Source organism: Pelodiscus sinensis, chromosome 1 (assembly GCF_052426305.1).
Source record: "Pelodiscus sinensis isolate ZL-2025 chromosome 1, ASM5242630v1, whole genome shotgun sequence".
Classification (NCBI taxonomy): Eukaryota; Metazoa; Chordata; order Testudines; family Trionychidae; genus Pelodiscus; species Pelodiscus sinensis.
In genome coordinates, this window is record NC_143052.1 from 39,020,806 (window position 1) to 39,222,774 (window position 201,969).

Below are 201,969 nucleotides of genomic sequence, written 5' to 3' on the forward strand. Positions count from 1 at the left end.
TGTATCTTGGGTTTTAAAGTCTTGACCAAAATACACATTACATGTAGACAATGATCTGGAAAGAACATGATTAATCTGGCTCAGACGGAAGAAAGGCTGAAGTGATCAGGTAGAATTAGGTCCAGCAAGACTAGAGGTAAAATTTTCAAAAAGCACTGAAGTGTCTCAAGGACAGGCCTCTAGAATTCTAAATTTTATTGCCTTTATGACAGAGAGGCTCCTAAGTGCCGTTGTAACCTAGGTACTTCTGAAAAATTTACTTAACGACATTAAAGGGAAAATGAGACACTGCATAGGGCTGGTCCGAACCACTTCCCCAAGCCTTCCTCCCTAAGTGAGGGTGGCATTATGGCTTGCCTGTGCCCTGCTTGCTCCCCTGCTCCCTCAGAGACTGCTCACCCTCGAGCCCTGCCTGTGCCTGGCTTTCCCCCTATAAATTCCTCTGAACCCCACACTTTTTGTCCCGTTTGCTCCTGCCAACTGATAAGTGCAAATGGGACAAACTCCCAATCTTGCCAAAAAAAAGTCAGGACAGGGTTTTAAAAAGGGACTGTCCTGTCCGAAACGGGACACACGTGGTCAGCCTAAGCTTCAGGCTTATATCTAAACTTTCCCTTCCTTGTGCATGAAGAAATACAGTCCCAAGCAGAGGGCTTCCGTCTAAGCAGGTGATTGAATATGTCCAGCAAGTCTTTAGATGCCAGAAAACCACCCGGAGACCTCGGCAGATCTTTTCTCGGGGAAGACGGAAGGTGGCACTTTTAACCCCTCGCTTTAACTCCAGGAAGGCACGGCAGCGGCGGGACGGCGGCAGCAGCACCTGCACCAACAGGCTAGGGAGAGAGGCGAGCTCCGCAGAGCCCCGGCGACTTCCCAAGGGCCCAGTGAGTCGGCCCCCTCTCACACCCAGCCCCGCCGCCTCTCTGCCAGCAGGCAGCCGCACAGTGCGCAAGGACCGGGCGGCACCCGGCACCCGCCGCGGGTCCCAGGCAGGGCAGAGGGGAAAGGAGCCGCACGCCGCATGGCACATGCGCTGGCGGTGCACCCTGGGAGCTGTAGTTTATCACTCCCCGCCCCCTGTACGGCGCAGCGCGGGCCGCAGACCGCCAGGAACTACAGCTCCCAGGGTGCGGAGCGACCCGTTTCTCTCCTCCTCCTCCCCCCGCCCCATATGAATGACTAATACAACATGTTGTCCGGCGGCTAACGTGCCCCGAGGAGCAGCAGGGCTCCGCTCGCGTTGGCTTCTCCTCCCCCCCGCGGCGGCGCCAGAGCCCTCCCCCCACCCGGGGCGCTCACGCTCCAGCGGCGCCCACCAAGTAAGTCAGCCGGGGGGGGGGGTGGGGGCTCAATTCTCCATTCCTGCTCGTCCGGGCTGAATGCACCGAGGCGGCTGCCCGGACGGCTCCGCGGCGGCGGCTGCTGCACGCTGTTGCCATGTTGCAGCGGGCTCGGGCAGGTTGGACCGCGAGGTCCGTGCAGCAGCTACGCTGTGCCTGTCTGCTACAATGTGTCCTCGGATCCGGAGGGGGTGGGGGGATGTCACATTTGTTCCTCCCGCTTCCCCCTATTCCAGGCTCTTGGCAGAGATTTTGCCAGGAGGGGAGAGCCAGGATATCCGCCTTTGCTTCCCCCCGCCCCTCCACGCCACCCCAGGATACCTCTGCTAAACAGGTTTCACTCCAAAATGTTGCCTCCCTTGGTGATTCTCTCCCTGAAGTGGGCTACTTCTTTGGGCACAGGGAGTGCGTCTGAAGGAAGAGTTCAGACAATGCCTTAGTTGCAGAGTTCTTTGATCAGGAAGTTGGTAGCATATGGGGGTGGGGGACTGAGAAAATACCCTGAGACTTTTGTAATCTTTCCTGGGGCCTTGTCACAAGACAGAAACTGACCATACCCCGCTATTTAAAGTGTGTGTCACAAAGTACGTGTCTAAAGTAAAAGAGTCTTCTAATCGCTTCCTGCTCAGCCCTCTATCAACTGCATCATTCCTTTTCCAGGTAGTGGGGGTGGCTCAGATAACTAGGCACTATAATTACTAGAAAGTTTTGTGCAATGTACTGTTTACATGTATGAGCAGTGGGAGAAATCTTTCCAGGGGAGAAATCCCTCCACAAGCAAAATTGCTTGGCATCATTTTCTTAGTCAGCAAAATTCTGGAGCTTTGTGGAGAGAGTTAGGTTTTTAACAGACTTCAAAAGAAAATCAGACTTCCCCATCTCATTATGTAGTGGAGAAAATAACTGAAAATCAATATTTGGGTTAAAATAAGCTGTAAGTCTTAAGTTATATGTGAGGACATCAAATGTGATGAAGGTGCTCTTACCGATGAGTGTGAATAATCAGACAGAATGGCTGTCACTTTGCTTTGTTGATAGTAAATCTTGGTGAAGTAACATGTTCTAGGGCAGTGGTCTCCAACCTTTTTACACCCAAGATCACTTTTTAAATCTCAGAACAGGTGAAGATCTACTGCCCCCCCCCCCCCTTCCTTGAAGCCCCGCCCTCGCTATTCTCTTCCTGTCCATCACTTGCTATCCGCAGCCCTTACTTACCCCCTCTGGTAAACAGTTTATTTTTAAATTATGCGATATATAAAATTAAAATCACGTGTTTATAGTTATGAAATAAATGGTCTGTTTTTTATTCATGCTATTTAAATCTAAAATGAAGCATTTATAATTATACATTTTGTGGGGACAGAGTTCTGTGGCTGGGGGCAGGGGAGAGGGAACAGGGTGCTGGGAGGGCAGAGGACAGGGTTATGCAGCAGAGGACAGAGTGCCAGTGGGGACAGAGTTCAGGGAATGGGGACAGAGTTCTGTAGCTGGGAACGGGAGTGGGGACAGAGTTCTGTGGCTGGGGGCAGGGGAGAGGGAACAGGGTGCTGGGAGGGCAGAGGACAGGGTTATGCAGCAGAGGACAGAGTGCCAGTGGGGACAGAGTTCAGGGAATGGGGACAGAGTTCTGTAGCTGGGAACGGGAGTGGGGACAGAGTTCTGTGGCTTGGGACAGGGGAGTGGGTCTGGGGAGCAGGGAGTGCAGACAGGGCTTGGGGTGCCAGTGGCAGCAAAGAGTCCCTTGCATCTGCCTCCTCCCAGGATTCCCTCCTCCCCGCGAGGGAAGCCAGCACATGCCTTGTCCAGGCCCAACTCCCTCCGTCCCCCTGTGGCGCAGGGAAACCCCGCATGTGCCTGCCCTGGGGCCAACCCCCCCCCCCCCCGCGGCAGGGCCAAACCCCTGCGGGCACCTGCCCCGGGGCCAAACCACCCTACCATGGCACGGCCCAGCCAACCTCCTCCCCTCCTGTGGCGCAGGGAAACCCCTGAGCTTGACTCACTCCTCCGGTGCTGGTGGTGCAGGGAAGCAGCCACACTTCTCCTCCAGGGCCAACACTCCCCTCCCCTAGCATGCAACAGAGCTGTGGGAGGGGAGCAGCCCGCGTACTTCCGGAACCCCTGGAAGGGATATGGGCTTCAGACAGGACTTCCGTCCATGTCCTAGAGGAAGGTAGTGGGGCTTCTCGAGGGTAGGGGGAAAATGGGGGGTGGAGGTGCCTGAACGCCTCGTGATCGACCAGTTGATCGCAATCGACGGGTTGGTGACCACGGTTCTAGGAGGTAGTAACTCTAGTCCAGGATATGCCACTGCCTTGCTAGATGGCCTGGTGGAAGTTGCTTTAAACTATTTTTGCTTAAGTTCCCTCTTTTTCTAAAATGGAGATAATAATCTTTAGTTCAGAGTGGGACTTTAAGCATTAAAAGCAACATATATAAAGGAGAGGGGAAAAAGCCAATTCCTCTTCTACCTGTCTCCTGAGCTGTATTCAGAATCAAACCAACATGAAGCATTTAAAAAGGCTTGTTTTGTATATCCTAGATTTGTAGTGTCCAAAACCAGAAGGGACCACTGTTGTCATCTAGTCTGATTGCCTGTACAACACAGGCCATTGGTCTGTGAACTTCCTCAGCATAATTCCTAGAGCAAGAAAGGGCATAAACCCAATTTAAAGTGAAAACTCATTAAGACAGTGGTGCTGCATGTGATTGCACAAATCCTTGTATACATTCCCCTTGGTTTCAGTAGATCTTCATCCTAGTGCATGAGTTTGTGTTAACAGGCAGTACTGTATGGCAGGATCAGCGTCTTGGTGGTTATGTGGTGATTTGAAAACAAAAAATGCTAAGAGCTTGAATACTTCTGTGATTTTTGTTTTGTTTTACTTTAGTCTTAGCTAAAACAAAAATCAAAACTCCCATCTTTTTGTCTCCTGAATCATCATCAGCCTTTCATATTGTGACATATTTACTGTAAATTCCTGTAAAATAAAGATCATGAATTAAGCTCTGAAAGTAGTAACTGTGGTTTACACAGACCTTGGTAATACATTTTTGGCTCCAAACCTGCCAGCATTTCAGCACATATCTAACTTTACTCACATGAGTAATTCCAGTGAACTACTCCTGTGTGTTAGTGTTTGCAGGCTTGGAGTATTTATTTTTAACTAATTTCCAGCAAAAGTGGCTTAGGGATGTGTGTGTGTTTTGTTGTATAATGATTTACCTGTTCTGAGAGATTTTCATTTTGTATTCATTGAAGAAGAAAACAGTTTGGCCACTGCTAACTGTTGTTTTTAGGGGGAAAAACGCCCAAAAGATTACGTTTTGCAAAAGCAACACCGTACCTGTACATATAAGACATTAGACAATAGTTTCCCCAATAAATATCAAATTAATTATATGCATGGAGAATTTTCAGTTTGCAGTGGGCTTTTGAGTAAATAAGATGGATTCAGATTCTTTTAATGAACCTAAAATAACAAAACAAACACACATACGCTCACACAAAATAGAGGAAATTACCTTCTAGGATTTTCAGTCCTGCATTTTCAACAAACAAACTTACACATAGGGAAAATATACTTACAAAGCATTATCTCTAGATATTTTAACTTAATTATATAGTCAGTTTATTAGTAAAAAATGTAAAGATATGGCTAGAGAATTTGCTGTCTTGTCCATTTGCTGTTTGTGGATTAAGCAGACTCTACCTTATTCCAACAATTTGACTTTTCTAAGTTTTGCGTTGTAATTGTGATTTGTTTGTGGGGCGGGTAGGGAGCTGCTCCAGCCCCTACTGGTTAACTGAAACCGGTAAGCTTACTGATTAGCCATTTACACCTCTAATGTAGACTGTCCTATGCATCAAATGTCTGTGTTCTTTCCTGAGCAATAATATTAAAGCAGGTGGGCAGACTTGTAGGAAAGAGAGCTTTATGGATATCAGTGTAATTTAATAATTGTGCAACTGCACCAAGTTTTTGTGGTTACATGAATATTTGATAGCCGTATGCCCCCTGCCACCTCATGCAGCAGCACAGGGTGCCAGGTGGGAGCTGGCTTAAAAATCGGCTCTCCAGCAGCAGCCCCAGCCCATAGGGAGCCTGAGTTCCCTGCGGACAGAAGCGGCTCCAAGATCCCACTGAGCAGCCTCTATTTGCAGCGAGCTCAGGCCCACCGCGTACAGAGGCTACCCCAGGGCAGTAGCTCCTATCCATGGGGGTGAGAGAGCTTCTCGTGGACAGAGACTGTTCTGCCATCCCACAGAGCAGCCCCTTTCCACAGGGGGCATGAACTCCCAGTGGACAGGGACTGCGCAGGCATCCCACCTTCCCTCTCTCCCTCTGTTGTTGTCTCTGATATAGAGGCAGAATGGGGGAGGTGGAGGTGGCTCTGTGAAGCTGGTTATCATGGGGAGCAGACTTTAAAGCCAGCTCCCCTTGAGTACCAGCTCCTGCCTGTTCTCCCTTTCCCTATGGGAGATGGCAAGGGGTGGGGGAGGCAGCTCCGCAGGAGGTGATGTGTGGGGAGCTGGCTTGAAAGCCTGCTTCCCACTGTACCAGCTCCCACCTCCTCTCGCCCCTTGGTACCTCTGATACAGAGGCAGCGGGCGGAGGGAGTGCATGTAGTTGTTAGGAATTATTGATAAGCCAGGTTTATTGGTTAATCATTTACACAACTATACACTGACGTGTCTACTGCAGTGGTCCAGGAGGAGGATGATAAATGCCTTTCCTGTATCCACTGACAGAAGGAGATCATCCATCAGAGCCACTAAAGCAGTTTCAGTCCTACGTCATGGCGTGAATCTGGAGTGTGACAAGTCTAGAATCATAGCACCAGTTAAGAGGTTCTTCTTGGTAAAGTCATGTCTTTACCATGGATTTAGGCAGATGCTTAGTGAGAATCTGATTCTTCAACAGATGACCAGATTTGAACTGTACAACTTCTGCCTCTTGGTCTCCTCTTTTCAAATCTGGCAACCTGTGTCTTCTAATTCTGCAGGGTGGACTGGAGAATTAGTCTCAGTTCCTGGTTTTTGCACATTATAATACAAGTATACATGGTGGTGACCCTAATGAATGTAAAAAACACTGAAAGGCCCGGGGTAGCCTGCTGTCTCATTATCTGTCACAACAGGAAATGGCTAACTGCAGCTTTATAGAACCTTAAAACTTGGAGATGGGAATGTCTTGCTGTGTTTTCTTGTTGCCTCGCCCTATAGAGCAGCACAGGATTTTTTCCTTGACAGTAACATGCGGTGTCCTGCCCTATGTTAAACCGCTCTGGATTGTATTTTCGTACTTCCAAAGTGGGCAAGTGAATGTTGGCTCTCGCTCCAGGTGTCCAAATGTGGGTGGTGAATAGCAGTTGAGTCAGCTGTGTTGGAGTTTAGGGTTTGCCTATGCTTAAAGTGTTGCAGCAGCACAGATGCTGTGCTTAGTACAGATGCTACCTACACCAGTGGGTGAGCTTCTCCCATCAGTGTGATACTCCTCAAAAAGGTAGTAGCTATGTTGACAGTAGAAGCCTTCCTGTCAATGTAGCATTGTCTATATCAGGGATTAATCCAGTATAACTACATTGCTCAAGGATGTGGATTTTCCATAGTCAGTCTAACATTAACTGCTGAAATATTTTAAGTAATCCCTGACATACAAGAAGGCAGAACCACAATCTGCAACCAACTGTGGTCAGAGATAGGTGTGGGTGGTGCTGAGAAAATGTGTGTAAGATGTAGAATAGGTCACCTTGGTGATGGGTTTTGAAACCAGTTCCAATTCCTGAATTTGTGTCTGTTGCATCATTGGGCAACAGATTTCAGTTGATGCGTCATGCTGGCTATTTGCAGTAGGTAAATGGAAAAGAGACACTACATGAAAATGAAGATAAGTTGTCTGTAAATATTGTAAGATTTTACTGATAAGGATTTAAGGCTGATACAACTTAAATGCTTAATACCCTTATGATGTTTTGTGTGATTAAAATAGAAGGAGACAGAGGAATATACCCGTTGGTTGGCTAAACTTTCATACTGGGTAAATTTTTAGATGGGGGAAGGAATCATAGGTACACAAAAGGGAGTAACTGATGAGTGATAAATGTAATGGGCAGAAATCTGTATCTTCAGCTCCAAAACACAGGTTTGCCTTTTTCACTTCTGAAAAAGGAGTTCGTTAGTTAGCGAGTAGCATGATAATAGGTGCTTATCCTACTGACCACTTGTTAGAGTGGGATGGCACATACTTTTCCTGCAAATTATGTGGGGTCATCATGAGCAGACTGTACCAGACAAACTCAATTAAGCCCCCTCTGATAAAATTAGGGTTTTAGTAAACAAAAGGAGCGTCATACATTAAAATCTATGTAGACTTTAGTGAGATTTTAAAATACACTTTTTTTCATGGAAAACCGATTGTGTTCTCTCCAAGAGTTTTTGGAGTGTCATGGGGCTAGATGGCTTAGTGGTTGTTAATAGAGGAAAGAGCCTTTCGTACGTGGTTGCTATTTTGAATCCAAGCTTGGTCAGTAATGATCATTGTTACAAGTCACAGCTACTCTGTGATCTAGGTGTAGAACTTTAGTGGTCTCTGTCTAGTGTCTATAAGATGACCATCCATTTTGCAGTTTGTGCTAACTGGCATCCCCAGCAATCTGGACAGAGAGGCCAGGGACTGAATGTGCATCAAGGCTGACTGTCTTCCCTCTGAAGCACCTGACGCTCGCCACTGTTGGAAGTCAGAATACGAGGCTAGATGGACCTGGTCTGACCCTGTATGGTTGTTCTCATGTTCCCTCTTCCCTAACAGTGATCCCAAAACAGCAGGGCTGGGGCATATTGGCACATCAGCATGACAAAGACTGTATGGCTAACAAGATGCCACACTTTCCAGTTAAAGCACTACCGTGGCAGCGCTGCCATGGCTGAGGTTTAAACTCTTAGTATTAAAGGCTTTACTTATACTTAACTTGCTTTTAGTGTCTTTCAGTTAAAGTCCTATCTGAACCCCACATGCATGTGTCTGGTAACAGTGTATTTATCCTCTGTTTGCACTGTGGAGAATAATAGATCAGGGACAGTTTCAGATACCTAATTATACAACAAGAACTGAAACAGTGTGGTCAACTAAAACACCACATGCTAGGAAAAATAAACTAACCTGCAACCAATAGTTTACTAATAGATTCCACCCAAGGAAACAAGCATTCTGACACTCCTACTCTCGCTGATTCCTTTTTCTCTACCATTATTGTCCCCTCAATGTCCATGGTTTAGCTCCTGGGTGGACAATAATTTTTAAGGGGGGCCACTCCAAGATTGTGGTAAATGGTCAAAGGCTTTACTTCTGTGGAGGAAGTGCAGGGTCTGGGACAATGGGTGGGGTGTAAAAGGGAGCTTGGGACAGATGACAGGGGTGCAGGAGGGAGTGTGGGGTCTGAGAGGGCGTTTGGATGAAGGAAGAGGTTATGATCTGGGGCAGGGGTTTGGGTGCAGGGTCCAAGAGGGATTATGGGTACAGGAGAGGATTGTGGCCTGGAGGAGGTATGTAGATGGGGTGCAGGGTCTGGGAGGGATGTAGATGGGGTGCAGGGTTGGGGAGGGAGTTGTGATCTGGGGGAAAAAGGGGGCAGAGGGTTTGGATAGTGATATGGGGCAGGGGAATGGAGTCAGGGAGGGGGTATGGGTGCAAGCAAGGATTCTGGCCTGGGGGAGGGATGTAGGAGGGGGTGCAGGGTCTGGGAGAGAATTGTGACCTGGAGGAGGTGGGGAGAGGGGATACAGAGGGTTTGGGGGGTGGCCTGGGATGGAAAGGGGGTGGGGTGCCAGAGGCAGGCTGTGGCTGGGAGATGCTTACCTAGGTGGTTCCCAGCCAACCGCTCTGCAGGAACCTGAGACCAGCTTCCTACCTGTGTGCTGGGCAGGCTGCTCTACCTGGCTCTGCTCTGGAGGGAGGGAAGGGGGGGAGAGAGAAGACTTCATTTGCTGCCCCTGCTGTCAGCAAAATTTCTTAGCTCCTATTGGCTGGAAACTGGCTAATGGGAGCTGAGGGATTTTGCTAGGGAGTGGGGACTGCATGTGAAGCTTTCTCCTCCTTGCTCAGATTGCATAGCAATTAGCAGCCTGCTGTTTAAAGTGGCTGCAGCTGCTCTGCAGTCAGTGTCCTGGTGAGGTGGCCCTATCCAGCAGCTTGGTGGGCCAGATCTGGTCCGCTAGCCACCTCTTTCCCACCCCTGGTTTAGGTGGTGGTGTATATTGTACATTGGCTAAACATGCTGGATGCTTTCCTGAAGTGGCCTTAAAGTACCCACCGTTTGCAAAGCCGGTGGAGAATACAAGGCCTGGTGTGATAAAATGCCAACCTTTGCTTTGAGGAAATCTGCTTTCTTGCTTTATCCTTTATTTATTTTATTTTGGGCAGGTTGGACATTTCTGGAAACGTATGGTTCAGAGATCTGAGTTTTCAGAGAATGTAATGTTTTGTAGCACTTTATTGTTCTGTGTGTGGCTCCCATTGACTTCAGTCGCAGATGTGATCCCTCAGCACTTCCGTAAATCAGATCCCTGAGGTGTTGAGATGTGAATCCAAGAAAATGAGGAACACTTAGCCGAACTTTTCCCAGGTGTCACTAAGTGACTTATTCAGCATCACACTAGAACTCTGTTGCAGAGGCAGGTGTACAATCCATTCTGCAGGGTGGCATCTAGCTGCCTTGACCATGAGACCAACCTTTCAGTTCCTGCATTGCTCTGGCTATCTTACTGCATACTTTCCAAAGTTTTCAATGAATGAGGCAGGAGTCCTACAGACAACAGTCTCCTCCACAACAGAGCCCTAATTCATCCCCAGAGCATACTCTGTTCTGGGTACTGCCACTGTACGAGACAGTTGTCATAGGTGAGCTCACCTGGTAAGGGGATCAAAGCTCAGATGCATCCTGTGCCATGTCCACCTACCTTTCTAGTTGAAGGGAATACGTCCTGTGATCACATGGTAAAAGATTGTGACTCTGAGTCTGGCTGCTGAGATATAAAGGGCAATCTGAGATCAGGGCAAGGGCTAGATATGAAAAGGGAAGTAGAGAGGCCCTCCTTAATTGCCAGATGGCCTGGTGCTGGTCCTGTTACAGGGAGCAGGCCAAGAAGGTTGGAAACCAGTTTTAAAACTGAAGCAGAAGGCCAGAGGAGTGAGACCTGCCTGAAGTAGTTGGGCTGCTATAGAAGACTCTAGGACAGGGCAAAGTTTTGTATCTAGAACTTAAGTTAAAGTTGTTAAACTTTTCCGTTTTGGAGAAATAAAATTTGAGCCCTGCATTAAAAGCACTGAAATCTGGCTGCTGAGAGTCTTTTCCAAGACACTTTCTAATGAATTGTCCCATTGGTTTACACAGGGGTGCTGTGGAAAAACTTTTTTTTTGTTTTTTGTTTTGGTTTTTTTGGTGCAGTATGATGGTCATTAATTACACAAATGGGAGAGGATGAGTTGGCAGCAGCACTGCTGAGAAGGATCTGGGAGCTGTGGTGGATCACAACCTCAACATGAGTCAGCAATGTGGTGCTGTTGCAACAAAGGCAAATGTAATTTTAGGTTGCATTAACAGAGGCCTAGCCTTAGTCATAGGAAGTGATAGTACCACTGTTCAGTGCTGCTTAGGCTTCACCTAGAGTACGGTGTGTAGTTTTGGTGTATAGAAAAGGGCTGCGTCTAGACTGGCAAGTTTTTGCGGAAAAACTTGCCCGTTGTCTACACTGGCCGCTTGATTTTGCGCAAAAGCACTGACGTTCTACTGTCCGAAATCAGTGCTTGCGCAAATGCTTTGACATTCCCGTTTGGGCAAAAGCCCTTTTGCGCAAAAACTTTTCCGGAAGAGGGCCAGTGCAGACAGCTAAAAACTGTTTTGCGCAAAAAAGCCCCGATGGCGAAAATGGTGATCGGGGCTTTCTGCGCAAAACTGCGTCTAGATTGGCATGGACGCTTTTCCGCAAAAAGTGCTTTTGCGGAAAAGCGTCCGTGCCAATCTAGACGCTCTTTTTCGCAAATGCTTTTAGCGGAAAAACTTTTCCGTTAAAAGCATTTGCAGAAAATCATGCCAGTCTAGATGTAGCTAAGGTGTATAGAAAAGGTTTAGAATAACCTTTGGCTGTGTCTACATTGATGCGATCTTGCGCCATAGCGGACGCTTTTGTGCAAGATCGCGCCAAAACATTGTGCCTGTCTACACTGGCGGGGTGTTCTTGCGCAAGAACACGGACGTTCTAATGTGTGAAATCAGTGCTTCTTGCGCAAGAACTATGATGCTCCCGTTCAGGAATAAGCCCTCTTGCACAACTGTTCTTGCACAAGAGGCCAGTGTAGACAGGCAACATGAACTTCTTCCGCAAGAAAGCGTCTACATTGGCACGGATGCTCTTGCACAAAAGCACATCTCTTGCGCAAGGGCACATGCCAGTGTAGATGCTCTCTTGCGCAAATACTTTAACGCAAGAACTCTTTCGTTTAAGAGTATCTGTGCAAGATCATGCCAATGTAGACACAGCCTGTGTGTATAGAAAAGGTTTAGAATAACTGGCAAGGTTCTGGAGGCAAGTGACAAAGATGGTCAGAGGGATGGAATGCAAGCCATTTGAGTGAAGGCTGAAGGAACTGGAAATGTTTAGTTTGGAAAAGAGGAGATTACGGTGGGAAATGATAGTGGTCTTTAGATACTTGAAAGACTGCCTTAAAAAGATGGAGAAAAGTTGTGTTCTCTTGCCACAGAAGGCAGGAAACAAGTCAGTGAGTTCAAATGGTAGCATGTCGATTTTGATTAAATCTCAGGCAAAACTTCCTAACTATACAAATAGGAGGACATTGGAACAAAAGGTCTCAGGAGGTTGTGGAAGCTTCTTCACTGGAGATTTTCAAAATAAGGCTGGATAGCCAGCTGCCTTGTAGGATTTGTCTGTCTAAATCATTCATATTGACTGAAGTTATACTATGTGATCCTTGCAGTTCCTTCTAACCCTGTGATTCTATGAATGAGGGGGCTGAATTAAGGTTGTACCAGCAACCTTTATCCTGGCATGTCCCAGTTTCTGAGGGCTGTGCTTTCCAGCAGGGATGTTAGATTTCGATTAATCAGCTGAGTACAGTAGTAGATAGAATTTCCATCGACCACTCAGTTAGTCCATCAGAGGGGAGGGGTGCACTTGCTATCCACGCTGTACGTCTGCCTTGTAAATGTAGCAAGAGCCACCCACAATTCTTGCTACATTTCAAAGGCTGAGGTGCAGCGGGGACTGAAGCAGTTCCCGCTTGCACTGGGTTCCGACTGCTGCGCCTCTGCCTTTGTGATGTAGAAAGATGCCCCCAGCTCTTACTACATTTCAAAGGCAGAAGTGCAGCAGGGAACCCAGGGCGAGAGGGGTCTTGAAATGTACTAAGAACCTGGTGCTTCTTGCTACATTTCAAAAGCAGAGGCAGCAGCTTCTGGGACCAGGCACCAGCTGGGACAGCTGAGTCCTGGCTCATGTCCAATCCCCCGCTGTGCCTCTCCATCTCCTGTCCCCCCTGTGGAGATGGTGCTGGGAGAACCCAGCTTTTAAACTGGCGCCTGTTCCTCCCTCCCTCCCTCCCTCCCTCCCCCCCCCTTGCTGCTTCTGATTGAGGCAGCGGGGGTGGGGGAAGCAACTTGTTGAGTAGTGACTCGACTACTGCTTACATCCCTACTTCACAGCCTTCATGTTTTTAATGTCTCTCTCTCTTTTTTTTTCATGGGTGGCTTTTTAAAAAGCAAATTGAAAAAAATCCAATATATTTATGTGGAAGCATACTGACCCTCCACATGGGTCACCAGAAGGGTTGGACCATTTAGATCAGGGATGGGGAACCTCAGGCCCCGGGGCCGGATGCAACCCCTGGCTTGCCTGGATCTGGCCCGTGAGGCTCAGGATGCCCTCCCTAGCATTAGGGAGCCCGTGCTAGTGCTCTAGCCCCTCTGCCATCCCATCATGAGTCTGGTGCACACAAAATCTACTAGGCTGGGCCCCCCAGGCTCTGGTATGGGAGGGGAATGTGGGGAGTGTTTCTCCTCAGTCGGGGGCCATGTCAGCAAGGGTTGTTTCGTTTTGTTTTCATTTTTGTTTGCTTTGCTTCTCACTTGTGTGTGACCCCTGACTGATTTTTCTGTGGGTCATTGGGCCTCTAACCCAAAAAAGGTTCTCCACCCCAGATTTGGATCCAGAGTGCAAACGTCTCCCACTTGGACTAAATGAGTAACTGATGGCACTAATAGGTAATCTGCTGTGTGGGCCAGCCAGCCATGGGTGGGAGATGAGGCATGCGCTTTGACAGTGGGGTTCATAGCTATTTGCATTAGGGATGACAGTGTGTAGTCGATTACATGATTAATGGATAAGCCTAGGCTTATCTGTTAATCATGTAATCTATCGACTACACACAGTCCCTCCTCCCCGCTGCCTCTGTATTGGCTTTTAAGCCACCTTCCCACAAGCACTACATCCCCACAAGTCACCCCCTCTCCCATCCTTTGCTGCTGTCTCTGAGAGAGGCAACAGCACAGAGGGTAAGGGGGGGCAGATGGGCGCTGTTACACACAGGGAATTGGCTTCCCACATGTATCAGCTCACACGAGCTGCTTGCATCCTTCTCCCCACGCCACGCTGCTGCCTTTATCAGAGGCAGTAGTGCAGGGTGGAGGGGCAGGAGGGAGTCGATATGCGAGGGGAGATGGCTTTTTAAGTTCTCTGGATCAGAGGCAGCAACGCAAGGTGGAAGGGCCTCCCCGGGAGTGTGTCTGGGAGCATACTGGCTGCTGCCCCTGCCTCTGGGGTCATAGAATCATAGGACTGGAAGGGACCTCAAGAGGTCATCGAGTCCAGCCCCCCGCCCTCAAGGCAGGACCAAGCTCCACCTACACCATCCCTAGACAGGGTCTATCGAATAATTGTATAGCTGCAAAGTTTTGATGTAGTTACACAATTATTCAGTTAATCGATATCTAACATTCCTAATTTGCTGACATCCCAGAAAAGAGTGATGTCTAGTGGTTACTGATTCTTCTGCCCTTTGTCCCTCTACTTATCTCTCTCACATCTTGGCTCTTTGAGGTAGTTCCCATGTCTTTATCCTTGTGTACCAGTCTCCCTTCTTACCCCTTTCCCACCTTCAGCTCCTTTCCGCTCAAGCAATCCCCTCGTTCTTCTTGTTGCTGCCTGGGCTCCAGTAATGGAAGTACTGTGAGCACAGAAGAGACAGTCTCCCTGCTCTCCGAGTTCTTTGCTTGGTGTGGCAGCAGTCCTTGGCCAGTGAAAGGAGCAGTTGCAGGGCAAGTCTTGCTTTGTTCCTATGACCCTGGGGTGGAGTATGCTGAGTCACTGGGATGATACATATGAAATGTGGTCAGATCATAGAAGCCGTGTTCGGGGGTCTAGGGATGTAATAGTATAGTTGATTAACCAATAAGCAAAAGGTTATAGGTTAATTCTATAGACTACATGCATTCTTCCCTCCCACTCTGCACAAGTAATGTTTTTTTATCAGGCTGGTGAGCAGCCCGGCTCAGTCCTGGCTTGTATCAGAGGCAGCAGAGCAGAGTGGCAGGGAACTCCTCGAGAGTGGGGCTGGAGCACACTGGCTGCCGGTCCCACATCCGGGGATTATAGAATAGTCGAGTAACCAATAAGAATACATGAAGTTAATTGACTATTCAGTTAACATCCCTTTTCAGGACAGAACATGATCAGTGCAGATGGAATTTTTTGAGAACTGGCTAAATTTTCAAGTCTCTAATGTGCTTGTATGAAATGTTTTTTTTGGGGTTTTTTTTTTTCAGAGGCTCAGAACTTGGACAAACTTGAGCAGATTTTCACTAAGGTTGCAAAAGGCACATCATGGTACTAGGGCAACACCCTTGCCAAACTTCAAGTCCATACTCCCAATCATGGGAGAGCTACAGCTTCTTAACAATACAGTTGTAAGATTTTTTTTTAACAGGGGAAAAATAATACATTTTCCCTGGTGTTGTTTCAACCATTTCCAAGAACATTTTGTCTGAAATATTTCTCCCTCTTACGCCTCTCTCTCTCCCCCCCCAAAAAAGTGGACATCTGGCATGGTAAATTTCAGCCCAATTAATTTTGGCAGAGCTATAAGCAACTGAAAACAGAATCTTAAAATGGAAAGTGTTGGTCAATCTCAACTATATACCATGCTGCATATCATTACTGGCATTACTGCTTCTGAGATTAGATCCCTATTAGGATAGACGCACAGTGAAAGACAGTGCATGCCCCAAAGAGCCTGCATTCCAAATGGACAGGACAGACCAAGAATGATGTTGAGGCTAGAATTAACTGAGTAGAATTCAGAGAAGATTTTTTCCATTAATTGTCCATAGTGACACCCACAATTTGAGAATTGGTGGTGGTTAAAAATGTTATCTATGTGATGATTTAACATCACTTGGTGTTTCTATATAATGAGACTTGGTAGAACTCACTTTTATTTTTTTAATAATTTCAGCAGATGAACTCAGTGTTTATTTTAAATCACCTTTCAATTTATCCATTTACATTTTCACTGGTATGCAAAATTATGGGGTGGGTGCAGAGCAGTCGTCCCCCATATTGATATTCGTTTGTGGGCAGCTCGGGGAATTTCCTGGGCGGGCGGGGTCTGGCACAGGATGGCAGCAGGGACTGTGATGGTGAGAACTGTGATGGTGAGAGCTGCAGGAAGCAGCGCAGCGCAACAGCCTGCTCCACTCTGCTACCATCTCCCATCCAGGTCACTCTGCTTCACCACTGAAGCTGAGGGGTCACGCATCTCGGGGAGAAGGGGCCTTTGGGCAAAGGGTATGGAGGGGGTGGGACAGGGTTTGTGGGGAGAGGTGGAGTGGGAGTAGGTTCTAGGGATGAGAGGGCATGGCCCCGGACCCTGTGTTTGGGGCAAGGGGTGGGGTTTCCCCAGGTCCCGGACCCCTTAGGGACAGCCCTGTGTGGTGGGTGGGTGTATGTGTGACACACAGTGGGAGGGGTCTGACTGAATGACAGTAGACATTGAGATGTAAAAAACTAAAACTTGATAACTGCTAAAACTCAAATTTTTAACATCACATCAAAATATGCAATATAAAGACCTTTAATTTAAAGTCTAGTTCTTAAGCAGCATTTTTCCTATTTTGCCTGTGTCAATTGATGGAAATATTTTTTTATTGCTTTTTGTGTTTACAGTAATACTGATAAAAATCTAATACTTCCAAGCCTGTATGCAAGAGTTTACTTTTTAACTGGAGCTTGTAATTTACTCTATGTAACTCTCAAGTGTAGATAAAAGGTATGTATTCAAATGTACCAAATCTTCAATTTCCTCTACAGTTCAGATGTATGAGGAGACTGGAAAAACTCTGGGCACTTGATTTGCTTATTTATGTACAAATGCCAAGTTCAGATACTGAACTATGCCTGTGTAGTAGCTAAGTGGGTCTAACTGAGAGATAGCTAATATAGAATTATGCTTTTCTGCATTGTCTGTTTACCATGAAAGCTATTTGGAGCAGGAACAACTACCTTTTGTTATGTTTATGTATGGTGCTACTGAGGCATAAAAAAAGAAAGGTGTAAGCTAAAATAGCACTTTAGCTTTACCCATCCCTTCATTTTATATTCTCTTCCTGCCCTGTTGGTGTCCTGGTTTTGCATATGTTTTTTGCAAAAGAAAAAGCAGGTGGTGGTGTGTGGTTTTTGTTCTTTATTATGCACAATGTAATAAAAATAATTTTTGAAAATATGTTAGCAATGCATGTGTACAATTCTTGTCTGTGGATGGATAAATCATCAGGAACTTAATGTCTTGAATTTTTTTGTTTTGTTGATGTAGTTTGCCACACAGGTTCAGAGCCTGATCTGTAGATGCTTTATGCATAGCCTCCCTCTGACTTAATGGGGAATTCTGCTTATAGAAAGTCTACAGAGTCATACTTTGCTGGGTAACCAGTAGCAGTAGATGTTGCTATGGTGTGAATCATAGAGGGTCCTCTGTACTAGTGGGCAGCTGTCTGAGCTATGCACTGACACTTCTTGTTGCCCCGTTGGATACTTTTTCTTACAATATCCAACTTTAGGTGGAATCTGGAAAGCCATAAAATCCATTTGAATGAAAACTGGAAATTCCACAACACTATGCAACAAAAGAGCATGAAGTAAAACCTGATTCCAAAAGCTCATATAAGTGTGTGTCTGAAAAAAAATCTGGTTACTGAAGGCTCTGATTCATTTTATGAACATATATTTTGGTGGTTTAACAAACGAGTTCTATGGAAGAAGGTTTGCTTAAGGAAGAAATAGTCATTTGGTGCTGAACCATGATTGGTGGGGAGGACTCTGTACATCAGTGTCTTTGTGAATCTCTGTTCTCATTGGTACATCTTGAAGTAAATTAACTACCGTATTTATATAAAAAAATCCCACCGAATTTTAAGCTTCATCTGAATAGCCTATTATGAAAATGTAATAAATAAAATAGACAACATTACACAGTTTTTCCCATGTACCCTCCATAGATGTCTCATGTAATCCTCATGGGTATGCATACCACAGTTTGGGAACCCCAGCCCTAGACTGTCACTGAAGTCCCTTTTTATCTAACTTGCATGACTGGGTCCAGGGGGAAAGAAGGTGATTAAGGTATGTGGTGCAGCATGGAAAAATGAAACTTGAAAACAAGAGTGGGATAAATGAGGCAAACTTATTTCTGAAACTTCTAACAGAATGACCAGGTAGCAGAATGGTAAATGGGGGTGAGGTGTCTATATAAGAAAAAGTCCCAAATATCAAGACTGTCCCTGTAAAATCAGGCTCCCTTATCACCCTAGCCTCTAAGGTCTCTTCATCCAAAAAGGAGAGCTGTGTGAAGGGGCCTTAGTGCTACTGAGTAGTCAAGCCTGGTGGTTCATAATGTGTGTGTTGCTTGACACCAATATAAGTGTTCATTATGGCAGAGAAAAATTAGTGCCTAGGTTCTCAGCATGAGGCTTGCAAGTATATTAAATGGCTCCAGGGTGAGGTGTTTCCTATCACCTTCCTGTTGTTTAGCTAGGTGGTAAGGGAGTCCCCAAAATAAAGGAGAGGGTGCATGAATTTATTTTCTGTTGAAACATGGGTCATGTCAGGAAAAAGGTAGAACAACACTTTCCCTGTCATCAAGAACTCTCTCTCTTCCCATGCTTTCCCCCCTCCCCCATCCTTCCCCATATTTCCATTTGTGTATAGCTGATCTGCAGAAATTGGTATAACCCTGTACATTGCAGAACCACAGGTATCTGGGCTGGCAAACTCCGAATCCCCATATTTCCAACTTCCATTCATCCGAATGTTTTTGCTGTCTCTGAAATGTCTTCCATAAATAAGTTTTTACTATATATATATATATATATATAATCTTTAAATTGCTTCTATTACCTTTTCTATTTATCTGGAGAAAGTGGGGGGTGGGAATGCCTACTTTTTCAGTATTTTTGTTTAGTTTTTCATAAATACTCCAACTTAATCTTTTTTTCCCCTCCTCCCACCTGCTTTTTATTTTTTTACAGGCTTTTTCAGATTGGTGAAATTAAACTGCACTTCAGTAATGGAGGAGGAGCAAGAGCCTGAGGTAGGTTTGGGAATAATATTTTCCCAGTAGCAATGATAGAAGGCACCAGAATCAGCAAGGTACTTAAACATACGCCCAAGAATTTAAAAATCATGGAATTGGTTAAAAAAAATGAGGTGGGTTTTTTTTTTAATTAAACACTGTTTTCTTGTTACTTGATGTTCACTTTTGAGGTCCCTGGGTTTTACTTTCAGGCTATTCTGTGCAACTGGGAGGGATAGAAATGTACCCTTCTTTCTTTGATAAGTAAAATATGAGATTCTCACCTAATTATCTGATCTCAAGGGTTCATGGTAAAATTGTTCAAGTAACTTGGTGCAGGTGAGAAGTCCCATTATAGGCACATTAAGTACCTTGCTGAAGCAGGAGTTGTCATGCCTTTTTCTACTGTTGATTTCTTCTGTTACTCTTCTTTCAACTGATTTTTTTCCCCCCATGTTCCTGCAAATACTTTGCTATGGAAGACAGGTGTGTGTGTTGAATAATCATCAGATTAAGTCTCTGGCTAAGTCTATACTGGTACTTTACAGCACTGTAACTGTCTGGCTCACGGCTGTTAAAATGCACACACACATGCAGCAAGTTATAGTACTGTAAATTACCAGTATGAATGAACCAAGCCACAGCATTGGGAGACTTGCTCCCAGCACTGCTAGCTACTCCCCCCACAGAGGTGGTTTATATAGAGTGACGGGGCTATGTCTAGACTACAATGCTTTATCAGAAAAAGGTATGCAAATTCTGATAGTTTTTTTTCAGAAGAGGCTTTTCCAAAATTTGGCCCGTCTACACTCAGCCAAATTTCAGAAAAGCCTCCTCTTTCGGAAGAGCCCTTCCTTCTTGTGGGAGGAAGAAGACAGGGCTTCTGAAAGAGTGCTTCTGTTCTTCCTCAAAAAAAAAAAAAAGTGGAAGAGCCCACGCGTTCCCTGGACGCAGCGGAGTTTTTCCGGGATACTGTACTTCCGGTGTCCCAGAAAAACCTTGTAGTCTAGATGCAGCCTGAGAGAGCTCACTTCCAGCGCTCACACCGTGGCCATGCTTTCAGTTTAAAGCACTGCCATGGCAGCACAGCTGCGGCTGCTCTTTAAACTGATGAAATGTAGACAAAGCCTGTGTTTCATCTAACACATAGCATTCCCCTCTCCCATTCAATCTCCTATTGATACATTCTGCCATATATAATGGCTTTAGGGTTTTTATGCCATATATTTGAAAAATATAATATGAAATACTGTGTATGTTTGAAAAGCACTTCTTACTCTGGAAGGCTCAGCAAGTAGGTATTCAGAGACTGAGTGGATTCTTGATTATATTGATAATTGTATTCTGTCTATAAATAGATTTTTATTGCAGAAGAGGAATGTTATGCACTGCCTGGAGTTGTTTAAATTTGGTACTGCAGAGCTGCTGCTTCTCACCTTTCAGCATGTGTGTTTGTCAGAAAACAGGTTGGGAGACTGCTGCTGAGTTGAGAGCCTTGTTGACTCCACTGGGAGTGGGATTTTACACCTAGTATTTAACACTGAGAATTGCTGATTTGATGAATGAAATGACCCAAGGATCTGAGAAGTAAAACTTCCTCGCTAAAAGTAATAGAAAGCTTTCAATTATCAGATATGCTTTGTCTGTTCTTACTTTAAGTTTTATTAATTAAATTGCCCAGAAAGGCACCCCTAGGTAAAATTATAAGTTGAATGGGATCTATGATGGGATATATGCTGTTCAAACTGCCATATAAGATGAATGTGCAGTCACTGACTACATAATTTACTGATATAGGTGTTTGTTGGGTTGTTCATTGTGATCCAGACTTTCAAACTTGGATGCATAAAAGGAGCAGCCATATTCTTATTGAAGTACCTGAAATGTCTGTGTTGAGAATTTTAAATATGTATTTGGATATTTAACTTGAAACACCTACATTTGTAATTGTTTTTAAGCTTGGATCCAAACATGATAAATAGAAATTGTGCTAGAATTTCTGTAAGCAGACATACTATGATATGAAAGAATAGGTTAGATGTGGTACAAAGTCTCCTCCTATATAGGATTGTTTTGTTTTTGTAGGAATAAACTATCAAATTTGAAAGCTTACAAATATGAAATAGTAAATGAACATCCTTTGGAAATGGCTTTAATTATAAAGTAAATACTGGCAGGTGTCGATTCTTTACCAGTGGTTTCATTTGGAAATAACTATGAATAATTATTGATCCACAGCCAGTCATTGGCTTGTGACAGTGAAAAATTTCAGATCCTCCCAATAATTACCTGAAAGAACTTGAAATAATACCCTTGCCTAAATATAGCTCACAGCTGGGCTTTACTTTGTAGGCTCATTTTGCTTTAATTATATTTCTCTGACTTGCTTGGAGATTGGATCTATCCCAAAACACTAGAGGCTGAATTATGGGGAGTGTTCCAAGTCTGCATTGTCTGCCTCTGTGTGTTAAAGTTTATATGTAACATTTTCAGTAAATCTTTGGCCATCAAGTTAGATATCGGTCGTTCAGAATTCCACATGTGCCTGACTTCATGTCCCATTAACTTGGACTGTTCATGCATGGTGTTTGCAGGATCAAACCTTCTTTTGTAGTCTGTCGGTCTTTCTCTCCTACAATTAATTTAAAATGGCATAATACATAACAGACCCTTTTGAATGAAGGTTGATATTCTATGATTTGCACTCTTCTCAGATTTCTAATGATAGAGGAGTTTAAAAAGATGCCTGGTCAGCAGTTAAGTGAAATACAATGTTTCCCAGGAGTAAAATGCTTTTTAAATCATCTGTGCAGAGAAGTTTAAATCAGATACAATTCTTCTCTGTTTTAAAGAGACTAGTCTGCTCTCTTAGCATGTTTAATCACATTGTGTGAGCTCTGTGTGTGTTATAAATACTGTTTTTTTGCAAAATAGATTATACATGACTTTTCAATATATTTTACTCGTAAGCTGGAAATGTATCTAAGTGAGCAGTTGAAAAACCAGATTTTCAGCTCTGTCACTGTCTAAATAATGTAGCTGCTTAAATATTACGCATGGATTCAAATTAAGCAGACTAACAAGGAGAGAGGAGAAATAAACCATTTCATTATAATTACCATTGTCCTTTGAATTCTTATTTCAAGCAGGTTGCTCCAGATCCAGTGGATGTACCAGAAGATGACCCAAAGGCAGACGCACCACATAATATTTGTATGTATTAATTGGAGCAGGAAAAAAGAAATGTCATAACCTTAGAATGTAAAGCTAAATGTTTGCACTACTTCATTTGTAGTAAGAATGTGGTTACTCATCTAAAAAGGAACTAATGACTCTGTATGAAAAGGTATACATGTAATTGGGGGAAATTTGTGCTAAATTCTACCATAAAGGCCAAATCTGAAAACAGCAATAATGAAAAATGGCGCATATTTGGGTATATACCTGAAAGTATATTCCAGTTAAAGGAAGACTCCAGAGGATTTCTATGGAATCCACTGTATGACAGATGTACACACACAACACTTCTGGAGATCGAAGCCAAATGGTATATTACTAAGCCATAAGATTTTTATTTATCTCACGGTTCTGCAGTTTACCTGCATCTTTGACTCCTTACCTGTACTCTAATCCTTTTCCCTTGGGCTACTATGATACTCCAGACTCTGAGCACCTTGAAACTGCTGCTAACTTGTAGAGCAACTTGTAGAGCTATTGGCTTGTAAAGCATGTTTGTTCAAAATAAAATTATACTTGTCCTAAGGATGTTAAGTATCGATTATTTTGCTAATTGAATAGTCAATGCATTTTTGCATCGACTATTTGATTAGTCGATAGAATGGCGCTGCCCCTTTGAAACGCTGCTGCGGCATTTCAAAAGGAAGGCGCTGCACAGAGCCTAGGATCAGCTGTGGACGACTCAGCTGACCCTGGGCTTCACATGGCACTGCTGCTTTGAAATCCTGCCGCGGCGTTTCGAAGGGGCAGCACTGCACAGATGACCATGGGCTCCGTGCAGCGCTGCCTCTTTGAAGTACCCCCATCTTTCCCCTATTTGCTGCCTTTATCTGATAGAGGCAGCAAGGGGGAGGTAGCGACTAGTTGACTATCCTCTCGACTATCCGATAAGCATTTGCTTATCGGATAGTCGACTAGTCCTTAACATCCCTATTGTCCACCTCTACCAGTTTTAAATATGTACTAAATCTTACTTAAAAGGTACCAAAGTAGTTTTCTTTTCCTATTGAAATCAATGGCTATCATTCTCTACCTCCATTTCTGGCTAGTCACAGGCTGCTTTAATGAATTCATAGAATCATAGAATAATAGGACTGGAAGGGACCTCAAGAGGTCATCGAGTCCAGCCCCCCGCCCTCAAGGCAGGACCAAGCTCCACCTACACCATCCCTGACAGATGTCTATCTAACCTGTTCTTAAATATCTCCAGAGAGGGAGATTCCACCACCTCCCTTGGCAATTTATTCCAATATTTGACCACCCTGACAGTTAGGAATTTTTTCCTAATGTCCAATCTAAACCTCCCCTGCTGCACTTTAAGCCCATTACTCCTTGTCCTGTCCTCAGAAACCAAGAGGAACAAATTTTCTCCTTCCTCCTTGTGACACCCTTTTAGATATTTGAAAACCGCTATCATGTCCCCCCTTAATCTTCTTTTTTCCAAACTAAACAAGCCCAGTTCATGAAGCCTGGCTTCATAGGTCATGTTCTCTAGACCTTTAATCATTCTTGTCGCTCTTCTCTGTACCCTTTCCAATTTCTCCACATCTTTCTTGAAATGTGGCGCCCAGAACTGGACACAATACTCCAGCTGAGGCCTAACTAGTGCAGAGTAGAGCGGCAGAATGACTTCACGAGTTTTGCTTACAACACACCTGTTGATACAACCTAGAATCATATTTGCTTTTTTTGCAACAGCATCACACTGTTGACTCATATTCAACTTGTGGTCCACTATGACCCCTAGATCCCTTTCCGCCATGCTCCTTCCTAGACAGTCGCTTCCCATCTTGTATGTATGGAACTGATTGTTCCTTCCTAAGTGGAGCACTTTGCATTTTTCTTTATTAAACCTCATCCTGTTTACCTCTGACCATTTCTCTAACTTGCTAAGGTCATTTTGAATTATGTCCCTATCCTCCAAAGAAGTTGCAACCCCACCCAGTTTGGTGTCATTAGGGCTGGTCTGTCCTGAAAAGTTATTTCAGCATAGCTGTATATCTTGTAGGAGTGAAAAATTCACACCTATGAGAGACTTAGTCAAACCAACCTAAACCCTGGTGTTTATAGAGTGTGCCAATGTATATTTTCAGAGTAGACAAGATCTAAAGAGGCTTGCATTGGGATTTGGCACCATTTCTAGTGTAGATTGCACTGTACCTGTTCCCACATGTACAGGACTTGCTAATGCAAGGAAACTTACTTTTCAATTTACCCTTATATAACTCCCTGTATGGAGATTCCTATTCCAGAGTACGAATGCTGCCTTCTGGTTTAGCTTATTTGCTTCTAAAGCAACTCTTCCAAACCTACTGGAATACGAGTGTCCGCATAGGAATTATGGTGGTAAATTTCCCTGTGTAGAAAATCCCATTCACAAACATTTGGCAGACTGGTATCATTTTATTTGCATGTTTGTATATTCATTATGCAAATATTGAATATGCAAATAAATTATTACGTGTCTGCCAAAATATGTATTCGAGCCCCACCTCCCGAGCCACCGCATATCTCTCTGCCAGTGAGTTTAGTCCTGTTTTATACTCATATTGGGCCTATTCTGAACAGATAGGTATTGGGCCTATCCTGAACACCTCCCTGCTGGAGGTGGTTCTGTGACTAGAACAATGTCTGTTCACAGGATTAGATATCATCCTAGTTTGTAACATAACCAGGGGCCCCATCACTCTGACCAGAGGCAAAACTTACAGCAGTGGTCACCAACCTGTAGATCAGGATCTACTGGTAGATCTTGGAGCCTCTGACAGGTGATCTTGGCCAAACTAGTCGAGGCTTTTATCAAGTGCAGCACTTCAGCCACCCCTCACCCCACTACTGTGCACCTGCTGCCATTTGCCTTGGAGCCTCCCTCCCCCTTCCCTAGGAGCCCTCTGCTTGTGGTACAGAGCAGGGAAAGGAGAAGAGGGGTTCTGATGTCAGGGTGCCCCATCTCCCATCCTGTATTCTATCTTCACAGAACAGAGGTGGGGGGCACAGCAGGGCTTGGGATGGAGGGAGTTTGCTGGTTTCCTTTGGGTATGATGCAGGGCCAGGGCTGGAGTAAGCCTGCCTTAGCCCCGCTGCACCACCACCCAGGAGCCACCTGAGGTAAGCAGTATCCAGCTGGAGCTAGCTCTGAACCCTTGCCTCAGTCATGAACTCCTCTTCTGCCCCAGCCCTGAACCCCCCTGAATCCAAACTCCCTCCCAATTCCTGCACCCCGAGCCCCCTCCTGCACCCCAACTCCCTGCCCCAGGCGCAGCTCAAAGCCCCTTCACACTCCAAATCCCTTAGTCCAACACCAGAGCCTGTGCTCCAATCCCCTGCCCCTGCCTGGTGAAAGGGAGGGAAGATGGGGAAGGGAGGAAGGATGGAATAGGCAGGGACAGGGCCTCAGAGAAGGAACGCGAAGGAGATGGGGCAAGGGTATTTGGGTCTGTGGTAGATCTTACATTGCACTTGAATTCAAAAAGTGACCATGTGCTTAAAAATGTTGAAGACCACTGACTTACAGCACGGGACATTTTGCTGGGAAATCTCAACCGGGTTTTTGTCCCCACAGCAAAACTGCCCACAAACATGGCAGCTCACAGAGCCATCTCTGCAGAGGCCCTGTAATTGTAAAATGGCTGCCCAGCATCACAGCTTCACTGGAGTGACATTGAGTCACACGCACCTTTCTTGCTGTCCCCCCCTCCCCCCCCCGCACCAAGGTACAATGGTTTCCAGAGAACCCTAAGGGAATCTGCAAAAATCTCTGCAAGACATGTTGTGCCTTCCCACCCACCATCCTATTTCCACCAGTTGCAGCTCCTGCTCCTCTCTCCCAACTTCACGAACTACATGAAGAACCAGTTTCAATGGCCAGGGGAATAAGGTTGGTACTTCATAACCAGCTGAACTCTTCATCAGAAGGGGAGGACTGAGATCCATGCATAAAGGCGCCCCCTCAGACCTAGAACTCAGGAACAGTATAGCCCCAGGACTGTTGTGTTAACACAATGGTATATAAATTCTGCTGAGTTATTTAGATGCCTGTGTATTTTTTTTAAATTGTTTCATTCACATGCAGCTTATAGACATGCATATTTTATTAAAATTTGTAGCCGATGAAGATGCATTTAAAATTCTCCTGGAGATGAAGATGAAGAAGAGACAGAAAAAGCCCAATCTGCCAAGCACGGTGACCGAACTGGTCACCGAGGAAGGGTCTAAGGTGTTCGTGGTTGGTACTGCCCACTTCAGTGACAGCAGTAAAAGAGATGTAGTGAAGGTAAACATACAGTTGGAGCAATGTTTTATTCTATGCCTAGAAAGTTAACAAGAAACTAACCTGTATTTGTAACACTACAGCAAAGTTATAATTATTAGGGCATCTTGGGATTTGGTTAGGAGAATGTAACTGCATGATTCAGCCCTGACTTTGGAACTAAAATGTGTGGTAGTGTATAAGGTTAGGGAACATCCCTTTAAGTAGCTTCTTACCGATTATCCACTAAATGATCACAGAACAAAAGGGAATTTATGTTATTAGGCCTTGTACATTAGAATACAGACCCTGAAATCAGTTATTTGGAATCCAACAGTATCTGCCTAAGATCTAGTCTTGTGCAAAAGTGTCATGAATGCTGTTGTAGTAATACATTGTCGAGACCAGTGGTTCCCAAACTTTTCGGCATCACGCCCCCCCTTTTTGACTTTTGAAAAACCCTCACGCCCCTGCCCCCCAAAAATAGCAGCAAAAAAAAAAGGAACTGAGCAGGGAAGCAAAACTTGATGGGGGGGAGGGAGGCTGAGTCGCCTTGCGCCCCCCCTGGAATTTCTTCACACCCCCTAGTTTGTGAATCCATGATCTAGACCTTGGTTTTATATCACCTCCAGAGTGTGGGACCCTTATCATACCTGGGTTCGTGAATTAGTACTGATGTGGAAAGGTAATTAATCACCATGTGTCAACTAGGTGGCTGAGCTGAGAATAGAATCTAAGGGTACATCTACACTGTAACACTATTTCAAAATAATTTAGTCTGCATCTACACAGCAGGCAGTTATTTTGAAATAGTGTTAAAATACTGTCAAGCTGGAGGACTTCTTACTCCGATTCCTGTAACCCTCATTGTATGAGGAATAAGGGAAGTCGGAGAAAGAGTGCTCTATTTTGAAATAAGTGCTGTGTAGATGCTCCCTATTTTGAAATAACTTATTTTGAAATAACATACACAGTTGACATGGCTCAATTTATGTAGCTTGTTTTGAGTTAAGCTGTGCTATGTAGATGCACCCTTAGTCTCTTTTCTCAGTCCTGTGCTTTACTAAACTCCTTCCTAAGGTTTAGCTTGTCAGGTTGATAAGATTATGGTACCAAGTTGTAGGCCAAAGTATTTAAACAATAATTTGATTAAAATGAATTGCTGGCAAGTCTCAAATGTTATCAGTAATTTTCATGAATGCACTTGATGATGAGTTTTTAGGGCAGATGCAGGTATAGTCCAAGTAGCTAGCTTTAGGGCTGGCATTCTCACTTATTGATACAGTTTCCTGGCATGATTGTCATTAAAGTAACATTGTGACAACAATACATGATCATATGTTGTAGCATAGTCATTTGGGATCATGCTAAGAATGGAAGCTGGAAGGAACTTTAATTGTTCTGCATGCTAGGAATGTGGGAAGCAGAACAGGGCTTTAAAAACCGGGATTGTGTTTCTCAAAATTTGGGGCAGAAAAACTGAATTAGGACAGATTTAAAGAACAAATGCCCATTACGTTGTCCCGTGCAAATTCTGCAATACAGATTGGCTCCGCCACCCTACTTGCCACTAACAGGTGAGCAGAAGGAAATCTATGCTAGGATCAGTCCCTAAGGTCTGTCCCAACTAGGTTTTGTGATGTTGAAGGTCATAAAGTACCATTTACAATGAACTTATCCATCACAGTTGTTACTTCGTGTTCTTGTCCCCAGATGAGTGGCAGGTAATTCTGGCTTCCTTATTTTTCTTCAAATAAGTAGGTGCTAAAAGCACGTGATAACTTGGAGCAATATCAATGGCCTGAAGCAGTTTATTTTTCATTGTTATGTTAATTGAAAATGATTTGTAGAATGGATTCCTATGAAGAACCATAGCTTATGAATAGCTCATGTAAAAAAAAATCAATACGTGCTGCAGTTCCTCTTCATCTTATCTACATTTATGCAAATAAATCCATCTTTTTCAGACCATACAGGAGGTGCAGCCTGATGTGGTTGTGGTGGAGCTTTGCCAATACAGAGTTTCTATGTTAAAGATGGATGAAAAGACGTTACTAAAGGAAGCCAAAGAAATCAATTTGGAGAAACTTCAGCAAGCTATAAAGCAGGTATGATTACCTCAGTGAAAATTAAATGTATCAGGGCTAAAAGGTACTTCATCAAACAGAAACATGGCTGCTACCAACCTATACCAAGCCCACTAGCACATCAGTCCTGGTGTGAGCATAGCTATTTCACAGCTTGTCTACTTGAAGAAATAGCCTGGAATAGCTTTTGTGGAATAGGTACTCTGCACTAGCTCCCCACATGGGCACTTGTGATGTGGGTTAAGCTATACTGCACAAAAACACTACTAGAGCTGCAGTTCACACTCCCGTAATCTGGAGTGTGGGGCTGTGCAGTAATAACCTTAGTGTGAAATAAGAGTGTCTACATGGGGAGCTAGTGCAGAATAACTATTGTGCTTTATTTTATAACTAGTTTTATTTTGTAATAACTGTGTAGACAAATACTCAGAGTTAAGGTGGTTTAAGTTTTGGCAATTCCTGGCTTTTCAGTGCTTAAAGCCTTGATTTTTTTTTTTAACAGTTGGATTTGTATAAAGCACCCCTTTATTGTCAGCAGGGCTCTGCCTGGATCTCTCCATGTGAAGGACTAGAGATTAACTTTGCAACCTTAATGTTCTTTTGACACTTTTTTATGGAATGTTAGCCATACATCTTATGTATTCTAGCTATTTCATTTTATATAGTTTCTGATTTGTATATTTAGTTGCTTTTCCCCTTTGTTGCTAATTTCATTCTGCACCACATTAATATTTGCTACTTGAGTTATATCATGGATCAGTTGTCAGTGGATTAGCTTTTAGGTCACGTCCATAGTGGCTGTGTTAATGGTATGGTTGAGTATGCAAGTATAAATTCAGTCCCTTCACTATCTGTATCAAACTATGAACTTCTATTTGTGTTTAATGAAGTTAAAATTACTCAGTGGGGCAACAAATAAAAGTTAGTTAAATGGTATATTTATCATAGCTTGAACAGACTACAAGCATTGGGTCATCAATCAATAGTGTTTTAAATAATCTAAAAGCACAAGTTCTGTGCAGATATTTTGATCAGATCCTAAATCTTCATCTTAAGTAAGTAGTCCTGTTGACATCAGTGGATCTGCTTTTGAGTTGGTATTTAGTAGGGATGTAAAATCCTGTGTAAATTGTTAACTGGCTAAACTATATGTTTAACTGGTTAACTATGCACCATGGGTGGGAGAATGCTGCCACAGCTCCAGGGTTCTGGGACTGCTATGGCTTTAGGGCTGCCGAGGGCTCCACTTCCCAGGGCAGCTGGACTCAGTTATCCCGGGGCCACCATGGCTTCCCAGTTCCGACGTTGCCAGGGCTTGGGGCATTGGGGCGCTGTGGCTCCATTCCCCAGAGCTGCCCCGAAGCTGCCATGGATCCACTGCTCTGGGGCCACCAGGCCTATGCTGTTCGAGGGCTGTTGCCACCAACCCCATGGCCACCCAGCCCTCTCATCCAGGGGCTCTCTGGTTCAGCAGTATCTGTGGTCTTGCCAGACCAGAGAGTCCTGGACAACAGAGGTTCAACCAGTAGAAAATGCAACAGTTTTTGTCTTGCAACTTTAAGATTTTCATTGGGTTTTTTTTTTCCCTCTAACAAAGAAAACTGTTTTTAAAACATTGTTAAACTTCTCCCATTTTCCTAAATGGGAGACTTATCATAGTAGCTCTGTAGTGGTGGGTACGGAACAGTTCCTGAGCAGATTTGGGATGACTCTCATTTTGTGGCAGTAGGGACAGTGCAAGTAACACAGTATTGGACCTTGTTCCATTTAAATTATTATAATTCTTGTACTGTTTGTCGAATGACCATTTAAAAATCTGTCAGTAAATAAAATTACCTATGGATGAGGCTTCTTTGTAATAGAATCATAGAACTCGAAAGAACCTAGAGAGGTCATCAAGTCGGGTCCCAAGGACCAGTCAGCATCTAGACTAGACCATCCCTGACAGGTGTTTGTCTAACCTGCTCTTAAAAATCTCTAATGATGGAGATTCCACAACCTCTCTAGGCAATTTATTCCAGTGGTTAACCACCCTGACAGTGCTACTCAAGGGCTACGTCTAGACTGGCCACAAATTCCGGAAAAGGGATGCAAATCAGGTAAGTCAGCATAGGGAAATCCGCGGGGGATTTAAATAAACATGTCCGCCGCTTTTTTTCCGGCTTGGGGGAAAAACCGGAAAAAAAAGCGTCTAGACTGGCACGATCTTCCGGAATAAAGCCCTTTTCCGGAGGATCTCTTATTCCTACTTTCAAGGGCTTTATTCCGGAGGATCGCGCCAGTCTAGACGCTTTTTTCCAGCTTTTCCCCAAGCCGGGAAAAAAAGCGGCGGACATGTTTATTTAAATCCACGGGGGATATTTAAATCCCCCGCGGATTTCCCTATGCTGACTTACCTGATTTGCATCTCTTTTCCGGAATTTCTGGCCAGTCTAGACGTAGCCATGTAGTTTTTCCTAATGTCCAACATAAATTTCCCTTGCTGAACATTAAGCCCATTGCTTCTTGTTCCATCATCAGAAGTGAAGAACAACAATTTTTCTCCTTCTTTCTTGTAGGAACCTTTCAGGTACATGAAAGCTGTTATGTCCTCTCTGTCTTCTTTTTTCTAGAGATGTCAACATGTAGACGACTATACAATTAATTGATAAACCTGGGTTAATCCTGTCGACTGCACGCATCCCCTCATGCCCACTGCCTCTGTGTCAGGCAGTGGGATAGGGAGAGGGTGGGAGCCGGTGCCTGTGGGGGAGCCGGCTTTAAGCACTGGATCTGTTTGCCGCCTGATAGCGGCAGCAGAGCGCAGGATGAGGGGGCAGGTGGGAGCTGATACATGTGGGGAGCCAGCTTTTAAGTGGATCTCCATGCGTGCTGGCTTCATGGATCCACCTGCCTCCCCTTGGTTACTCCCAACAGGAAAAGGCAGTAGTTCCGGGAGGTGAGACGGGGAGGTTGCCATGAAGCTTGGGACCCCCTGGTCTGCTGCAGAGCAGCCTCTGTGCACAGGGAGCTTGGCCCCCCTGCAGACAGAGGCTCTTGTTACCTTGCACTGCTGCCTCTCTATCAGAGGCAGCAGCATGGGGCGGCAGGCAGGAGTCGGTCTGTGTGGGGACGTCTGGTTTTTAAACCGGCTCTCCTCATGGACCAGCTTTTACCTGCCAGCCCGTGCTACTGCCTCTCTGATAGAGAGGCAGCAGCACGGGGTGGCAGGGGTCCCCTGGAGTGGGGCCAGGAGCACGCTGGCTGCTGACCCCTTTCCTGGAGACTCTTGAATAGTCATGTAACCACTAAAACGTGGTGTGGTTACGTAACCAATTACAGGCAGTCCCCGGGTTACATGGATCCAACTTACATCGGATCCCTACTTACAAATGGGGTGAGACAACCCTGCACTAGCTGCTTCCCCCCAGCAGACCAAGGGGACGCGAAGCTAGTGTTCCCCCCCCTCCCCCAGCAGACCAGGGAGACGCAGAGCGGCTTTTCTCAGCAGACACCTCCGCTTGAGAATAAAGGACTGAGGGAAGTGAGGTGTGGGAGAATAAAACTGAGCTCTGGAGAAATGTTTGGCTAGAGTTTCCCCTACAATATGTACCAGTTCCGACTTACATACAAATTCAACTTAAGAACAAACCTACAGTCCCTATCTTGTACGTAACCCTGTACATGCTATCTAACATCCCTACTCTTTTCCAAACTAAACAAACCCATTTCTTTCAGTCTTCCCTCATAGGTCATGTTTTCTAAAGTTTTAATTACTTTTGTTGTTCCTCTTTGAACTCTTTTAAATTGTCTCATCATTCCTGAAATGTGGCACCCAGAACTGGATACAGTACTCCAGATGAGGCCTAATTAGTGCACAGTAGAGTGGAAGAATTCCTTTTTGTGACCTGACTACAACACTTCTTTTAATACATTGCAGTATGATGGTTTGCTTGTTTTGCAACAGTGTTACACTGTTGATTTATTTAGCTTGTGGTCCACTATGACTCCTAGATGCCTTCCTGCAGTACTTCTTCCCGGGCAGTCACTTCCCATTTTATGTGTGCGCAACGGATTGTTCCTCCAAGGAACAATAAGGACTTTGCATTTATCCTCATTGAATTTTATCCTGTTTACCTCAGACCATTTCTCAAGTTTGTCCAGATAATTTTGAATTATGATCTGATCCTGCAAAGCACTTTCAACCCCTCCCAGCCTGGTGTCATCCATAGACTTTGTAAGGGTGCTCTCTATGCCAGGGGCTTTCAAACTAGGGGTTGCCACCCAGTCCTGGCTCCTGGAATGTCAGACACTGGGTCTTGTTGATGCGGAGTGATTAGTGGGGGTGCTATGGGAGGCATCCTGGCACACTGGCTGCGCTGTACTCCAGAAGTAGCCAGCAGCAGGCCCTGCTCCTTTTGGGGTGGGGGGAGAGAGAGTGTACATAGGGCTCTGCACACTGCCCCTCTCCTAAGCACTAGTTCCACACTCCCCTTGGCTGGGAACCTGCTGCTGCTGCTGCTTCTGTTGTGCAGCATGGTCTGTGGTGCCAGGAAAGGCAGGAAGCCTGCTTTAGTACCTCCGCTGCATTGCGGACCAGCAGCTGCTTGACGTAAGTGCTCCTGTCACCTCAAAGCTCTCATCCTCAGCTCCGCCTTCCTCCAGAGCCCACACTTGAGTCATATTATGTTGGTTGGCAGGCATCAACAATTTTCTTCAACTGGATCATGGAAAAAAAAGTTTGATAACCACTGCTCTATGTCATTTGCTAAATCGCTATTGCTGTAACACTGTGCATTTTACCCATTCCTAGTAGTAACCAAGCTTGCCTCGCATTTGTATTTTTAAAGGCAACCAACTCCCACTGACGGTCAATAAGAGGTTGCCACTTAACTGCTATCTGTGCCTTTGGCAGTTCCCCCCCTACTCTACACCATGACTGGCTCTTCTGAATAGCCTGCTCCCTGATCGTGACAGCATGATGTGTTGCTGGAGCAGTGTGAAACATCCCTGATTTAATTAGGTGGGATTTTTGAGGGGTCTTTTCAGCTCTTGTTGGTTCACACCCAGAGTTTAGTGGAGACCCAACGCATAAAGCAGAGTTCATCTTAAATAGCAGAACTTTGCTTTGATTTCAGTCAAAGGCACCCAGTCAGCATCCCCAGCTCCTTTAGCAATAGCTGAGAGGGGGTGCTGCGCTGGGGACAAGGGAGACTTTCTGAAAAGTGGGCAATATGGTACAATTAGAAAGGAGCAAATTCCAAACCACCATATAGCAAACAGCTGACACCTTATCCTAATTCCTCCCCTACTTTGTGCCTGAAATGACCCACCTTCCCAATGCCATTTGCCACCTCAAGCTAAAAATCAGCCATAGGGAGGTGGGTATTGGAAGGGTGGGGGGAGGCCATAGGGAGGTGGGTATTGGAAGGGTGGGGGGAGGTCATCAGGCCGGCAAGGAGTGTGGGAGGGAAGGAGGAAGGGTGGTGAAAATGAGCGTTTTTTCCACAGAACATGTGGGACAAATGCTGCCTCCCCCAGCAAGAAAATAACTTTTTTAAACTAATAAAAGTTTAAAAGTGTCAGAAGTTGGAGTCCTGCTGAGAGAACTTGCTGATACAGCAGTCCTAAAGGAGCAAATAATTATTTTAACACTTGTGCAAGAACAAAACCCAGAACACAGTGATGGAAACCTTGCATCCTGCTGTGTATTTCAGTCAGTCATGTTCTTAATCTGCCCCAAACCCAGTGCCTATCCTATTGGCTCAGTCTCTAGAAAATAATAGGTGGCAGATAGCAGCAACTAGCACAAGTCCAGACAAACATTTAAATCTTAAATACATTAAAAAGTACAAACAATCATGTTTTGTAATCACTGAGAGATTACTGTAATATAGCCCAAGGATGGGTGCTTGTATTTAGTGTATTTTACTTCTGGATATACAGTTAAAAAAATCTTCTGGGTTTTGTTCTTGCACAAGTGTAAAAATTCTCTGGAAGCTCTCTCCTGATTTCATGAACAATGAGTAGTCCTGGGACACCTTAGAGACTAACAAAATCTACTTCATCCGATGATGAGCTGGGTCCATTCATTTTCACTGCCTCCCTTATTCTGTAGCCCCAGGTAGAGTTTAAAGCTGTCTTTCCTTAATGGAAAATGAGGTTGTAACAACTGAATCCCTTCTTGGGTCCCCAGGGTGAATCAACATCAGGGTTTTTCTTTTAAGATCTCATTTGCAAGCCCATGAACAGGAAATTGTCTGGCACTCATCTTTTCTGGATTAGAAAGAGGGTGTTCTGATTTGACTCAGGCTTTGTCCACACTGCTAGTTGGGCAACAAAGCTTTTGTCTTCCACATATGCTTAGCTCCTCCACCCCTACACCCCTCCCAGGACAACAGCTTTGCCAAGGCAAATGTGGCTCTTGGAGACTTTTATCAGCAAGAGAAATGCCTCCGTCTTTGTTCAAGGCTTTGATGGAATCTAGCTTGTTTCATGGAGACTGCTAGGTGTACCCTCCACCAATATTCCTCTAGCAGAGCAAATGCAGAGCAAATATTGTCATGTTCTGTGTAACTTATGTTTCGAGGAGAATGCAGTGTTTGTTCTAATCCATTCAACTACAAATATATGGTATGGGTACACTGATCATACATCCCAGTTTTTCCAGCACAGTCCCAAATTTAAATGCTCTGTTCTGATGTCCCTATCAAGTAGGGAAATGTCCCGGAAAACCCTGCTGGATCCAGGTAGAAATGGCACTGCCATTTCTCTCCCTTGCTGGGACAGCCTTGTAGATGCGAGCATGGTGCAGCAGCAACACCTCCCTGCCCTAGCAGGTAGGTGGTTCCCTGGGTGCTTTGCCAGTGGTCAGCCAGAGCCGCTTCTGGTGGTGCGTGGTTTCCGAGTTGGATTGGCAGTTGGAGCCCGGAGCATTCTCCAAGCTCCAGTGGAGTACATGCCTCAGCCCGGCAACCCTCTGCCAGCTTCCGCCCCACCACCGCACGGCCTTTCCCTCTCACCTACCCTCCACCCCACCCACAGAATGCCTCTGCCATGCACAGCCCGATTCAACCGCAGCACCTCCTCCACCATCCCCAGGCACCCACTTGCTCTTTGAACAGAGGCCACTGTGGGGGGGCGCCAGGAAGGTCCAAGAGCATGCCTCATGTTGCTGCTGCTTGACTCCAGCTGGAGATAGGGCCACCCATGGGGACCAGGACCGTAGTATTAAAAATAGTTCCATGGGTGGCCGTGGCCCCAGCTGGAGTCAAGTGGCAGCCACCTGAGGCTCACTCTTGGACCCACCCAGCGCACCCTCTCCTCCATAGAGTTCCAACCAGCGTAGCCTCATCACAAGAGGCCTCGTGTGGCTGCTGCTTGACTCCAGCTGGAGCCGGGGCTGCCCATGATAATATTTTTAATACCATGGTCCTGGTCTCTGCGGATGGCCCTGGCTCCAGTCCCAGCACGTGGTCCCACCCCGGGAGCAGCTGGGGCCAGGACTGTGGGGGCCCCGGCTCCAGCCCCCTGTCAAGGCTTTTTTCCCATTCTGGCATGATGAATGCAGAAGTGGGGGCCCGCAAAAGTACCCCAAAACCTTATCCTTCCAGGCTTTGGTATAAAGCTTCCTCCCGAAATCTTAAAATCCTAGATTTTGGGGATAAAAAAAATCTACTGCCATCACCCAAGTAATAATAAGAAAACCAGGGAGAGACCACTTGGGAAATCTCAGCCCTAAAATAAAAACCAGGAGACACACAAATTAACCAATACCAGGTTAATAAAAAGAAAAGAGAGAACTTTTATCACCACTACAATAGTCCTGTTAAAAGCATAGTGACTAGATGGAAAAGTCACCAATTAATAAACTCATGGGGAATTCTACCATGGCCAAAACTTAGTTTAAAAAAAAAAAAGAGAAACCCCATTTTTAAATGCACAGACATCAGATTCCCATTCCCAAACCATAAAACCTAACGGATTTATCTAAACTTTACCCTGCTTACAGATAGTGAAGAGTCTTTCCTTGGAGACAGACATGATGTCTGTCCCCGTCAGTAGCTGGAAAGAAACTGTCCAGGGACAAAGGAGGGAAAAACCCAAAAATTCCTTTGTCCCAGTTTGGAATTCCTACTGGCTGACTCTACCTGGCTTAGGTAAGGGACATAGTTAACCCCTTAGTCCCCAGGCTACTGGCTAACACTCATGGTCATGAGACCCCCCACAAACTGCTTCCCACGTAGAAGACAGAAAGTGAGGGAAGGGGCATGGAGAGAACTTAAGGGGGAATGTGGGTGAGAAGAGGAAGACGCTTGTGCTGAATGGGGAGCAGGACAGGAGAAGAAAGGGGAAGGCACCAAGGAGCAGGGTGGAGGAGAGAGAAATGCCAGAGGGTCACGATGAGACAATGAAGGCAAAGGGCAGGAGGGGGGGAGTGGAGAGGGGAGGGAAGGTGTCAGGGGAGGTTGCAGAAGGGAGGGAACAGTGTGATGCTGGGAGAGGAAAGGGGAGGGACAATGGGGGCAAGAGAGAGAAGGAGGAGAGGGTGCCTGGAGAAAAGGGCTTGAAAGGAGGGGTGGGCATGAGGAAGGCAGGGGATGGAGCAAGTCATGTGTGAGGGCACAGAGGAACATGAGGGGAACTGGGGCAGAGGGAGGTGAGGAGTGGGCACCAGGAACAAAGAGGTCAGGAAGGGCAGGGACAGTAAGGGAAGGGGAGGCACCAGGAAGATACAGTGGTAAGGGATGGTGCCAGGGGATTGTGGGAGTGAAGCAGAAGGGCAGACACGTGGAGGGGAGTCACTGGCACTAGAGGAGAAGGCAGGGTAGGTGAGTAGAGGGAGGTGTTACGAGAGGGGATGGGGAGGGGTAGCTACAGATGATCAGAATGGGGCTAAAGGAGGAGGTGGACATGGGAAAGAATGCAATGCATGTTGGGTTAATGCAATTGCAGGCTAGTTGCATGTGGGGGAGGGTCCTTTTGGGAGCCAAACCCATTCCTATTGGTAGATGACGGTGGAGGAGTTCTTAGAGGGGTCACATGACGCCCTTTACCTCCAGTCATGTGTCATTCTTGACCCCTGGAGTACTACCTCCAGGGGTGCGATTTCTTGTGGCTAATGGGGGTCAGGAGTCGTGGCTAACGTGTCCCTAATTTTGGTTCCAAAAATATGGTCACCATTAGCAGGGCTCAACAAATCAGTGAATCTGCTCACCCGTGGCGAGTAGACTTCATCCAGTCGTCCTGTTCACTGGCAGCGAGCGCATGCGCAATGTGGGTCTTGTGCATGCGCAGTACGGGGCTGGCGAGTAGATTTTGCTGCAGTTTGTCAAGCCCTGACCATAAGTATGGGCTACTCTAGCTATTCACATGGACAGATGCTTTCTACTCAAGTTGGCTGGGGGTAATAAACCTAGGCTGAAACAAGACTGGTTTATTTGATTATTTCTTAAACACACTTTTCTTTGAGCAAACAATCTGGTGTGTAACCAATGAGCATTTGTCATGTTAAGCCCACATATAAATGATGAAAGATGAAATAATAGGAACTATGTTAAGCAATAAATCAGCCCCAAAGGGTGGCTTCAATGTTTCTTCATCAGTTCTTAGTGATGTTAATGACACAATGTCTCTGTGTACTTCCTAGTAATCTATATAGTTTGATTATTATTGTTAAATGATTTTCTCCCTTTTCTGCTAGAATGGAGTCATGTCAGGACTGATGCAAATGCTTCTGCTGAAGGTCTCTGCTCACATCACAGAACAGCTGGGAATGGCCCCAGGAGGAGAATTCAGGGAAGCTTTCAAAGAGGTAGGAGCTGGAAGTAGGTTATTTCCAATGTTAAAATGTGTGCTGTATTTCAGTCAAACTAAAAGTCACTTGTTTGGACAGAGTGCTCTATTCTAATTACTGCCTTATATGTGGTGAGGCCAGAGACCTAAGAAATGTTCGTCTTAAAGGGGAACTGCAAAGATTTTGGAGAAATGGTGGTATTTGCTCACTATTATCCTCTTTCTGGTGTATATAAAGATCATTCCATAGAGACTTTAAAATTTTGTGTTTGTGATACTTTTAAGTGGCCATTGTTCTCCTAGAAATAGTAAATTAGTTTCTTCTTTGTTTTTGCTGGGCGATACTAAAATCACAGATCTCCTGCTGAGAGCAAGGGGATGCTAAACATTTCACATAGTGCTTTTCTCCCAATTTTGGCCCTGGTTCTTTGTGTGGAACCCTGTTCCCATTCAAATTGGAGGCTTTGTCTGGAGTCAAAAGGATTTGAATTGGTATCTTAACCCCCCCTCCCCTACTTTTATGCAGTCTGACAACTCCTCCCTTTCCTGCCCAGGGCAAGAGCTGCAGCTCAGGTTTCAGTGTGTCCTGGTGGCGTTGTCCTTGTTCTCCAGAGCATTTCCCCAACTGTGCTGGAATCCTGCTCTATCTATGGGCTTGCTACACATTGTGTGTTAGTTCAGGCCTCTGCTGCATTTGCAAGCATCTTCCTCACACCCTGCTCATGTTTGAGCCCTCCACATGTACAACACGTGGGACTAGCGCTTGAAGCAATGGAGCTTGCATACCTACACACTCTGCATCTTGTGTTCTTGATGGGGAGCATGACATCTATTGTGCATGTGCCGCAAGGAACACTTCTTGTTAGAATTTCTGGACTCTGGGGCATGGGCACTCATGCACACCCATGTATGGAATGCAGATAGGGACAACTCATCTCAAAGAACTTCCAGTTGCAAGTAAGTAACCTTTATTTGCCTGATATTCATTTGACGGTATTTGCCTTGTCTCATTAGTATTCTTTAGAAAACTTAGGCTACTGTAATTAGTAACAATGTCCTAACAATATACTAAAGGTTTTTAATGTGAATCTTCTCTTGCAGGCTGGTAAAGTTCCTTTCTGTAAGTTTCATCTTGGGGACAGACCCATCCCAGTGACATTTAAAAGAGCCATCGCTGCACTTTCTTTCTGGCAAAAAGTCAAGCTCGCCTGGGGCCTCTGCTTTTTATCTGACCCAATAAGGTATGAATACGTACCTTGGCTTTATCTGTGAAAGATGAATTATAAGGACCCAATCCTGCAGGTTGCTGAACATGCTCAGTTTGACTTTAGTGGGAGTTAAAAGGCACATTCTACCGGATGTGATCAGACCCTAAATCAGCAACTTCTTTTTTCCCATCCTGGGAACAGTGGCATAAGTGCAAAACCCACTGAAGGAATTTGATCATCTGCCTTAAAACTCATTCCTGCGTCCCATACTCACTCAAATAGCCTAGTCGATGTCAGTGAGGATAGTCAGGTGAGCAGGATTTGCAGCATAAAATGCATGGTGTATTCTCTGTATGATCACTTTAAAAATGTAGAACTAGCTTTTATTAGTATTACTTCTTGGGGAATTTGTGGGGAAAATTTTTTCATAATATTTTAAAGTTTTGCAAAACTCTGCATATTTTATTTGATCAAATAATACAATATAATCACTCCGGTTTCAATTATTTTGGTAGTTTATTTCAAAATACCTGTCAACAAGTATGTCAACAATACAGACAACAGCAAAAAACATTCTTCCAGGACTAGAGAGTTAACCCCCACAACAACCCTGTTCCAGTTAGTGGGTACTGGAGGGAGCTTTGTGAGGTCCCCAGATCCCAGTCACATGACTCCCATCACCCCAGAGCCCAGCTGCAAAGCACCCCCATCCCAGACATCCACACCCCATTCCCCACAGAGCCTAGACAGGGAAGACCTACTGGTCCATACATCAACAACCTCCTCCCCATTGAGCCCAGCTGTGGGGCACCTCCTAGCTAAGACACCAGCAACACCTCACTATAGAGCCCTGGCATGGGGCACTCCCCCCGGGCACAAGAGTATAGCAGCAGGGCAGAGGGCAGCATTCCTAGAATCTTTACGGCCCACAATTTCTTTATTGTTCCTCCCAGGGACCTAATATGGTGGGGCTGTGCTCTTCCTTACCCAATGTTGGCTGGGTCTCCTCCCACCCCAGGGAGTCTGAATTAGGATCAAAGAGTCCTGCCAGGCTCGGTGCTCTGCTCACTGCAAGCTGGGCTCCACAGAGTGGCCAGAAATTCTGCTGGGGAAGGAGGGAATTCTGCATTCTGCAGTGGTGCAGAATTCCCTCAGGAGCATTTTATGATCCTGTTCCAACATCTCTGCGTCACCTGAGGGGTATCAAGTATCTGGAATTGCTCTAGCTGGCAAGCTGAAAATTTCCCTGGAAAAGGAGAATCTCAGCTGATGTAAAAGTCAGATGAGCCAGAAACCTCCCCTGCACCCTTTGACAGAAAAAGGGATTTTGACAGGGACAAAGTGGACCTGCACTGAGTGCCAATTCACAGTGTTATGATCCCTTAGGGACCTAGCCCACTGTCATATTTCAGCTTGAGAACTGAACTATGATTACCAGCTATCCATGCCAGATGGGTCTTGGTGCAGGAGAGAATGTGTCCTGTAATCTTTAAATGTCCAACTGTTTGTTTTATATAACCCTTATAAAAGGGGCGCTCTATTAGCTTTCCAATTAATGTTATAATCAGGGATGTGAACAGGTAACCAATTAACTGTAAGCATCAACCTTAATGGGTGGTGCTTACCAGGTAATGGTTAACTGTTATCCAGCAGCAGCACCCCTGCCACTGGTCGTCTGAAGGCAGAGGGCTGGGTTGGGTTGCAGCCCTCATGGGCTGGGAATTGGTAGCCTCATGAGGGCTGGGTGGGGAAGGAGAAGTGGGAGAAGTTAGGGCTGCTGACTCCCAGACCGCAAGCCCACACAGGCTGGGGAGCCAGCCCAGCGCAGGGTTGGAAGCAGCTGCACTGGAGCAGCTCCTATTTAAAGGCACAGGGTCCTCTCCAGCTTGGCCATGGCAGGTGGGGGGGCTGCTCCAGTCCAGACGGCTGGAATGGTCCATGGCCCAGCCTTGTTTAATCAGTTAGCCAGTTAAACATTAAGTTTAACCAGTTAACTATTTAAATAGGATTTTGCATCCCTAGTTACAATTAGGGATGTTAGATAGCAATTAATTGAATAGTCATGTAACTGCACAAAGTATTATTGGTTACAAAATTATTCAATAGTCCCTGAGGGCGGGGCTGGCAGCCCCACTCCCTGGGAGCCTCCCTGGAACCCTGTGCTGCTGCCCTCTTCCCTCCCTTCCCCCCCGCCCCACCTTGCTACCTTTGTAGTCAATAGGATTAAGTGATAAGGCTAGCTTATCAGTTAATCATGCACTTGACTTCAAGTTTGACATCATTAGTTACAATAATGCAAATGGTTTCCATTCCTGTTGTTCTATCTTTTGGAGGAAGGAAAAACCCCCACAAAGGGGTAGGAACAAATTTGACTCCACCCAAATTGGGGACAAGTAACTCCGCAGAAGGAACATTAATTTTTCTGGCTCAAGAGTGCACTCCCAGGTGCCCTTGAAATTTACTTGTGCTCCCAGTAGATGTATGAGGGGCCTGGATGAGGATGATATATGCACAGATCCATCGTACCAGGCGCTCTGCCTGTCAGCACCTGCCCAGTCCTCTTGTGGCTAACCAAGAACAGCTCAAAAGGAACTACATAGGTTTTCAGGGCTGAGCCAGGACCAGTGTAACTTCTACCTTCCATCCATGCTTTAACTTAGTTTTCATTTATTTCCATGTATGCATATATTGTAAAATCCAACTGTGGAGACAATTTCTGACTCTTCTCTTTTTTGACCTGTTAACTAGCAGCTTATGTGCAAAATATGGTGGTAGCTAATAATATTTATTCTCAGCCTGTATCATATTTTGCTCTTCGTTTTAAGAAATGTTCCATTGACTGAAAGGTGGATTTCTGTACAATTCTTCTCTGCACTTTCCTACCACACCCACTCACCTCCAGGAAGACATTGATTATTAAATAAGACCAGGAAAATTTATCAGTTGAGCTTGGAATCGAAGTTTGGGTGTGACCACAACTGATGATAATCATCCTCAGAGTAGGAATAGGGCAAGGAAAAACAGGCTACAGTTTTAGGGTCATGATGATTCAGTTCTGGCATTATTCATATCCTGGTGGTTATGTGAAGGGTTTTAAAATTAATTTTAAAACTTTACTAAAGCTATGGCTAAATTTTATAATATACAGGTGAAGAAAAGTATCTGTACATTTGTGCATATTCCTTAGATTATTCACAAAGTTTTAAAAGTCAGCAGATACTTTTAAAAGTCAGCAACAACTCAAATGTAGGTGAATAAATTTAACAATGTTGTTTAGATATTAGTATCCAGTTATTTGGGTACATTACTCATGAAAAGTTATGCAGAACTGGTTGTGAACAGCAAATATACCAATGAGTGCAGATCGTCCTTCAGTAATTGAGAATGTAGAGTCTGTTAGAAAATATAATGCCTCAGGGAAGTATTTCCAGTTACTTTCCCGACTGCACTTCTCATCCGCACTTCAGCTCATCCCTCCTGATCTTGCTGATATCTGAGCCGTGTTCTCTGTAGATGTATCTGAAACCACTTGATGTATCTCAACCACGTGATGACAATCTACATTTAATCTAAACAAGCTAGCTTCATCCTTTTAAGATAAAGGTAGAAAATCATACTACACTTCTATTTGTGGTTATTCTTGGCTTTGGTTGTAGTGTTCCCAATCACTGAGCATTTCATGAGTTAGCTGTCTGGAAAATGAGCAAATCAAACATATTTTGGTGTCTTCACTACTTAGTGACATTTTATTTGTTTCTTCTGTCACTTGTCCTGCAACACTAGAAACAATCTCAAGACTGACCTCCCAGAAATACTATAGTACTACATGGTTAGTGTTAGTGAGCTGAATTTGCTCTGCAGCTTCTTACTCATCCTCACTTCCCGTTTATTAAATTACCTATCTCCTAGAACTGGAAGGGACCTTGAAAGGTCATTGAATCCAGTCCCCTGCCTTCACAGCAGGACCAAGTACCATCCCTGACAAATTTTTGCCCCAAATCCCTAAATGGCCTCCACAAGGACTGAACTCATAACCTTGGGTTTAATAGGCCAATGCTCAAACCACTGAGCTATCCCTCCTCCCCAAGTTATTCCTCACTCCTGCTCAGGGAATTGCCAGCTTAGAGCTTTCTTCCTCTGATCTTCAGCAGAGAGATCCAATTTTAATAGGAACATACATAATTCTATCCATTTCCTCGGATTCATTGCTCTGAGGGGACCTCTTAGGAGATGCTCAGTGTTTGTGATGATGGATTCTGCTACTTCAGGAGTGTTTGACAGGCCCCAGGAAGAGCAGTATCAATAATGCACCTTAACTGGGCAGTGGTGGGAGCTCCTTCCCTCAGAGTCTGGGCACCTTGCCTCAGCTGTGATGCCAGATTATGTGCTTGTTTAGTTTCCCGTAATTAAGATGCAATGGATTACTTCTATTGAATAGCTCTTAGATGATTGACCTTTCACTAAGTTTAGAAACACTGTTGAGAATATGGGCCTACAGGGAGCTAATTTTGCTTTCTTAGGAGGTACAGGTCTCATGATTTTACAAGAGCTTGTCTAGATTGGACTTTGAGAGCATAATACAGACACCGGAACTGTTTCTCTTTTCAGTAAAGATGACGTGGAGAAGTGTAAACAGAAGGATTTATTGGAGCAGATGATGGCTGAAATGATTGGAGAATTTCCTGATCTCCATCGAACAATTGTCTCAGAGCGAGATATTTACTTGACCTACATGCTGAAGCAAGCAGCTAAGCGAATAGAACTACCTCGTGCTTCGGAAGGTAATTGCTTTAAAACTGATATGTATCTTTGAATATGGATTCCTCTTTCCTATCGTGTCTATTTCAAAACTGGGAAATACTAATTAGGCTGCTAAAATTTGAAAAAATTCAGTATCACTATTACAACATAGAATGGGACTCATTATTGCTGTTACAAAAGACTGTGCTTCCAGAGTGGTGAGCATACTGAATACTTATTTCTCAGGTCTCTAAAGGTGCTTGACTGTCACTTCTGTGATTCATAATCTCTTGGGATGCATAAGCATAGTAAGTTATGGGTTATCTTGTACCTGATATCTTAAGATATAAGATATATAACTTCAGTGTAGGTCCACTGAGACTGCCTCCTGGTTTTAAAATGTCCCAAATGTTGCATTGGGGCCCCTGCTGCTCCCTCACATGGTGTTTCCTCTGCACTCGGGAGCAGCAGCAGAGTGAAACTGTTGATTAACCATTCAGTTTTGCTGTCAGCCCTGTTTGGGTCATGAGAGAAGCAGTAGGTGTCAAAGCAACACGTGAATTGTCTCCCTCTACTGGAGGTGGTCTGGAGTTCTCCAAGAAGACAAAGTGATAAAGCTTACAACCATTGTCCTCCAAAACATTTCAGCAGTAATGGAGGATAGAATATGTGCAGTTTCTGTGTGACACTTTCCATGTGACCAAACAGGACCAGAGTGGAACTGCTGAGAAGCACACCAGTCTTGTTCAGCTAGTGAAAACACTTTGTGCAAGAACAGTACATCAGCGACTTCATGAGTGATTGAGCTTGGTGTCACAAGGAGAAGGGAGAGCAATTATTCTCCTTGGCCTCTGAGGATAGGACAAGAAGCAATAGGCTTAAATTGCAGCAAGGGAGGTTTAGGTTGGACATTAGGAAAAACTTCATAACTGTTAGGGTGGTTAAACACTGGAATAAATTGTCTAGGGAGGTTGTGGAATCTCCATCACTGGAGATATTTAAGAGCAGGTTAGACAGACATCTATCAGGGATGATGTATGATGCTTGGACCTGCCATGAGGACAGGGGACTGGACTTGATGACCTTTTGAGGTCCCTTCCAGTTCTAAGATTCTGTTGTTCTAACTCAGGGCTACTCAACTCTGGAAGCCCCGGGGTCCGCAATGATATTCACAGCATGTCCCAAAGACTGCAACTTAAGTGTGATTGCAGATACATGCAAATATATATGCAAATAGCTTCTTTCACACCGACAGGCATGAATACAAAGATTAAGGCAAGACTACAAAACACACAGGCCCCATTTAAGTCAATTCTGCTGATATTAATAAAATGCAATATTTACCCAAGTTCCACCCATATGACAACACTTTTAATGAGCAATGACAGTCCAGGAATTTAACTACTAAAACGCATATCAACAGAAGACCATAATATTGACTATATTTTTTTGTTTTGGCTCCCACCTGCAGGCCGCATGTTGAGCCCCGTGTAAACCCAAACTGCACCATGGGCTGCAAACGAACGGGCTGTGGGCCACGTGTGGCCCGTGGGCTACTCAACAAGCGGCCATGTTCTAACCCATAGTTTGAAAAAAAAAAAAAATAGCCTAGTCTAGCAGGGTTACTAAGTGCTTGAAACACAAACTGGAAATGGCACTCACAAAACAACAATAAAGAAATCTATCAGATACTTTTAAAATGGGATAATTGCTCAGTCATGCAAAGAGAACCAAGTGGGCCAAACTCTGCTCTAAGGACCCCACTGAAATCAGTGGCATTTGGTGTAGAGGGGTGCAAATTTGCAGAGCTCCCTTTGCAGGTTCACAGCCCAAATGTATTTTGCATTGTACCCTAAGACTCAGATGACCAAGGATGCCCAAGTTCCAAAGATGTGCACTGGAGAAGGACTTGCCATTATATGTGAGCTTTCAAGACCACATGCTCATTGGTTGACCTTGACTATCACAACTGGATACAATAGGAGATGTGTGCGTGGCAGACTATACTAGTGAGGAGCTGCATTCAGGGAGCTTCTAGAACTGAGAGTAGCACTAGATCTAGTCAAAAGAAGTTCTGTTTTGTGGCAGGGGGTATTCAAAAGAGAATTTTGTCATTCAAAAATGTTCATGTGTTTAATTTAAAAAATGGTTTATGACTACTGGGATTATTTGAAAATGTTGTTTTGAAATATAAGAGTACAAGTTGAACCTCTCTGGTCTGGCAACATCTGTGGTCCAGCATGATTTCAGTTAGCTGGATGTCCACTTGTCATGGGTGTGATCAAATTTTCCACAGTCCCATAAAGTTTGTTCACAGCCACCAGTCCTGGCTCTGTGTTCTGTGCTGTTGTTTATCTCTAATTTACCACTAAATATCTAAGAACCCAGTAAGCGGTGGAAGTGTTGGTAATGCTGCTGCACAATATTGATCTCCCGTGGTTCGGCAAATTCTCTTGTTTGGCACCAGTTAGGTCCCGAGGATTCTAAAGAGAGGTTCAACCTGTGCCTTTTAAAAAGATTGCTTACAGTTTGGCAATGTTTTTCTTACTGGAGAAAAGACTGTACATCTTTTTTCCTCTTCTGTCTTAGCTGAACCCAGAAAATGTATCCCATCTGTTGTAGTTGGAGTAGTTGGGATGGGTCATGTGCCTGGAATAGAAAAGAACTGGAACACTGACTTAAACATCCAGGAAATCATGAGGTAACTTTCTCTTTTTTTGCATGTTGATTTAATAGTGCCTCAGCCTTACAATCGGCAGTTGCTTTTGTTTATAATGCTTATGACCTCTTGCTCAGGTCACCCAGAACTGTGAGCCACACTGTTACTCTCTGCCTTAGTAAGAGTGAGTTTTGCTGCTGTTAAGCTGTGTGTCAGCTCCCTGCTTTGCCAGATTGTCTGTCTTGCCAGCAAACTCTTCAAGATTCTGCCAGGCCAAACTTTGCTGTGCAGGTAACAATCAGTGATCCCCAGTTCTCAAGAGATATCTCTCTGGAGTATCCAGTCCCTCTCACTGGTGGCTAGTATTAAGTTCACTGCCTCCAAAGAGATGGTGCCCGCATTAGTTTGTTTGGTTAGTTGAAGGCCCACACTTCAGCATAACAGCACTGAGATTATTAATAAACTTTTTCATCTTAACTAAGAACATAGGTTTAAGTAATTTCAAGAAAGAGTATGCGGTGGCATTGTAGCCATGTCAAACCAAGGGTATTAGAGAGCCAAGGTGGTGAGGTAGTATCTTTTTATTAAATATACCTAAAGAAGAGCTGTTTGTGGCCCATAGGCTTGTCTCTCACCAATAGAATTTAGTCCAATAAAAGATATTATCTCATCCACCTTGTTTCTTCAGGGAAGAGTGAAAGAGATAAAAGGTTACTTACAGAAAATGTGCTTTCTAGTGACTAAAACTTAAGGTCAGCAAGTTACAGTATTTGTCTAAGTAGGTCTGTCACCTGTAGTTGGTTCCCAGAGACTTCAGTCCCTTTGGTTGAAGATAGGGATGTAAGCAACTAGTCAACTATCCGATATTGTTCCTTCCTAAGTGGAGTATTTTGCATTTGTCCTTATTAAACTTCATCCTCTTTACCTTGGACCATTTCTCCAGTTTGTCCAGATCATTTTGAATTACAACCCTATCCTCCAAAGCACTTGCAGTCCCTCCCATCTCGGAATCATCTGCATACTTAATAAGTGTACTTTGTATGCCATCATATAAATCACTGATGAAGATACTGAACAGAACTGGTTCCAAAACAGATCCCTGGGGAACCCTACTTGTTATGCCATCCAGCATGACTGCAAACCGTTAATAACTACTCTTTGAGAATGGTTATCCAACCAGTTATGCACCATTTTATAGTAGCCCCGTCTAAGTTTTATTTTTGTAGTTTATTGATAAGGACGTCATGTGAGACCGTATCAAATGACTTACTAAAGTCTAGGTACACTACGGCCACCACTTTTCCTTTATCTACAAGACTCGTTATCCTATCAGAGAAAGCTATTAGATTGGTTTGACATGATATGTTCTTTACAAATCCATGCTGGCTGTTACCTATCACCTTATTTTCTAGTTGTTTGCAGATGAATTCCTTAATTACTTGCTCCATTATCTTCCCTGGCACAGAAGTTAAGTTGACTGGTCTGTGGTTTCCTGAGTTGTTCTTATTTCCCGTATTTATAGATGGGCACTATATTTGTCCTTTTCCAGTCTTCTAGAATCTCTCCCGACTTCCATGATTTTTTCAAAGATGATAACTAAAGTCTCAGATACCTCCTCTATCAGCTCCTTGAGAATTCTAGGATGCATTTCATCAGGCCCTGGTGACTTGAATACATCTAAGTTTTCTAAGTAATTTTTAACTTGTTATTTTCTTAACTTCTAAACCTACCCCATTTCCGCTAGCATTCACTATATTAAGTATCCCTTCAGCATCAAACTTCTTGGTGAAAACCAAAACAAAGAAGTCATTTAGCACCTCTGCCATTTCCAAGTTTCCTGTTGTTTCTCCCTCTTCACTGAACAATAGGCCTGTCCTGTCTTTGGTCTTCCTCTTGCTTCTAATATATTTGTAGAATGTTGTCTTTTTACCCTTTATGTCTTTAGCTAGATTGAGCTCGTTTTGTGCCTTTGCCTTTCTAATCTTGTTCCTGAATACTTGCGTTGTTTGCTCATATTCCTCCTTTGTAATTTGACCTAGCTTCCACTTTTTATACAGCTCCTTTTTTATTTTTAGATCTCCTGGTTAAGCCAAGGTGGTGTCTTGCCATACTGTTTTTTTTTCTTATGCAGTGGAATAGTTTGGTTTTGGGCCCTTAATAATATCTCTTCGAAAAATTGCCAACTTTCCTCTTAGTTTTGCTTCCCATGGGACCTTACCTACCAGCTGTCTGCATTTACTAAAACCTACCTTCCTGAAATCCATTGTCTCTATTTTGCTGTTCTCCCTTCTACAATTTCTTAGAATCATGAACTGTGTGATTTCATGATCCATTTAACCCAAGCTGCCTTCAACTTTCAAATTTTCAACTAGTTCCTCTGTTTGTGAAAATCAAATCTTGAACGGCTACTCCCGAGTAACTTCCTCCATCTTCTGAAATAAAAAAAAGTCTCCAATGCAGTCCAAGAATTTATTAGATAATCTGTACCCTGCTGTGTTAGTTTCCCAACATATGTCTGGAAACTGTAATTCATAGCTAAGACCTGCAGTATGTGAAACAAGATGCCTCAGAGATAGCATAACCAAAGAGTGAAAAATGGACATCGGGACTTTGGTTGCATGCAGGCAGCACCAGAGGTTAAAGTAAGCCGGTGCGCCCTGGTGCAGCGAAATGGCCGGCTGGAAGTGGGGTCTTAATCCTGTTCTTGCTCCTCACCCCCTAAAGAAGTAAACTCTGGTGGCTGGAGAGTGACATGGGGCTAGGGGCAGGAGAGCCCCAGGTGCTGGGTCAGGGTCCTGGGGTGCTGCTGCACCCCGTCCACCCTTAGCTCCCTTTTTGTGCTTATAAGCACTGCCCCCATAGGTCCCATTTGGTTGGGAACAGGAGCAGCGCAGGGCAGGGTCACCAACAGGGGCTAGCCTCCCATCCCACTCTCCACCCTACACACACCTACACCTCTCCCCTGCCCCCATGGGAGGAGGGGGATTATGATAAGACAGTACTTGTAAGAAGTTTGAGTTATTTTCACCCCTAGGCAGCACTACATCTTGAAGCACAAAATCAGTTTGTTATAATCCATTTACTAAGAATGGCAGTGAAATTATGGCAGAACAGGAGATCACAAGAGCGCAGGATCCTGGGCAGCTGCTGTCCATGTTGACATGGCTTCACAGTTATTGTTGTTTCAGCTAGTGTTGATTTTTTTTTCGAAGCTAGCATGGGTATTTCTGCACATGCTGCAGTTACACCTCCTGATTTGCAGTGTAGACATACCCATCCTACCTTTTGGATTCAGCCCAGATCTGTAGGTTCCAGAATTTATCATTTTCCCACCTAAAATCTATGCTGTGTCTCACCTGAGTGCCTCAGTTTCGCTAATGTATTTATCCTCTCAACTCCCCTGTGATGCAGGGAAATCCTTTTATCCCCATTTTACAGAAGGAGAATGAGGTACTGAAAGGCTAGCACAAGATTAGATAGGAAGTCTGGGAATTGAACTTAAGCTTTCCAAGTCCTAGGCTTATGCCCTAACAACTGGACCATATCTTGTGATGGCTGGTTAGTAGTGCCAGACCAGTTACTAGTGGGTAGAGATCCACATCAGTGTCACAGTAACTGGCATTCTTGGTAAATTTGTTTGCATTTTCATTAGTGAGATTAAAGAATTAATGGAATGGAAACTGACCTGCTTGTCTTTGTGCCTACACAAGAGACGGCTCTAAGTCAGGCTTCAGGAATTTTGACTGAACTCCAGGCTGTGACTATAGATGAATTTTCAGTCCAACATCTTCCATTAGCCACTAAGTTTGCTTAAATTCTGCTTTTTTAAATAGCATGAATAGGTATGGCAGAAATTAACTTTTTATTTTTAATAATTTTTTATTTTTAATAATTTTTAGGATGTTGATTTTTAAGCATTTTTTATTTTTACCAGTTTACATGTTAACACTTGCGAGAAACTGTGGGGAGGGTTAGACAATAATTATTTAATGATAGTGGACATCAATTTGAAAAGTGAAAGCTTTATAACTGTCAAAACACATTGTCAACCTCACATGTCAAAATATACAAAGTAAATACAGTAAAACTCCAATGGTCCGGCACTCCTGATGGTCTGGCACCATCTGGAACCCGGAAGTGCTCCGGGCAGCTGGACAATTGGAGCTGCTCTGTCCCTGGCTTCCTCGATTCAGCCACTGCTGAAACTGACTAGTGGCTGACTTAGGGAAGCCGGGGGCAGACCAGCTCCAGCTCCACCCCAGACTACTCATGCCCCCCCCCCTTCCGATAGTCCAGCATATCTGATAATCCGGCACCCCCTGGGTCCTAAAGGTGCTGGATTATCGGAAGTTTACTGTATCTTCAAATTGAGTTCTGATTTAAACAGCATTTTTCTTACTTTGTCTTTGCATAAAAGTTGATTATAATCAAATAAAGGCAATTGTTTTGTCAATTTTGTGTATATGATGAATTTGCTGTTGATAACCATTTTTCATTAAAAATCGAATCTTCCAAAATCTAAGTATAAAGCAGGTAAAACCCTGAGAATACAGCCATTCTAAAACCCTGACTTCTTGGCTGGTGGATGAACTTTGACCTTTCTCAGCATATTTGAGGCACACAGTTTGTGTAGTTATGGCTATGTATTCCTGAGTATTTTTCCTAAATCTAAAGTTCTCCTACTGTATCGCATCCTTAGGAAGGGCAAGATGATCTGGAAATAACTTTTCTTAGAATTCAGAATCAAACATGCTTCTATTTGCATATTTTTGGAATATCCCATACTGAATTTACTACTAAATGCAACCTCCTGTGGGTTATATTGAGAGGTGATTTAAATTAGCTGAGAGTTGAAAAAAGTGAGTAAGATGATGGAAGCTAAAGTAGTTGTATCTCTATCCTCTGTCAGCCCCCCTCCCCTCCCACCACACACATGCTCTCACTTACTAAATTTTATATCTTCTTATAACCCCTCCAAATACAAGATCTTTTTTATATTAGGAAACTTATATCATTGTAACTAAATTAGGGTTGTAAAATCCTGATCAATCAGTTAACCGGTTAAATTTAGATGACCCTAACATTTAATTGGATAACCAACTAAGCGGGATCCTGAGCCGGGGATTGTTCCTGCCTGGCTGGAGCAGCTCCGAGCCCCGCAAGCGGTGGGCTGCAAGGGTTGTCTCCCAGCTTTACGCGGGGGTCCAGTGGGGCAAGAACAGTGCCCCACCTATGGCACACTGTGGGCAGGGAGCTGCTCCTAGGGAACTGGTTAACAGTTACCCAGTGAGGTTGATGTTTCCCACGTAACCAATATCCCTAAACTGAATAAATACATTTTAAAATTGACCTTCTGACCCAGTGCAAATCTCTATTATATATGCACATTTTTAACACTGTTAAACCATTTTAGAGTATGTCTGTATTACAGAATTGCACCCATGGAACTAAATGTAGATACATTGATTTATACAAGTGAAACTTTTCTAAGTACTGACAAATCCTGATGCTCTATAAATCTACATATTAATTAACTTACGTCATCTCACACATCACCTTTGAATTTGATTCTACATAGTTATTACAAATAATTCTGTATATATTTCTCCTTAATATGTCTATTCCTTGCAAGGGTTCCTATACTAATGAGGAAGTATGTTATAATGACAAACATTTTGGCAAAAATGATTAGCATTTAATGAAGGTGAGGAAGGATCTTTTTCTTCCTGCTATGTGGGTGATAATTTTGTGTTTATCACCTTTATTTCAGTGTGCCTCCACCATCAACTTCAAGTAAGGTTGTCAGACTTGTCATAAAAGCAACAGTTTTTGGACTGATGGGATATGGCTGCTACCGGATAGGACAAAGGACAGTTCAATTTATTCTCTCCATGCAAACAACACAGAACTGTCTTCAGAGGCTGACAGAAATTAGACCTCGACATTGAACACCCACTTGAAATAGTGTCTGGAAATCATTGTGGAAAAGAGTGCTAAAGACAACACATGCTAATTGGGATGTAAAAGAGGGGCTGAGGATTCTTGTCATAGATTCCATTTGATACTGAGCAATGCCGAATTGCTGTAAAGTAAATGAGTGACTGTTGAAAGCTACACCAGCTGTGACCTGGTGAATGTCTGCTTCCTAATAAGTGTGTGGTATGAAAGCACATGATTCCAGTTTTGCGATAAATGAAATATGTTACACATATATATTATATATATCATATTATATATTATGTGTATATATAATATATATTTATGATGATGTAGTACAGACAGCATAAAGAGTGTATATTCTTGACTATTTTCAGAGGAACAGAGTGACGTAAGGTAACTTAATTGTGTGTTTCTGCTCAACAGCGCAAGGACACCTCTACAAATGGTATTTCAGTATAATAATACCAAATGTTTGTTCCTGGTGCTAAGCACCTATAAAATGATTTAGAAAGACAACTTCTTACAGAACATTTTTATACTTAATACATTTAGGTTTTTTTAAGCTTCAGAGCTTTCAAAAATATCAGAATGATACAGGCTGTCAGACATACACCGCCAAATTTCTTTGAGCCTTATTAAAGAACTGAAATGTTGCCTTTAGAATTACACCTTTCCCTATAGACATCAGTAATAGTTTTGTCCTCTGTTAGAAAGGCATACCTTTATCAGCAATTGTTGGTTAACTTCCAGTGTTCTGTTCTTTTTGGATTAGATTATTTAACCGTATACATTAGCCAAATATTGTTGGTTTTAAATTCAGTATTGTAAAATTCAAGGCTAGAACTATGGTTTAATTTACTTTTCACATCTCAAAGCTTTCTTTATTTGGATAATATATCTGGGATTGATGTGCAGTACTTGACCTTCCCCCTGCCACATTCAAATATTTTATTTATCAGTGTAATTTTTCAGTGGATACGTATTTTACCTATTTAATAGAAAAGCAAAAATCAATTAATGTTTTTAATTAGCTATGGGGTTTGGAGTTTTTTTTATCTCTGCTGTTGGTAGAATTATGGATATGACTTCAAGTACTGTAACTTTAATAATTTTTTTAGAACATCTTAACATTGCGTTCATTATATTTTATAATTCTTTCAGTACCTTTAAGACAGGATTGCCCTTGGTTATAAGTGCTCTTTGAAACCAACTCTTCCCTCTCCAATGGCATAGCAATCATAATTGTGGTGTCAATGATATTTTAATTCATTGTATATGAACAAAGTCCATCTGCTATTGTAGCTCCTATGCAGTTGCAAATTGCTTGCAGTGAAGTCCATATCTGTTCTGGTACTTTATGTGGGGAGGAAGAGCTGCACCTGAGGGAGGGCAAGAAAAAGAGGTTAATTTTGGTTTTCATAGAGTCCAATAAGGTTAGCAACTGTGCTTTGTGCTGTTTGGGGTATGTTTCCAAAGTCTTATGTGGGGGAAATGTCTTCATACAAGCTATTATTTGCCCAACATTTTCTGTGTGTATCCTTCATACAGTATCTTTTTAAAAAGCTTTTTCTTTTTAATCCTAAAGAAATGAATGGCCTAATCCTCTTTGTGTTTATGCCACTGACATCACTGGGAGCGGGTATGTCCATTGGGCCCAATACTCCATTGCATTGTACCTTGCGGAGTTCTTTAGACCAGGAGGTTTCAAACATTGGTTATGAACCTGCCAGGGAAAGCCCCGGGCAAGCCCATGACACTTTGCTTACTTTAAAGTTCCATGCCAAGGAGCCTTGCAGTTCACATTGGCTGCAGTTTGCCATTTCCAGCCGAGGCAAGCTGCGGGAATCAGCTTCCAGGTCCGCACTGCTTCCTGCAGCTCCTCTGGCCTGGAAATGGCAAACCACAGCTAATGGGAGCTGTGAGGCTCCATGGCTGTGAAGCTTTAGAGTAAACAAAGTGTTGTGGGCCTGCCACGGGCTTTCCCTGATGGGTCCACAGCCCAAGTTTGAAAACCCCTGCTTTAGATTCCACTCCTTCATAGGGATGTTAAATTGCAGGTAATCAGATAATCAAGTAGTTAATGGGATTTCCATTGACTACTTGATTAGAAGGGGGGAAACTACAGAACTGCAATGGTCCTCCTTTTGAGCCTCTGTGTTTTAAATATATTAAGAACCACCAGGCTCTTAATGCATTTAAAAAGCAGCCGGGGGGACTGGGAGAGAGCTGGGACAGCTGATTCCCAGCTTGCGCCTAGTCCCCCACTACACCTCTGCCTCCCCTGCCCCCCCAGAGACTGGGCTAGGGGGAACAGGCCTTTAAGTCAGCTCCCCCCCAGCACTGGCTCCTGCTCTCCCCCCTTGCTGCCTCTTCTGGATAGAGGAGGCAGCAAGGGTGCGGGAGCGACTAGTCAAGTTACTACTCAGCTATCCAATAAGCATATGCTTATTGGGTAGTCGACTGGTCGCTAACATCCCTACTCCTGCAAACCACTTATGGGGATACTTGATTTGAAATGCATTTAAGAGTTTTATTCAGGATAGACTTAATGCTTTTCTGAACTGTGAGGTACACTGGTACAAGGGAGTGTAAAACATTCAGAAGGGCAGTATTTCATACACCTGTGAAAAATGGGTAAATGACAATGCATGAAACAGCAGAATTGGGTCCTTTATCTTTTATTTTCTATTTATTAATGTTTGAGAAACCAACAGTGATCAGTATTGAGACTGAAGGCAGCATTAGCAAGTGACTAGAATGACCACCTGAATTGAATCTTGAATTTTTGTAACAATTTAATAAACTATTTAGCTGTACTGTTTTAATAAATTTATTGCCTTTTATGTAAACTTTTAAAGAAGAAAAAAGCTTAAGCCCTTTCTTCTCCTGGCTTTAGTGAACTACCAAAAGATTTCTCTAGGTTGTGTAGTTCAAAGTATTAATGTTTTGCTTTAAAATATCTGCTAACATATCTGTGCTCAGGTAATTTTACACAAAAGAAAAAAAAACTAAGGAAAATTGCAGACAAATGAGCCTTAAACCTGGGTGGGGCTAGCACTAAATGGTTGTCTTTAAGTATTTTTGCATGTTTAGTGTGTTATGTTTTCCCGCATGGGCACAATTACCTGTGCCCCCTGGAAAATGGTACCAATGTCAGTTATTCTTTGATTTTATGACAATTAGATTATTAGCAAAATTTAATGTTTTTAAAAGTGTATAGTTCCCTCCCTCTGTGTTTGTAAAATATATAGACAGATTCTTGAAACAAGTTTTTTGTTTATGAAGAATTTGTTCTCAGGCTAGCAGATCATCAAAACCCACAGGTATTTACCTTGAGGTTAACAAATGCCTGATGAATTTGCTGTTGCTGACCTAATAGTCCTCTGAATCCACATATAAGTGGTGTATGATGTTTACTTAACGTGATATTCTGTCTCTGTAACATGCTCAGTGTTTTACCCTCTGTTAATTGCCTGTGTTCTAGAGTCAATCCTTTAAGTGTTAACATTCAGTGAAATGTAAATTGTGTTGAATTGTCCCAGCCCTCACTCAACCCTTAAAGCCATATTGTACTTTTGGTAAACAGTGCATTTGCTTTATGCATTTGTACATCTTATGTAAATTTGAAGGATTTTTAACAAGCGTGTGCCTTTTAGTCTACAGCAGTTTAAAGTCAACAGCAGTATGTCTGTTATCCAAATAAAATATTTTAATCACTCTTTCTCTTGAAGTCCTTTATTTTTTATATTAATCATTTAAAAAATAAATATTGGTTAACTAAAGTAGATGCAAATTATGCATACCACCTAATGTATTTTTCTATACCATGACTACAGTGCTAAACCGTTTGGCCCAAGTCCAGCAAAGCACTTAAATCTATGCTTAAAGTTGAACACATTAGTAGTCCCATAAGAAGTGAATCATGGTGAAGTGCTCTGCTTTGGATAGGAACCAGAGCACTCAGTACTTTGAAAGACTGAACCCTCATAAGAGGCTAAAGATGCAGTAATTTGTGACACAATAAAATCAGACATTATTTAATCTTAAAAATAGGACTAGATTAATCAAAATGACCATTGCAAAAAATATATGTGCAAAGCTTTATTTGTCAGGATAATGTTTGCATACTGAAAATAATTCACTACATAATACAGTTAAAGTTGTAGTCGAATATTCTATAATCGGTAAATTAATTGTGATTGGCCACTCCAATTGCCTGTACAAGGGAGCCTGTGCAGCCCTGTGGACATAAGCATTAAGTTCTGTTATCTTTTTCTCAGGCAAAACTCCTGCTGATGACTCGGTGCTGAATAAGCCATTTACATGAAAGCAGACATCATTTTAAAATAAATATTAAAATAAAATACTGGCGATGGAACTTTCCTCTGATATGCCACTGAAAAAGTTAAATGGGCATGGAAAGCAACCTCAGTTCTGAGCCAACTTGGCAAGGTTCTGAGTGAAATGGGGTCCTCATTACCTTCCAGAATTGGGTCCTCATTTTGCAGCTTAATACAAATGTACCAGAACCAAAAGAACATCTTAAAGTAATATAAAAATGTCTACACTTTCAGCAAAGATCAATTACGATAATCCTATGGAAATACTACTGAATGATTAGGCAATTCATCATACAAAAGTTCTGAGGCGGAGATAGCTAAATCAAAGGAATGCCATGCTCCTCCAACTTGCATCCCTTTTGGTATATTTTTAATCTACTCTTTTATGTGAGATTGGAAGCCACCCACTTTTACAATATATTGTTTGTTTTACCACTGCTGTATACGTGCATTTGGCCAACATGGAATTTAAGATAAAAGGTCTTTTTTAATATATATAAAATACTTACATTTTTTTTAATTTAAGAGTTCCATTGTAAGTTGTTTATTTGAAGCTATGTATGTGATATATAAAATCCGTTTTAAAATGCCAGTTTTGAGAAATATGAGAAATTATCTCAAAGTGCCAGACAGTAGTGGGAGCTACACATTAGAAAAGAGGAAAATGTCATTTGCGTAATTGTAAGATAAACTTATAGTTATTTGCTGTTTCCCCTCTGAACATTAAAATAAACTTTAATTTTAGACTTTGGTGTGTCAAGGCTGTTTCTTTACTGAAGTTATAATAACTGCAATCTCATGATTTATTTTTACAACTGCACTAATGAAGGGCCAGATCCAGCACAGGGCTAAGGTCTTTCACCTGTTTGTTCATATTAACTAGGCTAAAATAGGAAAATACTACTAATGATAGATTCCTATGGCACTGTGTAGCCACCAAGAGCCTCTTTGTGCCAGCTATGCTAAAAGGAAGGGAAGTAGATCAAACTGTGTAGAAATGGTGATCAGAACAATTAAAGAACATTAAAGCCATACAAATCCACAGAGATTTGATTTATATCAACGGGTATCCACAGTTCACTTTTGCAGATGTGAATACAAGTTTTGTATTTAGAACCCTGCAAATTTGCGGATATCCACTTTATATCTGCAGGTATCTGCAGATGTGGATATCTGTGGCTCATTTTTGTGTATGCATATGTGGATACAAAATTTTGTATCTGCCCAGGGCTCTAAAAAGACAGCTGTGTCTTGTCAAATATATATCAATTCTTTTGCCTTCTGTAGTCTACTTAGGAGACGATCAGGTGAGAGCTTCCTCTACTAGGAGGGCCATGGCAGTGAAGCATCTTGGAATTATCTTTTACCCCATTTGCAGTGGGTAAAAAGTAACTAGGGGGCATAAGTAGTGAACAGGTTGTGCCATGTTTTTCTTCACAGATCATTGCCTGTCTCTTGCTTGGTGCCCTGGCCCCTGTGTTCTAAGAGGCTATGCAGGGATGATGTGAAGTTTAACATAATTACAGCTAGTGTATTTATTCCAAAAGTGATAAAAGGTACTTTCTATTGCAGTATTGCTAACCACATGCATTGAAATTGCATGAGTCAGGCTCACCAAAAACCCTGAGAGTGGCTTTAAAATCATCAGCGTATATAAAAATAATAGATCTGGTGGAGGGAGGTGGGTTTATTTGCCTTCTATTTTTTTGAACCTTTGATATTTACATTTTGAAGCTTTTCCCATAAACTGAGAGAGAGAAATTTACTTTTTCTTTAAGAGTAAGGGCTGAAATCATCACTCATCCATATGACTACAGTTTCTTAGACTATAAAGAAAACAGTAATTTGAGACTAATGACAATCATAAGAGTTGCCAATACTGTATAGTGTGTGGCTCTCAAGCTTTTCAGACTACTGTATCACTTTCAGGAGTCTGATTTATGTATCCCAAATTTCACTTCACTTACACATTACTTGCTTATAAAATCAGACATAAAATACAAAAGTGTCAAAGCACACTATTAGTGAAAGCTCATCACCTAATAAACCATCTTGTTATTCTTTAAAGTGCTGCGTAGTCCTGTCCTTTGTTTCTGAAAAATTGCTGACTTTCTCATTTTTACCATATAATTTTAAAATAAATCACTTGGAATACAATGAAATGTAAATACAATATTTATATCTCATATTGATCAAAAGAAAACCAAGTCTTGTATGTATGAAATTTTAATTGGCAATAACTGTTAGTGTGTTTTTTATGTAGCTTGCTGGAAAACTTGGCAAAGACCTCTCCAACCCTGTCCCTGAGAACTTGCTATGACAGAAGAGAGATTAATCCCTCCAAAATTATAAATGAGCACATTAGTTTGAATTTTACAGACCTTGCTTCATATCAGTTTGAACTACAGATTTTTAAATGGCTGTGTTGGACAAATACTTACATGAACATAAACTCTGCTCAACTACAAATCATCTTCTTGGCCATCAATTTGATTGAAGCCAATTTATACATATATTCTTGAAAGTACTGGGTAAAGACTGACATTGTTTGCAATGAGGCATCTTGCCATCTCCAAAATAAAAATCAAAAGGTGACTCATTGCTGTGTCTACGAAAAGATAATTTTGTAACCGAGTCCTAGCTAGCTCAGTTGTTGTATACACTACAGCTGCACGAGAAGGGCAAGGTAAGGTCTATTCCCACCAAACATTTTGTTCACAAGTAGTGCACTAAGAGATTCTTTAGTAATGGAAACTGGGAGAGAGGGAAAGCAAGGCCCTAGACTCGTGCGCGATTGCTCCCTTCCTAACGCTCTCGTAGGGCGGGCGCTGGCTCTCCGTGCTGTGGCTGCCTGCCCGGGGTTACACAAGTGCCGTGTAGACGTTCTGCCAGGGTGGGCGTGTCAGGTTGGCTCTGCTTGAGCTTGCGCGCGGTTCCAAAGCGCGTAGGAACCAGCTGAGTCAGAGCATCACGGAGGGGCGGGGCCTCTGTAGGCGCTCACCCTATGACTGGGGGAAAGGGTTGGTTGCGGACCAGGAGATGGGTTGGCGGAGGGGGTGGGTCTTACGAGCCCCGCGCCTCCACAGGTGGTGGGCGTGGCCTTGGCGGCAACTCTCTCTGATAGGGCAGTTGGTGGGCGCGGCCCTGGCGGTTGATAGGCTGGAGCGGGGCCCTTAGAAGCAGCTCGCCCTATGTGCAGGCGGTGGGCGTGGCCTCAAAATAGTTTCCCGGCGGGCGGGTGGTCGCTGCGCCGCGCCCAGGGGGCGAATGGCCGCGCTGCTGCGGAGCGGGCGCTGCTTCTTCCTGCCCGCCCCGGGCCCGCGCGGCCTGCGCCCTCCCGGCTGCCGCAGCGGTGCCGCCATGCAGCCGTCTCCGCCCTGCCCGGCCCTCGCTGCCCGGCCGCAGAGCCCTGGCGCGGCCCCGGGCTGGCTCGGGGCGCTGCGCTTCGACAACCGGGCGCTGCGCTCGTTGCCGCTGGACCCGTCCGAGGAGAACGTGCCGCGGCAGGTGTCCGGCGCCTGCTTCTCGCGGGTGCGGCCCAGCCCGGTGCAGAGCCCGCGGCTGGTGGCCATGTCCCTGCCCGCCCTGGCGCTGCTGGGCCTGGAGGCGGCCGGGGCGCTGGAGGAGCTGGAGGCCGAGGCCGCGCTCTACTTCAGCGGGAACCGGCTGCTACCCGGCGCGGAGCCCGCCGCGCACTGCTACTGCGGGCACCAGTTCGGCAGCTTCGCCGGGCAGCTGGGCGATGGCGCGGCCGTGTACCTGGGCGAGGTGCTGAGCCCGCGGGGCGAGCGCTGGGAGATCCAGCTCAAGGGGGCCGGGCTCACCCCCTTCTCCCGGTAACGGCGTGGGGCGAGGGGGGAGTCCTGGGCCGGGGCGCCGCCCCGTCTGCGGGTTGCTTTGCGGGACCAGCCGCCGGCCCTAAAGTTTGTGGGGCCTTCTCCCGCCTGGCCCGGGCGCTGCAGGTGCCGCCTGTGAGATGCGGCCGGGGCTGCCCTGCAGCTGGGAGCTCGGCGTAGTGGCTTTAAGCCGCTGCGAGTCACCTGAGCAGCGCATCCCGCCAGGTGTTTGTACGCACTAGTGTCCCGGCCTTTGGCTGGCTGCGCCGCGGGGTATACGGCGGTGCCTGTAGCGGGAGATTAAATGGTCGGAGTTTGGCCCATTCTGCTAATGGGAGGAGGCCAAAAACGGGGCCAGTTAAACATGTCTCCTAGTACCCCCCGGTCCTGTCTAATTGGAGCGCTCTGCTGAGGAGAGCTGTACTGGAGAGAGTCCCCGGAAGTGTTCGTGTTTTCCAGGCCTTTATGAAAGGAACGGGCCAACAACTAGATGGCTTGTACTTATTTTAAAGTCCAGGGAATAAATAAAAAAAAAAAGTTGAGTAGTTGTGAAAAAAAAAATCAGTGACCAGCATGGTACCTTTCTAAACCAATTATTCACTCTTCTCAGACAGTAAAACATCCCATATACCAAATCTGTGTGTGTGATGCTTACGCGCATATAATTCCCTTCATAAATAGTTTTCAATGTTTGACAGTCCTGTCATATAGGCCAGTGCCAATTGAACCAGTCAATGTGTGATTTTTCCACACCAAATTATTAAGCTGTGTACACTCTATTGTTCCATAGTCTTAGAAGGTGTCTATATTGGCATGATGACATGCTTGCCTGTCTACACTGGCGGGGCGTTCTTATGCGGGAACACTGACTTTCTAATGTGTGAAATCAGTGCTTCTTGCGCAAGAACTATGATGCTCCTGCTTAGGATTAAGTCCTCTTGTGCAACTGTTCTTGCCCAAGAGGCCAGTGTAGACAGGCAACATGAATTTCTTGTGCAAGAAAGCCCGATGGCTAAAATGGCCATCGGAGCTTTCTTGTGCAAGAGAGCATCTACACTGGCGCTAATGCTCTTGTGCAGAAGCACATCTCTTGTGCAAAGGCACATGCCAGTGTAGATGCTCTCTTCTGGAAGAGTTTTTGCACAAGAACTCTTCCGCAAAAGAGTTCTTGCACAAGATCATGCCAGTGTAGACATAGCCCTACTGTTTCATGTCCTATGTTTTACACACTTATTTAGCAGTCTTCTGTCAAGTGAACCTATGAAAGAATGAGAGCAATATACCCTTTATTAAACCTAGTGTAACACTAACTCAGTAAAGATGAATATTTCTGTACATTCACAAACTCACTAAGTAACAGGTTAGAAACGGAAACTTAATTAAAAGATTGTTTCTTTGCCCCTCAAATTATGCATCTTAATGAGCCATGAATAATGATCTGATTACATTGTCCATTTCATGTTGTGGGCCACATTCATGTGGTACACCACTTAAACCTGATTTATCATCATCCCCCAAAGCAATCATAATTTTTGGTTAAATGAAAAGATAATGTTGAGTAGTACACACAAAGGAGGTGTGATGAAAATGAAGATATTTTAGTGTGAAGGATGAAGCTAATTACTGGTCTTGCACTTTGCATTTGTTTCTTTCCTTCTTTCCTCTGTAGTCATTCTCCCTCAAACTTTCCATTTTTGTTATTGCTGGGGCATTGATAACAGTGATGGAAGTGCTAGATATAACACACCAATTTTTTTAATTTGTATTCTGCACCTCTGCTCAATTTGAATCTTTTCATGGTTTTTAAAATACTGGGAGCTAACTGCTAGTTAGCATGTTGTTTGTGTTAGTGTGAAGCCTCCCTAGTTGTAGAAATAGGGAGAAAGCAATAGGGAAAACAAATCACAAGGGCTGTGTCTAGACTGGCCACTTTGAATTTGCGCAAGAACACTGACGATCTAATGTAAGATTGTCAGTGTTCTTCTGCAAATACAATGACTCTCCCATTCGGGAAAAATCCCTCTTGCGCAAATGCTTTTGCGTAAGAGAGCCAGTGTAGACAGCTGAGAACCGTTTTGCGCAACAAAGCCCTCATGGCAAAAATGGCAATCGGGGCTTACTTGCACAAAACTGCATCTAGATTGGCATGGACGCTTTTCTGCAAAAAGTGTTTTTGCGCAAAAGTGTCTGTGCCAATCTAGACGCTCTTTTCCACAAATGCTTTTAACGGAAAAACTTTTCCGTTAAAAGCATTTGTGGAAAATCATGCCAGTCTAGACATAGCCAAAGTGCGAGAGTGAAATACTTTGCACAGATTAAGACACTGATTTTTAGCTCCTATTGTTCTGTACTTTCCAGACAATGTGCAGTTAAGTCTTGTTTCTGTTTTCTATTCCTTTAATTTTGGTGCTCGTCCGAAAATTGACTACATTTAAATTTATACATTAAAACAGTGATTTTCAATTTACAGTCATGGGCCACATATGCAACTCTGTGTTATGTGGGCCTAGTGATGTAAGTAGCTAGTTTACTATCCGCTAAGCAAAAGCTTATTGGATAATCGACTAGTCTCTTGACTACACAATTCTCCCGTCCCCCCCCCCCAGCCTCTGTCGGAGGCAGCAAGGGGGGAACAGAAGCCGGTTCTGGGGGGAGCCAGCTTAAAAGCCAATTCCTTCCAGCACCATCTCTGCGCAGGGCAGGGGGTAGACAAGACTGGGCGTGAGCCAGTAATTAGTTGATTGCCAGCTCACACCCAGTCCCAAATGCTATGCCTCTGCTTTTTAAACTTAAGAGCCAGCAGTTCTTAATACATTTAAAAATCAGAAGTGCAGTGGGGGGACCTGGTGCGAGCTGGGAATCAGCTGTCCCAGTTTGTGCTGGGTCCTCTCAGCTGTGCAGCAGCCTTTTAAATGTATTTAAAAGCCAGTAGTCTCTTAACACATTTAAAAGGCAGAACTGCAGTGGGGTTAGCTCCTGGGTCTGGGAGAAACTCCACTGTAGCTCCCAGGCTTATTGGCTAATTGACTAGTTGATGAGTTCATTAAATGAAATTGAATATCCCTGTGTGGGCCGTGTCTAAACAATATCTATAGTGCACGTATGATCCTGAGGATGTTACATAGGCTGATGCAGCTATTTGTTGATTGGGCCACAAGTAGCTTTCAAACTATTAGTTGAGAACCACTTCATGAAAGACATGAGACTTCATGCAGAATAAAGGGTGTATTTAAGTTCAGCTGGTTCCAAAAAACCCAAACTATGAAATTTGAAACCCTAGAGTAAGCTACAGCTAGCAGAAGGAATCACAGTTTAGGTCAGAGTTGGGCAAACTGCAGCCCGTGAGCCACATCTGGTCCATCAGATCTTTTACTCCAGCCCTTGTGTTCCTATCACAGAGTGGGGTTGGGAGCTTATGCCACTCTTGCACTCCAGCCAGCAAGAAGGGTGAGAGGCTTGTCCTGCTCCGTGTGCGCTATGGCTCTTTGCAGCTCCTGGAAGCAGGGGTAATCAGGGGGCTTGGCACGCAGCTCTTACCCCAAGTGACAGCTTTGCTACTTCCACTGAACAGAAACTGGGGGCAGTGGACCTATTGTCTGCGGACAGAGCAGTGCGCAGAGTCACCTAGCAGTATCTCCCCACAGGAACTGGGTGGAGAATATGCTACTGCTTTGCTTTCAGGAGCTGCTTGATGTAAGCACTACCTGGAACCTGTATTCTAGAGCTCTCCTGCACCCCAGTCTCCTGCCACACCCCTGCTCCCCCTCCTGCCCTTTAATCCCAGCCCAGAACACCCTGGCTGTGTCTAGACTGGCAAGTTTTTCCGCAAAATCATCTGCTTTTGCAGAAAAACTTGCCAGCTGTCTACACTGGCTGCTTGAATTTCCGCAAAAGCACTGACGATCTCACGTAAGATTGTCAGTGCTTTTGCGGAAATACTATGCTGCTCCCGTTCGGGCAAAAGTCTTTTTCCAAAAAACTTTTGCGCTAAAGGGCCAGTGTAGACAGCAGAGAGTTGTTTTCAGCAAAAAAGCCCCGATCGCAAAAATGGCGATCGGGGCTTTTTTGCGGAAAAGCGTGTCTAAATTGGCCACAGAAGCTTTTCCACAAAAAGTGCTTTTGCAGAAAAGCGTCCTGCCAATCTAGACGTGCTTTTCCGAAAATGCTTTTAACGGAAAACTTTTCTATTAAAAGCATTTCCGGAAAATCATGCCAGTCTAGACGTAGCCCCTGATGCATCCTAAACACCTCATCTGCAGGCCCACCACAGAGCCTTCACCCCCAGCCAGAGCCTTAGTCTTCCTGACACACACTCACCCCTGCACCAACACACACTCCACCCTCCTTCACTTTGAACTGTTTTCTGGCCCCAATCCAGAGTTCATACTCCAGCTGGAACTCTCCTTCCTGCATCCCAAATCCCAATTTTGTGAATATTCATGGCCTGCCATACAATTTCCATATGGAGATGCAGCTCTCAGGTCAAAAAGTTTGCCCACCCGTGATTTACATGCTTTTCTATTAGCTTCAGAAACTGTAGATATCTGGGCCATGGGCCAGTTTGCAAATTGTTATCTGAAGAAGTGGGTTTGCCACAAAAGCTCATGGTACTATTTATATATTTTGGTTAGTTTCTAAGGTGCTACAGGACCATTATTGTTTAAGGTGTATTTTTTCTTTTCAAGTACAGGTTGGACCTCCCTGATCTGGCACCCTCAAGACCTGATTGGTCCCAGATGAGGGATTTTTCCAGATCAGGGGAGGTCATTTCAGGCCCTTTGCTGCCAGCCCCCTTTCCTCCCCACTGGGCTTCCTGGCATCCCCCCCCCCCCCCCACAGCCCAGCTGAGTTGTGCGCCAGCTCCCTGATCCACCCCCCGCAGCCTGGATGAGCCAGGTGCCAGCTCCCGCCCCCTTCCCCCACAGTCCAGCTGAGCAGTGCACTGGTTCCCAGTCCCCCATCTCCTGTGCAACATGCTGATACTCTCTGATCCTGGACCATCCAAGATCATTCCAAACCACAGATGTTGCCAGACCAGAGAATCCCAGGTTTTAGATGTACAACCTGTAATTTGTGTTCAGTGATAGCTAATCTTTAAATGAGATTGTTTATCCATGGTGTGAGATAAGGAAATCCTGTAAATGCTTAATAACCATTTTTAAGGGGAAAATTACTTTTCCAGCTAATGTTAAAGTTGTAATTAGTTCTTTAGAGAGACAGTCAACTTTTGTAATAGACATTAGTACTACCTAAGAATATCTACTCGTTTAAAAAGTCGTTACATTAGAATAACATACAATAACATTGGACAAAAACTTAAGAACCTGTAAAACCAACAAAATAGATGATTGGGAGGGAAACTGTACATTAATTTTATTTCTACTATTGGTGTTAATATAATCTCCAAAATACACCTTGCTATTAAGGAGAGACCATTATGCATTGTAAATTGAGAGTAGGAGGAGTTGCTGGCTTCTCTTGCATCTTTCAGCAAGTCACTTGACTTTTGGGCCTTCATTTCTCCACCTAGGAAATGGGAATTCTGATACCCTGCTTTTGTAAAGTGTTTTGTGGTGTAGAAATAAGTGTTACATGACAGCTAAGTAGTATTCATATTTTTTATTACAGACAAGCTGATGGTCGGAAGGTCTTGCGGTCAAGTATAAGAGAATTCCTGTGTAGTGAAGCCATGTTTCATCTAGGAATACCTACAACAAGGGCTGGAACATGTGTAACATCTGATTCAAAAGTTGTACGGGATGTATTCTATGATGGAAATCCAAAAAATGAAAGATGCACAATTGTCTTGAGAATAGCTTCCACTTTTATAAGGTAAAAAGAAGCCTGTTTTCAATTTTTCTCATGTTAAAAAAACTACAGCATTCTGTTTTGAAACACATTGCTATGTCTAGACTGGCATGATTTTCCACAAATGCTTTTAACGGAAAAGTTTTTCCGTTAAAAGCATTTGTGGAAAAGAGCATCTAGATTGGCACAGACTAGTTTTGCGCAAGAAAGCCCCGATCGCCATTTTCGCCATTGGGGCTTTTTTGCGCAAAACAGTTTTTAGCTGTTTACACTGACCCTCTTGCGCAAAAACATTTCCGAAAAAGGGCTTTTGCCTGAAAGGGAACGTCAAAGCATTTGCGCAAGAAGGCTGATTTCGGACAGTAGAACGTCAGTGCTTTTGTGCAAAATCAAGTGGCCAGTGTAGACAGCTGGCAAGTTTTTGCGCAAAAGCCTGTGCTTTTGCAGAAAAACTTACCAGTCTAGACGCAGCCATTGTGTTTCTAACAAAACCATCTATGATTCTCATTGTAAGATTTTAGCTGTTCTGTGCTAGACTAGTGGAATTCTGTGTCGATGGGATGCACTAGCATATTTGCACACTGCCAGATAAACATTCATTAGTAAATGAAACAACCAAATGTTAGGCAAAAAAAGATTGAGTGTGTGTTATGCCAAGTGGAATTTTTTAAACTTCATACATTTAAAAAAAATCATTTCACTTAGCAAATGAAACCCTTCCTTCTGACACTCCTAATGCTGGGTGGCTATTATGTGGGTGAAGACTTTTAAAAACCAATTAGAGAAGAGTTTTGGGATAAGAAATAAAATTGTCAGAATCTAGATCTTGATGTATATGACTGTATTAGAGATGCAATGTAGGCCCCATTTGAAACCACATGAATCTATGGAAGATCTTTGGTACTTTGCAAAATTACGTTTCTAACGAAAGGCTGAGGAATAGGAAATACATAAAGCTTATGAAATGTCTTGTATAGCAACAATAACTTTTTTGCAAGATGTCTTTCATTTGTTGTATAAGCAGTATACATAAAATACGTTCATCATAGAATCATTGTCTTCACTGAATATTTTAAAGATGCTTTTAAAAATTAGTTGTCAATACTTGCTAGGATAAGTGCTTACTGCCCCTGTGGGTGCTCCATACCTGGTGGACCCACAGGAAAGATCAGCTGATATTCAGCATCTACATGCAGCCATGCTCCCAATCTGCCTCCCTCACCCCAGTGCCTGCTGTCTGGGGGGGGAGGGAAGGGAAGGAAGAGAGAGGGAGAGGGTTGTGGGAGGAGGAGGTTGAGACCAATGGGGGAAGTGATGTGCGGGTGGGATCGGGGAGGAGGGTTGAGCATCTCCCCTTAGCTAGTGAAAAAGTGAGCAGCAATGTTCATTAGGGCCCGAATTTGTCTGATGGCAGTACATGGATGCACACTTTTGCTCTGTGGAGCTTCATTGGAGCTTTGATTCTCTCTGTCAATTGCAGGACTGAGGCCTAAATTAAGGAGATTGTAATAAGATAACATTTCTAAATGTAGTTTGTTTTTGTTGTAATATAAGTGTCTTAATTATTTTTAAATAGATTTGGATCCTTTGAGATTTTTAAACCTACAGATGAATACACAGGACGCAAAGGTCCCAGTGTTAACCGAAATGATATTCGAATACAAATGCTTAATTATGTGATCAGCACTTTCTATCCAGAAATCCAGCAGGCTTACTCTGACAACAGCGTTCAGAGGAATGCTGCTTTCTTCAGAGAGGTATGTGGCTGATAATTCTTTCCTTTCAGCGTACTTGTTAGAAGTAAAATATAAAAACTTTATCTTGTGAGGAATATGGGATGAATTAACTTTTTATGAATATTTTTCCTTTGCGGCTTTTTGGTTAAACTGTTTCTTGTTTTTGGAGGGAACTCTCCCGATGAAACTGCATATTGAAATGCGCGCAAGACAGAAATTAACCACCTCACCAGCAAATCAAGTGTCCTGTGGCTTTCGAAGAGTTGTACAAGACTACTCATAATACATGGAATGCATCAGAATGTTAGGAGTTTTGGACACTAATTGGCTGATGATGATGTAATGATTTAAAATATTTAAAAGTCTCTTTTCATTTTGTAATATGAAAGGGAAAAAGTGGATGTTGACTGTGGAACAGCAGTTCCCAACTGTCGATCCATGGGCTTGTGGCGGATTGCGAACACCTGCCTGCTGGGCTGCAGCACACTGCCAGGCCATGCCCCCAGCTGCTAATAAGCTCTGCCTGCTGGGGAGCTCCATTTCTTTTAAGGTGCACGCCTGCGTGCACACAGAAAATTCTTCTCCCACCCTCAGCGAGTGGTGCTGCAGGCAGCCAGCTGTGCTGCGGCTGAAACTGGGCTGCAGTGAGGCTCTTCCTGCTGGCGCAGCTTCACTGGCCCTGGTTTCTGCTCCGCAGCAGGCACACAGCCTCGGGCTGCCCCATAGGCCACATCTGGAGCCGGGCCATGGTGAGGCTGTCCCTGCTGGGGCAGCTTTATGGGCCCTGGTTCCTGCTCCGCAGCAGCCGCACCAGCTGCGTGGCGGGTGGCTGCTTCGTGAGCAGGCATGCTCCAGGGGTGGCAGGCCATGTCGCAGAGCAGGGCAGCCTTGCCATCTGGCTTAGATCCCCTCGCGGGGTGGCCGGAGCAGAGCAGGGGCCACCACTATCCAGGCGACTGGGGTGGGATGAGGGGACAAGGTGGGAGTCAGGGCTCTGCCACTTTCAGCCCAGCCTCTCTCCAGCTTGGCCCCCCCCTTTCTTGTCTTTTTCTCTTCTTCCTTGTAGCCGCAGCCCCGCTTCTCCTGCCCTTTGCCTCTCTCCTTGGACTTGCAGGCTCCAGCTCCATTGCCGTTAAAAAAAACATTTGGCTTAAAGTTTTGCTTTCCTTTTTTAAAACAATCTCGAAGCTAAAACTGTGGTTGGCTCCCGGCAGAGGGGGCTTTTCCTTTCATCCCACCTTCTTTGCAGAGTTGCTCAATCATTTTTTGTGGCAAAAATGTTTGCAATGTTTCTTGACCTTAACATCAAAGCTGGAAAATATGAATGTGCAGAATGTGTCAGCATTGTCACACCTGTTAAGTACCTCCTCTTTAATTCTGGTGCAATTGAGGCAAAAGGTTTGGATAGGAGAATACTCTTTAATAAAAAGTGTTAGTAACTATTTTATTGGTTTAAAGTGTGTGTGTGTGTGTGTGAGTTTTTCAAATTCTTGTTAACCATCATGTTCCCCTTTCTTTGATTTGCCTTATATACTGTAGGCTAGATACCTTTAAAAATACACACACGACTGCTTAAAATTAATTGCCATAAAGAATGTTTCAGTGATGGTCCACCAAAAGTTTGAGTGTGCTGGTCCACAGAATAAAAAAGATTGAGAACCTCTGCCATGGAAGACTGTAAATTCAAAGTTCATAATTTAAATGCTTTCAGTTATGGTTTCCTCAGTAATCATTACTTCAGCTGTTAAAACATATATAGCATTGGTATACCTTAACAGAAATGTGATGTAGCTGAGCTAAAGTTGTTGTGAAAATTAAATCCTTATATTTCCTGACTACTGTGAGCAACAAAATAATTTTATTTTAGGATGTTTGTAAATGCTACAAACAGCACTGTATTCTGCCATGGTCCCTCACAATTAAAAAAACACTACTGGAGTTAATCATTGATTCTTGTCAAAAGACAGTTCAGTTTACTTTTCTTTATCATTATGGGGGCTTTTGTTTTTAATAATCTGTATCTCTGTGCTTTACTTTACTCCATGGTTCTATCTCATCTCTTTGGCATGAAGCCATAGTGCAATATGTGGCCAGTTGTACTTGTTTATAGCGTATTCCTAATCAGTTCTATGCACATTTAGCAGCTTGGAGTATCTTGTGGCATATGGCTTTTCACTGTCCTGAGCACCATGGAAACAATATAAAGTATTTTGCTTGAAAGCCCTGTAATGCATGCATGTAACAAGGGACCTGACAAATAGTGGAGAAGGGAATGTAGAAAGTTAAGGTTTCCAAAATTTTGGCATTCTAAACCCTTCTTTGTTTCTCCTAACTAGTTAAATTTTGATTAATCAGCTAATCGAGTAGTTGATGGAATTTCCATTGACAACTCAACTAGTCAATAAGGGGGGCACTTGCTATCCGACTGTACCTCTCCCTTTGAAATGTACAAGAGCCAGGTGCGGCTCCTGTATATTTCAAAGGGGGAGAGGGGAGCAAAGCAGTCCCCACTGGCACTAGTTCCCCTCTGCCTCTTCCTTTGAAATGTGCAAGAGCCACACGTGGGGATTGTTTCAATCCCCGCTTGCGCTGTTTCCCCACTGCCCTGCCTCCCCTGCTCCCTGTGGAGATGGTGACGGAGGCAGCAAGGTGGGGGGAGTGATTAGTCAAATAAGCATTTGCTTATTGGGTAGTCAACTAGTTGCTGACATCCCTACTTGTAACTTTTTGGAACCTTGTTCCCTCAGGCTGAAATTCTTTAGATTTCATCTCTGCCCCGGTTGGTTGATTTTAATGAAAGTTTAAGCAAAGACAGTTCTACGGTTTTTGAGAATGAGGTTAGCGTAAAATGGCTATTCTGTTATAAAATTACTTTTGATACCTTAAACTGCTTTAGAAGGAAGGATAGGAAGTTTGAAATTTGACAAGCTGATGGCTGTATCAGAAGAGAAGTTAGTATTCTGGTGCAAGTAGGTTTTGATTTGACCTGGCTTTGAGAGTTTGAAAATCATAATTCATGTTGTGATTTTTGTAATAGTAGTTCAGTAATATAATTACAAATTATATTTATTTTAAAAGTTAAAGTAACTTAGTTTTCATAGAACAGACTTATAGGGAGGGGGACAGAGGATCTGCATGCTGCGCTTGCCTGGAAGCACTGCTGCTGCAGCTCCAATTATCTGGTTTCTGGCCAATAGGACCTGCAAGAATTGTGCTGGGGTGTGGGAGCAGTGCACAGAGATCCCACTACCCCTCCCTCCAAGAGGCACTCCACTTGGGACCCGTACTGTTCAATATCTTCATCAACGATGTAGATATTGTGATAGAGAGTACGCTTATTAAGTTTGCAGATGATACCAAACTGGGTGGGGTTGCAACTTCTTTGGAGGATAGGGACATAATTCAAAATGACCTTAGCAAGTTAGAGAAATGGTCAGAGGTAAACAGGATGAGGTTTAATAAAGAGAAATGCAAAGTGCTCCACTTAGGAAGGAACAATCAGTTCCATACATACAAGATGGGAAGCGACTGTCTAGGAAGGAGCATGGCGGAAAGGGATCTAGGGGTCGTAGTGGACCACAAGTTGAATATGAGTCAACAGTGTGATGCTGTTGCAAAAAAAGCAAATATGATTCTAGGTTGTATCAACAGGTGTGTTGTAAGCAAAACTCGTGAAGTCATTCTGCCGCTCTACTCTGCACTAAGTTAGGCCTCAGCTGGAGTACTGTGTCCAGTTCTGGGCGCCACATTTCAAGAAAGATGTGGAGAAATTGGAAAGGGTACAGAGAAGAGTGACAAGAATGATTAAAGGTTTATAGAGAACATGACCTATGAAGCCAGGCTTCATGAACTGGGCTTGTTTAGTTTGGAAAAAAGAAGATTAAGGGGGGACATGATAGCGGTTTTCAAATATCTAAAAGGGTGTCACAAGGAGGAAGGAGAAAATTTGTTCCTCTTGGTTTCTGTGGACAGGACAAGGAGTAATGGGCTTAAAGTGCAGCAGGGGAGGTTTAGATTGGACATTAGGAAAAAATTCCTAACTGTCAGGGTGGTCAAATATTGGAATAAATTGCCAAGGGAGGTGGTGGAATCTCCCTCTCTGGAGATATTTAAGAGCAGGTTAGATAGACATCTGTCAGGGATGGTGTAGACGGAGCTTGGTCCTGCCTTGAGGGCGGGGGACTGGACTCGATGACCTCTTGAGGTCCCTTCCAGTCCTATGATTCTATGATAAAGGAGCCAGCTGCTTTGAGTGACATGTGGGGGCTGTGGCAGACAGTGGGGCTGCCTGAGTCTCCTGCTATGTCATGGCAGGCCAGATCCAGATGTTTGTGTGCTGGATCTGGCCTGCAGGATTTGTTTTTTTTTACCCACCCACCCCGTCTTTAGTTTCATCTTGCATTTTTTTAGCTTAATGAATTTTTTGTTTATACATCCTGAGAGTCAGATCTTGCTGCTATTGAAGTCAGTAGGAATTTTATTTATATTTCAGTAGGCGCAGATCCTTTATTTGGGAGAGCTGCTGCTAGAATGTTGTTGCTAAAACTTGGAATAAATTGCTGTTTGCTTCTGGGGAGATAACTATGGGTATGTCTACACTACCCCGCTAGTTCGAACTAGCGGGGTAGTGTAGACATACCCTAAGTTAGTTGAGCAGGATGCCATGCTTCAGTTGAAATAGGCTTTTGTTCCCTGAATTTCAAGTCCTACAGTGTAATGCAGTAGTGGTTTGCAAAATCACACTGTTTAGGTTAACATCACCCTTGAAACATATAGAAATGTCTAAGTCATAATTAGAGTTGAAGTCTTTTGTTTTTTAGGTAACAAAGCGGACAGCAAGGTTGGTTGCTGACTGGCAGTGTGTTGGATTTTGCCATGGAGTGCTCAATACAGATAACATGAGCATAGTAGGACTTACTATTGACTACGGCCCTTTTGGGTTTATGGACAGGTCAGTATAGTTTAATTACCTGAAATGTAGAAATGTGTGTTTGCTGTGCAACGTAATCTTTGTGCTTTTCCTGATTGCTTTCATTCTTTCTCAACATCCTATATTATAAAGTGTAATAAATCCACTTACTTGTGACGAGTCCAATTAAGTTATCCCTAATTGTTTGTATTCTTTAGCATAATCATTTCTAACCTTCTGTAGCAGTCACATTTGTATATGTATAACGTGTTCATTTTCTAGCATTGCTCTTCTCTTTATTTGAAAGAACTTGGGGTTTTACTTGAAGGAAGGAGAATGCAAGCACATGTTTAGATTAATAGTTTTGGGAACATATCACAACAAAAAGCATTTTTTCTTCTTGCACTTTCTTGTTTCCTAGAGATCTAACACAAAAGCTCATTAACTAGCAGAAGACTGCTAACCATTTCTTCTCATCTGTAGATATGACCCTGATCACATTTGCAATGGTTCAGATAAAACAGGGCGCTATGCTTATAACAAACAGCCAGAGATCTGCAAGTGGAATCTAGGGAAGCTTGCCGAAGTTTTAGTCCCAGAACTGCCCTTGGAGATCAGTGAACTCATTCTCAAAGAGGAGTGTAATGCAGAATTTGAGAGGCATTATTTGCAGAAGATGAGGAAGAAGCTAGGTCTCATTCATTTGGAGTTAGAAGAGGATGATAAACTGGTATCTGAACTTCTAGAAACTATGCATATCACAGGTTAGTGATGAAAACAGGACATATTTTTGTTAGAAAAATAGCTAAGAGAATTATGTTCCACTTAATTATTAATTAAAATTAAGTTAATCTTGCTTCAGAAAGTTGAATATATCTGGTAGAAACAAATTACGATGCAAACTTCTAAGTTGAAGTTAAGTTAGACTGTCTTATCTCTAAACAATAAAATCTTGTGTCCAGGTGGAGATTTCACAAATACTTTCCGTTTGCTGAGCTCTTTCTCGGTAGATTCAGATCCTCTAAAGTTGGAAGATTTCCTTGAAAAGATTGCCACACAGTGTTCTTCCATGGAAGAATTGAAAGTTGCTTTCAGACCTCAGATGGATCCAAGGTACAACAAAAGTAAACAATGACAATTTTGATCCTTGTTTTCAGGCATACTATCAATTTATAGCTGGTATTTTTGTATGCTTTTTAATGTTTAAGTGAGCTTAGTGATCTTTAAAGTTCAAATATAAAATCAACTGCAGTGCGAGTTTTCCCTGTGTTGCCCTATTAGAACATTTTAACCATGCCCTGAGAGATTAGTTGTCTTTTTTCACACTTGGACTTCTCTGCTGAGTAAGCGAGTAATAAGTGTCAGAGTTGGTGATTTTGTAATTATGACTGCTGACAAGTTAAGAGGTAAACGGTATTTTTCAGTCCCTTACATTGTCTGCTAAATACAATAAAAATATATATTAGATGATCTGCAAACTGATACAAATCCTCAGAACCATCCAGTTTCCATCTTTATGGACAAGTTCACTGGTACACTCCCAACTTCTCTGCACCACTCAGCAATGCAGAGCAGGTCTAAACCTGGCTCAGGTGCCCAGGTTACCTCAGGAATACACTTCTATATATTTTTCTAGGATCTATTAATAGTTTCTCATTACCCTTTTCTCAGAATCATTTGTGTGACTAAAAAGTGTCTCTAAGTTCTTTGTGGAGTGGTAGAAATGTTCACATATTTTTTATGTCACACCAACATGCTGGTGGTTGTTTATCACCTTGGAGCAGCTGATGGGCAACTGAGTTCCAGCCAGTGTTGTGGTAAATTGAAAAAGGAGGAAATTAATACTTAAGAAGCCAGTAGATATTACTAGATTATGATTTTAAGGTAGATCAAATCTGGAGCCTAAACACAAATCTTATAAGTATTATATCAGCTGATTATACATAACTCAGTTCTTTTGGGATACTCTAGACAGACTTTGTATAGTGGAGCAGGAGAAGTAATGAATAAATCACAGTAGCATGAAAGCAAAACTTTTTAATGCAGTACTGTACTAAACTGAGTACAGTAACTGTTATATAACAGCACTTCAGTCACGGCTGTATTAGGCATATGTAGATCAAAATTGGAGGTTTTACCTAGACTGCACACTCAGAATTTACATAGATGGTAGGCAACCTGTAGCCCATTGGGATTTTATGTGTGTCCCGTGAGACATTTTGTTTACGGTTTCTAGATTAGACTGGTTTTCATCCGCATGTTTTTTTTCCTCAGTATTGCTAATGTGACACACACAAAGCAGAGGCACATGAAGTGAGGTGTGAGCTGATTTCACACAGGATTGACTGTAACAAAAAATAGGACTATGTAGCACTTTAAACACTAACAAGATGGTTTATTAGGTGAAGAGCTGGCCCACGAAAGCTCATCACCTAATAAACCATCTTGTTAGTCTTTAAAGTGCTACATAGTCCTGTTTTTTGTTTCAGCTAGACTAGATTAACACGGCTATATCTCTATTACTATTCAGCGTTAACTGAGAGAGCCATGTGCTCTCTCCGCCTCCAGTCAAAGCACTGCTACAGTTCAACTGGCACACCTTTCAAATTCTAGCTACCTAACCACAGTTAACAAAACTACTCTATCCTGGGAGACAGTATTGTTAAAGTAGTTTTGTGGCACACTGAGATGGAGGGCCACTCATGTGACCCACTTTCTAACCCAGGGTGACCATTATTGACTTACATTGATGTAGCATACCAAAGTACAGTATTACAAAAACAAATAGATGTTTACTTAAACTGAGAGAGGGAGAAGGCAGGAGAACAAGTGATAAAACTGTTGGACAGCTCATACAAATGCAACCCAACAGTATACAGCTTTTAGAAACCTATTAAAAATCACACCAAAATAACTTAGCAGTAGTTATTAGCATAAGAACATAAGGCCAGCCATACTGGGTCAGACCAAACATCCACCTTGCCTACTAGACTGTCTGCCAATAGTGGCCAATACCAGATGCTCCAGAGGAAGGGAACACAACAGGTAATAATATATGGAGATATAACTATCTCATAGAGCTGGAAGGGACCTTGGGAGGTCATCAAGTCCAGTCCCCTGCCCCCACAGCAGGACCATGTACCATCCCGGACATATTTGCCCCATCCCTAAATGGCCCCTTCAAGGATTGAACTCTCAACCCTGGGTTTAGCAGGCCAATGCTCAAACCACTGAGTTATCCCTCCTCCAATCCTCACATGATCTCTCTCCTATCACCCATTTGCAGATAAACAGAGGCTCGGGACACCATTTTTACCGATCCTGGGTAATAGCCATTTATGGACCTAACCTCCATTAATAGCTCTTTTTTGAATCCTGTTAAAGTCCTAGTCTTCAGCACATCCTCTGGCAAGGAGTTCCACAGGTTGACTGTGTGCTGAGTGAAGAAGAACTTCCTTTTGTTTGTTTTGAACCTGCTGCCTACTAATTTTATTTGGTGACCACCTAGTTTCTTATATTGTGGGAATAAGTAACTTTTCTTTATTCTCTTTTTCCACACCAGTCACGATTTTTATTAGACCGCTATCAGATTGCCCCTTAGTCTCCTCTTTTCTAAGCTAAAAAGTCCAAGTCTTTTTAATCTCTCTTTGTATGGGACCTGTTCCAAACCTCTAATCATTTTTGTTGCTCTTTTCTGAACCTTTTCCAATGCCAATATATCTTGTTTTGAGATGAGGTAACCACATCTGTACGCAGTATTCAAGATGTTGGCGTACCATGGTTTTATATAAAGGCAATAAGATATTCTCTGTCTTATTCTCTATCCCTTTTTAAATGATTCCTAACATTCTATTTGCTTTTTTGACTGCCGCTGCACATTGAGGATATGTTTTCAGAGTGATCCACAATGATTCCAAGATCTTTCTCTTGAGTAGTTGTAGCTAAATTAGTCCCCATCATATTGTATGTAGAATTGGGATTATTTTTTCCAATTTTACATTTATCAGCATTAAATTTCATTTCCCATTTTGTTGCCCAATCACTTTTGATGTGTTTTTTATTAGGTCTCTAAAAACTGCATATTGTTGGAGCTGTTACTGTTAGTGTGAGCTGTATAGCAGTTTTATCACTTGTTCACCTGCCTTCTCCCTCTCTTAGTTTTAGTAACTTCTGTCTTCTAATAAATAAGTTATTTTAAAACCATTGGGAAATTACTGCACTTTTGCATAATATATTATAGTCTCTATTGGGGGATACTGGGTATTAAGCTTGGTTGATAAAGAAACAAGGTTACTTTACTTACTTGCTAGCCTGGCTATAGAAAGCCAGACCTTGCCTGTTAGTTTAATGTCTGATATAATTTTCCTCTTCCCTGCAGACAACTTTCCATGATGCTAATGCTGGCTCAGTCTAATCCTCAACTGTTTGCATTAATTGGAACAAAAGCAAATATAAATAAAGAATTAGAACGCATAGAGCAGTATTCTAAACTGCAGCAATTAACAGCAGCTGACTTGCTGGGTAGAAATAAAAGACACTGGAAAGAATGGCTGCAGAAGTACAGGTGATCTTATTAAATATTGCCTGCAATATATTTGTGCTGTCATATCTACAGAAGAACCTCAGCTACATGAAGATCTTAAGAATGGAAGCTGTAACTCTGAATAAGACATTATAGCAGGGATAGGCAAAATATGGCCCATGGGCTGGATCAGGCCTGCCAAAGCTTTGTATCTGGACTGCCAGTGTCCTGCCTGCTGCACTCTGCACACTGCTCAAAGCAGCCAGCTGCAGGGCCTAACCTGCTTGTTTCTGCAGGGCGTGCACCTCCAGGACAATCCTCGCAGTTGAGCCATGCCATTCTGGGTGGGGAAGCGGGTAGGTAGGAAACCACATAGCAAATAGATGGGCGTGGGGACAGGCAGCCCAGGTGAGCCTACTTTTAATCAGCAGTACATGTACAGTATTTATTGGGTTGGTTTTTTGTCTCTGCTGCTGCCTGATTGGTTATGGTTCCACATCCTGTCCAGTTGATTGGTCGGTCCATAACTGGTTTTCAGATCTTTGGGGTTCTGTTGTAGAGTTATATTGCTCTGTACAACTAGAAGACAGCATGACCCCAGTCTGAAAAGCCGTCCAACGTAGAATAGATATGTGATGCCAAAAGAAGCAGAATATGAATGTTACAAAAGTTAGAATAAAACACCCACATGCTCAATATTTTCCTTAGAAATTTCATAAGTTAATTAGTATTAAATCCGCTTTGGTGCATTGGTACTTGTACATTCAGACATTTGGATGTAATCAGGTATTTGACTTCGTTAATTCTACCTAAACTTGATTGCATTTGTTTGGATCATTGTCAACATATTCCCAAAACTTAACTTACAACTGTTAAGAGTAGCTTGCACATCTAACATTTCTTGTCCTGAGTTAAAAATCCACACAATAATAGATAAAGCCAATGAAAATAGTACTTACTGATTTATCATATTTAAATTAGAAGAGCATGTGGGCAAGATATAAGGTAAAACAAATCAATGGGGTCCACATTCTCTTCATCACTAAAGCTACTTGGTGCTTCATAGAAGAATCAACAGTCTCTGGAGATTCTCAAGAGAGAAATCCTCCTGTGTAGATGGGGGGTCCAGAGTTAGTGGGATTGGTATAGTGTTGTAATGTATTACACCACCAGTGTAAGTTAGGGCAGATGGAGTACTGCTTTAGTTTGCGTTGGCAGTCACTGCTGGCTCTCTGCAATTATCCCCCTTCACTATATTTGAGAATTGTAGCAGGAGTAAATACCAGTCATAGAACTGATTCTTGACTGTATTCCATTTCTCTCTCATTGTAACCATGCATGGAACTTAAATACAGAATAAAAGTGCATAGAAAAAAGCTTGAGAGTTTGTTCTCAAAGTGCAGGAACATTCATATGATGACCAGTGCAGCTTGTTTTATCTGTTAAGGCTTCAAATAAGACGTGATATTTTCAAAAGTGTGAAGCCTTCATAGGAAATGTGTATGCTTGGCACATGCTGTATTTCAGCTTGCTGCATCTAATGGACTCTGAAACTGGTTCTTAGTTGAGGTGGGAAATAGAGTTTTTTGTAGATAAAGTTAGCGAATTGCTGAACTTTTCAAACCAATAGGGAGGATGATAGACCATGTTCTCATCTTAAAATTCCCATTGACGCTTGCTAATTCAGGAAAATGGGTCCACGTTTTAAAAACCGAATCTTGAACCAAACAAAAATCTTAATTTGTTTTTTCTTGCTTATTTTCAGAGTCCGATTACAAAAAGAGATAGAAAGTGTTAGTGATGCTGAGGTTTGGAATACCGAACGTGTGAAAATTATGAATTCAAACAATCCAAAATATATCTTGAGAAATTACATTGCTCAGAATGCCATTGAAGCAGCTGAAAATGGAGACTTCACGGAGGTACAATATTACTTTTTAACATTGCTATATGTGTGTGATATTTCAGGAAATCCTCTTATGGAATTTTACAAAACAGATTACATGTAGCATAACATGCGGCAAAAGTAAAAGAGGAAAAAATATAATATGAAGGGTCAGAAAATTCTTTTGAAGGATATAAACTTATTTGTTGTTACCCATACTGAGATCCATGCAGACTACACTAGATGATAAAATAATCACAGCTCTCCATTTTCAGTTTCATTTTGGCTATGTCTAGACTGGCCAGTTTTTCAGGAAAATCAACCACTTTTCTGGAAAAACTTGCCAGCTGTCTACAATGGCAACTTGAATTTCTGCAAAAGCACTGACGATCTCATGTAAGATTGTCAGTGTTCTTGCGGAAATACTATGCTGCTCCCGTTCGGGCAAAAGTCCTTTTGCGCAAAAGGGCCAGTATAGACACAGCCAAGATGAAATAACATGTGATAGATACACTGATATCACCTAAACTGAAAATGGAGAGCTGCGATTATTTTATCATCTTTTCGGCAAAAAAGCCCCGATCACGAAAATGGCGATCGGGGCTTTTTTGCGGAAAAGCGTGTCTAGATTGGCACGGACGCTTTTCCGCAAAAAGTGCTTTTGCGGAAAAGCGTCCGTGCCAATCTAGGCGCTCTGTTCCGAAAATGCTTTTAATGGAAAACTTTTCCGTTAAAAGCATTTCCAGAAAATCATGCCAGTCTAGACGTAGCCCTTGCATTTATGACTCTTCCTAGGCTGGTTATCCCTTAAATACTGTTTTTCAGATTCGTTGGAACCCATCAAAGTTTGTTTTTACTTTTTAAGTTTCTTATCTCAATCCTAGGTAAGAGAGGTTTTGAAACGCTTGGAAAATCCATTTGAAGAGATGGAAGGTCTCACTGAGGTACAGGAGGATCAAGAAGAAGAGGAATCAGTTGCAGCAGCTGCCACTTGTGCTCCATTAACCAGCAGGAGACTTCCATATAGCAGTAAACCTCCACTCTGGGCTTCAGAACTCTGTGTTACGTGATCTTCGTAACTGCCTTGTTTTATTTTTCACTGTAAACTGGAGAGACTGACCCTCCTCCTGTGGTGGAGAATCGAGCAAGGCAAAATCAAAGTGCTGTTAAGTCATTGAAACAGTTCATTTGGATGTATCCGCAACCGCACTTCAGCAGCAATGCTTATTTTGAAGCATTAGTGGCTCATAGGTTTAATAGACCAACAATAATCAACAGTCAGTGTACATTATTAGATTAACGTTTGGGGAACTGAACAATCTTTACTTCTCCCCACATTGTAATTAATGATGTCTTAGCTGTAGGCACACACTGATTTTTGAACATCCAAATGTAGCTGTTTTTATGTGAAGACAAAAATAACACATCAGAAATCTGATATATTTTTGACTGATGATGAATTAATAGTACTTATTCACAACACGTGTTTAATGTTTTTACTCTGCAGAGGTATTTGATCCTCTTTAATGGAGGACTAGGCTTATCATTGCTTACCTGAGCCTATGATTAATTTAACTGAAGAGTTCATTTCTTGTGAACCTTCATATTAAGTCATTTTTTATAGCATTTTTGCAGGCTGGGATGCTGGGAAGCAACTGAGTTGAGTATACTTTTTTTATAATATACACTATAGAAATCAGAACTGAAGGGGATTATACTTATTAGCACTTGGAACGCCTAGCAGAAAAATATTTTCAGCTTTAGCATGTTTGTGTATGATGCATAAGCACAAATATTTATTAAAATCTTGGATGGCAACTTGTAACTCAGTTGACTTGAAAAACATCACTTTGCCAATTTAGCTTGTTCCCTGTAAACTACAGAGTACTTAATGTAAGTGTTCATTTTCTATAATTTATGCTGGTGATGCAATCCCTTCTACATTGAACTGTCAGATATGTACTTGTTTACCATTATTCAGTGGACTTTTGTATTCATACTTTCTTCTTGTGTAATTAAGTCATCCATCCATCATCACGATCTCTGGAAATGCTAGACTGAAACCTGCCATTCTAGTACTCTTATATGGTAATATCTTGGTTGGCAGTGTCTGAGCATATACCAGTGATGCTCCTGTTTCCCCTCTTGACTTCATGTACTTTTGGTTCTTTATTTTGATGGATATTGATGGTATGTTTGAAATGAAAGGAAGAGTTATGAATGCCATATATTTATAAAAATTAATTATATATCTGCAGCATGAAACTGTTCCTTATTAATTAAAATAATATGTAAGGAGTCAGAAATAGATACTGATTGGTCATAGAAAACAAACAAAAAGAAGTATTTCTTCACACAACGCACAGTCAACCTGTGGAACTCTTTGCCCCAGGGGATGTAGTGAGGCGAAAACTGTAACAGGTTTAGAAAATAAATGCTTAAATTCATGGAGGCTAGGTCCTTCAGTGGCTGTTAGTATTGATAGGGATGGTATCCATAACCTGTTAGAAGTTGGAAATGGATGACCAGGGATGGATTACTTGATGATTACCCATTCTGTGTTCATTCCTTGTGGGGTACTTGGCAATGGCCACTGGGAAAAGACAGGATAGTGCGTTAAATCAGGGCTACTCAACTTTGGAAGCCCTGGGGGCCATGATGATACTGCACATGCTGAGGTCTGCAACTTAAGTGTGGTTGCATATACATGCAAATATATATGCAAATAGCTTTTCACACTGACAGGCATGAATACAAAGATTAAGGCAAGACTGCAGAATACACAGGCCCCATTTAAATCAGTTCTGCTGATTTTAATAAAATGCAATATTTTACCAAATTTCCACCCATATGACAGTACTTGTAATGTGCAATGACAGTCCAGGAATTTAACTACTAAAACACATATCAACAGAAGACCGATATATTGACTACTTTTTTGTTTTGGCTCCCACCTGCGGGCCACGTGTTGAGCCCCATGCAAACCCAAACCACATCCCACGGACCGCAAACAAATGGGCCGCATGTGGCCTGTGGGCCGCATGTTGAGTAGCCCTGCACTAGATGGACCTTTATTCTCAATCAGTATAGCTGTTCTTATGTATCACACATTGGAAAAATGTATTCCAAGACAATTCAGGCACCAGTCACCTTATTTCAGTTTTTTTAGTCCCGTTGAAAGCATTATTTTTTTAAATACATAAATATATAATATATTTTATATTTTTAAGCAGAGATCTGATTTAAGTTTTAAACTTGATTTGCATGTTTACCAGCAGGTACAAAGCAAAAGAAACTGAGCAAAGCTAAGCAGTGCTGTGGGAAAAAGAGATGGCCGTAATGTCAGCAGTGGGGATAAGTGGGGTACTCAGATAAAGCCTTAGTAGTAGATTATGTACCTTAAGCTTTTTCCATGTTTTAGTCAGCTCGGACTGTTTGGGCGTGTTCTCGATTTTAGGCACTGAAGTAATACTGAGTTTATATTTTTAACCATAAAGGGTTCATCCATACTGCAATCAAAGATTCATGGCACAGCTGCAGCCACCTGGGTCAGCTGTCTCAGATTTAGGCTGGAGCCTGTTTTGAGACTCATCCCCTCCTGGGGTGTCAAGAGCCCAGACTCCAGCCTGAGCCCAAATGCCTGCATTGCAGTTTTGAGCCCAAATGCCTGAGTCAGTTGACCTGCACTCAGAGGCATTGTCTATACTTACCTGGAGATCGAGCTTCCAGGGTTTGATTTAGTGGGTCTTGTAAGGACCCGCTAAATCAAATGCTGATGGCATTCCCATCAACCCCAGTGCTCAACTGAGTCATGAGGAGTAAAGGAAGTTGACAGGGAGTTTTCCCATTGACCTCTGACCACCAGATAAATTCAATTTAAGGTATGTCAACTCCAGCAACACTATTTTCATAGCTGGGGTTCTTTATCTTAAATCATATTTCTCCACCCGTGTAGACATGGCCTGAGACTTGGTCTTGTGGGGGTTTTTTATTGCAGTGTGGACATACCCAATCCATACATTGCATACCAGTAAATAGAACACTGAAAACTTCTGCCTTGTTCATAATTTTTTGGGGCAGGCTTACAAATTGTACTGAAACTGTTTCAGGCATAAAGTTTATAAAATGACTTAAGGATTTCATGACTTCTTCTGGACTCTGCAAAAATAAATAATTGAAGAATAATTTTGTGAGTTTTATTCATACTTCTAAGAGTATTTGTTGTAGATTTTGACTGCTGTACAGGGTTTGAGCTAACTTGTTTCTAAATAGTTACCCTTGGCCAGTATTCCAATTCCACTTAATTTTTTTGTCTTTGATATTGAGCAAAAAAATTAATGTTCCACATAATCAGTTTGTCATTGTGTCCCTTCCATGTTTCTAAGCAGCCCACACTTGTAGATAGTATGTGGTGTTGTTTACTTCTCATTAGAGTCCTACAAAAGCATGGATAGCCACTTTATATCTGCAGGTACCCATATCCTTAGATATTGATGCGGATATCTGTGGCTCATTTTTTAAGATAAAGTTGCGCATTCAAATTTTGTATCTACACAGCATTCTACTTCTCATTCTGCAGTTCATACAGGGAAACCACAATTTAAGGCCATAAGTTCAAAGATAAATTTTAAAATTACAACCAATGTGGTCTTAAATTCACATTAAAAGAAAAGTCTCTACAATGAGCAGTCACTGGTGGTTCAACTGATTGAAAGAGGTTGCTAGCAAATCTAAAACAGTCAAAATATTTACTCATTTGAAGAGTGTGTTCCTAGTGTCAGTCACACTGTTATATAGACTAAAATGTGTTGGAGTGGTCCCTCTGTGCTTTATAATATAAGGGTTAGCCATACTGCTTCCATTAGCAGAGCAAAAACTTTTAAATTAAACTTTATGAATTGCTGTACAAAGCTTCATCTTAGCATTACTTAGGGTAACTGTGGAACATTGGAAAAACCTTGATGACTTAAGTTTGCAAAAACAGTGGTCTGCCTTCAGTTGCTTCAGTTCTTTCTAAATCAGATCAACTATCACTACATATTACTTTTAGGCCAGATTCAGACCAAACAATAACTGTTAGACCAATGTGCTATGGTTTGTTCATGTGAACCTGTTTCAGTCTAAGTATGGCACAAATCCTTCCCCTTTGAACTAAATTATTCCAACAGGTGCAAGCATTCCGCAAGAGTGTTAAGATAAAGGTGGTAGTGGCACCTGGGTATAGCATGAAAAAATATCTCCAAAAAAGAATTAAATTTGAGTCCTTCAGTACTTGAATTTGGGTAGGCCATCTCCTAGTGGCACTGGGCTTGTGGTTAAGGCTGAACTGGAACCCAGGAGATTAGGTTCAGTGCAGCATTTTTAAAAGGTATTTGGTGCTTAACTATTTTGTTTTTTTTAAATCTGATACTAGTCTGGTTCTGCCACAGACTTTATGTATGACTTTGGGTGAAATAAAATTTCTCTGGGCCTCAGTTCCCTTCTGTAAAAGGGTTCATGATATTCAGAGAGGAGCTGCTGCTTCTTAGTATTTGCTGGGATGTTGTCCTTAGCTAGACAGATTTTATTGCCTTTGTTTGCTTTTCTCATAGCCCTGTAGTAAATAGTTTGACTTTGTACTGCACATCTTGATTAAAAAACTAGAATATAAAATTAATGTCATACATTAAATTAATTTAAATTAATTGGTAGATCTAGAAAAACCATACATGGGAAAGGCTTACTGAATGGGTCTGTTTCTAGTAGGGTCCCACAGCAATTGGTTCTTGACCATATGCTGTTTAACATTTTTATCAATGCCCTGGGAAGAAAGCATAAAACTATCACTGATAAAATTTGCAGGGTGAGTGGGATGAATGTTAAATAATGAAGAGAACAGGTCACTGATTTAGAGAAATCAGCATCATTTGGTAAACTGGGACCAAGCAAACAGTATTCATTTTAATACAGCTCAATGTAAATGTATGCATCTAGGAACAAAGAACGTCAGCCATGCCTTCAGAATTGTGAATGCTATCCTAGAAACCGGTAACTGAAAAAGATTTGGTGGTTCTTCTTCGAGTGGCCCTGTGGGTGCTCCACTCTAGGAGTTGGGTCTCGTCCTGGCGCTGCGGCTCGGAGAATTCTCATAGCTGTGCTTCGCCAGCCCGCGCGTGAGCGGCTCCTCCAAAGCGCCGTTCGCGCCTTTGATCAGCCGCGTGCGGGCTGGCAACTGTCAGTTCCTCTCAACCTCCTCAGGTTGCGGTCGGAGCTCCCTGTGTTCTCATATCTCTTCTCTTAGCAACGATCTTAGTTTTCTTCACTGTAATATAGTTAAAGTTAGTGTTAGTCGTGTTCCTGTTCTACTGTTTCTACTGATCTTCTGTTAAAAAAAAAAAAAGTTTCTCTTCAAATCAATTTCTTCAAGCATAGCGCTAAAAAACTGAAACTGACAAGGAGCGAAAGACAGAGATCAAGCAGGGTTGGCATCCAGCCACCCTCACCGGCTCCTAGCAATGCCGGGGTCTCCCGGTTTTAAAAAATGCTCAGTTTGCCGGGAAGCTATGCCAGTGGCTGATGGCCATGATGCTTGCATTAGGTGCCTGGGTGAATCACACGTCCCTCAAAAGTGCACCCACTGTTGCAAGCTCATATCCAGGGCCTGGAAGGAGCAGGAGATAAAGGTTCGAATTATGTCCTTTGGCAAGGTAGCCTGACCCGATGCCCCCCTCAGCCACTGCAAAAACCTCCATTTGTAAACGGGGAGCGGCTTCTCAGGGACCAGCGATTTCAAAGAGGGTGAAGCCGTCCCCAACGCGCTCCCTCCCCCCGGCACCCTCAAGAGCTTCGGCAGCCTCCAAAGTGACCCCCGCGGGGTCCCAACGCTCTACTGGCCCCAGCGACAGGGAATCGCAAATGCTGAGGGCTCGGGCTGCTTTGGTGCCGGCATTGGCTCCGGCTCTGCAACTGACAAGCGAATTGGCACCGGCTTCTGCTTCCCCGGCTTGCAGTACAGTACTAACGCTGCAACTGACAAGCCAGCCGGCACCGGTTTCAGCGGCACCGGTGGCGCCGCTTGTGACAGCACCTGCTTCAGGACCACTATCTTCAACGGCACTGGATTCAGGGGTGCAGGTCCTTGACACGGCACCATCAGCAGTTTTAGCAACGTCAGCACCGGGTATTCTGCTGGCACCGACAGCAGAGCAGCTGCAGCTGATCTCCCCAGCACCGCTCTGTTTTCACTCGGTGCAGAGTTCTCCAGTTGCCATGGAAACTGACAGTGCCTCAATGCTTAGGAAAGCACTGTCAAAAACTCACATAGGGGAGAAGTCTGCCTCCCCAGTTTTCTCGCCAGGACCATCTCCATCGCCACCAAGGCATACACAGTACCGTGACTATAGTGTCTCTCCGGTCCATGTCACATACAGACGGCGCAATTACAGAGACAGGATATCTAGAAGCGTGCCGGTCCTGCTCACGATCTTGCTCACCCAGTCGGTCATCTAGGTACGGGTCCTCTAGATGCTGTCCATGATGCGTCTATTACATGCAACACAGTAGTGCACGCTCGTCACGTCATTCTTCCCCATCACGTTCTGAGCGCTACTATGGGCACTATCATAGCTTGTACGATGATCGTCCCCACCATGGACATATGTTGTCATCGCATTGGGGATCTTCCTGCAACTGCCGATCACCAACTGAGCAATACTTACCTCAACAACTGCAACAGTTAAACTCTCCTCCTCCATCGATGAGTCCAACTATCCAAAAAGACCAGTCCGAGCCAGAAGAGGGACAGCTGTCTGAAGCAGAGGACCCCAAGCCAGAAACTTCTCCAGCGGACTGCACATTTTCATCACCAGATGAGGCAATATGCCCAGGTAAATTATCTCCACTTGACGACCTAAAACAATTCCAAGATCTGTTTAAATGAGTAGCAGGCATGCAGGAAATACAACTGGCAGATGTTCTGGTTAAAAAGCACCGCCTCTTAAAGAATCTCCATCCGCAACAGCGTGCAAGGATCGCCTTACCAATTGACGAAGCGATCATGGAAGTGGCGGATGAGATATGGCAGACGCCAACATCGGCTACTCCTATGAGTAGAAAGGCCGATAGGAAATACTTTGTGCCGGCAAAGGGGTTGGATTTTCTATTCAATCACCCTCAGCCTAATTCGTTAGTAGTTGACGCAACACAGAGAAGGACTAAAGCACCGCAGTACAAAAGTGCGCTCCCCGATAAAGACAATATAAAATTAGACATATTTGGTAGGAAGGTCTATTCTTCAGCCACACTCCTATTATGCATCGCAAACTACTTGGCCCATTTATCAAACCACAATTTTGATAATTATTCGAAACTAGCGGAGTTATTACATCATCTTCCAGACAGTAAGAAACCACTACTAAAGGCAATAGTACAGGAAGGATACGCAGCTTGTAGCACTGCATTGCAGATTGCAGCACTGCATTGCAGATTGCAATGGATATTGCCGACACAGTGGCGCGAGCCACGGCTATGGGTATCGCAATGAGGAGATTGTCATGGCTCTCATCTGCAGTAGCACCAAAGGAGCTACAAAGCAAAGTTAAGGATCAGCCTTTTGATAAGCTTAAGATTTTCGTAGCAAACACTGATCAAGTCCTCCATTCGGGCAAAGATTCTCGCACCACCCTACGTACACTGGGGATGTACACGCCTTCCTTTAAGCGTAGGCGCTATTACCCTTATCAGCGAAGATATGATTTTAATTTTCCCAGACAACAGACACGTATTTCAGAGAACCAGCTCCCTAGACAACATCCTCAGCCGAAACGGCCCCAACAAAATCGTTCAGCCAATCAATCTTCAGCCAAACAACAGATTTGACTTCTCCATCGAGGATGCAAGCACGCCTTCCATAGTCAACGCGGAAAATGAAACTCTTCATCTCTTTCACCATCAACTGAAATCATATCACCATCAGTGGTCCAACATCGCCACAGACAGATGGTTACTAGAGGTGGTACAGTCCGGCCTCTCTCTTCCCTTTTTCTCCATTCCCTCTCCCATCCCACCCACCACGTCCCTTTTCAGGGACCCCTCTCACGAGCAACGGCTGAGACAAGAAGTTCACCGCTTGCTCGTGATTGGGGCAATAGAGAGAGTACCCAAGCAGTTTTGGGGAAAAGGTTTTTGCTCCCGATATTTTCTCACACCAAAGAAGTCGGGAGGCTGGAGACCCATTTTAGACCTTCGAAAGTTAAATCGCCACCTTCGAAAACACCAGTTCAAGATGGTGACCTTAGCAACTATCATCCCATTGTTAAACAATGGAGGCTGGTTTGCAGTCCTTGACCTGCAGGACGCTTACTTCCACGTCGCTTTTCACGTGGCTCACAGATGTTTTCTTCAATTCCAATTGGGGAACGAACATTTTCAATACAGGGTTCTACCTTTCGGACTGGTGTGTGCCCCCAGGGTTTTCACCAAAACTGTAGCAGTAGTGGTGGCCCATTTACACAGGACGGGAATGACAGTATTCCCTTATTTAGACGATTGTCTTGTCAGGGGCACAACATATATGGAGGCATGTCATATGGTGCAGGCAGTATCCAACGAGTTTGCATCCCTGGGCCTTCTCAAATATAAAAAAGTCATCATTGATTCTGTCTCAAGATCTGGTTTTTATAGGTGCACAGCTCAACTCAACCGTGGCACGGGCATACCTACTGACAGAATGTTTTGTGGCAATCCAAGACCTTGTACATACCCTGACACATTCTCCGACAATTCCTACACACATCTGTTTACAACTGATGGGCCACATGGCAGCTTCCACCATTGTGGTGTGGAACGCAAAGTTAAGTTTTTGCTGCCTTCAGCATTGGTTAGCCACGATTTACAGTCCAGCAAAACACAGCGTTTACAGACCAGTGGTGGTACCACAACATGTACAAAAGTCCCTTCAGTGGTGGGCCAAACCGAGCAATCTTCTCATGGGCATCCCATTTCATCGCCCACAACCTACAAGGCAAATATCATTCCACCAGAGTGGTTTCCACTACTATGGCCTTCCTAAGGGGGGTTCCATTTCGTGACATTTGAAGGGCAGCGACATGGTCCTCTAATGTCACCTTTATGAAACATTATGGTATAGTTGAGCATCTTGCTTCGGACTCCTCGGTGGCTACGACAGTTCTTAATCGTAATCATAAATTTTAATTCCGGAGCACTCTGGACTCTTTGGGTACTGCTCTGGAGTCACCTAGAGTGGAGCACCCACGGGGCCACTCGAAGAAGAAAAAGAAGTTACTCACACTGTGAAGTAATGATTGCTTTTCAAGATGTGCCCTGTAGGTGCTCCACAACCCGCCATTCCTCCCTGCTCCGGATTTGTTTCTTCTCTCTTTCAGATGAGCAGGTGAGAGGAACTGATGGTTGCCAGCCCGCACATGGCTGATCAAAGGCGCGAATGGCGCTTTTGATCAGCCACGCATGCGCGGGCTGGCAGAGCACGACTATGAGAATTCTCCAAGCTGAGGCGCCGGGACAGGACCCGACACCTAGAGTGGAGCACCCACGGGGCACATCTCGAAGAATAATCGTTACTTCACAGGGTGAGTAACTTCTTTTTGCGGTAGATAAGCAACTGAATATGAGCACTCAGTGCACCTGCTGTAGCCAAGAGTTTAATGTGATCCTGGGATACTCTACTTCTAGTTAAAATTCCTTTGTGTTTGTAAGTCCACACAGCAGCGTTATTTTGGAATAACTGAGATTATTCCTAAATAACATAGTCCGTGTCTACACTACAAGCAGTTATTTCGACAATGTCAAAATACTGTCAAGCTGGAGGACTTCTGACTCCAACTCCTGTAACTCTAATTTTACGAGGAATAGGAAGTCGGAGGAAGAGTGCTCTGTCTTGGATTTCCTGCTGTGTAGACAGTTCCAAAAGCCAGAATAACCTATTTTGTCTTAAACTATGCAATTCACATAGCTGAAGTTGCAGAGCTTATTTTGGCTTTAATCCTGCAGTATGCATGCAGAGAAGTCACTTTCTTTTTTTGGCACTAGTGCAACCCCTGCTGGACTGCTGTGTCCATTTCTGGTGCTCATAATTCAAGAAGGATGTTGATATATTGGAGAGGGTTCAGTGAAGAAGCACAAGAATGATTTCAGAATTAGAAAACATAGAGAGATAGGCTTAAGAATCTTATTCTATTAAGCTTAATAAACCAAAGGTTAAGGGATGACTTGCTTAATCTATGCCACAGGTATCTAGATGAGGAACAAATATTTAATAATGATTTTGTCAGTCTACCAGAGAAACATATAACAATCTAGTGGCTGAAAGTTGGAAAATCAGACTGGAAAGAAGGCATACATTTGATAGTAAGGGTAACTATTTGTTGCAACAATTTACAAAGGGTCTCCATCACCATAGATTCTCTATCACAGAAAACATTTAAGATGGAGTGTTTTCTAAAACTTATGCTCTAGGATTTATTTTGTGGTAATTCTATAGCCTGTATAATACACAGGATCACAATCTCAACTCTGCTTTGATGTAGTTTTTGCCCTTGAATGGCTGTTCCACTGTTACATTCTCAAAAAAAATGCTCAAGAAAACAAAACTAAACTATCTACTACTACCAAAAAAGCCCCTTGGGGAAAGAATTTGGTTATTTTTCTCCAAATATTTTTCTCATTATTGTCTCTTCACAACATAGTACCTAATCCAACTCTCCCTGAAATTAGTAGGAATCTTTCCATTGGTTTCAGAGTAAAGTGGACAGAACCCACGGGAAAGTTCATACCACCCTTCTGAAGTTTTGTTAAAAAAGATTTGTATGGGTCAGGCAATTCTTTTTCTAATCGTCCCATCATTTCCCTTTGAAGTTGTTTGGCTGCCCTCTAGTGGAGGTATTTGTGCCAGGACATACAAAAATCAGAAAATTGCTGTTTTGTTATTTTCCTCTCCAAAGTATTGCTGTTTTGACTAGGTTTAGCTCCCCCTAAATTTAGCCAGTTATATAATAAATAACTCTACAGGTGTGAATTGTCCCTCCACTAAGGACAAAGTAATATGTATTTTCCAGACACAGATGTGAAACAGTCAGATACACACATTGCTGTAACTCAGGAGTAGGGAACCTACGGTCCAGGGCAGCTTGTCTGCATCTGGCCCCTGAGGAACAAGGCTCCCCTCCACCCCAGCATTTGAGAGCTCACGTTGGCACTCCAGCCTCCTTCCCCCTCCCCCTTGCGGGATCGGAGTACGCACAGTCTACTAGACTGGACCCATAGGCCTCGGTGTGCAAGGGGAATGTGGGGAGTGTCTTTCCGCTTCTCAGTTGGGGGCCATGGCATGTTCGTTGTAGTTCTGTTTTGGTTTTTTTGCTTCTCACCTGTGTGCATTCCATGACTGATTTTTCTGTGGGTCAGCAGCCCCTGACCGAAAAAAGGTTCCCCACTCCTGCCATAACTCAACACTGCAATCCTTTAATACTACATATAGGCTTGCTCCCACAAGGAACTGAGCAGCTTTAGCTCCTACTGTAGCCAACTTCACACTAGGGATTTTCTAACAAACGTTTGATATCACAGCTTAAGTAACAATGAAATACTAAATTTTTATATTTAAGTCCCCATGTTTTAGAAAGACCAGAAGTTGGTCATTCCACCAAACACTTCTGATGTTTCTCAACTGTGAAAGACTAAGCATATACACAGGCACATACACACATCTAAAGAGCACATATAGTGCCCACAAACATTCAGCACACGCTTGTAGGCTTCCTTAAGGACTTTCTACTGTACATGCACAATATAACACTAAAATACTTATAGAAATGTAGCCGTGTTAGTCTGGTGTAGCTGAAGCAAAATACAGGACTATGTAGCACTGTGGTCACCAACCAGTGGATCACGCTCTACCGGTAGATCTCAGGGGCTCTAAGAGTAGCTCTTGAGCTCTCTCTGAACAGCGCACCTGCGCAGTACTTTTACATTGATTTCCTCATTTGAGGAGCAGCTACTCACGGAGCAACACCACAGGTGAGTAGCTGCGAGGAATGGTGGGAGCTGGGAGGTCAGGAGGGCTGAAACACCCCAGCCAGCTGACTGTGGCTTTCAGCTAAAAGAGGCTGCCCCATGCTCCAGCTGATCGGCGGCTTCTCCTCTACGCCTGCCCACGTGGAGCTTGGTGCACTCTGGCTGAGCACCATGGCCAGCTGGCTGGGCAGCCACTTCTCTTCGCTCCCGCCCGGCTGCCCTGCGCTCAGCCCAGGGAGGCTGCGTCTAGCTCAAGCTGTGCTGGAGCAAGCTTCCTGGGCTGAGCGCAGGGCAGCCAGGCGGGAGGGAAGAGAAGTGGCTGCCCAGCCAGCTGGTCATGGCACTCAGCCAGAGTGCACCAAGCTCCACGTGGGCAGGCGCAGAGAGGAAGCCACCCAATCAGCTGGAGCGCAGTTCAGCCTCCTCCGGGCTGATGGCCACAGCCAGCTGGCCAGGCAGCTTCTTCTCTGCACCAGCCCACATGGAGCGTGGTGCACCCTGGCTGAGCACCACTTCCAAATGTTGGAAAGACCTTTTAAAAAAAGCAGCAGTATAAGTATTGGGGATAGCAAGTGATGGACAGGAGGAAAATAGAGAGGGCGGGGCTTCAAGGAAGGGGCGGAGCAGTAGATCTTGGCTTGGTCTGTCATTTAAAAAGTGATCTTGGGTGTAAAAAGGTTGGAGACCACTGATGTAGCACTTTAAAGACTAACAAGATGGTTTATTAGATGATGAGCTTTCGTGGGCCAGACCTACTTCCTCAGATCAAGTAGTGGAAGAAAATAGTCACAACCATATATACCAAAGGATACAATTTTAAAAAATGAACACATATGAAAAGGACAAATCAAATTTCAGAACAGAAGGGGGGGGGGAGGTGAATTGCTGTGGGCTAATGATATTAGAGGTGATAATTGGGGAAGCTATCTTTGCAATGTATCCTTTGTTTAAACTCAGATGTAGAGTGTAGAATTTTAGCATGAATGACAGTTCAGAGGATTCCCTTTCAAGTGCAGATTTGAAAGGTCTTTGTAGTAGGATGCAGGTAGTTAAGTCGTTGAGACAGTGTCCTTTCTGGTTGAAATGGCAATCAACTTTTTTTTTTTGTGATCCTGTCTAATATCTGTTTTGTGGGCATTGATCCTTTGGCGAAGTGTCTGAGACGTTTGTCCAATGTACATAGCAGTTTCAGCAACTGCTTTTGCGGAAAAACTTGCTAGTTTAGACGCAGCCCTTGAGTATATCTGCTCAGTTGGTGGAAAGAAAGAATGAATTTGGAATATTTATGAAAACCAGTAATTTATTTACTCACATGAGACAAAGCATTTATTTAAAACAAGTTTGTTTTAAGATATGCATAAAATGAGGTTGGTATGTAAAACAGATAACATAGTGAGGTTTAATTTCACTAAGACAACTAAAAGCTATAACTTTGTATATCCTCAAATCAGTGATTTTTAACCAGTACAACTAGAAATCTCATATACTTTATAAATGTTAAGTTGCAAAGATATCATATACAGGCAGTCCCCGAGTTACGCGGATCCCACTTCTGTCGGATCCGTACTTAGGAACGGGGCTTTTCTCGCCCCGGAGGTCGTGGGCGGCGGGACCAGGACGCCTGAATCAGGACGCTTGGGGCAGAGCAGCTGGGGTGCTGCCGGGTTGGTCCAGTAGCGCTGAGGAGACGCTTTTCTCGCTCTGGAGGACGCGGGCGGCGGGACTGCGGCACGTCTGGGCGGTCCCGCCGCCCATGTCCTCCGGGGCGAGAAAAGCCCCGTTCGTAAGTACGGATCCGACAGAAGTGGGATCCGCGTAACTCGGGGACTGCCTGTATATATCTTTGCAACTTAACATTTATAAAGTATATGAGATTTCTAGTTGTACTGGTTAAAAATCACTGATTTGAGGATATACAAAGTTATAGCTTTAAGTGTCTTAGTGAAATTAAACCTCACTATGTTATCCGTTTTACATACCAACCTCATTTTATGCATATCTTTAAACAAACTTGTTTTAAATAAATGCTTTGTCTCATGTGAGTGAATAAATTACTGGTTTTCATAAATATTCCAAATTCATTCTTTCTTTCCACCAACTGAGCAGATATACTCAAGGGCTGGGTCTAGACTGGCAAGTTTTTCCGCAAAAGCACTTGCTTTTGCGGAAAAACTTGCCAGCTGTCTACACTGGCCGCTTGAATTTCCGCAAGAACACTGACAATCTCATGTAAGATTGTCAGTGTTCTTGCAGAAATACGATGCTGCTCTCGTTCAGGCAAAAGCTTTTGCACAAGAGGGCCAGTGTAGACAACGCGGTATTGTTTTGTGCAAAAAAGCCCCGATGGCAAAAATGGCAACCGGGGCTTTCTTGCGCAAAACTGTGTCTAGATTGGCACGGACGCTTTTCCGCAAAAAGTGCTTTTGCGGAAAAGTGTCCATGCCCATCTAGACGCTCTTTTCCGCAAATGCTTTTAAGGGAAAAACTTTTCCGTTAAAAGCATTTGCGGAAAATCATGCCAGTCTAGACGTAGCCAAGATGTCTTATTTCAGCCATGTTATTCATTCTTTGGAAATAACAGGCTTATAGAAATAATTATAGAATATTAACTGTGGTTTAGACTGAGAATGTGTCACTTAAAAAAAAAAATCAGTGGACTAAATTTGGACATACTGAACATGCAGAAGTTTAAAAAGATATATTTTTGTTTATTTCACAAACGTATTTACATTGAACAATTTCACAATACTGAAAGGAAAATGTATACATTAACGGATTTACATATATCTGCCCTTTCCCAGGTTAACACTAAGCCTTGTTCTTTCCTGCATGGTAATGACAGGATCAGTATTCAATGGGGTGATAAATGATGGTTTGTACAGATTCGAAATGGCATCATTTTCTAAGTGCTGTGATTCCACTCTTCAGAGTTGTGTTGAATAATGGATTACTTCTTAAAATAAGCATCTGCCATGAGCATCAATTTTCATAAATAAGCATAAATCTGTAGCTATATTTTCTTTACAATGCTAACAGTACTTCTTACAGTATACTAGAGTTTAATTATCTTTGTAGTAATTATTGAAGTTGATTCTCAGCAGGAAATCCTCCAGGTGAGGTTGATATCCCCTATTTACAAGTTTGGTTACCACTGTAAGAAAAGCAAATATACAATTCTTAATTTAAACTTCTAACAAGTCAATCAATTGATTAAATGTACAAATACTATTATGGAAAAAGCCTACTTCAGATGTCAGATGTAGATGGAAACAAATCAGTAACAATGTATAAGTGCCCCTGCCTCTATTTCTAGAATTACGCGGCGTTCTCATTAACTGCCTATATAACAAATCTGATGCCAGGTAAGGAATAGAAGTGTTAATTCTAGACTGTGTGTATCTAAATGGAATTGTATTCTTGTAATTACAAGTATGCTTTATCCAAACCTTTTAAAAAGAACAATTTTAGGTTCCATAACGTCACATTAACCACTAGGCAGGCACTATTAACATACCAGGCCTCTTTTTTAAAAAGGCATCTCTGGTGGCTTCTTTATGCCAAGATCATGGTTACAGAAGGTACTAAGATGCAAACACCTTGGATGATTGCCAATTTTAACTATACATTGAATAATAAACTTACTAATACTAACCATCATTAAAAATAACAAAGGAATCTTTCCAATTTGTGGGCTTAAGCGAAGTAAGAAAAATAACCCTGGCCTCATAAACATTCCATACACTAAGGGGATTAGCAAGCATTAGTAGCATGCAAGGAAGGAGGAAAGGTGTGACATACACAGGATTAGAACCTGATCCAAAGCCATTCAAATCAACAGGAGACTCTCCACTGGCTGCTGTAGGCTTTGGATCAGGCCCTTTATGTGAGAGAGAATCTTGCAGAACAGAGTGATTACAAGGGCATGTGTAAGTACACATCTGTTTTGTGGTGATTCATATGGGGAAGTGTAAAGGACCAGGTCACTCTGCAGATTTCCTTACAAGAAGCTCTATAAATCTCTGTCCATGAAGCAACCATAGATTTTGTACGACTGGTTTAGATGGCTCCCAGAAATGTTTTGACTTCCTGTAGGCTTTGGAAGCAACCATTCTAACTCATCCTGAAATATCTGCTTTTCTTGTTTTTTGTCCTTTGACACCACTTTCTGATACCCTTAAAGAATAAAAAGGGCATCTCATTTCCTGAAGGATACAATCTGATAGAAACAGTATTTAATGACTGATATCTAAAGAAAAAAGTTGCACTTCCTTTGGATATTGGGCCTTCTAACAAAGGAGAGTGAGGAGCTGCCTATATTCACATAAAAAGGTGAGTTTAATTTTGGTAAAAAGACAGGAAGGGTCTGTAAGACCAGTATTATTTAGGAAATGTAGAAGATTAGATAGGGTCTCCCTAACTTGCACACCCTGCAGGCTCAGGTGACAGCCATGAGGAATTCTATTATGGAAATGAACATGAACTACATGGTGAAAATCCGTGCAATGGCAAAGTTCTTGCTTGCAGAACTAAATTTAGTGACATCTGCCAGTAGGTGAGGAGACAGTGGGACTCTCTTATCTATTTAAAAGAAAATTAATTTCACCATAAGATGCAGTATTCATCTTGTAGAGAGATGTAAAATATAGTTCAATGGACCTTTTAGTATTGCCATTTTAGATACTGTACTTCTTCCTGCCACATGGTTTCAAAGACTATGTTACAGCTACCAGATATATGCTTAGATTTATCATTTATGCAGCAATTATTTACCATGGATTTACTACCTGTAACCAACAAAAATGCTTATATTCACCTATGGGACACATGCCAAGAAATACAGACTTTTGATTTTGAGGCTTTAAATTAGTGGACAGATTGAGATTAGCTTTCTCAAAAATAATGCACTAAACAAAATGAGTTCAAATATACACTTGTGTCTTGCTTTTAGGCTGTATAATCAGAGACAACTGCAAGAAATGATGGGTTTTTCAGGAGTCAATTGACTGAAACAATATAAATTAGCCCAGTAATGTATACGAGTTCCTACCTTTGAATAAGAAGTGAGAATAATATTTGAAAGTGTTGTAAGATTGTTGCATCAAACCAAAGTTGGGATGAACAGCCATTTGCTTGCCAGCCTCAAAGTTCCATGACTGAGAGATTAACTGGCTGCGGAACTTCAAAATGAGACTGAAGATGCTATGAATTATGTTCATCACAGGGGTGGCCTTCTCAGTCAATAGTCCTCTAGCAAAAGAAAAAAAAACAGACTTTACAAAAACCTAAAAAGCCATTGTTTATTTGATCAGCTAGAAGTGAGAGAGAATCCTTCAGGTTCCCTCTTTACTTATTTAAAAAACAAAACAAACACATAAAAACAAGGCACCCGACAGGAATTAATTTATATAACCTTGAGTCCAGGATAGTTTACCCACTCTTCAAGGACTCTTGACATTTACATATGAAGAGCTCCATCTAGACTCGTGTTCATAATCACTTTTATGCTGGAGTGATTACGTATCTTGCTCTGTTTTTTCTTACCTTTGCCCAGATAATTAAACATCCAGGATTATTTCTGCCACTTCCCAATCTGGTTTTTACTGGATGCAGCTGTTCTTTTCTGTAACTAACAAAAAGTGCCACTTCCAAAAGGACACATTCTGGATGCCTGTTCACCATCTTTTCTTCTTCCCTTGTAATTTCTGACCGCTACTATTTTGCTCTATTCCTTCCTTTCTTACTCCACCATCACTATATCTACTTACCTCCCAACCTCATTCCCCTCATCCTATTCCTTTCCTCTTTGCTCTCTAACACAACATCTAAGGGCCTCTACAGTTTGGTGCTAGTAACAGCTGTAGTGCATGAGGCTCAAAGTGCTAACAGTCTCTGATTCTTAAAGCAAATAGTACTACTACCACTACTCATGAACCTTGGCAGGGTTTTTTCCCCCATAGACAACTTCTGTGTATATCAGATGACAACTGCTCCACCAAGATATACCGTAATCCTGCATCCTGAAATTAACTCTGCATAGGTATTAAAAGAATAAACAAAGTACATAGACAACCCTTGTGAATCCTTGAATTTGGATTATTTGAACATATTACTTATTCAGACAGATAACCCTCATTTCCCTAAGTAGTAGTTATTAACTGCAAATCATGAGCTCCCATTTTATCACAGCACTAATATTATGGTGCTTCTGTTGCACTTATGCAAAGATTTTACAATTTTTTGGTATGATTACTATTTGATGTACATTAAAATAATTTTACGCACACGTAAATATACACACCAAGACCGTGTGCACTTTACCACATTTTCACCAAAGAATGGGTCAAAACCTCTCTTGGAATAAATTGAAACAGCTCAGTTGACTTCAATGTTTTTTCCTTAAAGTGTTTCTTTGCTTTGCTTACCTGAAAATTGCTTTGTTGAGATAGTCTGCATGCGTTCTGTGAATTTCTTCCAGGTTTCCTACAGAAGACAGTTTGTTTCCAAATTCACACCATGTTACATGCAATATTTGGTTAGCAATGTAACCCTGAATAACTTTAACAAAGTGCTGCATTTCATGTTTATACAGCTGGAGCTGTCGAAATTGAACAGAATTTGATGCACGACTCACTAATGCTGAAAGTAAAAACAGACATATTATTGTTGGCACCTGTAAAGACTGTTTCCATAAAAATCATAGTTTGAGAAAACTATCAGCAAGTTTCCTTGAATACATTTTGCCCTTTAAGTCCCAAAATATCTATTTTATATGGTATGTTTATACTCCATTGTTTGGCACATGGTGCTAAAAACATTCTTATGCACTACCCTTTAATTTACTAATTTATCTTACCAGTGCGTTTTAAGTGGAACCAAATATCTTTGAGTGTCCACACCATGTGCTTCAACTGTAGCAAAAAGGAGAAGATCTTGTTGTATTTATTCATGCAGCTCTCGGTAATGACAATGTTTAAAGGCCAATCAACCTAATACATAAAAAATAAAGAAAGAACTATTTATATAAAAAAGCAGGTGCTATTAATGCTAACTTTCCATGATGTTGTATTTGATCATTTCAGAATATTTCAAAAACCTTTGTCACAGGAACTACAACCTGCTGAAACATGGCTAAATGAATTTATAAGTGGCATCACAGAATGAGCAGGATGAGTGTACCCTTTTGAATTATGTTAAATTAGCCTAATTTCTTTACTCTTTTCCTTGGGAGATAAAAATCTTCAGTAACTATACATCAAAGAATAAGCAGCAATTAACATGGATGCTCAAATGATCATGGTACAAGAGCAAGGTATAATTTTCCATATGCTTTCTTACCTTGTACCGTAGCTCCAAGCAATTCAACGCATCGGGAGCATTAGGTTTGAAAATTTCTGGAAGGTATTTGAGTGCAAAAGAAAGATTGGAAGCAAGCTGGGTGTCTCCATGAAGGCTATACTGTAATGCTTTATTTAAGATAGAATTGAGAACCAGGGGATTCAAAAGTTCACCAGGAGTTTGCCCTGAACCAAGCTTGGAAAAAAAAAAATATCTTAATTACACATATATTTTAGGAGACATACAAGTCATGTTCTTGCTTTAAGGTATTTTTCAAAGGTACCTAAATTATCTCGGAGCCTAAGGCCCATTTTCAAAAGTGGCTTAGGCACAAGTATCCTATTCATTTTTTAAAATGGTACTTGATGCTTTTGAAAATTTTTCTATAAGCCTTATTCTTTTGGCTTAGTATCATGATAATCAACATAACAGCCTGATTAACTGACAAGTTAATGTGACAGAATCATAATTAATACTGTGAATAAACCTCTCAGTTTTCACCATTTGAATTTTAAAGCAACTTTAATGTATTTTCTGACATTTGTTTACTAACGAAATTAATGTATTTGTTGAAAACCAAATGATAATTCACTTCAAAATACAAAGACTTAACTGCTATAATGGAAAATATAAATAGAAGTATATAGCTAATTCAGAATTGATGGTGTCAGGTGCCAAAATAAATGAAGAATGTAAACACATCCTGTTATCCTAAACATTTCATTTATGTTACATCAATCCACCAGAAACTATTAAAATGACAGATCTGAGTATACTATCTAGATACAAAACATATAAGCACAAGTAGCCACACTGAATTTTTCATATGTTTAAAGTTAAGCATGTGCCAAAGTGCTTTTCTCGATCATGACCAAAAAGCTCTCAGCTTCTAGTAGGCTGGTGTTAACAAACCTGTGCCTATGCATGTCCTGACAGCGACCAGACATAAACCCAGACCATCTTTCCTGCTTCCATGACCTGACTCAGATGGACCTTGCTCAGGGACAGACACGAAGCATTTGAGTGCTACCTCCCTCCATAATTCTCTTTCAACAGTGTAGGGATGTAAGTGACTAGTCAACTATCCGATAAAGCTTTTGCTTATCAGATAGCTGACTAGTTCCTCGACTAGTTGCTTTCCCCCTCCCTGCTGCCTCTATCAGAGGCAAGAGGGGGAGGAGGAGAGCAGGAGCTGGTGCTGGGAGGAGCTGGCTTGAAAGCTGGTTCTCCCCAGCACCGTCTCTGCGGGGGACAGGAGGATAGCCGGGACTGGGCATGAGGTGAGAATCAACGGATTCCCAGCTCATGCCCAGTCCCAGAAGCTGCACCTCTGCTTTTTAAGTGCATTAAGAGCTTTTAATACATTTAAAAAAGCAGAAGCACAGCAGGCAGACTTGGAATGAGCTGGGGAATCAGCTGTTCCAGCTCATGCTGGGTCCCTCGCCCCCACTGCACTTCAGCCTTTTAAACCTATTAAGAGCCTATTGGCTCTTAATACATTTAAAAGGCAAAGCCGCAGTGGGGTGGGAGCTAACCCTGCTGTGGCTCCCCCGCTTATCGACTAGTTGATGGAAAATCCATTGACTAGTCGAATAGTCGATTAAACTAAATGGAACATCCCTAAAACGGTGAACTGTGGGATTTCTGAAGTAAGAGAACAGACCAACTTTTCACAGCATGGGCTCCTGCAGCATGATGGAGGGGAGTAGTGGGACTTAATCAGTGGCAACAGTGTGCTCCAGTGTGCACCAGGGGCCAGAGCAGAAGCACAAACTGTCCAGCTTTTCATAGGACTAATGGGTCTCTTTCCTGAAGGGGTCAAATGTCTGCTGCATTTAGAGATTGTACCCTTTGCCTCCACTGCAGTGCACCAAATCCCAGCATCCCTTTCCTCAGAGATAATATCAATAATATATACAGCTCATACAGAGCTTCTTGAACCTTGTCTGTCCTCCCATGGGCATTTGTAAGAGAGAGAGAGAGAGAGAGAGAGAGAGAGTGCATTTTGGCCCCTAGTCATTAAGGGCTCAGCAGGGCTTCTTTGCTATGGAATTTGCTGCTTTGGCAAAAGGAGGAACAAAATGAATAAGGGGGAAAATAGCAGATAGGATTTTAACCCATACTTCTCTACCACCATTATTCATATTGATTTTTAGCTCCCTATGTCAACACAGGGAACTGTCCTTAATATCACTTCATGAGTTGTTAGTGGTTTACAGACATTGTTTCTATTGCAAATGACCAAATGCCAGAATTTTAAAACACACAAGCACAAATACCTTCTCAAATAGTAGATCACTAAGTGACTGAGCAAACTCTCCATCTTCCATTAACAAAAAATGTCTTAATGCTTCAAAATGCTTCTCTATGTTCAGTTCCACAAAGTAGTAATCGACTATCGCTTTGTTCACAAGGGACACACTAATAAAAACATGAACAAACAATCACTCTTAAGAATTATTTTTTCCTTACTATTAAAATGCTGTCATGGATATTACCATCAAATTAACATTTCAATATTTTGCATAATGTCCAAGCATGCATGTACAAAAGAAAATGGGAGAAATGTTATACACAGATAGAATCCAGGATGAGCCAGAACTAAAACCAACCACTACTGAAAACTATAATTTGATTGAAATTGCCAGCATACCGACGACTGGTTATATATAAAGGGCTTTAGTGACACTACATGGACCATAGAAAAAACTTTAGTAGTAACTTTTCTCTGTATGAAACTTTCAGCTGCTGGGATCTGGACTGGTTAAGCAAAAGTGTTAAATCTGTGTCACTGCAGAGATGTGTAATTCACCCAGGAAATATAGACACCTTTGATGTTAAGTTGCAGACAGAGAAGGAGAGAAAGCTGGAGATGTCATTCTTGAGGCTGCGAGTTTGTCTAAGAGGTCATGGAAGTAATGGATTCTGTGACTGTCTGGGGCATCTGTGACTTCTGCAGCTTCCTGAGCACTGAGCAGCTCAAGCTAGCCCCTGAGGCACCTCCCAGCCACTGTTGGAGCAGTCTGAGGCCACTGTGTCCTCCCCAGCACCACCAGAGGTCCCAAACTGTGTGCAGCCACTCCTCTCCCCAGCACTAGCAGGAGGCCCAGACCATATGCCACCCGCCCCCAGCATCCATAGCACCCCCAGGACAAACAGTACCACCAGGCTGTTCATCCTCCCCAATTTACTCAGGGTATATAGTAAGGATATAAAATCCTGTTTAATTGACAAACTAGTAAACTAATTAGGAGGGTGAGTGGGGCTGAGGGTTGCTCTAGCCTGGCCGCTGAGCTAGAGTAGTTTCTCTCCCCTGCAAGCAGAGGCAGCACAGGAAGGGCTGGAGCAGCTCCCGTATGTGGCAGGCAAGAGTGCACCCCTGGCAGGGGATGCTCTAGCATCCTGGTCAGAGCAGCCCCTGCCCACAGGGCATCCATGCCTGCTGCAAATAGAAGCTGCTCAGGCCAGGATGCTGGAGCATCCCTTGCCTGCGGTGGGCCAGGGCACCCCAGAGTCAGGGGCTGCTCCAGCCTGGCCAGAGCAGCTCCTGTTCACGGTGGGTCCCCTCACAGGGCTGGAGCAGCACTCTGCCCATGGCAGGCAGGGAACTGCTCCAGCCTCCATCATTTAACCTTAACCGGTAAGCCTCACCTTTTACTGGTTAAGGTAACTAGTTAACCAGTTAAACATTCACATTCCTAGTATATAGTACAAGTTATGGATAGGTCACGGATCATGAATTTATGATTACTGCCCATGACCTGTCCATGACTTACTGAAAATACACATGATTAAAATGTAACTTTTATAGTTATTATAACTTAATACATTAGATATAAAACTATTTACAAGTTATACAACGAAGGACACAATGTCTAAATGGACACATGTAGGAAGGAAATCAACCCACACTGCCTACTATACCATTGTTTGGGAACATAAGAGAAGCTAATGCACATGTGATTTGATGGATTTCCAGACTCAGGCACATGGCGTGCATGTGTGGAATACACAGAGGGATCAGACTGGTATTCAAAGTAGTTCGATTTTTCATGCAGCTCTGTCTCAAGGGACAATGATCAGTGAAGAAAAAATAACAGTGTTAATAAAAGTGGATGTATTATTCCTAATTAGTACTTACTGGGACACTAGTGGAGCAGTAATAGAGTGTTTCATTAACACTGGCAGAGATAAAAGCTCACTTAGTTGTACAGCTGTTTCATCTGTTGCTGACTGCAGCAAAGGATCCACTGGGAAAGTGTATGACCTTGGTATCACATGATGCAAGAGATGGGAAACTGGCAACTCTGCTAAATTGAAGAACGCATATAAAAATGACAAGCTGTTATACTTGAGCTATTTTGATTAATCTCCTGAAAGTCATTCCAGAAAAATCTAAACATGCTAGAGTACTTCTGATTTTTATGCACAGAAAAATAATTTTGCCAATAAAGTTTGATGGTAAAAATAATCTACTAGCTTTTCTTTATACTAAACATCTGATTTCTCATTCATGATCATTACATTTTCTTGCTGAACTACCATTGCAAGAGTTCTACTCACACATTAAATCATAGCTGTCTTGGTATTTTTCAAGACAATACTGGTCTGATAAGGCTTTCAGATAAGCTTGTTCTTTCTTCCATGTATCATCATCATCTTCCTTCTCTTCAGTCTCAGAAGCACAAGCCTCAGAAAGTAAAGTTTCTTGAGGTGTGACAGTCAGTGTAATCAAATTTTCAGGTTCCTCTGTCTAAGAGAATGCAGATAAGTAACACCTTCTCTCACAGCAGATCATCTCATAAATCCCACGCACAAAGAATGTGTTCCTTACCTGTAAATCCAGAGGAAGCCTTGGAGAGAGATCTTTGCTGACATCTTTTGAAGTTTCTGTAAGAACACAAGTTGAAATAGTAACAGAAAAAACAACCTATAAGCATATAAAATACAGCAGACCTGATTATAATTCCAAACATTTAAATCTGTAACAAAACCACCCTTACAATGCAATTGAAAAACAGGGAAATTTAGGTTCACATACTTCTTAGCTATGTTACATAGTGGCACTATTGGAATTAATATATTTAAAGTACTGTCTGAACAATCTTCAATTTCAGAGTTCAAAATCTCACACAGTGGTGCTGGAACAATTTTAGGGGTCAGAATGCTGAGTTACGTTCCTCCCCTTACACCTGTTTTGTGCCCCTCTGATGACTGCCAGCTCTCTCGAACTGGACCAATCAGACACCATTCATGGCAATGGTATGCAGTCTGTATGGTCTGGGAGAGTTAGCAACCCTACACCCTTGCTGCCCCCCACAGAGGAGCTCTGGGTCAAGGCCAGGAGCAGAGCCCCAGGCCTGTGGTGGGACCCCAGGCAGCAGCAGACACTCCAAGGCTGGTGTCTGTGGATCCTGCAGGAGGGCAAGGACAGAGGGCAATGGGACCCTGAGGCCTGGCAGAACCCACAGAAACCAGCAGTGAAGTCAGTGAGATCCTGTGGGGGATTTCCTGGAAGCCAGATCCTTGGGGCTGGTGAAGCCAGTGGCAGGTTGGCAGTGGAGCTGGCCTCTGAGTGCGAGAAACCTGGGTGCAAAATCTGGGGATGTGTTGCAACACAACCCCCCCCCCCCCCATGCTTCCTGTGCCTATGACCACACTACAATTATAAATGGTCTGCAAAGTTCAACCAGTGGAAAACTTTAACAAATATTTCACCTTTTTCATACAGGAGACCAGATTAGATGCAAATTCTCACCTCTAAATTCTAATAGTTTTTAGCCATATAGTCAATGAATTGACTCTCATAAGCATCCAGAAAAAACACACACACTTGATGGTAATTTTTAGAAGGCCTTAATAAACTGGTGACCAACTGAATACAGCTTGTTTAATTCTAACCTTCTTGTTTTTCTCTCTCTTCTGTGATGTTTTCTTGCTTTTCACCATCAATATTAGAAGCTGAAAGGACTGGAACGCTGTCTGAGGACTGTGATTGAGGTAAGACCTCTTCTTTGTGTTCTGATGATTTATCATCTCTTTTATTTTCATTAGTGGGAGAAAATTCTCCATTGTATAGAAATGTCTGAATTGTAGAATCTGATGAATGACCAGAAATTGTTCTATTATGAGGTATCGGATCACTTTCTGTGGATGGAGACCACTCCCCTATTTTAATGTTTGACTGAGATGCATGGCCAAAAGGGCTCCAACGAGGTTTTGAAGGCTCTGTCTCTGAAATTAGCTCTCCTATTTTAATGTGTGATTGTGAAGCATGTCCGTGGATGTTCCACCGAGGTCTAGATGGTACAGCCTCAGATACATTTTCCCCTATCTTGATATTGGCATCTGATGCATGCCCATGGATGTTCCACCGAGGTCTAGATGGTACAGCCTCAGATACATTTTCCCCTATCTTGATATTGGCATCAGATGCATGACCATGGATGTTCCACCGAGGCCTTGTTGGCTCTATATTTGAAACATATTCTCCAATCTTAATATTGGCTTCTGAGGCATGTCCATGAATATTCCATCTGGGCCTCGAGGGTACTACCTCTGATGTATACTCCCCAATTTTAATATGAGCTGCAGAGACATGCCCATGAATATTCCAGCGAGGACGGCTAGATTCAAATTCAGAGGTATATTCCCCGATCTTTATGTGTGAATCTGAAGCATGTCCATATGGATTTAAATGTGACTGGGAAGTATCTGCATGAGGCACATATTCTCCTACATTAATACTGGCACTGGATCCATGCCCATTAATATTCCACTGAAGTCTTCTACTCTCCACAAACACATTTTCTCCAACTCTGCCATGTCCTTGTAAAATAGTAGCTGGTCTGAGAATTGTATTAAAATCATATTCACTTTGCTGATTTAACTGTCTATTGCCTTCTCCTGGCAGTGCTCCTATCAAAAGAGGCTGACTTTCACTCATTTGAGTAGTTTCAGAAAGTTCTGAGTTAATATTTTGAAACGCTTCATCTAGTAAAGATCCTACTTGTACAATGGCAGCAGGTTGTTCTTCTTGTGATTCTGGTAAGAAATCTTCAATATTTAGACTGGATCCAGGCAGGGAATTAGCGCTCTGTGATGGATCCCATGTTTGCTCTGTACTTAATAGCTGGGATTCAGTTCCTGCTGCAGCTGACTCAGAATGTTGATTAATATGAATATTTATTGGCTGGGGCAAAGCCAATGGTTTATCAGCAGAAGTAACACTCTTCAGACCAGATTGAGAATCACTTCTGTGAATATTATTGTCAGACTGCACAGGTTCCGTAGAAGATACCTAAAATACAAATAATTATTGCATTCTTCAGATTTTTACATATAGTTAGTATGTATTTTATACTATTTTTCCACCCCAAGCTTTTCTTTTCAATTCCCCCTCTCTATTGCCAGCATCACAATATTGTAATTCTCATTCACACTGCTTCCATGGTGAAGTGGGTTGTACCCACAAAAGCTCATGATACCATCTACATGTTTTGTTACTCTTTAAGGTGCTGCTAGACTATTTGTTGTTTTTTAAGTTTTTCCAGTTACAGACTAACTTGGCTACCACTCTGAAGTTCTGTTTAATGTTCATTTTGTAAATCCTGATCACTTAGAAAACTTGGAATTGTTATGCAATGCTTCTGTAAGAAAATAAACAAACCTGAGAGCTTGGTTCTTCTAAAACAGTATCTGTAACTGAAACTTTTTGGCACTGCTTATGTGGAATAATGTCTAATTTCCTCCTGTACTTCCCATAAGGACATTTTTCAAGCATCTCCTAAAAAATCAAAATAGCAAAACCAAAAGACTTTTAATGTACAAATGTTAAAATGCTATTAATGATATTTCTTTACAAAATTTAAAAGATACCTCAATGCGTTTTTGATCTTCTAACAGAAAGTTAAGACGGGAAGTTTCCAATTTGTGCCGCTGGATTTTCCATAAAGCTCTTTGCTCCCTACGTGCTGCATCATCAGAAAGTTTGCTGTAATGATCAATTAATTCTTGTCTGAAAGACAGTAAAGACACTATATTACAGACACTTCACCTGCTTATTTTTCATCTTGCATTATGAATATTAAGATAATATACTGGTGTAGAACAGCAAGGAAATTATAAATCTCTCAGGCTATTTTTAAAATTAAAAATCTGAGGTGTCTCATCCACAGTACAGAAGCCAGTTGAGAAAACGTAATGAAAATAGGATGCTATTCTTTTGTGTATTTTGTAGAACCATGTTATTAGGACACTAGTTTTTCGTAACATATGTGCTTAAATGTATAATGGAAAACAAAGAAAAATATATTGGTATATGTGACAGTATATTGATGAGTAAAGTCAAAGTCTGTAATAGCTATAATTACTAAGAAGAACTTAAAACAATTATAATCAATTTTAACATTGAAAATGGTGTTCTGTCTCTTGCTCATTACTGTTCAAATCTACCTGATACAAAGAAAAACAACTACTGAAATTGTTATTTTTAGCAAACCACCCCCATAGCACTGTCCTAATCAATTTAATTTGTAATCACACAAATATATTTCATTTGTCCTTATGATGGTTAATGGAAGCAGTAATGACTCCTGGCTTAGGTATGACCTGGAAAGATCATCTAGTACAGGGGTAGGCAATAATTTTTGATGGGGGGAGCCACTCCAAGAATTTGGCAAGTGGTCAATGTCTGCACTCTTCCATGGTTTTAATGGAGATGGTGTGAGGTCTGGGATGGAGGTTGGGTGCAGAAGGAAGCTTGGGCTAAGGGACTGGGATGCAAGAAGGAGTGTGGGATCTGGGAGGGAGCTTGGGTGCAGGAAGGGGTAGAAGTGCAGGAGAGGATTCTGATCTGGAGTAGGAGAGGAAGAGGGGGTGCACAGAATGGGAGGGGGTTGTGACCTGGGACAGAGGTGCAGGAGATTGGGTGCAGAAGAGGATTCCAACCTGGAGGGGAAGGTGCAGGAGGGGGTAGGGCCTGGGAGGGGGTTATGACTTGGGGCAGCAGTGCAGGAGAGGGTACAGTGATTTGGGTTGTGACCTAAGGTAGCTGTTTTCTGAGCTCTGCTCAGAAGTTCAAAGCTCCTGTACAGGCAAGGAGCTCAGATGATTGATAGTAGGGTGGGGGGTTGGGCGTCATCTCGCTAAGCAAACAGCGAAATTGAGATGTTCAGTGCTTGAAACTGAGCAGCTCCCAGAGCAAGTAAAAAGATAAAGAAGCTATAAGTCGCTGGGGGAGGAGGAGAAGAAAGGGAGTGAGTAATTGGTTGAGGAGGAGTCAGAGGGGAGGAGAGTTTGGAGAATCCCATCCGCACGAAGAGAGAGAAGCAAAAACTCAGCACTCTCAAGCCTCCTGGGAAAGGGGAAGTTAAGGGGCTGACTGCATGGTGTAGGTGGGGGAAGAAGGGATGGGTGGGTAATGGCATTGGGGTGAGGTGGAGGCAGGGGGAGGGAGTTTGTTTGTGATGTGAGGTGGAGGAAATCTGGATAATTTGTTTGTGCTTTAGCTGGGAGTTAGGACAGGATAGACTGCTGCTGTCTGCTAGTTTGAGAAGCAGGATTTTATCCCAGCCCCTACCTGGGCTAGAAGGAGCAGGTTGCACAGGTGCAGATGGGGGAAAGAAAAAGCAGGCTGCATGGCGTGCGTGTATGCGAAGATATTTGCATACTCACATTTCAAACAAAGTTTACATAGGTGTTAATGGCTTAAGGTAAAAAATAAAAAGATTCTTTTAACAGATTTTGGAATGTTGCAGATATCTAAAACTCTGATCTTAATGATTTTTAAAAAATTCTGTGTTACTAATTAATACATGATATATTGTATAGCATTAAGGCCAGATCTTTGCTATATGTTCTGGCTCTTATGAGTCGAAGTAGCAAGTACTAAGTATGATGCTAGTTGTTTTGTAGGATGAAACCTTATTTGCAAGCTCTTTGAAACATGCATGTGTCTACAGACCCTGAAGCCATGTGTTCATTTGTTTTGGGACTTCTACTCTTTGAATTTTGTTAGTTTCTAAGATGTTGCAGCACCATTTGTTATTTTTCAGTTACAGACTAACACTGCTACCCCTCTGACTCTTTGAGCTGGTGACACATACAAGGTGAAAGTTTCAAAGTTTACTTTTATCTGTTTTTACAGCAAGGATCCTAAACATTCCCCAGATAAACTGTATAGGCCTTAGTGAACCCCTTTTAGTCTCCCTCCCAGCATCATTAAGTATTGTATTAGTCATGCTCTCCTTGCAAATATTATTTCTAGTTGACTCATAGATTTGTTTAGCATCTTACAGCTGAGCTATGTATGGATAATGTGTGTTTTGGTGTGATTACTAGCTTGAGTTGTTAGAAAGGATGATACAACATGTATTCCAAACCAAGCGTAGTGTTAATTTTCTTTTTTATTTGATTTCATATTAAGTATGGTAAGCATTGCTCCTTGTAAACTATCCCTTGTTTTAATATAGTTTCTTCTACACATATGGTCTGCTTAATGTTGTGTGTGTGTGTGTGTATATTTTGTTTATACTGGTGCTGCACATCCACACACTACCTCAATATTGGTGTTGCACAAAAGAAATGTTAACTCGCCCAAAAGAAAATTCAACTTGCCCAAGGATAGAAAATGTTAGAGGGAACACGGGCTGTGACTGGGGACAGAGGATTGGGTTGCAGGGGGATTGAGTTATGTGGGGCAGGATTTCAGGAGGGGGAGCAGAGAGTTGGAGGGAGAGGCTGGTGTGCCAGAGGCAGGCTCTAGCCGGGAGGCACTTACCTGGGCGGCAGCCCAGCAGATCCCTCATCCAGGCTCTCTGCCTGCCCCACCCTGCATATTACTCAGAGCAGCTGGCTGCGGGGCCATATACGGCTCTGAGTGGTACATGCCCGGGGAGAAGGGGAGAGGGTACTTCATGCCTGTCCCGCAAGCAAGAAGCTCTCAGTGTCCAGAAATCAGCCAATGGGAGCTGTGACATTGTGCTGGGGGTAGGGACAATGCATGAAGCCTCTCCCCTGCCCCAGTTCGCAGTGTTCAGAGAAGCACATGGCCCATGCAGCCAGCTGCTCTGAGCAATGTGTAGGGGTGTGGCAGGCAGGGACCCTACCTGAGACCCGGATTGGCAAGCTTGTGGCCCGTACTTTGCCCGCTCCTGATCTAGTCTGACCTATATATATATATATATATCACAGTCCCTTAAACAAGTTACTGCAGTATCAGTCACTGTACCCTGTGCTTGGCTAAAGCATATCTTCCACAAAGACATCCAGTCTTGTGCTGAAGTCATCAAGAGACAGAGAATCCACCATCTTCAGCTGGAGATTCTGAATGTACATAGATGGTAAAGCCCAAAACTCTATACCTGCTAATGACTAACTAAACACCAGACTTGGATGCGAGTCAGGCCTGACTACATATTAAATTAAAAGGAACTAAGATATACATTTCACCTTACATACCCAGACACCACTTGTGGCCCCATCAATGTATGGTCTTAGATTAAAATCCCTCTCAGCCATTCAAATCACAATTCACATAAAACCAAGCAGCATTTATCAATGTACAAACTGTGGCTCTAACTATGCAATAAGAGCTATATGCGTGGAGCTTCAATGAAGTAAGATCAAGGTCCACATAGACTCTGTGAAAAGTATTGTAACCCACATTTAACTTTAGAAGTAAAACAAAAAAAGTCTGTGTTAACTCCTACATGCCATTTTTAACCTACAGGCAGTCCCCGACTTACGTGGATCCGACTTATGTCGGATCCCTACATACGAACGGGGTTTTTCTCGCCCCAGAGGACACGGGCGGCGGGACCGCCCAGACGCACCACGGTCCTGCCGCCCACGTCCTCCACGGCAAGAAAAGCTGCTCTGCGTCTCCCTGGTCTGCTGGGGGGGGCCTCCAGCAGACCAGGGAGACGTGGAGAAAAGCTGGGGAGGATGCGGGCGGCGGGACCCCCCCCTCCCCAGCAGACCAGGAAGATGCGGAGTGGCTTTTCTGGCCGTGGAGGACGCGGGCGGCAGGACCACCCGCTTCCTCTGCGGCGAGAAAAGCCTGGTCTGCTGGGGGGCGGGGGGGGGCGCACTAGCTGCGCCCCCCCCCCCCCCAGCAGACCAGGGAGACGCGGGTGGCAGGACCGCCGAGAGGCGCCGTGGTCCTGCCGCCCGCGTCCTCTGTGGCTTTGCTCTGCATCTCCCTGGTCTGCGGGGGGGGGGGGGGGGGGGGGGGGGGAGGGGGCGCACCTAGTGCGCACCCTCCCCCCCCCAGCAGACCAGGCTTTTCTCCGACGCCTGGGGTAGAGCAGCTGGGGCGCTGCCGGGTTGATCCTGCAGCGCCGCTCCTCGGCACTACTGGACCAACCCGGCAGCACCCCAGCTGCTCTGCCCCAGGCATCCCCAAGTCAGCCGCTGATCAGTTTCAGCAGCGGCTGACTTGGGAACACCTGGGATAGAGCAGCTGGGGTGCTGCTGGGTTGGTCCCCGCAGCGCCGAGGTGCGGCGCTGTGGGGACCTACCCGGCAGCGCCCCAACTGCTCTGTCCCAGCCATCCAGATTCAGCCGCTGTTGAAGCTGTTGAAACTGATCAGCGGCTGCTTCCAAGAAGCCTGGGGCAGAGCAGCTCTGCCTCGGGCTTCCTGTAGTCAGCCGCTGGTCAGTTTCAACAGCGGCTGAATCTGTACGCCAGTTCCGACTTATATACAAATTCAACATAAGAACAAACCTACAGTCCCTATCTTGTACGTAACCCGGGGACTCCCTGTACTTTGATGCATCCTAATCTTTTTAACACAAATTTTATTGTAAACGTTTTTCTGAAGTCATGATTATGACAAAAACCAGTGTAAAGGTCTAGAGGTATAGACCGTCTGTTCTCTGGAACAAATGATAAGATTCCAAAATGAAGAGAAATACTTTAATTATTTTTTTAAAACCAGGCCTCATGGGAAAACATATGAAACCTTTGGGAGACTAATCACAAATATTGTTTCTTAATATATTACCTTGCCTTTTTTTCCAGTTCCTCTTCTAAGGCTTTCAGTCTTTTTTCTCTCTCTCTGAGCTCTCGGGCATAGCTGAAATCATCATCAATCTCCTCCTGTTTCATTGCAAGTCGACGCTACATAAACATTTAGAAGTCTTAAAAAAATCACTCAGCACCAGACAGACAGATATGAATGTTTTACAGTGATTTTTAAACTATAGTTTGTTAGGCATTTAAACAATTTCAGAAAGTACAGTAAACTCCATCTTATAAACTAATTGGAGATTGAGGTGGTCATAACATTGAATATTTCAAAATTACAGTATATATAGTGCATAAACTACATTGCATTACTTTCTTCTTATCCTCCAGACCACTGCAAGATGATTTGCAAAGCAATGAAATTATCAGAATGTAAAGGGAGGTTGACTTTTTCTTTATGGACATCACTATTTTGTAATTTTTCCCTTCCCTCAGGAAAAATGGTTTGTATAATTGGTCAGTCCTAAGATTAGATTTCATCAGAATTGGAGTTTCACTGTAAAAATTGGAATTTGTCTTTATTTTTCTTTAGCAGATAATTTAATTCTCAATGCAATCAAATGACAGAAATACCTCTTGCTCTTTTGCAAACTGTTCTTTTAATTTCTGAAACTGTTCCCGTTTCTTTGCATCCAAGGTCATTCTTTCTGATATTTGTTGATCTATATTTAAATGAAAAATATTATTACTTTACATCGACATATTGAAAAAACAAACAAAAAAAATCATTAAATGAAAACACCGGTGGAACTTACCATTGATGGCTTTTAGTACTTTACTTGCTGTTTCTCGAGCATGAACAATCAACTCCTGTTTTGCAATCTCCATGCGCAAATCCTATGAGGTAAATATATATTGTTTTATTATACTTTTCAGATATGACAAGATGATATTGCAATTTAAAGTATGGGCTTTCATTCCATGTATACACATGGTAATAATGATCTAAGGCAGCTGGCTTCCAGCATTTATACCCACTTAAAATGGGGCACTTAATTAGGTAAGCCACTGAATGCAGTATCGAAGATTATATTAAAATGTATTAACACAATCATAGAATGATAGGGCTGGAAGAGACCTCAGGAGGTTATCAAGTCTAGCCCCCTGCCCAAAGCTGGACCAATCCCAACTAAATTAACCCTGCCAGGACTTTGTCAATTAGAGACTTAAAAACCTCTAGGGATGGAGATTCCACCATCTCCCTAGGTAACCCTTTCCAGTACTTCACCACCCTGCTAGTGAAATATTTTTTCCTAATATCCAGCCTAGACCTCTCTCACTGTAACTGTGATCTGTTCATGTAATGAAATTCTACTAAAAGAATTAGTCATACAAATTATTAAAAGGACTTGATATACAGAACAATTGAATTAATTAATAAACAAGTTGGACTCAAATAGTATGCTAGCTGGGCCTTAATTACCTTTCCTTAATAGATTAAAGAAGATGCCACAAATTACTGAAGAAAAGTCCTCCAAAACGATTTCCAAAAATCATAAAAATATCAACAATAACAACTTGCCATTTAAACAAAACTCAGAAAGTAATTATGTTGATCTTTATTTTCTAAGATAATACAAAGCAACACAGGAAACTAGAGTCAGGAATGTCACTACTTTTACATATGCAATGAAATGAGAAATCTAAACCTTTTAAAAATATGCAAATAATATAAAATTCATTCTTCTTTAATGCTCATTTACCTTTTCTTCTTTGCTAATAGAACTGTAGCGGGCAATTCTTTCCATTCGACCCACATATACTGCACAGTCTCTCTCAATCTCTTTCAGCTCTTCAAGAGAAAAAATAACAGAAATCCGAGGAACGGGGATATCTGACCAGCATATGTAATGCTACAAATAAGAAATATTATACAGTTAAATAGTGGGGGAAAAAAATCAGTGAATTTTAGATGATTAATTAGGCTTTATGATTGTATATATGTATATATCAACTGTAGAGATATTACCTATGAAAAGTCTTGTTCTGAGCCATTCTGGAGGGCTGTATCTAGACTGGCCGGTTTTTCTGGAAAATCAGCTGCTTTTCCGGAAAAACTTGCCAGCTGTCTACATTGGCCGCTTGAATTTCCGCAAAAGCACTGACTTCCTACTGTAAGAAATCAGTGCTTGTTGCGGAAATACTATGCTGCTCCCGTTCGGGCAAAAGTCCCTTTTGCGCAAAAGTTTTGCGCAAAAGGGCCAGTGTAGACAGCTCAGATTTGTTTTCCGCAAAAACACCCCGATCGCGAAAATGGAGATCGGGGCTTTTTTGCGGAAAAGCACGTCTAGATTGGCCACGGATGCTTTTCTGTGCTTTTGCGGAAAAGAGTCTGTGCCAATCTAGACGCTCTGTTCTGAAAATGCTTTTAACGGAAAACTTTTCCGTTAAAAGCATTTCTGGAAAATCATGCCAGTCTAGACGTAGCCTAGATGTTTAAATATCTATTTTTTAATTATATTACATTCTTGAATAGTTGATGGCATTACATGTCCAATAATGGGTACTGTTTGCCTTTAAATACCACATACATGGAACTGATGTAACAGGATTATGTTTCTACACCCTGTAACTAAGATCTGCAGGGACATAAATACAGGATCTTAGAAATCAGATGAAAAGATTAGAGTACAAATTAAAGGGAACTTTACATTTATTATTTTAAGCATTCTTCCTACCACAAACAGATTTGCTTTGCAAAAATGCATAAACAATGGAACTATTAAAATATGTCTGAATAAGTGTGCAGCAAAAAAGTCAAAATAATGGGGAGAGAAGGTATAACCTCCTTATTAATTAAACTCAGGTCTTTAAAAGACTCAGAGGGGTAGCTGTGTTACTCTATAACTTAAAAGCACCTTAGAGATGAAAAGAAATATATATATAGTATCATGAGCTTTTGTGGGCAAAACACACTTCTTCAGATGAGAGGAAGCCCTTAGCTTTAGTCAGTATTGTCTAAGTACTGGAGAACAATTGCTAAAACAGTCAGGCTTTATACAAAGGAAAACATGAAACCTACAGTTGTAAAAAGGTACTTTAAACTTGCTGCTGCACATTCATAGTTTGTAAATTAAGTTATCAACATCTGGATTACACTGGAATACTCAAGTCACAAATTCCTGAATGTGAACCGCTAAATAACATTATTCTACATCCATCCTTGGAGGGCCATTTATCAAGGCCACTATAAATAAAGGCATACATGTATTTCCTACAGATCTAGCCAAGAATTAGTTTTCTTAGTGCAATGTGAAAGAACCAAGCAACTACTTACCCTGGGACAACACAATTTCAATAAGTTTATGGTTTTCCCACAAATGTAAACATCATTGGCAATATGCTTCAGAAAAACAGGGACACAATCTTCTACTTCTTTTGAAATCAAAATATATCCATGGGTCCAGTAATGTTTATCTATAGATCAAAGACAAGACAGTTCAAAGTATATGTATTTAATAAAGATAATAAGAATGCAAATGGAATAAACTAAAAGTTCTACACACACATATATACTGTACCTCTGAAGCTAAGATAATCCTCATTTACTTGAATCATGAATTCACCATAAACATCTCTGAATACACCACTGTACACCCAATCATAGATAAACCTAAAACAATAAGATTATACAACATAGTTATGTCCTTCTTTCCTTTTAAAATTATATTATTTGAACCAATAGACACAAGAGATTACAGATTGAACCTCCCTAGTCCAGTACTCTCTGGAGTGACAACAGCCATGGTCTGGCATGTTTTTAGTTAGCTGGATGGCCACTCATTTTGGATGTGGTCAAGTTTCTTGTGTTTCCATAAAGTTTGTTTACAGCCATTAGTTCTGGCTCTCAGTGTTCTGTGCTTTTTTTAAGCTCTAATTTACCTCTAAATGTCTTCTAAGAGCCCAGTAAGCAGTGTGTTACCAATGCTGCTACACCAGGGTTAGGTAATAATTTTAGAAGGGGGGGGGCACTTCACAAATTTTTGAAGTAGTCTCAGGCCACCCCAGAAGGGCCAGGGCCTTAGGCAGAAGGGCCAGGGCCAGGACACTTCCCGTGCTCCCCCACCCACAGACCGTGACTGGTCTGGAGGTGGGGAGTGAATCAAGTCTTTGCCCCCGGGTGCCTAGAGAGAACCGCCAGTTGCGCTCAACAACTGGCAGTTCACTCTAGATGCTGCAGGTCCTTGCAGGGCAGGAGGAGACTTCACGTGCTCCCCCAGCCTGGGGGCACTGGAGCACACAAAGTGTCTCGCATCCTGTCCCCACTCTGCAAGAGGGGGCATGGTGCCTAGAATGAACCGCCTTCTGTTCAAAACAACTGTTGGTTCACTCTAGGCACTGCACTTCCCTGGCGGAGGGAGGAGACTTTGCACACTCCCTCATCCCTTGGTCTCAACTGGCTTGGGGGTGGGGGAGAGGCAGGGAGTCCATAGGCCGGATCAAAGGGCTTCATGGGCTGGACCCAGCCCATGGAGGCTCTTTTGCCCACCCCTGTGCCAGACAATATTGACCTCCCCCATGGTTCGGTAAATTATCTGGTTCAGCACCGGTCAGGTCTCAAGGGTGCCAGACTAGAGAGGTTCAATATGTATTTTCTTTGACATATTGACAATCAATATATATTCATACATAGTAAATATTAAATCAGCAGCACATTTTTCAAAATTATGACAAAAATGTTAAGTCATTTTGATGAAAATGTTAAAAGTTAAAAATAAATCACCTCGATAGCTAACCCCAAAAATATAAAATGGTACACACCTAATTTTTGTCATAACAAGGATGCTATTAGAGAATCTTAACTGCAGTTAGTTTAAAATCATTCTAATACAAGTAAAAATCTTTTTTTACTGATCTGGACATACATAAAAGCCTTTGAACTGTAATAATGATAGTATACATTTAATAGGAAAGGGGGTAGGAAGAAAATTTTAATTAGATGCAACTTGTTTAGACAGAGAAGATGGGCTATAGAACTCTAGGACACAAATTTAGACAGCCTTTCCTTTGAACTTAAGCAGCTTTTGATATATTTGAAGAAATGGGAATTATTGTTTTGGGATAAAATATGCCTTTTTCATATGCGTATCATAAGACTCTCTTTACCCCAGTATATGCAAAGGTTACCCTCCCTGTATTCACAGAAGAAACAAAATTATCATAAGTTACAGATACTGAAACTCAGGGTCCCATAGCAGCATCAGACCAGTCCTCCTTTTCTACTTGTTCCTGGAAAGGTCTAATGCCTAGAAACAGACTAGTACTGTAAACAGAAAAATGTAACCATAGCAACTGCAGTTCAACCTTAATCTAATAAAAAATAAGACCTTTTGTGTGTTTATATTCTTTTATTTTTATGATTTATAGCCGCTACAACAACTTCTATGTTGTATATTTCCTGGAAGTTAATGAATTAATAACTGCATTAACATCCTCAACAGCCATTAGATAGGAAGAAATGTCCCTCTATGGCAACCATTATTACTTAAACAATTGATGTTTTCATACTGACTTGCTACAACACACATTTTAGGCCTTGATGCTGCAAATCCTTATGTATACACTTACAACATTATGGCCTAATCTTGCAATAAACAAAATGAAAGTCCAATATATAAGCTGCAGAGCTGAAGCCATATTAAGTATTTCAATGGGTTTACAGCTGAGAAGGCTTGAGGCCCAACATTTGACTGGTAAGTGAACATAGGAAAAGGATGCATGCAGTATGAGAAGTCTTCGATTCAGAATAATTTGATGGGAACACTTTTTTTTGGGGGGTGTCCTTGTTCAATTTTTTTTAGAGTTACCCACATTATTATTGATTTTTAAAAAATTACTATTGTACAGGCAGTCCCCGGGTTACGTACAAGATAGGGACTGTAGGTTTGTTCTTAAGTTGAATTTGTACGTAAGTCAGAACTGGCGTCCGGATTCAGCCCCGCTGCTGAAACTGACCAGCAGCGGCTGAATCAGGACGCCGGGGGAAGACCAGCTGGGGTGCTGTCGGGTTGGTCCAGTAACGCCTAGGAGCGGCGCTGCAGGACCAACCCGGCAGCGCCTCAGCTGCTCTACCACAGGCGTCTGCGAGAAATGCCTGATCTGCTGGGGGGGGGGGGGGGGCGAGCACTAGCTGGGCCTCCCCAGCAGACCAGGGAGACGCGGGCGGCGGGACCGCACAGACGCGCCGCGATCCTGCCGCCCACGTCCTCCGCGGCTTTGCTCCGTGTCTCCCTAGTCTGCTGGGCCCCACCCCCCAGCAGACCAGGGAGCCACAGAGCCGCTTTTCTCGCCCTGGAGGACACGGGCGGCAGGACCGCAGCGCGTCTGGAAGGTCCCGCCGCCCGCGTCCTCCGGGGCGAGAAAAGCCCTGTTCATAAGTACGGATCCGACATAAGTCGGATCTGCGTAACTCGGGGACTGCATGTAGTTCCTAAAAACATCTAATATTTTATACACTCCTTAGCATCTTTACAGAAGTAGATAAACAATTTCCAAAGTTGTGTGGATTTGATTAAGGAAACTGATCCAAGGGACTCTATTAAAGATAACATTTTTCTTACTCAACAGCTATCCCTGTCTGTATTTAATCATCTCTGCTTATGTTTATGATATACAAATGTTTTTATTAGTTTTGAACTATTAATACTGAAGCGCCAACATATATGAGAGAATGAGGTGGAATATTTCCTGTGTCTGTGTGTAATTAAATATCACTTGTCGGATCTTTATTACTGGTGGTGATGATGGAAGGAAGGAAGCTGAACCATGATGGAGAGAGAGATCCCTGAGTGAATTTGTTGGGTTGGCAGTTAAGAAAAATATTCTTTTATTTATTAAACCACTTTTGCAGTCACTTTTCAGAACTGAATCAAACCTTAAATAATTAAAAATAATTCACATCCTTTCTGAAAATATTCAAGCTAATGGTCTGACCTATTTAAACTAAGCCAGCCTAGTTATCCACTTCTTCAGAGTGTTTATTACATTAAAAATGCCCAAATGGAAAACTAGTAGGTTATTATAAGCACAATTATAAAGCAAATAGTCAGCAACCCACCTGGTATATGGTTCACAGCTGGTTTTTAACAATGACAGAAGAACTGGATAATGTTCATTACTACAGTTATTGAGAGCCTCTTTGTAAAGGTATGAAAGCAATCTTACTCCCTGAAAAAAAGTGATAAATGCCTAAGTTTCAAAACAATAAAATCCACAGTTCTATTAGTAAAAAGAATCATACTATACCACATCCGTATATCTATTTATTAGACAATTTGGTCATGGCTAGGTCTGGATAAAACTGAAATGATATCGCTGGGATTGGTCAATACCAACTACAGAAAATGGTGGAGGTAATATTTTCCCCCTTCAACTGACAAAGCTTTACTGGAATCTTCAGGATTCTTTCTGGATCCTGGATTGCTTCTGGATATCCAGATATCAACTGTTGCCATGAGTGCTTTTCTCATCTTTACTTGAACACAAGATTGTAATCTTACTTACTTGAGGTACATTTTATCACCACTATCCCTGCATTTACCACCTCTATATACTCAATTTCTGCTATACTCTATGTGGTGGCATACCTCTTTACCAGAGAAGCATAAAATAGTGTAAACAGCCAACATACATAGTAGAGTTTCAAACATACAGCATATTACACCAGTGTTTCATAGACTGCATGACCCACCAACCACTTTCCAGGGACAATTCAAGAACTTGGTTTTGAACTATAAAGCCTTTTGGGTCCTGAATATCTTAGGATCCACCTTTTTTGAGTTTTATCTCATTCATTGAAATCACTAGGGTAAAATGGTGCTGGCATGACATTCTCATTGGAAAACCATAAAAGTTAAAGTTTATATTTGACTGTGCCTGCATTTGTTCACCTTCAGGTCTTGTCAAGTCACTGAAACTTTTCAGAGAAGCAAGCTAAATAGCAAGGATTGTAGAAGGTTGTTTTCTGCTGATAGCATTGCTTTTAATGTTCAGATTATTTTGGTAATAACAATAGAAAAATATTTAAAATTGCATATGCTACATTATAAAAGTGTTTCTATTTTATATACCCACTTACACCACAATAAATTAAACAATTTATAACCAATATATGAATTCTCTCTCATTTAATGTATTTACATGGAATTTTCCAAAGCATTCAGCATTGATCTAATAGTGTTCATTACTAACATTACTAAAATAGACTTAACTGGGAGCAGAGTTATGCCAACACTGAGCATTTAACATATTCTACTCAACTGTATTTGAAGCTGAAATACTGATATTAAAACTAAAACAATAGGTTCAAAAAAGAAAATCAATAATCACCGTAGGAAATGAAGCACCAGCACCTCTGCTGATTCCCAATGCAGTTGTTCCTATGCCACAGAGTTCCGCTAAATACCTAAACATAAACATTGCATCTATGTAGTATTGGTCACCCAGAAGTATCCCAGAACATTACACTGATCAATGAAATGTGGCACACTTTGGTAGCATGAAGGTGTCATTCTGAATCATCAAACTATAACAGTTGGAGGAGGGGAGGTGGAGAACATTTCTCCAATTCAAGCTATAGAAAGAAATTAGAGAAGCAGATTATGACTCCTGTTGGAATTTGGCAAGGGCTGTGGGTCTAACTATCTATACTAAAGCTTTCCATTCTATCTGTCTTTATATATACTTATTCACTTCACTTCTTTGTGCCACAATTTTCTCCTCTGTAAAAAGTAGGATTATATAATAAGGAGTTCATCTATAAAGTGATTTGTGATCTACTGGTGAAAAAGCACTCTATGAGAGCCAGATAGAATTATTACTATTACTTGCCAGTGGGATGTTAATATTTTCTTCTGTGAAAATCTTATGAAATGAAAACCAAAGACTGTGAATAGGAAGGCTTCTCTAGTAGTGTCTTTTTAGCATTCATAAAGAGGGGATGTGATTTCATTCATAAAGAGGGGATGTGATACTTTATTATAATATTACCTTAACTGTCGCCCTAATTTTCTGAAGAGAAAGCTGATTGTTAGAAGGCTTAAAGTGGGAGGTGTTGACAAAACACAAGCTCGGTAATACTGAAGGTACTTTCTCAATCCACTCGTGAATGCCTAATAGAAGAAAAAAACATTGACAACACCCTACTGTTAAAACTATTAGTGCTCAGTTTATGTTCACATTGATTACAGCATATCAGACACATTTACTGCATTCTAATTTGGGCAAGTTATCTTTAAAAAGAAGCTCAGCTTCAATGGCAAGACGAGAAAACTTGTGTATTTGATGGATAACAGGGGTTTTTTCCTTTTCATGCATACGAACAACATTTGTTAACATTAATCTGAATTACATTGAATATTTAAGAGAATGAATGTATGAACATTAGATCATTTTTATTTTCATAGTTGCAATAAGGTATTACAAACAAAGATTTCCTTTGATCTTCTGGTTAAAAAATAATTCTCATTTGACAGCAACAAAGTTAATTATACATCACCATGCAAAGAAGATTCAGCAGATTGCTTAATTCAAGTCAGATGTAGAGAGTGTCTACAAGTAAGTAATTTCAAACTGACATGATCTAATAAAAATATTCAAGTGCATTGTTTCACTCATTTTATTTCTTTTACATTGTGAAATGCATTTAGATTTACCAAGAAGAATTACTAAATCTTAAATATATTTACTATACACATATTTAGCAATATCACAGCACCTGAGAAACAGTCATCCTTTATCTCAATAAAACTGCTCATCAGGATCATTCTTTAACACAAAGAATAAAACACACTATTGAGAATGCTAGAACTCCAAGTTCTATTCAAGTACATTACCTGAAATACAAGTCCTTTGTTGTACGAGGAATCCAAGACTGGCTGGAGAGAGAAGCGACTCAATCGTGTGTAATATGTTCCATATTCAGCAACTTCTGACAGAAGATTGTTCATGCTCTCAGGTGATGTTCCAGATACATATATCCCCTGCTTTATCACAAATGTCTGAGCAGCCTAGAATGGTGCAGAAAGAGAGACAGTATCAGTTATTTTAGAATTATAACTAATTACCCAACCTTATACACATTGGCTGTGTCTACACGGGGCCACTTATTCCGGAAAATCAGCCGCTTTTCTGGAATAAGCTGCGAGCTGTCTACACTGGCCCTTGAATTTCTGGAAAAGCAGTGATGCTCTACTGTACAAAATCAGCCGCTATTCTGGAAAAACTATTCTGCTCCCGCTCGGGCATAAGTCCTTATTCCGGAACACTGTTCCGGAAAAGGGCCAGTGTAGACAGCCCAGTAGTCTTTTCCGGAAAAAAGCCCCGATCGTGAAAATGGCGATCGGGGCTCTTTTCCGGAAAAGCGTGTCTACATTGGCCACAGACGCTTTTCTGGAAAAAGGGCTTTTCTGGAAAAGCAGCCTGCCAATGTAGACGCTCCTTTTCTGGAAAAACTGAAAACGGAATAGTATTCCATTTTAAGCATTTCCGGAAATTCATGCCAATGTAGACACAGCCATTTTCCTTTACCGATCACTAAAGATTTTTTTGGACATTTAAACTTTGATAAAAAAAAAGGTGTTTGGTTATTTTAAATTATACTAATAGAAGTCACAAAACTTCAAATGCAGAAAATGTACTTCTCTTGCAAAAATCTCTACCAAAAATGAATTCTGATATGACTGAACAGAATAATTCTTAGAAAGTTTTACATACCTGATTAAGTGAAAAGGTAGCAGATACCACACCAATAAGGACATTCAAAACATCTTTAACCAGTTCAGATTCTTTCATTAGCACAATCTGTGGAATCTGGAGTATGGTATTATTAAACAGTTGTAATTCCCCTTCTCGAAGCCTATAAAATTTATCAAAAGCTTCTCTTCCAGCCTCAGTCAGATATGGTTCCTCTTTTCTACCAGGCGGGCTGTTGTCAGAAAAAATACAAAAATAATAAAACCAAGAATAAATCAATACCTTTCCTTTAACTTTATATGGCCATTAAATGTGTTACCCAACTGATTATCTATAATGCAACATTTGCAAAAGGAGGCTGTGTGGACAACTGTCAAAAGTATGCAGGAAATAGCATTCTTGAAGAAATCCCTAAAAATCTCTCTACTAAAGATGTTAACTAACGAGTAATTTCCTAGTCGAGTAGTCGATGGAATTTCCATCAACTACTCGACTAGTATATAGGCACTTCCACATTCCTCCTTTGAAATGTACAAGAGCCCCGCTGGGGCTCTTGTACATTTCAAAGGAGGAAAGTGGGACTCCGCATGCAGCCCGGGGCCAGTGGGAAGTCCCCATGCCAGCTTTGAAATGTACAGAAGTCCTGGGGCTCTTGTGCATTTCAAAGCGGAAGCGCCCTCATGGAGACTGGGGTCAGCAGGGGGACTCGCAGTCCTCCACTGACTCCAGGCTCCATGCTGTGCTACCGCTTTGAAATGCCATGCGGAGCCCCGTTCCACATCGCATTTCCCCAGAATCCAGGGTCAGCTGACTCCAGGCTCCACATGGCGCTGCCGCTTTGAAATGCTGTGGCAGTGATGGCCCAAGCACTTGGCCCAAGGAAGGCAAAGGCAGTGATTCCCCTGTGGGTCCCAGAGCACTGGGGCTCCGAAGCACAGCAAGAAGATGCTGCTGTCATACCTGGCTTGGCCCCAGCCCTCCTCCAGCAGCCGCCAGGGGGAGGGTTTGAGAGGCCAGGGCTGGTGTGGCCCTGGCCATCCCTGGTGGCTGTGCGGGGAGGGGACATCCAAGACTGTCCACCCCCAGAGACAGCAGGACTGATGAGTGTAGCGAGCAGGGGGCATAGCCCCCCTAGTATATTCTTTATTACAATAATTTTTACAGCACCCAGATGTGTGGACAACTGTCAAAAGTATGCAGGAAATAGCATTCTTCTAGAAATTGACTACACCCCAAAAGTCTCTCCACTAGCAATCAATTCTTAATTGTAATTTTTACAGCATTCAGATGCGTTTTAGAGAATTTACAGAAAGAACAGAAAGACACATCCCTGCATCGGGGAGGTAGAGAGAAAAGGCCCCTGGAGGGCGTAGTGAGAAAAGTCCCTACGTTAATTGTGTAGCTGAAGTTGAAGTACCTCAACTCGACTTTTGGTGCTGTCCACACTGCAGGAAGTCAAAGGGAGATCACTCTCCCTTTGACATCCCTTACTCCTTGTGGAAGCAGGAATACCGGCATCGACCAGAGTGTCCCTCTCAGTTCGAATTAGTGTGTCTTCTCTAGACCTGCTAATTCGAACCCTGGAAGATTGACAGTAGCAGCTTCGATCTTCTCTGTAGTGTAGACATAGCCATAGGAAGACACAGTTCATGCCCTTTGTGACAAGGTGTACTAACCCCCCTGCTGGGCATGCTCTAACTGTAGGCCCAGTATAAAAGCCAGAGGAGCAGCTCAGTTGGGGCTGACCATGTGAGAGGAAGGAGCTTCTGCCGGAACCAAGGAGCAGCCACCCCCACTGGCCCAGCAACAGCAGCCGTAGCAACTGTGGCAAGCAGCCAGGAGGACGCAGGTGGGGAATACTCCGGCTAGAGGACCGGCATAGGAACTAGCCCAGAGCAGGGAGCTGGAGGTGTCCCGGCGAGCTCAGCGTATTTTGGGTAAGGATGTTAAGTGTCGGGTAATTCACTAATCGAATAGTCGATGCATTTTTGCATTGACTATTTGATTAGTCGATAGGGTGGTGCTGCTCCTTTGAAATGCTGCTGCAGTGTTTCAAAGGGGCAGCACCGCATGGCACCTGGGGTCAGCTGGGGACTCCAGTTGATCCTGGCGCTGCCCCTTTGAAACGCCACTGCGGCATTTCAAAAGAGCAGCACTGTATGGAACCCAGAACCCCAGGCTCCGTGCGGCACTGCTGCTTTAAACTATCCCTCTCTTCCACTCCCCCCTTTCTCTATCTAATAGAGGCAGCAGGAGGTGGGAGGGGGGGCGGGGAGAGACTAGTCAGCTATCCCAGAGGGGGTGGACCGAAGACAATGATCAAGTGATTTGTCTCATGCCATCCATCTCCAGCCTCTGACCAACAGAGGCCAGGGACACCATTTCTATCCCCTGGTTAATAGCCTTTTATGGACTTCCATGAAATTATCTAGCTTCTCTTTAAACTCTGTTATAGTCTTAGCCTTCACAGCCTCCTCTGGCAAGGAGCTCCACAGGTTGACTACACGCTGTGTGAAGAACTTTCTTTTATTAGTTTTAAACCTGCTACCCATTAATTTCATTTGGTGCCCTCTAGTTCCTCTATTATGGGAACTAATAAATAACTTTTCTTTATTTGCCCTCTCCACATCACTCATGATTTTATATACAGGCAGTCCCCGACTTACGCTGATCCGACTTATGTCGGATCCGCACTTACGAACGGGGCTTTTCTCGCCCCGGAGCTCACGGGCGGCGGGTTGCCACCCGTGTCCTCTGGGGAGAGAAAAGCTTCTCCCGGTCTCCCTGGTCTGCTGGACCCCCCCACCAGACCAGGGACACCCAAGCAAAGCCGCCCAGGCAGCGGGACTCCCGCCGCCTGGGCGGCTTTGCTCCTGTCCCCCTGGTCTGCTGGGGGGGGTCCAGCGGCTTTGCTGGACCCCCCCAGCAGACTAGGGGGATAGGAGCAAAGCCACGGAGCACGCCCGCAGCGGGACAGCCCAAGTGCGCCCGGGTTGTCCCGCTGCGGGCATGCTCTAAGGCATTGCTCCTGTCCCCCTGGTCTGCTGGGGGGGGGGGAGGATGCAGCTAGTGCCACCCCCCCAGCAGACCAGGCTTTTCTTGCCTACCCCTGGGGTAGAGCAGCTGGGGGCTGCCGGGTTGGTCCCGCAGCGCCGCTCCGGACCAACCCGGCAGCACCCCAGCTGCTCTGCCCCAGGCGTCCTGATTCAGCCGCTGCTGGTCAGTTTTAGCAGCGGCTGAATCAGGACGCCTGGGGCAGAGCAGCTGGGGTGCTGCTGGGTTGCTCCAGTAGCGCTGAGGAGCCGCGCTACTGGAGCAACCCAGCAGCACCCCAGCTGCTCTGCCCCAGGCGTCCCCAAGTCAGCCGCTGCTGAAACTGACCAGCAGCTGACTACAGGAAGCCCGAGGCAGAGTTGCTCTGCCCCAGGCTTCCTGGAATCAGCCGCTGATCAGTTTCAGCAGCAGCTGACTTGGGGACGACTGGGTTTCTTAAGCTGAATCTGTATGTAAGTCAGAACTGGCATCCACATTCAGCTGCAGTTGAAACTGATCAGTTTCAGCAGCGGCTGACGCCAGTTCCGACTTACATACAGATTCAACTTAAGAACAAACCTACAGTCCCTATCTTGTACGTAACCCGGGGACTGCCTGTACCTCTATCATATCCCCCCTCAGTCTCCTCTTTTCTAAACTGAAAAGTCCCAGTCGCTTTAACCTCTTTTCATATGGGACCCGTTCCAAACCCCTAATCATTTTAGTTGTCCTTTTCTGAACCCTTTCTAAGGCCAAAATATCTTTTTTGAGGTGAGGAGACCATATCTGTACACAATATTCAAGATGTGGGAATACCATAGTTTTATACCATAGTCATAGTTTTATACAGAATAAGATATTCTGTGTCTTATTTTCTATCCCTTTCTTAATAATTCCTAACATCCTATTTGCCTTTTTGACCACTGCTGCACACTGTGTGGAAGTTTTCAGAGAACTATCTACGATAACACCAAGATCTCTTTCCTGATTTGTCGTAGCCAAATTAGCCCCCATCATACTGTACGTATACTTGAGGTTATTTTTTCCAATGTGCATTACTTTACACTTATCCGCATTAAATTTCATTTGCCATTTTGTTGCCCAATCACTCAGTTTGGTGAGATCTTTTTGAAGTTCTTTACAGTCTGCTTCTGTCTTGACTATCTTAAACTTGACTGCACTGTCATCTGGCAAAAATACAGCTCCATTGTTCAAATATATTGAACTCCATGTCCCAAATCAGACAGAATAAACAAACAAGGAATATACCAATTAAAGTCACTTACAACTAAAATACATATAAATCATACATAAGCATGCAGTTATTTTGCATCTTAACATCAGACACATACCATCCAATTCTTTCCCAGCATCTTCGTTTGCTGGGTCCATAAGTAAGTACAGCATCCCAGAGATCTATGTCTGGAGTCATGCTCGGTTCTGACTGAGAATCAGGAGTAAGATTGGATGCTGATTGGAATCCCTCATCTTCTGATTGATCTATACTTTGAGGAACCTGTAAATAACCATGAGAGTTCAAACTCTACACACAGATGCAACATTTACTGAGAAAATTATGCTAATGGCATTTAGATGTTGGTCTCAAATAATTATTGATGTTCATTTTAAGCACTTGAGCTTCATTATTTATACAAACTAAAATTTTGCTATGTGTTTCTATGGATGGGTATCTTTTGCTTTTTGAATTTTCAGTCTTTCTTTTTTTCCTCTTGTGGACTGTTGCTGTGTAGTTTTTTTTCCCCTGCCCCTGTAATTATCCCATGTAATAGAAAAGGCTACATGCTACTTAGTGTGAAGTTGGTCCAGTAGCAATTCCCTTCCCTGGGGCTCTGTATGCTCTTGCCTATTGAGCTGAGTGTGGTGGGAATAGGAGGCTGCTCCCTGAATCTACAGCCCTATACAAAGAAATTGCAGATTCAGCTTTCATTTGGGTTTAAGATAGGAACTTGAAAGGAAGACTGGCACACTTAAAGAGCTACATTGCCACTTTACCTGTAGCTGTGAGTATCCATTGTAGTGAAAGGGATCAGTCAGATACTGGGTAAAAGGAGGCAACTCTTTTTCTTTACATGCCTGTACTCCTACTCTCAGGTTGGAAAACACAGTGCTAAATATTCTTAGGAGCAACCCTGCATCCAATAGGTCAAATCTATTACATATACCTATTACATGTATGTTGCACAACAAATTCATAACAAAGTCAGTGAGAGTTCCATGGTTGAGATGTTCAGAGTTTTACATGATTGGGCCCTGATCCTGCAAAATCAGGCATGTGTTTATGCATATGACTAGTCTTAGTGGAAATGGTAAGAGACACATTAATCATAAGAATTTGAGGGATCAAGACCTGTGTCACTTATTTTGTGAAAAAGAAAAAATATTTTAAATCCACACCTTTGTAATGTTGATACAACTACCAGAAATTTCTCTCTCTCTCTCTCTCTCTCTATATATATATATATACACACATTTCAAAAAAAGAATACTTGAAATGTTTATATTCTGAAATAAAATAATAAGTATAGTGAAAATAAATAGACCCCGTACTTTAATTGCAAGTCCAGACAAATCCGCATTGTCAGGTACTGGTGGCAGATCCAACCTAATGTCCATATCATATGTACGGCTATGGACAAGAGCACCAAAGAGTGAGACACGTGTTTCTTTTTCAAACTTGTCACCAACAGGGTAGTTCTGTGAAAATAATCCAATGGCAGGAAGTCCAGTGCCAGGTGCAGCCTCCATTATCTGAAGTGTCTTTTGAATTGTATCATTAAACTGATATTCTTCATTTGTAATTAAAGACTGTATATCAGCTTCAAATACACTCACATCATAATAATCATATCCCTGATATTTAACATTTCTCCCAACATACTTGTTGTTCAGAAAATAGTCCTTTTTTTGTGGTAGAAGCTGAGGGGGACCAGTTCCTACAAGTTGTACAAGAAGATCCAGAACAGAATTTACTTCAGTAAATGGTAAACAATTAGATGTTTCCAATTCCTCCACAAGTTTCTCCAGCCTATCTGCTTGAGCACCCATTCCACCAACCCTCAAATTGAAGGACAGCATTAAAATTTTGTTTTTCACTGGAAGTCTGGAAATGTTTGACTGTACTTTACGGGTCTCATCCTGAAAAAGGTTCATGAACAGGGCATTATATGCAATCTTTTTTAGATTTTGCTTAGCCCTTTTCTTGCTGATCTTCTGTGCGCCTAGATGGACCTTCCATGACAAACCTGTCATGTGTGCTTCACACAAGTCACCAAACAGCTGTGTAATGCTCTCCATTTCAACACAAATGAGTGGTGCTGCAGTAAAGTCAATTTATTGCATATACAACTTTATTTTTGGTCTTTGATTCCATTTCAAGGCCTGGAACATACAAAGGGGGAAAAAGACATTAGTAACTAACTACACAAGTAGAACCTCAGTAAGTATGTGTTCATAAACTTTAAATTTAAAATACAGTTACTGTAACACATACAGTGTTACATACACAAACTAATCAAAGTACTACTTCATAAACTGTTTCATATACAAGAACACCTACCTACTGCTTAACTGTTTTAACCATTTATATAAGCAACTGCTGCCTGACCTGCTGCAACAGGTATGAGGTCCTACCACTGGTTTCACTATGGCCAGGGGGTTCCACCTCCTGGCTTGATGATGGCCCCTCCAGAGCTGGCTCAGCATGGTGCGGTTGGTTGCCACTAGAGTTCACTGGCAAGGGCTGGTTAACCAGTAAGCAATCCACTAAGCCTCATGCTTGCCATTTAACATCCCCGTAAACACCCTAATTTGGATCTCACACCTTTCACCAAGGTTAGCCCCTGGTGGACCACCAGACACTATTTACTTGCATGTCCAAAGATTAGGGCCACTTACAGTGCCCACTGTTTGGAAATGACAGTCCGTGGTCAATGGGAGCTGTGGGAAGAGGTGTCTTGGTCTATACTGCTTCTGGCAATTCCCATTGTACGGGAACAGCAATCTGAAGCCAATGGGAGCTGCAAGCAGCCATACTTGCAGATGCACAAGTAAATAAAGCATTGGCAGCCCCCCCAGGGGCTATCCCTAATGAACAGCTTGCAGCCTGTGGGCCACTTATTAACCACTCCTGTTTTACACATAGAGAAAAAGCCCTGCCATGGTACATGAACAAATCCAGGTCATCACATGAAGAGAGTGTTTCTCTGTCAAGCACTAGCACCTCCCAGTGTCTTGTCAATACTAACCTCAGGAAAGACCCCCCCCTAACAACTTGATTAACAAAGGTAACTTTCAGCAGCAAGCTCAGCTCCATTTACAGTGTCAAAAAGGTGTGAGCGCAAAATTATTCCAGCCACGGTCACAGTTTGAGAGCTAGTGTAGACAGAGCTGGGGCGATTGTACCAGTCGCTAAAAGCAGGAGCAGACCACACAACCGTAAGAACAGCAGCGCCCAGCCCAGCCCGTCTCCGCGGCGACCACCCGAAGATGTGCAGCCCCCCCCCCCCCCAACAGTGACTGTGAGCCGAGCCAGACCACGCTCCCCCCGTGACTGGCCCCCTCCCCCAACGGGGGCAGGCCCCACCCTGCAACACCCGAGGCAGCCCGCAGCTCCCCGCGCGTGACGCCCCCGCCGCAGCCCTTACCCCGCGCTCAGCAGCCCCAGGCGCCTCTCAGGGCCGCGACAGCAGCGACCGCCGCGCGTCCCGCTCTCCGGCTCCGGCAAGAGCGCGGCGGCGCCGCCCTCGGGACGTCACGGGAGAGCGACGGGCCCGGCAGCCGGGAGGGGGAGAGCGGGGCAGGGTCGCGGAGCGGGCGGCGCTCGGCTCCCTTCGCGGGTGCACGGGGGCGCCGGAGGAGGGGGGCAGGGGCTCGCCTTGCTGCCTAGCGCTGGAAAGTGTGGGGCGGCTGCGAAGGGCGGGGCGGCTTGCGCGGAGCAGACAGGGAGCTGCAGGCGCAGTAGATACACGGGCGGCGCCAGCACAGGGCGCCTGCCTGCAGCGTGCCCGCCAGCGCCTCTCCAGCCTCCCCCGGCTAGCTGCCCAGGGCTGTAGGGCCCAGTGACTCGGGGGGGGGGGCTGGTTGTAGGGTTGCCAACAACGGTCTAATCCCACAAACCCAAACACCCTGCCCCTGCCCCCTTTCCTGTGAGGGGCCATTTACTCCGCCCGTCCCTTCATTTCTCGTTTCGCCCCCCTCACCAGGCCACGGGAAAAGGTTGCAGTATGAAGGGGCTCTGAGCTGAAGCCCGGGGGCTCGCAGTGCGGGAAGGAGAGCTGGGCTGAAGCCTGGGGTAGCGGGTTAGGGTGCAGGAGATGAGGGTCTGGGTTCAGGGCTGGAGAAGGGGTTTCAGGTGTGAGGTACTGGCTGAATCAGGAGGTTGTGGCGTTGAGGGGATTTGGGGGGCAGGAAGGGGGTTGGGGTGCTGGAAGTAGTGAAGGGTGCAGGTTCTGGCCAGGTGGTACCTTATGTTGCTCCCAGTTGGTGGGTGGGTGGGGGGGGGCAGGTGGCACCATGCACTGCCCTCAACTACTAGTGGCTGTGGTTCCCAGCTAATAGCTGCAGAATTGGCACTTGGAGTGGGAACATCATGCAGATGCACCCCTGGCATCCAAAGGTTCTGAGAGCAGAGCAGGCAGGGAGTCTGGCTCAGCCCCTTCTCTTCGTCACACACCCCTGGACTTCTGGTGCCCTGAAATCTTTCAGTCTGGCTTCAGTAGCCTCTGAGAGAGAGGCCCACTTCTGAGAGACCCCAAATGAAATTGGGCAGGGTGGAGGACAGGGAGTTGCCACTGCCTCTTTCCTCTGGAGCCATTCCGGAGTGCTGGCTCCAACAGCACCTGCTGCTCTTCTGTCCTCCCTAGGAAGCAGAGGCCAGTTACTGCAGATAACTAGATGTTTAACCAGACTTGCTGGTTGTAAACTGGACACCTGGTAACCCTATTCTGGCATGGCAGTGGGGAGCACAGGCCATTGGCTGCACAGATCACTCTGCTGCACCCCCCCCCCCTCCACTCCACCCCACACACACCAAGGGACAGGCATGTTCCAGAAACACCCCAGGATCCTGTCCCTCAGCACCAGGTGACAGGTCAGGCCAGCAGGATCCAGGTGTAGGGTAACAAGGTTGTGTGGGGGATCCAGGTGCAAGGGGTAGTTGGTTGTTGTGGGGTTCTGCAAAAGGTGCAGATGAAGGTGGTTGGAGCTCATCCGGAGTCTCTGTATGTTGTTTTGGCTCACCTTATTGATAATTTTATATCAATACCGTAAATTGGATTTTCCTTTCAAACTAAAGTAGGTGTTTTATTTTTAGTTTGATTGCTATTATTGCATTACACTTTTTAGCATTTACACTTCCAATATATTTTTGTGTAGACCAAGTTATAGTAAAGAATGCCACTGGAAGACAGTTAATGTACAGAAATAAACAATTTTTATTGTAATAGTTGGCTAATACATATCAACCTTTAAAAACAATCTTTTGAATTTATATGCAAAGTAATCCTACTGAAAAAATCGTACTTGAAAATATTCCATTTAGTTTGATAAAGAGCTCAAATTAAAATAATTTAAAATACAAAAATCTTTGTGTCATTCTAGCATTGACTACAGAATATTACAATTTAATGAAGGCAGGTTGGAAGTATAACTTCAACAAAATGTTTTTGCCATCAGAAAATGCTGACCATGTAAAACATTTTGCAAGGAGATGGTTGGTTTAGACAAATTTACCATTTTTGGGGAAAAAATGAAATTAGTTTTGAAATTTGAAACTATTTAATTTTTCAATTAAAATAACTTTTTGTTTAGAAATTTAAGTTTCTGTATAGTTTTAAAAAGTCAAAATAAAAAGTAAATGTTTCAGTTGACCTGGTATGAATTTTTTGGTTCATGAGAATCAGATTTTGAATTTTCATCCCAATTTGGGACAGTAAAAGTTTTCAAAATCTCAAAAGCTCTCACAGTATGGAAAACTGCTTCCTTCTGACCTCCAGTCAAAATTCAGTATGAGCTACAGAAGCCAAAATAGGACTAGTTATATGGTGACCCATATTAATAGAACATTACTACAATTTAAAGTTGTGATATTCAGATTGTTTTGACGTAAGTACTGTTACATGTTGTGTTCCCACATGGGCCCCAATCTTGCAATCTATATACTTAATTTTAAGCATATGAGTAGTTGTTTTAGGTAGAATTTTCAAAAGCAGCTAAATCAAAGAGAAGCCTAAGCAACTTATGAGTAGGGCTACTCATAAATTTTCAGTAAAGGATGAGTCACGAGACCAAACCATTTTGTTAAATGTGTTGCATATTTGGCAAAACTTCAATAAAACACAATTAGAGCCTCGGGCTCTAAGGCTCCCTTCTCCATAGCAGGGAGCACGCTAACCCTGGGAGTCTGGCTGGGGCTGAGGCTTTCAGAGCTGGCTAGTCTCTTCCTTCTGTGGCTCAGCTCTTGATAACCTTATTTTTGACTTGAGCAAGTTAAACATGGATGAAAGATCACATATAAAATATCTACCATGTATTTCAATCCAAGTGACAGGAATAGACTTCGTAGAGATAAGTAAAAAAAGGCACTGCTTTATATTTTGGGATCTGGAATTAATACCCTGAGCTCATTTTGTTAGATGCATTAGTTTTACGCTGACAACTGAGCTATGTCACCACATAAACGTAGCTATTTTTATACATTTTCAAATGTTCACCTTGTTCATTGTGCTTAATCATGATAAAATATTAATATTCCTATATGTAGAAAACATACAATCTCTCCATTGCTTGGAAGATTAAAATAGTTCTTAGTAAAGCGCTTTATTTTTAAAACTGATATTTATTCTTTTAATTACTTCTTTTTTTATCATTTACAGACCCTACTAATTTCCAATCTTAATTGGGAGAGTGAAGAATGAAAAACAAAGTTCCTGTTAACAAAACTACTTTTAAAATTATGAATATTTCAGTATGAGCTAGATACCACAAATTTACAGCATTCAACCATTGGAATTCATATAGAAAGATGCTGGGTATGGCAAGAGAATTAATATGGTAAATGCTATCCCGGATAGAACATGCATTTAAAAGCAGCAAAATCATTTGATAGGGAGTTACATGTAAATGCAGGTTTTGCATGAATAACTTCATACATGCACAATTTGCAGACTCACAGCAAGAGCTCTCAGCTAAAAATGTGGCCTTTTTAAACAAAAATATTTAATAAAAAGTCATAACACAATTGTAAATGGCTGTGGCCATAGTATGATAATCTCTTCGTTTACTGATTTAAAAGAAAACCAAAAGTGACAATTTTTTTCTTTCTGTTATGACGAAATGTGTCAAATGATAGAGCTAGTCAAGTGACTTCAGTTTCCAACAATCTAGTCTCTTACTACAAAGAAAAAAATCAGCACAATTATTAGTCAAGCTACACAACAGAATCCCAAAAATACATTTCTACTGAAGCTGCTTAAATAATCTTCCACAAACAGCTGCAGGGTGGTGGTTGTTTGTTTGGAGGGGTTTTTTTGGGCAGGGGGAGAAAGGCGGTCGCAGTGGTGTTTGCATCCCCATGTTTAATTTTGTTTGCCTAAACTTGCTCCCTTTCCCCTCTCTTCTAAAACATTGAAGAGATCAAATCGCTAATCTCAGCCAGTTTACTGCATAAAGCAAGATTGTTCAATAGGAAAAGGACGTTTACATACCCTCTCTGTTTGGGAAGCAATTTTTATCTCATAGTATGTTCACTTTATCCAGTAAAGATACTTCCCCAATACTACCTCTATTTAGCACTTTATATGTTACCTAAGATCCATCCCACCAATTCATACCAATATCTTAACTTGCTGTCCTCTACCTTATCTCTGGTTTACCATATTCCAGGTACCAAGAGGTGGGAAGGCACTGCTTGTACCAAGACAAGATATTAATATATCTTGCTTTTGGCAGGTTTTATATTGTCAAAAGCTACATTTCACTTCGTAGACTATTCTGGGATCTCTCTGTCTTGGCATAAATAAGCAAAGTGTTAATCAACCCACTTGCTAGCTTTAACACCATAGCCAATAAATGTATGTTTGGCATCAGGAGGCATTCTGGATCCTGGTGCTTGAAGCATATTTCCCTGCTCAAGACAGAGTCCTGTTCCAGCACAAGCCCTGATTTTTCAAATACTTATATATGTGCTTAATTTTAAGCACATCACTATGCTCTGTGAAGGTCAATGGAACTATTCATGTGAGACTAGGTAAACTGGTGAATAAATGGTAGTCTCTGAACCACATTCTGAAAAAGGTTAATAAATGCAAAGCCTATATGTCTCTTAATTATTCCCTGAATATAAAATACAGGACTATGTAGCACTTTAAAGACTAACAAGATGGTTTATTAGATGATGAGCTTTCGTGGGCCAGACCCACTTCCTCAGATCAAATAGTGGAAGAAAATAGTCACAACCATATATACCAAAGGATACAATTAAAAAAAAATGAACACATATGAAATGGACAAATCACATTTCAGAACATTTCAGAACAGAAGCTGTTCTGAAATGTGATTTGTCCTTTCCATATGTGTTCATTTTTTTAAATTGTATCCTTTGGTATATATGGTTGTGACTATTTTCTTCCACTATTTGATCTGAGGAAGTGGGTCTGGCCCACGAAAGCTCATCATCTAATCAACCATCTTGTTAGTCTTTAAAGTGCTACATAGTCCTGTATTTTGTTTCAGCTACACCAGACTAACACGGCTACATTTCTATCCCTGAATATACAATCTTTTGGTACAAAAACTATTTTTCAATGTGAGTGCTTAATATTAAGCACTTGAAATGGCTGTATTCCATGTTCTGTATAACCACTGTATTATTGAATTTAGCACTTTCTTACTTCAATGATGGGAGCACTAGGGAAACATCTCACCAGGCATTTAAGGGTTTGATCCTACTCCCATTCAAATATATGGAAAATCTCCCATTGACTTTAATGGCACACAATTTAACCCGTGGGAAATTTATAGCCTTTTCAGAAATATGCCCTCAGTACTAAGAAGTGGAACTACAAACAGATTACTTACCTGAACACTGGAGCATTTTCCATTCCTGTTTAAATTGGTCTCTCAATCGTTTTATTTCAAGTACATTTTCTTGGGAAGCAGGTGCATAGACTCCAAAGTCAGGTATAGAAACACCAGTCAAAGTTGTAGCCACACTTCGTACTAGTTTTATTTCTATGTCCTATTTTTTAAAAAATGTGGTGAAGCAGACTTTGTGTTAGTTCAACAGCAGAATGCAACATTTTAATCTATTGTAATGAAGCTGACAGTATCAATCATAATAAGTAACTTTCAGTTTTCAAATCTGAAAGTGCTACCAGTGGAGAAGTTGCTTCAGAAGTAGATAACTAAGGAATCTGTACTGTGAACTATAAAACCAATTTGTCTCAAATACAAATTACTTCTCAATTACTCTTTTATGAGAAGAGAAATAACAGAACAAAAGATGGAAAAACAGAAGAAAATAGGACTTATTTACTTGCTGTATTTTCCACCACAAACAATGATTCATTTTGCTTTGACCAGCAATGATATTATAAACAACTTCTAGAATCTTTTAACAGTTTAATTCAATGTTATAATGTCAACAAATGCTTTTTTCTGTGGTCATTGTGATTCATGAAGAAGAACATGCCCAAATGTTACTAAATTTCACTGAAAAGGAATAACATGGATTTTACTTCTTCAAAGAAGTCAAGTACACTATATAAAATGTCCATGTTTTTATCATAGGAGCTCCCTGCTAAGTGTTCATATAAACCTGTTTCAGTCTTTCATTAGAGGCTCATGTGCCCATTCAAGCTCATCTTTCATCTCTTTTAGCCTATCCTTCAGACTCCCAAGAATTCTTCCCAGCTGCAGGCTCCTAATTAGTGTACACAAATAAACTAATTTTTCGGTATACAGATTATGATAAATATCATAGCACAGGAAATTCAAAGAAAATTCTAGAGAAATGTAGAATAATGTATGGTAAGATCACTTAATGGGCAACTTAAAAATAACATGTCCCTGACAGGAGCAGTTTTCAGGAAAGAGATTCTGTTTAATGTATTTCATCACATTAAAACAATTTATACGTGGTATATTTATCCCACAGAAATACTTGTTAGTAACTTTGTAAATGGGTTCACGGTAACTTACATAGTCCACTTTTTCCTTTTGTTCACTTTGCTTCTTTCCTGCTATATAATTCTGCTACTACTTTGTACTTATAATAGCACCTTTCATGCAACTATCTTAAAAAAAGTTAAGGTGTGTAACACCCTTGTGGTAAGTAAAGCAGCATTACTGCAGTTTTACACATCTGAAATCGAATAAGAGCCAAATCTGTAAAGGTATCTGGATGCTTAGAGACCAGGTGCCTAGTGAGCTTTTCAAGATTAGCCCCCAATGATTTCAATGTACAGGTGATTTTGAAAATTCCTGTAGGTACTTATCTGTACCTGTAGGTATCAAAACACTTTTACAAATCTGAAATGTAGTGACTCTGACTATGTTATACATGCAATCTTACTATTACATAGGCTTCTTTTAAATATTTTTTTAATATTGCAGTGTTTTTATTTGTTATTTTAAGGTGAATTAGCCAAATAAAATTGAGTATCTTCCAGCACAATGTATTCTGGTAAGGCCAATAGCCTGGTGCTACTTCTACTCAAGACAATGATGCTTAAATAGAATAACAAGTAGTCACATGGAACCTTAGAGCAGGGGTGGATCCATACATATACAGCCTGCCAAGACTTCTGATCTGGCCTGTGGCCCACCGTGCTAGACCCCAAGGGAGGCTCTCTGCTTGATACAACCCAAAGCTATTCAAATGGCTGGCAGCTTCCTCTAGGTGCCGCGTGTCCTTGGTGGGGGTGCCTGTGCCTACTGCCCAATCACACACCCCATAAGAAAATGCAGCCCTTGACCATTTACCAAAATCGTGGAGTGGCCCCCCATGAAAAATTATTGTCCACCCCTGCCTCAGAAACTAACAAAAGTATAAAGAATCATGAGCTTTCTTGGGCAATTTTACTATGTATATTTGTTAGTATCTAATGTGCTATAAGACTACTCATTTTTAAAGTTATAGACGAAGATGGCTACACCTCTGAGACTTTTTAAATATAATAGTTACTCTCTGTTAGCTAAAAGAATTTTAGGTAATCAAGATTAATGCTACTTCTTACCTGAATTACCACAAGAATTCGGGATTCAGCTAAACCTTGCAGTAAACTCGTAAGCAGAGAAATCCCATTTACACCAAGGCTCCTGTTTGGTCCAATGACTATTATCATTAAATCAGGTTGATAGTTATATGCTATAGGAAGAATGAATCCAAGTACAGCATAAAAGAAATTGTTTCTTTCTGTATCCTTTAACAAGAAACAGAAAACAGTTTAAAATTGATGTGAAACTCCAAAATCCCTGTATGCACATGTCTATAATGGGCAGTTTTCAGGGATTTTATTAAAATAAATAACCAAGGAAATAAAGGGAAAGTACTAGAAAAAAATTCTAGAATAGATGGTTATTGGAAACAGGATACATGTCTGATCCCATGTAGTGTTCTTATTTTCATTAATGAATCATTCATTGTGTTAATTACACAGCATGCATTATTCACCTCCCCTTTCATTTCAATACCACCTACTGTCAGAGGCCATTATAACCTTCTTCAAGATGTCACAAGTTTGGTCCCTAAGATGCACTGTACATAAATGGAGACGAATAAAATATAAAAGGAAGATTTTCAAAGGCCCAAGGGCAGTTAGACACTTAACTTACATTTTTCCCTCAATTTCATTAGTAAAAACTTGATTCAAATTGATAATCTTAGACATTACTGTCTGTTTTATAAACTAGTAAATATATTTTATTCTATCCTAACTTAATTACAAAGAAAAAGATGCCTTTTCTTATTTAGTCCCCAGAATTTTTTAATATACCTCTTTCCAGTTCAGAGAAATACGGTATTTGGAGTTGGTCTTTTCAGTTTGTTGTTTCTGGCAAATGTTCATGAAAAGAATTTTTCTGTAAAAAAAATTTATATTTACTCTTTCATCAACAACTTTAAATGAGATAAATAATGTTACTAAAATTAGTGAAAATGGATATTAAAATCATTCTTTGGATGATATTTATGGTCCCTTATACAAGTTTTATGTCAAATTTATATCAGCGGGAAACACTTCTGAATTATTATAGTAACTAATTTAAATTTTTAAAAGCAATATTCAGAAAGTAAAATCCAGTTTATACTAAAATCTCAAAGTAAATTTCTGTATTAAAAAGTTTTTAAGAAAATAATGCTTGTCTCTTTCAGCATAAAGAGAAGCTGAAGAAATAGGATATTGATATATAAAGTTGGCCTTCAATAAAGAGTCGTCCATTTGACTCTCTCTCCTATCGTATGATTTGCAAAGCACATTTTCATAATATGCAATAAAGAAAAAACTACTTTCACAGTAGCAAAACTGGGAGACTATGCCAGGCTGGGGAAGATGCTTAAGAAAACAGGAATGGAAGAACTTCCTTGAGAGGAAATTCAAAGGCTACGTCTTCACTGTGAGTTCTTCCTGCGAGTTCTTCTGGCAGAAAATATGCTAATTAGAGACTCATTAGCATAAGTTGTGACATCATTAGTATATTTTCTGCCATTTCTTTTTGCACAAGGGGTTTTTGTGCAAAAAGAAGCAGCATGGACTTTTTTGGAGGGGCGCAAAAACCCCGAACAGGCATAAGGATCTTGCGCAAAACAGGGCTTTTGCGCAAAAAAAAGTCCACACTGCTTCTTTTTGCACAAAAACCCCCTGTACAAAAAGAAACGGCAGAAAATATACTAATGATGTCACAACTTATGCTAATGAGTCCTAATTAGCATATTTTCTGCCAGAAGAACTCCCCGTGAAGACAAAGCCAAAGAGATTAGTTTGTTTACCCTAACTAAAAGAAGGGAGAGGAGAACAGGGTCAAATTGACTGCCATATTTGGGGTCGTGAAGGAATTTTCCCCAGTCAGATTGGCAGAGATCCTGCCAGGGTTGTGCATTCCTCTGCAGCGTGGGGGGTGGGTCACTTGCAAGTTTAAACTACTGTAAGTGGTGAATTCTCTATAACTTGAAGTCTTTACACCCTGATTTGAGGATTTCAGTAACGCAGCCAGAAGTTAGGGATCTTTTACGAAGGTGGTGAGGTTCTGTGTCCTACAATGTGCAGGAGATCAGATTACATGATCACAATGGTCCCTTCTGATCTTAAAGTCTATGGCTGTGTCTAGACTGGTCAGTTTTTCCAGAAAATCAGCGACTTTTCCGGAAAAACTTCTCAGCTGTCTACACTGGCCACTTGAATTTCCGCAAAAGCACTGATGATCTCATGTAAGATTGTCAGTGTTTTTGCGGAAATACTATGCTGCTCCCATTCGGGCAAAAGTCCTTTTGCGCAAAACTTTTGCGCAAAAGGTCCAGTGTAGACAGCTCAGATTTGTTTTCCGCAAAAAAGCCCCGATCGCGAAAATGGCAATCGGGGCTTTTTTGCAGAAAAGCACGTCTAGACTGGCACGGACACTTTTCCGCAAAAAGTACTTTTGCAGAAAAGTGTCCATGCCAATCTAGATGCTCTGTTCCGAAAATGCTTTTAACGGAAAACTTTTCTGTTAAAAGCATTTCCGGAAAACCATGCCAGTCTAGACACAGCCTATGAGTCTAATGCAAAAATTGGCTCGCCCCTGAAACCTCTACATAACATTATTATTATATATTAGCAACCCATTTTACTAGGTGCTGTCCAAACACAGTATGCCTATCTATATCTGTACAAATTACAAGAAACTTGCCTTCCATGTTAGGTTCTAATGCTTATGCATTTTGTATTTTCAGTCCTGGGCTAATAATGCAATTTTATTATGGCTCCAAATGCAACAATTGCAGAATTCCCCCAAGACTAACATTTTGGAATAAACTGTGTCTTTCAGGCATAGCTCTCTAATGAGCGTATGTAACCATATTAGCCCAGATCCTTGAAAATATTTAGGCTCCTAGACTCCACTAAAATCAACTGAATGTCAACCACTGATTTCAGTGGAAGTTTGAAGGCTAAATATCTTGGAGAATTCGAGCCATTGCTTCATTTGGATTCCCAACAAAAAAACCTACCACCCATGGTAAAATCCACAGGAAGTGACTCGGATAGAGGAAATCTTGTGTCTCCCATGACCCCCATGGATCCTGGGGGAACACTGGTAGACTGGGTCCAGCAGCAGGAAAGTTTTGTGACTCTACAGCAGCTTCGTGCTCCTGGTGACTTCCCATTCCTCATGGCTGACTAAAGAAACCCCTCAAAGAGGGGTCCTATCCATAGAGAGGCCCCCAGGGAAAAAGATAATAAAGGCATTTTGTAGATAAACTGCACAGCTGGGTGAGAAATGATGTATGCATGCCCACTCTTTGCTATCTGCCCAGTTCTGCTTCTCTCTCTTATGCATCTCTAGAGAACAGCAGAGAACCCACTGAGTTTAAGGCTTTAGATGAGCATGTGCAAGACTACCCCTGCTAACCCTTTTACATCATGCATCATACAGTTCCTAAGTATCGTACCAGTTCTGTTGGTTTTTCAAGAGGGCATGACCATGGCTCTGACCCTTTGTTGAAACCAGTTTCACTGTAGCTTTAGCTTGGAGCTGGCATTACTCCAGACAAGTACTGAGAATGTATCTAACGCCTGTAGAGGGCACAAGAGTGTGAATGCAGAAGGTATTGTGTGCCCTCCCCCATCACATTCACCTGTGCTGGGCTCTTAATCACAGATGTTTCATTGAAGTCAGTAACAACAATACATTTTTATCTCCTATCATACATTGTTTTTTTTAAGATCTTTTAAAAAATAGCTTGTCATCTCAATCTAAATTTTCAATAATGTTGACAAATATTATACTTCAAATCTAAAGCAGAACCTCTTACAAGGCAACCTTCTGTCTTTAGAGATCATCCCAAAATATCCCTAAACATACTGGCTAGGTCTACATTGGCACCCCTTTCCAGAAAAGGGACGCTAATGAGACGAGTCGGAATTGCAAATCCGCGGGGGATTTAAATATCTTTCAAGTAGGAATGAGAAATCCTCCGGAAAAGGGCTTATTTTCCGGAGAATCGCGTCTAGACTGGCACTTTTCTCTGGCTTATCCCCAAGCCAGAAAAAAGTGGCAGCCATGTAAATGCAAATGCCGCGGGGGATATTTAAATCCCCCGCAGATTTGCAATTCCGACTCGTCTCATTAGCATCCCTTTTCCGGAAAGGGGTGCCAATGTAGACGTAGCCACTGAGTACAATTCTGGCCAAGCTTTCTTAGGTGATCAACTCTATTAAACAATGTTTACTGGCAACTTGGGTAGTCATTTAATGCAGGTTTCCTCAGACATGTACACCTAGAATCATTTATAAGTGATCCTCTGAGATTTAACCATCTGAAATGAATGGAGAATCTTACCCATCATCTAAGTTGAGTTCAAGATCCATGTCTCCAACAATTATGCAGAGCACTCTACAGAACACAAAGAATAACCATGAATGTGTGTGTGTGTACACGTACACACACACACACACAAACACCTACCTTAAATTGATGTTTCTAACTTTTTAAAACATGCAATACAGTTAAGTGATCAGTACAAGAGAAAATCTTAAAAATGTGGCCATTTGGCTATGGGGTTTTCATGTGTGGAAGAGAATTCAATCCCAGAAAAAAATGATTGTGGGACTGCTCTGAGTTTGATTTAATAGCAATATACAAATAGTGGGATAGTATTCAGGTTCATGGCAGTTCAGGCCAAAAACCAAAGAAAACAACAGGCTGATAATGGGATTTAGGCAGTCAAAAAAAAAGTTAAACCTTTTTAAGGCAACCCATTCTGTTTATGAATTTATATCACATTTTCAGATTGTATAAAAGAGGACATTATGCAACGAGCATAGTTCACCTTTGTAATCCAAAATCAAAGCAGTGCTTTAGTGCAATGGTAGTAGAAACAGAAGCCACAGATGCGTCTACAATTCCATTGCACACCTAAAAATAAACATTTGTATTAATAAATCATAATAATTCTACATCATACTATACTTAAATTCGTATCAGTTGAGCCTGTTTTTGTCTAAATGAGATACTTTGTCTCTGTGTCTGTTTGTTCAATAACTCCTCCTTAAACGGTAAGAGCTAGGACCACCACATTTGGCATATGGCTTCCTCTTATTATAACTTAAAGCAAGGTAAAGATGTGCCTGGAATGGGATTGCTTCTCAGAAAACTATACAGAAAAGAGACAGACTCAACAGGCAAATGAAAGGAGCTGGCTGGAGAGGGTGGGGCGGGGGTACATCCCCACCTCATCTGGGACAGTCCCAGTTCCAAGCCTCCTATCCCCCAGGCACACTTTAGGGAGGGAGAGAGGAGCTGAAGCTTCCGTCCTCGCCCCCCACTCCAAATTCATACAGGAGCAATTCTAGTTGTTTCCCCTTGCTCTCTGAGGAAGGGTAAGTGCTCAGTTTGCTGAACTCCTCATTCTAGTTTGGGAGCACATGTAGCAGACAAATCTGGCCTGCCCCAACCAGGGGACATGCATCCCTACCCCAGCTGTGTCCACTGGAGCTGCAGCAGCCATGACAAGGTAGTTCTCACCTAGGCCCAAGATGCTGCAGTAAGGGTATGTCTACACTACCTCGCTAGTTCGAACTAGCGGGGTAATGTAGGCATACCGCAATTGCAAATGAAGCCCGGGATTTGAATTTCCCGGGCTTCATTTGCATAAGCGGGGCGCCGCCATTTTTAAATCCCCGCTCGTTCGAACCCCGTGCCGCGCGGCTACACGCGGCACGAACTAGGTAGTTCGAACTAGGCTTCCTAGTTCGAACTACCGTTACTCCTCGTGGAATGAGGAGTAATGGTAGTTCGAACTAGGAAGCCTAGTTCGAACTACCTAGTTCGAGCCCCATGTAGCCGCGCTGCACGGGGTTCGAACGAGCGGGGATTTAAAAATGGCGGCGCCCCGCTTATGCAAATGAAGCCCGGGAAATTCAAATCCCTGGCTTCATTTGCAATTGCGGTATGCCTACATTACCCCGCTAGTTCGAACTAGTGGGGTAGTGTAGACATACCCTAAGAGTTTAGTATTCCTCTCTCTCAATGGTAGCCTGCATACTGAACCCATTATCCTCAGCCTCAACCCAAAGCAATTATATAAATAAAGCATATACATTTTCATTTTATTTTCCAAAAAGCAAAAATGAAATGAATTAAGGACCCGAGCAATGCTGGATAAATGTTGCGGTACTCTATATAAATGCAAACAAAGCTACAGCTGCGTGAAAAGAGCATTAGCTATATAGCCTAACAAATTTGGTAAAAGTCTTCATGGCTCACTACCTGCAAAGAGAATGTTTGGTTGTTATACTACATAGCTGCTCTCAAATGGCACAATGGGGTTCCATGGTTATTGTGTCTCAATGACTTACAGATCAACTCTGCTCAGTTTACAAGTAGGCAAAGTTCAGGAAGAACAAACACTGGTCTGGGAATCAGGCTGCCCTGAGTTCTGTAATCACTGTGATCCTAGCCAAGTCACTTCCCCTTCCTGTCTCCCTATCTGTACAACACATACCTACTTGCAAGGATTAGTTAGTTAATGTCTAGGTCAACTGCAGTGGGGGGGGATGATAATGGATAGGCTCCCCTCCTGGCCCACAGGATTCTTGGGCCAGATTGCATAACTGCTCCAGCTAGAGGTGGCCTGCGGGCCAGTTTGAGACCCCTGTTTTCAACAAAACAAAGAGGATTATTGCTTCACATAGAGACAAGTTTGGTTCTGAGTAAACTGTTATTCAGACACCGATATCAACAGAAATAATCATAAAGGGTTAAACTGCGGATTTAGCATGCAAGCCACAATAAGGGATGATATGCAACTGCACTGCCCTAATGGTATATCCAAAAGGGAAAATTACTCCCAACATGCACTGGGAAAGGAATAATTTGTGACACTCCTTTATGGGGTGCAATTATACTTTCGTTTGTATAGTCATGGCTCTAATTCCCCCCTGCCCAGTTTTGCATGAAGCATCTACTACACAGCCCTCTGCACTCCCTTAAGAGCCAAAGCTAAAGATCTGGGTAGGCCTAATGCACTAGGGGGATTTTTACTTCCTCCTCTGTCACCTTTACTCTAGTAAGTAGGCACAATTTTAACACAGATACAATCTGATGGAGACTAGCAGAGTAGGAAAAGATATATTTGAGCTAACAATGAAGAAGAATCAAAGAGCAGAAGAAACACGGGAAATAATCAAGGCAGTTTTCATTACCTCCTTCTTTAGTATTTTATCTAAGACAGCCACCACATTCTGAAGAGAGAGCAAAGCTTTCTCTTCCTTCACAAGCTCTGCATCAAATCCACTGTAAAATAAGATTTTTAAATTAATTAAAAATTAATCTAACAATTTGTTAGATTCTGAATAGTACACTTATAGGGTGATTTTCAGTGGCAATGTTAATTAGTAAGGGCTTCTAAAGTATTATGTAGATGTTGAACATTTGTCCTCAAAGAACTAGAGGTGATCAGAGGACGACTGTTCTATTTCATGAGAATTTTTAAGGTCCTGAGCTTTATTTTCACTCCACAAAATCCTTTGGGACACTTTCCAAAGCAGAACTGTGTCAAAATAGTTGTTTTTTGGATTAAAAAAACTCAAGATTTTTAATTCAGGCCTTCCTCCCTCTGGTTAGAAATGACAAGAGCGCCCTGGCCCGCAGAAAACTTTCTACTGAAAACTTCATTGAAATTTGTATATTTCTGCAAAAGGTTTTAGCATAAAAAACAGCACTAAATTTGATTAAATTACATTTAGTGACAAGCACTACAAAGAGATTTGTTGACACAGGAGGTAAATATCATGTATCCCACTTTGCAGATGGAGAAACTCAGGCAGAAGTAAAGTGAGGCCGAGGCAAAAGAGAAAGTTAGTATCTAAGAACTAGGATTACAAGATGAGAGTCACTGGTTTCCCGTCTTGTGTCCAAATCAATATACCACGCTCTCTCCTCAACATTAAAGTTGATAGCCACATACATAATGCCGACCTGACAAGAGTTTTCCGTTCTTGTGCACTCATTTCCATCTCCACTTGAAGAGATAATGGTAGAAAATGTGCATCAGCTTTAGAGACAATTGATGCTGCTGTTTTAACAGGAGGCACTGGAAAGAGAATTCTTTTCATATGTGATTCCAAAAACTTGTCTGTTTTGATGGCTTCATCACGATTAGTGTTCCCAACTGCTTGCTCTGCTGTGGGATGTGTACTAGTTTGAGTTAGCTGAGCCTCCATCACCTGTTGTGATTTGGTACTGAGATCTTTTAAAGGAGCTGTTTCTAGAAAAAAAAATGCATTTTTTGATTTCACAAGTATCATAAAACACAAGTGTGATTCCTGGGCACTAAAAATGTTACATATTAATGTGTAATTGTATTTATTTACCATAACAGGTTGCATTTGCCTGGCTGGTACAAACAGAGCCATCCCAGCCATAGGACAGCTTGGGGCAACCGCCCCGGGTCCCACACTTTAAGAGGCCCCACCAAGCCCAGGTGACCTAGGAAGCAGCAGAAGTCAGGTCCATCCTCAAACTCACCAGTGGGAAGTGGGGCAACCTGGCTCCAGCCTGCTCTGCTCCCCTGGCGTTGCTCAGGGGAGGGATGGGACTCCCCTACAGTCACTGGTGGTGGGAAGTGGAGCAATGCAGCAGGTAGCCAAAAGATCAGGGCAGAGCGGCTTAAGGCCCCATCATTTCCCTCCAGCCCCCTCCCCTGAGTGACATGGCCTGGGGCATTAGTAGGGGGCATGATGCCAGCAGCACAGTTCTGGCCCATCCCCACACCACCACCGGTGGCAGTGAGAAGCAGACTGAACAGGCCCTAGACCACTCCCACTATATTTTCCCCTGTTCTTCTCCTCTCGTCCCTCTGTAAATAAGTATATCCCTTTGTTAGGTTTCTTATACTTTTCTGGTGCGGTCTCTGGGGGATTTGGAACAGGTGACCCTGGGGTGAAAGGGACTTTCCCTGATGCATTCCAGTGCACACCTTCTCCTGGCCAGAGCTGCCTGTGAAGCAGACTCCATCTTGGCCACGAGGATGCTGAAGTTACACCTGGAACCCATAAGAGGCGAGGCAATTCTTCATTTAATCCTAAGCAGAGCAAAGTATCTGGTCCAAAAAGTGAATATAGCTGAACCACTTGGTTATAGCAGCCATAATATAATATAATTAACATCTTTGCAGGTGGGTGGAAATACTAAAGAATCCCATCACAGTATCATTAACTTCAGAAAAGGGAACTACACAAAAATGAGTAAATTAAAAGGAACAGTCACAATAGAGAAATGCCTGCAAGCTACATGGAAACTTTTAAAAACAAATAAAGGGTCAAATTAAATGCATACCCCAAATAAAAAAAATAGTAAGAGAAACAAAAAATGCCACCATGGCTAAAAAACAGAGCAAAAGCAGTAACAGGTAAAAAAAATCCTTTAAATATTGGAAGTCAAATCCTATTGAGGAAAATAAAAGCAGCATAAACTCTGGTAAGTGAACCACACCAGGAAGAGAGGGCCACTGCAAAAAAGCAAAATTAAGTTTTTGAATTGATCTTCACTACACACAATATGAGTAAGATTCCTGCACCTGAGCCTTTTAGGTGACAAATCTGAGGAACTATCCAAGACTGAGGTGTCAATAGAGGAAGTTTTGGAACAAATTGATAAATGGAAACAGTAATAAGTCATCAGGAGCAGATGGTATTCACTCGAGTTGTGAAGGAACTTATATATGAAATTGCAGAACTACTAACTATGATACATAACCTATCATTTGAATCAATTTCTGTACCAGATGACTGAAGGATAGATAATGTGACAACAATTTTTAGTAAGGGCTCCAGAGATGATCCTGGCAATTATAGGCTGGTAAGTTTATCTTCAATGCCAGCCAAACTGGTTGAAACTATACTAAAGAACAGAATTGTTGCACACATTTATACACACAATTTGCTGGGAAAGAGTCAACATGGCTTTTGTAAAGGGAATCATGCCTCACCAATCTATTAATATTTTTTGAGGAGGTCATCAAACATGCACAAGTATGATCCAGTGGATATAGAGTACGTGGACATTCAAAAAGGCATTTTTGAGAAGGTCATTCACCAAAGGCTCTTCAGCAAACTACACTGTCATGGGATAAAAGGGAAGGTCCTGTCGTGTATCAGTAACTAGTTAAAAGTCAGGAAACAAAGGATAGGAATAAATGGTCAGTTTTAAGAATGGAAAGAGGCAAATAGCAGAATCCTCCTGGAATCTGTAGTGTGACTTATTCATAAATGTTCATCATATTCATAAGTGATTTGGAAAAAGGGCTAAACAGTGAGGTAACACAGTGAGCAGATGATACAAAATTACTCAAGATAGTTAAGGCCAAAGCTGATTGTGAAGAGTTGCAAAGAGATCTCAAAAACTGGGTGACTGGATAACAAAATGGCAGATGAAATTCAAAGCTGATCAATGCAAAGTAGTATACTTTGGAAAACACAATCCTGATGATACATATAAAATGATGGGGTCTAAATTAGCAGCTACCACTCAAGAAAGACGATGATGACTCTTGGATCTTGGGAATGTGCAGTGGCAGTCAAAAAGCTAGTTAGGAAACATTAGGAAAGATATAGCTAAAATGACATTAAATATCATAATCCCATTACATAAATCCATGGTACACCCCTAGCTTGTGTACTACATGCAGTTCTGGTCACCCCACCTCAAAAAAAGATACATTAGCAATGGAATAAGAGCAACAAAAGTGATTAGGGGAACAGAACAGTTTTCATATGAAGAGAGGGATTAAAAAGACTAGTACTGTTCAGCTTGGAAAAGAGATGACTAGGGAAGGATGTGGTAGAGGACTATAAAATCATGAATGGTGTAGAGAAAGTGAGCAAGGGAGTATTGTTTATCCCTTCATATAACACAAGAACAAAGGATCACTCAATGAAAGTAATGGCATCAGACTTAAAACAAACAAATGAAAATACTTTTTCACAAAACACGCAGTCAATCTGTGAACCGGGAGACTGTAAAGGCCAAAATGATAACAGAGTTCAAAAAGTAATTATATGAGTTCATGGTCCATTAATGGCTATTAGCCACAATGGTCAAGGATGCAACTCCATGCTCAGGGCTTCTATAATCCTCTGACATCCAGATGCTGAGACAGGAAAGCAAAGAATGGACCACTTGATAATTGCCCTGTTCTGTTAATTCCTTCTAAGCATCTGGCACTGGGCACTGATGGAAGATAAGATACGGGGCTAGACAGACCATAGGTTTCACCCACTACGGCTGTTCTTATATTCTTATGAGCTATGCTAATTTACGCTAGCAGAGGATTTGGCTCTGAATAATGAAGTGCCACACAATGCTCCTGTGAAATAGATAAGTTATGTGAACCTATTGATGCTAATTATCAACTTTTTCTAGAGTTCAAGTATGTACCATATTGATTGAGCACATTAGCAAAAGGAAACAGAACAGCAATTACCTTCATACATCAAACATTTCCAGTATGGTTTATGTGCAGCTCTCACATTTTGTATAGACTCAATAGCACTACAAAAGATAAGTGATTAGCATCATCAGTTCAGATGAAAATATAGGAAAGTTTACTTGCCAAGTTCAACATAAAGACTCCATTTCTGAAGTCTGGGCTAGAAAAACCAAAAAGAAGGACATGTTACTTGTAAGTAACATTACTTTCAACTGTCAGCCACAGAAAATGAAAGGAAATGTTTAGTATTACAGTCCTGTACTGGCTATTGACTGGTTACAGAGCTTGCTTGTGAGCAAGTAACACACCAAATGTGTTCACCAAATGATCATGCAGCTATGGTTGAGGTTAATTTGTATAAGGTCTTTCGTACACAGGGCCGCCTAGTGGCTGAAGAATATACAGTTTAAAGTTCCATTACATGTAGTGTGAACATATTTCTTTCATTACCTTAGAAGCAAGGGTGTCTGGTATGTAAGGCAGGGGAAGGCTCTGCTTTCCCAAACCACCACCCAAGCCCTGCCCACATTCCTCCCCCAGAATGCCTGTGGTAGGCATTCTGGGGCAGAGTGCTGCTGCCCCCAGGGCCTACCCTCCCCATGCTCCAGGGATGGAGAGGCAGGGCTGGGCCAGGCCACGCAGCACACCGTCCTCCGGGGCTGGGGAGGCTGGGACCACATGGCGTGCTCGCTGACCTCCTTCAGGGCTGGGGAGGCTGGGGCCATGCCGTGCGCCTTCCTCAGGGCTGAAGAGGCCATGTCATGTGGAGTGCCCTCCTTCCTCCTTCCTCCCCTGGGGCTCCAGGAATGAAGAACCTGGGCAACTCTGGGGCTGGGTAGGCTGGGGCCCATGCCACATGTCTTCTGCCCTCCCCGGGGCTACGGAGGCTGGGGCGAGTGCACGCCTGTCTGCTTTCCTCCTCTCCTCATGGTTGGGAGGGGGAGCATGCACATGGTGCACTGCCCCACCTCCCCATGGGGGCAGGGAAGGGGCTGGGCCTCAGAAGAAGGAGTGAGGCTGGCAGTGGGGTTTGCCTCCCCCAGCCATGCCTTCACCAACTGCCCATGCTTAGAAGTGCATACATTTATACACTACCAAGTGAAATCCTGGCTCCCAAAATGCCAATGGCAAAACTGCCATTGACTTAAGTGAGGCCAGAATTTCACCTGTTGTATTGCAGCTTTCCATTGCTTCAGAAGATTAAGGACACCAACTTTGCAGTCAGATCCATCCATGCACACACTGTGAAGTAGGGATGTAGCTGATAAATGGATTAACCAATAAGCAAAAGCGTATAGGTTAATTCTATAAACTACATGTATCCCCCGCCCCGCCAGTAAATTTTTTAGCAGGTTGGCCAGCAGCCCAGCTCAGTCTTGCTTGCACCAGGTCTGGGACCTACCCCTGCTGCGGCTCTGCATTTAAAGTGTAGTAGAAGCCAGCCAGGCAGGCAGCCTGGCTCAGTTCCGACTTGTGCCGTGTCTGGGAGCTCAGCCCGCCTTGGACAAGGGCTGCTGCCACTCTGTGCTGCTGCCTCTCTACCAGAGGCAACAGCATGGGGTGACAGGCAGCCAGTCCATGAGAAGGGCTCATTTTTAAACTGGTTCTCCTTGTGGACCAGCTCCTGCTTGGCATCCTGCCCTACTACCTCAGATACAGAGGCAGCAGCATGGAGTGGCAGGGGGCTCCTCTGGAGTGGGGCTGAAGCACACCCCTAGGGACTATAGAATAGTCAAGTAACCAATAAGAATTCATAAGATTACTCGACTGTTCTATTAACTGGTATTTAATATCTCTACTGTGAAATCAGTGGGACTCTGTGCAAGCACAAGGGGCAGACACAAGGCAGGTTTGGGGACTACTAAACTAGTGATATATCCTTTGCTGTTGCATTGTGTTGAAAGCCACAGGTTTGTTTCATATTATTATTGCTAAATCAGGAACCAGGGCCCAGTTGGGCTGGGTGTTGTACAAACAGTAAGTAACGAGAGAGTCACTGCCCCAGAGATATTACAACCTGGATTTATGACAAGATGTGTGCATTCATAGCCCACCATTCACTGGCCATTATTATTTTGTATGGCCACTCACAGCATTATGAATTCAGCTTTGACTGATGTGAATGTCTACCGAGAAGTAACGCCTAACGATAGAGGTAGCAAAAAAGTCCCCTCCTGAGTTTATTTTAATTTTAATAATTGGAAATAATGTCAGAAGAAGAAAACAAAATCAGACATAAATTGATCATTTTGGAGTGGGAGTGATCAGAGTCAGAAAATAATACATTCTAGCAGCATATTAAAGCCCTTATTCAGCATGGTATTATAAGCACAGGCCTAACTGTCCCATTGATGGAACTATTAATGTGCTTAAAGCTAGGTATGTGCGTGAATAACTTTCTGGATTGGGATCTAACTTCTTAATTTGCATATCTCTATTTTCAGAGTACCGTTTAATTATTTTTGAGAAACAAGGTTAAGAATGTAAGGAATGAGAATTTTTATTATTTTCTACAAATTGTAGTGTTTTAATGAAATGTTCTGTTTCCCATATTCAAGTTTTAATGTAGTTTTCTTTACACTTTTAGGCTTGATGATGAAAGCAAAAAAAAAAAATGAAATGCTGATATTATTTAATTTCTACCTCACGCTCAGACAGCTCCAATTCAATGTACAATCAGTGTCTTTCAAGCACAGTAAGAAGAGACACAAATACAGCATGAAACAAAATATTTCTTGATTCATACCTTAAGCATGGTGCCATTTCTCCAGAGATCTGAGGGAGAGGGTCTCTAAGCAAAGTTTTTACAGTCATGCAGACTGATTCGGACAATGACTTCAAATGGTATCCGCCCTAGGAAAATTAAACCATGGTCTGTGTCTTGCAAAGAACACTTACATATTAATCTATCTGTAAAAGCATTGTTATTTTATGAACATGCTTGGAGAAAGCGTATTTTTCACATAATAATATTCAGCATCCACCTTTTGAAATATGTCTGGATGTTAGCTAAATGGCCTATTTGAAATCATGGGAAGGTGGCCACGTTCTAAAAGCCCCTCCCCAACCTTATGGGAGGGACACTGAACCCATGTTCAACTGAATCCGGGGGACAAAAAATGACAACAGGGTCAAGGAGTGCGGGTCACAGGTTTAAAATAAGGGAGCCGGATGGGGACACCGAGCAGAGAACCCCGGACAGCGCCCACTGCTCCTCAAAGCTGTCGATGGAGCCAGTGGACGCCGCCCAGAGGAACTCTGCCCGGATTCGTGACACGAGGGAAGAGCGGAAATAGGCCCCACAGTCGCAGAGAACCCCCTCGTCTAACATCCTTCTCCTGCTATTATAGATGGCATCTTTCCCTAAGGCCAGGAGGAGGCTGACGAGGAGGTCTCGCGACTTTGTGGGGCCACGGATTGGGTGTGCGTAAATAAAAAGGTGAGGGGAGAAGTGCAGCCAGAACCTCAATAAGAGGTTCTGGAGGAGCCGGAATAGGGGCTGCAACCTGGCGCATTCAAGGTAGGCGTGCGCCAGGTTCTCCCTCACGCCGCAAAAGGGGCAGGTGTCTGGGATTGGGGTGAACCGTGCCAAGTACACGCCCGTGCTCAGGGCCCCGTGAAGGAGCCGCCAACTGATGTCCCCGACGGGCCGCGGAATTAAGGTGGAATAAACGCTGGCCCATCGGGGTTCCCCACCCTCTATAGGTCTGAGATAGTCCCGCCACTTTGTATCGGGGCGGGACACAAGGGTGGGGAAATGCAAAGCGTGGAGCACGAGCGTGTGGAAAGTGGGATCTAATGGATACTGCCATGGAAATAGTCAGCTACAGATTCTGTTTAAATCTAAAAACACATAGTCAGAAGTAACTTGTTAAAATACATCATTGCAAAATGATACCACGGAGCATAACATGGTTTGGATGCATTACTGGAAATCCTCCCCATCTCTCCTCCCCTCCCCCAATGGGGAACTGGGAGTGAGATTCTGCAAGGATACATCTACACTACAATTAAAACTCTATGTTTGGCCCTTGCCTTGGGCTTATGGGGCTCAGGATAAAAGGCAGTTTAAATGCAGTGTAGATGTTTGAGCCCACACTGCAGCCTCAGTTTTGGGATACTTCCAGATTGCATGGTCCAAGGACTTCAGTCTGTCTATACCACAGTTAGACAGCCCCTTAACAACTCCAAGTTAGTTGACATGGGTCAGCCATGTGTGTCTAATTACGTAGACATAGCTTAAGGGATACAGCACAGAACTCTGCCTACGAGGCAGTCCCTCTGGTTCTGGGCTGCACTAGAGGTTGGCGAGTCCCCAGAATAATTTAGACAGCTCTGGGGCCCTATCTAAGCAGCTGAAGTCTCTCTGGGCTGCCATATGGGTCACAGCCCAGCCCATACCAGCCCAGCCCTAAATTTCTGCAACAATAAATGCTGCAGCACTAGCCCACAAAACACCCCCCTGCTTCCACACCTGACTGGCCTTATTTACCAGGGCTCATGAGAGGGTCCTTGAAGGCAGCATTATGAGTCTTCCACAGTGCTTTCACAAGGCAATTCTTCTCCCAGATGGAAGAAGGAATTTTAGGGTTCCTTCATCTTCTCTGGCTCTCTTACCCAACATAAAAGGGTCAGGCATGCTATTAAGATCTCACCCTTGAAGCCTTGTGTCTATTAAACTCATTTTCATCTGCAAATATCTCTTTTGATATACACTTAGGCTATGTCTATGCAGCAGCATTATTTTGAATAACATCAGTTATTCTGAAATAACAGTCTGCATCTACTCTACAAGAAGTTATTTCGACATAATATAGAAATAATGTTGAACTGGAGGACTTCTTACTTCGACTCCCGTAACTCTTGTTTTATGAGGAGTAAGGGAAGTTGGAGACAGCATGCTCTAACTCGGACTTCCTGCTGTGTAGACAGCACCAAAAATCAAAGTAAGCCATGTTGACTTAAGCTACGCAATTGACACACCTCAAGTTGCGTAGCTTATTTTGGCTTTAGCTCTGCTGTGTAGACATGCCCTTAGTGCTAAAAAGTTGCAACACTTATACTAACTGTCTGGAGACTAAAATAGTCTGGAGACTAAAATCCACTATTCCTCCATTGAGAGTCAATTAATAGTAAAAGATAAATGTACAGTAATTATGGGTTTCAAGAGCCTTTTCCAGGTATTTTAATTTTCATGCCCTTTCAGTTCTTGGCCTTTCTGCTAAGACTAGCGGATCATAACTAGGGCCAGGGACTATCACAAATAGCATTTGTTAAAATTAGGAAATGTGGTTGGCCTGCGGATTTAGCAGTGACCTTCATTGGTGAGATACTTGAGTTGCAGTTGGCAGACTACTTCCAGTAGCTTGTTTATGGAGCTGCCCATGGCATTAGCCTCAGAGGACAATGCTTGCTTCTGTCTTAGCTAGAAGGAGGGGGCTGCAACTGTAACTTTGTAACAAGCAGAGGAGAGGAGTTTAAAGTGAGTACATGGAGAATACTAGGTGAGCAATGGGTTCATCTTAAGAAAGAAATCCTGCTTGGATGCCTTGAATGAGCAGTAACATCTCTGCAAACTCAATGTGCTCACAAGAGCCACCAGTAATCTGGAATACTGGAGAGAGAGTGAGTGTGAAGGCTGCACAGTGAAATACTTTGAAAGACAAAACATTTTCAAAGTTAAAAAGAAAGCTTCCAGTGGCAGTAGGTAGGGCACGTAGAGGTTTTTTAATAAATACATTGAGAAATCAATAAGGTTTCCACTCCTGAATAAATATGTACCTAGGCTGAAATCTTTAAAAGCTCTACTGGAGCAAAGGTTATTACTTACAAAAATGTCCGAAATTCAGTCTTGTTCTGAATGGATCTGATATGATTTGGAGTAGCTCTTCACTGGCTGTGCACAAGCACTATAAACCCATATTGAGAGCTATATTTTTTTTATCAAAATATAAAGTTGTCATATAAATTCTCTCTTCCTTAAAAACATAGACTGCAAAATATCAGTTTAAAAATCATGCAGTTCTCCTAAACCAGAGGTGGGCAATAATTTTTAATGGGGGTGGGGCACTCCAAGATTTTGGTAAGTGGTCAAGGGCTGCATTTCTGTAGAGGGGTGCAGGGTCTGATTGGTGGGAGGGGTGCTGAGAGGATCTTGGGATAGAGGACTGGCATGCAGGAGGGAGTGTGGGGTCAGAGGGAGTTTGGATGAAGGAGGAGGTTATGATCTGGGGCAGGGGTTTGGGGTGCAGGGTCCAGGAGGGGATATGGTTGCAGGAGAGGCTTCTGGCCTGGGGGAGGGGGTGCAGGGTCAGGGAGGGAGTTATGATCTGAGAGAAAGGGGGTGCAGCAGGTTTGAGTGGTGACATGGGGCAGGAGAATGGGGTACAGGATCAGGGAGGGGGTATGGGTACAGGAAAGGATTTTGGCCTGGGAGAGGGGTGTACAAGGGGGTGCAGAGTCCGAGAGACAGTTGTGACCTGGAGGAGGTGGGGAGAGGGGATACAGAGCGTTTGGGTGGTAGCCTGGGACAGGTAGTTAGGAGGACAGAGGGGGTGGAATGCCAGAAGCAGGCTCTGGCTGGGAGGTACTTACTTAGGCAGCTCCCAGCCAGCAGCTTTGTCTGAACCTGAGACAGGCTCTCTGCCTGTGTGCGTGGGAGGGGGAGGAGGCGCTGCTCCAGGTGGCTCTGCTCCAGCACAGGGAGGGAGGGAGGAAAGAGGCTTCATTTGCTGCTCCTGCCTTCAGCAAAATTTCTTAGCTCCTATTGACCGGAAACTGGCCAATGGGAGCTTGGAGATTTTGCTAGGAGGACAGCACACAAAGCTTTCTCCTTCCTGCCCAGCTTGCAGAGTAATTAGCAGCCATCGTCTGTAGTAAGGGTGCCAGCAAGGCAGACGCAGGCCAGATCTGGTAGTCTGGATCCAGCCTGTTAGCTGCCTCTTGCGCACCCCTGTCCTAAACAACACAAGAGCAGTGTAAAATCTTAACCATTCTTGCATTCCTGGTTCTCAAAAAAAAAAAAGTGCCTCACATTCAAGTAAAGATTCAAGTAAAGATTCACCCAGATTATTTCTAGGTGCAGGCTAGAGGTGTGAGACTCTTCTACAGAGACCCTTCCCTCCAAAAATATACAATAAATGAGACACTTAAAACTTTACCTCTAGAACTGCACATAACCTTCCGTTAGCTAACTGCATTAGGAAATGTGTAAGGTGGGCAAAACACTCCGGAGTAGCAGTCATCTGACCCTGAAACCAGGAAAATGTTAGAAAGAAATAGAAACTCTGGACAACATAGCTGGTAACATAAGAACTGCTAATATGGGTCATCCCCTATCCATGTAGTGCAGTGTCCTATTTCCTGCAGGGACCAGCACCAAATATTTAGACAAATATGCAACATGTGGGAAAATCTATATCTCCGCTAACCCACCCATAAACATCTCAGCCAGATCCCTAGGAAGTTCAAGATTAGTTTAAAGCCTGAAATATGAGGATTACGTTTGGTCAAAGTGAAATCTAACTATCAGTAGCTAAACAATTATGACATTTTACATATAAATGTACTTTAAAAATAAAATTACATGAAAGAGAGAACGTGAAAAATCCTGTAAAATTGCTTACCTCAGGGTCACCAATTCCTGAATCATATCCAGAAGATACCAGAATAAGTTCTGGAGCAAACTGTGAAAAAACAAAGATATATTCATATGGAATTTTTGCAATCCATGGGCTCAGTCCGGCCAACTGGACTGCACACATGAATAAAGACTGCATGACTCGGGTCTTTGTATTGTTTTCCTTTCAGTCTTTTACACTGAATATATTAAAAAACCCACCTCAGTCATGTCAATATTTCACTATTCAGGCATCAATCACTCAGACACTCCTCTCAGTGAACAATGGAACAACTGCATTTCAAATGCTTACAGCATTCCAATACTTACACGTCTTTATAAAAACACCACTTTAAAAAATATAGAAAGGATAACAGGATGATTATTATTTTGATTAAAAAATCAAAACAAAAACTTTACCTCAAAAGCCACTGGAAGCAACACATGGAAAAATGCAGCTAGATAATCTGAATTTCCCATTCCAACCTGGAAAAAACAATGTAGGAGATATGAAGCAACTCTCTTTTTCTGATAAAGTAATGTGTTTTCTTTCTAGGGGCCAGATCAACAAAAGGTTTTATGTGTTGTGACCCTAAGCAGGTCTGTCTTCACACCCTGCACATTATTGTAATAATTTTTTTGTACAAAATATAGTTTCTGAAGTATCATTTGAAAATGAATTACTCACTGAGCATTTATATTCTTTTGATGTATATATGCAGTGTCTATTAAGATGTATGGATATATAGTAAAATGATGACAAAACTGTGTTGAAACCAGGCATGTTGGAGAAGTTGGTAAACAGGCATGACATACACAAAGGAATGTGTATTTCATTCTCTGACCAAGCCAATCTTCATGTAAAGACAATGACAATCAAATTTTAAACATTGGTAACAAAGCTAGTAAGCTAACAAGATCATGGAGCTTCCATCCTCACCAGATTACGTCACTTTCCTCACAGCTTGAATAAACTTTACTATGAGGAATACCCTCAAAAGAATCCATATCTGTGTTCTATACACAGGGTGGCTGAACCTCAAGAGCTAAGCAACTGAATCAGGACTGTATACAATATTACAGTAATTTAAAACTGCACTGTGGTCTTTTCTGGCAGCTAAAGACACTCTGGTGACTAATAGCTTTGTAATATTTAGGTATTAACAGCACATGAGGAAATATGGATACTAAATGATACTCTGCTTTAAAATTTGTGGCCAAACAAGGAGAAACAAGCTCCCTCCCAGACAAGTTAGAATGCACTACAGGCAGTCCTCGGGTTACATACAAGATAGGGACTGTAGGTTTGTTCTTAAGTTGAATTTGTATGTAAGTCGGAACTGGTACATATTGTAGGGGAAACTCTAGCCAAACATTTCTCCAGAGCTCAGTTTTATTCTCCCACACCTCACATCCCTCAGTCCTTTATTCTCAAGATGAGGTGTCTGCTGAGAAAAACCGCTCCGCGTCTCCCTGGTCTGCTGGAGGGGGCGCTAGCTTCGCATCTCCCTGGTCGTCTGGGGGGAAACAGCTAGTGCGGGGTTGCCTCACCCCGTTTGTAAGTTGGGATCCGATGTAAGTCGGATCTATGTAACCCGGGGACTGCCTGTATTTACCTGTCTCCTATAAACTAAGTTTAGTGGAATGAAAACAATGGAAGTCCATTTACATGCAGGGGAATAGGAAGCTCATTACAAGGGAAGAAGAGCATGAGATCATCCTGCCTCTGGAAACAAAGTCATAGAACTTTGGAAGTTACAGGCAGTCCCCAGGTTACGTACAAGATAGGGACTGTAGGTTTGTTCTTAAGTTGAATCTATATGTAAGTCGGAACTGGCGTCCAGATTCAGCCGGTCCCCAGCAGACCAGAGGCACTGGGAGCAAAGCGGCAGCGGCGGCGGAGTCCCGCGCCTCCCCGGCTTTGCCAGAGCGAAGCCTCAGAGGCGCGGGACCGCTCGCCTCCCCGGCTTTGCACCAGGTGTCCCTGGTCTGCTAGAGACAGTCCCCAGCAGGCCAGAGGCACTGGGAGCAAAGCGGCAGCGGCGGCGGGGTGCCGCGCCTCTGAGGCTTTGCTGTAGCAAAGCCTCAGAGGCACGGGACTCCGCCGCCGCTGCCGCTGCCGCTTTGCTCCCGGTGCCTCTGGTCTGCTGGGGACCGTCTCCAGCAGACCAGGGACACCGGGAACATAGCCGCAGCGGTGGCGGAGTCCCGCGCCTCCCCGGCTTTGCCAGAGCAAAGCCTCAGAGGCGCGGGACCCCTCCGCCTCCCCGGCTTTGCTCCAGGTGTCCCTGGTCTGCTGGAGACGGTCCCCAGCAGACCAGGGGCACCCGGAGCAGCTTTTTTCGTCCCGGAGGTCGAGGTGGCGGGATCGCTGCGCTCTGGGCGGTCCCACTGCCTGCGAGCTCCGGGGCGAGAAAGCCCCGTTCGTAAGTGCGGATCCGACATAAGTCGGATCCGCGTAACTCGGGGACTGCCTGTATAGGTAAAGACAGAAGCCATATTTGGCATTCATCACTAGACTGACAGAAGGGAAAAAGAGTTCTTGTATGCTAAGAAAGATGGTTTCTTCAACCAAGGGGGGGGTTTGAAGTAGCAATGTAAGTGACTAGTCGAGTCACTGCTTGACTAGTCCCTCTGCCCTCCCCTTACTACCTCTGTATCAGAGGAAGCGGGGGGGTGGAGGGAGAGGGAGCAGGAGCCAGTACTGGGGGGAGCCAACTTAAAAGCCAGTTCCCTGCAGCACCATCTCCGCAAGGGGCAAAGGAGGCAGAGGTGCAGCAGGGGAAATGGGACCGAAGAGTCCCAGGTGCGAGCCAGGCCCCAGACACTGCGCCTCTGCTTTTTAAATGTAGTAAGAGCCTGGCTCGCACCGGGTCCCAGACGTTGCATCTCTTTAAAAAGCAAAGCCATAGCATCTAGAACCGGGTGGGAACTGGGACTCAGCTGTCAGGACTCAGCTCCCATCAGGCTCTTATTACATTTAAAAAGCAGAGCCGCAGCAAACCCCCTTATTGACTAGTTGATGGAAATTCCATCGACTACTTGATTAGCTTCCTAACTAATATTTAACATTCCTAGTCTGAAGTCTCTGAAAACTGAATGTGAGAAACCATCTTGAACAAAGCGTATACCTTGTTAGATGATCACAGAGGTATCTGTGCCTTTAGCTATCATCTTTGAAAAATCATGGAAGATGGGAGAGAGTCCAGAAGACTGGAAAAGGGCAAATATAATGCCCATCTATAAAGAGGGAAAAAAGAACAACCCAAGAAACTACAGACCAATCAATGTAACTTCTGTGCCTGGAAAGATAATGGAGCAAGTAATTAAGGAATTCATCTGCAAACACCTGGAACATAATAAGGTAATAAGTAGCAGTCAGCATGATTTTTGTAAAGAACAAAACATGTCAAACCAATCTGAAAGCTTTCTTTGATAGGATAACGAGTCTTGTGGATAAGGGAGAAGCGGTGGATGTGGTATACCTAGACTTTAGTATGGCATTTGATACGGTCTCGCATGATCTTCTTATCAATAAACTAGGCAAATACAACTTAGATGGGTGCATAACTGGCTGGATAACCATTCTCAGAGAGTAGTTATTAACAGTTCACAATCCTGCTGGAAGGGCATAACAAGCGGGGTTCCGCAGGGGTCTGTTTTGGGACTGGTTCTGTTCAATATCTTCATCAACGATTTAGATATTGGTATAGAGAGTTTGCTTATTAAGTTTGCAGATGATACCACACTGGGAGGGGTTGCAAGTGCTTTGGAGGATAGGGTCATAATTCAAAATGATCTGGAGAAACTAGAGAAATGGTCTGAGGTAAATAGGATGAAGTTTAATAAGGACAAATGCAAAGTACTCCACTTAGGAAGGAACGATTAGTTTCACACATACAGAATGAGAAGCGACTGTCTAGGAAGAAATAGTGGACCACAAGCTAAATATGAGTCAGCAGTGTGACACCATTGCAAAAAAAGCAAACGTGATTCTGGGATGTATTAACAGGAGTGTTGTGAGCAAGACACAAGAAGTCATTCTTCCGCTCTACCCTGTGCTGATTAGGCCTCAATTGGAGTACTGTGTGCAGTTCTGGGCACCACATTTCAAGAAAGATGTGGAGAAATTGGAGAAGGTCCAGAGAAGATCAGCAAGAATGATTAAAGGTCTAGAGAACATGACTTATGAAGGAAGGCTGAAAGAACTGGGCTTGTTTAGTTTGGAAAGGAGAAGACTGAGAGAGGACATGATAGCAGTTTTCAGGTATCTAAAAGGGTATCACAAGGAGGGAGAAAAATTGTTCTCCTTGGCCTCTGAGGATAGGACAAGAAGTAATGGACTTAAACTGCAGCAAGGGAGGTTTAGGTTGGACATTAGGAAAAACTTCCTAATGGTTAGGGTGGTTAAACACTGGAATAAGTTGCCTAGGGAGGTTGCGGAATCTCCATCACTAGAGATATTTAAGAGCAGTTTAGGCAGACATCTATCAGGGATGGTCTAGACGATACTGGGTCCTGCCATGATGGCAAGGGACTGGACTTGATGACCTCTCGAGGTCCCTTCCAGTTCTAGTGTTCTGTAAGTTTTAGACTTTTAGATGGTTTTTTTTTAATTTTTATTCGATTGTACCCCTTTCTAACTGTATTCCTTTTACTTGGGCTCATTTAACCTATGTCCTGTTGTTAATGCATTTGTTTTATTTTTTACTGCAAACTAACCCAGTGACGGGAGAGGCATAAGGATCTTGCACAAAATTGAGGTTTTTGCACAAAAAAATTCCCGTCCACACTGCTTCTTTTTGTGCAAAAACCCCTTGCGCAAAAAGAAATGGCAGAAAATGTGCTAATGAGATCATGACTCATGCAAATGAGTCCCGCATTAGCATATTTTTTGCCAGAAGATCTCACAGTGTAGGCATAGCCTAATTGTGTAACTGAAGTCAAAGTACCTTAACTTGGCTTTTGGTGCTGTCTACAAAGTAGGCAGAAGTCAAAGAAAGAACACTCTTCCTTCAACTTCCCTTACTCCTCGTAAAATGAGGGTTATAGAAGTCAGATGAAGAAGCCTGTTATTTTGACATTATTTCAAAATAACGGGCTTGTTGTGTAGACACACACTCTGTTATTTCAAAATAATAGGAGTTATTTTGAAATAAATGTGGAGTGTAGACATAGCCTAACTCTATCAGGGTATGTCTACACTACCCTCCTAGTTCGAACTAGGAGGGTAATGTATGCATACCGCACTTGCTAATGAAGCCCGGGATTTGAATTTCCCGGGCTTCATTAGCATAAGCGGGGAGCCGCCATTTTTAAATCCCCGCTGCTTCGAACCCCGTGTAGCGCGGCTACACGGGGCTCGAACTAGGTAGTTCGGACTAGGGTGCCTATTCCGAACTACCGGTACTCCTCGTTTCACGAGGAGTAACGGTAGTTCGGAATAGGACCCTAGTCCGAACTACCTAGTTCGAGCCCCGTGTAGCCGCGCTACACGGGGTTCGAAGCAGCGGGGATTTAAAAATGGCGGCTCCCCGCTTATGCTAATGAAGCCCGGGAAATTCAAATCCCGGGCTTCATTAGCAAGTGCGGTATGCATACATTACCCCGCTAGTTCGAACTAGCGGGGTAGTGTAGACATACCCTCAGAGAAGAAGGACTTCGAACATCCCCCTATTACCTGCATCTCCCATTGGCCTTCTCAAGTGCCTATCTCTCCCCCAATTACTGTATGGAGCATCTAGCATCCTAATTCAGGTTTTGTGGTTTTAGAGGTGCCTAAAAGTTAGGCATTGCAAAGCTGAGCTCTACAATTTTTATGTCGCTTTGTGGATCTTGGTCTCAAGTTCCTCCAAAATTTTAGGGAAAAGCATGTGTAATGGTTAAAAAGAAAGAACTGAATACAAAGCTAGAGCCTCAGTTGTTAAGGTTATCTTTTAAGTTCCCAATACAGCCGTCCACGCCTAATCAGCAAAGGATGTAAGCAAACAAATTCAATGGGTCTTAAGAATGTGCTTAAGTTCTTGGCTGAAGAGGGATGGATTTCATCATATGCTTAAATTATTTACTCTACTGGGGCCTAACTAAATAACGTACAGGTAAAGGAAGAATGTATGAATTGGTGACAGACTGATTAATTCATCACACTGGAAGTCATATTTTCTCACAGAGATTCCATTTGCCAGAATATTTGGCAAAGGTCACACAATCAAATCAAAGCATTTCTGATAAAAAGTATTATTTTTAAAATTGCTAAGACACTGCTTGAACACATGACAGACAAAGCTATTGGATTTGCACTGTTATGCTGTCAAGCAACATTTACCTTATTCCAAGGTACATTTATATTGAATCCTTTTCCATTTTCCTGACCAACTGCATCATAATCAGACTCTCTGAGTAAGGGCCAAAACTGCTGATGTTCATAGCGATGCCAGGAGAAATAGAGAACACTGAAAGAAAGAAAGAAGAAACAGACCAAATTGAAACAAAAGTTATGAAGGATCTTTTTTCATCTAACCTTCTGGCTCATTTCACAGAACGCATAACAACAGGCCTTCAGTAGCAAACATTTCCCATCTTTCTCTCCACTAATATCTCTGAATTGGCTCTCACTTACTTGAAAAGCTCTATATAGTCCATCACAATAATCAAATTCAGCAGGGGCACATTTGCTGTAAGTTTCTGACATAGACCCTTCTAAGGCCAGATAAAAGGATTATTTTGTAAAACAGGGGTGTAGCTGATGGGCTCAGAGTTTGTGCCTTTCAGAAGACAGAAGAACACCATTTTTTTAGACGAGCTTTTCACTGAATATTTGGATAGTAATGTAGAAAGAGTTTTCTATCAGCAAATAAAAGTAGCTATCAGGCTCATAATGTGCCAGTTTTTTCTAGAGTAGACTTGCAAATTGTTTTTAATTGGGTTTAAAGATTTGTTTCTGTTTGACAAAATGATAATAAATAAACACAATTTCAAAGAGAATGAAGTACCTAGAAGAATGAGAGGCATTCTGTAGGAATTTCTATTTTCAAAATAAGCTGGGTTTTATTCTACAAAAACAAACCAACCTGATATACAAAGGAAAATTACAAACCTGGGATCCTTTTCAAATATATATTGAATTCCTTGCCCATGGTGCACATCCCAGTCAACAATGAGAATTCTGCATAAATCAAAAGGAAATATTCACTAGAAATACCACACTAATAGAATGGTAAATAACAGAAGAGAAGATTACTAAAGGCACAACGGTAATTAGGTGCCAAATACCTATGGATTTTCACTGAGAGCTAGACACCTAACTGGCATTTGTGCCTTTGAAAACCTGCCCCAGAGACAAATATATACTAACCTTTGTAGACCGTATCTTCTTTTTGCATACTGGGCTGCAATAGCAACATTATTGAACACACAGAATCCATTGGCTGCATTTCGCTGGCTGTGATGACCTGGAGGCCTAAAACAAAGCTTCATATGGTTACTCACTATGAATGAACTTTGGCTGAAAAATAATGTAGCCACTGCCAGCTTGGGATGGCACTGTCCCTGTCAAGTGGCTAGAGATCAATAAGCTGCGACAGCCATGGCTAAGAGACATCTTTTATCTCAGGCAGTAAAGGCTCATATATTTAGATCAAGAGGTCTCATTTTTTATTCCTGCTGCCAGCACCCTGTGAGGATCTGTGTTTCAGTAAGAACTCTTAACCACTTTGTTACCTTACTAATGCCATTCCATTGTGCACTTTTCCGGACATCACAGAATCCACCAGTTGCAAAGTTGCTCCTACTGCTAGTTTAGCACAGCGGTAAGTATTCTAAGAAGAGAAATCTCGTGATTATCATTAGCTACCCATAAACTTATTTAAATTAAGCGTAACTGATATGGTTTGCATTGCTATAGCAAATTCTCTGAAGTGTTCCCTCCCCAATTAAGTTGGAATTGCATAAATGTAACAGAGAGCAGAATTTGATAATGGAAACTGAAGTGTGACTTTTACTGGAAATATTTGTGTAAATCATGCAGCATTGTGAAGCAGGAGTCATAAATAGGCAAACGGGAAGAATTATAGGAGGAAAATTTTGGTCTTGACTCCCTATTTTTATTAGTTTAAGATAAATTCCAGAACTATGCTTCATTTGGGTGATGTGGTTAGAGTGCAGATGTGGTATTGTTATGTTTGTCAATTAAAATAATTGCACTGATACTTGTATGTTCCTCATGAAAAAAACTACAATAATATTTAAACAAAAAATGTTGGCTATTTTTTACCAGCTATACAAAATGTGCTTCTAATGCAACATTGTAAACACTTATATAAATTACAACAAAGCAATGCCCTTATACCGGATGAAAGTAAACAGCATCATAATGTTTTGAGACTCTTTGGAGTTCTTCTTCATTCATTGTCTGGGTGCTCTTTATAACTTCCAAGTATTCGGAACTTTAATTAAAAAAAAGAAAGAAAGCAGGTTAACTGAATTCAGATCTGGCCTGAAAAATCTCTATTAATGCAAAAAGAAAACAAGTATATGATAATATAAGGGGTTGATGCAAGCCTGCGAGACCTAGAATGTCAGTCCCACATATCCAGTGGTGTTCTGGATATCAAAACTGAGATGTTGGGTCATATGAGAGTATAACAACTATCATTTCTATTAACTGGTCTTAGCACAACCAAGTGTTGTTTGCAAAGCTGTTCAATTTGGAGACTGCTATCAGCCTTCATGGAGGCCTCTCATTTAGACTGTCTTCATTTATGGTGTTGTGTACCTACTTAGCTACATGCTACAGTGAAAGACTACATTCACAATTGCCATTGGCTACGTCTACACTGGCCCCTTTTCCGGAAGGGGCATGTAAATTTCACCAGTCGTCGTAGGGAAATCCGCGGGGGATTTAAATATCCCCCGCGGCATTTAAATAAAAATGTCCGCCGCTTTTTTCCGGCTTTTAAAAAAGCCGGAAAAGAGCGTCTACACTGGCCCCGATCCTCCGGAAAAAGCGCCCTTTTCTGGAGGCTCTTATTCCTACTTTGAATAAGAAAAAAGCGGCGGACATTTTTATTTAAATGCCGCGGGGGATATTTAAATCCCCCGCGGATTTCCCTACGACGACTGGTGAAATTTACATGCCCCTTCCGGAAAAGGGGCCAGTGTAGACGTAGCCAAAGTGTTAGTAACCACATGTCATAGTGAAAGGTTCAGGCAGGGGAAGACTGAGGCAGCAAGGAAGCAGAACACTACACTCCCAAGAACAGCAGGGTAGATATAAGAGACACTGCTTCGGTGTGTAGAGACCCTGCATAGGACATGCACTCTGAGGGTTCCGATGTGTTGACTACTCTATTCCACTTGCTGAACCCTTGCCTCATTGTCTACACTGCTATTTAATCCTGTGCTAGCTGGGTATGCTGCATCTGTACTTAAAACACCTTCTTACTTTGCCATCCAAGGGAGAGATTATCACTTTGCAATTTGCTCTGAGAAAAGAGCAATGCAGTGATGCTCTGCCTCAAGGGTTGATGAAGGATTGATATTGTGTTTTTGAGAGTCATGGTTGGGTTCCAAATTCTCCCCTTGCTCCATGGAAGAAGGACCAGGTTTATATCTTTTGCATCTCCATGCTGGCTCAGTTGTATTTACTCCCATGTAACAAGTGCCATAGTCTCATCCTAGCTAGAGGACAGACACAGTGATGGCAGCTACCTAATAGAGATAAATATAAAGTAGTGACGCCAAAATGAAGGGATTACAGGAGTTAAGTTCACTGTATTAAAAAAAAGAGCTGACCTAAGCTCACATGAATCAGGTGTGAACATGTATAAGACATTTCAACATAAGTAAGTAAATAAATAGCTCTTATACTTTTCATCCAATTCCTTTGTAAAGGCAGTCAGTACCATTGTCTCTGTTAGGCACAGGGAAGTGAAGTGACTTGACCAGGGACAGCCAGTAGGCCAATGGCTGAGCTGGGAGTCCCAATCCATTGCTCTATCCATTAGGAAGAATAAGAATTTTACATGTCTTTTGAGGGTGGGAGGTAGTGGGTCACCATGTTGGCTTCTGACCTCTTTGAGGCCTGATTTTCTATATGTAAAAGGAACTTGGTGGTTTTATCCTGATGTAAGTAAAATCAACATTAAAAAAATCACTACACAACATAGGACAATTAAGACTGCACCAGAGCTGTGGCCAGGACCTACTGAGCTCAGGGATCGGGGCATTGTCTCTGAATATGTATGACAGAGTCCCTCTCAGGCCTACTGCAGAATTAAATGCAATACCTCTCTATGTAGTTCAATTTATCTTGGATAATTTCCTCTCTTTAACCCCCCCAATATCTTTCTATTTGATTTATACAAATTCTCATTTTTCCTGTGTTCAGTTTTTACTGGTGAAGTTGGACTAGTTTTGTGTAAAGACTACTAAATTTTACATGTAAAGAGCTTCAGTTGTATGCAGTTAGTGCTGAAGACAATTGGCAATCTCTGCTAGGTCAGGACCTTTCACAGCAGCAAAATACACTAAACGTTTTTGTAAACATCAGATAGAACCTGGGTGATGTAATAAACATTATACCCAATATCACACCTGTGAACCAACATGATCTCTTCCTCAGTTCCTTCCCTGACAGGTACACGGACACATCTGTCCACAAGATCATAATGTTTAAGTTGATCATAGGAGGATAACAGTCTTTCCGGCACTTCAATATCACAGACGGGGCTACAGATAAAAAATAATTATTTAGTTACAATACAATATCAGCAACGCTGTTATAAACCTTCTTCAGAGATGCATAAGATAAGATTAATTTTTCTTGTATGGGTGAATGAAAGAAAAATAATCTTTGAAAACTTTTGTTTGTAGAATGGGGGACAGCGAAGCAGACAGCAAACGTTTTTGGTTATAAAAATGTGTAAGTAAAATGGGATTTTATGTGGCTCTTAAAAAAAACAGGGGTGCAACCAACAAAGAACCCAGCCAAAAAAAAAAAATCAATAAAAATAGAGATAGAGCCCCAAGACAAAAAAGGCAGTATTACTCACAAATGGAAAACAGTATCAGAAATAAATAATGCTAAAGGCCAACAAAGAAAAAGGGGCTTTACAGCAGAATTCTACTTTGATCAAAAGCAGTAAACACTCTAGGTCCCATGAAAATGCAGCTCACAAAATGGAAATCAAGGACACCCATCAGGTCTTCTATACAGCCTTCCCACTAAAGGAGAAATAGTTGCTAATTACATCAAGGAATTAATCTTATTCACAGCCCCACTGCCACCTTGGACTCTGATAGAGGCATCAGAAAACAAGGGAAGATGGTCCTGCCTTGAGCTTGGTCCTGCCTTGAGGGCGGGGGGCTGGACTCGATGACCTCTTGAGGTCCCTTCCAGTCCTATGATTCTATGATTCTATGGTGGCTGCAGGAGGTAGGTTAGGCAGCAATTCAAATAAAGTGGATATATCTATACATTTCTCCAATGGCGTCAATATTTTTGTTTGATAGCCAACCAAAAAATTCCTTTAACTGCATACACTTTTTAGCAACCAAGAGCTGACTTAAACACTTCACTACAGGCAGTCCCCGGGTTACGTACAAGATAGGGACTGTAGGTTTGTTCTTAAGTTGAATTTGTATGTAAGTCGGAACTGGTACATATTGTAGGGGAAACTCTAGCCAAACATTTCTCCAGAGCTCAGTTTTATTCTCCCACACCTCACTTCCCTCAGTCCTTTATTCTCAAGCTGAAGTGTCTGCTGAGAAAAGCCGCTCCGCGTCTCCCTGGTCTGCTTGGGGGTGGGGGAGCCGCTAGCTTCACGTCTCCCTGGTCTGCTGGGGGGAAGCAGCTAGTGCGGGGTTGCCTCACCCTGTTTGTAAGTAGGGATCCGATGTAAGTCGGATCCATGTAACCTGGGGACTGCCTGTACTTAGCTACGGGACTCATCAAATGTTTAAGATTAAACACATTCTTAAGTGCCTTTTTGGTTTAATATGTAGCAACTATAACTAATACGCAGCAGGACTGAAACAAACAAAAGGAAGTACTTCTTCACACAATACACAGTCAACCTGTGGAACTCATTACCAGGGAATATGGGGAAGGCCAAAACTACAGGCAGTCCCCGAGTTACGCGGATCCAACTTATGTCGGATCCGCAGTTACGAACGGGGCCCTTCCTCTCCCTGGTCTCCAGCAGACCAGGGAGAGGAAGCAAAGCGGCGGAACACGCGGGCAGCGGACAGGGCTATCCGCTGCCCACGTGCTCCGCGGCTTGGCTCTGCTTTGCTCTGCTTTGCCCTCCCCGTATCCCTGGTCTGCAGACCAGGGAGACGGGGGGGACAGGGGAGCAAAGCAGAGCCAAGCCGCAGAGCACGCGGCCAGCTGACAGCCCAGACGCGTCTGGGCTGTCAGCTGACCGCGCGCTCCGCGGCTTGGCTCTGCTTTGCTCTGCTTTGCCCCCCGTCCCCCTGGTCTGCAGACCAGGGAGACGGGGGGGGACGGGGGGGCAAAGCAGAGCCAAGCCGCAGAGCACGCGGCCAGCTGACAGCCCAGACGCGTCTGGGCTGTCAGCTGGCCGCGTGCTCCGCGGCTTGGCTCTGCTTTGCCCCGCGACCCCCTGGTCTGCAGACCAGGGGGACGGGGGGGCAAAGCAGAGCAAAGCAGAGCCAAGCCGCGGAGCGCGCGGTCAGCTGACAGCCCAGACGTGTCTGGGCTGTCAGCTGGCTGCGTGCTCCGCGGCTTGGCTCTGCTTTGCCCCCCGTCCCCCTGGTCTGCAGACCAGGGGGACGGGGGGCAAAGCAGAGCCAAGCCGCGGACGCGTCTGGGCTGTCCGCTGCCCGAGTGTTCCGCCGCTTTGCTCCCCGTCCCCCTGGTCTGCAGACCAGGGGGACGGGGAACAAAGCAGAGCAAAGCCACGGAGCCCGAGGGCAGCAGGACAGCCACGGTGCGTCTGGGCTGTCCCGCTGCCCCCGTGCTCCGCGGCTTTGCTCCTGACACCTGTGGTACAGCAGCTGGGGCGCTGCCAGTTGGTCCCGTAGCGCTGCTCTGGGCGCTACTGGACTAACCGGGCAGCACCCCAGCTGCTCTGCCCCAGGCGTCCTGATTCAGCCACTGCTGGTCAGTTTCAGCAGCGGCTGAATCAGGACGCCTGGGGCAGAGCAGCTTGGGTGCTGCTGGGTTGGTCCAGTAGCGCCGAGGAGCGGCGGCGCTATTGGGCCAACCCAGCAGCACCCCAGCTGCTCTGCCCCATGCGTCCCCAAGTCAGCCGCTGCTGAAACTGACCAGGGGCTGACTACAGGAAGCCCCTACCCCGGGCTTCCTGGAATCAGCCGCTGATCAGTTTCAGCAGCAGCTGACTTGGGGATGCCTGGGGTTCTTAAGTTGAATCTGTATGTAAGTCAGAACTGGCGTCCAGATTCAGCCGCTGTTGAAACTGATCAGTTTCAGCAGCAGCTGAATCTGGATGCCAGTTCCGACTTACATACAGATTCAACTTAAGAACAAACCTACAGTCCCTATCTTGTACGTAACCCGGGGACTGCCTGTATAAATGGACTCAAACAAAATTAGGTAAATTCATGGAGGACTAAGATGGTCAGGCATACAATCCCATGCTCTGGCTATCCCTAGTCTAACTTCTGACTGCCAGAAGCTGAGAGTGGACACAACAGGAGAGGGATTGCTCAGTGATTATTCTTCTCTTCATTTCCTCGGAAGCACCTGGCATGAGGCACTATCAATAGTGAGTTGGATGCAGCACTGGCCTGACCTTAGCATAGCAGTTTTTTTATGGCTGAGGCCAAATGCTAATCAACGTCTAGCTGAAGGTCTTGCTATAATATCTTAATATAAATGGGGAATTAAAAATATCTACCTAAATAAGCTATGTATCTATTTATTGAGATGAGAGAGTGACAAATTTCCTTCCATCGGACAGAATGGGGTAAAATCAAGCTCATCTGGTACTTTTTTAGAAATGCTAATAACAGTCTGTTCATAGAAAATGCAACAAATCTGCAGCTGACTTACTCATCCCAAAGTAGTTTGTAACTTGTCATTTCATCATCATAAATCAATGCAGTTCCCGATGCCATTGCTATAAACAAAACAAAAACAGACATCCAAGATACATTCTGTGGCTATTTCAGATAGAAAACAAAAGTTTAAAAAAAAATGAAACTGTTCAGATATCTGTTGTATTCTGTGTAATCTATTTTGGGGTGAATGCCAATATCACAGAGGCAACAATATATACCAGAGGTAGTGATCCTGAAACTGAAACACAAAAGAGGCTCTGCAAATTATCTATATACACAACAAACCAACATTATTGGGCATTAGAGCACTGGACTCTGTTATCTAAACTGTAACGATGGTACATACTCATTTGTCAGGGCTGGTCTGAAGGTATGTTTGTGAAGTACTGGATAATTCTCAGACTGGTAGAACCAAAGTGTTAATATTTACACAATAGCCATTAGAGTCATAATAATTTATGTTAAATTTTACGGCTATGTCTACACTGGAAGATTCTTGCGCAAGAACGACCATTCTTGCGCAAAAACTTGCCTGCTGTCTACACTGCACGAGCATTCGTGCGCAAGTAAATTTACAGTATAGTGTTGGAAAACAGGGCTTCTTCCAGAAGTTATTCCTCTCCCCAGGAGGAATAAGCCCGCTTGCACAAAAGCTCTTCCACAAGAGGGCAGTGTAGACAGGCAACATGAATTTCTTGCCAAGAAGCCCCTATGGTTAAAATGGCCATCAGAGCTTTCTTGCGCAAGAGAGCATCCATACTGCCATGGATGCTCTTGCGCAAAAGCACATGGCAGTGTGGACGCTCTCTTCTGGAAGATTTTTTGCACAAGAACTCTTCCGCAAAAGAGTTCTTGCACAAGAAGCCGCCAGCGTAGCCGTAGCATGTTTACTTTTAGAAAGGTGCCTCTTAAATAATATTAACATGGGCACGGAAGGAAATTCATTTTAAAGTCTGTTATAAAAGTGATAAAAGGCCATTCACATGCAAAACAGAATGAACTGGTGTCATCAAAGGTAGAGGAGATCAACCAGTGGGGTTGTCAGTACCAGCTCAGCTTCTCAGTTCAGGCTCCTATTCAGTTCATTTCCTAACTTCTAAATCACATGAGGTTTCCCTATTATTTAAACAGCTCGCGTGTTTGCAGCGGGACCAACTGCAAAATCAAATAATCCAGTCGCCCCCTCTCCACCCGCAAAGCTCATCTGGAGAAAGGGCGAGTTGTCTGACCACTGGGATACTCCAGAAACTCCAGCGCGCGCTCTCAGGAGCACCCCGCAGGAGGACGTGAAACGCCGAGGCGCAGCCACACGAAAAGCAGCCGGGGAAGCGGGCTGGAGAGTGCATCGGTCGGGCCGCAGACAGGTGGCAACCCCCACAAGTGGGGGCAGGAAGGAACGGCGCGAGCCGTGGGCCATGCATCCCTCATTCCCCGCGCGGGCTGCGCCTGCCTCGGCGAGCGGGGATGGGGAAAGGGCCCCGGCTCGCCGCCCCTGCGGGGAAGGAGGGTGCGCAGGAGAAGGGGGGGGGGTTGCTGCAGCTTTGCGCTGAGCTAGGGCTTTGCGTCCCTACCTCGGCGCGCTGCTGCTCCTGCGCGGGCCGCCCCTTGGCCTTCTGTGTTCTCTTCCTGTTTCCTCTATCGGCCCATGATCCGGAGTGAAACCCCCTCCGCGCGCCACCTCCCCCAGCCTCCTTCCCAGCCCAGCGGCTCCTGTGAGGGAGGAGTCACGGCGGGAGGAAGGGCGAGAGAGGGAGAGGCTGGGGTGGCAGGGCAGTGTGTGTGGCGGGGACGGGGGGCGGGATAACAGGACTGTGGGGGAGGGTGGTGAGATGTAGGGTTGGTATTGAGTGAATGTATATGCGAGGGCAGGACATTGTGTGCATGCCCTGCCTCGTGTGTGTGAAGGCTGTGTGTGTGGGGGAGGAGGAGGGGGGGTTGTTTGCAACCCATGGTGCAGTTTGGGTTTAAGTGGGGCTCAACACAGGGCCCTTGAGTAGGAGCCAAAACAAAAAAAGTACAGTAGAGTCCGGATTATCCGATCTTCGGTAATCCGACATTCCGCTTTATCCGACGCTGCAGCTCCCGGGGACAAAGCGGTGCCAGCAGGAGCGGCATCAGCATCTCCAGGGCACGTTCCCAGAGAATGGCCCCATTCACTGCCCCGTCACTCTCCTGCACTACTTGAATAAACATGCTTGTACACAACTCTCTACTATGAATAGGAACACAGTTATAACAGTTTAAATACATTTTTTTCTTGCCAGTATGGATGGAAAAACAGCTCTCTAAATATATTAAGATTAAGCCCCTTATTTTCTTTTCCTCACTGATAAGAAGCCATGTTGGTACTACTAAAGAGTTGAACTCCACAGTGCTGAGAATTGAAGAAAATGGAACAGAAGACATTCTCTGTCCCATAGAGCATAGTCTACAGTGAGCTTTACAAGTGTAGACTCCATCAAAGAGTTTATTATAGGATTGGGGTTTAAGGATAAGATGTTACTGCTGAGTATAGGACATATTGGTGGGAGGAGAGAAGCCACAGGTAACAATGATAGGAACACAAAGTTACAAATATTAGCTAACTGTAAGCTAGATTTTTCTATTTTTAAATGTAAGTAAACAAGAGGGTGATTAATGAATCACTAAAGAATTATCTGATTGATTTTAACAAAGATGCTCTGGAGCATGGTAGAGAATCACGTGCTAGCATGTGTAGTTAGGACTTTAGACAAGACCTGGCTTTAAAATTCCAGATTCTTTATTCAACTTTTTAACTATACAAACACAACAGATAGCATATAACTGGTGTACCTGATAATTTATGCTATTACATATTTTTGTGCTGATTATACTACTTTATTATATTAGTTCTGATGTATTTAAGTTGAGCCCCATCCATCCATCACCAACTGCTTTTTAAGATCAGCACAGGATTACTACAGCTGAAGATGCTACAGTCATTTGGCCAATATAATGTTTTACATTTCTTGAGTATTATCAGTGTCTTTTGCAGTTGCCTTAGTCCCATGTAATTCCCAGAGATCGCTGGTAAAGCACCTGGGTTGATTTATAAAACTAACTCATGTTTTGTTTTAATTAATGTAATGAAAACAGACTAGATAAATTCAGTAGAATTCTGGTTCATATTCCAGTAGGTGTGTGTACTTTAAAAATGATCACACAATATAAAGAAATTATTTTTTCAAAAACTGTACTTATATGTGCTTTAAAATATTAATACTATGGTACTGTAATTGCTACCCATTATAAAATAAAACTAACCACCCCAAACATGTCCTTTCTGAGGCTGAGACTCTTTGTAGTGTATCTTTAGAAATTGATGTCTGACATAAAAGGAAACCATTTTGTCCATATAGAAATACCCAGTAGAGGGCCACCTTCTTTAAAAACACTCCATCAATGTATGAAATTAAGGATGTAAGGCAAATTTTCTCAAAGCAGGTGCCTAAAATTAAGCACTAAAACCACAGTAAGGCTTATAAAGGTTAATATTGAGATATTACAATGATTAGCAATACAGAAAACATAAGAAATTGACACATTTTCAGAGGTGCTGAGTACCTCAAACAGCATTGGAAGTATTGATAGTTATGATTTATATATGGAAGTATTTTATGACAGTTTATACATTTTATGCAAGATTTTTCACAGCAATCTGAGAGTACACATTTATACATGCTGGACCATAGTCATACTTCATGTAAGTGACTGCAACACCATTTATCACACAGATGTCTACTTTTACCCAGGTTAAATTCGTGTTATAACATTAAAAAAAAAGAAAGTACAATAAGACTTTACATTGCATTTATTATACATTTCTATTTACAGGATAGCCTTGGTATAAGGAATTTTACATGTACCAAGCAGGAATCATAAAGATATTTATAAACATTTATGGTGTTTCCACTTCCGTGTGGCCAAAGTCAGCTGGGAGTCCCTCCTCTGCCAGCGGTAAACTTGGTTTACTAAAACGGTACCCTCTTCAATATTCCCCACAATGACATACACCATGGGGCGGTAGGTCTGGGTCATCTTCTGAGTACAATTTTCATTTATAAGTAACCACTGTTGTATCATGTTCCGAGTATCATAAGGCAATAGTAAACCTTGATTGATGAATTCCACTTGGCATTCAATATTATACTCCTGATCACCAGAAACTGTCCTCCTTTTGGACAACTTTACCTTCACCGCTATGGGGAAAAACACATAAATTATGTTAACTATTTAAATATAGTAAAGAATACTGCCTCAGGATCAGTGGAGGAATCCATACTGTACTCTACAGTAGAGATATTAAATATCAGTTAATTGAATAGTCAGTTAACCTCATGAATTCTTATTGGTTACTCGGCTAGTCTATAGTCCCTGGAGGTGAGGCTGGCAACCAGTGTGTTCTGGCCCCACTCCTGAGGAGCCCTCTGCAACTCTGCTGCTGCCTCTGTATCAGAGGCAGCAGTGCAGGGTGCTAGGTGGGAGCTGGTCCGCGAGGGGAGCCAGTGTAAAAACCAGCTCCCCTCAAGGACCGGCTGCCTGTCACCCTGTGCTGCTGCCTCTGATACAGAGGCAGCAGTGCAGGGTGTCAGCAGCCCCTGTCTGTGGGGAGGGAGAAGCTGAGCTCCTGGACCTGGCGTGAGCTGGAACTAAGCCAGACTGCCTGCCTGCCTGGCTCCTAATACACTTTAAATGCAGAGCCACAGTGGGGGTAGGTCCCAGACCTGGTACAAGCAAGGACTGAACTGTCCAGCCTGCTAAAAAATTTATTGTTGGGGTGAGAGGGAGGAGAATGCATGTAGTTTATAGCATTAACCTATAAGCTTTTGCTTATCAGTTAATCGGTTTATCAACTACACTATTACATCCCTACTTCACAGTGTGTGCACGGATGGATCTGACTGCAGAGTTGGTGTCCTTAATCTTCTGAAGCAATAGAAAGCTGCAATACAACAGGGGTGCGTCTAGACTGGCAAGATTTTGCGCAAAAGCTGTCTACACTGGCCACTTGAATTTGCGCAAGAGCCCTGACTTTGTAATGTACAAAATCAGTGCTTCTTGCACAAATACTTTCACGCTCCCGCTCAGGGATAAGCCCTCTTGCGCAAGAGGGCCAGTGTAGACAGGCACCTTAATTTTTTGTGCAAGAAAGCCCAATGGCTTAAAATGGCCATCGGAGCTTTCTTGCGCAAAAGCGCGTCTAGATTGGCACGGATGCTTTTGCACAAAAGCATCCTTGCCAATCTAGACACTCTTTTGCGGAAATACTTTTAACAGAAAAACTTTTCCATTAAAAGTATTTCCACAAAATCATGCCAGTCTAGATGTAGCCCAGGTGAAATTCTGGCCTCACTGAAGTCAGTGGCAGTTTTGCCATTGGCATTTTGGGTGCCAGGATTTCACTTGGTAATGTATAAATGTCTCCTCTTCTAAGAATGGGGGGAGGGGGAGTTGGTAAAGGCATGGCTTGGGGAGACAAGCCACCGGCCCCACTGCCAGTCCCACCCCTTCCCCGCCCCCATGGGAGGTGAAGCAGTGCACCATGTGCATGTTCCCCCTCCCAACCACGGGGAGAGAGAGGAACAGGTGGGAGTGCGCTCACCCCAGCATCCCTAGCCCTAGGGAGGGCAGAGGGCACGTGGCATGGCCCCAGCCCTGGAGGAGGGGGTGTTGCATGACCTGGCGCAGCCCAGGCTCTTCATCCCCAGAGCACCAGGTGAGGAAGGAGGGCGCTCCACACAGCATAGCCTCTCCAGTCCTAGGGAGGGAGGAGGGCAGAGGGTACATGGAATGTGTGTAGTCTATAGCATTCACCTATAAGCTTTTGCTTATTGGTTAATTGACTACACTGTTATATCCCCAATCTACAGTATTAGGCCATACTTTAGTTCTAGGTCATTGCAATAAGTCAGGGTAGTATTTTTTGTAAAGAGGAACATAGGTAAGAAATTTTTCGCTGAATCACACAACCAGAAAAACGTAACAGTCTTATAAAGAGCAATATAAGGTATCTTTAGTGACACTGCATTTGTTCAGCTACTTACATGACCAGCTGTTCCAGCACACTGATATCATTCCAGCCTACGTGTCCTAGGTGTTCCTAGTGAAATTGCGGCTTTCTCCATTTTTCAGTAGAATCAGCCAGCAAAATATCTGGCTACTCCTGCCTGTTCTTTGCACCATCTTTAGTTCTTCTCCTTCTCAATAAAGCTTCCCACTCAGCTCTCTCCCCACCTCTAACTTTATCGTTGCTTTTCCACACACATTTTCCTTAAGACCTGGTTGAAAATCAACTGAAGTCAATGAAAGTCTTTGCACTGATTTCTGTGGGCTCTGGGAGAGACTTCTATCTGTAATCTCACAGAATTGCCAGTGAAAGCCCCACAAGGGAGCAGAAAGAACTTTCAAAACCTCATTACGTAAGCCTTTGTTTAATATTCCAGTGTACTGAATCTTGCTTTGAGTGGTTAACAGGAAAAATGCTCATGCACACAACCAGTAAGGAACTTTCATCTTTTAAAATCAAACATCCAAGTGTCTCAGCTTTCTTTTGCTTTAGCTACCAATAAAAGCCACTTCTCTCCTTTGCCACAGATTTATCCATAAAATACACTGCAGTAAAGTACAACATACTAGACTAGAATAAAAGAGCTACTTTGTTATAAAATAGACAATAAGGCAACATCATTATTCAAAAGAAATCAGCATGGGACCTATGTGTATATTTCTATAGGAAAAAGAAGTTCCATAAACTATTTGCTTGGAGCTAAATTCTGACTCCCTTGAAATTGATGACCAAACTCTCATTGATTTCAATAGGATCAGGACTAAGCCCTTGATGTCCCCTCAGAAACTATCAATTATATTTGAAGTGACAAAATGTGTCCACTTATCAGTAATCAAAAGAATATTGTGTCTACAATCATATACATATTAACAAGAACTTACCAAAGTTATTGGCACAGAAAACATCTAGTACTCTTTTCTGTGTAAAGATTTCCTCCACTGTTGGACAGGTCTGGCATATTGGCTTTGGCAATTCTGGTAAGAAATATTAAAGTATATTATTGAATATTGTTTAGTCCTTAGAATTTGGTGCCAATGAAAGGTATTAAAGTGATAGGCCTGAAAAGTGACTCCTCCATTTAACCACTGAATACATGTGACATAGGTAATGGTACCACAAGCTTCCAGACAAGTGCTCTGAAAATGGGCCACTTCTAGGGTTGAAAGGAGTTTCATTTTCCATGTCTTTTCAGTCCTTGCTAAGAGTGGCCAAGGTACCAGCTTATATTAATTATGGAATTACTTTAATATAAAGTTGTGGTTTTATGTGTGTGTATTGGAACAATTCTATTGGTGATGCTGGGTTAAATCCACCAGAAGGAAGATCTTGTGTTTTGGTCAAGGGTCAAGGGTCCAAGGAAATGGTATTGGTTCTGCTAGGCAAGTCACTGGTGGCCAGATTTTCAGAGGTGACTCCTGTAGGAACTGTTAGATATAGAAATCTGAGCATTAATTTCTCCGTGTCTCAGTCTCCCAGCAGTAAAGTGGGAATTCTTCCCTATCTCAGCTTTTGTTAGGACAAATTTATCGTGTATATGAATGCTCAGATACATGGTGATGAAGGCCATACAAACTCCTATCAGTAAAAAAATAAAATACATTGAGCTCTATTGATGCAATGGGGATTATGCTGCATATATGCATGATTGTAATAGCCTTCCTCTTTCCTTGACCATCCTTCCTTGACTTCAGAGGAGTTACACTGATTATACCAATAAAAAACCTGATGCAATTTAAAGGACTTCACAGGATCAAGTGCAAAATGGATCTGAATGCAGGCACAAAGTGGATAAATGTGCATTCATGGTAATGACTGTTTACAAAAGAAACTGTTTTTTTAAATGTATCCCTAAAGTTGAATTGGATTGATTCTGTGCATTTGATTTTAAGACCTCGCAGCCACTCCCACCCATCTATTCCATTTACCTTTATGAATATGTTTGTAGTCTTTGCTAAGAGGTGCTAGACACATGTCCTCAGCAGCAGAGAAACGATCACAGTCCAAACTGTCAGGCCAAGACTGTCCATGGCAGAGGAGCACAGGAGCACAGCTGTCACGAACTGCGACACACATACTCCTACAAGGATGGATGAAGCTGTGAAAAAGTAAATGTCAGGTTCAATCAGTTACATTTCCTAGAAGTCTATGACAATAGCGAGGATTCCTACAGTAAATTTTGCACAAAGTTGTGCAAATCTTTCCTACAGGTCAGTGTTTAACATCTGCCTCCATGATGGTGCAATTCTACACAGCAACTGCTGATGTTCTATATCTGGGCCCTGGGCTGGGTTGTAAAATTCATGCATAGTTTTAAGAAAAATGCCTGTGTGTCATTTTTATAGCAGCAGCAATGACCCACTTCTGTGCCCAATAAAGCATTTTGGCAGTAGTTGGACTGGGATGTAAATTATTGAATGAATAACACTGCAATCTTAACAAAAATACAATCCAGCAATGTTTGATCTGAACTCTCCTTTTTTTAAAATCATGACCAATATTTAACTGGAACATTTTTGTGTGGAATTTCTTCCTGGAACAGGCAGGCAAAAAAAAAAAAAAAAAAAAAGGTTAATAAATGTGCTTCAGCAAAAGAGAAACAAATGGGCAGAAAATTACCTTACATTTAAAATTAACAACATCATTCATATTTATACCTGTTCAGGTACACAAAACAGGATTTTAGAATGTGGTATTGTACTTACGTATCTAAGCAGACTGGTGCAAACAGAGAACACAAGAATGTCCTTGCATGAGGGTGGCAGCCAGTTTGTACAATATGCTGCCATTTGGTGGATTTTAGAATAACATCACCCATATTTGTGTGTCCCATCAGGTTGGGAAGTCTCATTTCAGAATAACCAATGCTGTGGCACATGCTCATCTCCATAGGTATCATTACACATTTAGTGGATAATCCAATGTCAAAACCCATGGTCAGTTTTAAGAAGCCACTCAGAGTAAAGGCAAGCATCTGTGCTGCAGGAACCATCTTTGAGTGATGCCTGAGCTGCTGAATACAGAGTTGTCAAGTCTCTCAGCAGCATTCAGACACACAAGGCTGGTGGTTTATATACACCAAGAGCTCACTGCCCCATTCATTATCAATGGTTTATCAAAACACTCAAGACAAGACCTAGGCTTATTGCCCATTCTAGTCATTGTTGTGATAAACAGGGAGGTGGAGACAACTTTCCTTAATTGCAAAAATTTACATACGGGATTTCATGAGTCTGAAAATGTCAGTGTTGTATGCAATATGGCATATTAAAGCGTGACACATGGTAGTTTTGGAATGTGCATACTACATCAAATTAAGTGATACCCTAGAAAAGTACTTGACAGACAGGCTGTCTCCTGGGGTTGGTGTGTCTCTGTTTGCAGACACTGCTGATTTGGCAGAAAAAAACAACAACCCAGGTTGACTTATCAAGTGAAAATGTTTTTCTTTTGGTAATTGCCCCATGTCTCTTGCACTGTTTTACAACTTTAAAAGGCAATTTCTTTATGTGGTCAAGTACTACAAAGGAGACAGCTTTCTGTCAGTAAGAGAATATTTTATTTGGAAAGTTTACTTAGGTCCCAATCCCATGAAGTGCTAAATGCACCACAACTACTATTGATTTCTATAGGATTCACAGAACTGAGGCTTAACACAGAATTTACTCTATTGTTTATTGAGTAGAATATCCAGGCACAGGGCTATACATTTAGCTATGGAACTTTCATCATTCATTGACTAAATTATCAGAAGGTATGTTCAAGTTCAATGATGGTGGAAATCTTTTCCTAAATGGATAGTATAGGACCAAATATGGCTTATAATTTATACAAGACTCTGGGTTAGGTTGAGATGAAAGATGGTACATATTTAAGGCATTCAGATTATTATGTATTTTAATTAGTTTATTAAACTATTAGCATTTCAATACTTTAAAATGTATAACTGCAAACACCAGTTTTTTAACACAGTTCTGTTGTCAGTTTTATTAATTAAAAATAAATAGAATTTCTGACACTGCTAATAGCATTACAAAGGGTGCCAGATACACAAGAAAAGGGAGCAAACCAGTTGAGTATGTATAAGAGCTGGCTTACAGCTTACATATTGCTGCTGGAAAAAAAAGAGTTGAAAATTTAGTTTCAAACTTTAGACAAAAAATTCATGGAAATTTTATATATGTTGATTTTTCCATCAGTTTTTTAACTTTTTCATTTCTTATCACTTGATCAATTTCTCCTTAAAGAATTCATTTGTTAATCAGAAACACACACAGCAATTGGTCTTTTTTATAATATATAAACTAATTTCAATAAGTTTTTAGATATTAATAAAATGTTGGGTTCTAATCACAATAAATCTGCTACAAAGTGCTTTTGCTCTAATAAATAGATGTGTACAAATTTAAAACATAGGTTAATAGTTTTTTGAAAGGCTCAGACACAATAGTTTTCATTTAAAATAGACTATTCCAAAATGTTTTCGGACCTCTAGCAGCATCAGATTTTAGAAAGATAACACTAGACATCATGCATCCAGTTATGTGTAAATGTCTAGAGGTAATATCCTAAACCCATTGAAATCCATGACAGAACTCACTGACTTCAGTGGGGTCCAGATTTCACTATATATGTTTGTCATATAGTTTGTATGTTTAAACACCCTGAAAAATGACAACATAAACATTCTCAGGGAGCTTTGGAAAACCAAATGTTCCATGGATTTTTTTTTCTTTTACTGTCTTGTTTCTTGCTCGTTTCTGAGCACAAATGTAGTTTATTTGTATCTGTTTCCATTTCCTCAGACCACAGAAGACCAATACAAATAAGACTGATTAGGGCTAACGTAGGGAAACACCTCAAATCCTTATTTATTAGCATCAGATTAATCAAGTGCTCTGTCTACTTCAACTCAAATTTAGGAGCACATTTAAACTCAGTAAAAAATTAGTTCCAAAGAAATTGGTTTAAGTATCATCAACTTCATTAGAGTCAGGTTTTTACCTGTTGGCTTTAGAGTTACTTTGCAATAATAGTGCTGGACACAGCTGCCTTAAACACAATGGTACGTCTACTCTGCACGGCTAAATAGCTACCCCACATCTACCCAAGCTGCCCACTATTTCAAAATACTTTTCGAAATAACGGGTGTGCTATTTCAATATCCCAGTATCCCTCATTCCATAACAGTTAAGGGATGTCTCGAAATAGCACATTATTTTGAAATTTAGCACTGTGTAGATGCACCAAATTTCAAATTTCAAAATAGATTTGAAATAAAATATGCAATTTGTGTATCGCAAATTGTGTATCTTATTTTGAGTTTAGGGTGCTGTGTAGACGCATCCCAGGAGAATTTGGGCCTGAGTTTCAAACTCTTTAAGCTGCCTTCTTGGTGCCAAATAGTAATTTTTGTTGTCAGAAGGGGCTCATGATGCAATGAAGTTTGAGAACCCCTGCTTAGCTTTTTTAGTTTTTGTTAATCAACAAGCAGTGCTCACAGAGCCTTAGTGTGTTCATTGACTTTGATAAACACATAATCCTTCTGCTTGATATTTGTCACTGCTTTTGGTTTGAGGCAAGAACTGAAATCTTTCCTTAGTGTTCCATAGCTCCAGTTATTTTTGCTGGCTGCCTTCTGTGTGAAAACAAAGTCCTGGAATTGGGCTCTTGATTCTGTTGCACCTTGATAATCATTTAGTTCAAGGATATATTAGCTGAATCAAATTGGTCATCCAGGGATGTTCTCAGCAGCATCATTTCTGAGTTAAGACTTTGCCATTCTGGCACTTCAGTTCATACACTCACACTTCTGTCTTATGTACAAGGATCTTAGCTATATTTGTTTGTAGACCTCAATACAATCTATACTGGGATTCTATACTGATGTCCATCATTGTATCATGTGAGTATCTTGCATGTGGCCAGTAACAACAGCCACATCTCTAGTGGATAGTTGGAGTCCCTTCTTGCGGATTAAAAATCTAATCTATGCATAAGGGGGAAGTGGTTGTTGATTTGCTTGTTTGTATTTTTTGTTCGTTTTTAATTTTTAGTTTTCTAATGTATTTATTTGGTTTTAAAAAATTTTGTGTGCAAAAATGGGACCCTATTTAGATAGATGAAGTGTCATGCTTGTTCAGAGGAAAGATTCTTAGAAAGAAGCAGATTTTTGTAGCATTTTCTAAAGATGGTCAGACTCAGGATTTACCTAATCTCACACAGCAGTTCATTTTAGAACCAGATCCCCTTCACTGAGAATGCTTTGTTCCCTGTAAGTAAATAATAATAGGAACAAATATGCTGAATATTAAGAATATTTAACAGGATGATTTAAGGAAGACATCCCTACAGGAGAGTGTACTGAATTATGTGTCAGCCCCTTTTCAAGTAAAAGTAGTTCCAAAGATGCTTTATTCATATGCTTTAACATAAGCCAAAGATCTGTTAATTTGGATGAAAGTAAACAGCAAATACATGCCAATTGTTTGTAGTCCATCCAGAAAGTAAACAAGGTAATCTTGTCTGTTCCCAGCACTTTCTTTGTCTGTGGTCTGTAGTCGGCTACTGATTAGCATGATAAGACAAAAACACATCAAGAGATGAAAATTATGTCTGGCCTCTGGCTGTTACTGGAGATAGCTCAATCAGTTAAGAAAGTACAACTTTTAGGTGGGGACTCACTTGGCTCCATTAAGCTTGTAGCTGCCCTTTCAACTGTGCTTGCCAGTTTCCTGAATCTTACTTCAAATTACTTTACCAGGTTCCTGGAGGGAAAAAAATTGTGGCTTGGTATTTATAATAACAAGCATTGGGCCAATGTAACCTCGTAGGGACTTAATCATGTGTTTGAAAAGAGAAACATAATCTTAAATATGTTGGGGTGCTCTGGGGAGCCAGGAAGCTCAGTGGGATGGCAGGGCAGGATGTGGAGCTGGCAAAGAGGGGCGAGAAATCAGAAATGACCTCCTCTGGTCCAGCAAAATCCCTCATCCAAGACATCAGGTCCCAAGAGTGCCAGACAGGGCCAGCTTTAGGCCGATTCACCCGATTCCCCTGAATCAGGCCCCATGCCTAAAAGGGCCCCGCACCCTAAAGCCAGAGGGCCCCGCACCCTAAACCAGGAAGTGTGCTGGCGTGCTGGGTGCACTCCGGATGGAGCGTCGGTCCTGGAGGAGGAGTGCGGCAGCTTCTGTGCACAACAGGAGGGGGAGTCAGCCCCTGGATTTGGCTGGAAGTCGGGACTCTGCCCTGTAGCTGGGAATTTAAAGGGGCTGTGACTTTTTTCTTTGTGTGCTGGTTTGTTTTGGGTTTTTTTGCTCAACCAGAATTTGTGTGCGGTTTTTTTTTTTGGTCAACAAAAAATCCTGGCTGCCGGGACCACATTGAAATGGTTTGAATTGGGCACCGCACTTCCCAAACTACGAAGGTCTAGCCTGTAGTTTAGATCAGTAGCTCATGGTAGTATAGATGAGATCTGAGTCTATGTGTAAAGACCTACCAGAGTAGCAGTATGTACATGTAGCTAGGCCTTGCATACACTACCAAGTTATGTCAGTGTAACTACATCACCAAGTGACAGAATTATACTGATGTGATCCCTGGAATAGCTACCGCCTCTCAGGGAGGTGGACTTTTCTTCTGTTGGCATAGGTAGGGTAGTGTCTTCACTGCAGCGGCACAGTGTGACTGCCGTGCTGTAAGTGCACACAAGCTCTTGGTAAACATGGTTACTTGGACCCCAATATGCTGGTGTGGTGCCTACATTTGTTGTGTAAAGAACAAAAGATGCAACAGTTGCTCTCTGACATTGTTAGCAGGTGTCTCGACAGATATAATCATTTCTGGGATCCATTCTAGGGACAAATTAGTCTGGGTCAAAAACAGTAATATTGCTTCATTTTGCATATTGCCCACTAACCTGTTCCTTAATGCAGCTTTTAAAGTCTTTCCAAATTGAAAACATTTGGGGAACTTCCTTAATGAAGCCACACATTCAGAAAGTGTTTCATTTTCTTTTTGTTGTGTAAAGTGGAAAGACACAACAATCGCCAGAGAAAGATGTGCAGGGAAATAACTTTTTTTGCTTTAGCTTCAGTAGCACTATCTCAATTCCATAGAGAATAGTGATAGAAATGTTGCCGTGTTAGTCTGGCATAGCTGAAACAAAAAACAGGACTATGTAGCACTTGAAAGACTAATAAGATGATTTAATAAACCATCTTATTAGTCTTTCAAGTGCTACATAGTCCTGTTTTTTGGTTCAATTCCATAGGACGTTTACACAACAGCAAAAGCAGGTTCCTTTTACATTGTGACTTGTGAAACACACATTGCATATATTGAGATCAAAGACAATTGCTTTCTATTATCATATCTTGTGGAGAGGTGCACTGATAAAAATGTCTCCACCCTAAACCCTATTCAGAAATGTATGGACCCAGCTCAGGCTCCAGGTTAGGATTCAAAGGCCATAACTTCAGCACCTATTTGCTAGGCTGGATACAGAACATATTTTGCCTTTGTGTGAAATGTAACATAGCTTGGCTTGCACAGTGGTTTGCTGTCTCTGGGCTGCTTTTCTTCCAACTGTGCTATTATATTAAGATGAATCCAGGCTAAATAGCTGAATGACAACACAAGTTAAATAAATAGGGAAAAATTACCAGGCAATAATGTTTAATCTTAAATGGTGCGTAAAATTATTTTTAAGAATGCAGTTTGCTTTGACTGGTCTTCTAAGAGGCAGGGAAGGAAAGCCGAGAATGGAAGGCATGTAATTGACTGAATACTTATCAGGAGTAGGTGATTTTAGTGAACAGCAGGGTTTTCATTCTCAAAATAACATGAAGGGTTTCATACTGGGTTTTGCAGCCTAAGATTGATTACTGTAATGTCTGATGCTCTCAAGAGACTATTTTCATTATTAAAACTCTAGAGAAGTAAACAGATTAGAGCTGGGATTGTTTTAGCTGACAATATTTGAAAGCTAGACTCAAGAACATTAGGAGACATCAGTAAGGACACCTTTTAAACACCATTAATAGATCGGTGTGGGAGAACTTTCCTAGGGCACAAAAAGAAAAATGATCCTTTACTAAAAAAAAGAGAATCAAGCGATTATGCTTGCTAAATGAAGGCAGTTGGCATGTCTGGTTGCACTGACAGCGTTCCACCTCTGAACACAGGAGGTAGTTACATTTTTATTGTCATTTGGGGCCAGACTATGCCCCCTTTCCTTGTGGTAAGTAGTACATGTCTCAGGGTATGTCTACACTACCCTCCTAGTTCGAACTAGCGGGGTAACGTAGGCATACCGCACTTGCAAATGAAGCCCGGGATTTGAATTTCCTGGGCTTCATTTGCATAAGCGGGGAGCCGCCATTTTTAAAACCCCGCTGGTTTGAACCCCGTGCAGCGCGGCTACACGGGGCACGAACTAAGTAGTTCGAACTAGGCTTCCTAGTTCGTGCCCCGTGTAGCCGCGCTGAATGGGGTTTGAACCAGCGGGGTTTTAGAAATGGCAGCTCCCCGCTTATTCAAATCCCGGGCTTCATTTGCAAGTGCGGTATGCCTACATTACCCCGCTAGTTCGAACTAGCGGGGTAGTGTAGACATACCCTCAGTGAGGCGTCCTGCTGAAAGTAGAATGCAGCTACTTTCTGGAAGCCTGATCCTGGCCATTGACATCAATGGCAAAGCTTCCAGTGGTGCTGGATCAAGCCTGGAAAGCCAGGTCTGCAACCCTTACTCATGTTGAATATCATTATACCGTGGACAACCCTACTGATTTCAGGGGACCACCTTGGCGCACAGCACTCTCAGCACAGGTACAGATTGAATGTACACTTGGATGAGTATAATCAGACCACCCCTACAACTCCTGTCTTTCAACTGCCTTTTAGGTGGCTATGCAAGATTGCATAATTATAAAAGAGGACATTTAAAGGGATTTTAACTGGGAAGGATGCCTCAGTCTAGTACTCTGCACTGCCACATGGGAGAATGGCTAAAATAATGCCCCAGTCCTGGTGTCTCAGAATCCCTGCTCCAGCAAAGGCTAGGTATGCTGCCAATGCACATGCCTCGTTGACGAGGAGAGAATGACTTCTGCCATTTAAAATCCACATACATATCCTTAGGCTGAACAGATGTTTTACATAAGTTCTGCTGTCTCTTCTCCAGGCAAAGATACCCAAGGTGTGGAACTGAATTTGGCCCTCCACTTGCATTTGCATTATGCCACTCCTTGACCATGGTTTCTTCTGCTGGCTGCATAGATAGTAATGTTGGTTTTTATTTGGTAAATAGATTTGGTAGATAACACTAAAATATAAAGCATGGGAGAAGCAGATATTTTCTCCCCTTTTTGACTCCCTCCCAGCTCCCACTCCCAATTTTCCTAGTGCTATTTTTTCTCACTTTGATGTTTTATTTACTCTCCCACTTTCTCACACTTTTTTGTCCTCTCCCCAACCCTCAACTTTCTCCAGTAAAACCAGGTCTATATAGGTGTGCAGTGGGCCCTTTGTTAGAATCATTCTCTGTCTCTCGGGCCATTTTCTGTCTGGGCTGCCTGCTTAGACTGTAACTCCTTTTGGGAAGGATGTGTGTTTTTGTGCATTACAGGCAGTCCCCGAGTTACGCGGATCCAACTTAAGTCGGAACTGCAGTTACGAACGGGGTTTGCTCCGCGTCTCCCTGGTCTGCTGGAGACCAGCAGACCAGGGAGAGGGGGAGAAAAGCCTCTGAGGACGCTGGCAGCGGGACAGCCGCGGCGTGTCTGAGCTGTCCGCTGCCCGCGTGCTCCGCGGCTTTGCTCCCGACGCCTGTGGTACAGCAGCTGGGGTGCTGCCGGTTGGTCCCGTAGCGCCGCTCTGGGTGCTACTGGACCAACCCGGCAGCACCCCAGCTGCTCTGCCCCAGGCGTCTTGATTCAGCCACTGCTGGTCAGTTTCAGCAGCGGCTGAATCAGGACGCCTGGGGCAGAGCAGCTTGGGTGCTGCTGGGTTGGTCCAGTAGCGCTGAGGATCGGCACTACTGGAGCAACCCAGCAGCACCCAAGCTGCTCTGCCCCAGGCGTCCCCAAGTCAGCCGCTGCTGAAACTGACCAGCGCTAACTACAGGAAGCCCGAGGCAGAGTTGCTCTGCCCCGGGCTTCCTGGAATCAGCTGCTGATCAGTTTCAGCAGCAGCTGACTTGGGGACGCCTGGGGTTCTTAAGTTGAATCTGTATGTAAGAACTGGTGTCCAGATTCAGCCTGTTGAAACTGATCAGCGGCTGATTCCAGGAAGCCCGGGGCAGAGCAACTCTGCCTCGGGCTTCCTGTAGTCAGCCACTGGTCAGTTTCAGCAGCGGCTGAATCTGGATGCCAGTTCTGACTTACATACAGATTCAACTTAAGAACAAACCTACAGTCCCTATCTTGTACGTAACCCGGGGACTGCTTGTATTTAGTTCTGAGCATCTTACACTGCTGGCACTTAAATTATAAACAGATAATATTATTTCATTTAAATGTGTGTGAACAATTGTACTTGCTGGGAAAAAAATATGTTTTCTTTGTTCAGCCATTAGATCCCACAGGCAATTGCTTCTAAAAGCTTTTCAGATACAGCGTCTAAACTGTGGCAAGTGTAAATTCAGTGCAATACTACTGGCATCACCAGCCTTTTTCTTTCTAATGTGAACTGATTAAAGTTTGTAAAACACTCAGAAATAAGTTTGCACTTTGAAATGTCTGTGAACTTTAAAGCAACAAAACAGAGGCAAACAAGGAACTGTGTTGTCTTATGTGATGTGGACTTTAATGGGTTCTAATGTGCTTAACTATTTAAACATGTGCTTTACTGCTTTGCTGAACAGGGCCTAACCACCATATTATCAATTATGTGTGGAAGAAAAATATCTATCTATCTATCTATCTATCTATCTATCTATCTATCTATCTATCTATCTAGAATGGGCAATAAGCAGACGATGGGCCAGACATTGTGCACCGGGGTAGCCCCTGGAGAGTTGCTGGAATTTTATTTATCTGCACATCCACAGATATGGCTGCTTGCAGCTCCCACTGGCTGCAGAGCACCATTCCCAGCCAATAAGAGCTGTGTGAAGTGGTATCCCAGTTCATGCTGCTTCTTGAAGCTCCTGTTGGCCAGAGATGATGATCTGCAGCCAACAGGAGCTGCAAACAGCCATACCTGTGGATGTGCAGGTAAATAAAGTGCAACGTTAGATAGCTGATCATAAGGGGTACATTGTGACAAGTTTTAATCTAACACAAATGTATCCCATTAGCCTCAGTAGAGGCATATTGGCATACTTAATATGAATTTAGCACACTAGGTATAGCTGACCTTTTGTGATATATATTCCTCTCCTAGTTCAGCCTTATTCTTTGGATGTCCATCAAAAAGTGCAAAGGAATGATGAGTTGCATGCTATTTCCCAGAGCTGGTGATACAGTTTTGGAAAAATCTTCCATTTTCAGAAATAATATACAGCTCAAAGCACTTCCAAGAATGAATATACATATTGTTTACAGAGAGCAGTTCAAATGCAGAGAGACATGCAGCAAGGTCATTATATTGATCAAATCAGATCGGTGCCATCATAGCATTAATCCAATCATAATCCATAGAAGTCTGTAGAATCCAAAGTTATTCCACAAATATTACAGCACAGGAAGGTAGCATTAGAGTTCCTTGTTAAGCCTTATGATGATATTGCTAATCTATCCATTAATTATAATTTTAGAGAATTAATATTAACTGAGAAAGCCACACTGAGAATTTCTAAACTCTTTCCTGTTTAAATCTGGCAACTAGGACATTCTTCCACCACTGTTCTGTAATTTAGCCACCTTAACTTAAAGTTCAACAAGGAATTTTATTTTGGAATCTATGAGAGTCATCATAATGGAAGCTTGTATTGTGTAACCTGGGATTTGAAGTTTGTTTATACACTTGGTGCCTCTGTCCTTTCACCCTGCTGGCTGAAGAACTCTGTCTCTGTTTGCAATTTTTTTCACTTCAGTGGTTTGACTTATCTGATGAGCGTAAAGGTTTCTTTTCAGATGTAGACAACTTCTCAAAGATATCTGCCTGTATCATCTTGGGGTTGTTTTTAAAATGATTCTTCACTTGTTTGCATTAGGTTTCCTTTCTTGCTTAACACTAATCTTTGTGTGTGTGGAGGGGAGGGGTATGTGTGAGATTAGGGGGCTGCATACATATGCAAGATAGTCATTACTAGCACAAATTACATATCCTAGTATTTTAAATTTAGCACTTACCATGAATCTGATCTAAAGCATGTTGAAATAAACTGAAAGTTTCACATTGAGTTTAGTAGGTTTTGAATGATGCCATATGGCAGGAACACTTGTAATAGGTTTCTTTTTATTTTTAAGAATTATGAATACATTTTCCAGCCTACTTTCATCAAGATGTTATACAAATACTGTGGGTTTTGTACGGAAGAGGAAATGCAAATGGCGTGCTCTATGCATATCTTCTTCCAATCCTTTTTGCGGAAGAGGTTTTTGTGATTAAAAAGCCCTGTATAGACGGGGACATTTGTCGCAAAAAATCCCTTTGCACAAGAGCCTTTATTCCTCAAAAAATGAGGCTTGCAGCCTCAGTAAGTGGTTTCTGTGCCTCTAGATGGAAAAGAAACACCACACCAGGAACGTGTGTGAGTTACAGCTACATTTTGCACATTACCACAGTGCAACTGTGCCACTGCAGCATCATCATTTTAATGTGTGCTGTATGGCCATTCTTTAATGCTGGGAGAGCTCTCTCCCAACGACTAAATAAAACCACATCCAACAAGGAGCGGCAGCTTAATATCCAGGAGCACAGCTCCCCCCAATGAAGCTGTCCACACAGGCACTTTCTCTTGCTAAAATGTTGTCTTTCAGGAAGGTGTTTTTTCACATCTCTGTAAAGATTTAGGACGAAAGTGCCAGTGTAGATATATCCTGAGACAAGATGGGTGAAGTATTATCTTTTATTGGATCAATTTCTGTTAGCGAGAGAGACAAGCTTTCAACTATACACAGAGCTCATCTTCAGGTCTTGGAAACTTATTAAGGCTATGACTACACTACCACTTAAGTTGACATAAGTTATGCTGTGCAGGAGTGTGAATGAGCCACCCCTTCCGTGACATAATTTATGCTGATTGTAGTGCCGTGGTGGACAGCACTATGTTAGCAGGACAGCTTTTCCCGCTGCTATAATAGCCGCCACTTGTTGGGGGTAGATTAGTTACTTCAACAGAAGAGATCTCTTGTGTCATCTTAGATGATGCAGCTGTGACCCTGTAAGATCTATAGTGTAGCCATATGCCAAGGCTTAGTCTACACTAGCAATTTATATTGGTAGAAATACATTACTCAGATTAGAGGCAGAGTTTGCTCAAAGCTGTGTGCCCCTGCAGCTATTCAAGAGAGATTCAAATGGTGCCCAGCTGATCAACAGAACACCTGCAGCTAAGTTTTCAGTTTCTACAGGTGGTGCACATTTGCACATGCCTCAGTACACATAAAAATTTATTCTGCATGTGGATGGACAAAATAGGCACATGAATGGAAAAGATTAGAGGGAACATTGATCGAGAGTGTGAAAAATACACACCCCTAAGTGGCACAGTTATACTAATCTAACTGCCAATGCTATCTTGGTGAGAGGGCTTCTCCTGTCACCATAGCTACCACCTCTCTGCAAGGTTTATTAGCTACATTAACAGTAGAAGCCAGAAACGTTTCTTTCAGGGTGGGGTCCTATAACCTCTTTTTTGATATTGTACTACATTGCACTTAACGTTGAATGTCAATAGTATGCTAGAAACGTTGGCTATAATACCGTAGAAAAACATAAAAGACATAAGATAAAAGGTGGAACAGAATGCTACATACAAAATGGTCAGAATGAAGATGGCACCTTTCTTTAAAAGAAATTCCCCTTTGAGTTATGAAACTCCATACCTAGCCATCACATTATATACCAGAGTTATATACAAATAGTTTATTGCTTTCTGAACAAAATCCAACACCAAAATAGGAATGTAAGAGGTTAACCAGTTACCTGGTAAGCATCAGTCTTACCCGCATGCTTATCTGGTGGTAAGGAGGTAAGTCTCCCATCCAAGGCGTGGTGCAGCCCAGTGGGCACAGCCTGTTCAAAGCAAGCACTGCTTGCAGTGCCCAGCCTGGCTGGAGCAGTCCTGCCCATGGAGGGCCAGGCTGGAGGAGCTACCCCCCCTCACAGCAATTTGGCTGGCAGGACCCTGGCCACGGAGGCCTCTGCTAGGAAAAGCCCCCACCACGGGATTGCATTCCTCCGTGGCTAACTGGATAAACATATAGTTTAACAGGTTAAATTTGTAAATGGGTATTTACGTCCCTACACCAAAAGGCCCATATTTTTGTCTACAGATGGAGAGCACAGTGCAGTTGAGGGGAAAAGTATGTACAAAAGTAGCCCTCGCACTGCCCTGATCCTGGTCTGATTTGAAAGAGCCTGTAGGCTGCTCTGCATTGTATCTACCTAAAGCCTAGCCCTAGAGGGCCATATAGCAGCCAGCAGGATATAATGAGGTGGGGATACTGTATAGCACAGGAATCATTACACCAGCTATGTGCCACAGAGCTTATATTGGGATTATCCTCCCATGGCAAGCTTTAGGGCTTGGGCCTACTAACAATGCAGTGCAAAGCAGCCACATCACTCTTCAGGATTGGAACAAAAGCTGTCAAAGCCAGCCATTACCATATAAGAAAGCAAACAGACCCAACTATCATTTGTAATAGCTACAATAAGAGAGGTACCCCTAACAATATGGGCCTGAATTAATGAACAATGCTTGGCATCCATCCAATGAATTTCAGCAAATGTATGAAAGTTCAAATATTCCATCTTACACTAGACATAGAAGTCATGTTATTGCATTTTCTAGAGATAGCAGCATTCAAATAAAATTCTCAAAAAACAATTGTCCTGTGCAATTAGAGTAGGCCAAAGCCACTTCCATCAGTTTCAGACCCATACACTGTCATAGTTTCTGCTCCCTAGAAATTATTTATTATTCATTGTTTTCCTGCACACGATGTGTCTCATCAGCAGTCATTTACATTGTTTGTGTTCTAGTAGGAAAAATACATTCAGCATTCTGTCACTTGCACTCAGTGCTATGAGAGCTCTACTTAATGACTTTGAAAAAAAATCTGATAGGCAGAAATTTACTAATGAAATACTCTGAATGTTGTTGACAAACTATGCACACATGTAACACAGCCTGGAGCTTCAAAAATAGCATTATAATTCTACATCTCCTTTCAGTATTTTTGGGTGTAGGTCATATAGTCTTTATTTGCACCAAAGCTAGTCTGGCAGATGAACCCTTGAAGAAAATCTAGGAGTTGGTAGCCATTCTGTTAAGTGAGTGACTGACTTGCTCCAGAAATGGTAGGACTCATATAATTCTAAGCAAGTTCAATATCTGTCTTAATATAAAGCTTAAAATAGCACCACAGCTATTTTGTCTCCTTGACTAGAGATCATAAACCCTGCCAAGCTGTTTAGACAGTGGTATGAGATGGACAAATAGATCTGGGGGTATACAGAGTGAAACAGCACATTTCCAGTGGGCTTAGTTTTTAAAAAGTTACTCTTGCTGAGGGATTATTGCAGTTTTGGCTTTCTGGTCCGACATATATTCCAGACGGAAGATGCTGGGGAGAGCAACATCCATATTCTCTCACATTATTGCCAAGTGTGGATTAATTCACAAGACTATGCACAAATTCTGTGTTGATGGAGACATTCTTACAAATCCATCCATCGATGGTGAAATCGCGACTCCCCCCATCCCCTGAACTCAGTGTCAAACCTCTCATTAACTTCTCTGGGGCCTTTTATCCTTACTCTGCCTGATTTAACTGGAGATTTGGCAGTGGCATGTTAGTTGCTGCATTAGAAATAATGCTAATGGAAGTACATTCACTTAGAGCAGGAGTAGCTCCTGAGCCGTATGTGGCTCTTCAAAGGAAAAATTGTGGCTCCTGTATCCACAGCTGTTCTGCGTTCCCCTGCTCTGACCTTTTTTCCTTGTCTGGTCAGGTCACTGCTTGGGGCAGTGAGATCTGACACTGTGGCCAACAGAAGCCTTCTTGGGCCACACGTGGCTCTTAAAGGAGCAGCTTTTTTTTTCTCTCAACAACGTCTTTCCCTCGGCTCTTTATCCATCACTATTTTGGCTCTTTGTCTGTAATGGGTTGGCCACCCTGACTTAGAATTTAGTGCTGTAAGATTATTCTAGAGACAAGATGGGTGAGGTAATACCTTTTATTGGCCCAACTTCTGCTGGTGTGAGACACAAGTTTTCAAGCTTATGCAGAGTTCTTCCAGTTATTCTAACTGGATATGCTTAGTGATTCTACTGTTGTTCAGGAGTCTTTTTTCTTAAATGGTAGTATCAGTGCCTTTAATACCAACATTACTGCATGTTGTCATATAGTCTAGATCTGAAGAATGTTTTTCAAAAAGCAAATTGCATAGTTTTGTTTCAAAATGTTTCTGTGCATACTTCATCCATACTTTGTTTTTCCTAATAATGACCCAAAGCCTTTAAAATATAAACTAAATAATTTCAATGGGAAACAAAAAAGTAGGAAGTTTGCTGAAAACTGAACATGCCTGGACACACACCAAATGACAGTGCACACACAACAAAACTAACTGCACCCTCTTGCACACAGAAAGTGAGCCTTTGGAAAGAGCCCAGAAAATTAGCTGATACAGCCCCCTAGTGGCCTAAAAACATTTCAGTTTGTACTGCATTTTCATTGTTTATTAAGAGCAATGAAAGTTTATCAGTTGACTTCATAGTGCCCTGGATTAGGCCCCAGTCACAGCCTTTGATTGTTATTTCTATTACAATAGTGCTCAAGGTGCTAGTTAGGCTCAGAGCCATACCAAGCTAGGAAAAATTCAAACACAATAAGATATGCCCTGCCATGAAAAGCAAGACTGTTTACAGCACTTTCTACAGCAAAAAATGACAAGATTCTAAAACAGGATCTGAGCAGTAATTTGTTTCATTTGATTTCGTGCATAGTCATCAATTTGCATTTGCTTTATTGACTGAGACTTCCCTTGTCTCATATACATCAATACAAGCAATGCAGAATTTATATTGCCAGGGGATTAGTGTACTAATCAAAGCCGCTTGGGAGAGTCATCTCATCCTTAAATAAAATACAAATGATTGATTGATACAGCAGACAATGGAGTGCTCCAGGAAACTGTAGAAAGGAAGTTCAGCAGAACTAGAGCAAGGGGAGTGTGTGTCTGTACTGCACTACTATATAACTGTATTCTGAAACTAATTTCTTTGTTTTGAAATGCCTTCTTCTTGAGGGAGGCTGCTGCCAGCCACAGAATGAACGTGCATACTTCCTTCCCATGTCTGAGGGCACAAGCAGTTGCTAGGTGGCAATGTAAGTTTTTAGATCATGGTATAACAATCACATGGACTGCAAAGTCTTATGAGCATTGAGGATCACTTAGCAACAGCATGGGGCAGTTGTAATGTGTGCATGCGGGGGGAGGCACATAAAAGAGATCCTGTTTACCTAAACTACCAGCAACCCAAGGCTTGGTTTTCAAAATGTTTAGAAGCCTGTCCAGAGCACTGGTGGCCCATGCCCCAAACTGGACAGAACTACTGACCATGGTCAAGTGCTATTTCCTATATAGGAGTGGATGGGGAATTAGGAGATGGAAGGTGGATTGGCCAGGATAGCCTATTCAGCAGGGTTTCCAGACAAGTCACTAATCGGTCCCTACCCACAGATAGAACACTCCTCCCCTCGCTCCCTACTGATCTTCTAAAAAGTCGAAAGTTACCATTTGCAGTCTTTTCTCCAAATCTATAGCATATCTAGGTTGTAGACATTGCCCTTCAGTGTTCAAATAGTTAGCATGGCAACTTAATTTTTAATAGACTGCTTTCTAGGCTGACCATGTGCATGTACCAAGTATGAGCCCTAAGGGAATATTTTAGTCCAAGTTTTTATTTATATATATATATATATATATATACATCTCTAATATGAGATCTGACACAACTGGAACAGTTAGGAAAAGGCATCTGATATTTGAATTTTGCAGAAGGTAAGATAGCAGGAAGCTCAAAAGAGCAACTCATAAGCTTTTTTATTCTGAGCAATGGCTTTTTAAGACAGTAGGTAGTGAACATTATTTGAACAATTGGTATTATGAAATGGTCAGGACACAATTAGATTTTTCAGACTTACGTCCCAGTTCCATTTCCAGTGTTCTCTTCTATACTTTCTATTCTTGCAAAGTGTTGAAGTCATAACAGGGTTTACTAATTTTCACTGTGAACTAGAGAAGACAGTGATTCCTTACTCAGGTTAGGGAACAGTTCTTTAATCAGGTTTGGGAATGGTTTTATGCCTAGATCTTGAAATCCTGCCCCCCAGAACAAAGCCATGATTTTTGTGTAAAGAGTGAGAATACCTGGATGGCAACAACTATACTCAGTCACCTTGTGTGGTTGATATGTTGTATTGGGCACTGGAGTGGGGGAGGCTAAAATCTATGGGCTTTATTTCATTCCCAAATAAAAAAGCATGATCTCATATTAAAATGGAATATATCTATATTACTGGATTTCATACAGTTTCTTGACACCAAAAATATTTTACCCAGACATCTTTCATCAACAATACAGCTAGTTTGTGTGTGGGGTTGAGAGGTGGGAAAATGAGACCACTATTATTAAAAAAAACAGTTTATTTTTCACAATACACATTGAGTACATGCACATCATATTTACATTTCTCCTTAAGGCAAACAGAAATTGGGTTCTTATTCCTGAGTTGCCTAGCACCAGTAGAAATAGCAAATAAAAACCTATGAAACTTTGCCTCCCCCTTAGAATCAGCAGCTGTATCACACAAAGTGTACTTTGAGCCACACTGACATTTCTTTTAATAAGCTATTCATATTAATCACTCCTATTGCTCTCCTCAGCAATTTTTCTTATCTTAAGCTCTCTGAGGATCTATGATGCAGAGATATTACTTCCTGCTTATGTTAACTCTATGATCCCTTGTCATGTCATTTGACATAAGCTCTCATAATATTGCATCATCTACTGTATCTTTGATACGCTCAGAAGTCTGTATATTTCATTAATATCTTCTTGGCAACATCTTTTTTTATAAAAGATTAAAAATAAGAAAGTCCTATATTCACTGTTGTTTTAGATAAAATAATTAAAATTACTTTGCTTATGCCTTATTATACCTGTCCACCTTTACATTTAGAAATCACGGTAAGTTGAGAGGCAAAAGTCTTTCTCTGAGGGTGTGTCTTTTTTTTTTTTTAAACGGCTGTTTTTCCGAAAAAACTTCACTTATGTCCACACTGCTATTGCGTTCTTTTGAAAGAAAATCCAAAGAACAGAGATTGGTAAACCTCATTCTACAAGGAAGAATGCCTTTTCCAAAAGAGCTCTTTCGGAAAAAGGCGTTTGTGGACACGGAAGAGGGAATTTTTTTGGAAGAGGAGGAAAGAGGAAAAAGCACAGGTGCCCTGGTGGCTTCTCCATCCATAGTAATCACAGCTTAAATGCTAGATAGCGTCAATTCAGTGTGGACACTATCTTTCGAAAAAGCAGATCAATTTTTCAATGTGCTTTAGCAGTGTGGATGCTCTTTCAGAAAAAGTTTTTTCAGAAGATCTCTTCCGGAAAAGCCTCTTCCTAAAGAAGCCTGCAGTCTAGAGGTACCCTAATGAAGGAGATATTTCATGATCCTAGTAAGTGTTGAGCACTAGAATTGCTCAGCATTTTCCAAATTTCAAAGAAATTAAAAAAAACCACACATATAGGGAAAATTTAATCGACATTTTTCACAAAATATTCATCCTGAAATTTCACCAGCTGTAGTGTAAGAAGGAATTTTTAAAATTTCTAAAAGTTTGGTGAAATTTAGAATTTTGAAATTTATTCTTTAAAATATAAAGGAACAAACTTTGAAAAATGCATTGAAGTGTTTGTCCTGTTTTTCTTGACTAGTTCTATCAAGCACCCTTAAATGCCATTTCCTTCTGAGAGAGTTGAAGATGTTTTGCTCTTAGCACCTTGCTGGAACAGGCCCACAATTTTCATAAATAGAAGGTCTCAGATATTAAAGGACCTGATCCTGTGTCTTTTGAAGTGCATGGCAAAACACTTATTTTCTTTTATAAAATTGGACCAAGCTCAGGTTAGCGCAAACAGTAGTGGCAAAATGAAATATTGATTCCCAACATGTGCGTTACTCAGTCTTATATGCTAAAGGTTTTCTTTTAGGGCATGTCTACACTAGGAAGTTATTTCAAAATAACTTACTTTGAAATAATAACTCTGAATAACTATTTCAAAATAGTGTCCATGTTACAGGGAAGAATCAAAATTAGTCCGAGGCAGGCTCCCTTGATGTGGACGCGGTACCTCAATTTAGAGCCCCAGGAAGCACTGGGAATAATTACTTTGAATGAAAACAGGAGCTGTGGAGTGTCCACACTACACACTACCACTACTTCAAAATAACTATTTCAAAATAAGCATTATTCCTCGTGGAAAGCAGGGATACATCTACACTGTACATTTATTTTGAAATAAGCTATTCCAGAATAGTTATTCCAAAATAGCTTATTTCGAAATAGCATGTCTACACTGCTGGGAAGCCTCAAAATTAGTCCGAGGCAGGCTTCCCTAATGTAGATGTGCTATCTCAATTTAAAGCTCCAAAAGGCACTGGGGAGGAATAACTTAGAATGGCACAAGTGAGGGGCTATTTTGAAATAGCAGCAATGGAGCGCCTACACACACCTTATTTTGAAATAGCTATTTTTGGAATAGGCGTTATTCCTCGTAGAATGAGGTTTACAGATTTTGGAATAAGCTATCCGTTATTTCAAATTATTTCAAAATAACGGAATGGCTGTGTAGACGCTCGCATGGTTATTTCGAAATAATGCTAGTTATCTCGAAATAACGGTGCAGTGTAGACACACCCCAGGAGTTATTGTTTTCACATACCAGGCTTGTTAGTGTGGATGCTCAGCTTGCTATTTTGAAATAAGGGGAATTATTTTGAAATAACTCCCTAGTATAGACCAGGGCCCAGATTGCGTTTATTGCTTCTTTTTATGCATGTTCGTTTTTTAAAGGCTTATTTATGCATGCATAAAATTGCAGGGTTTTAGCCATGACTTCCTCTCTTCATTTATCAGTTCTGGCTTTTCAGTGTTCATCACCAATACTTCCCTGCTAGATACTGCTATTTATACAGCTTTATTTTAAACAGTCATTAAAGCTGAGTTGAAGAAGCCTTTCAGTTTAAAATGATTACTGAGTAAAAAAGTCAACTGAGCCATCTCTGGGTTCCTTTCCAGTTACTAGCTGCTAAGATCAAATGTCTCTTTCCACAGATGTTCCACTTGGCACTGATACAAAGCAGTACAATGTAGTGGGAGTAACCTTTATGTAAGTATTCAGTTTTTAAAGAGATAAGCTTTAACCATAAAAACACATACAAAGATTTGTCAATTTCCATTTCTGTTCCCATGAGATTATGAACAAAGCAGCTAGGAAAGTGCAAGAGAAGAACACAGCTGAAGAACCTGTAAAAGCTTCTAACCAATATCCCAAAGTAAGCCATCAGGCAGATGTCTCCTGTGGATACTCTACCTTCTGTCAAGGCATTATTTTTCACATGAGAATGAGATAATGATAATAATTAAAAATAATTAGTACTGTACACCTAATACTGCTTATGTATTATATAAAAAAATCTAACTGCAGGTCAAAAGAATAATAAAAATATTATCCCCATCCCTTTTGTCATGATGTGATGTTTTGCATGTAGCTTTATTTGTAACTCATACTGGCACACTGACTTCCCCCTTCCCTATTACCAGGTACACTTTCAATCACCACATCAAAATTGTGCAGAAATTACAAAGCTTATAGGATGTATAAATCCTCACAATCTCCCCCTAGAAATTAGGAACCTCTATTTCACTATATAAAGTGAGAGCAACTTATTTAGAAGAGAAAGGAAATACTGTAATATTTAAAATAGATTTATCTGGTGCATGCTAAGCAGCAATGTTGTTTAGAAAACATCTCTTTCAAGGTGTCCTATCCCCCTTCTTAGTTTACTACCCTGGAGAAGTTGCAGGGAAGTTCTGTGGATCCTAAGGAATTTACTGGAAATCAGGACCACTTGTGGCTCTACCCATTCCTCTACTAACACTCTTAGGAAACGTCTACACTAGCCCCCTAGTTCGAACTAGGGAGGCTAATGCAGGCATTCAAAATTGCAAATGAAGCCCGGGATTTAAATATCCCAGGCTTTATTTGCATGTTCCCATCCGCTCGCCATTTTGAAATTCCACTAGCCCGAAGTAACTGC

General features: G+C 42.6%; 5 protein-coding genes across 7 annotated transcripts; 2 read left to right on the top strand and 3 right to left on the bottom strand.

The window, feature by feature from the left end:
* Positions 1-865: 865 nt before the first annotated feature.
* Positions 866-56,590, top strand: TRABD (TraB domain containing). Its single transcript, XM_075928124.2, has 10 exons — positions 866-884; positions 18,930-18,991; positions 22,120-22,186; positions 26,317-26,483; positions 28,427-28,567; positions 38,229-38,339; positions 39,422-39,561; positions 44,137-44,309; positions 46,858-46,969; positions 52,698-56,590. Exons 2-10 carry the CDS (start codon positions 18,968-18,970, stop codon positions 52,873-52,875), a joined length of 1,113 nt encoding a protein of 370 aa, XP_075784239.1. The 5' UTR covers positions 866-884; positions 18,930-18,967; the 3' UTR covers positions 52,876-56,590.
* A 3,835-nt stretch (positions 56,591-60,425) lies between these two features.
* SELENOO (selenoprotein O) lies at positions 60,426-82,154 on the top strand. The gene is made up of 9 exons (XM_006122624.5): positions 60,426-61,043; positions 66,672-66,875; positions 68,428-68,608; positions 73,408-73,538; positions 73,980-74,260; positions 74,459-74,609; positions 77,875-78,060; positions 79,784-79,940; positions 80,788-82,154. The coding sequence occupies exons 1-9, from the start codon at positions 60,475-60,477 to the stop codon at positions 80,980-80,982; spliced, it is 2,055 nt and encodes a 684-aa protein (XP_006122686.4). The 5' UTR covers positions 60,426-60,474; the 3' UTR covers positions 80,983-82,154.
* A 13,462-nt stretch (positions 82,155-95,616) lies between these two features.
* TUBGCP6 (tubulin gamma complex component 6) lies at positions 95,617-132,095 on the bottom strand. 2 transcript variants are annotated; one of them, XM_006122622.5, is made up of 26 exons: positions 131,684-132,091; positions 129,588-130,418; positions 128,372-128,535; positions 124,008-124,218; positions 123,128-123,301; positions 122,283-122,404; positions 121,623-121,698; positions 120,352-120,461; positions 116,816-116,907; positions 116,572-116,711; positions 114,998-115,147; positions 114,050-114,131; positions 113,868-113,956; positions 113,272-113,387; positions 108,143-108,281; positions 107,934-108,050; positions 106,166-107,564; positions 105,099-105,154; positions 104,828-105,017; positions 104,406-104,574; positions 102,544-102,685; positions 100,265-100,459; positions 99,783-99,915; positions 99,352-99,565; positions 97,977-98,176; positions 95,617-96,080 (listed from the first exon to the last, which is right to left on the bottom strand). In XM_006122622.5, the coding sequence occupies exons 2-26, from the start codon at positions 130,332-130,334 to the stop codon at positions 95,989-95,991; spliced, it is 5,319 nt and encodes a 1,772-aa protein (XP_006122684.2). In that variant the 5' UTR covers positions 130,335-130,418; positions 131,684-132,091; the 3' UTR covers positions 95,617-95,988. The 2 variants fall into 2 exon arrangements, with proteins under 2 accessions (XP_006122684.2, XP_075784265.1); XM_075928150.2 differs by lacking the exon at positions 100,265-100,459 and having other exon boundaries at positions 131,684-132,095.
* A 1,358-nt stretch (positions 132,096-133,453) lies between these two features.
* Positions 133,454-174,112, bottom strand: HDAC10 (histone deacetylase 10). Of its 2 annotated transcripts, XM_075928159.2 has the most exons (21): positions 173,953-174,111; positions 172,374-172,440; positions 168,932-169,066; positions 166,686-166,782; positions 166,058-166,155; positions 165,693-165,797; positions 165,435-165,503; positions 164,664-164,790; positions 158,759-158,824; positions 158,346-158,405; positions 157,881-157,970; positions 153,467-153,573; positions 150,715-150,782; positions 147,210-147,498; positions 146,435-146,525; positions 144,061-144,146; positions 143,571-143,624; positions 140,033-140,117; positions 139,274-139,459; positions 137,115-137,274; positions 133,454-135,429 (listed from the first exon to the last, which is right to left on the bottom strand). In XM_075928159.2, exons 2-21 carry the CDS (start codon positions 172,436-172,438, stop codon positions 135,419-135,421), a joined length of 2,049 nt encoding a protein of 682 aa, XP_075784274.2. In that variant the 5' UTR covers positions 172,439-172,440; positions 173,953-174,111; the 3' UTR covers positions 133,454-135,418. The 2 variants fall into 2 exon arrangements, with proteins under 2 accessions (XP_075784274.2, XP_089634980.1); XM_089778854.1 differs by lacking the exons at positions 133,454-135,429; positions 137,115-137,274; positions 139,274-139,459; positions 140,033-140,117 and adding an exon at positions 142,681-142,804 and having other exon boundaries at positions 173,953-174,112.
* Positions 174,113-175,176: 1,064 nt separating this feature from the next.
* LOC149525559 (secreted frizzled-related protein 2-like) lies at positions 175,177-181,577 on the bottom strand. The gene is made up of 4 exons (XM_089776093.1): positions 181,172-181,577; positions 180,395-180,564; positions 179,351-179,443; positions 175,177-176,601 (listed from the first exon to the last, which is right to left on the bottom strand). Exons 1-4 carry the CDS (start codon positions 181,456-181,458, stop codon positions 176,291-176,293), a joined length of 861 nt encoding a protein of 286 aa, XP_089632219.1. The 5' UTR covers positions 181,459-181,577; the 3' UTR covers positions 175,177-176,290.
* Positions 181,578-201,969: the final 20,392 nt, after the last annotated feature.

Coding starts and splice junctions, on each gene's coding strand:
- LOC149525559 (XM_089776093.1), bottom strand. CDS start 181,458: ATGGTTCCTGCAGCACAGATGCTTGCCTTTACTCTGAGTGGCTTCTTA. Junction 179,444..180,394: donor CTACAAACATATTCATAAAG/GTAAATGGAATA, acceptor ATTTCTTACCAG/AATTGCCAAAGCCAATATGC. Junction 176,602..179,350: donor TTTCTGTGCCAATAACTTTG/GTAAGTTCTTGT, acceptor TTTTCCCCATAG/CGGTGAAGGTAAAGTTGTCC.
- HDAC10 (XM_075928159.2), bottom strand. CDS start 172,438: ATGGCATCGGGAACTGCATTGATTTATGATGATGAAATGACAAGTTAC. Junction 165,798..166,057: donor AATGGAATGGCATTAGTAAG/GTAACAAAGTGG, acceptor GCTTTGTTTTAG/GCCTCCAGGTCATCACAGCC. Junction 158,406..158,758: donor TGCTTCCAGTGGCTTTTGAG/GTAAAGTTTTTG, acceptor GTTTTTTCACAG/TTTGCTCCAGAACTTATTCT.
- TRABD (XM_075928124.2), top strand. CDS start 18,968: ATGGAGGAGGAGCAAGAGCCTGAG. Junction 22,187..26,316: donor AGACGCACCACATAATATTT/GTATGTATTAAT, acceptor TAAAATTTGTAG/CCGATGAAGATGCATTTAAA. Junction 26,484..28,426: donor GTAAAAGAGATGTAGTGAAG/GTAAACATACAG, acceptor CATCTTTTTCAG/ACCATACAGGAGGTGCAGCC.
- TUBGCP6 (XM_006122622.5), bottom strand. CDS start 130,334: ATGGAGAGCATTACACAGCTGTTTGGTGACTTGTGTGAAGCACACATG. Junction 98,177..99,351: donor CTCAACAAAGCAATTTTCAG/GTAAGCAAAGCA, acceptor TTCTTTTGCTAG/AGGACTATTGACTGAGAAGG. Junction 96,081..97,976: donor TTCTCACTTCTTATTCAAAG/GTAGGAACTCGT, acceptor CTTTTCTTACAG/TGGTAACCAAACTTGTAAAT.